Below are 288,358 nucleotides of genomic sequence, written 5' to 3'. Positions count from 1 at the left end.
CGTGGCATGGGCTCAAATCATTGGAGGGCTAACTCATCCTTTGGGGACTATACTTTGATTAGGGGTTGCACTGTTAATCACAGCACTCTGGGGTTGCAAAGCATGCAATGCCAAACACAAATTAAAACTTGTGTGCAAATTCTGGGACTTCTAGTCTTGTTTAATGCTTTATAAAACATGACTACAAGTCCCACAATTAAAGGGGAAAAAAACTGGAGCAGCACATCACGCACGCAACTGGGAAAATTGGCAGATATGCTGTGTCACTGTCACTGAATGTTGCCCGTCTTGTTACTATGCTATTCAACAGTAGCGGGTTGTTGAGTTTAGAGTTGCAACATACTTTTTTTGTTTTGCATTTGCATGCTTTGTGATTTCTTTTAATCACTTTTGGAGTGGATCGCATCAGGCGTGCGGGGCGCTCTCATGTGAGAGTTTTTGGGTTACTTAAATGGAAATGTGAAAGTTTTAGGAAAATAATCCAAGCGTTCAGTTTGTATTTTTTTAAATGTTTATATGATGCCAACACTATCCCTTGGTGTTAGAGCACTTCGGTTCAGAGAAGAGTGCGCTTTATAAACATGTCGGCATGTGCGAATGGTACGGGGGCAGGGGGGCTTGCGGAAGGGGAATGGCGGAATTGCTAAATCACGTATTGGAGCATTTTTTAGCACAAGGAGCCAGGTTTGTATCCTGGCTTCGGCTGAGCATCATGTGATTCTGGGCAGATAGTACATCACATGGTTTCTTTGCCGTGAAGCCGCTCTGCTGATGCTGATTGCTTCCTCTGAGGGGTGACTGGCAACAAGCTGCCACTTTGATGCTAGTTTTGGTGCCAGAATTGGTCAAGGAGCTGCACTGTTGCTTCTGACTTCATGTGATGTGCAGTTGCTCGTCAGAATTCAGACAGGGTCACGCTCACCCTTTCATCCTGCCGATGTCACTATTAATGGCCGCTCCTGTTGTGTTGTAAGCTTGTAGACAGCAGTTGCCCCACTGAACACTGGGTAGATCTGTTGTCAGTGAACAGGAGTTGCTACCGAAGGGAATGTTTGTTGAGTTGGCATTGGTCTTTGAGGTTGATACTTTTTTTTTTTCACCCCTGTTGGACAGGCCACACGAAGGGCTTGCTCCCTCCCTGCATGACAGGGCCTAAGCCCCGGCCCGCCAGGCGTGACCCACACGAATCACCCGCACTCCGTCTCCCGACGGAACTCCTGCCCCCGGACCTCCATGTATCACGGGACCGAGCCACCACCGGCTCCCCCGGCCGGATCAAGCCGCCATCTTGGGCCCTGCGCCACGAGGCCGCGTGGCCTCCACCCGACCCTAACCCTGGGCCTGGCCGGCCCCGGCATCCCGGCACCACCATCCACCCAGGAGGTGAGCGGACCACTTGGCAGGTCAATGGGAAAACGAAGCGTCAAGGGCTCTCCCCCGCCAGGTGCCGATCGCCTCCAGCTCCCCCAGGCGCTGGCTCCACCCCCTGCTGGTTGTCTGGACACCTTCATCCTGGACCCTCCGACCTCCAAGTGCGAGGGTCCGGACATCAAAGGGCGCCAGACCTATAACTAGGGCAGCCCCGGAGCAGGACGGCAGTTGTATCCTGGAGTCGAGAGACACCGAGAGAACTCAGCCTTGACGGACTACTGGCGCTGCCATAGCCCTATCTTGTGAACTATCGTCCTGTCTGCTGGCGCTGCCGCGGCCTTCTGCAACATCCATCCTCGTCGGGACCTGCTGGCGCTGCCGCGGCCCGTTGTAACGACCATCCTCACCGGGACCTGCTGGCGCTGCCGCGGACCGTGCATCAACCATCTCTCCGGGACCTGCTGGCGCTGCCGCGGACCGTGTATCAACCATCTTCACCGGGACCTGCTGGCGCTGCCGCGGCCCGTCCCAGCTAGAACACCGAGCTCGAGGATTGTGAGCTATCCACCATACCCCCTCAACTACCAGACTGGTAACCAGACTGTCCCGCTACCCCCTTTCCCCATCTTGAGAGACTTGAATCGAGGGGACCCCTGAGTCCAGACCTCCTTGTACCTTCCATCGTACCGTAAGAAATTGCCTATAAAGAACGCTAAATCTTCTCCTTGTGTGGTGTCTGTCTGTGGGGGGGAAGTTATTTATCTGTACGATCGCTGGAGACGGCTCTCCCCGGAGACCTCTCCCCGTGTCCTCGGCCGACCCTCCCGGTCCGTCTAACATTGGTGGCCAGCGGCGCGATCCGAATCAACGCGTAATCGTACAGAGAGTAGCTCACCCCACGACAAAACCACGATGTCAGCCAAAGATAGCGGTTCCACTGAAAAGTTCCAAATGGATAAGTTGGAAGAATATAGCCACCGCGAACTTAAACAATTCTGCATGGAACTAGGCATTGCTACCACCGGCCTGAGTACCAAAGACGATTTAAAGCACGCCCTTGAGTCGTGGGCGGAAACTGGGGTCACCGGATCCCCCGACCAAAACAGTGTCGCACCAGAGGGGAACGCCACGGCTCCCGAGGAGCGGGGAACGGGCCTCTCGCAGGAGGAGATCCAAGAAAGAGAAAGAACCAGATTACATGAGTTGGAAATGGCACGACTCAAGATGGACGGTGAACTAAAGTTAGCCGAGCAGAAACTAAATCTAGAACATCTGCGGCTCCGAGAAGAGCGAGAAGAAAAACAGAGACAGAGAGAGCTCGAGGAAAAAAGAATAACACTCGAACACGAGCGCAAACTGGCGGAAATAGAACTCCGGAAACAGAATAAAGAACCGGGGGTGCCTGAGCGACCGCACACCCCGGGAGCAACCGAGAGAAAAGTCCACATCCCCAAGGATGTTGTCCGAGAATATGTCCGAGAGGACGACATACAACAGTGGTTCAAAGCCTACGAGATCGCCATGACCTCCCACCGGATCGACCGGAGTGATTGGGGAGCCGGACTATGGGGGAGGTTCGTCAACGAAGGCCGCGATGCCCTATTGCAGCTCCCAGATCACCAGATGTCGTCCTACGACCACATGAAGGCTGCCCTCCTCACCCACTACGGCCTCACGCCCGAGATGTACCGCCAGAGGTTCAGAGACTGCACCCGGATCCCGGGTACAACTTGGGTGGAGTACGTCAACTATTTCAGCCGAGCCTTCGAGGGTTGGATCAAGGGGAGCCATGTAACGACCTACGAGCAACTCTTTAACCTTATGGTATGGGAGCACCTGTCGAACAACTGTTTCGTCGAGCTCAGGCAGCACCTCCTCGACAGTAAATTGACTGACCCCCGGCGACTCGCCGCCGAAGCTGACCGATGGGAAAGCACCCGAGTGGGCCGGAGAGGACCGCACGAGCAAAACCGAAACAACCAAGGCCAGCACCGTCCCCGGGGAGGAGGAGGAGGCCAGGGGCGAGGGAGAGACACCATCCCGGCAACACCCGTGGCCAGCACCCCGCCCCCGGCCGGGCGGGGCAACCCCCCGATGCGCCCGGGGTTCCGAGCCAACGTCACGTGCCACCGATGCCAGCGAGTCGGCCACTACGCCAATGACCCAAGCTGCCCGCAGAACCAAACACCAAAGCCCCGCCAGGTAGCGGCCGCCGCCCTGGGGGAAGAACGACTATCAGAGGAACAGGAAGAATATGAGCCGGCCCAGCAAGAGTGGGAACCGGCCGCCATGGTTCTAGCATGCCTAGGGGGAAAGGACATGGTTCCGCGGGCCCCCCTACCCGCCAACACCCGGAAATATGGCCAATGGGTGACCATTAATGGACGTCGGGCCGAGGCCTTACGTGACACAGGCGCCAGTGTGACGGCCGTCCGCTGTCACCTGGTGAAGCCCGAGCAGATCCTGCCGAACATTCTCTGCCCCGTCCGCTCAGCCGACAATTCCGAGAGTCTGTGTCAAATGGCCTGCGTCCCCTTCGAATGGGGAGGGGTCTCCGGCCTGTTGAAGGTGACGGTCCGGGATGATGCACCCGTGGACTGCCTCCAGGGGAATGACCTTGAGAGTTCCCCGTGGGCCACCGTCGAAAGAAGAGAGCACCTGGGGATGCTGGGCCTCCCGGACTGGGCCTGCGTAACCACCCGGTCCATGGCCGCCCGTGCCGTCCCCCGATCAGAAGATCCAGAATGGCCAGCACCTCCGCCCCCGGTCGCCCCAGTAGAGGACCACGACGAGACCAACCCCCCAGAACCAACGGCCGAAGGGGTCGCGCAACCCCAGGACCTTCCCGGCCTGGCTCAGTGGCGTCAAGAAGGGGGGCCCACCCAAGAGCAGTTCCGCCAGGAGCAAAAGACCTGCCCCTCCCTCGAGGGGCTCCGCCAGCAAGCCAGCGCCCAGAGCGCAGGGGACTCCACCGGAACTCATTGGGTCTATTGGGATAACGACCTGCTATACAGCGAACAAAGAATCGCAGAACTAGGGGCCAGTCGAGTGCTGGTGGTGCCTCTCCGCTTCAGAGACTTCCTACTAACTCTGGCCCACGATGTCCCCCTGGCTGGACACCTGGGCCAGGACAAAACCTACAGTCGCCTAGTGACTCACTTTTTCTGGCCGAAGATGCGGAACGACGTCCTTAACCACTGCCGGTCCTGCCCCACGTGCCAAGCCAGTGGGAAGAGCGGCCGTAAGCTGAAAGCCCCTCTGCAACCCTTCCCAGTGGTCACCACCCCGTTCGAGAGGGTAGGAATAGACATTGTGGGGCCCCTGGACCCCGCACGGCACAAGGACATAGGTTCATCCTGGTACTGGTGGACCACGCCACCCGCTACCCCGAGGCGGTGCCCCTACGAACTGTAACAGCCCCGGTGGTTGGCTGGGCCCTAATGGGGATCTTCTCCCGAGTGGGCTTCCCCCGAGAAGTCGTCAGCGACCGAGGCACGAACTTTATCTCGAAATATATGAAGTCCCTCTGGCAACAGTGCGGGGTCACCTACCGATTCACGACCCCCTATCACCCCCAAGGGAACGGACTAGTGGAGCGATTCAACCGCACCCTCAAGGGGATGATTGGGGATTGGAAGAGCCCCTCCGTCGCCAGTGGGATGTACTACTCCCGTGCCTCCTCTTCGCCTATCGAGAAGTTCCCCAGAAGTCCCTCGGCTTTAGCCCTTTCGAACTCCTGTACGGGCACCCTGTGCGAGGGCCCCTCAGCCTAGTCAAAGAAGGTTGGGAGATGGCCCCCCTAAAGACCCCTCCAGACGTCTTCAAGTACCTCCTGGCCCTCCGCAATCAGACCCGACGCTTCAGGGAGATGGCAAAAGCGAACCTCGAGGCCAGTCAGGAGGACATGAAAAAATGGTACGATCACAATGCCTCCTCCGTCGAGTTCGAACCTGGTCAACAAGTATGGGTGATGTCCCCCACCGAACCATGTGCCTTGCAAGATAAGTGGACGGGGCCCTTCAAAGTGGTCGAGCGCAAAAGCCCCGTCACTTACCTCATCGACATGGGGACCCCCCGGAACCCCCTTCGGGTCCTCCACACCAACAGACTCAAACCACACTTTGTGCGCTCAGAACTCAGCCTCCTGATGGCTACGGACAGTGGGGCGGAGGAAGACTCCGAACCCCTCCCGGATCTCCTGAAGACTCAGGAGAACGACGGTTCCGTGGACGGGGTCCGGCTCTCCGATGCCCTCACCCCAGAGCAACGCCAGGGCTGCCGGGACCTCCTACTGCGGTTCGCTACACTGTTCTCCCTCACCCCCGGGATCACCCCTTGGTGCTTGCACGACGTGGACACCGGGGACAGTCCCCCTGTCCGACACCGGGCCTACCGCGTGCCAGATCGGGTACGGGCCTGCATCCAAGAGGAAGTGGCCAAAATGCTCACGATCGGGGTCATCGAGCCCTCGGACAGCCCCTGGGCCAGCCCAGTTGTACTGGTCCCCAAAGCCGCTGCCCCCGGCACCACGCCTGAACTGAGATTCTGCGTCGACTACCGGGGCTTGAACGCTGTCACCCGGACCGACGCTCATCCTATCCCCCGAGCAGATGAATTGATCGACCGGCTGGGGGCCGCCCGCTATCTCAGCATCTTCGACCTAACAGCGGGCTACTGGCAGATCGGTCTCACACCCCGGGCTCAGGAACGGTCTGCCTTCTCTACCCCCGATGGCCACTACCACTTCAAGGTCATGCCCTTCGGCATGAAGAATGCCCCCGCTACTTTTCAACGTCTAGTGAACAAGGTCTTGGCGGGGCTCAAGGAGTTCAGCGCTGCCTACCTGGACGATATCGCGGTGTACAGCCGCCACTGGTCCGACCACCTCCTCCACCTCCAAGAGGTCCTGCAGGCCCTCCAGCGGGCCGGCCTCACGATTAAGGCTGGCAAATGCCAAATTGGTCAAGGGTCCGTGACCTACCTCGGGCACCAGGTGGGAAGCGGGCTGGTGGCCCCGCTGCAACCTAAAATTGCTGCCATCCAGTCCTGGCAGCCCCCCGTCACCCAGACCGAGGTCCGAGCCTTCTTGGGACTCACCGGCTACTACCGGCGGTTCGTGAGGGACTACGGCAGCATTGTGGGGCCCCTCACGGGTCTCACGTCCAAAAACCAGCCGAAGCGGATTAACTGGACCACCGACTGTCAAGCGGCCTTCGAAAAGCTGAAGGCCGCCCTGTGCACCGCCCCTGTGCTCCAGGCCCCCGATTACAGTCGGGAATTCATTGTACAGACAGACGCCTCCGACCACGGCATCGGAGCGGTTCTTTCCCAACTGAACCCCGAGGGCCATGACCAGCCGGTGGCCTTCATCAGCAGACGTCTCCTGGCCCGAGAACAGCGCTGGAGCACAATCGAGAGGGAGGCCTTCGCAGTGGTGTGGGCCCTCAAAAAGCTCCGGCCCTATCTCTTCGGTACCCACTTCCGGGTACAAACCGACCATCGACCCCTGCAGTGGCTGATGCAGATGCGGGGGGAGAACCCAAAACTATTGCGCTGGTCCATCTCCCTGCAGGGAATGGATTTCACCGTGGAACACCGACCGGGCCAAGACCATGCCAACGCAGATGGCCTGTCACGCTTCTTCCGCCTCGACGAGGAGAGTCCCCAGGAAGATGGGTGACTCTCCCCGCCTTCAGCTGGGGGGGACGCATGTTGGACAGGCCACACGAAGGGCTTGCTCCCTCCCCGCATGACAGGGCCTAAGCCCCGGCCCGCCAGGCGTGACCCACACGAATCACCCGCACTCCGTCTCCCGACGGAACTCCTGCCCCCGGACCTCCATGTATCACGGGACCGAGCCACCACCGGCTCCCCCGGCCGGATCAAGCCGCCATCTTGGGCTCTGCGCCACGAGGCCGCGTGGCCTCCACCCGACCCTAACCCTGGGCCTGGCCGGCCCCGGCATCCCGGCACCACCATCCACCCAGGAGGTGAGCGGACCACTTGGCAGGTCAATGGGAAAACGAAGCGTCAAGGGCTCTCCCCCGCCAGGTGCCGATCGCCTCCAGCTCCCCCAGGCGCTGGCTCCACCCCCTGCTGGGTGTCTGGACACCTTCATCCCGGACCCTCCGACCTCCAAGTGCGAGGGTCCGGACATCAAAGGGCGCCAGACCTATAACTAGGGCAGCCCCGGAGCAGGACGGCAGTTGTATCCTGGAGTCGAGAGACACCGAGAGAACTCAGCCTTGACGGACTACTGGCGCTGCCGTAGCCCTATCTTGTGAACTATCGTCCTGCCTGCTGGCGCTGCCGCGGCCTTCTGCAACATCCATCCTCGTCGGGACCTGCTGGCGCTGCCGCGGCCCGTTGTAATGACCATCCTCACTGGGACCTGCTGGCGCTGCCGCGGACCGTGCATCGACCATCTCTCCGGGACCTGCTGGCGCTGCCGCGGACCGTGTATCAACCATCTTCACCGGGACCTGCTGGCGCTGCCGCGGCCCGTCCCAGCTAGAACACCGAGCTCGAGGATTGTGAGCTATCCACCATACCCCCTCAACTACCAGACTGGTAACCAGACTGTCCCGCTACCCCCTTTCCCCATCTTGAGAGACTTGAATCGAGGGGACCCCTGAGTCCAGACCTCCTTGTACCTTCCATCGTACCGTAAGAAATTGCCTATAAAGAACGCTAAATCTTCTCCTTGTGTGGTGTCTGTCTGTGGGGGGGAAGTTATTTATCTGTACGATCGCTGGAGACGGCTCTCCCCGGAGACTTCTCCCCGTGTCCTCGGCCGACCCTCCCGGTCCGTCTAACAACCCCTACTTTCAACATGGTGGTTTCTTTTTAGTTTTTAGGTCTCGCTCTCGAGACCTATTGTCGCCGAGATGCCTCTCAAGGGAGACAGACTGGGGCACGCACAGATTGTTGTGATTGCTGTCTGTGAACGCGCTTCACATGAACAGCATTTTTGTTTCCTGAAGCCGGCCGCAGAGTGAGTCACTGACTGTGCTTGCAAGTGTGCACCGGGCTCCCTCGCAGACCGAAGCCTCCTCCCCCTCCCCCTCCTGCAGCCTGTGCGCCGAGACTTACATTACTAATTTACCCCTGGGGAGAGCAAATGGAGTGGGCTTGTGTTAATTACGGGATTTGAATTTAATTTTTATTTTTGGGCAGTAGATGGCACAATCCCCGTGAAGCTCCCCCCAGGCAAGCCCCAGAACACTTCACACTAAACGAGGCAGCACCGGCCTCACCTGAAATTACAGGAACAGGTCTGTAAGTGTGCACCGGGCTCACTCGCAGACCGAAGCCTCCTCCCCCTCCCCCTCCTGCAGCCTGTGTTCCGAGACTTACATTACTAATTTACCCCTGGGGTGAGCAAATGGAGCGGGCTTGTGTTAATTACGGGATTTGAATTTAATTTTTATTTTTGGGCAGTAGATGGCACAATCCCCGTGAAGCTCCCCCCAGGCAAGCCCCAGAACACTTCACACTAAACGAGGCAGCACCGGCCTCACCTGAAATTACAGGAACAGGTCTGTTTATGGCCAGTCCCGGTCTCTCTGGCCGCTTGGAAACACCCTCTCCTCTCTGAGCAATGACGCATGTTCTTTGCTATGTTCTCACCGCACTCCCTGCTCAGCACGACTGGGGCACGCGCAGATTGTTGTGATTGCTGTCTGTGAACGCGCTTCACATGAACAGCATTTTTAGGTCGAGGACCGTCCGGTCTGCCGAAGGCAGAACCGGAAGTCGAAGATTTAATGTTTCTGAGAGTGGCTCTTTAGCCCGCCTCTCTTTTTGGCTCTCCTCCATTGGCTGGCTTCCTAAACGGAGGCCAGCCATTGGAGGAGAGAGCCGTCCCTCCAAATAGGCTCCATCTTTTTCAGATTCGGGGGCGTGTTCCGTGCTCTTCTTTCCACTTTTTAGCCATGCCCCCGAATCTGAAACCACCGCTGCGTTTCTCCGAGGCATTGCTTCGCCTCGGAGAAAGGCAGTGGTGTAAGTAACACCTGCAGGGCCGTATATCTTTGCAGGCGGGAAGCTGCTACCAATTAGGGTCCTGCAAGACCAGCAGCGACTTCCCGACCTGCCCCCAAGAGTGTGCTGACCTGCCCTGGGGTTTCTGTGACCCAATTGTGGGTCAGATTATTTACTCGGTGCTGTGGTGGGCGCGTGACGCGTCAGGTACAGTACTGCCCCGCCACATACCTTTGCCCTTTATCTTTGGGATCCCCCACCCCACTTCCTCCTTTTCCACTTCCGAGCTGAGCCTGCGACTACGAGGGAGAGTGACCAGTACCACTGACCGACCATCTTGATTACGACGGCGAGGCCTCTGCGTGGCTCCTCGTCTTCGGCCTTCGATTTGAAGCAGCCTCAGCCTGCCCTGCAGTCAGCTGTTCCTCCCGGCTCCAGCCCCTCCTCTCCTATGAACTCTGCAGATTGCACCGGCGGCCGTCCCCAGCAAGTTTAAAGGTGAGGCAGGTGTGTAATTTGAAATGCATGCGTGCCAGTGGTCGAAGTGGGCGGGATCAGGGCTGGCTTTAGGGCGGTGCGACCGGTGCCACCACACCGGGTGCTGGCTTCATGGCGGCGCCGTGTTTGCAAGTTTATTAACTTTTTGAAGCACCTGCTGCAGCGTTTCTTTCCGCCGGCATTTATCGGGCCTCACATAAATGTCGAGAAAACTTGTGTGATTAATTATCTTCCGGGAGAGCGAGCAGCATTTTGTATAGTTGAGGTTTTGACTCATATGAACTTAGTGCAGAGGGTTAATAGAACGTGTACTAAGTAGATTACAGGGTGCATATGATGTAAACAGATTACTGCTTTCAATAGAGACATCCTTCTGTTACTTACCATTTATAACTTAAAGTCCTAATATAGAATGGTGAGCTATTAACTTTCATCCCAGAACTACATACACACTGCAAAGTAAACATTATTAGAAAATTGATTAATGTTGCAAAAAGGGTTAATTTGGCTTGAAATCAATTCGTATTATTAAAGAGAACTCCCAACTATGCTGTTTCTTTTTCGACTCTGCGTTTGTGCGACCGGTGCCACCACACCGGGCGATGGCTTCCTGGCGGCGCCGTGTTCAAAAGTTTATTAAACTTTTGAAGCACCTGCTGCAGCGTTTCTTTCCGCCGGCATTTACCAGGCCTCACATAAATGTCGAGAAAACTCGTGTGATTAATTATCTTCCGGGAGAGCGTGCAGCATTTTGTATAGTTGAGGTTTTGACTCATATGAAGTTAGTGCAGAGGGTTAATAGAACTTGTACTAAGTAGATTACAGGGTGCATATGATGTAAACAGATTACTGCTTTCAAAAGAGACATCCTTCTGTTACTTACCATTTATAACTTAAAGTCCTAATATAGAATGGTGAGCTATTAACTTTCATCCCAGAACTGCATACACACTGCAAAGTATACATTATTAGAACATTGATTAATTTTGCAAAAAGGGTTAATTTGGCTAGAAATCAATTCGTATTATTAAAGAGAACTCCCAACTATGCTGTTTCTTTTTCGACTCTCTATCTACCTCACTCTCTATCTCAGTACCTCACTCTCTATCTACCTCACTCTCCCTCACTACCTCACTCTCTATTTCAATACCTCACTCTCTCTATCTCACTACCTCACTCTCTCTCTGCTAATGCAATAGGTATCACATATGCAAAAAAAAAAGCTAATGCCAATAGAAATGACAATGCCATTTATTTAGGGATACAATAATGATAAAAAAATAATGAGCAATACCAATAGCTCTACCCATAATATTGCCGAGACCATTGCATTGTAAATGCTTGTTGTTTCCTGAAGCCGGCTGCAGAGTGAGTCACTGACGGTGCTTGCAAGTGTGCACCGGGCTCCCTCGCAGACCGAAGCCTCCTCCCCCTCCCCCTCCCCCTCCTGCAGCCTGTGCTCCGAGACTTACATTACTAATTTACCCCTGGGGTGAGCAAATGGAGTGGGCTTGTGTTAATTACGGGATTTGAATTTAATTTTTATTTTTGGGCAGTAGTTGGCACAATCCCCGTTAAGCTCCCCCCAGGCAAGCCCCAGAACACTTCACACTAAAGGAGGCAGCACCGGCCTCACCTGAAATTACAGGAACAGGTCTGTAAGTGTGCACCGGGCTCACTCGCAGACCGAAGCCTCCTCCCCCTCCCCTCCTGCAGTCTGTGCTCTGAGACTTACATTACTAATTTACCCCTGGGGTGAGCAAATGGAGCGGGCTTGTGTTAATTACGGGATTTGAATGTAATTTTTTTTTTTGGGCAGTAGATGGCACAATCCCCGTGAAGCTCCCCCCAGGCAAGTCCCAGAAGACTTCACACTAAACGAGGCAGCACCGGCCTCACCTGAAATTACAGGAACAGGTCTGTTTATGGCCAGTCCCGGTCTCTCTGGCCGCTTGGAAACACCCTCTCCTCTCTGAGCAATGACGCATGTTCTTTGCTATGTTCTCACCGCACTCCCTGCTCAGCACGACTGGGGCACGCGCAGATTGTTGTGATTGCTGTCTGTGAACGCGCTTCACATGAACAGCATTTTTAGGTCGAGGACCGTCCGGTCTGCCGAAGGCAGAACCGGAAGTCGGAGATTTAATGTTTCTGAGAGTGGCTCTTTAGCCTGCCTCTCTTTTTGGCTCTCCTCCATTGGCTGGCTTCCTAAACGGAGGCCAGCCATTGGAGGAGAGAGCCGTCCCTCCAAATAGGCTCCGTCTTTTTCAGATTCGGGGGCGTGTTCCGTGCTCTTCTTTCCACTTTTTAGCCACGCCCCCGAATCTGAAACCACCGCTGCGTTTCTCCGAGGCATTGCTTCGACTCGGAGAAAGGCAGTGGTGTAAGTAGCACCTGCAGGGCCGTATATCTTTGCAGGCGGGAAGCTGCTACCAATTAGGGTCCTGCAAGACCAGCAGCGACTTCCCGACCTGCCCCCAAGAGTGTGCTGACCTGCCCTGGGGTTTCTGTGACCCAATCGTGGGTCAGATTATTTACTCGGTGCTGTGGTGGGCGCGTGACGTGTCAGGTACAGTACTGCCCCGCCCCATACCTTTGCCCTTTATCTTTGGGATCCCCCACCCCACTTCCTCCTTTTCCACTTCCGAGCTGAGCCTGCGACTACGAGGGAGAGTGACCAGTACCACTGACCGACCATCTTGATTACGACTGCGAGGCCTCTGCGTGGCTCCTCGTCTTCGGCCTTCGATTTGAAGCAGCCTCAGCCTGCCCTGCAGTCAGCTGTTCCTCCCGGCTCCAGCCCCTCCTCTCCTGTGAACTCTGCAGATTGCACCGGCGGCCGTCCCCAGCAAGTTTAAAGGTGAGGCAGGTGTGTAATTTGAAATGCATGCGTGCCAGTGGTCGAAGTGGGTGGGATCAGGGCTGGCTTTAGGGCGGTGCGACCGGTGCCACCACACCGGGTGCTGGCTTCATGGCGGCGCCGTGTTTGCAAGTTTATTAAATTTTTGAAGCACCTGCTGCAGCGTTTCTTTCCGCCGGCATTTACCGGGCCTCACATAAATGTCGAGAAAACTCGAGTGATTAATTATCTTCCGGGAGAGCGAGCAGCATTTTGTATAGTTGAGGTTTTGACTCATATGAACTTAGTGCAGAGGGTTAATAGAACGTGTACTAAGTAGATTACAAGGTGCATATGATGTAAACAGATTACTGCTTTCAATAGAGACATCCTTCTGTTACTTACCATTTATAACTTAAAGTCCTAATATAGAATGGTGAGCTATTAACTTTCATCCCAGAACTGCATACACACTGCAAAGTAAACATTATTAGAAAATTGATTAATGTTGCAAAAAGGGTTAATTTGGCTTGAAATCAATTCGTATTATTAAAGAGAACTCCCAACTATGCTGTTTCTTTTTCGACTCTGCGTTTGTGCGACCGGTGCCACCACACCGGGCGATGGCTTCCTGGCGGCGCCGTGTTCAAAAGTTTATTAAACTTTTGAAGCACCTGCTGCAGCGTTTCTTTCCGCCGGCATTTACCAGGCCTCACATAAATGTCGAGAAAACTCGTGTGATTAATTATCTTCCGGGAGAGTGTGCAGCATTTTGTATAGTTGAGGTTTTGACTCATATGAAGTTAGTGCAGAGGGTTAATAGAACTTGTACTAAGTAGATTACAGGGTGCATATGATGTAAACAGATTACTGCTTTCAAAAGAGACATCCTTCTGTTACTTACCATTTATAACTTAAAGTCCTAATATAGAATAGTGAGCTATTAACTTTCATCCCAGAACTGCATACACACTGCAAAGTATACATTATTAGAACATTGATTAATGTTGCAAAAAGGGTTAATTTGGTTAGAAATCAATTCGTATTATTAAAGAGAACTCCCAACTATGCTGTTTCTTTTTCGACTCTCTATCTACCTCACTCTCTATCTCACTACCTCACTCTCTATCTACCTCACTCTCCCTCACTACCTCACTCTCTATTTCAATACCTCACTCTCTCTATCTCACTACCTCACTCTCTCTCTGCTAATGCAATAGGTATCACATATGCAAAAAAAAAAAAGCTAATGCCAATAGAAATGACAATGCCATTTATTTAGGGATACAATAATGATAAAAAAATAATGAGTGTAGGAAGGTGGATATCTGACTATGGTTACCCCCAACTTTTTGCCTAGTATCTAGCTGGTTTTTTGACTTAGTTGGCCTGAGATCCTGCCATTCAGGGTCTCAGGCTGTCTGCTCTCTCTTTAAAATGGACTCCATGTACCCTAGGTACATACACAATTGGTAAGGATCACCTTATTGGACCCTGTACAGTGTACCCTAGGTACCCAGGGCATAGGTGTACCCTAGGCCTCCCAGGGGCTGCAGCATGTATTATGCCACCCTTGGTCTGGCCTTCCAATCAGACACAACTGGCTGATCACTCAGCTGGGGCAAGGTCGTGTAATCACCCCTTGCTTAGATATAGTATACCTATATCTACCTTTAAAATAGACACATGTGTACCTATCAGCCACTCCTATGGCAGGCCTTAACAATCCTGGAGGCGGAGTGCTTGGTAACATGTGAGATGGTGCTCTAGCATGAGCTGAGCCTGTCTGCAGCTTTCGGAACCATGTCCTTATAGCTGTTTCATGATATAGCCTACCATATACTCTTAAAGTGCCTTATAATCTTAAACGGTTATGGTAACTATGGTTTGGCTTTATCAAAACATGTCGTGTAAGGTGTCTAGCACTTTGGAATAATACCCCCATACCATTTCTGGTGATGAGGATATTATCCCTCCCTTCTAGAGGGAGAGACATGTTAAAATCCTACTTTGCTGTTTAACTCTAACCAAAGCCTCAGCATCACAAAATGGATGCTGCTGCCACAGACACAAGTCTGACCTCCTGCTGCTGGGAGTGATCCCGGCAAGGGAGGCTTGGACAATAGGTTTCCTGCTTGGGGAGGTGCTAGCACCTCCCCAGACAGACTTTAGTGTATTGGGGCAGGGAGGGCTGAAAGGAATGAGACATGCCTGGGGCACACAAGGTGTCCCATGCATAGTCCAGTTCAAACCGGTGCTGGGGCACTCCAGCCCCAGTCCTGGCGCGAAACTGGACAAAGGGAAGGGGGTGTAACCACCCCCCTCCCAGGTCCCACCCATAAGGCGTGACCTAGCAGGTAACCCAGCCCCCCAGATTAGTATAAGAGTGGTAGCTGGGCCCCAAGAGATTAGATTATCCTGAACCTGCAACTTGAACAGAAACTCTGGACCTTCGACATTCGACGAAAGAAGAATACTGAAGAATCTCCCTTGTGGCCAAGAAGTGGCTACCCTGTGCAAACAGGCACCATCAAGAGACTACCCTTTGCTTTGCTAAAGTTCTACGAGGAACCGACTGCAGAGCCCGACCAGAGCCTTGACTTCCAGACTTCTCCGACCCTTATCCACATCCACAGCCGAGCTGAGATCCGTGGAGGCGACGAGAGACGTGGGACCAGCTACCTGGGAAAAGTGGCTAGTATCTTTCAGCGCAGTTTCTGAGGCACCCTCGAAGTTGTGCACCGGGGATTGAGAAGCCCCAACCCCAAGCACCATCTTCACCGAAGATCAGCCCCCCACACTCCACGAGTCCTGCGTGGGGCCCTTCTGCATTTTCCTGCTTGCCACGCCTGTCCGGTTGCTTGCCCGTTGGCTAGTGGCCTCTGTGACGACGCATCCCGAAATCTTCACTGCTGGTTTCGCTCCTCTAGACTGGCTCCCGCTTCCCTGCAAAAGAGAAGCACCCCAGACCTTCCTGGTCTGCACCAGAAGCAAGTCCTCCGTTCTTCGTGGGTTCCGCTTGCCAAGGCTTGGTGAGTCCTAGTCCAACTTCGACGCCGCCGACAGCAAGAGCCTTCGTGGGACAGCTCGCCTCCTGGTCCTGGTCGTCCTCGACGTTTCCTGGTCCTCGTGGCTGCAGCAACAAGCTTCACCTTCACCTGCAATCTTCACGACATCGCCTGGTTCCTTCCTGGTTCCACGTGGTCACTGGCTAGTGACCTTGACTCTGTCCCTTCTGCTTGCAGGTCTCCTCTCTTCTTTATCCCAGCCTTGGGATCCACCAGACACTCTTCACTGACTGCCTGTCAGCAACTTTCCTTCAGGCATCCATAGAAGTCCACGACGAAACCCGACGCAAGTTCACACCTATGCACCCGCAGCCCGTGGGCTAGGTAACTTGGGTACTTCGGTGCTCACAAGGGTAGTGACTATCCTAGGGTCTAGTTTCCGAGTCTCGACTCTCTAGCTGCTTCAGAAGTGTCCTTAAACTGTTAATTTCTAACAACTACTATTTCTATCGACTTTTACGCATTACGCGTGAGTGTTTCCACTCTGCACCTGAATCCCGTGGGCCTCCCACTTCCTAACTGTTGCTAGTGTAGTGTAGCCCCAGCGATTCCCTAGGCCTAGGCCTATCCTATTTCCGTGACAGTGGTCCTTTTACCACTTACTTAGTATATGGTTTGCGTGGCCCCTAGGGCCTAACTGTATTACTTACCTGTGTGACTTAATGTATGCTTAAATAAGACTGTGTTGTACTTACCTCTAATCTCATAAAGAGTGCTGAGGGTTTGACTAGAATAAATACACTTTATTTTATATATATATCTGTTGTGGTGTCCTTTCATTTGGTATTCAAGGGATTATATATGGTATCACAGCTGGCTTCACATGCCATTCAGAGTTTAGCCTAAGACTGCTCTTGTCCATGTTACCACTAGGATAGCTGGTCTATAAGGTTGACTTTACAACCAATCACCATAAGGGTTGTTTGGACTGATATAAGGTGTACACTAGAACTAGTGACATCATACATCAGGCCAACTTCTCACATTGGTGAGCAGCGGTTGGGATCTGAGCTTGCTGTTGTAATACCATTGTAATCTTGAGATACTAAATTGAAAGATCACACAGATATTGTTTAGGTACATATAACATAGATTATAATACTTAAGTCCTACTGGACTTAGTGGTTGTAGGTTGAAGGGAGTAACACACCCTGACTACAACTACCAGAGAGGTTTAGTAGAAACAACTAGTGTAGGTAGGTGCACACACCACACCCTCACTGGAATCATGTCCCTGAATGGAGATCACACTGATACTCCCTCAGGAGAGGAGAATCCTGGACAGATTCCCTCTAGATATGATGCATTCACTTTCCAGGAGATGAGACAACTGTGTACCTCCAGGAGATTAAAACAGGGTTCCAACCCTACCCTTAGACAGCTAGTGGAGCTTCTGGAGGCCTATGATGCTGAAAGAGCTGCCAAGTATGGTGCCATAGCTGTAGATAAGGGTCTACCCACCACAGATGAGTCAGATGGGACTTCAGGTGCCGCTCGTAGATACTGACACTGCAACTGGAGTTTGTTCTCGCCCTGCTGCTGCTCATCGACCGAGGGGAGGGCTGCGCTGCTTGTGGAGGTGCTGCCCTGGAGCTTGAGAGGCCGGGACTGCGAGGACCAGGGTGCCTTCTGATCGAATAACTTCGCACACCTGGAGACTCTTCCCGGCCCCGCCCCCCTCTTGGACCCCTCCTCTAGTATATCTATTTTGCTCTAACGCGCCAGCGGATCGCGCCCGGGGCGAAGACCGGGCAAAGAGCGGGCCCTCTGAGGCCCTCAGAGGTACGAGGAGACCGGACTGGGGGAATCCATCATCTCTACCAACTATTGTGAGTTCTGATACAGTTTATTGCCACGCTAAGTATGGCCGAGACGTTGTCCTCAAATTCACTCATAATTGGAGGAGGTACCAATAAAGGTACACTGGATGATTATTTTACCAGGGCTGTTGTGACTATTGGGAAGGAGACTACCTTAGCTGAACGGAGGGCTGAGCGACGTCGTTCTATAGAATGCATTAAAAACAGACTGCCCACGGACATTTTGCTTTCTACTACTCCTTCCCAGCCATGTCCACTCACACTCACTCAGGAGTCATTAGCCACTGATAATGTTCCCATATTGCTCCGAGACACCCAATCTCCACCTGATAAACTTAACAATTCGCATGTTTCCATCAATCCACTTCCCTTTAATACTCCTAATAAGGAAATTGATATGATCACTGTTTTTTCTCAATCCGAGGCTAAGGCTACCAAAAAGAAGGTGGGGAGGGTGGCTGTGTCCAAAGTTCATAGACCCCCTCCTGCTAAAAGAAGAAAGAGGCTAGGAGACTCTTTAAGGAACAAGATTAATCATTCTGACTTTGGCAAGGGACCAAGGCACATTTTAGACACTGTATGCATGCCAAAGTCTAGTGCACCACCTATTTTATCTACAGTGCCCCTTATGGCCACAAGCACCATTGTTCCATTGGCACCCTCCTCCTCTGATTCAAACTGTCCCCCACATTGTCCAACTAATGAAGGTTTGCATGTTGCCCCTCTTGAGAGCATTGAACAACTACTAAGGTCATTTGCTCTACCCATAATGGAAAGATTAAAAAATATTGAGCAACGCCTGGGGGATCTAGAATCGGCTATCACTGAACACGTGGGGGCACGTAAAGATCAGGCACATTTAGTTTTGCTCCCCCCCGCGGCACCAGTGACATCTTCCATCCACACTAGGAAAAACGATAAGGTCATCTCTGATAGCCAATCTATGGTTACATCTCCCAATACAGCTCAACATTATTTAGTACAAAAAGATATGGGTGAAGCGCCAAAGGGAGTGTTAGAATCTACCTCAGGAAACATCCTAAATGTAAGGGGAGATACTTATTCTTCAGCTAGGGCAGTGGATCAACCGAGGCATCAAGTCGATCTACCCCCAGAAGCGGTCCCATATGTGGTAGTGCTTACGAGAGTTCCGCCATTGGAAAAGGGTAAAAAGGAAGGCTTTTTTGAGCTTAAAAACAAGACCATGCATTGGCTTACCCTAAACAGGCCCCTTCCCTTTAATGTAAATGGGGAGATACTGCATGTCCGGAGACTTCCCTGGTTGGGACGTAGAGCTAAGGATACTGAGGGGGATATAATTATTATTAACTTTAGAGACCCCAGAGTAGTTACACATATCCTTGACCATACTCCGACCAAAAACTGCGGGTCCATTATGCCTCGCGAATTGACACACTTCTATCCAAGACCCTTAGTCTTTCATAGGGCATATTCCAGGGCCCCAGCTAGAATGCAGTCATACCCTCCTGTACTACCTATACCCTTTGATAACCAGCATCTCACCCATGCACCTATCCCTGCGGCTCACGAAAGTGTATCTGATTGGGTCACTGTGCCCTATGGGAGCCACCGATACGGTTCCAGGAGGATTGATCTTTGGTCACCATTTACCCCCCTGGAAGTAGCAAATAGATTCGATGCCCTGTCAGGCTTTGATGACTGTGATTGACAGAGGAGATCCCTAATTAGTGGGCCTACCACTTTGGGCCACCAGGTTGTGAACACCGAGTTGATTCCCCCACCGCAGACCTTCCCCCTGCAACAATCTATTCCCTCTGGAACAGTCTCATCCCAATCTGATCTATATGTATTGCCCTATGAGTATGCCTCTGCGCCAGAAGAAGGATTTGCTACGATTAATGATCCCTGTAGCCCTTTGCCCCATGATCAAGCTAATCAAGACTTACTGACCTGCCATGTAAAAATCCTTTCCTGGAACGTGGCGGGCATTAAGAGTAAACTGCCCATTCATGAATGGGGCTCCTTTATGGCCCTCCACGATATCTGTATGTTACAAGAAACTTGGGCACTGAAAAGTAATCAAGCCCAGGGTTTTGCTACATTTGATATCGTGGCTAGTAAGGGTGAGAGGGGTAGACCGGTAGGGGGTCTGTCCATATGGGTTGGTACGCACTTAGGAGTGACTGCAACACAAATAAGTACTAACTCGCAGGATGTTCAGTGTGTATTGCTGACTACACTGGATGGGCAAAATATTGCATTATTTAATGTATACTCAAGGCCAGTTAGGCGGGGTTTTGTTTCAGAGGCCATTGAAACTCTGATGACTCTTATCCACACAATGGACCCATCCACTGTGTTGATCGTGGGTGGTGATTTCAACTGTCATTTTGAGCCACTGATGGACTTGTCCATGGGTGACTCAGATGACGTTGATTCATTGTGGGGGATTCCCCATCCATTGGTTCCCCGGGTCAAGGTTTGGACACCGCTAGTTTTACAACTGCAGTCATTTGTACTAACAACTTCACTTCGAGCCTGTAATGGAAGGGTGGAACCTGACAGACCGGGAAAGGTGACATTTAATCGGCATAACCAGTCTTCCATAATTGATTACATCTTTTTAGAGGCCAGGCACTGGGATAAGGCGCTTGAATTTAGAATTATTGAAAGAACTGACAGCGACCACAATGCCTTGGTACTCTCACTTAGGGCAGGGAGCTTTGGGCTTAAATGCCAAACTCTGGCTGAACATTCTGTCACCGTGCCTTTAACTATTTCAAATTGTAGACGAAGAGTTAAATGGCTAGACGTTCAGATGTCCGATGCAAAGTTAGCCGCCTTATATAAGATCATTATCCCTTACATAGAAGAAATGGGAAAAGTTGAACAACTATGCAGGGCGTCGGATACTCATGTCAACCTGGTGGCAGCAATTAAGGACATCTTTTGTCCCGTGAGGAGGGCCAACCTTCAGCGGACTTCGTCCCCACAGTGGTATAATGCCTCCTGTCGAGCCACCAGGAAGGCTCTTATTAGAGCCTTAAAAACTAGTAATAGGGAAGCCATTAAGATACATCGCTCTGCGTACAAGAAGGCGCTTAGTGATGCCAAAAAGGATTGGGAAGTTGCCAAGTGGGAGAATCTGAGCTCTGCACTCGGTAACAATAACTCGAAACTTTTTTGGACTATAGTAGCCTCTGGACTTAACGGCCACAGTTTGGCCCCCGCCCCTAACATTGCCCCCTCCGCTTGGGAAAGCCACTTCTGTGCCCTTTATGGCACTTCTGAGTGTGGCGATATGGCTAACAACGTTATTGAACCCCAGCAATCCTATAGCCCTAATATACTTGAAGAACCTGCCCGGTTAACTGTTGCTAGCCAATGTCTCGTACCTGAGGAATTAATCACTCTCTGTGAGGTTGAGATCGCCCTAGGAAATCTACTCCCAGGAAAAGCTCCCGGGCTGGATAAATTGCCTGGGGACCTTTTTGCGACACAACCAAAAATTTGGGCTCCTTACTTGGTCACCCTATTTAACGGGATTTTGTTGGGCGACGATTTGCCGCCTACTTGGCTAGGAGCCGAAATTGTGCCGATTCACAAAAAGGGTTGTCCTTTAATCCCCTCAAATTACAGACCCATCAGTTTAATTGATACATCACAAAAACTGATGGGGAGGGTTATTTTGGATAGGATCCTCGGGTGGATTGAGGAAAAGGGGATTTTATCCACTCTCCAGGCAGGATTCAGGCCTGGCACTTCTACTTTAGACCAGATATTTCGCCTGCAGGTCCTGTATTGGAAAACAGCTAAGGTGGAGGGTGGCAGCCTCTACCTTGTATTTGTGGACCTGCGGGCAGCTTTTGACCTGGTCCCGCGTGGGAAACTTTGGAATGTTCTTGCGGAAATGGGTCTCCCGCCGTACCTGTTAGCCATTCTTATAAAATTACACCAAAACAACTTTGCTCAGGTTAGGTCTGGAAGGAATGGAGAACTCACAGAACAATTTCCAGTCTTGAAAGGAGTTCGCCAAGGGTGTGTCTTGGCCCCTACCCTTTTTAGCCTTTATATAAACGGCCTTATTGATCATCTGAATGGTGCACCCAATATCGATGCACCTAGATTGGTTACAGGCAGAGTGCCCGCTTTGATGTTCGCGGACGACACACTTTTGTTGTCCAGAACATCATCGGGCATTCAAAATATCCTTGATGCCTTTGTAGAGTTTTGCCATCTTCGGGGGCTGGAAATCAATATAGGAAAAACAAAGTTTATGATTTTCAACCCCCCAAAACGTACCCGCCCTAATCCTGTGCTTTGTGGTAGCCCTCTAGAAAGGGTTAAAACGTTCATATATTTAGGCGTTACCCTTACTGAAAAATTTGATTGGCATAAACACATTGATAGATCAACGCTTAGGCTTACCCAGCTAGCAGGGGGACTAACTAAAGTTTTCAAGGAATCTACATTCAGGCCGGTCTCCCCTGCACTCACAATTTATAGTCGCCAAGCAAGAATGTCAGCAGTCTATGGGGCTGAACTTTGGGGGCATATGATCTTAAAAGGGTGGAACAGTCTTTTGTTAGAAACTTAATTGGTCTACCGCCTAGTACACCGCTGATCCCTCTTACATTTGATCTTGAATTAACCCCTATAGAGGAGATAATAGGCGCTAGGCCAATTATGTACTGGAAGAGGCTATGGTCTGTCCCTGAACTGGCTGACTATAGAGCTGAATTCATTGAGATTTGGCCTACCCTTAGATCCAAAATGATCCCTTGGCTTAGGCATATCAGAGCACTCTGTACCCGGCTTGGTTTCCCCGGATTATGGGACACGCCGGAGATTAACTGCCCTGGGATATCTAAGAAGACACTCCTCTCTTACATTTACATGTCAAATCTTCAGACGCTGATGAGTTCACCCGCCGTGGGGAGGTTATCATCTGAGTTCCTTCTAATAAAAACAGAGCCTAGGGCCGAGGTTTTTATGGACTTAATTGAACCCCCAGCTGCCCGTAAACTGTATGTTCAGCTGCGTTATGGCACTCTTCCTATAAGATCTTTCACTTCTCAGTGGACTAAATCAAATATTTTAGCTTGTCCTGTATGTACTTACCATACTGAGAATATTTCCCACGTTTTGTTTTTTTGTCCCGCTTATTCTGTACCTAGAAAACGCTGGTTGATTCCTATTTGTAGGATTTGGGGTTTTTTGCATTACACACATGCTTGTAGGATATTGACCTATGACACCCACCCTCCCATTGTGTTTGCTGTTTCCCGTTATTTGTTGTATATGTGGCGTATTAGGCAGAATTTTTTAAATTAATTGTTTTAAATGTTTTTTTATTCTCTTTTTCTATGTATCTGTACTTTTAATGGTCGTTCGACCGAAATAAAGTTACTACAACAACAACAACTTCAGATGAAGAGGTAGACAGCCAGGGCCAAGTAGGAAGACTTAGCCAGGCTAACCTAAGCTTACATGGGAGTTTGCATGGGGTCCCCCCATACAGACCCCCAAGTGGGCTTAACCAGAGAAGCAGGAGAGACAGATCCTCTTCAAGGGATTCCATCCATTCCCATGTCTCTAGCATCTCTAATGCTTCCTCTCACAGGGGAATGACTTCCCCTGAGAGAAAGGAGCATGAAGCCAGAATGAGGGAAGCTAATCTGAGGATTCAGAGGGAAGAACTTGCCCTTGCCAAGGAGAAGCTTGCTCTGGCTAGAGAGCAAAAATTGTGTGGGTCAGAACCCACTGGTGGCAGCAACATTCCTAGGGATAGGGATAGGTCTTATGACCATAGAAACCTAAGCAAGATAGTCCCCTGATATCAGAATGGGGATGACATCCACAAGTGGATGACTGCTTTGGAGAGGGCCTGCAAAGTACAGCAGGTACCCCAGAGTCAGTGGGCAGCTATCTTGTGGCTCTCCTTTTCTGACAAAGGTAGAGACAAGCTCCTCACAGTCAGTGATGAGGATGCTAACAATTACAAAGTCCTGAAGAGTGCTCTGATAGATGGGTTTGGCTTAACCACTGAGCAATATAGGTTGTTGTTCAGAGACACCCAGAAGACACAGACACAGGACTGGTCTGATTTTGTGGATTGTGCCACTAAGGCTTTGGAAGGTTGGTTAACTGGCAGCAAGGTGCAGGACTATACAGGATTGTACAACTTGATTATGAGGGAGCAGATCCTTAGTAATTGTCAGAACCAGCTTCTCCATCAACACCTGGTAGACTCAGATTTGACCTCTCCCCAAGAATTGGGAAAGAGGGCAGATAAATGGGTCAGGACCAGGATTAGGCCTAAAAATCAGGGTGGTGACCAAAAGAAAGATACCACCAAGCCTCAAGAGAAGGGTGGGGATAAAACAAAAGAGAAATCTTCCTCAGGGCCCCAAAACTCCACACAGGGTGGTGGGTCCCAAGCTCTCTCCTCTACCACAGTTAAAAAGCCTTACTGCCATGAGTGTAAAACTCCTGGGCATTGGAAAACTGACAGCAGTTGCCCAAAGGCTAAAAACAAAACTGTTCCTCCAACTACTCCTGTCACACCACCTATTACTGTCAGCAGTAATCCCCCAGGTGGTGGGAGTGCCCCCAAAAATTTGGTTGGGTTTTCTTGGGGAACACAGGGGGACCCTGGCTTAGCCAATTCCCCTACAGCAGCTACTCTTATCTGTGATGGTGGCATGGGGTTTGCCAACTTCACTGCCTGTCCCAACACTTTGGGTAGGTACAGACAGGAGCCCTACATCAATGGTAGAAAAGCTGAGGCCTACAGAGACACTGGAGCTAGCATCACTATGGTGGCCCATAGGCTAGTTCCCTCTGAGCAGCTTTTGCCTGGTTTCTCATACCAGGTAACTAACATTGATGGCAAACAGAACAGTCATCCCATGGCAGAGGTATGTCTCAGCAGGGGAGGTGTCACTGGCCCTAAAAGGGTGGCAGTGTCTCCAACCTTGCCTGTGGACTGCTTACTGGGGAATGACTTAGAACTCTCAGCTTGGGCTGGAGTTGAACAAGACACCCATTCCAAAATGGTAGGCCTTTCAAAAAAGGGTAGTGGGGTTGTGCTAGCCACAACCCCTGTCCAAGTAGATTTCCTCCCTGAAAATGTTGGAAGGGCAGTGGTAGACACAACCCAGGCAAAGACAGACTTCCCTGTAGAGATTGGCAGAGCTGTGACAGTCACAGCTCAAACCCAAACTGAGTGCCTCCCTGAAAAGGTTGGCAAGGCTGTAATGGTCTCAGCCCATACTCAGACGGACATAGGTGTAGTGAAGCCTGAAACTATGGATCACTCCACACAAACAGAGAGTAGTGGGGAGGAAGAAAAGTCTCCCTCTCCCCAGACATTAGGAAAAGGTCAGCCTCCTCAGGGATCTGACCTCACCCCTATTGAAGGAACTGCCCCAGAGGTAGCCAGGCCTGGCCTGGCAGAGCCTCTGATGTCAGTGGCCCCTTCCAAGGTGGGACCCAGTCTGGTGCAGGTAGCCTGCCTCTCTCTACCCTGCCTCAGTCAGCCCAGGGCTGCAGAGGTCAGGGAGGCCAGTGGACCCCAAGAGGGCCCCTGTCCACAAGAACCCCCCCATCAAAAGAATGAGGGTTGCCTGGCTAGTAGCCCTAGCCAGGTGATGGTTAAAAACATTCATGAGGGATCTCCTTTGCAGGTAGTTAGGGACCTCCCCGAGAGGGATTCTGTTGGGCACAGGCAAACATGGGACCTTAGGGCCCCAAACCTGACCTGTCCCTCCAGTAAGCCCACAAAAGGGACCCAGCCTCCAGCTTTAGGTAGCCAGAGGCTGACCCTGAGAGCACAGTGCAACTCAGTGAAAGAAAGAAAGGCATCCATGGTGGAGGATGATTGGAGGAAGCTGAGGCCTCACTTTGAGGACACTCACTTCAGTACTCCATCTCAACACCAGCCTTTTACTTTGCAAAGACACACCAAAGGTAGAGATTCCCTATGGTGGAGACCCTATGATACCTTTAGGGTGAGGGATTGCTTAGTGGACCATGAGACAGGGGGTAACCATGCCAGTGCTGGTTCTTCCTTATATGGCCACTTAGGCAATAGAGGCTTACCATGTCAAGGCCAGTCTTATATCCTTTCGTTTGGGGGGGGGGGGGGGGATTGTGTAGGAAGGTGGATATCTGACTATGGTTACCCCCAACTTTTTGCTTAGTGTCTAGCTGGTTTTTCGACTTAGTTGGCCTGAGATCCTGCCATTCAGGGTCTCAGGCTGTCTGCTCTCTCTTTAAAATGGACTCCATGTACCCTAGGTACATACACAATTGGTAAGGATCACCTTATTGGACCCTGTACAGTGTACCCTAGGTACCCAGGGCATAGGTGTACCCTAGGCCTTCCAGGGGCTGCAGCATGTATTATGCCACCCCTGGTCTGGCCTTCCAATCAGACACAACTGGCTGATCACTCAGCTGGGGCAAGGTCGTGTAATCACCCCTTGCTTAGATATAGTATACCTATATCTACCTTTAAAATAGTCACATGTGTACCTATCAGCCACTCCTATGGCAGGCCTTAACAATCCTGGAGGCAGAGTGCTTGGTAACATGTGAGATGGTGCTCTAGCATGAGCTGAGCCTGTCTGCAGCTTTCGGAACCATGTCCTTATAGCTGTTCTATGATATAGCCTACCATATACTCTTAAAGTGCCTTATAATCTTAAACGGTTATGGTAACTATGGTTTGGCTTTATCAAAACATGTCGTGTAAGGTGTCTAACACTTTGAAATAATACCCCCATACCATTTCTGGTGATGAGGATATTATCCCTCCCTTCTAGAGGGAGAGACATGTTAAAATCCTACTTTGCTGTTTAACTCTAACCAAAGCCTCAGCATCACAAAATGGATGCTGCTGCTACAGACACAAGTCTGACCTCCTGCTGCTGGGAGTGATCCCGGCAAGGGAGGCTTGGACAATAGGTTTCCTGCTTGGGGAGGTGCTAGCACCTCCCCAGACAGACTTTAGTGTATTGGGGCAGGGAGGGCTGAAAGGAATGAGACATGCCTGGGGCACACAAGGTGTCCCATGCATAGTCCAGTTCAAACCGGTGCTGGGGCACTCCAGCCCCAGTCCTGGCGCGAAACTGGACAAAGGGAAGGGGGTGTAACCACCCCCCTCCCAGGTCCCACCCATAAGGCGTGACCTAGCAGGTAACCCAGCCCCCCAGATTAGTATAAGAGTAGTAGCTGGGCCCCAGGAGATTAGATTATCCTGAACCTGCAACTTGAACAGAAACTCTGGACCTTCGACATTCGACGAAAGAAGAAGACTGAAGAATCTCCCTTGTGGCCATGGAGTGGCTACCCTGTGCAAACAGGCACCATCAAGAGACTACCCTTTGCTTTGCTAAAGCTCTACGAGGAACCGACTGCAGAGCCCGACCAGAGCCTTGACTTCTAGACTTCTCCAACCCTGATCCACATCCACAGCCGAGCTGAGATCCGTGGACGCGACGAGAGATGTGGGACCGGCTACCTGGGAAAAGTGGCTAGTATCTTTCAGCGCAGCTTCTGAGGCACCCTCGAAGTTGTGCACCGGGGATTGAGAAGCCCCAACCCCAAGCACCATCTGCACCGAAGATCAGCCCCCCACACTCCACGAGTCCTGCGTGGGGCCCTTCTGCATTTTCCTGCTTGCCGCGCCTGTCCGGTTGCTTGCCCGTTGGCTAGTGGCCTCTGTGACGACGCATCCCGAAATCTTCACTGCTGGTTTGGCTCCTCCAGACTGGCTCCCGCTTCCCTGCAAAAGAGAAGCACCCCAGACCTTCCTGGTCTGCACCAGAAGCAAGTCCTCCGTTCTTCATGGGTTCCGCTTGCCAAGGCTTGGTGAGTCCTAGTCCAACTTCGACGCCGCCGACAGCAAGAGCCTTCGTGGGACAGCTCTCCTCCTGGTCCTGGTCATCCTCGACGTTTCCTGGTCCTCGTGGCTGCAGCGACAAGCTTCACCTTCACCTGCAATCTTCACGACATCGCCTGGTTCCTTCCTGGTTCCACGTGGTCACTGGCTAGTGACCTTGACTCTGTCCCTTCTGCTTGCAGGTCTCCTCTCTTCTTGATCCCAGCCTTGGGATCCACCGGACACTCTTCACTGACTGCCTGTCAGCAACTTTCCTTCAGGCATCCATAGAACTCCACGACGAAACCCGACGCAAGTTCACACCTATGCACCCGCAGCCTGTGGGCTAGGTAACTTGGGTACTTCGGTGCTCACAAGGGTAGTGACTATCCTAGGGTCTAGTTTCCGAGTCTCGACTCTCTAGCTGCTTCAGAAGTGTCCTTAAACTGTTAATTTCTAACAACTACTATTTCTATCGACTTTTACGCATTACGCGTGAGTGTTTCCACTCTGCACCTGAATCCCGTGGGCCTCCCACTTCCTAACTGTTGGTAGTGTAGTGTAGCCCCAGCGATTCCCTAGGCCTAGGCCTATCCTATTTCCGTGACCGTGGTCCTTATACCACTTACTTAGTATATGGTTTGCGTGGCCCCTAGGGCCTAACTGTATTACTTACCTGTGTGACTTAATGTATGCTTAAATAAGACTGTGTTGTACTTACCTCTAATCTCATAAAGAGTGCTGAGGGTTTGACTAGAATAAATACACTTTATTTTATATATATATCTGTTGTGGTGTCCTTTCATTTGGTATTCAAGGGATTATATATGGTATCACAGCTGGCTTCACATGCCATTCAGAGTTTAGCCTAAGACTGCTCTTGTCCATGCTACCACTAGGATAGCTGGTCTATAAGGTTGACTTTACAACCAATCACCATAAGGGTTGTTTGGACTGATATAAGGTGTACACTAGAACTAGTGACGTCATACATCAGGCCAACTTCTCACAATGAGCAATACCAATAGCTCTACCTATAATATTGCCGAGACCATTGCATTGTAAATGCTTGTTGTTTCCTGAAGCCGGCTGCAGAGTGAGTCACTGACGGTGCTTGCAAGTGTGCACCGGGCTCCCTCGCAGACCGAAGCCTCCTCCCCCTCCCCCTCCTGCAGCCTGTGCTCCGAGACTTACATTACTAATTTACCCCTGGGGTGAGCAAATGGAGCGGGCTTGTGTTAATTACGGGATTTGAATTTAATTTTTATTTTTGGGCAGTAGTTGGCACAATCCCCGTGAAGCTCCCCCCAGGCAAGCCCCAGAACACTTCACACTAAAGGAGGCAGCACCGGCCTCACCTGAAATTACAGGAACAGGTCTGTTTATGGCCAGTCCCGGTCTCTCTGGCTGCTTGGAAACACCCTCTCCTCTCTGAGCAATGATGCATGTTCTTTCCTATGTTCTCACCGCACTCCCTGCTCAGCACATCTAACTCTCCCCTTAGTCCACAGCACAGAGCAGCCGGTTTAAAGGGGGCACCGCTTTTTCATAGAAAATGCGTGCACTTTGCCCCGGCCCTGGAATCCGGCTTGACAGCAAGAGTGTGTGGAAAAAAAAAAAGCATTTGCAATGCAATAGGTCTCGCGTTTACGCGGGTTAAAGCTATTGGCATTATAAATGACAATGCCTTTTATTTATGTTTTAAAAACCAAACATAAATAAAATGCATTGTCATTTACAATGTCAATAGCTCAAACTCGCTAAAATGCGAGACCTATTGCATTGCAAATGCTTTTTTTTTTATCTTTTACTTTATTTCAATCCCTGATTTTACTTCATTCGAACAGACAAGAGAGATCATGGCGTGAAACATTAGTTCCCCAACGTGGGTGTCCTGAACTGACCCAATGTTTTGTACTGTTTCCATCATCACGTTGGAGGGCCGTTGAACACTTTGGGCCATATGTAGGAAGCCTAATACCGGTCGGTAACAGCCGATTTTCGGTAAATATCCCGTTACCGACCGGTATTCAGGCTTTTGGTATGTAGGGGGCACATTTCAGGATTCGGTAAAATTACCAAATCGGTAATTTTACCGATTCGGTAATTTTACCGATTCGGTAAATACCGAATCCTGAAATGATATGTAGGGGGAGTGTGTTGTTGGTGTGGGGATTTGTTATTTACCACCAACTAAAAGTTGATGGTAAATGACGAATACCCGTTAAAAAGCATTGTTTTGCAATTTGAGGTGTGCAATGTGGCAGACATACATGCCCTTAGGGCATGTATGTGCGCCACATGTGCACACATGGACGAATCAGGGGTGCAACAGGGTGTCAATGTGACACCCTGCCACCCATGATGATGCCTCCCCCATTACCGATTCGGTATTTACCGATTCGGTAATGGCAACTGGCTTCCCATTCATTCCTATGGGCCTCCAGGCCCATAGGAATGAATGGGAAGCCAGTTGCCATTACCGAATCGGTAAATTCCGATTCTAAACTATCGACATATACCGAATCGGTAAGTATTACCTACATTACATTTACCGATTCATAAATACCGAATCGGTAAAATTCGGTATTTAAGAATCGGTAAATGTAATTTACCTACATATGGCCATTTGTCTTTATTTTATTTGTAAGCTTCTGTGATGAGAGAGCCTATAGGCTTAAAGAATGTTTGTATTAATTGTGAAACGAAAACCAATCTGCTTTCGGATTTTCCCAGCCTCACCGAGTCCATTGAAAAGGCCCCTGGAGGCCATCTTTGGTTTCCTTTGGAGCAGGCACAGAAATGACAACCTCATTAATCAGACGGAAAGAAGTGGTGGTTATGTGTGGCAATGCATGACACCCATTGGGGAACCAAAGCTAGGAGGTCACCAACTCCCTTCTCCATCATTAGGTCTTGAATAGGGCCACACACTTGATTCCGAAGGATTCTCGAGGGCAGCTTGACCACCGACTCGGAATGCGGCAAATTAGCATATGGGCTCTACTGACTGAGTGCCTCGCTGGGGGAGTGTTGCTAAATAAGCACAAGGCCAGGGGTCTCCAACTTTTTCTGTAATAAGAGCTACTTAGGTTCAATGAAAATCATCCCAAGCTACTAATGTTAGTGATGTGATAGTGACCGCCCCATCCAGGATTGCAAACAGTGATCACATCAGTGCGTTAGGCGGGGTTGCCAGCAGTAAAGATATAAAAGCACTCTCAATTTTGAATGCATCTACATGCATAATACATAATGATCATAGCTGCAACCCCCCGGGCACTAAGGTAATAATATGAGTATTACACCTCTCCAATTCAAATAATAGCTTTAAATACATTTTAACAATGTAACCGTTTTTCCCTAATCATCAGCTTATGAGTTCTAAAAAAAATACACATTTTCATCTCGAATACACGTTTTATAATTCTTGTATACAAATAATAATTCAGCCAAGCAGAAGCTTCTATATTAGTAGGCTGCATACAAGAGAGCTACTCACAGGTGGCTAAGAACTACTGGTAGCTCACAAGCTACTCATTGGAGACGCCTGCACAAGGCTATAAGCAGCAGAATGTCCACCCAGAGTTGATTAGGTCGGAGTTTAGTTTTGTTGCCACTAAGTACTTTTCCTGCAACACTGTGACCAGGCACCAAAACCCCTAACAAGAACACGGTGCCGTTTTTTTAGACACCTGGAAGGCACTAGAGAAGAGAGTCCAGAGAGGAAAAAGAGCCAGAAATTTTAAAAATAGAAGGACTAAGCCAAATAGAAATAGCAAGGGGGAGGAAATGCAACAACCAAACAGAAGGTGGGAAAGGAAAACGTAAAACACGAAATGAAGGTCACACAGGAAGAGGTACTGAGTTAAAATAGGATGCACATAAAAGCAAACAATTTGTAAACTCATGTATAAACAGTAGATAATTGAATAATCAGAGGATATGGGGGTTTTCCTCTGTAGAAAAAAATAAAAAACAAAGAAAAATAAAGAAGCAAACGAGGTGGCATAAGTGTTGCTGGTCGCATGAAACAGAGGAAAAAAACTTTACAACCGTATAGATAAATTAAAAATATGAACTATATAGAATGTGTCAGTCAAGGAGGTGGTGTTCAGATCTATTGTGGAGGGGAAGTGAAAGGTAGATTTCAGGGTGAACCTGAGACTGACTGTACCACAGTGTAGTATTCCCCCAAACCTTGATATTCCAGGAAAGTTTCCAAGTTGCTAACAGAACGGAGTCACCATGAGATGGTCACTTTTTGTATCAATTAACTGCACAACCAATGTGTAGTACTTTTTGTAACAAACATGCCATTTTATAGATGCGCCTTTTGTCTGCATCATGAGAACGGGGATGGAGACAAAATCGACAGTTATAAGAGCCATTCACAGATGATGGGTTCCCTGTCTGGACCCCGCAGTTCGGACATGATTACAGATTGTGACAGTGACTGAATTGACTTACACGTCACTTAAAGCATGGCTTTAAGAGCATGGTATTTAACATGGTTGAGTGAGAAAACAACACAGACGCAACATTCTCCTTTTTTAGGTCGAGCCTAGGCAGTGCACGCGCTGCTCTGTGAGGCATGCTGTATTAAGGTATGGAATTGAAGCTCCGCCCATATTTTTCATTGGCTTGTGTCATTGTCCACTGTAAACTGTGGCTGTTCATTGGTCAATAGGCTTAGTATTCCCTCCTTAGTACCGCCTAGGCTCATTTTGGTAACCTCCAATGGTGACATCCCCCGTTATGTGTGTTGTTACTCTGGAGGCTTTAATTACAGCCTCTGAGCACTATTTTCTCAAATAGCTTTGTCCTGCCTGCTGTTGCAGGCAGGACAGACTCTCTCCTAATTCTTTTAAAAAAACATTTATAGCAGGGTCGCCAAGCGCATTTGCAAAGCAATAGGTCTCGCATTTGCGAGAGTTTAAGCTTTTGGCATTGTACATGACAATGCTTTTTATTTGTTTTAAAAATAACACAAATAAAAGTCATTGTCATTTACAATGCCAACCGCTCAAACTCTGGTAAATGCGAGACCTATTGCATTGCAAATGCTTATTTTCTCATGGCTTCAACTTGTTGCCATGTTCTTGGCATTTTTTTCCAACTGATGTCCCCTTGATATCCGCCTCTTCGTATTTTCAGTTCTGGCGAGATTGCAGGGCTTAGGCATGACTTTTAACACGTATTTAAATAGGAAGAAAAAACTAGGGGGGGGAGTGTAATTAAGGACGTGGCTTAAAATCACGTAACTAAAAATTTGTGCTTGGCACAGTGTCCCGCCCCACTGGTATTTTGCTGCTTCTGCCATTGCATCCGGATATATAACAAAACAAGTAACAATACCCCTACAACAAGCCAGTACTATTCGGTTTGCCAGTGGTTGTTAGTTCCTTAAGATAAATAAGCAATACTTATGGCTTCGTTGTATAGAATATTGAAAACGCTTCTGTTCTGAAATGATGAGACTGTGAAAGAACTATATAACAAGTTTCTTAGAAGTTACTTCAAAGGCCGTGAAGGGTGGCCCTGCTGCAGAGTTAAGATTAATTTTTATCCTGATGTGGAGGGTAAAAATGGAGAGCCCGATAACGACCCGTCTCAGCACCTGCTTTTTAGAATTACTTTTAAAGCTCTATTTTTCCCTCTAAATTTGTTTGCTTTCAGGCTGACTTTGCTGTCCCTTTTGTATGTAATGTCTTCTTGGTTATATATAAGGTGACAAAAATGCTTAACACTTTTTTACTTTAACTTTCCAACATGCTGTACAGCAGCCACACTGCTCTACAACATAGCTTAACACCATTGGCAAGTATAATAGTGGTCGTTTCTGCTGCATAAAATAAACCCCTTGCGCCCAGTGATGGTGCCCAAATAACTTTTATTATAATTACAATCGGGAGCGCCGGAGCGGTGCTTTGCTCTCGCCGAAATCCGCGCGCTAATGGCCAAACATGGCCACCGCCGGACTTCCGTTCACGTCACAGGTAGTGTGCGCGAACAGCTAGACCGCTACACCACATCTCCCCCCTTTTAACAACAACCCAAAGAGACTGTACAGTCTTTTTTTTTTTTGTTTGTTTTTTTTTGTCCTCATTTGCCTAACCCGCAATGATGGACAGGCCAACCACCCCACTCGTACACAAATTAATGTAGTGGTGGCATACCAACTCCAACATCCAAGGGGCTTTCACAAACTCCATCTAGGCATGTTACAGCCTGCAGGACCGTTAGTGGACCAAGACAGACAAAATCCCGGTCAAGGAGTATTCAAGGCATAATCATAGGACCCGGGGAAAAAAAAAAAAAAAAAAAAAAAAAAAAAACCCCGGACACTATCGCCATTCGATCAGCAAGTTCCAAAAAATTAGATTGTGTTTACTGCATGATCTGTTAAGGTCCGCTCTAGATGTCTCGTATAGCGATGAAAGCCACCCTGAGTGTAGTGGGGCTGTTTTCTCCGTCCAGTGAATACAGATTTGTCTTCTGGCCAATAGCATTGCATAGAAGAGGAAGGACCTTGCCTTGCCAATGATGTTGTCATCCAAACCAAAGATGACAAGTGGTAGGGTTATTGACAAGGATACTTTCTATAACGGGTAGGGTGAACTTGGTAAAAATGTCCATTCTCCCTAAGTTTACGTTTATTTTTAATGCGATCCCTCTGGCATTCGACCCCAAATTAATTGAAAAATGTCAACAAGAAATAAACTCCTTCATATGGAACTATAAAACAACCAGAATAGCTTGGAAGAAGTTGAGGAGAAGAAGGGAGAAGGGTGGGCTCGCCTTGCCAGATTTACTGTATTACGCCTGGGCATTCCTGCTGTCACATTCTAGGATGCTTCTAAAAATGCCATCTAACCTTCAACCTGGGTCGATATACAAAGCAATGTTGATGGGGGTGAATCTGTCGGCAGAGGGTTTTTTGTTCAAATTTGGGAGCCAGAAATTCTTCAAAAAAATCAAGTTAAAAATTTTACACTCATGGGCCAAAACTTGGTTTAGTATTAGGAAGAGATTAGGGCTGTCTTACTATTCAGATTTTTCTCCAATCTGGGACTCGCCAGGTCTCCCAATATGTCTGAAGGATAGTCTGTCTTCCATAATACAACAAGCTGGCATCAGGAGATGGGGTCAGCTATTTAAGGAAGGGGCATTAATAGCTTGGCCCCAATTATATGAATCTGTAGGGCCCGGACTTTCCAGATTCAAATTCATCCAATTGGAAAGTTGGGCTAGAGCCCAAAGTCGTACAGACCCCCACCTAGGGAAGGCCAGCATCCTAGAGCAACAACTAGTGGAATCTCCATCGGGAGGGAAAGAAGTAGCTAAATGGTATTGGCAGTTGATGGAGGAAAGTGATGGAGAGTTCCTTCTCCCAGACCAGCTATGGGGGGGGGTGTCTGGCATACACTGTGAAGAGCTCTGGCTTAAATCCTTTGATTTACTTCATAAAATTGTAAAACCATCATGGCTAAAACGTAATCAGCTATTTTCAGCACATCGTGCATATATAACCCCGGTGAGACTCTCCAAATTTCTCCCAGATAAAAAGTGCAACAAATGTAATTACAGCGAGGCCTGTGATGTACATATGTTTTTGGACTGCCCGGTCATCGCCGGCTTTTGGGAAGAAGTGAAGAACACCCTGAATTCCATACTAAACGTATCCTTGTCAATAACCCTACCACTTGTCATCTTTGGTTTGGAAGACTGTACAGTCTTACTTGCTGTCCATAACGAAATCTCTGAACCTCCTGGGCAGATTGACTCTTCTGCCACTTCGTGTCCGACTATTGAGACCACCAGTACTCGGAGTGGACTCATGGTGTCCCAACTCGGGTGTTTCCCCACCATCCATGCCTCCTGTTTCCAAACCACTTTCCAGATCTATTCTCTCTTGCGTGCTGAACGCTTGTTCTCTCATCTCCTCTCTCTCCCTTAGCGATGTTCTCGGTGGTGGACTACTCCCCTCCTCCTTGGGACATTCTGGGTTTCCTCCTTTCCTCTGTAAGGTGTTAGCTGTCTCTTCTATGGTTGTTCTGCTTGGGTTTTTGGATTGGGTAGAACCTGCTCTACAGAGCCCTTCTGACCCAAAACAGAACGTTACCCCCTCCCTAGGGCCTTTTTACACCTAAATAAGCATATATATATGTACCACCTAAGGACAGAGAATTCCTATTATATATATATATCAAGACCTCAGAGCCTCGCAATCTCAGCACCCACAGTCTCGCGACCTCAGTCAGGTCCAGAATCTCCTACCCATTCGGCAGCAACACACACAGTCTCGCGACCTCAGTCAGGTCCAGAATCTCCTACCCATTCGGCAGCAACACACACAGTCTCGCGACCTCAGTCAGGTCCAGAATCTCCTACCCATTCGGCAGCAACACACACAGTCTCGCGACCTCAGTCAGGTCCAGAATCTCCTACCCATCCGGCAGCTACATACAGTCTCGCGACCTCAGTCAGGTCCAGAATCTCCTACCCATTCGGCAGCTACATACAGTCTCGCGACCTCAGTCAGGTCCAGAATCTCCTACCCATTCGGCAGCTACATACAGTCTCGCGACCTCAGTCAGGTCCAGAATCTCCTACCCATTCGGCAGCTACATACAGTCTCGCGACCTCAGTCAGGTCCAGAATCTCCTTCCCATTCGGCAGCAACACACACACAGTCTCGCGACCTCAGTCAGGTCCAGAATCTCCTACCTACACGGCAGCCTTAGCACGAGCTCATCCTATTATGATTGTGGTACACAACAGGGGAATCGGGATTACCATATATCAGATCACACAAAGACTATTAGTTGAGCACAACCTGTTCTCTAGTTCGAGGGGCTTGTTTTCCCCCTCATCCAGTTACCACTTACCTGACCAGGATTAACCTCTGTTCATTTTAAGGCAACTCTGACTAAAGAATAGGCTATCCTCCTATACAAAAGTACACAACACATGCTAACGTACAACAAGCTAAATACTTTATTTAAATGCCACATGCACATTCGCAGAATACATTATATATATAGACAACCTGCAAGGAAAGTGAAAGGTTAAGTTGTATACTCTAAAGAAAAAGGGGTCGACTTCACCTTTATGGTACGTAGCCCGTGCTCAATGGTCATCTAGGTTCCCTTCTCGTCTATGCCTCGGCTTCGCCTGGAAGTCACCCTCCTACAGTTGTGGGTCTGCTCCCTTCTCCCTCTCCGAGTCACTGGAACCTCTTCCCTGTCGGCTACTCTGTCCTCTTTAGATTCGAGTTCGTCATCCGTCTTCCCTGGAATAAGTAATAGCTTTTCTGCTAACGGCCAGATGCCGCCTATGGTCTAGAAGCAAGTGCCCGTGTCTGCCTCAGACTTTCACTAATATAGATGTGCATTCTCTCATGGAAATTTCCAGCTCGAAACCTGCCGCCCACCAAATTCCTGTACCTCCCCGCACCAAGGACACTTTCCCAGCCGGCCGGCCTGATGTAGTGTCTTCGGCATGAAGAAAAATACAATCCTTCGATAAGGGCCGGCCTGAACCGGTTCTCTCCGAGCGAATAACACCTCATAACTAAAACACTGCCTATGACCTAGAAACTTCCCAAGCTGCCAGAGCAGGAGGAAAGATGGAGTCTCTCCCGTTTAAGGCCTACCAGGCCTGAATGCAGCACAGCTCCATTAGATACCCTCACTACAGAACAGATTACCCCTAATGCTAACGGATCTATCCCCTAGGATATGTATGCAAACCCTGATCTATGGGGAAGGACACAGGATCATGTCGAAGTGAATAATATCTCTCCCGTTTAAGGCCTACCAGGCCTGAATTCAACACAGCTCTATGAAATACCCTCACTATAGGGCAAGTTATCCTCAAGGCTACCGAATCTATCCCCTAGGCTATGTGTGTAGGCCCTGAGCTATGGGTAGGAGCACGGGATTGTGTCAAAAGTGTCTAATAGACAGGCCCTATTCACTACTCCAGTCCTTAGACTTGGATGGAAAGAGACTGAAGTCATATGGATCGCTCTATAACACCGGGAGGCCGGGAAAATCGAGCAGTACATTCCACCCTTGACTTCAGTCTATTATACATACTAAATGGAATTAACATCTGTGGAAGAATAATATGAAACAAAACTAACCGATCTATGTCTAGCACCAGATGTGCAGAATTGAAGCAGTGAAGGGATACACTGAATAAAACAACAGATAGAAATTAAAACAGCAAGAGCAATCAAAATGCCACCTAATGTGTGGCGCAGCATATGCATGTCCGGCAACCAATTAAAGAGCCAGTCAAACCAGCCCTGATCAATGTGTTTCCTAACTTCATTAGTTAAATCATGCAATTTATCTATATGTGCACGAATGGATTGTGTATGATCAGATAAGTTAAAACAACAGAGACCTTCAAAGTCAGAGCAGCCATGTCCATGTTTAAGCAGAAGATAATCAATGGCTGCTCTATTTTGCAAGATGGCTCTACGTTCACCCTGGGCGTCTAATAGCAAGTCAGATAAGACTGTAGAAGTATGATTAATAGATTTGACCATCCAGCAAGCCATTTTCCCAATGGATTTGGCATTGTAAACCGCCAAGGCAGGGACACCAATAATTGAAACAGCTAGACTAAGATATTCAGACTTGGAATATAAATGCAAAGATGAGTCACAATCCTCCTGTAATAGTATTGTATCTCGAAGCACACGAGAGTTGGCATTTGGATGTGAAGAAAACATCAACAAACTTAACCTAGTAATGGCACACGGGCCGCCGGAAATGTTTGCGGGGACATAGGGCCAGGAAGTATTACCACATGAGAAAAGCCATCCGGCAGGTAGCAACATCGTACGATAGTGACTGGGGGTAACTACTAAACTATTGCAAGTCATATTGTTCTGGACGGAGATACATTTCGTCGGTGTTCTCTGGAAACACAAAGTTCGTTCATGAGATGTGAGAGAGGTGGCGCCTCTTAACTTGAGACGTAGACATTCAGAAATTGCATTAGGATTACATGTGAGGAAAAAACATAGGTCGCCTTGTGTAATATTATACGTAGTTATTTGGGATTGGATGGGAAGTTGCTCATTCGGCAGTTCAGTACACAAAGGACAATATGCATGGGTAGCAAAATCACCCAGAATAATATTCGGACGAGCCTTTGAAATGTTGAAGATGCTTATTAAGGTATCCAACGAGGCGGGGACAGCAACTAGGCAGGTCGCCAGGATATCGTGCACAGATCTCATCGGTGTCAAACAGAAGTGAGGGGCATCAGTCACTCTTTTCGCCAGGAGCGTCCAAAAGTTCGATGACGAATCCCACGCATTGAAGGAATGCAACACTCTAGTTCCCAATTCATCCCGGGTTGATGAGATCCCTTCTCTCTCTCCGAAGTAGTCCGAACGGTGTCCAGTACCGACACATCCTGCAGCAACAATCCAAAGAATGATCTGAAAAAGAACCAAATACAGGCATTAATCATTCTCGTAAATAACATTTATCAGCTGGGACAGCTTCCCAGCTATCTTTCCCTGGCCTCATAACCAAAATGGTATTATCCTGACCGGTGGCAATAACCTCTGCTTGTTCAGGGGGATTCTTAGGCGATTGCACCCAAACCTTGGCCCCAGGGTTATCCGTAGAGCCAAAGCCTTTCTGGCCTCGTACAGTTAGCAAAATTGGGGCAGTGCCTTTCATTATTTCACCACTGAAAACAGGCATAATAAGTAATTGAGCCACCCGGTCGGTGCGGTGTATCAGCAAGTCATTCTCACTGCTATTTAGCAGAAGTACCTTAATCTCTCCCTGATAGTCGCTGTCAATGACCCCTCCAAGTACCTGGATGCCTTTTACAGCCAGCCCCGATCTAGGGGCGATCAATCCAAAATTCCCCGGTGGTATATGAATACCAACACCGGTAGCAATGATGACCCGATTTTTACTTTCCAGAACGGTGTCATCCATAGCATGCAAATCTAAGCCTGCCGACCCTGGAGTCGCTCTGCATGGAGCCAGAGCTCCGGAAGTAATCTCCCAATACATCACAGTTTCATTGATTACATTAGGCATAGTCTCAACCTTTGGGGGAAACAAACGCATAAGTGGAGATTCAGCATTTAAAAAAGGACGATTGTTCAGAATCAATAGTGCTTGGGGTAAAAAGTCTCGCCAATTTTTATACTTGTCATCTGTTAATTTACGCAGTTGATCCTTTAGCAGGCCATTCAATCTCTCCACCAGGCCTGAGGCCTGCGGGTAGTAAGGTATATGAAATATCCATTCAATATTATTTTCCACACAGAATTCCTGTACCAATCTTCCACGGAAATGGGATGCGTTATCAGATTGAATTTGGAATGGCACACCATAATACATCATAATCAATTCTAATGTCTTTATGGTATTCAACTGGGTGGCTTGCTTACATGGAAAAGCTACCAGCAAACCACTATATGTATCGACAATTGTACAAACATATTGACAATTTCTACTCATGGGAAGGGGTCCAATGTAATCAATCTGCCAAATTTGAGCGGGCAGTTTCCCACGATGTAAATGACCTCTAACAATTTGAGGTACTTTACGCTGTCTGATATGCTGACAGACGGGACAATGTAGAATAACATTTTTGATTAGATCCAGGGGAATATAAATTCCTCTATCAGCAGCCCACCTGCTAGTGGCCTTCTCTCCAAAGTGTCCTGCCTTCTGGTGTGCCCATTTCGCCAATCCCGCAATATCAGGATCTTGTCTGTCCACCACTGCCTCAGCAATTTTAGATTTCTCATCTGCAATATTATGAAAAAATTTGTCAAGAGAGTCTATTGGGGTGTGAGCATCCACATGGAAGATGGTAACAGTACTCTGTGGGAGCATTTCCCAAATCTCTTGCCATAACTCTTTTCCCCATAACTCTTTGGAGTGTAACCTCCAATTATGGGAATGCCAGGTCGGCAACCAAACAGCCAGTCCATTGGCAGTGGACCAGGAATCGGTGAAAATGTGGCATACGCCAGGTAACTCCTGTTTCAAAACTTGGTAAACGGCATAGAGCTCGGCAAACTGACTACTCTTCCCTTCACCAGTTGTGCTCAACAGTTTTTGTGTGATCGGATTATAAGACACCGCCTTCCAGTGCCGTGTCGTTCCAATAAACTTTGCTGACCCATCTGTGAACCACACATGGTTCCTGTCCTCGACGGATAAATCATCAAAAGGTTTACCCCACTTGACAGGAGACTCCTGTTCTAAAGGTACGGAACACTCACTCTCAGTCTCAGTCGATGGTGCTTGTGCCACTTGCTCATGTAAAGACGCAACTCCTTTCGGACCCACACGTGCCCTGTCTTGTATGTACCATTTCCATTTAATCACACTCGCCTCCTGAGCATGCCCAATTCGATGAGTTTTTGGTGAACTCAAAACCCACTGCATAATAGGAATTTCAGGACGCAAGAATATGTCATGTCCCAAAGTCAATTGCTCGGTATCCACTAAAGCCCAATAACAAGCAAGTAGCTGCTTCTCAAAGGGTGTATAACGCTCACCAGCATCAGGTAGCTTTTTGGTCCAAAACCCTAATGGTACTTTACACCTGCCTTGTTTCTGCCACAGACTCCAGTTTGCATAAGGGCCTTGCACAGACACATTCAAATCCACATCACCATCACATACAGGCCAGAGATCCATAGCATGTTGAATTGCCTCTTTCGCCAGACTAAATGCATCTTGCTGTTGCTTACCCCATGCAAATGCATTCTTTTTACGTGTAACTCGGTACAAAGGGGCCAATATTTGACTCAAATGAGGAATATGCTGGCGCCAAAAACCGAATAAACCAATGAATCTTTGGGCTTCCTTCCTATTCCTCGGAACCGAAAAATCAAGAATTTTCTGTTTAACTTGAGGGATCACCTCGCGGTGTCCCTCATGCCAATTAATACCTAAAAATTTTACAGCTTGAGACGGACCTTGTAATTTGTCCGGGTTGATCTCCCAACCTTTCCCACGCAGACACTCAATGATTCTATCTAATTGTGTCTGAACATCCTCTTGTGTTTCGCCTTGGATCAAAACATCATCAATATAATGACATATCTGGATTTTGGGATGAACTGGTACCTCAATCAAGTGTTCTGCCACCAGCCGGTGACAAATCGTAGGACTATGCACATAGCCCTGAGGAAGACTTCTGAACGTCATCTGACGCCCATTCCACGTAAAACTGAACTGTTCCTGACACTCAGGGGCAATTGGAATAGAAAAGAAAGCATTAGCAATATCGATGGACGCATACCATGTACCTGGATGTGTTTGAATTCTTTCAATCAGGGTGATAACATCCGGTACTGCAGCAGTCAAAGAGGGCGTGTGTTTGTTCAATTCTCGATAATCAACAGTCATGCGCCAAGAGTTATCACTTTTACGCACCGGCCAAACAGGATTATTCCAAGCAGAAGTAACCGGAGTTATAACGCCTGCATCAACCAACTCCTGAATGGTGGTACTAATCTCTTCATGACCACCCGGAATACGATACTGCTTCTGACAAACCACTTTGGTCGCCTGGGGAACTTGTATGGGGGGCATCCTTAAACGACCAACCCGTATAGGTCTGGACGAGATATAATGCGTCGTTCCAAATTGGTAACACCCATCATCAAGATGCAATATCATTCCCTTCAAAATATCAATTCCAATTATGAATTCTAGAAGTGGCACCACTAGTACAGAATATTCCTTTCTAGGGATTCTACCTATTCTCATTTCAAGCAAAGTTTGAACTGCAGGGGTTTCCTTTCCTCCTAATCCGGTAATAGTGAAAGGCTGCCCCGTAAATTTCTTTGATTTTCCATGAATAAGAGTGGCCTCCGCTCCTGTATCAACTAATGCTCGGGCCCTTTGGATATTACGATGTCTCCAAAAAATATCAATATCTACATAGGGTCTATTATCTCTGTGAGCCCATCTGTGTACCGGAGCTTGACCTATTTCCTAGTCATTCTTACTGCATTCTGTGTACCAGGACAAATCAGGATAAAGACTCTCACGTTTCTTAGGTATCGGTACCTCCTGTTCATATCCATCTCTATTACGAAATGGATTCCTGTCCTCTACATTGCACTGCGAGTGTCGATCGGCCAAACTGTATCGATCCTCCCTCCTTCTCAATTCAGGGGATTGATCCCTATCATCTCTACGTCTGCTGTAAGCATGATCATTTCTCCCCCTTTCCTTTTCCCCCTCTCTCTCCCTGTCCCGCTCTCGACGAGGGGACAGATCACGTACAGGACGCCGATCATCACGACGATCAAAGCGCCCACGGCGATCATCATCACCGCTACCATCAGAACAACCACGATCACACTCAGTCGTCCGAACACGCCGGGCACCCTCCTTCCGGTCCAAGCCCCGTTTGCGAAACATTTCCCACAAACGAGCAGTAGTCTCACCATCAATATCCTCCCGACGCACACCATCAGCCAAAAGACCAGTAAAGATATCACGTCTAGTAAATTTATATTCACCAGGAGTACGAGTGTCAGACCGGGACTGACGTTCAGGTTTAAACCACTCACCCAACTCACCGAGTTGGCGTACCGACTCCAACACCGTAGATAGTACATTACCAGTCTGGTTAATCAACAAAGTCATCATGACCTGCTTGTAGGCAACAGGAGAAGAGCGAATGATACGATTCCGCACCGAAGAAGTCAACAACCCATCAAGCAACCTGTCAGCAGTGCCCAGAAAAATAGCCGTTTTCATCACTTCCTCCTTAAGACGTTGCGCAGCATCACGCAATGTATACCACGGCTTGTCATTGACAGGCCAGTCAGATTCAGTAGGATACTTCAAATTGCAACCTTCAGTCGCCAATTGGAGCAAAGAAATTTGACCACCACCATTATAGTTACGAAAATGATCTTGCACAGTAGAATCCAAACTCAAAGAACAAAACTTCAAACAATCGCCAGTATCCAACATAATACCAGCAGCGCCTAGTTCATAAAGGCGCACCATCCACGTGAGCAAAGCCTCACCAGTCCGCTGCCGAAAGCGTTGCAAAATATCACTAATTTCTTGCTGGGTAAAATCTTCCAAACAGTCCAAAGAAACACCCTGCGGAGCATTGGGAGACTGCTGCAACTTCCGACGAAAAACCGGGTGCGCAGAAACAACGGGACGAGCATCACAAGGAGCCCGAGCAGTACGAGTAGAGGGACAGTCAGTGGGAAAAGTATCAATCCCGCCCGAAGAACGAGCGCAATCACGGGGTGCACCATCAGAGGTGCGAGAAGTAGGCTTACTGTCAGGACGGGAACGAGAAAGCTCATGCATAGCACATTCCTCATCCGAGGAACAAGACGTAGTCGAGTCCCAGATATTACCATCCCATTCATCAGGATTCCAATCCAGTCCAGCTTTCGCCACGACCAGACGCACTTTACGCGACGAAACACGACCACGCCTGTTCTTGTACTTATAACGAGCAATCCGCACAGCCGCCCTTTCGGCAACCGTTTGGTAAGTGTCAAGTTTGTCGGACAGCAACTTATTTTGACATCGTAATAAAGTGTTAGAATTCTGAATCTCAACAAAGCGTGATTCCGCATCCTTAAAAGAGACCTGCAATTTCAGCAACCTCTCATGCAGAATCCGATACGCAGATAGAATAACCCAACCTCTGCGCCCCAAAGCGGGAACCTCCTCACCCTTCAAGACAGGTGCCGTCTGCAAACAAGCAATCACGTCAGCCGGTTCCGCCGACTCCAAAGAAGAATTCCAATTTTCACTCAGACCAGTAGAATCAGCCCACTCTCGGGCCAAGGCACCATAAGGCGTTGAATCCCATCCGGGAATATCAACGGACAATTTAAGAGTAGATTTCGATTTCCTAGAAAACATAGCGAAAAAGAAAGAAAAAGAAACGCAGAGAAAAGAAAGGAAGAGGGAAAGAAAGAGAAAGAAAAAGTATACACGCAAATATACAAAAAAGAAAATCACGCACACGCCGAAAGCAAACACAAGACAACCACAACGCACACAGGTTACGTAAACAGTTCGTGACGCCAAATGTTCTGCTTGGGTTTTTGGATTGGGTAGAACCTGCTCTACAGAGCCCTTCTGACCCAAAACAGAACGTTACCCCCTCCCTAGGGCCTTTTTACACCTAAATAAGCATATATATATGTACCACCTAAGGACAGAGAATTCCTATTATATATATATATCAAGACCTCAGAGCCTCGCAATCTCAGCACCCACAGTCTCGCGACCTCAGTCAGGTCCAGAATCTCCTACCCATTCGGCAGCAACACACACAGTCTCGCGACCTCAGTCAGGTCCAGAATCTCCTACCCATTCGGCAGCAACACACACAGTCTCGCGACCTCAGTCAGGTCCAGAATCTCCTACCCATTCGGCAGCAACACACACAGTCTCGCGACCTCAGTCAGGTCCAGAATCTCCTACCCATCCGGCAGCTACATACAGTCTCGCGACCTCAGTCAGGTCCAGAATCTCCTACCCATTCGGCAGCTACATACAGTCTCGCGACCTCAGTCAGGTCCAGAATCTCCTACCCATTCGGCAGCTACATACAGTCTCGCGACCTCAGTCAGGTCCAGAATCTCCTACCCATTCGGCAGCTACATACAGTCTCGCGACCTCAGTCAGGTCCAGAATCTCCTACCCATTCGGCAGCAACACACACACAGTCTCGCGACCTCAGTCAGGTCCAGAATCTCCTACCTACACGGCAGCCTTAGCACGAGCTCATCCTATTATGATTGTGGTACACAACAGGGGAATCGGGATTACCATATATCAGATCACACAAAGACTATTAGTTGAGCACAACCTGTTCTCTAGTTCGAGGGGCTTGTTTTCCCCCTCATCCAGTTACCACTTACCTGACCAGGATTAACCTCTGTTCATTTTAAGGCAACTCTGACTAAAGAATAGGCTATCCTCCTATACAAAAGTACACAACACATGCTAACGTACAACAAGCTAAATACTTTATTTAAATGCCACATGCACATTCGCAGAATACATTATATATATAGACAACCTGCAAGGAAAGTGAAAGGTTAAGTTGTATACTCTAAAGAAAAAGGGGTCGACTTCACCTTTATGGTACGTAGCCCGTGCTCAATGGTCATCTAGGTTCCCTTCTCGTCTATGCCTCGGCTTCGCCTGGAAGTCACCCTCCTACAGTTGTGGGTCTGCTCCCTTCTCCCTCTCCGAGTCACTGGAACCTCTTCCCTGTCGGCTACTCTGTCCTCTTTAGATTCGAGTTCGTCATCCGTCTTCCCTGGAATAAGTAATAGCTTTTCTGCTAACGGCCAGATGCCGCCTATGGTCTAGAAGCAAGTGCCCGTGTCTGCCTCAGACTTTCACTAATATAGATGTGCATTCTCTCATGGAAATTTCCAGCTCGAAACCTGCCGCCCACCAAATTCCTGTACCTCCCCGCACCAAGGACACTTTCCCAGCCGGCCGGCCTGATGTAGTGTCTTCGGCATGAAGAAAAATACAATCCTTCGATAAGGGCCGGCCTGAACCGGTTCTCTCCGAGCGAATAACACCTCATAACTAAAACACTGCCTATGACCTAGAAACTTCCCAAGCTGCCAGAACAGGAGGAAAGATGGAGTCTCTCCCGTTTAAGGCCTACCAGGCCTGAATGCAGCACAGCTCCATTAGATACCCTCACTACAGAACAGATTACCCCTAATGCTAACGGATCTATCCCCTAGGATATGTATGCAAACCCTGATCTATGGGGAAGGACACAGGATCATGTCGAAGTGAATAATATCTCTCCCGTTTAAGGCCTACCAGGCCTGAATTCAACACAGCTCTATGAAATACCCTCACTATAGGGCAAGTTATCCTCAAGGCTACCGAATCTATCCCCTAGGCTATGTGTGTAGGCCCTGAGCTATGGGTAGGAGCACGGGATTGTGTCAAAAGTGTCTAATAGACAGGCCCTATTCACTACTCCAGTCCTTAGACTTGGATGGAAAGAGACTGAAGTCATATGGATCGCTCTATAACACCGGGAGGCCGGGAAAATCGAGCAGTACAATGGTGTTACTCAAACCTGCTGAATTACACCTCGCCATTCTATCTTGAGACCATATTTTCCCGTCGCTGAGGAGCGCTGACCTAGAATATGGTTCCATCACTTGAAGAGGGGGTGTGAATTTACTATCTCCTTTCTTCTTCTGTGTAGGCAGCTTGATTCTCACCCATTCGCCCTTCTCTAGTGTGACCTCTTTGGTGTTGTGTTTGGCATCATAGTGCTCTGTGTACACTGTCTGGGCTCTCTCTAAGTTTCTGCGCACCACTGCTGGAGACCAGTGGCTTTGCACCGTGAGGCGTTTCCACGCCACATTATCCTTTGTGAATGGTTCACTTCCTCTCAGGATTCTGAATGGACTGTACCCAGTGGTGGTCGGTGTTATCCGATATGCCCACATCAGTCGTTTCAGTTCCTTCTCCCAGTTCTTGCCTTGGCTGATCGCCGCCTGGACCGATCCCATGATCACCCGGTTAATTCTCTCCGCTAATCCATTCCCTGCCGGGTGGTATATTGGCGTATGGCGCGTCGCAATGCCATTCCTTTCCATGAAGGTTTCCCATTTAGTTGACGTAAATTGCGGGCCATTGTCACTCAAAATCCCTTTGGGGACCCCTTCTCTTATAAAGATGTCTGTTAAGAAGGCCAGTACTGTCTCGGTTTCGGTGTTCTCAGACACGTCTATCTCCGGCCACTTGGAGTATCGATCTATGACCACCGTTATATATTTCTGAGTGCATTATGTGTCTTGTATGGGTCCCAGGATGTCTATGGAAATCTCTTCCCATGGGTTTTCCGGACAGTCGTAGCTTCCTAGGGGCGGGCGTAATAATTTCCGAGTCTTGTCCGCATTGCTGCATTGTTCGCACGCCCTTACATATCTCTCCATCATCACATCCATTCCCGGCCACCAGTAGTCTTCTTTAGCTCTCCATTTAGTTTTCACGATCCCCAAGTGTCCTTTGTGTGTGATGGCTACGATGTGATTTCTCAGGGATTAAGGCAGGATGACTTTGGTGCCCCTTAGCAAGAACCAGGGTTTGTCCCCTATAGATAGTTCTTCTCGGATTTCCCAATGCTGTTTCAATTCTTCCTCCAACAATCTCTTGTCCGGCCATCCATTCGTCACATATGCTTTTACTGCACTTAGTTTCACGTCCTTGTCGTATTCGTTTTCCCATTCCTGGGCGCTTATGGCTTTTTCTGGGTCCCCTGTGAGGGCAACCGCGTACTCCTCCCATCCTCCTTCGTCTTGGTCCTCCGCACATTCTTTGGATGCAGCCCTACTAAAAAAATCTGCTACCTTGTTCTTATGTCCTGGTAAGTACTCCACGTCATACACATAATCGAGTAGCCTCAGTGTCATTTTGGCTATCCGTGGAGTAGCATGCTCGTGCCCGCTTGATGTGAGGACTTTCACCAAGGGTTTGTAGTCTGTACGCAGAAGGAACTTTCCTCCCCACAGGAACTGCCGGAATCTCTCCATTGCCCACACTGCCGCTAGCATCTCCTTCTCGATGACACTACATTTTTGTTCATTGGGGGCCAATGCTCTGGAGGCGAAGCTGATCGTAGTGATTGTTCCTTCTGTGGATTGTTGCGTGAGCACTGCCCCTAATCCTCTATCGCTAGCGTCTGTGGTTAGAATGGTCTGCGCCTCTGGGTTGAACCCATGTATGGGCACTGCCTCACTGATGTTGCGTTTCATGTCCTCGAACTCCTGTTGTTCCTCTTCAGTCCATCGGAATGTAGATTTGTCTTTCAGTAGTAATCGCATGTGATGGGTCTTAGATGCAAAGTGTGGCACGAATTTACTATAAAACTCTGCCATCCCCAGGAAAGTCCTGATGTCTTCCCTGTTCTTGGGTGTGGGAGCATCTCTGATCGCCGTGACACTGGATGCTTTCGGTTCGATGCAATGTTGACTTATCTCGTGCCCCAAATATGTGACTTTGTTCACTCCGAACTTGCATTTGTCCCATTGAGCGGTGAGTCCATTTTGCATCAATATGGTTAGTACCTCTTTTAACTTCATGTTGTGGTCCGCTCTGGATGTCCCCATCACCAATATGTCGTCCTGGAAATATTGGATGCCTTCCTTCTTGTGGAACAACCTGTGCATCAGTTTTTGAAAAACCGCAGCCGCGGAGGCCAATCTGAAGGGCATCCTTCAGAATTTGTAGCATCCGAATGGTGTGATAAATGATGTAAGGTGGTTGCAGGATCGATGCAAGGCAATCTGGTGGTACGCTGATGTCAGGTCAATGGTGGAGAACCATTTTGCTCCCTGGGTTTTGGCTAGCATTTCGTTGATCCTGGGAAGAGAGAACTTGTCCACCACGATGTTTTTGTTAAGTTCTCTTAGGTCGACACACAGTCTCACCTTCCATTTGGTTTCTGCGCTACCACCAAGGGCGCCAGCCATTCCGCGTTGTCGATTGCCTCTATCACTCCATTATCTTCCAGTCTCTGCAACTCTTCCTGTACTGCTGTCCTGGTCCGGAACGGGATGTTACGTGCTTTGTGGGACACCGGTTGTGCCCCTTCTCTCAGATGAATTCTATGCGTGAACTTTGCCATGCGTCCTATGGATTCTCTGAAGACTTCTGGAAACTCTTCCTTCCATCGTTGTGCTGCATATTGTGGTCCCTCTTCTGTCATGAGGACTTGCGTGTGCCCCCCCGGATTTAACTTCATTCCCAGGGCTCCTCGATCTTTCCAGCCTAGAACCGACGGTCCCTTTTCGGCCACATATAATTTTCCTTCGCACGTTCTGCATTTGAACTCGAATGACAATGGGCAAAATCCAACCATAGGGATAGGTTCTCCAATGAATGTCACTGGGTGGATGTCTGTGGGCCTTAGATGATAATTTGTCCTTGTCACGTACTCCTTCTCCAATATCTTTCTCTGGATAATCGTGTAGGGTGACCCCGAATCAGCTACCATGGTCACTTGTACTCCTCCGATCGTCATCTCACACTTTGGCTTCTTGTCAGTGGTGCCCTCTATGCCTAGGACCTGCTCTTCCACTATCAGGATTCCATCTTCATCTTCCTCGTCCTCTTCTTCGTTCTCCTTGTGCCCCTCTTGTGCCACATACTTTACTTCGCTTCTAGGGGTCTTCCTCCTGCACACTTTCTCGTAGTGCCCTAATAGTCCGCAGTATGAGCATTTGGCACCGAATGCAGGGCAACCCTTGTCGTTGGCAGCGTGAGTGTTGCTGCCGCATCTATAGCATGTGTTCCTACTCCAATTCCGTTGTCCTTGTGGTCTTATTATTATTATTATGGAATTTTGTAAAGCGCATGGTTACGCACCCCGGCGTGTCCCCGCGCTGAGTAAGGAGTGTGAGGCGGCTAGAGCATGAAGGTTACATCAGTGCTGAGCGAAAGAGATTAGTTTTTAGCGCTCTGCGGAACTTAGCCTCTGAAGGTTCGAGGCGCAGCTCCATCGGAAGCATATTCCAGCTCTTGGCTGCAAGAAACCTGAAAGATCTCCCCCCCCATTCGAGCTTTATGGACTTTGGGGACGACTACCAGTCCGGTGCCAGAGGATCTGAGCAACCGCTCCGGTCTGTAGGGGGTGATGAGGTTGTGTAGGGGAGCGGGCGCCCTGCCCCTGATAATGCGGTGGCACATGCAGAGTGCTTTGAAGATAATCCTTTCTATGACCGGAAGCCAGTGTAGGGACTTCAAGGCAGCTTTAGAGGCCGTTCTTCTAGGAAGCCTCAGCACCAGCCGGGCTGTGGCATTTTGAAGTACCTGGAGGCGATTGAGGCTTCTAGCTGTTATTCCTAGATAGAGGAGATTGGAGTAATCGAGTCTAGATGTGACCAAGGCATGCACAAGAGTCTGCCTGGCACCAATAGGAAGTAGGTCCAGGATCTTCCTTAGACTCCTGAGCATACCGAAGCACATTCCGACAACCCTATTAATATGGGGAGCAAATGATAGGTCGGAGTCAAACATCACTCCAAGATTTTTGGCCTGTTGACAAGGCACTGGAGTGGAGCCCAGGCATGCTGGCCACCATGCCGAGGACCACACGTTCGGTCTACCTCCTACCACGAGCACTTCAGTTTTGGACCCATTCGGCTTCAGGCAGTTGTCAGACATCCAGGATGCAAGCTCCTGCATGCAAGCACTGAAGCTGGATGCCGCAACATCAGGTGCTCGTGACAGCGAGATGACCATCTGTGTGTCATCAGCATTTGACACTAGTTGAATGCCATGACTTTCCACAATGGTGGCTACAGGGGAGACATAAAGGTTAAACAGGGTGGGGCTGAGGGCGGAGCCCTGAGGGACCCCTTGATCAAGATTGAACACACGAGAGTAGTATTCTCCCTGTCTGACCTGAAAGCCCCTGTCAGTCAGGAAAGATTGGATCCACCCCAGTGCTGACCCAGTGACTCCCCCTTTGTTGAGACACTGTAGCAAGGTGAAATGTGCTACAGTGTCAAAGGCTGCACTTAGGTCAAGTAAAATGAGGGCCATAGTATGCCCCTCATCGACCCCTTGCCTGCTGGTCTCAGTGGCCATGAGCAGTGCAGACTCCGTAGAATGGCGTGCACGAAAGCCAAACTGAGTTGTATGGAGCAGGTTGGCTTTCTCCACAAAAGCCATAAGTTGAAGATTTGCCACCTTTTCTGCCACTTTGGCCAGGTAGGGGAGAAGTGAAATAGGACGGAGATTATCCAACCTGTCCCAGCTAAGATTAGGTTCTTGTATTGTACTTTTTGTAGTTCCTTGCTCCTTGATGCCCTGGTGGTTGTTTATGGTCACTTGTCTTCCTGTCCACTACCTTGCACACTGCTTGCCCTTGACTGCTCTCATGCTTGGCTGCTTCCGCGCACCTCTTGGGCAATTCCGCCTTTTTTACTAATGCCACTACTTCCTTCAAAGGTGCATCGCCATTGACCCACAGCTTCTCTTGTATGGAGGAATTCACTGTGTGCATGATGATTTGATCTCTTATCAATTCTTCCTGTAAGGTTCCAAATTTGCACGTTATGGCTAATTTTTGTAACGCCGCTACATATTCATCCACGGATTCCCCTTTTTCCTGCTTCCTGTGGTAGAAGTTATACCTATCTATCGCTGTGCATACCACCGGGCGATAGTGGGCGTCAAGGTCTTCTAATGTGTGCTGGAAGACATCTACATCCGTAGCTGCTCTTTCCTTTTTCACCAGGTTTTGGTATACTCTTTGTCCCGCCGGGCCCAAATGATGGAGGAGGATTTTCTTCCGACGGGCGCTCGTGAACTCTGCTTCTCCCTCCTCTTCTAGCGCCGAGAGGTAATTCAGGAAGTACTGTTTCCAGTCCTCCCATGGCATTTCGGGTTCTCCCCCTTTTGCCAAGAATGGCACCGGGTTTGTCAACGAGAATGTCTGCGCACACATATTCTCCCCGTTAGTGGCCCGTCTCCTTGTATTGGTAGGGCTGTCTGTGAGTGCCGCCCCCTGGGCGTCCCTTGGACGCACGTCGTCCTCCTGGCTGGAATCCCCTCTCCCAGCTTGGCACTCGTTTAGCTGCGCCAGGGTACAGGACGTCCCTGCCGGGTTTAAATGGCTTGTGAGCACTCCTTCCTCTTGGGCGGCTCGTGGAAGTCGGCCGGGGACCTTCGCCGGCAAGGATGCTGGCTCCTGGAGGGTCGGACAGTAATGTCCCTAGCCTGCGCAGGTGGGGCGCGATGCCGGTGCTGTGGCGCACTTACCGCTGCTCTGCCGCGCTCCCGGTGACTTGCTCTGTAGATGGGCACTCCTGGGCTCGTGGCCTCTCAAGGGGAGTCTGGGTGGGGTGAAGGGTGCTTCTTCACCACCTCGTCGCCATTATAATAGTGGTCGTTTCTGCTGCAAGTGTGGTGCATAAAATAAACCCCTTGCGCCCAGTGATTGTGCCCAAATAACTTTTATTATAATTACAATCGGGAGCGCCGGAGCGGAGCTTTGCTCTCACCGAAATCCGCGCGCTAATGGCCAAACATGGCTGCCGCCGGACTTCCGTTCACGTCACACGTAGTGTGCGCAAACAGCTAGACCGCTACACCACAGCAAGGTCCCAAAGGCGAGACCTATTGGCTATGCCAATGCTTGTTTTTCCTACATTGACCTTTAATGTGCCCTACAACAATGTTGGCACTGATGAAGCTGTTGTATTTGTGAATTGTACTTTATATGGTCCATTCGTGATGCGCTGTCCAAGACTAATTTTTTCCCCCTTTACATTCTGGTACTTGTAGTTCCTAAAGGAAAGTACAAATCAGTCTCCCTTCAAGTGACGGATGAGATGACGTACATCTTATTAACTTGGTGTGGAAAGCTGTCTTTTTCGAACGCTTTCAGTAGGCGCGCATGCGGGTGAACTGTTGCATCTGTAAAAGTGCCTCAAAGTGCGCACTAAGGGAATATCCTTTAAACATGCGGCTTGAGCTATGCAGCACCGTACGTTGTTTAATATTTACATAATGGTTTTAATTAAGAGCTATATTATTACATATTCGCTGTCTAGTTAAGTAACAAAAATCCTTCTGTTATAAGCAGAAAAGAACAGAAAGATCGGTTTCTATTATCACACATATTCCTGTCAATGATGTACTACCAGAAGACGGCCTTCTAGAAATGGCCGCCGCTTTACCTTTGCCCGGTTACGTCCTTCGTCTGTTTCTTTGACAGGAAACTGGGTGTTCTGGTCAGGCAGTTGACGTATGAGCATTTCCTGTCGTTGCGAGTGGCGACCAGAGTGGCGGCAGCAACATGGCAACAACTGTGGTGAGTATGCGTGTGTTTGTGAAATAATGTATTTAGTGTGAGATTAATTTATGTGCCCCATGACAAATAGCTGGTTTATATTCTATGAAAGATGGAGCTCACCTTGTTCGAGGTTAGCTAGGGCAGTGTTTTCAAGTGAAGTAGACAGTCTTGTGTCTTAACAGCGGTGATCTATGTCTCAAAGGTATATGCCATTGTAGAGCTCGCTGAACGCATCTCTTTATAGTAAGTACAAGAAAGGGACTTGTCACCTAGTAGAGTGAACGGGTTGACACGGAGATAGTCTGGTGGGCTTGGGGTGTGTATACTACCAAGCAACACCCCCACCCCAGCCTTCAGTACATATTGACAGCGCTAGGTGACATGCCTTTGCCAACCGCCCCCCCCCCCTTCTACCATCCCATATAGAGTCAAAGCCCACTTTTCTGGACAGGGTGCCCGCTGTCCTCAAATCATCGGGACAACTCCAATGGATTTAGGAACAACCCTTTAATAATGTAGGGACAGCTACTACACCCACTCCTGACTCTTAGTATTACCCTTCCCTACACAAACTCAGTGACCCCAACACACTCCTTTTGTACACCATCTCTAAATCTCCTCCTTGTGACAGCAGTCCTATGTGCAAAGTATGAACCCCCTTCTAGTTTGCATGTTGTCTCTTCGAGACTGTATTCTGTTGATATCCAAAATATGAATTGTTGATAGTAGACCAAGCACTAACCGTGTACACAAAATTGTGAAATAGCTGCAAATCTGGGCGATTTCGAGAGTCAGTGCAGCCCCTTAAGAGTCCCTCAAGACACTTGCCAAAGCCCGGATGCATACAATCCTAAAACCTTTCAGTTGTATGCTATCAGTTATTTTATATTTATTCCACCATGTCTCTTGCAGGCAACGAAAGTGCCAGAGGTACGAGATGTCACTCGCATCGAGAGGATCGGTAAGTATGGCTCTCCATGGAGTGCCATTGTAGTATTCTTGCAACTTTAATATAGCTCTTATTACCCTTATTTGGGGCGCTGAAGCAATTGCCTATCATGGGAGCGTGGGTGGAACTGGAAACGAAACTGTAGGGTTTGTATGGTGTTACAGAAGACCCCAAAATGGGACTGATTAGATGAACCTAAGGTTGCTGTCCTCTCATTGTTTTCAAGATGTTCAACTGTCCTGCATTTTGACGCTTTATTGGATTAAAAAATAAATGGCATGGGAAAATAACTTTGCCCTGTATGCCCTCAAAATGTGTTTTCATGCCCATTGTTTAATAAATCTAAGGTATCAACCTATGCATTTTAATACATAAAATAATTTTTCTCAGAGTGGAGTTGAGATTCTGTGGGGATGTGAAAGCATAGCATATTTCTGCAGTAGTGTGGTTTTAGAACAATGATCATAACATTTACTTATTTCCATACTTAATACCTTTATGTAGGGCAGCACATCTTCACCCAGTCCTGCCAAGAACCACGCGTCCGGCATTAGACTAGCGCATTTCAGTGTGGTACTCCGCGTTACTGCACTGAAATGCATTGTCATGCATATGCTGTGTGTCATCTGACGCCAAAGCCCAGTCTAAAACTGAGTCTCTGGCAGCGCGCCGTCTGTGGCATGCGCGCGGCTCCTGCTGACTTGGGGCTTGCAGCTGAGCTATGGCTGCAGGCAGCCTCACTCAACTGCTACAATGTATCATGATTGTGATTCCGAATCCTTGTGGCGAGCTCTTACTGTCAGCCTGACGTCATCACGGGTGGACGTCACATCCTTCTACCGGAGCGGGGAGTTTGTTTTGGGAGATAGAAAAAGGCTACTGGCTGGTTTGCGGGCAGCGCAGCAAATATTCATGGTGCCTCTGAAGGTGTCCAGGTTCTCATCAGCAGGCACTTGACGTGCATAACTGGATGATGGTAACACAATCTTTTCCTAAGTTGATATTGTGATGTGTATACTTTCAGGTAGAGTCATGGGTCATTCGCATATTGATGGACTAGGAAGCAAAGATAGCCACTGCTTGATGAATAGGACATCAGCACACTTTGTAGCATTCCTTAGTGTACGCACGAGGCAGCGACACCAACTCTAAACGCTAGGCTATTTTCATGTTGTGCACAGTACAAGCTAACGCACAGACGGTTGTAAATGCGCTCCACACCGGGATTGTATACGGTTAACTCTTGGTTTTGTAGCATTTATTCAGTCCAGGTAAACTAGCTCCCAAGTGTCACTCATAGTCGTTCAAATGTCACTCATAATTACACTGAATTTATGAAAACGTCACACACAGCGATCTGAAACCTTGGCAGCTGTGCTCGCCTTTGCACTTGGAGAATGCATGGACATAAATACAAACATTACAAATATCATTAACGAAAGCTGTTTGTTTTAGAAGTTTTTGAAATTGCAGACTGTGCTGGCAGAATGTATAAGACAAGATCTAATGGGGGAAGGAGTAACATCAAGGATTCTTGCACACAAAATGCACCAAAGAACATTCTAATAGTTGCAGTTTAGTTAGAATCTGGGACAATTAAATAAGGCCTGTGAGGTCGAAAGTTTCCTGTACAGCCTACAAAAGCTTTGCCACTTAGCCCTGTAGTTTTTTCTGACCTGCCCTATGTTTTTCCTCTAGTGACAATCTACTAGAGCCCACTGTAAGCTCTTCACATTTTTACTGTCTTTTGTGAATCACAAAATGAGCCCCAGCCGGAGCGAGGGTAGCTGCTGTCCCCCCTGCAATCCCAGGCTATGAAGTGACTGGCGGGGGGAGTGGCAGTGTATAAGTGCTAAGATAAAGACTTTTTACTTCCATCTCTATGGGCAAACTAGCTGTCATCTCTCCCTGGTAGAGGTGCATCCTTTCCTCCATAATTGGTGTCTCTTGCACATCCTTGTGAGTTGGTGTGCAGTGAATGATGCGTTAATCTGTAGCGGAGTGTGTGTGTGGTGCCCATTCGGAACACCTCGTTCAGGGGTATACAAGATGTTTGTCTCCTTAGCACAAGCTTGGATACTTTGAAACCTGTGTACTGTAATTCCTGCAAGAAGTAGTATGGTACTGCTTAGTGAAGAGTAGAGCTACCTACGTAGCTTGAAGATTTGCATAAGACTGGTGTAATGGAATTGTTTATGTGGAGTACCCATGAAGCAATCTAGATTTCCCAGTAGTGATGCAATCCCTGCAGTCCAACAGTTGGCTCAGCATCAAAACAAACCAGAAAGACTTTGGAGATTTAGACTAATTTTCCTTTCTCCGATTCGCCACTGCCCAGGGAGTGCTCAAATATGCCATTTTGAATCCCAGAGAGGTCTTTATTGTATCCCTAGCACTTGGTCTGATTGTGTTGGCTGAAGCATACCTTCCTGATTGTCAAACTGGTTGAACCAGCTTTCTACGCTATATGGTTCTGAAGATATTGCTGTTTGAAAACCTACGTGTTCCATCACTGAAGTCTAATTTCTCTTTGCAATTGATGAATCGTTGTGGCCCTATGGTTGCCTCTGTAAAATCTTGACTGATTGGTACCTGTGTGGATCATCATTGGGTGTTGACCCACTATGGCATATTCCCCCATTGAGTAGCATTAAGACCAGTTGGGACCATAACTGGCCCTGAAAGCAGAGCTGTGTCCGTCTTCATTAGCAATGTTTCCTGGACCCCTGTTCGTTGTTAAACTGGACCTCTCCCAGAAACTACACCTTTGATTTAATTTGGGCAGGTCACTTTGTGCTTGGGCCGTGGGTTTGAAGGAATATAGATTTATGCTATTTTTAGATAACAACTCAGCAGCTGGGGCCTTATCTGACTGAGTTGTGCAATATTTAATCTAGAACCAATAGACATTTTGTAGCAGGTTTACTACATTGTGTTCTTTTTGTCCAAAGTCGTTTAAGGTTATTTTAACGCAGTTATTAAAATAACCTGTGACATAAGGGCAGTGTTATTAACAATGTTGCCACTATCAAAACAGTTGATGTTGTATCTTTGCCTCAGAAGGTAAGAGCATCTTTTGGTTTTTATTGTGTATTATTTTAACTAGGAGTCATTGTTTCTGTCGAGACCAGTGATTTGTAACGTAGACAGACATTTTAGTGAATGGTAGGGAAGCATTTGTTGAGCTGGAGACAAGTTTCTTTGGCAACCTGTTTAACATCAAGCTGTCACTATGGTGACAGCCCCACCTTGAAAGATTGGAGCTCATGCGACCCACGGGTCTGATCGGATTTCCTTTCAACCAGCTCCACAGACAAGAGGCCATAATAGAGCTTGGCTTACTGCCATTGTGGTCCTTATGCTTGGGCATTACTGTATGAAAAATAATATAGTTTGCCATTAGAGCCTTTCCGTTGGTCAAAGTGAGCGCCAGAGAATACAGTGCTCTCGGTCTGCTGAGCCATATAAAGACTGCATAAGAAAAAAATTACCTATACCTCTGGTGACTTCAACATTTATTCATATTGTTGGAAGGCGGACCCCGAGGAGTCGGCGAGACCACCAAGGGGGGCCCTCACACTGTACGAAGTAGCCGAGCGCTGCCGAGAAGTCTCCTGAGAGATCCTTCTCCTATCACGTACTAGCACAGTAACACCACCACACAGGACTCAAGGAGGTTGTCTCAAGACAAGCAATTCTTTATCAGCAATAAAAAGGTTACGAGGTCAATATTTACACGAAGGGATCAAGGGATCCACCAAAAGTCTCAGGGTCTCTTTGGAAGGGTAGGGGTAGCGGGACAGTCCTCGGCAGGAGTGCGGTACGAGGGTACCTGGGGCCCAGTTCTTATCCTCAAGCTGGAGGACCTCCGGATCTCGGAGGGGTCGAGCCGCGACGGCGTCAGCAGGGCTCTGGCGGACAGTTCGTGGAGAGCCGCGATCCAATCAGCATGGCTCTCAAGGTGGTTTCTGCTCAGCTCGAGCCGCGACGTCGTCCGCAGGGCTCCGAGGGAGGTTTCAGCGAGGTTGGGCCGCGACAGCGTCAGCAGGCTCCGATGTTCCAGGTGGCTTCAAAAGTGTTCACAAGAAGGAGCCGCGACGCAGTCAGCAGGGCTCGTGATGGTTCCGACAAGAGTTCTTCTCCGTAGGGTCAGCCGCGATTCAATCAGCAGGGCTCTCGACTCCGGGATACAACTCCCGATCTGTGGCGGGGTCGCCCCAGATATAGGTCTGGAGCCCTTTGATGTCCGGACCCAGGCGCCCGGTGGGGGCGGAGAGGCAGGGTGGAGGTGGCCAGACGCCCAGCAGGAGAGGCGCCAGGCCCAAGGGAGTTGCAGGGCGATCACACCTCGAGAGGGGAGGACAGTTGGGGGTCCCATCGATACTGTCCTCCGCCGGGGGCGATGAATGGTTCCTGCGGCACCCCCTGGCCAGTTCGTGGTGCCTCGATGTCGGGGCTTCGCTGGGGTCGAGGCCGGGTTGAGCGGGGTCGCGCTGGCTGGTGCACAGAGTCACGTGGGTGCCAACAAGATGGCGGAGCCACGAGGGGTATGCGACCTCGTGCCGCTCAGGAGGAAGGGCCTCGGTGCAGTTCAGAAGAGCGGCCCGTGAAGGCCGGGGCGGGGAACGGGCACAATCCACGGGGGTAAGGACCATGCCACGAGGCCGGGTCCAACACATATGAAGTAAGATAAACGAAAATTAATACGTTTACCTAAGCAGTAATTTCTGCCTTTTTATTTATTTTTTTAATAAAAATTAATATCTTGGATCACAAAAAGAACACACAATGAACTACACGAAATACCACATTAGTACTTACACAATGAAAGTGAACAAGGTGAGAGATGTATTTTGACATACAATTACAAATAAACTCATAATAATCAAACATTGAAACAACCAAATACAATGTCACAAAGAGCAATCATTATATGCACAATACGAAATACAAAGTTGTCATACAAATTGATAGATTAAACAAATAACGCCCTTATATTTGGAATCAATCAAATCCTCTAAGATATCAGGGACACAAGGGGGTATATTTGCAATATTTAACCAAGGAGTTGAGATCCTTTGTCTGCCGACACGTTTCGAGTGCCGGTTAAATCAATTGCCGCACTCTCATCAGGGCTGGATTAATCTTTCTCACGAACAGACTGATTGTGACAAAGGGGAGTGGGGAAGGGAAAAAAAGAATTTGAATTTTTATTTAAAAAGGCGCTTCCCAAAGCCCTAATTCTTTCTCTATCTGCACAAATTGGTGGTCACATACCTGCATTATGCCGGTTAGATGTAACCATCAGCAATATGTAACAAGCGGTGGTTGCCAAACTGCAATAAAATACATTATGAATAATTTAGCTCATGGGGTGTGATTCTTTTGTCTAATAGCTATGTCTGGGGACAAGGAGGGAAAGAAAAAGTTACCTGGTTTTCAATATTTCGTGGCCAAGACGATTTATTCGACCGTTATTTGTTACAACACTTCCTCTGTGGGGCCACGCCTTTGGGCCCCTTTCCCTGAGTGAGTAAATAATTTGTGCTCAGTTGTCACGTTTTAAACTCATTTAAATAAAAACTGCGAAACTACATGCACTATTTTTCTTGCAGAAGCAAAGATCTGCAATTTCTGTCTATTGCTAATAAATCGTCTTGGCCACGCAAGTGCAGTTTTACACTTAAGTTATAATTCTGATTACAAAAAATGACAACAGCAATCTCTTGGTGCAGACGATACACTTTTATGAATCTCCTTTGCTTCAAGTATCTGCTAGAAGGTAGCCCTGCTTCTTACCTGGGATATGTTCCTCGTTTCACTTGCTGGACAATGTTGCATTAACCCATCTTGGTTCTCAGAGAGAATCCAAGTGTACAGGAAGATCAGGGACTCATTGCTAATTTCTTCAAATAAGCTTTTGCATATAACTCAATTTTCAAAGGTGGGTGTAACTTAGGCTAATCATAAATTACATTTAATTTACTTTTTGAATTACGTCTCCTTGGGTTATCTGGAAATGTAATCAAATTCAGGTGTTACTAAGAACTGTAGGACTATTGGAAGAAACGTGTGCTGTAATTGTTATGATTGGAACCTTAAAATAATACACAAAAACAATTGTCCGTCAAACAAATACTCACGTTATGAAATATTTTGTTTAGTTCACAAAAAACATGCAAAAATTGCAATGTTAATCGGAAGATTTGATTGGTGAAAATATTTTTTTTCCTAAAAGACTAAGCAATATGCTGTTCACTAGCACATTATTTTGTCTTTTTTGCTCCAATTCATGCTCTTTTTGTGGACAGATACCAGCGCTTCAGTTAAGGCCTCTTTTGGATATGTTGCTGCACTTGCGCTGCCAAATCAATCAGGATACCAATTTAATTTTTTGTATCAAGTTTAATATTCCCTCACATTCACAGAGGCTATTGAAATTGGTAATTTTGCATTTTTATGTAAGTATACTTTATTCATCTGCTGTAATTTAATTTATTAAACAACCGGGGATCCGTGAGCAGGCGTCGTGGACTCCCAAAGGTCCGGGGACTACAGGTTAAGAATCACTGGTCTAGTCGTTATTATACTGGGTAGGAAAGTAGGATCTGCTTTAATGGTCACCCACCACTTTTTGCTGGTGTCATTATGTTTTTCTGACTAGGATCCTGCTAATCAGGACCCCAGGCTCTGTGTTTCTTCCCTAAATTGGGCATGATGAGTACTTGGATACACCCCAGATTGGCTACTGATGTACCCTTGTAAGTTCCTAGTATATGGTACTAAGGTGCCCAGGGCATAGGTACACCAGGGGTCCCCATGGGCTGAAGCATTAATTATGCCACCCATGGGAGACCACTAAAATTGTGACTTCATGCCTACCATTGCAGCCTCTATAAGCTGGTACTAGCACTACTTAGTACAGATACAGGATTACTTATATCTGAGGTCACTGCACTTAAAACCTATGTCACTCCTGAGGCAGATCTTTTAATCCTGAAGGCAAGGTGCTCAGTTAAAAGTGTGAGGGTGTCCCTGCGTGTGCAGGACACCTCTACAATCCAGTCAATTCTCCCAGATTGTAAGTGCATCAGCCATTATGATACATAGTGGCCATGTGTCATTACGCGATGGCTAACTCTAAACTGGCTGTAACGAACCCTGTCGGTTATGGTATCAAACATGTTGGAATCATACCCCAACACCGTTAACTGTGTTGGAGGTATTATTCCATGCACTGTAAAGCTCCTCCAGGAGGTCCTCAGTGCTCTGGTACCAGTCTTCTAGACCAGGACAGCTAACCATGGCTGCTGCTGACCAGAGACACGATTCTGTCCTCCTGCTGCTGACCCAAGCTCGATCAGTGGGAGACCGAACAATAGGTATCCTGTCTCGGGGAGGTGTGATAACCTCCCAGACAGGATTTGGTGTATTAAGGCAGGGTGGGGGTACTTGCCAGCGCCACTAGACTTCTTTAAAGGACATATTTGGTGCCCTCCTTGCATACTCCAGTTGGAACCAGTTCAGGGAGCCATTGGCTTCTGCTCTGGCATGAAACCGGACAAAGGACATGGGTATATCCTCCCCACTGTCCAGCCCCTGAATCGTCCCAACACTTTCCTTAGGGTACTTAAGGGCTTACCTGTGGGTGGTTACTTAGACTCGTCGTGGGGCAAGGTTCAGTTCTGAAACCCCTTCATCTTCAACTGTCTGGGCACTTTGGACTCCGCTTTGGGAACCAAGACTGCAACTGGGAAAACTCCTGCTGCTCTAGATCTCATCGTCCTGCCAGTCTTCTGCGATGCCTGTGCTCCATACAGATTCTTCTACAGACCTGTGGTCATCCAGAATACCCAAAGGAATCTCCCTTGAAGTGAAGGAGTCACTTCCCTGCACCTGCAGGCACCACAACAAAGCTGACCAGTCTGCTGTTCCTGAGATCCTATGGACTCTGAAATGTTCAGCAACACAGGTGGTGATTCTGCAACTCCCTCGAGGCCTGCACTATCTTCACAGCAAGTTTGAAACCAGTATCCCTCGTCGGAACTGCTGGAGCAGTACCCCTGTTCACCTCGTCGACTTGCCTTTGCCAAGACTTGTTGTCTCTCTTCACCAGAGATCTTTGGGCTCCAAGAAGCTCCAGCCTCAAGTATCTCCTGCAAACAAGATCTTCGCCTGCACCGCATCCTCTGCACTATGGGCCTTCATCCTTTGGTGAGCTGCTCGACGTCCTCTTGCGACCCTTATGCCTTCGGCCCATAGGTCTTCTTGAGGGTCTTATTTGGCTCCAGTGGGCTCCCCTACTTGCTCTGGGCCTGCTGTGACTTACCTGCTCGTGGTGAGTCACTTGGACCTTGCTGGTCCCGACACCACACACTTTTAACTTACTACGTGTGTTGCCATTGCCAAGGCTTGCTGGTGCCCCCGACGGACCCCGACCCCCTGGCTCTTGACATACGATGTGGGACAGCTCGTGAACGGCTGCTGGTCTTCCACAGCGTTGCCTGGTCTGCACAGCTTCAAGGTCATCCTCAACTCTCCTGCATCTCAGACATCGGTAGGCATTCATCTTATGTGCCTCCTGGTCACTCCTGGGTGGCATGAACTCTGTCCCCTCTGCTTGCAGGTACCTCTCATCTTGAATCCACCTTTGAGTTGCACTTTTTTTCACCTTCACCAGTGGCATCTTCACTGAAGTCCTCCATTGTGGTCTACGGCGGTTTCCAACGCCACTTTGCACCTATGCACCCAGCTTCCCATGTGTAGGTATCCTGGTTCCCTGGGTACCCATGGGTGGGGTCACTCTCCAACTTTATATCTTCCACCTGGCTTCTTCACGGTCCACTTGGAAGGATTCTCCTTCTTAAAAACTGCAACCGTGACTTACCCATTGACTTGTTTTGGGCATGCGGTAGTGTTTCCACTCTCTATGCACACGGCCTCCCTGGGCTTCCTGGATACTTACCATGGGTGGTTCCTTAGGTCCTCGCTCTTCAATCCCATCTTCTGGGTCCAGTCTCTACTTAAGTCGTGGTTCACATTCCACTTTATTAGTATGTGGTTTTGTCTCCCCCTGAAGACCACTATTTGTGCTACTTACGTGTTCCATTACTAAAGTATTTTGTGTATTGTGACTATATCTCCTGGTAGGGGATATTGCAATGTGTTAGCGAGTGTTTATAATGAATACGTATTTTTAGAACTACACTGTGTGGTTCTTTTTCACTTAACCTACACTATATGATTAGTACTGGTAAAAAAACTCGGCTAAGCCTGAAGGCTGCTCTCCTCAGCTACCACTTGGAGAGCTGTCTAAGGTTGTCTAAGACCACTACAATCACCATAAGGGTTGTCTGGATTAGTGCAGGGTGCAACTCTTACATAAGTGAGCACCATATACTAAGCCAACCTCCTACATACGCAGTCTGCCTCTGTATGCATTTCCATGTTATATTTATTTTTGGAAGTTTTGATTTTCTTTTTCACCCTTTCGTTTTAATAGCACTTAGTGAGACATACAGTAGCTGGCTTACTATGTTGTAAGTTTGAGTTGCAAATATGTGCTTGATGTTGTCTGCTCTATGTGGATTTGCCAACACATGGGAGCATTCTCATTGTGAATGATTTTAAATGTTCTTTTTTGATAATGATAACTACATTTTAGGATTCTCCATAAACCTTTAGTCCTCTTTTGCTGTCTTGAAACAAGTGCTTATTGTGTGGTTTCAATGTTTTTTAGGTCTTGGCTGTCGAAAGCAGCGCATGCACTGCTCTCGGCATTCGAGAGCTTCTTGGAATCAATACAGATTCCGAAGCTCTCGGTGGCAGAGTTGAAGCCCCGCCCATATTTTTAATTGACCAGCGTCATCTTAAATGCAAAACGCTGGCTTGTGATTGTAAAGGAGGCTTCTTAGTCCCTCCTTGTTGCCGCTTTGTCTCCTTTTGGCCCCGCCCACCAGGATTTGATCTTTTACCCGCGACAGTACACACACTCCTTTATTAGTCCGTGTGCACTTTTTTGTTTACATTCCGCTTTGGGAAAGTCAGCCGCGTGTTTATTTTCACATTGCGCTTTCACTGTAAGCGTGATGCGGAAATAAACAAGCGGCTGCCTTTGCGGTACCGCACTTGTTTTCCATTTCAGCCTCGCAAACCATGCAGGATGATTTACTGGTAGACAAAAACAAAGGGCGCCGTTCGTGCGAAACATCCCTGAAACCATTTGAAAAGCTGCCACTGTCTGCTGTATATGCGGTGCTCAGTAAAGAGCCCATTAGATGGGTGCATTTGAAACTATTTACGATCTCTTTTTCCGTGCATAGTGGGGCTTGTTGATCCAAGCTCTTTGAGAGCAGCTCGCTACCAAGTTAAACTAGATAAAGGATTTAAAATCCGTTTTTCAGGGGAAGAGCGGGCACGGCAAGCAGGAGTACGAAAGGCGGATCTCCCACAGGCCCGGTTCTAATCCTTAGAAAATGACACATTCTGGAGCCTGTCCACGGGTCCCCAGCGTTGGGTGGTGCGGCCAAGAGGACACCAAATGACGACATGTTACCGCAGTTCCTCGAGCAGGACTTTCACGCCAGACTGTAAACAAAGTCGTGGCTTCTGCGGCATGCGCTTTTATTCAAAATGTTCTGTTTCAATGAGCTGCAAGTTTTACAAGTCACCCACATTCTTTCCAGCCAATCACACGGCCAGCATATCTCAATGCAGGGTCTGCGTTGGGCTTGGCGGAGGTGGAGATGGGGGGATTAAGTGGGAGGGCGAGTTTCCGAATTGCTAAAATCATCAAAGTGGCAGAAACTCCCAGAAAGAAGGAGCTACAACAGGAAAGTGCAGCCTGCAGCGAGGGAAGGATGAAATCCTCGGTGCTGGAAGTGCTGGCTTTCATTATCGAGAAAGTGCTGCTGATTTCCAACTTCAAACTATTGCCCTCAGATGAGGTATTTACTGCCAGTCACTACAATGTTTCTATATACAAAAGGGAGGACCTGCTGGAGGTGCCCCGCATCCTCTTTGTCCACTTTGGCATCTAGTTGGGGGAGTACCGGGTGGCCCACCTGATGCCGGATATCCTGCCCCTGCTGTCCGAAGACCCGTCCCTGCTGCAGAAGGTGGTGACCAACAAGCGGCTGGTGCTGGGGGTCCTGGCCAAGGCGGCCAGCATGCGGGTGGACTCTGTGTACAACTTCGCCTACGGGAGCCGAATCCTGGTCAACCACCTGGACCGGAGCTTCCCATAGGGGGCGCTGCCCGCAGAGGAGGTGGCGCTGCGAGCCGAGCAGCTGGTGGGGGTCACGGAGTATAGTCGGCTGTGGAACAACTGCGAGCACTTTGTGACCCGCTGCAGGTACAGCAGCCCGGCCAGCCTCCAGACCGAAAAGTTAACGCTATGTGTGACCCGCTTTTAGCATATTTGTAGGGGACTGCGTTACGAGAAAATTGGTGCATCGAAGCGCACTAAAATAATGGCATTTGCCCTAAATCACATGTCGTGTGATAGCTGGGATTAAACCGCAGGGTTTCGGGTAAAAAAAAATGCCAGCACTTTTCCTTCTAGATCGCACATATATATTCGAACACTGTCGAAGTTGAGCAGGCCTTTCATTCTCCCGAGTCCATCAATCACATGGGTATTAAAGAGCCGGGTAGCTGCAATACCCAATATTTACAGGGAGTCCTAACGGAAAAATTAGTTGCCAACTGTTATGTACAAAGTCGACTTGTATTGATATGCTAAACTGAGTTCCAGAATGTATCTTGAGTTTTCATTATACGTGTCTTAGTGTGTGTGTTCTCTCTAGAGCTCTGCATTTGTTTTAGTCTCACGTGGCACTATCAAATTTCGTATACACCAAATAAAACGGTGAAACTATGGATGAATGGGTAGCATCCAAAATAGGCTTCGTCTAGTTAGACGGTAGTAGCTACGTCATCTTGAGAAACAAGTCATTTTAACATTGCCACAACGTTCATGCATAGACATTTTTGTGTCTTTTATTGAAAGTAGGCTCATTGTTGGGAGGTTCTCTTGCGTGTGAGGAGGAGCACCTCCTTAGTGGCGCCCAGCCCAGGTGGCGCCTTGTGGTGGCGCAGCGCCATGCTCTTGTTAAATCATGTTTAATAGGTGGTTGTTTCCTGTGACACTAACAGTCCGTGAACTTTAGTCGCCTTTGATGAACCTTTATGGGCCATCCCCCCCCTTCTTGGTTGTGTGTCTCAGCCCGAGATGATGCAGATTACAGGACACACACAGTTCTTTAATTTATGTGGTTGGTGCTCGTACACTTTCTGTATTTTTTTTTTTTTTAAACGAACAGTGGGCATAGCCAATCCTTTTTGCGAGCTTGGTACAGTTCTTCTCGTTTTCCCATTTGGCATACTGTGTTGCAGTTCCACAGCACTGGGCTTCTTTTCATGCGGGCTGATTAAAGTATGTTTTTATAGCACCCACCATGCCAAAAATATGTTAAGGACTGCTGCCCAGAAACGCTTAGACATCATTCAAAAAGTGGTTCCCCACCCCCACCTCGATCTTCAAAGGGCTGCATGACCTGAAAGGCATCGTTATGGTCATCGTTCAAAAACTGGTTCCACCCCTACAGACCGCCCCTTCCTATTCTGCTCACGGATGCCCTTTGTGTGTTTTTATTGTAGATTCCCGTGAGATTTCTGGAGGGCTCCTTTGGAAAGGGGGTGGTGGCAGGGTTTATTCTATCCTTAGGTGAATGTCTTTCTGAAAAGGGGGCTGTGGTGCTCTCGCTCGATGGAATGTGGGGGTGCCTGAAGTACTGCCCTCCATGGCTGCAGCAAATTATTTGTGTGATTGATGAATCTTATAAGGGTGGGTTAAAAGTTAGATGTGGGGTGCTAATATCTGGGGGGGAGCTGTTTAAAGGGGGTGAGGAGGCATCTGTTTAAGGGGGCGCACAGAATGTTGGAATCATTGTGGGGTGCTGATTATAGGGTCATTCGCCAGGGAGGAGCAGACATGCGGGGCTGTGGTAACAGCTCTCGTACTGTGGTAACAAGTGCGATGTCATAGTACCAGTGCATTGGCAGCTCTAGACGGGTAAAGCCAGTGGCAAAGACCAGATCTGTAGTGATCGACCGCAACAGACCCTCCACCCCATGCTTGAGTTCTGGGCTGACAACCCACTACCCCCACCTGCTCTTAAGTACTGGGTAGTAACAATCCTGCATTCCCAGTGATGCCTCGTGTCATCCCACTCTTTCGATTCCCAGTGCTTCAATGTTGCCACTTTAAAGCGCAGGACTGCAACAACCACAACGACGCCGATGCACGATGTGCAAACGGAACAGCCCCTGACTGTGAAGTGTGGGCTGGTTGTAATAAACCTCCGCCCTTGGGTATGAAATGCCCCCTCCACTCCAACGAAACCTTTCCACCCGGCACTCTTCCCATCTTGAAAGGCTGACACGAGTACCCCTCTCCCTTCGTCAAACTTGAAATACTTGCTATCCAGCCTTGACTCAACTCACCACAACAACAAAGAAGCATTGAAAATGCAATAAGTCGCGCCTTTTATTAAGTTAAAGCCCTTTGCTTTGCTAATGGTATTGTATAGCAAAGCAAATGGCTTTAACTTAATTAAAGGCGAGACCTATTGCATTTTTAATGCTTGTTTTAATAGAGCTACCTGTGCCTTCTGGATTAATTTTTTATTTTGCAACCAACCTGTATATGTCTTGAATTTTAATTTGCAAATATACTTTTTTTCAACTACAATATATTTTACATTGTCCTGGAAGTGTGAGTATAGCTATACCTTTAATTGACTGACCTTTATCAGCAGCATGTATTTCGATGTTTTCGTATTTTAAATTCTGCTAGCAATACTGGTGTGCCGTGATTCCTCTGTTGGGTATTGGTGGTGCCTTTTTACTTGTACTGAATAGCTAACTTAGATGTGTTGCCTGCTCTTGTATGCATTTTCATGGTTTAGCAATTGTATGTGTTTTATTCTTAAAGCTGGAAAAAAAATGTAGAACTTTTTTTACGTTTTAAAGAAACATTCAGCTTAAGATGGCATAAAATAAAATAGTACAAAGAAATTAAACAAGAATTACAGAAAGGACAAGAGAAAAACAAGGGAAACAGAAGAGACAAAAAGGACGTACATTGCATAAAAACAGAACATTACAGTCTTATTTGTCAACTTCACAAACTTGAGGGAATATAAGTAGAAATTTGATATTAACAGGGCTAAGAGAATATTGTAGGGAAGTCAGGGAGGTTGTAAAACATCCTGAAGAAGAGATGGCTTGGTTGGGGGGCAAAAGCAGTAATGGCGGAATAATCAAGAAATTGAGTGATAGGTGTCCATTAGGCCTTTTGGTTTAACACGAGAGATAAAGGATGCATGCATGCAGTATCCAATCAGTGGTTATGGCAAACTGCGTACCACCACGCCCTAAAAGACAATTGTGTGAAATCTTTCCAATTACGGGTTATTTGTTGAAAAGCAAGTGCTAATAACAGATCTAGCATCTGCATATGAAAAGGAGCATTAGCCCAATCCGCAGATACACTGCCTAAAACACATTGGAGATAGAAAAAGCGACGTTGCTTTGAAAAATAAGACCAATTTGGCACCAAACTTGTAACCAGAAAGCAGAAACTAGGGGGCAAGTTAAAAGTCAGGTTGTGGTGCAGAGCAAGTCCAACAAGTGTCAGGGATATCTTGGTTTATCCTGTGCAGGATATGAGGTGTAATTAAATGTCAGTTGTAAATGAAAAAAAGTGTGTGTGTGTAGTGTTAGCAGCACAAGAGGGCTTCCTAATTTTAATCCAGATTAGTTTCCCAGAAAGTATGGATATTGTGGTAGAAAGATTTTCTCCCCATTTAAGTTCCATCACGGTTTTGGATCTCAAAACATGGGAATCAAGTAAATGAGAATAGATATGGGATGCCTCGGGGCACGTAGGTAGAATGTCAGATAATTTTGTAGATGATGGAGATTAGGTGGATGAGGTGTATTTTAAATGATCATAGGCTTGAACCATAATCTCCTGTAGAAGAAAAAATTTAGTTAGGAAAGTTGACAGCAGGTTAAAAAGATTCTGTACTTGAGGAAAAGTAAGGAAAGCATCTTGATCAAATAATTGGTGAACCCAGATCAATCCCTTAATCCTCCAAGAATGCCTATAAATAGAATGTCCTTAATAAACCGATTATTCCATATCGTAGAATTAAGAAAGGAGACCAGATCAGTGGGTGAAAAATGTATTACAGAGGATAATAATTTGGAAGTGTTATTGATAATAGGGTTGGACATTTTTCGAGGTTTCTTTACTAAGGACAAGAATTCTGAAAAAGAATAGGGTGACAAGAAAGCTCGTTCTAAATCAACCCATAGCGGAGTATATAGCAAAGAGGGCGAACTCCAGTGAGAAGATTGTCGCAAAAGGAAGGACTTATGATAGTTTGGAAAATCAGGGAAGTGTACTCCACCTTCAACTTTAGGTCGTTTCAGCTTTGCTAGAGACATATGCGGTTTCTTGTTACTCCAAAGGAAAGCAGATAGTATTGAATTAATTTTCGTATAGTATTTGAGAGCAATACGTAATGGAATATTGGAAATAGTGAAGAAAATCACAGGGACAAACATCATCTTAATTGTGTCCAGACGACCTCACCAAGACAAATAAAGAGGATGCCATTTACTAGTTAGGGAAGTGATTGGCTGAATACAATCGTCCATATTAGTTGAAATACAGGACGTGATGGAGGAAGCAAATTAAATACCGAGATATTTAAGTTGTTTGGGTTGCCATTTAAAATGAGAGAAAGAAAAATCATGTTAAAAGTAAATTTATGATGAGGTAGAATTTCTCATTTGTCAGTGTTTAGACTGTAGCCAGAGTCAGATGAGTAGGAAGCAACTTCTGACATTAAAGCGGGGAGCGAGGAATTAGATTGAGAAATAAATAATAAAATGTCATCAGCGTATGCAGCCAATTTAACCTCATCTGAGCAATGGATGAAACCATGAATGTTAACATTTTGATGAATCTGAGATAAAATCGGTTTCAGTGCTAGATTAAAAAGGAAGGGGGAGAGATGGCAGCCTTGTTGAACCCCTCTATGTAGGTTAAAAAAAGATGATATGACCCCATTAGCACAGATAGCTGCCTTAGGGGAAGAGTAAAGATGAGAAATTAGTCATATACTTTAGCCCAAAACCAATCCAAGTTAAAGCTTGAAAGATTAAGGACCAGATGACACGATTGAAAGCCTTCTCTGCATCTAAAGCAATAGCCGCTGGGAATTGGGTACATTTGCAGATCTAGAAATAATAGTTAAAAAAAAGAGTAATATCTGAAAGAAATCTACCTTTGAAAAAGCCAGATTGTTCCTTACCTAGAATATCGGGGAGAAGAATTTCTAGCCTCAAGGCCAATGCCTTAGGAGAAGATTTTATAATCTATATTGACTAAGGAGATGGGACGATAATCTTTACAAAACTGTGGCTCTTTACCTGTTTTCGGGATTATGAAGGCATCTAGAAACGAGCCAGAGGAGGTAGACAAATTGAGAAAAGAATGGTTAACAAACAAAGTTTAGAAAGAAGCAGTTTGAAGAAATATGTATTAAACTCAGCTGTAAAACCGTCCAAACCAGGGGCCTTGTCTATTTTAAGGGAAAGTAGTGCAAGTTGAGGTTCTGTTTGGGAAATATCTGTCTCTAGGGAGGAAAAATCGACTTGAGAATAATCAGGCTTTGAAATAGAAGAGAGATCATATAAAATTGCAGATTCAAAAGGTCTATGCTCCGATGTATAAAGATCTGTATAAAATTGTTGAAAATGAGTTAGAATATCTTGGTCGTGGTGATGAGGAGTCATCATCAATAATTGATTCAATAAATAGTTTATTTTGTTTAATTTTCAGATAGTTAGCTAGGAGATTTCCATCTCTATTTTGACCTCCATAATACTTAACACTGCTTCATATCTCTCAAATCTAGTGCTATCAGTGGAGACTTTATTAAAATTAATTTTGACTTTAACTTATTTAGGACTTTTGGGAAATTGGATGTACAGTAAGAATGTTCTTAATTTCATTATGAAGTAGTTTAAATTAGGACTGTTACAGTTACTTTTTTTTTAACGAAGTTCATTATAAAATCACAAGCTGAGGCCTTGAATGTATCCCAAACAATATGAAAAAACATGCCTTCTGTCTGATTGAGAAGAAAAAATTCCTGAGCAAAAGCAGTGATGAGGAGGTGAAAGAGGAGTGCAGTAGTAGGACATTATTGAATCTCCATCTTTTAGGGAAAGTATATTTGGGTATAATGTCTAAGTGTACAGAAATTGGGGCATGATTGGATATCCGAATGGAGCCAATATCTGCTGAATGCAAGGATTCAATGAGGTTATGTGATACAAAAACATAGTCGATTTGAGATTGTGTATGGTGTACTGGAGAGAAAAATGTGTATTCCCTCAGGGTTGTTACATAGGCGCCATGCATCGGTTAAATTACGTCTCTGGATTGCTTGTGCGAAAGTTTTCTGTGATTTGTTAGGAACGTAATGCGATGCTGAATGTCTGTTCAAAAAGGGATCAACAGGTAGTTTGCAATCTCCAGCTAGAACCAGATTGTCATCTGGGTATTGCAAAAGCTTCTGAGAAATTGGAGTCCAAAATTTACAATCTGGTGCATTGGGCCCATATACATTAAATAAAACGAATTGTGTTTTTTCAAATTGCATTTTAAGTATTAACCATCTCCCCTCTGCATCTTTATCCTGAGAAATCAATAGGATTTTAAAATACTTATGGCATAGTATTGCAACTCCCTGCTTTTTTCCCCAGAGCAAGAGAATAGAAAACCTCACCCACCCATCCTCTCTTCAGTTTTGCACTTTCAATATCCGATAAATGGGTCTCTTGCAGAAAAACTATATGTGCATAAAGTATTGCTAAGTGAGTAAGAACATGTTGTCTTTTAATTGGAGAATTTAAACCCCTGAGATTCCAGGAAACCATTGTCAAGACCATTGTGAGCACACAAAATGTGGAAAGCAATCAGAGCGTGATTGAAAGAGAGCATAGCTAAGTCTGAGAAGAGAAAGGCAATAGAATGTTCTACAAATAATAAGGTATGTTAGAAAATGTAAGATAAGAGAGAAATGAAAAGATATAAGAGGGGAAAAAAGAGAAAAAGGATATAAAAGATCTCGTGATATGCAAGAGAAAACATCGGACACTAATGTAAAACAAACTGGGTAAGCAGACAAACAATATGGATAACATACCTAACAAAAACCCTATGATGGTGGGGGAGGGACCACACGAGGAAGACATCACGTCTGGTCCAGAGGGAGTGAGATGGCGTGGAAAGGGAGGCGATAGGACAAATAATGGGAAGCGAAGGCATCCACGACAAATAGACATCACCTGCAGGATAAAAAAGAGCATTTTTAAATGTTAATCAGAGAAAAAAACAGCCTATTGGGTAATTATACAGAAACAAGAAAACTCATCAGCATAAAAAACTAGCGTAGTAAATTCTGAAAAGTAATGTTAGCAACAACTAAACAACAAAAGGATGTCATTTTGTGGATACCGAGGGAACGACATCCATAACATCAGCTCTGCATGACTTAAAGTCCTGCAAACGAGAAGGATCCTCATAAGTCATTGTTTTATTATTATGAGTAACTTAAAAAAAAAAGCATGGGTGAAAAAGACCAAATTGAGCTCCTATCGAGCGTAGGGTAAGTCTCATGCTGAGAAAGTCTCTTCTTCTGTCTGCTGTGTCTTTGGCATAACCTTGAGAAAAATATAGAGCATTACCAGACCATGTGATTTTATTAATGCGACGCACAGCCAAGATAACCTGCATTAAATCTTTATACTCCAGGAAGTTGAGAATGACCCCTCTTGGTCTCTTGGATGGTGAAGTAGCCGGAGAAGGGCAACCTAATCTATGAGCTCTTTGGATGTTAAGTTGCGAGTTCTCCGGTAAGATCTGAGTAAAAAAAGATTTGAAGAAAAAAATAACATCCGCCCCTTCCGTGCCTTCAGGAAGACCATAAATGCGTAGGTTATTACGTCGATTTCAAATTTCAAGGTCTTCGACTTGTCTCTGCAGTGAAGAGACTTGTACCTGGAAGGACTTCACTTTAAGACATGTATCATTGAGGTGTGAGATTTTTTTATTCCGCCGAAGACAAACGTTCTTCCATGAGTGAGCAACTTTAAGTTAGAGTTTGCAATTTAGCATTAGTCCCCTCAATAAAAGGGCGCAAAGCCCTCATTTCTTCCAATAATAGGTCAAGCGAGGCTGCAGGTGCAGTTTTTTTAGGTGAGGGTGGGTCTTTCTTGAGTCACTTGACTTGTGATTTATTGGCTTGAGATGACCCAGTCGGTGAGGTAAGAGAAGAGGCCATGTTCGACCTTGCACTTGAGGTAAGGTTTTCCATTGTGGTAGAGACAGTCGAGCTGGCAAACATCTTCGTAACTTTCCTGCCGAAGACTGAGTTGTAGAAAGAAGAACTTTAGACCTGCCCATGTAATAGTCGCACAAAAACAATGACCAAAACACGACTCCAATGTGCGAATATTAATATTCTTCCACAGATATGTCGAGCTTTGGTACAGCAGTTAGAGATTTCAAAGACAATCATGCCATTTGAGAAAAAAGGAGAAGAAAAGCATAGCGTAAAATAAGTCTCCACAAAATTCAGTTAGCTAGAAACCTGTTAATGTTGTCGCAGTAATCCAATTCCTGTATCAGCTTGGGAAAGAGGCATAAATGCCAATTAGAACTTGTAAACAAAAGGAAGTTAGGAAACAAACCTTGCAGAAAACACTGCCTTTAAGAGAATAGGTAACTCCAATGTAGCCACTGTCTTTAAAGAATGTGAACAGCCTTCAAGGGAGGAGCTTGCCATATCATTTCCTCAGAGAGCAGGCTGACTCCTCTCCTAGTAAAAAGGGTGGCCAGCTCTGAGGGAGAGAGACCAGACGCTTCCAACGTAACTTGTGGACCCCTCGTGACTTAAAAAATACAAAAAATGCAGCCGCTGTGCATATCCTATTCAAAACGGGTCACACAGCGGGAAATTGAGCGAGGAAGCCGCCGTCACACCACGGACATCTGCGCCGACGTCCGGAGCCTCACGAAAATGCTCCCATCTTTACCGCGATGTAAGCCATGCCCCCCCAAATGTAAAACATTTAAGCAATTCTTTTTTGGGCATTTTTATTATAAACATTTTCTCCGTTTACTTTCTGGTATGTGAAAATGCATCTGGTGCATTGTGGTTGCATTTATATAGCACCTTATACCCCTGGAGGAGGTGCTAAAGGGCATTTTTGGGCAAGTAGCACGCAACTCCATGAGTACTCTGGATGGATGCGTGTCATGTGGCTTCTAGCGGATAGTTTTTATGTCATGCATGAGGACCAGAGCTGGTACTTACTGAGTTTTGTCACTGTGCCTATGTGTGAATTTGAAGCGAATAGGAGTGTGAAATAGTACAAACTAATGTATGCTAGTGTATGAATGGATGGATAAAAAGAGAGTGTAGCATGGCTAACTATGAATCCAAGAATGGCAGAGAGCAACCCATGGGAATGTGCATTGTGCAACCAGCCAAGGAAATGCTTGTACGGCTCCACAGTGGGGCAACAGATGGTCAACCATTATATAAGCACCTATATTTTGTGTCTGAGGAATCCACCCATGTGTGCTATGGAGCATATCGGAATGGTCATTATACATATTTTAGTGGATCACCATGGAGTAACCAAAATGATCCCACCCTGGCAGGGAGCCACCCTTACAAGTGGGCATTATACAACCCGCCATGGTACTTGCTTTTAGGAGTTTAGCCAGAATTGATTGAGACTAACGCAGATAAATGTGCACGATACACTAGCCATATTAGATGGTCTGATGGCTCCACTGTAGAGTAACTAAGAGGCATCCATTATGCAATCAGCCACAGTAACTGCAAAAGGAATACTACCAGGTGTGGTAGGTGCAACCCTTTTTTATCTGTCTAGATGCAGAGCAGGAGTAGCCATATTGCAGCCAGACCAAAAATGGTCTTGGGAGCCCATAGGCAAATGGCAGAACAGCAACAGGCGATCTGGGGTGTACTGAAAATTTTGCTCTGTCTGGCGAGTCATGGCACTTGGATTCTTCTTATTTCATTTTTTGTAAATGGCATATGGTTATTGCTTTTATAAATGTTCTTATAATGAACATGATGCACTGTATATGCTTTTACAAGATCATTGCAATATTCTAAATAGAACATCGGGTTTTATAATCTCATACCTTATAATACAACCAGCCAGAGCTCTTGGCTTTGTCATTGCTTGGTACATCTTGTAAAAATAACAAAATAAGTTGAGCATCAAGGTTACTGTCTCTAATAATTTTTCCACTTCATAAAGATTGATTTAAATATGGAGGCAGACTTATAAACAGAGTTGTAAGTGGAGCTTTCAATAGCATTCAAAATAAAGTCATAAATATATTATGTAAGACAAACCAATTACTCCATATTGACATTGTGTGGTAATCACTGTGTTCCAGTGTACCTTTAAATCTAACCTTTTCGCTTCCTAAATTATATGTTTTCTTCTTGTATGTGCATTTCCATTTTTTTAGGTTTTTATTATCTCTTTAACCATTTCATTTTAATATCACTTAGTGTGACATACAGTAGCTGGCTTACTATGTTGAAGTTTGGAGTCACGAATATGGATTCAGTTGAGTCCTCTCCACATACCGACTGGTTAATGTTCTCCTTTGGATGTCTTTACATTGTAGTATCGTTGGCGGCATTCTGTAGCCAATATTTTTCACTTTTGCTGGCTTCGATATTGATAGCTGTTTTCTTCACTTAGGTGCCCATTCACATATCCGAGGGCTGGGTTTGGACGATGCCTTGGAGCCTCGACAGGTATGATGTACTATATAGTGCTTCTGCCATAGGTGTGATTGTCCAGTCTGCTAGTGCTGTAAGCACAGTAACATGATGCTATGCCTTGGTGCTGTTTGAAGTAACTGTTGAGCCTGGTCCAGCAATCAGGAAGTGTCAAAATATAGTGGTATGGATTGGCTTCTGTAAAAGGGAACATAACCAGATGCAGCATGCGTTTGCCCTGCTTGTGCCAAGGATTTCCAATGGATTGGTAGGGTGCAAATGGATAGTACATCGCAGTGGAGGAGGAATGGTCAGGACGGGTCCAGGTTTTAGCAAGGAAAGTATAACTGTTTAATGGGATCCCCAAAGAGTTGCACCATGATTACAGTCACACAGTAGAGCAAGGTGCCTCTCCCTCAGTGGGTTCTCTGGGGCCAAGCTCTCGGTCTATTTTGAATATGACAATTTGTTTTCCTTGTCTGGGTCACAGGGTTGCGGGTTGTAACATCCATGACACCCAACCCTTGCTTCCTCCCACACCATTTCTTAGATTTTAGTGGACGCATCTCATTATGCTGATCTTTCCCATGCCATAATACTCTTCTTTTGTGAAAGTTTCCCAGGGTTGTGAACTTTAGGGCTTGTCTACCAGGTATCATTAAAGTCTGCTGCCTCTCGTATCCCCAAGGTCTCACAAGTGTGATATTTTCTTTCCCAGCACCTGTATTTTGACTCGCATGGAGATTGTGTTTTATCTGTCTCCACCTCCAATATCAGTCGGGTCACTGATTATGGTGGTTCTTTCCCCTTGCAAACACAAGGAGATGATGGATAGAGTGCTAAAACTTTTCAGACCCCCCCTCCCCCCTAAACACCCCAAGTCCTGGGTTGAATCCATCATCATTCTTTAGCTCACTTCGACATCCCAGTTCAGACACAACTATATGCAAATCAGTCTTGATCCTGTACCTCATGAGAACAGTCGAGCCCGAACTGCCTAGCCATGTCTTCCCTGGACCGGTTCTTTTCCCTTTCCTTTTCCATGAGGGTTGATGAGATAGATGTTGAATGTGATGACATTTTTTGATTCCTTGAGTCGGGGGAGGATCTTCATTCTGATGGTTATTTTCCTATTTCTTTGTTTCCAAGGGTCATCATAGCTATATGCGTATCTCTTCCCAGAGGTATGAGAGTTTCTGGTGATGCGCTTCCATGCGGGAAACTGCCACTACAACGCAGCCGTTTCCACGCAAACCTTAACCATGCATGCCTTACAATGCATGCGTGGTTACCACGAAAGCCTTTACCACGCATGCCTTTACTACGAGATAAAGGCATGTGTGGTAAAGGCTAAAATTAGAAAAAGTGGGTTTGGGGGGGGTCTACCCACCCCCCAAAAAAAACTCACTTGATGTCACGTCGAAGTGCAGGCAATCTGCGTTGTTTGAGAGGAAACGGAAAGAAACTTCCGCTTCCTCTTTACGACGTCACCACGGAAGATGAAGAGGAGACTACGTGAAGAGGTAAGGGGAATTTTAGTTTTTTTAAATATATAAAAGGATTGAGGGTTAAGGGCAGGGGTAAATATAAGAAGGGTTGGGGGGGTCACGTAAGTGTACAGGGGAGGGGTATAACCTTTACCAAGAGTATGCCCTTACCATGCATAAATTTACAACGAAAATCGTTGTAAAGGTATGCATGGTAAAGGAATATTCGTGGTAAAGGTTATGCTTTGAAAAAGCATTCCGTTGTAATGCATGCGTGGTAAAGGCATTCGTTGCAACGGAATGCGTTGTAACGACATACAACCCTTCCATGCAACCTTTACATGTCATGTTCTTTTTTCCTCAGGTGTCACAGGGGATGGTGGGCCAGTTGGCTGCTCGCCGTGCAGCTGGAGTCATTCTGGAAATGATTAAAGAAGGGAAGATTGCAGGACGGGCAGTGCTTATAGCTGGACAGCCAGGCACCGGGAAGACCGCTATTGCCATGGGTATGAATAGTCCACTAAAGTCGAGTTCTATGCAGTACATCTGTTGTATACCATCCAGTTTTTGTAGGGAGTATTCTCTGGTCCTCTATGGCACCTCTGCTGGGTGCTTTCTACGGACCTAGTCTAGCCTTAAATATGTATGGAATCTTTTATGAAATTTTACATTTTCTGTTAAGCTTATACACAGTACATCCTTAGGATATATTCCGTGGTCATGTACTGAGTCTGTACCTGTTGTATACCTACCTCTAGGAAATATTCTGTTCTGTAATTGCTGCTGTTCTGGCCTTTTCTTGCCTGTCACAGTATTGTACCTCTTTAGGGGGCTACCAGCATCATTTCACAAGTGAATTTTGCTCATTGATGCAGACTTCTGGTCTCTTAGGTTAGCAGAGCATTTCTGCGTGTGCTCGACACCACATTTGGTGGTGCTCCGAATGAGATGAGTAAGGCCTTTTTCTGCGTTGCCTCTGATGGTATAGATGCAGTGCTGAGAAAGAGCAAGGGTACTTTTGGCTATTTCTGATAAAGGTCTCATCTAGGTTGATTTCTGTCTTGCAGTTGTGGATGCTTATGTAGAAATCTTGCTTTTTGTCACTGCTCATTCTTTAGTGCATTTTCTGTAAATGCATGCAGTTCGTTTCTTCATGGGTCTGTGTAAAGGGAAATTTGGTGTGTTGAAGAGGTTGTATTGGATGTCAAAGCTTGTAGTGTGTTATATATCTTACTTTCTACCTATATCATACCTGTTGACAGGCATGGCCCAGGCCCTTGGATTGGACACCCCATTCACAGCAATTGCTGGAAGTGAAATATTTTCTTTAGAAATGAGCAAGACAGAAGCCTTGACGCAGGCCTTCCGTCGGTCCATCGGAGTACGAATCAAGTAAGTGAGACGCTACGGCCAGCTGGGTAGAATTCTGCGTGTATGTTACCACACTGTCCTATGCTTTTGGTTTGCTGCACAGCTTCCTCTCAGCCTTTCTTCACAGAACCACCTGGCTCCTCCTTCGTAAGTAGTCAAGTTTTGAAGGTGTCTGTTTTGTATTGAATACATACTTCTACATAATCAGGATACTGCAAGACTTTGATAATTTCTTTAATCAAATAGCAGCACAAGACCAAACTTTTGTATGCATTTATGAGCTTGCTGAACTCCGAGATAAGATTACTTCTTGACATCAGAACTAGCTAGTACATTATGGACTCGCAACAGGGGTTTCGCATGTTATATTATTTGCTTATAGTCTGAACTTAGTTGGGGTGTAGTGAAGCACAGTACATCGAGGTTTGTTTTTGTGTGTTTCTCAATGGTGGCAAACAGCAAAGTAATCGAAGGAATGCTTGAATTAATCTCCACTACTGGCGATTGCTTGGGTAACAGTCTAGACTCTAGGCCATTGTTTCTCACCCACTGTGCCTCTCTACACTTAGACCGCCCATATGCAAATCAGTCTTGAGCTTACTTCATTAGAAACCATCCAGCCCATCCACATAGCCAGGTCACCTCCAGATGGGAACATAAGCAATTACAGATTTGGTTTTGGCCTACTTGAGCGGCGTCAGTGAGATATAGCTTGAGTACTGTGACACATTGTATCATTGGACCCACAAATGGGCATACCCAATTGCACTTAGGGCATTAACACCAACAAACACAGAGTGGCTGAATAAATGCCTGAATTAATCTCAGTCACAGTAGGAGAGGATCTGGCTGGGCAGTTTAGGTTGGAATGTCCATATTGAAGCAGGACCAAAATCTGATTTCCATAGTGCGAGTTTCTTAATAAAATGGCTCAATGGATACAAAACAGTGGGCTGGAATGTGGCTCCAAGCGTTCAGCAGTGGCTTGAGATTCATTCAACCATTCCACCCAGCACTTAGTTTTTTGTTGCAACTGTCGGTTGTGTTCATTAGGGGTGGTAGAGTATTTTTAGGTCTCGTTGAGCCCAGCGCATGCGCTGGCTCGGAGAGACATTTTGTATGTGCGATTTTCAAAGTGCTGCTGGCTGGCCTAACGCTTACGTTCACGCGATTGTGCATGTGCGCAGCCGGCCGCGAGCAGCACTTTGAAAACTTGTGCGTCATTGCGATCACTTTCGCTTTCAGAGCGATCGCGATCACGATGACGCACGCGCACACACAACTCCCGCTTCTCACCCTACCCCACCACATATTGCGTCTCTGGCCGCTCGCGCGCGGCCAATGCTTGTTCACATTTCACTTCAGCTTGTTGTTTCTGTTTCAGAGGAATCAACCAGTGCTGTCTCGGACGCCGCTCGTGTGCCCCTTTAGTCATGCACTGCTCACCTGCTTTATCTTGGTACCCCGAGTACCCCCTCTCTGCCGAGAGTGTGTTGGCAGCAACACCATTTCAATGTAGTACAACTTTAAAAAAAGGCAGAACTCTTTTGAGCACAGCAGGAAAGCTAATATTACCCGTTCATGTCATCTCGGGTTAATCCACCCCCTGGCCCTGTCCCATGCCACCCCCACTCATCAATTTCAGCTAGGCCCCCGTTTCCAAAGTAATGCAGTGTGATTCCCAACCCACTAAGTTAGGCTGAAATAACTATTCCTTGATCCATCCAGTGATGAAGTAAAAACAGATTTGCTAGACATTAAGGAATGTCTGGTACTCTACACCCGAGAACCTAAACTCACAGTTCCAGGGCAGAAAGGCACACCTTTACACCACAGGGTTTGGGGAAATTCATATGTGTAGTGCATTGTGGGTAGCACCTCTTACAACATGTGTTTGATTCATGAATTACGCTTCCTGGTAATAAAAATTGTCAGCTCCCTCTGCATCATATTGTTTTGCACAAATTGTGCGTGTCACAAAACAAAATGCCCCAGTCACTTTCATGGTGAGGTTGAGTGCAAATCACCCATTCAGGGAGATATGGCTACCATTCACAAGACACACAGAGCCACAATCCTTGTTTCTTCAAACCTTACGTGCCACTTGTGGTCTACTCAGCACCCACCCCAGCCAAACACTAGATCCAAGGCCGGTACCAACGCTTGAAGCCCTGAAGGAGTGCTCTAAAAGCCCTCACTCCTGAACACCAACAGTCGCATCCTGCTCCTCACAAGAACAGCTAGGCACCCTGCTTTACTCTATGAACGGCTAGCAATTCCTCCTAAACTCAATTGAGAGTTATGTGTACAGAGGGAATATATTTTTATCCAATTGTGGAGCAATAGTCCAAAGCCTCCCAGACACCAGTGGCAAACAACAGCACCTACTATTTATTTGTTTTATTTAGCCTTTTTCTATCGTGCAAACTTGGCCTAAGGGCTTTAGACCACATTATGAACGAACCCACAAACAAACATGAATATTTAAGAAAAGCAAAGAAACAAGTCAATAAGTAAATGAATAGAGACGTCATATGTAAGGTCAAAATACAAGTAGGTTGCAATACAAGGTGAATAAAGACAAAAGTAAGATCGCTCCAACTAAAAAAGCAAACTACAGCTGGATATGGTAGCCTGAGAGGTTGGCAAATGGGAGCAGACTGAAGTATCAGTCACCAACCACATCTCACAACAGGTGACCTCTGTCCATCTCAGGATCAAGTGAAAAAATCCTACATGTGGGTGATCACATGATTTTGCGGAATTTTAACTATGTGCATCTCGACTTCCTAATGGGACCCATAAAATGTTCTGACCCAACCAAATGATCCTAAGAAAGAAAAAAACGAAAATGTTTCCGACTTATTCACCTAACTTTGCAGATATAGCCAAGTTGTGTTTTAATCCTTGTGAGTAACTGAGTAATTGAAATAAGTTCTGCGCACACAGGGCCAGATGTATGTAGGTAATCATTTGGGATTACCAAATAGCACATTTTTGCGACTTGCTATTTGGTAATCGCAAACATTCATGTATAAATGTGTGGTTTACACATTTTTAAATTCCCAGCAAATAGTCTAACCGTATAAATATAAACACAGTAGGTCTCGGCTTGTGACCCATTGGAAATTGCAAACATCACAGAAATGGTGGCCTGCTGTGGTCAGCAGACCTCTATGCCTGTGATTGCTTTTAAGTAAAGCAATCTTTTAACAAGCATTTGCAATGCAATAGGTCTCGCAGTTACACGAGTCGAAGCTATTGGCATTATAAATGACAATGCCTTTTATTTATGTTTTTAAAATGAAAACAAAATTAAAAGGCATTGTTATTTGCAATGTCAATAGCTCAAACTCGCTTAAATGCGAGACCTATTGCATTGCAAATGCTTGTTAGTATTTGGTCCAGGCTGGTCATGGTAGCTTGGAGGCTGCTCATTACTGACGGATGAGGTGTTCCTGGAACAGAGAGGTTTAAAACTTTCTCAAAAGATGGGAGGCTAGCATGATGGAGGGAGGGAGAGGGGGTAGTACCATATTTTTTAATTTATATTTTGAGCTTTTGTTTCTAGCCTGAACATGCCCCGATTCCTTGTGTTGAGAAGTTTTTCCCACCATTTTAGAGCTGGGACTTGATCAGTACTGCCTTGCAGGTTTTGAAACTGAATTTGAGGTTGATAGCGTTTTTGTAGTGATTCATGCTGCACTTCTGTCATTTATGAGCACGATCATTAGCAGCTTTTACTGTTAACCACTTGTTACTCCACTTATTGACCTCAGAAGGATGGCAGACAAAATTTGCGTTACCAGGATTTGTACGTTTAGCCTGCGGATTACTACATTTCGCAGTGGTGAGCGATTAATTCACGGAGCCATCCTACAGTCTAACTCAGACATATTGCACAGCAAGCAAGGCAGGGAGCCACATTTTCTTAATGCATTTCCTCTCCTAAATATTAAAGCTCTGACATTAGTTATTGGACACATTTTAAAAAACTGCTTTTTTGTAAAATTCTCTTGGTTCAACGAGTTGAGTTGTTTTAAAAAGGATTCTTTGCACCATAAATAAAGCTATTCTTTTAATTAATTCCTCTAATATTTTTGTTCACGTTTTTTATGACGCTTGTAGTTATCCTGTGATGAGGTCTCCCAACCTTACTGATGAAATTGTAAGAACTTATTTCTATCCTTGCTTTAGTAAAAAGCATGTTGTAATTGTTGGCACTCACCGGCATTTACAGTGACTGTCCTGTAGCTTTTATGCTGTGTTTCCTCATATCGGAGCTAACTTCACTTGATTCGGTCTCTTGGACAAGTTTCCTTTGTGTTTGTGAATGGGACTTGGAGGCATGACCTTTCAACGACCTTCTTTGCAAAATGGGCATACTCCCACAGCATAGGAGTTTGTTTCACAATGGAAAAGAGTGATGAAAATACTAAGTCAAAGAACATTTTTTGAATGAAAATATTTATGGCAAAAAAATTCTTCTGGGGAAACGGTCTTTTCATGATTTACTAACTTGGGATCCAATCCCAGATGTCATAAAGTACTTAAATTTTATAAACTATTTAGATTTCTAAAAAATGAGTAATTTAAAAAGACAGGATCAGAAGTTAGGGTTGATGGATGGTTTCCTTTTTTTTGTTTTATATTTATTGCTGGTCTGGGACATTAAAGGTAAGGAGGAAAGCTAGATCTGGATGGGCGTTACGAAACAAAAAACTGGTTAGGTGAGGGAATAACGACAGAACAGGATTGGGAAACAGAAAAGTTATATTCAGAGGGAGACTAAGAAGTACAGTGAAATAAAAAGCAGTGGTCCAAGTGCTGATAAAAAACGAGGAGGAGCGGAATCTGGTGCATAAATAAACATACCAGGGAGAAATGACCAGGAGGTACTGAATGACAGAAACATTAAGTCATGGTGAGTAGATGAGGACACAAGTGGATAATTTTGGTAGTTCTTTTGCCACAATAATATAACACACAGAAAATGGTCTTAGTGAATTCCAAGATGAAAGCCATTCTTCGGGTGGGGTTTGTTAATCTGGTGAATGTCATTAGTTTTAAAACTTTGTGGGAATGTGTTTGAGGGAGCATTTTCAGTAGAGTGTATTTCATCATGCATGCAGTTCTCACACAGTTGAGCTGCACATACTGGGATTTTGTCAGATTTTAGTGAAACAATAGTGAAATGCTCACCCTCGATGCACCCGGTAGTTCTTCCAAAGGACAGAGTTGAGGCTATCCTAAGCTCACAGTTTTGAGACATCTAAAAGTGCAGTTTGTCTTAAAATGGACACTTCAAATCCTGCAGTGCTTTCTTTTATTAGAGGCTTTACTAGATATAAGGGTACCGTTTTCTCTTTAATGCTGTCCTCCATCCAACAAGGCTTGTGCCAGGTTAGAGAAAAGGGGTAGCATTGTAGACGTTTGAGCCTATTATCAGTCATATTCTCCTGTACCAGCAGCCTGAACATGTACTATGCCTAAAGAACGAGCAAAACTGCCTTGATGCAGTTAATATCAGTTCTGTTGACCAAGAGAGCATATGTAACTGAAAATGTAATTAGAACTTCTTAGCATTTCTGCCTTCCAGGCACCCTATGCCAAAATGTGTTGTGTTCTTAGAAGAGGGCGGTCATTGTGTGTCTACAACACTAAATCCTGTGAAAGCAATAATGCTGTTGCCTTCTTCTAAACATATATTTGATGGGCTGGGGGCCTTGGTGTGCTGTGGGTGGCGCTGTAATTGTTCTGTCTGGTTGCCCTTCCAGGGAGGAGACGGAAATTATTGAGGGAGAAGTGGTTGAGATTCAGATTGACAGACCGGCCACAGGAACAGTAAGTACGTTTGCTCACCAGCTGCCTCGACCTTCTTTTGCTGCTCGCTCATGTACTTGACAGAGGTAGGTGCTAGTTGAAGTGTATGCAGGATATTTAGCGGGCCATCAATTTGCCCCTTTTGCTCCCCCATTTACCACCAACTCAGTATCTTTCACCTGGGAGCACTTCTCATGTTTGCGCCCATTGTTTTCCGCTTGCTCCTATACTTCGTCTAGTTAAAGGTTGTCAGATTGTGTTTGTGAGCCAACACATTTCACATCCATTCACCCCCCAGGTGGGAGGCCGATTGTTTGGTGATCTGCTTTGAGTTAATGGCCATACATTAAGCTTGCAATCATGCACCCTGTGCTACATAAAAGTGTTCTGGCTTGCTCACAATCTGATTTGTGGAGAGGCTTATCTTTCACTCAGCACTAGCCTCTGAATAGTATGATCTGGTTGCTCCCTTGAGTTAATGTGAAGTGCTAAGCAGGAGGATCCCTGTAATTCTTGATCTGTTTAAAGGCTCTCAAATATTGGTTGTGGCTCTAAAAATGTACTTGCGCTTTTTCTTGTAATAATACTACACAGAAGATTAGAGCCAAAGTGTGAGAAATTATAATTTTTTATATATAGAATATAGAGTTTTCTTGATTGGTGGGTTGCACGATAGCTCCTGGATGTGGCCAGTGGTTCCTATGTTTGTCCACTGGTCTACAAGAACAAGATGATTCTTGTGCTGCCACTTGTCTGCTCTAGGGTCTGCTTAAAAATTATTTTTTACCTTTGTGTGGATTCAAAATTTTGTTGTACATGCCAAGAATTCGCATTGCCCATTCAAGTTGCGTTTCCTGCTAGACCTCTTGTGTGATAGCTAAGCTGACTCTCTCCTTTAAGGGATGTTAATTATTGGTCATTAATACTGATTATCTCAACATCTTGACACTCTTGCCTAATAGAAATCTCAATTTTTATGGATAAATAATACGTATCTGGCTCAACCGTAACCGTTTCATAAAATGTATGTTCTCATTTTGGTAGTTGGGTCTTTCTGTGATTCCGTGGTGCAATGTAGTGCGGCGCCCCTTAACATCTGTTACATTTTGTTCTCTGAGCAAAAATTTGTGAGCAATAGCTGCTGCCTTTACACCTCAAAACGTACTTTTTTAAAGAATTTGTATTTATTTCATTTAATGTTTTGGTGGCCACATAAGGTCTAAAGTATTTTTCTGGAGAAAAAATTACCTCCTCTTAAGTACTTTTTTATCTACAGTGTTTGAGTGACTATGCTACCATTTTTGTTTTGGCAAGTGCTAAAACAACTGCTAGAATTTGACCTGTTGGGTTAAATTAACATTTTAGGCTACTTTTCTGGATAAAAAAAGTGTTCGAAGCGTTCTATTTTAATTTTCTCCCTCTCCACCACCTCCTCCACACCCCTTACCTCTCCTGGTACGCTATCCCTAATTTCAACTCTCATTGCCTGAGAGTGGTTAGGAGTTAAAGGGTTAAGAGTTGGCATATAGCTAGAGTGTAGAGGTCAACGATCTTGGATTAGGGGTTGGAGATTAAGGATATAATGTATACGGTTAAGTGTTTGAAGTATATGGGGTAAGGGGTTGAGTAAAGGAGGCTAAGGTTTAGGGCAGCGGTTCTTGGATACCATTGAGGCTGATTAGCGGCGCTTTATAAGTCCTGTTTGATTAATCTTTTGAGATCTGTGGACCCCCACTGAATCTTTACTGGAATCCAGGGATCTCCACTGAGTCGTCATTTGAAGTTTGGGACCGTGCCTATGCAATTGATATGATTTGAAGTTAAAACTATGCACAAAAGTACCAAAACAAGTACACTCCATACAAATGCTCAAATATTTAAATATTTAGTTTAATTCACAATCAAGTAATAGAATTTTTTTACAATTTTCAATGTTGCGTCTATATTTGTATATACTTTATTAATTTCCATTTATTAATATTTAATTTTGTAAAACTGTTGCAGACCCCCTGAGTAGGCCTCGTGGATCCCCTGTTAAGAACCACTGGGTTTGGGTATATATGATTAGGGGTGTGGGTTTAAAGGATTGAGATATAGGAGGAACGGTTGGGGTGTACGATTATGGTTTAGGGGTATAGAGAGTAAAGACTGTTGGAAACTACTACATCTGTTTTTTCTAGGGATCCGTGCACTCCATATGTATTACAAGTGGTCTCCAGAATGATCACATTCCATCTTGTTTAACCTCTTAATGTGCTGATCTTTGGACACTTTCCAGTAACATAGAAAAAGGCATTGGTGCCTCCTATTCTAAATAAAACCCTCCCAGGATACAACAGAGATTAAAAACTACTGGCCCATTTCCCATCTACCGCACCCAGCAAAAAGTATGCAAGAAACTATAAATGAAGATTTGATGGCCTTTCTGGAGGCTAAAAACATTCTGGATCAATCGCAACACGGTTTCCGGACACCACACTGTACAGAATCAGCCTTAGTTATTGCTTCTGAGAAGATTCAATTACAGGTGGACAGTGGAGGCAGAGCAGCACTGATCCTGCTGGACCTCTCTGACACGTTTGATATGGTGAACCATTTGGTGCTTATCAACTGGCTATAGAGGGTTGGGATCAGGGGCACGGCTTTGACCACCCACGGTTCCTTCCTGTCAAATAGAGAACAGGTCATTGAGCTCGGAGGGTACACCTCTAAAGAGGTGTGGCGCCGCGGCCAGGGCGACTGCCTCCGGAATCTTGGGATCACGGTTCGATCCCCAGCGCCGGCGGCAGATTAGCCGAGCACTATGTGACTCTGGGCAATAGCTTTCTTAATCTTCCCGACGGCCCCCAGCGTGTAAAGACCCTTACGGGTGATTGTTCGCGCTTTACAAATATGGATTATTATTATTATAATCCTTCTCTTCCACAAGGGGCGCCACAGGGAGTTCCGTTATTCCTACTCTTTTAAACATCTATATCACCTCCTTGGTAAAATATATTGAATTACATGGTTTTTCTGCAGTATCCTGCCCCAAGTTTGGCTACATTTCTAAGAGTCTCCGAGACCTTCACTGACTGCCTGTTTGTCAAACGGTCAAATTTAAGGCCTTGTTTATGATGCCCAAAGCCATGCATGGAACTGGTCCTCTCTATTTTCAGGAAGACCTTTACATGGCAAGTCCCTTGACGTGAACTAAGATCATCTTCCACTAAATTAGTAGTCATCCCTAAAATAAAGAAGGCTAATTGGGGTGGCAGAAACCTCTCCTATTTAGCTTGCAAGCTTTGGAATTCCATGCCCTTTTCAACAAACAGTTCTTTTTAGGAAATCTTTGAAGACATGGCTCTTTGTCTCTAGCATCAAGTAGGCCTTTTTCTTCGTCGGCTTAGTTTTTAAGATGCTAGTGCCAAGATGCCTCAGCATGCGCATGCTCTAGAAAAACCTTACTTGCCTTATAGTTTTATGGTTTTGGAAATTAGGAGTTATAGGCATAGTTTAATGGTGTACCATATAGGGTATGAGGTTTAGAGGTTTGGGTTAAGGTTACATCTAGGGCAGGGTTCTTCAACCTTTTCTATAGTATGAGCTGCTTATGTTCAATAAAAATCATCTCGTTCTACTAATACAAATTATCAGTGTTTCAATAGCAATCACTTGATACAAGACTCCATTAGTGACCGTTGACTGTTGCAGAATTGCTAGAAATGATCACCTTAGCACATCAAGAAAAGTCACCAACACTAATGTAAAACATTATTTCAATGTTATTGTCTCTACATGTTACAGCAGTCATATATGCCATGCCCTTGGGCCCAAAGCAAGAAAATCAGTAATCAGGCTTGCCAACACTGCATGAATTAAACATTTAAATGTAAGCCGTAATTATATTTTTCTGCAAACATAAGGCAATCAGTTCTGAAAATACACATTTTATTTTTAAATATAGCTTTTCAAATTTGGAAACATATTTGATTAAATCAAACTAAAGCTTTTAATTTACTAGGTTGAGCTACATATAGGAGAGCTACTCACAGGTTCCTGGAGAGCTTACGGTAGCTCCCAAGGTACTCGTTGGAGAACCCTGATCTAGGGTGTTCGGTTTTTCCCTTCAATTGATTACCTTCGGTAACAAGCATTTACAATGCAACGGTCTCGGCATTGTTAAAGTTAGAGCTATTGGCATTGCTCATGACAATGCCGTTTCTTTAAATGTTTTAAAAACAAAAAACATAAACAAAAATAATGTCATGAGCAATGCCAATAGCTCTAACTTTACCAATGCCGAGACCATTGCATTGTAAATGCTTGTTATTTTTCCCGCTGTCAATCACCAATGGCCTTACTCCCATGTATCCAAAAAATGAACAGGGGGGGCGTTAGGGCGCTTTATGAAAAGGTCCAGCTATGTGTGCCCTCAGAAAGTACAACAAAAATGACAGAGCTGTTCCTGTAAGTAGAAAGACAAGGGAAAGGAAGAGGGGAAGAATTGTGTTCACGGACAATTGAAATATTGGATATTGAGGCCCTCACACAAACTAAAGGGTATCGTAATTCACGTACCCCTTCGAATGTATTGCATCATCATCGGGCTGCTCCTGCGTCGAGTCGGCTGGTGCAATACCCGACGGGCTCTTTTTTAAGGAGCACTTTTATGGAGATCTTTTCAATCCAATGAAGCCGGTAGTTGCATGGGTGTGTGGGGCTCTAGGGTGATGTAGATGAAATGTGTTGATTGTTAAAAATAGGGGTCGAAGTACTTACTCAACCAATTTATTAGGAAGTCTTCTCCCCTAATTAAAAAACTCTGAGGTTGAGTGTTACTAACTTAGGATTATCGACTAGGTTATATACACTGCCTCAGTCAGGTCGACATGTTTCTCGCTCCATTAGAGAAATACTCTAGCGATTCCTCAGGACCAAAAGATGTTTTCTATCTACATCTAGAATTCAACATTATATCTAAGTAAACAGGGAGCATTCTCAGTCACAGTTGTAGTGTTACCTGCAGCTCGGTCTACCCTAACAATTCCTAAGGATAGTCCACTGCAGTTCCTGGTAGATAAACGCAAGGAGTTCCTCGCGTTTGACACGCCGAGTCCGTGTCTCGTAAACACCTACCCCGTTCTACCAGGACTGGTCGTCTCAGGTCGTCTACGGTTAACCCTTCTGAACCAAATATTTATCTGAATTGGCCTAAGCGGCACCACAAACATAATTTGTCCTTAAAGAATCTTAGATGTGGAGGGGTTAATGTGTTGAATCATTTTCTTCTGATATGCAAGCATTTTAAAAACAGAAACTGATGTCCAGAACTAAGGATGTGCAGTAAGGAGCAATCACCTTATGCGTAATTATTCAGACAATTATGCTTGCTTTCATTTAAGAAGTTGTACTTAATTACACCAACTCTAATTCAGCCCAGAGCGCCCTTGTTGTTGCATATTACAAATCAAAGAGCAGCCAGGGGTTTCCCTTCCTTGCTCTAGCGACCATGACGCACTGGCACTAGCGTCACCAGGGTAGAAATGCATGTAACCCGGGACAGAAATCCATATCATTGGCAGAATGGCGAGTAAAGCACACACCCGCTCGTGAATCACCTCTGCGAGGCTATAAACGGCACACAACACCGCCGCACTGACACAAGGGTGGGACGGCTGGCCTGGCACCCCCGTGACTCTGACTTCTTCCATGTTTATTGTCCCTATAAAACACCACGCCAAAAGAGCTTCTAAACCAATGACTGCAGCACCAAGGCTGCGCTGCACACAGCCTGCACAATTTCGCAGAAAGTTACACACCAGTAAAAACACATTTTGGACCCATTAAACCAAAAAAAAAAAATATTTTGTAGCATCCCCCTTCTGTGGCAACAGTTTCGGGCGCGATGGGTTTTCAGTCAGGATTATGTTAAAGTGACTCTCACACGATCGAAGGAAACAGGAAGGCGTTGACACACAGCAGCAATGTGGAGCGTGATTCCTCCCTTCGCCACCCACGGATCAACGGACTCTAGTGGAATCATTCTACTGTGCATTACAAGGAGAAAGGGCGGGTTGCCCAGAATAGAACAGCACCATAACAGAAGACCCAACTATAACACCTTCACCTCCCTTCTGCCCAACAGCAGAGATAAAAAACAAGTTTTACACGTTTACTATATTTACTCAAAACCAAATAAATAAATTTCAAAAAGTATTTGCAATGTAATAATAGGTGTTGCCTGTTTTTAGAGTTAAAGCTCTTGTCGTTGTAATGCGACGGATGGGAACGCACAGTGGGCGCCTCAGCTGAAAAAACACCGCCAGGAGTCTCAACAAGCCGAGGGCACCGGAAGATACCACCGCCTTTCTCCGAGGCAGAGCAGAAATGCCTCGGAGAAAGGCAGCGTCGTTTTTGGATTCGGGGGCGTGTTTTGCTGTTGTCTCCTCCTTGAGACTTTTTGAAAAAAACACGCCCCCCCGATCCGAAAAGGACGGGGCCTAATCTGAATGACTGACCTCTTCTCCAATGGCTGGCCAGCATTCAAGAGGCCAGCCAATGGAGAACAGGGGAGAAGAGGGGCGGGTTCAAGCCCCTCTTCTCCAAGTCATTAAATCTCCGACTTCCGGTTCTGCCTTTCGGCAGACCGGACGTCCTCGACCTAAAAACCCCTCTGCACAGGTTGGTTAGCTTCTCGAGGGAAACTGAGAATGGCCACAAGATGGCAGCAGAACATTAATTACTTCACTAAAGTGATGCTTCAGTAAAGTGATGTAAACACTATCTCAAAGGAAGGGCCCTTTAAAGCATTACTTTTGCTGTCCTGAAAAAGTGTTTATATTTAAAGCTCTATCTATTCAGATGTATACACTTACTTTTAATTAACTGATGTGGTAAAACTGTAGACTTTAACTGAAATTGCACTTTAAATATTTGTAGAAAGATTGTTCGCATGTAAAGACGTAAGCCCTGTATTATAATAGATGCAAATCATTAGAGTGTTACGTTTTAAGTTACGAGGCCATCGGTTTCTTTTTCACAAACTTGTACAACTTTTTTTTGCCTTAAGGAATCATGGCGGAACAATCGCCAGGACTGTATTACTGACTTTAATACATGTTTTGGTGGTGGAAGTTTTTTCTTAAACAGGAGTATGCTAATAGGCAACATTACAAATCGTAATGTGGTTAACTGGAGTGGAGAGAATGAAAAAAAAAAAAAACCTTTGCCTTGCTATCTTACGGGGAATAGATATTTACACACGTTTTCTCTGCTTAGGCACTTCAGTCATAGCAGCACTCAAGGATTACCAGCTAGTCTCCTTTATCCACACATTGTATTGACTATTAGTGCGAAAGACGTGCTATCTGATCTCCTGCAATCAAAGGAGCACATATACTATAACAGTGGTGCCAACATTTGTTGCCCTTGCGTTGAGATACCCAATCTTATCCACTGTGCTCTGGATAGATGTGAGAAAGTGCCATCTTTCTTGCATGGTATGCCCCCACTTTTTGGTGAATTGCTGAATGTACTTTGACTGACTGTGCCCTGGACTCCTGCCAATCAGGTGCCCAGGGCCTATGTTCCTTCCCTAAAACCTCAAACCCAAATTGGCAAACCCTGGCCACATGTCAGCCCCTTGTAAATGGTACCCTAGGTACCCAGGGCCCCGTGACTAGGGAAGGCCTCTAAGGGCTGCAGCACTTATTGTGCCACCCTTAGAGGCCCTGTACCCTGACACAAACACACTGCCTCTGCAAGCTGAGTGTCTGGGTACAAGACAAAACAAAGTTTCGACATGGCACACACCCTGTGTGCCTTGCCCACAACCTACACTGCCCTGGCATACATCAGCCACCCCTCTAGCTGGGTGCCTTATGCCAGTGGTGTGGGCACAGGAGCATGAGCCCTGTGCCCCTACAGTACCCAGGTCCATTCCTGGGCACTCTAAGTGCAGTGCTGCCATTTAAGAGTATATGGTGCTGAGAGCTCGTCAAACACTAACTCCACAGCACCATAATGGCAACACTGAATACTGAGAAGTTTGGTATCAAACTTCTCAGCACATTAAACCCGCACTGATGCCAGTGTGGGATTTAATGTATAAAGCACTACAGAGGGCATCTTAGAGATGCCCCCTGAAACCTAACCTACAATCCATTTCTGGTCTGAGAGGCTGCCTAGGCTGCCACACAGCAGGCATGTTGCTGGACCCCTGGGTGGAGAGCCCCCGCTCTCCTGGGCCTGCAACAATGCACATCCTGGGCGAGGTGCTAGGTCTCCTCCCCCAGGATGGGCAGGGGGAAGCTTCAAAGCATTGCCACCTTTGTGAGCTTCTCCAGGCCACTTGCTGTACTCTGCAACTGGCCCCCACCGGTTCTGACCTCGGTGGGGCCAGAAACCCCAAGTAAGGACAGGGGATGTGCCAGCCTCTGCCAACCCCACCCCTCAGGTGGGGGAGGCGAGGTAAAGCACATCTCCGGGCTCTCACCATCTTGAAGATGGGAAGCCCTGCCCAATCAGGACTAGGCTACTGCCCCCCTCCCACAGGAGAGTGGCAGGATAGGGGGTGTACCCACACCAGGGCAGGGACCCATTTATTTTATTATATTTTGACAGTTTTATATAGCGCGAACAAGACCCTTGCAGGTATCAGAGCGCTTTACAGTGCAGATATATCAACATAAAAATGTATAAGTACCGTGAACTAGGTGAATACAGTAATGGTGAACATACAAGAATAGCACATATTTACAGGGGAGTATCAATGAGTCAGGTGAACTTGGCCAGAAGAATCGATTTAACTTCTTTTTTTAAAAAAAGCTGCGAATGGATCAAGTCTCGTTTCTTGGGGCAAGGCATTCCAAATCCTGGGAGCCATTCCTGAGAAGGAGCGGTAGTATGTTTTCTTCTTGGAGAAACGTTGTGGTTTAAGAAGAAGATTGTTGGAGCTCCTAGTAGATCTGTTACCACCCGATAGTACCAATTTCTCCGCTAGGTATCTCGGTGTTTTGTGATGCAAGGCCTTATCTGTCATACAAGCGATTTTCAAATAAATTCTGGCCTCAAAAGGAAGCCAGTTGAGGGCACAAAGGTCAGGGGAAATATGACAGTTTCTTTTGGAGCCTGTGATGAGTCTAGCGGCTGTATTTATTGAGGCTCTTAGAGGAGGGGTCGTTGATCTGGGCAGGCCGCAAAGAGTAATACTTCCATAATCCACTTTGGTAATTACTAGAGATTGAACTGCCTGTTTAAAGTCACTGGCCGGTATGAAGGGTTTCAGTTTTCTCAAGGTGTTAATCTGGAAATTAGCTCCTTTGGTTGCAGCGCTGATGTGCTTCTGCATATTTAGCTTATTGTCCAAGGTTATTCCCAGTGAATTAGTGGAATCAATGACGATAGGTTGACCATCGAGTGCTGTAATGTGCTTCATCCATTCGCGGATGGTGGTTGTTTGGTTGGGAGGAGCGATTAAGAAAAATTCAGTTTTTAGGGTGTTTAGATTTAGATGGTTCTCTGCCAGCCAGATCTGTGTTTTATGGAGTGTTGTATTAAGGGACTTGATGTCTTCAAGTGAGTGGACCTTAATGTAGAGTTGTGTCTCGTCGGCATACATGTGATATTGGATATTTGATGAATTGAGAAGCTCAGTGAGAAGTTCCATAAACCTATTGAAGAGTGTCGGGGAGAGGGAGGAACCCTGGGGTACTCCCAGAGTGACCGGGGAGGGGTTGGATAACGATTGGTTAATCTTGAATCTTTGTGTTCTGTTTTGGAGGAAGGAAGTGAACCAGTTTAACACAGTACCAGATAGTCCAATCCTGTATTTCAGGAGGTCTAGAAGATTGTCATGTTTGACTGTGTCGAAGGCTGAGAATAAGTCAAGCAGGATTAGCAGGCAGCCCTGGTTTTGATCCAATATTTGTAGTGCGTCATCAATTATGTGGGTCATGGCTGATTCTGTGCTGTGCCCTGATCGAAAGCCTGATTGGAATTGATCGAGCAGGTTGAAGTGATCTATGTGATTACTAAGCTGCACGTGGACACATTTTTCTAGCAGTTTGGCCAGGCCAGTCGAGATGTTGGAGATTGGGCGATAGTTATTCAGGTCAGATGGGCCTGCCGATGGTTTTTTTTAGGGTGGGGGATATCTGACCAACTTTGAGGATGTCTGGGCTGTTTCCTTGTAAAAGAGAAGTGTTTATAATCCTAGTCCATAGGGGCAATAGCAGTGGAGTGAAGGTTTTTAAATGGGTTGCTGGGAGAGGGTCTATGAAGTGATTGGAAGGATTTACTGCTGTGATAATTTTTAAAATAGTTTCTTCATTGTAAAAGCTGAAGTTGGTCCAGGAGGCATTGTTCTTGAGTTCGAGCTTTGTAGAGCAGATTATCAGGATACTAGGTGTGGTTAGTGAGCCACACATATGTGGGTCAGTATGTGATAATAAATCGTTAAGTAGAACTGTCTTTAAGTTTCCAGTCTTTGTTGTGAAAAAAGGATGCAAGGTCCTCACAATTGGGAAGTGTTTCGGGATTAGCTTGGGGAGAGTGGGAGACACCCTCAGATTGAGCTTTGATTATTTCGAATAGTCTTTTGGGACGATTCTTGGCTTGGTCTAATTGTTGACGAATGAAGTCGGCTTTCGATCGCCTAATCTTTCTATAATAGGAATTTCTCTTACTACTTAGCAATTTGAGGTGGGCAGCAGATGGAGCGGCTCTCCATTGTCTTTCAACTGTTCTTAGAGATCTTCTGTCTTCATTTAGCCTACCATCATACCAGGGGTTTGATCCTTTTACGGTGACTCTTTTCAGTTGTAGGGGGGCTAAGTTGTCTAGTACCTGGTTCATAGAGTGAAAGTAGTGATTGGTTAGAACATGTACATCTTTTAGACCATCTAGTGGGGGTGTGAGGGTGTGACTAGCGGTTGTGAGAGAGGCAGGGGTAATGTTTTCTAGGTTCCTCTTCCAAATTTTCGTTCTGGTCGGTTTGGTCCCTGCCCTTTACCTACCTGTAACGCCCCATAATCTAGTATTTAGGGGCACCCTGAACCTTACTTCCTCAGATTCCAGATTCCGAAAAAGCAAAGAAGAGCACGAAGAAAGAAGACCTGCCATGCAGCTGCTAAGAAGAGGAAGACACCAACTCCTTTGGCCCCAACCCTACCGGCCTGTCGACCCTCGAACCTGCTCCTGCTACATCCCGGCCCCTCTTGTGGCCAGCAACCTCACAAACCCCGGAGGACCTGACTACCTTGTGACTCTGAGCCCCTGAGACTCCCTTGAGCAGTGGCTCTGCTCAAAGCAAGTTCTAACCCCTGGCATCAGCCCGGAACCGCGAACCCTGCGCACACTGCACCGGCCAAGCCTTGCCTGTCCCGGAGTAAACAAAGACCCAGAGGACGTGTCTCCTCCCCTCCCCCAACCCCCCCTCCACCGGCGACTGTAATCCCGAATCTAGCACCCAAGGACTCACCTCGACGCTCCTGACGACGCCTGCAGCCTCAGAACTAGGTACCCCTCCAACCGCGATCAACAGAGGGTAAGATTTCCCGACATCAAAAGGCACCCCTGCACCCGGCGCCCTGCGGCCCCCTGTGCCCAACTCCTGGATACCTACCTATCCTCCAACTACCCAACTTACCTCTTGAAGTGGTGGTGGCACCTGAAGAATCTTCGTCCCCGAGCTTGCAGCCTTTGTTCATCCTGGAGCTTTCCCATTGAAATCCATTGAGCGCCCGAAGGCTCAAAAGCACCCTGCACCCAGCCGCCCGAGTGGCCCTGGCAGTGTAACCTCTACTCCTATCTACTTCCCCATTGGCCCTGAGCAAGTGACCAGGAGCCCAGCTCCCACAGCCGTGTAGCTTGCTAGTCAGCAGCCACCAACCAAGGCCCCCCTGCCTCCCATAGGATAACATTGGGCCTAACTCTGCACCCGGCTGCACCTGTGCCGCTGAGGGTGTAACAACTGTACTTACCTGACCCTGGGAGACCCCTGAGTCTGTGCCCAGAACCTTAACTCTGCCAGTCGAGTACTTACCCAAAAACCGATAACCCAATTTTCCTCCATAGGGTAACATTGACTGGTTTCTTCTGAAATTTCTTCTAAGTGTGGAGTTTCTAAAACTTAAAATATTAACCTAAAATCAACCGAGTAACGAAAACGAAAATACTCAACTGCTAGTAGGAGAGATCCCAGTGCTGGATCTTGGTGCCCAGCACTGACCCTGAAAAGTACTCACAACCGTACTTACCATTAACCCAATTTTCTTTCATAGGAAATCATTGACTGTTTTTCTGTGAAATTTCTTCTAAGTGTCGATTTTTGCAAACTACAAATATTCTTTAAAAATCGTACCAACTGTGAAAATGTAATTGCTTACCCGTTTTAGATAGAGGTCCCAGTACTGAGCCTAGGAGACCAGTACTGGATTACAAAAGTAACGATAACATACTATACCTGTAACTTGAATTTTCTCCCATAGGGAATCATTGGCTGTTTTTCTATGAAATTTCTTCTAAGTCTTATCTGTTAAAATAGCAAAATTTTGCCTAAAAATCACAATAGTAACTAAGTCGACGTTACTCACTTGTTTCCAAGAACTGAATCTAGGATCCAGTCCTGGAGTTAGAAAAGTAATCCTGAAAGTAATCTATTGCAAATAACTTAAAACTTCCATTGAGCTCGATGTATTATTGTATTTTAAATTGTGTTGCCTATTGCAACAACCTGTAACTATTATCCACAAGTCCATTGCATATTGCAAAAGTATTTAACCAAAGCATCTCATTCTGAGAAAGTATATTTTAATACCTATTGTTGGTTCTAAAATAAAACAACCATATATTGTTTATATAAACCATTGGCCTAGAGTTCAGTTCGAGTGTGTGAGACCGTTTGCTGACTGAGTGTGTACAACAAATACTTTACACTGTCCTCTGATACTGCCTTACTGCTCGACCAAGCTACCACTTTAGAGAGTAAGGTTATATCTAACTTTAACCTCTGCCAAACCTCTGGAGACTGTGGACTCTGTACACACTGTACCTATTTGGGAACAGTATATATAGAGCAGGGGTCTCCAACAGGTCGATCGCGAGCTACCGGTAGCTCGACGACCCTCTGAGAGTAGCTTGGGCTGCTATTTAATTTTTGAGACGTCATTTACAATTTTATTTTGTATCCCATCATTTTCTTTCACAACTTTCAACCCTTTTCCACAACTAAACAGCCCTTGCCCGCCCTCACACAAACCAGCTGCTCTGATTGGCTGTAGTGAGCTTAGCTGGGGCGGGGCAGGCTGAAGACTGTGACGTTTTTCCTCCTACTAACGCGCCAACTGCCTTTTCCAGGCTGGCACCGCGCTTCCCATCATCTTCCACTCCACTGACTTAACTAGGGCCTCCCGGAGAAGCTCTGAGGTAAGAGGGACCCCTGACCCTGCATGAGCCGAGTCGCCGGGTAAAAGCACTCAGTGCTTGCAAGGCCTTTTGATTTTAGCGTTGCCTGCCACTGCACTTTAGATCTGCCTTCAGTAAAAAAGCACAGTGGCAGGCAACGTTTAAATTAAAAGGTCCTTTCAGGCACTGACTGGGGCTGGGCCGATATTCAGTGACATAGCTAGGGTGGGGCGGTGGGGGCGGTCCGCCCCAGGCTGCACTATTTTGGGGGCGGACAAAGGCATTCAGATAAGGCTCGGCTTGCTTTCGTGGACGTTCGGGGATGGGCAGAGAAGGAATAGGACTCGGGCAATGTCCTCTTCTTTTTTGTGCTGGCAGCTGTCTCCCCCCCCCTCTCTTCCTATTATTCCCTCTCTTTCTGTTATTCCCTCTCTTTCTGTCTTGCTTCTCACTTACTGAAAACCGTGACTTGAAGAAACGGTTCACAACCTCTCTTTCCTTCTTTCATTTAGTTGCTTCCCTCTGAAATGGATCCAAAAAAGAAAACCACTCTTGCGAGAAATTCCCTTTTTCTGACATTTTTCTATTCCAAAGTGCAGTGGGATGGAGAGAAATAGAATGTTTTAAAAATGAAAAATAAATACATAACTAAATAAAGCAAGACAGAGGGGTTGCAAAGTGGCCAGATTGGTTTTATCATCCAAATACATCCGCATCACTTTACAGAGTTTGCCAGTGAAGCGCTACTTTTCTTTTCTCGTCTTTCTTTGAACAGCATTGTTGTCCCCAGGTCGGAACATGTACCATTCCTGGAGGTACTGCAATACCTGGTTGTTGGGTGGATTGGAAAACACAATGTGTACCATGGCTCTGTGTTTATGGATGTGGTCTTTAAACCATACTGCTTATGTTTTGTAAGATATAAGCAATGGACATTGAAACGGTTCCCTTCAGGGCCCTCTAGTCATGTCCTTAACTTTTCAGGTAAAACCACTCGCTGATTTCTGAATAGTGAGTGAGAGATCGTTAAGGTAACCATGTTGTTTCTGCTTACATTTCACATGCTTTGTTTACTTAATCTTGCGTTCCCTATGAGTGGTTGCTCTAACTTTTGTTTTTAGGCAGCATAATACTCTTATCAAGTGCATAATTTGAATTGAGCCACATCCAAGTGTTTATAGCTGGCACAATTAGGTTATAGCTGAGGGCAGTGCGAGTTTCTCTCAGTGGGGAAGATTGGTGTTCAGTGGGGGAGAGCATGTGGCCCTATGGCCAGAGCTGTCGAATTTGCAACTCGGGAACCGGGTTCAGCCTTCATGACCAGTCCACCAGACCACTCTACTGAGGGAGCACATTCCCATGCTAGACCTTAGAAGGCCCCACTAGACCAATCTAGACGGGAACACTTTAGTATTTTGTTCAAACCACAGTATGGGCTCTGAAGAAATTAGGCTTAAAATCAATTAAATTGGGCGTGGGGGGGGGGGGGGGGGGTCTCTCGGAAAAATGTGCGAGTTGCTTGGGGTTTAGTAGCTCACAACGATTTTCATTGACCAAAAGTAGCTCTCACTACACAAAAGGTTGGAGACCCCTGATATAGAGTCACTTTCTCACAATAGATTATCCGAATTCATTGCCTGGTTGAGTGATTACCCTTAATTGTGCAGGGAAAGCCCTTTTTAAAATTGTATTCACCATTCCCTTCATTGCTAGCCAGGTCATTGTTGCCACAGCTGGAAGCATAGTAACAGTGGATCCCTTGTGGACCAGTCCAAGTGGAAGCATGTGTCTTTGGCTCATGGGCAGCACTTATATAAACTTCTTGACCCTCTACTGTAGTAGGCACAAAACACATGCTGAACAATTATTTCTAGTTGTGCCCACATGCAGTTAAGAGTGCCCCATAAGCAGGAAAATGAACGCTTACATCAATAGCCAGTCTACAAAGCTCTTAAGTGCTTCCTTTATACTTCAGTCTTCGTTGCTGGACAGGATACCTGCAGGACTTTTACCCATTTCTAGTTCCCTCTACCCACTGACCTGTCCCGCAATTACTTCCCGCTGATTATCTATGGGCTCTGCTATCCCTTCTGGCATCACTGCCCTGCATCATGGTTTCAACTGTACCAAGATTGCAGTGAAGGACTTCTCATTTCATTACATGTAACTTTCAAATTGTAGGTCCTTGTGTAGAGTGTACACTGTGAGACTGGGCACTTTCTCCTCCAGCTTGATATTCAAAGCGTTTTCGGTGATATTTAATGTGTATTGGATTTGAAACTAGCATTTTGCCAAATTCTGTTACCATTCATGCCAAAAACACAGAAACGGGAATATGCTCAAAAGTGATTTCACATGTGCGCTCAGTTTGGTCACACAGAGAGGCTGCAATTAAAAGCCACACATCACCCTGTTCCTCAGTTCCTTAATAAGAGAATCAAAGCAACAAGAGATTTTGAGGCCTTTTCTCCAGGTCTTAGTACAGTAGGTAGTGGGCAGTATTTGTGGCAAATATTGTTATTCACCATTGCTGTCGCGGAGCATAAGCTTCTGTATCATTCCAGTTCAATAATCAAGATGGACTGTTTTCCTGGTGGGGATGGTCCTGCTCCAATAAACATGTTATAGGGGAAGATGTCTGCATTGTATTTTGTAAACACTGGAAATACACCATCTCACAGCAAATGTCTGTGGTGCTTATATAGAGGTGTATAAACACTGGAATTCTGATTTTAAGACCCTGGGGAAACAACGAAAATTGCCCACTGAAATTCACAAAAGAAAACTCTGGAAAAAGGACACTCTAGTTATATATTTGAAACACTGGAGTATAGGGTTAAATATTATATATGGTTCTGGCTTTAAGGTTTCATGGTATGGCATGGAGGTTAAAATTAAATGGAAATGGTTCAGGATATAGGATTAGTGGTTTGGGTATAGGGTACATCAGGTGTCTTCAACTAGTTGATCACAAGCTACCAGTACCTTACAGAAACCTTCAGCATACCTACCAGCCTTGGGTTCCTAAAAAGGTGGGATAAGTGTTAGGCTTTCCTTTTAAAGTTAATGAAAGGATATGTTTATTTTACATTATTATCAGGCTGCAGATGGCAGAGCCTTATAATGAGCAGTGCTGCTAACAGATTTATGACCCATGTGGGTCACACAGGTTCAGAACTGAAGCACTGAGGCATTCAACTCTTAAAAGTCGTTCTCAACTCAATATTGGAGCATGAGAACAAAAATATTTCTGAATGCTTTTAATTATGCGATAAAATTAAAATGGAGTGTTCATGATTACGGTAACTCCACATTTTCTCCATTTTGAAAGTGTCACATGTACAAACGGGCATCTTGCTCCTAGAGGCTGTAGAGACAGTGCCATATTTATAACTGACATTTTTTTCTTTTTCTTAAATGGGAGAAATTTCAAGTGAAGAAAACTGTTTCTATGAAACATGGTCTTAATTGGCTTTTAATTTAAAGTAGAGAAAAACATTTTGTTTTATGAAGAGTGTTTCTTCACTGTAAATTCCTCCCATTTAACCCCTTCGCTGCTAGGCCTTTTCCCCTCCTGTGCTAAGCCTTTTTTGGGCTATTTGGGGTAGTGCGCGCTTAGGCTCCTGTAACTTTTTGACCACATTAGGTATCCACGCCAAATTTGCGTCCTTTTCTTCCAACATCATGGGGATTCTAAAGGTACCCAGGGTTTGTGGATTCTCCTAGAGGGTTCCCAGGAATTAGTCAAAATACAACAAAATTTTGTTTTTTTTGTGAAAAATGGGAAAAACGGGCTGCAAATGAAAGCTTCTGGATTTTTCTCTGCAAATGCTATCAAAAAAGGGTTTGTGGGGCTGAAATCACCATTTCTCCAGCTTTTAGGGAATGACAGAAGTTTGTCAGAAAACCAACATTTTTCACACAGTTTTGACATTTTTCTGGGACATACCCTATTTTTGCTATTTTTTGTGCTTTCAACCTCCTTCCAGTTAATGGTAGAAATGGGTACAAAAACAATCCTGGATCCTGGAAAGCTATACATTTTTGAAAAGTAGACAAAATTCTGAATTCAGCATGGGGTCATTTGTGTAGATCCATCAAGGTTTCTTTATAGAAACTACCAGTTAAATATAGGAAAAATTAAAAATTAGTTGAAAAAAGCAGCCTTTTGAGTCAACGTTTTCACCTGTAACTTCTTCTAATTATGACATCTCTTAGAAAGCAATGTACCGTTACATCCACTGGACCTTCCTGGTTGTGGGGATATATAGGACTTGTAGGTTCACCAAGAGCCCAAGGAACCCAGAGTAAAAAAATGAGCAGCATTTTGTAATGTATTTTTTTTCAGTTCTGGGTATATAGCAATTATAGTGTGAAAATGTATACATGGAAAAATTGGTATGAAAAACACCTTTGTATTTCTGAAATGGGAACAAATTACAGAGTTTAGAAACAGTGTATATTTGCACTTTTTCGAAATTGGGAATACTCATACTTGCATGACAATTATTGGTCATTTTTCAAAATGACTTTTTTTTTACACAATGTCTTTCATTTGGAAGGGAGAAATGCATCAAAAATCAATAGGTAATAACAGTTGCTTTACAAATCTGAACTACCCTAAGTCTCCCGATAAAAATGGTACCTCACTTGTGTGGGTAGGCATAGTGCCCACGACAGGAAGTGGCTCAAAACCTAAGGTGAACACACCACATTTTCACACTGAAAATTTACACATTTTTTGCGTAGAGTCTAGCTGTAGTTTTTGAAACCTAGCCCTGCCGGCACCTAGGGAAACCTAGCAAACCTATACATTTTTGTAAACTAGACACCCAGGGGAATCCAGGATGGGGTGACTTGACTGCCTCCCACCAGGTTCTGTTACCCAGAATCCCTTGCAAACCTAAAAAATTGCCAAAAAAAACACATTTTCCCCACATTTCTGTGGTGGAAAGTTCTGGGATCTGCGTGGATCCACAAATTTCCACCCACCCCGCGTTCCCCAAAGTCCTACGAGAAAAATGGTACCTCAATTGTGCGGGTTGGCCTAGTGCCCACGACAAGAAACGGAGCAAAACGCAACGTGGTCACACCTCAATTTTGCAGTGAAAAATGACCCTTTTTTGGCAAAGGGACTAGCTGTAGTTTTTGAACCCTAGCCCTGCCAGCACCTTGGGAAACCTAGCAAACCTATACATTTTTGAAAACTAGACACCCAGGGGAATCCAGGATGGGGTGACTTGACTGCCTCCCACCATGGTCTGTTACCCAGAATCCCTTGCAAACGTAAAAAAATGACAAAAAAACACATTTTCCCCACATTTCTGGGATGGAAAGTTCTGGAATCTGCGTGGATCCACAAATTTCCACCCACCCCGCGTTCCCCAAAGTCCTTCGAGAAAAATGGTACCTCACTTGTGCGGGTCGGCCTAGTGCCCGCGACAGGAAACGGCGCAAAACGCAACGTGGTCACACCACAATTTTGCAGTGAAAAATGACCCTTTTTTGGCAAAGTGACTAGCTGTAGTTTTTGAACCCTAGCCCTGCCGGCACTTAGGGAAACCTAGCAAACCTATACATTTTTGAAAACTAGACACCCAGGGGAATCCAGGATGGGGTGACTTGACTGCCTCCCACCATGGTCTGTTACCCAGAATCCCTTGCAAACGTAAAAAAATGACAAAAAAACACATTTTCCCCACATTTCTGTGGTGGAAAGTTCCGGAATCTGCGTGGATCCACAAATTTCCACCCACCCCGCATTCCCCAAAGTCATACGAGAAAAATGGTACCTCACTTGTGCAGGTCGGCCTAGTGCCCGCGACAGGAAACTGCGCAAAACGCAAGGTGGTCACACCTCAATTTTGCAGTGAAAAATGACCCTTTTTTGGCTAAGTGACTAGCTGTAGTTTTTTAACTCTAGCCCTGCCGGCACCTAGGGAAACCTACCAAACCCACGCATTTCTGAAAACTAGACACCCGGCGGCTTCCAGGGAGGTATGGCTTGCGTGGATCCCCCAACGTTTCCTTACCCAGAATCCCCTGCAAACCTCAATTTTTGCTGATAAAAATCACCTTTTTCACACATTTTGGGGTGGGAAAGTAGTGGCATCACCGGGCTCACACAAATTTACCACCACCCAGCGTTCCCCCAGGTCTCCCGGTAAAAATGGTGCCTCACTTGTGTGGGAGGCCCAAGTACCCGGGGCAGGCAAGGGCCCAAAACGTAGTGAGGCGACATCAACATTGCCTATCCCAAATGTCCCATCACTACGTTTTGGGCCCTTGCCTGCCGCGGGTACTTGGGCCTCCCACACAAGTGAGGCACCAATTTTACCGGGAGACCTGGGGGAACGCTGGGTGGTGGTAAATTTGTGTGAGCCCGGTGATGCCACTACTTTCCCACCCCAAAATGTGTGAAAAAAGTGATTTTTTTCAGCAAAAATTGACGTTTGCAGGGGATTCTGGGTAAGGAAACGTTGGGGGATCCACGCAAGCCATACCTCCCTGGAAGCCGCCGGGTGTCTAGTTTTCAGAAATGCATGGGTTTGGTAGGTTTCCCTAGATGGCCGCCGAGCACCGGGCCAAAAACCAAAGTGACCCCCCTGGCAAATACCAGATTAACTATTGTTCCTACAGCGTGAGAATTTTGGAATAATATTGCAAAGAAAATGTGGCAGACATTTTGAGGTTTGCAGGACATTGGGGATAAAAATTTTTTTGAATTAACAAGAGAGACCTCACCATGAACTCCCATGAGTTTTCGACAATATCTACAGTTGGTGGGTTATTCTTGAATGGAAAGTGTACCTTGGCAGAGAAACTAAAAACAAAGTTTCCTGCACAACCATCTATTCCTCAAACACACACACATACTGGTTGGATTTGGTACGAGGGCGAGTCATGGTTCAGTGTATTAAATTTTATTAACAAGAGATTTCACAAAAATGAAATGCACTGTCAATAATTAAATTCACAAAAAACCAAACCAATGACTCGCAGCTCGTGAGCTGTAAAGCCACGTCAAGGCACCAACCACTTTACAGGCCATTCATACACCTTTCATACGTGATACAAACAAGACCATTCGCACCACCAGGCACAAAAGCAACACATTACAAAATTCAGCAAAAAGGGACAAGGTACACCCTGCTTCAGAAAGACAAATATTACTGCACAGCCATCTAATCCACAAGCACACACACATACTGGTTGGATTTGGCACGAGGGTGAGTGATGGTTCAGTAGATACAATTGTATTAGCAAGTGATTTCACAGAAATGAAATGCACTGGTAATAATTGAAAGGGCAAGAAACTGAACCATTGACTCACAGCTCGTGAGCTGTAAAGCCACGACAAGGCACCAACCTCTTTACAGGCCATTCATACACCTTTCATACGTGTGAGACATACAAAACCATTCACACTGCCAGCCGCGGGCCCATCACATAACAAAACTCACACCAGCAGACAGCGCCATTCAAGGGCCCATCACTTTCACACGCCCACAATCAAGACACAGCAACTACACAGGCTGATGGATTGCGTGGAGTGGCACTCAGCTAGCAGTGTGTGTAGTGACCAGCAGAAAGTCACTACTCACACACAGCCAGCCGAGCACCAGTCCACACACACCGCTAGCCAAACACCAGTCCACGCACACCGCTAGCCAAGCGCCAGTCCACGGACACCACCAGCCAAGCACCAGTCCGCACACACCACCAGCCAAGTATCATTCCACGCACACCGCCAGCCAAGCACCATTCCACGCACACCGCCAGCCAATCTCCAGTACACGCACACCACCAGCCAAGCTCCAGTCCACGGACACCACCAGCCAAGCACCAGTCCACACACACCACCAGTCCACGCACACCGCCAGCCAAGTACCAGTCCACGCACACCGCCAGCCAAGCACTATTCCACGCACACTGCCAGCCAAGCTCCAGTCCACGCACACCACCAGCCACGCACCAGTCCACGCACACCGCCAGTCCATGCACACCGCCAGCCAAGCACCATTCCGCGCACACCACCAACCAAGTGCCAGTCCACACACACCAACAGCCAAGCGCAAGCCTACACACACCGCCATCACATTTAGGATTTTTTTAGAAAAAAATAAAAACACAAACAAATTGGAAATAGATACAAATCTTCTAACAGAAAATCAGCTACTAAATACATTGCACTAATACCAACCTTGAAACAGAATCAAATTATCCAAAGAATACAGACCAGGCAGTTCACTTTACCACTCAAGAATCCTCCCAAAAATTCTTTCGTGTGTGGTACGCTCTAAAACAAGCAGGGAGACACAGTGCAGGATGAGAAGGACAGTCGGGGCAGTACATTCGACTCTCCTTCCGCAAACCTTTTCGCCAACAACAGACTCTACATCTCCTACTGGGAAAATCTTTTGCGGGTGTGGGAGGAATATGATCTGGAAAGTGGCGTTCTTTCAATCTAGCAACATCCTCCACCAGTCCACCTCTAGGAACACTTGCCTGTTCCACTACAACAAGGCTGCCTAATACAGACTCCTGAAACTTAGCAAAAGTCATCTTTGACTCAGGGCAAGAATCCTGGAACACAACAAAAGCATTAAACATTGCCAAGTGGAAAAGATGGATAGCCAACTTCTTGTACCAAATGTAAGCCTTACGAAGAGCAGTGTAAGGTTCCAACCTCTGATCTACTCTGTCAACACCACCCATGTGCCTATTATAGTCTAAAATGCACACAGGTTTGCGCGCTTCAGCGACCTGACCCCAAACAGTCACAGGTGCAGTGCTTTCATCATGGATGGTAGTCAGCATGTAGACATCTCTCCTGTCTGTAAACTTCACAGCAAGAAGCTCCTGGCAACGCAACGCACTGCACTGTCCCCGCACAAGCTTTTGACAAACAAGTTCTTTCGGAAAACCTTTACGGTTAGAGCGGATTGTGCCACAAGCAAGAGTGTCCACTTTGGCCAATTCCCTGAACAACCGCACACCAGTGTAGAAGTTATCTACATATAAATGGTGGCCTTTGTTAAAAAATCCTCTTCCAAGTTCCCAAACAATTTTCTCAGTCACTCCAAAAGTGGACTGACAACCAGGGAGGTTAAACCTAGTTTCCTTACCGGTGTACACCCTGAAATTAGAGACATATCCAGTCCTACTGTCACACAGCATATACAGCTTTATTCCATAGCGTGCCCTCTTACTAGGAATGTATTGCCTAAAAACCAAGCGGCCCTTGAACAACACAAAAGACTCATCTACTGCAGTTTCTTTCCCAGGGGCATAAATCTCAGAAAATCGATCAACAAAGTGATCAAGGACAGGCCTAATCTTAAAAAGACGGTCACAGTCAGGGTGATCTCGTGGCAACGCTAAACCATTATCAACAAAATGCATCATCCGAAGCAGAAGCAAATACCTGTCACGAGTCATGACTGCCGGAAAAATAGACGTTGCCATCAAGGGACTGCTAGACCAATATGAAGACATTGATGGCTTCCTTAGCAAGCCCATCAAAAAAGTTAAACCCAAGAACTTCTTCATCTCTTCAACATTTGTGGGAGTCCACCGGGTAGCTCTAGAGTGTGGCTTAAGACTGGCACAGTTGTCCCTCAAAAACTGTTCGGCATACAAATTAGTCTGCTCAACAATCTCTGCAAAAAACACATCGTCCATAAACAACTGAAAAAAATTGACCGGCAAAAAGATTTCAGTATTCACTCTAGACCCTGGAACACCAGTAAACTCTGGCAATGCCGGCTGCACCATGCCAGGGGCAACCCAGAGGTCATCACTTTCAAAGGGAAGCCTTGCAGCCCCAGCCTGCAGCCCAGAAGCCTCTTGCCGCACTACACCAACGGGAAGCCTTGCAGCCCCAGCCTGCAACCCAGATGCCTCTTGCCGCACTACACCAACGGGAAGCCTTGCAGCCCCAGGCTGCAGCCCAGATGCCTCTTGCCGCACTATCGGCACATCAGTCTCCGCCTCTAACACAGGCACTTCATCCGCACTAAGAGTATCTTCATCATCCGTTGACTCCATACGGAGAGACAACTCACTGCCAGAATCGTCCCCTGCCTCCTCTCCCTCAGATGCAGAGTCAGTCTCTGAACCAATATCAGAGGAAGACTCAAACAGCAAACCAACAACCTGCTGAGCAGTCATCCTGCGGCTAGCCATTATACTTACTAAGATAGAAGACTGCACAAACAAGTCAACAACAACGAACAATGTGCAAACCGAGTAAGTAAAGAAATGTGTACCTTTATCACAAAGATCAATGTACTCAAAAACTATACAATCCAATTACAAGAGACCGCTGCACTCACCAGAAACCAACACTGCAGTGACACAGCAAAAACCAATGATATCAAACTAGAAAGAAGAAAAAAAAAACAAATTACTCACAAGACAACAAAATACACATCGAGCACCAATGCAAAAAGTTTTTGACACTCAAAAAACAAACATACTGCTATTATTACACCATTTGCAAAAAAAATTCATGCAGAGTGTTAGACCTGTCAGCCCTTTGGGTGGTCCCTCCTCATCATTATTTATTTTGTCCCACTTTTGCCTCAAACCCTGTTAGTATTTTTCCTTTTTGGGAACCACCAGACTTTTTAGTGTTGATGCAGGGTCAGGGAGCCATTTTCCCTACCCCTGGAACTTCTGTCTGAGGGCCTGAAACACAAAATGGTGGCCACCCATTGTCACCTGAGACATAGCTGGAACCTACTAGTACCTTCCAGAACATTCTAGAACCCTGTGACAGTGTGAGGCAGGTTTAGAATGTTGGGAAGCCAGCTCAGAGTTGGCAGTTGGAGTAGGCAGTTGGCACCTGACTGGAGAGGAGAGAGGACAGGAAAACAGAAGGAGGAAGGAGTAAGGCAGCAGGGGTGGAAACTTGTGCCTGGAGTGGGGTCCAGAAACCCACCCTTGATGCTAGTCCCTACTGACCAAGCCCAGCCTAGAGCCCTGTGTGGGACCAAGACCAGAAAAACCATCTTAAAGACCTAAATATTGTGAAGAGGCCTTAAAGAAGAAGACCAGCAAGCTCCTGACCTGTTTAGCGGTGTCCTCCTGGAGTCCTGACGTCGAGAAGCCTGGAGACCTGAGGCCTGAGGTGGAAAAGCGGCGCTGACAGAAAGCAGACGTCGTACCCGGAGCCGTCAGAGGTCGAGAGAGGGCGCCGACGGAGGTCGTGGAGAGGCACCGGAGGTCGAGTAAGGAGTCACCTGAGGTCGAGGTGAAGCGCGCCGGAGGTCGGGAGTGGAGATCGCACTCCGGAGTCGCCGGAATCTGAGGTGAAGCGCGCCGGAGGTCGGGAGTGGAGGTCGCACTCCGGAGACACCCGGAAGCGGGGAGACCGTGACCCTGCGACGCCGGAAGGCGACATCGAGCCGGAGCAGCCCAGTGACATCGAGCCCAGGCAGCCCAGCGACATCGATCCGGAACAGCCCAGCGGCATCGATCCGAAGCCGCCCAGCGACACCGAACCGGAGCCGCCCAGCGACATCGAGCCGGAGCCGCCTCACGACGTCGACCCGGCGCCGAGCGGAGCCGATCTTCGTGAAAAGGGCAGTAAGTGGTAGAAAGGGCATCTGAGGCCCTGTGGAGCCCTAAAAGACCATTCTTGGGGATAGAGGGGTGTTAGGACCAACCTGAGAGTGCTAGGGGGTGAACTGAGACTGGTGCAGGGACCTGTGTGAGGGACTGTGTAGTTGGAAGAATCAGAACCTTAGGTTTCCCTCATTCTACCTCAGCTTAGGCCCCAGCCTTGACCACTCTAGGTGGGACATCCCCAGGCCACCCCAGTGACCATAAGCTGTACTTGGGCATGGTAAAATCAATCTACCTCATAAATGTGATCTGATTTGCAATTGTTTGATGGCTATATTATGTATTGAAGGTGTTTTATTTATTGTCTGACCGTATTTATTCCTGCCTTGTATTTATTGTCTGACAGTATTTATTTGCCCTATGTATTTATCGCACCTCTATTTATTCCTTGTGTATTTATGACCTAATCCTATTTATTGCACCTGCAAAGTGTTATTATTTAATTGACCTGCTATTTCTGAAGAAAATCCTTTTGTATTGTATTTATGTCATAACCCTGCAACTAAGAGAAAAATTAAGATAAACACAAAGAGATTCTTTCATAAATTTTTACGGTGTAGAGTCGTTTTTGGAACGGATGAACGCATGGTTATTGTGAGGGTGTGACGTACGCTTAACACGGTGCCTGACCCCCGACCGCTCGAGCCAAGCTACCCCTTGTGTTGGGAAGAACCGGGTGACTGCTAACCCGGTTGCCCGGGGTTTTCTAACGCAGAGAAATCAAACACATTTACATTGTACAAAAAAGAGTCTCTTACCAAACTACACAAACAGCAGAACCGCCAGAAACACGGCAAACTGAAAAGAGCAAAAGCCTTTACCTAGAACAAAAAAGTAAAAAAAAAAACATTACTATTGCAATTCACAAAAAAACAACAATAAACATAACAACATTCTATGTTACTACCCAAATGGTCAATCGTTATGTTCCAGGTGGGGCAGAAAACAGCAGGAAAAAAAAAGGCTACTCTGTCCCGGGGCGGGTGGGCCAAATACATATTATAAAAATTGCCCCCTGGAAGCGACACTTGCCAAAGGGGTCACTTCCATTTTTATTTACACTAATTCCCTGGTGTCTAGTGGGCTTTTCTGCCCCCCCCCCCCTGGGGCCAGACACGGAGCAAAAGTGGACCGATCTGCCCCCAAGGGGGGCAGAAAAGTCTGTGCAAAAATTATTCCCCAAGGGAAGCGACCCTTGCCCAAAGGGTCGCTTCCCATATCACTATAACGAAATTCCCTGGTGTCTAGTGGGCTTTTTTGCCCCCCCTGGGGGCAAAAACGGACCGGAAGTGGACCGATCTGCCCCCAGGGGGGGGCAGAAAAGTCTGTGCACAAATTCTCCCAAATTCTCCCCCAGGGAAGCAACCCTTGCCCAAGGGGTCGCTTCCCATATCAATATATCGAAATTCCCTGGTGTCTAGTGGGCTTTTCTGCCCCCCCTGGGGGCAGAAACGGACCGAAAGTGGACCGATCTGCCCCCAGGGGGGGCAGAAGAGTCTTTGCAAAAATTATCCCCCAGGGAAGCGACCCTTGCCCAAGGGGTCGCTTCCCATATCACCATTACGACATCCCTGGTGTCTAGTGGGCTTTTCTGCCCCCCCTGGGGGCAGAAACGGACCGAAAGTGGACCGATCTGCCCCAGGGGGGGGGGGGGCAGAAAAGTCTGTCCAAAAATTGTCCCCCAGGGAAGCGACCCTTGCCCAAGGGGTCGCTTCCCAAATGGCCAAAAACAACATCCCTGTGGTCTAGTGGGGGCATTCCTGTCCCACGATCGCGACGCTGTGCGCGATCGTGGGACAGGAATGCCCAGCATTGAGACATCAGGGGAGAGGAAATACTCTTTCCTATCCCCCGATGCCTCAAGGCCCTGGAATTCCGCCCCCCCCCCCCGCCACACCGCAGCAAAACACTTACCCTCCCCGTTGGACGCGCTGGAAGAAATGAATTCCAGCGCGTCCAACGCTTCCTGATGACGCCAGCGCGCGCTGTGCGCGCTGACGTCATCAGGAAGCATGGGGGGGCTCGGGGGTGGCAGCGGAAACTCTTCCGCTGCCATCCCCATCTGTGGGGGCACGATCGATGCCCCAGGGGGGGAGCACCAGCGCTTCCCCCAGGGGCTGTGCTCATGACGGAGCGGTTCCGTCATGAGCACAGCTCAACCGATGCTCATGACGGAACCGCTCCGTCATGAGCATCGAAGGGGTTAAACAAATGACTGTATTTTCCTGTTATAAATATGGCACCATGTCTACAGGCTACTGGGAGTAATATACCTGCTGTTTGTGAGGACACTGATCTGGGAGAAAATTAAAATGGTGAGTTTTATGTAATGCATATAAACAAAGTTACCTCTTGAGTTGAATTTCCTCCCATTTCAAAATGTCGCATTTGTACACAGTAGGCATCTTGCTTTCAATGGCTGGTAGACACGTTGCCAGATTTATAACTAAAAAAATAGTTATTTTTTTTAAATAGGAGAAAGTGCAATCAAATGTTCCATCAAGCGCAGAAAAAAGTTCATTATTATGAACATTTTTATGCACTTTAAATGGTTGTATGTTTGTGTTGTGCCACATATGGTGAAAGGTATGTCCTGAGCCACATACACATACAACACAGGCTATCTGTCACTCGTACACACATATATCCCATTCACTCAAACACGTTCATACATCCTCACAGACCATGCACTCACTAACGCCCATGTCAGCCCTATCATAGTCCCCCTAGTCACAGTATTTCGATTAAACCATCTTTTCTGGCCCCATGCTTTAGGTTTAAAGTCAGTGAAGCTGGGTGAGGGGGTGTCTGGTAACTTGCGCAAGTTACTTGAACGTCAATAGCTTATGACGGTTTTAACTGATCAGAAGTAGCTCTCACTACAGAAAAGGTTGGAGACCCCTGGGGTACAGTGTTTGGGTTAAGGGTTTAACAATTTGGAGTATAGCATTAATTGTTCTGTAGGCTAGCCATAAGCTTTTGGGATATGAGTTAGGGGTTCAGGCATTAGAAGCCAAGGGGCTTTGTGTGTGGTATTAACCCCAAAAATTATATTTTGTGTTGTGCGTTTTATGTAATGTATTTTTCAGACATTTCTCTCAGTATTTATCGATATTTATTTTGTTTTGTTGAAAAAGTTACATTATTCTAATATATTTCCACATTTAATTTACTATTAGATGTAGCCCCACAGTTGGAGGTGTGATGGATTTTAGTGATACTAGAAGCAAAATATTCATACGACATATGCATTTGAGTACAAATGTGCACATCTGCACCTGTTCAATGCCCTGTAAAGAAGACCTTGTGTGTTTTTTAACTCCTTTGTGTGTCTCAGTCTGGACCGTAACTGGCCTGGCGTTAATGACATATAGCATCAAAATTCACTCAAAAGGAAGCACATTTTCTGTCTTTTTTCATATTTAAAAATAAATACCGACACAAAGAAACCCATTTATTTCTCTACTTACCTGTAAAAGTCATTAATAATGGGAACCTGGGAGCGTTCATATTTAAGTGTGTATTGCTGAGAGCTACAGATATTATTCGTTTGTGTACCAAAAGAATACATCTAAAGTGTTGCTTTTCTCAGTAACACTGCACTTCATTTCAATTGAAAACAATTTAATTTGGAAGTGGCACAGTTAGAAGTGTTAACAAACCAATGCTATTTTTCAGTAAAAAAAAAGAAAACACATATTAAGACGGTACAACTCCAGGATCAGGAATTATGAGCTTTAAAGGGCAGGGTTAAAAGAATGTTTTAAATTGTCCTAGTCCTCTACCATGCAGCCTCGTAAGTGATTCCTCTAAAATTCCACTCCCTTCCCACTGTGCGAATGGGGATGTATCAGCCAAGCTTCTTTTGCCTCCATCAGCCTGTTTGGTACATAGACAGAAGAACAGAACAACAAAATTCAGAAAACAAGGGAATAGTGGCACGAGAGAGAGTAAGAAACCAAATTGAATCCAAGGGAGACTGAGAAAGGAACAGAGAAATAATCCACACTCGGCGAGAAGACAAACCACATAGGTACAGAAATGGGAGAGAGCACCCAGACACAAGTGAGGTAGTAGGGAACGTTGTATGGATGAGGGACAGCAGGAAAATAGCAACGTAGCTTGAACAGAGCAGGAAGCAAGACCCATTTCCATCCTTAAAAACACGGTGCCTTTATGTGGCAGATACATATGCTTGTCTCGGATATGTGCAAAACACAGGCACACAAATTGTTCTTAAGTAGGCACAACTATCAAAACTGATTCCCGTCATAGTATTGTCTGAAACAGTTACTCTTTCACACTTGCCAAGATTACCTTAAGCTGAAAATCTGTACACTCAGATTGACATATCTACACATTACCCCATACAGAGATTGCTTGTTTTCTCTCATGTCCCATACTTTTATGTCCAGTGCTTAACAGAACTCCTGCACTGAATTGATGCTTTACTTTAGGCAGAAGAGAAATTGCATTTTTGATGGGTGTAATATAAATAAATCACAGGCCCAATTTTGCCTAAAACCTTTGACAGTCAAACAAAAGGTAGGTTAGTCACTCAAAATTAGACCGCTCATGGCGGTCAAAATAAAAAAAATGCTTGATATAGCTCCCATGGTCAGTTCATTTGTATTTACCTACAGAAGCATGTTTTTGAGTGGGCATCCAACCCAAGGAGAAGATTTGGTGTAGTCGCTTATTTGCTTTCTTTGCAAATACAGGGCCTGTGTTTTAATAATTACTTCAGCGCTTGACCAAAACCTGTTATTCTGTGCAAACACCATTAGCTTCCTGTGCATCAAATTAAAAAAAAAAGTATAATTTGTGTGTGATCTAACAAGAAAAGCTACCATTTGGTCTCTAGCACTGCCCCTCTTTTATGTTTCCATCCGTTCAACCAGAACCTGTTTCTCATCATGAGCCATAGCCAGCACACCACATTGTTCTGTTTACAACACCTATGGTTCAGATTTTATGTTGGAGACATATGTATGGTGCATTTCAACCTTTTGTACTATCTTTGTTTTTGGAGTCGGAGTTATATTTTTCTGGGATTTGTCAAAACTGACTTGTGGTCTTGTGTCATCATTTGTATCAGTGAAGTGAAATCTGATCCATGTATTGTTTAGTGACAGTAAAGTGCCATATAATTTGGTTGATTATTATGTACAACAAAGTTGAATGATTGTCTTTTGGGTTAAAGTTTCTGTGCTATTGAATTCTTAGTTACTTGTCAACAGATTTCTGTTACACTTGTACTTCACATGTGGTTAAGGATGTGCAAGTGTTGATTATAAAGTTGCAAAGGTGACCCATTCACCTGTATTGTTTTGGTTACATTTTGTGTTGTGATGTGGTCTGAGATGTTCTGTTGTTTCAGCAAGCTTAGTTTTGCATGGCTTTTATGCCTTGTTCTATGCATGATGGGGACAGGAGCTTCTTCTACAGTGCTCTGTTATTGACTATGTTCGAAGGTCTCTGTGCTGGTTAAGTGGGATGGAGGTCTTGTTACTCTGCTGCATAGCATGTCAGGTGACTGTTTTATGTGTGTGCTGTGATCTCTTTAAATGGGGGGCCTCTTTTCAGTTCTTGAATGTTGCATACGCTGTTGTCAATTTTTCTTGGTAGTCCAATAACAGCACTACCATCTGAGGTGATTTGGGTGTTGGGAACAGAGCTTACAAAACCACACGGTGTGCAGCTCATCCTATTGAGGAGTTAGGCAGCGCAAACTGAAATTTTGCTGCAGAACATCTTCCCATAACTCATCAGGACCCATGTACTGCAGCTGGTTAGTGTGGTAATAGTGACCATATCAAACACAATTAGACTAGTGGCCAACTCATGCTAATTATCTGTGTTGATTACCTCATTGCATCAGGCAGGGCTGCTAGCAGTAATGTAAAAAGGCTTCATATCAATTTGGAATGCTTCTACATAAGTAATACATCACAGAAATAGCAGCAATACCCCGGGCAAGGTAAATATTTAGGTAATAAGTTTCTCCAATGCTACATGGTTGACAACACCTATATCGGATTTAAACCTATTTTGCAAATTCAAAGCATTTTTCTAAAAACGTCCGCTTCAGCAGAAAGTTCTGAAAATAGACACATTTTTATCTTGATTAATGCTTTTCAATGTGGTGATCATATAGTTCTTAAACCAAACAAAAGCTTCTAATGTAGTAGACTAAGCTGCATTGAGGAGAGCGACTTGGAGGTAGCTGGAGAGTTGTCAGTAGCTCACAAGCTACTCGTTAGCGAAGCTTGTTCTACAATGTAAATGTATTGACAGCGCCTAAAGACTTAAATGACTTGGTCAGTCCCGGGCTTCTTATTTCCTCAAAGTTTGACTGGTGTTGTGTAATTAGTGAGTGAAATCTGTTAAATATTGTGCTTGCAAGAGAAACTTGCAGAACATTTCATTTGTTTAAGATGAGGAGGTGGATATGCATAAGGGTCTGATCAAGAATTGTCACATGCTGCACATACTGTATATTGCTGACACATTTGTCACAGACCCCTAAACAAAGATGGGAGGTATGAGATTCTGATGCTAATAGGGTTAGTCAGATCTTGGGAGTGTGGGAGACCTGTTCTGTATTTTTTACTCCCAGTTTGGTGATGTCCTTCTGCCTTGGTGCTGTCTATTTGAGTTGGGTAATTTATTAGCCAAACGTGCAGCGTGAAATTTCTTTTGGTTCGGTTTGTGAAAGAGCTACTCTTAAAGATGCTGCGGGCTTGGAGGGGGTAGCCTGTATAGTTAATCAGGGTTTGGTGTCTTTCAGGCCAGATTAGTGGACCAGTTGCCCCACCGACGAACAGGCAGCCATGGCAAGTGAACAAATAGTAGCTGATGTCCTAAAACTCAATAAGAACCCTTTTGCCATTGGACCATGGCTTAGACTCTGAATCGGGCACTAATATCCTACAGCTCCAGAGCAGTGGGATTGGAAGGCCTGATACCAACTCCCTATTAGGAAGACGATCTAGCCTGAGTGGGAGTCCTCGACACTAATTCCCAGAGGACCAACTAATATGTGCAGGTGTGGTCTCGCATTCACGCGCGTTTGAGCTATTGGCATTGTAAATGACAATGCCTTTGATGTTTTGGGCTTTAAAACATAAATAAAAGGCATTGTCATTTGCAATACTAATAGCTTAATCTCTCGCAAATGCGAGACATATTGCATTGCTATAAAGGGCCTTCTGGACTGCTTGTTTGATTGTAAATATCAGCGAAATAGACAGGCCTGTGACATCTTCAAAGTAGTGATAAATAGTGCAGTGAAGAAGATGTGTAAGTGTTGTAAATTACACAGGCACAAAGTGTGAAGTGAGAGTTGCGTATGATCCGAGCTATAAGCAGTGTGGCATTGCGTAATGTCATTGCTATCTTTGTTCTGATAAAAAACACTCTCCAGCTGTAGTAGGGCCCTGGCTTCGCCTCCTGGTGCAGGGCGGGCAGTGCTTAATGGCAGGCATGGAGGGAGGGATTGTCCCGGCTGCAGCTCCGGCCTCATACAGTGCCCCTGCTATTACTCGTGAGTGAGAGGCGCTGGTATTGGTTGTATTGGTGGTGCTGGTATTAGTGGTTGTGGTGGTGGTATTGGTGGTGGTGGTATTGGTGGTGCTGGTATTGGTGGTGGTGCTGGTATTGGTGGTGGTGCTGGTATTGGTGGTGGTGGTGGTGGAGATGTTGGTATTGGGGGTGATGGTATTGGTGGTGGTATTGGTGGTGGTACAGGTGGTGGTATTGATGGTGGATGTGGTGGTATTGGTGGTGGGTGTGGTGGTATTGGTGGTATGGGTGTGGTGGTATTGGTGCGATGGTATTGGTGCGGTGGTGGTATTGGTGGCGGTGATATTAGTATTAGTGGCGGTGGTATTTGAATGGTTGTGGTATTCAATTGGCGGTGGTATTGGTGGCTGTAGTATTGGTGGCAGTATTAAATTGGTGGTATTGGATTGGTGGTGGTATTAGTGGGGGTGGTATTGGACTGGTGGTGGTATTCTATTGGGGTAGGTGTTACGGTGGTGGTGGTATTGGTGGTGGTATTGGGGGTGATGGTGGTATTGGGGCGGTGATGGTAGTATTGGTGGTGGTGGTGGTGGTATTGGATTGGTGGTGGTGGTATTAGATTGGTGGTGGTGGTATTGGATTGGTGGTGGTATTAGAATTGGTGGTATTAGTGGCGTTATGGTGGTGGTGGCGTTATTGGTATTGGTGGTGGTGGTGGTATTGGTGGTGGTGTTAATAAAACAGGCTTTTGAAAATAACCTGTCAGGTGGCTTTAGTACAGATGACATGTAACACAGATGTGCTGTTGTCAGCTTCAGCCCATTAGCACAGGATTATGTGCTACCTGGAATTCACATGACTTAATTTGCTAATCATTTCTAAATCCATTTTACTTAGGGAGGGGGAGTTGAAACGGACGCAAGATAATGCCGGGTTAAAGTGATTAAAAGCAGTGGCCCGTGTTACGGGGTGGCCGTGCTGCTTAAAAAAACACAAGCGAATGCAGTTGAAACTAAATAAAGTAAATAGTGCTTTCAGTCTAAATAACAGTTCCCGTGTAACAGAAGTAAAAGGGCCAGTCGCCATGGGAGGGTACAAGTGAAGACAAGGCCGTACTAAGAAGGGACTAACCAGCCTATTAACGATTGTGAAGGCAGCATTTATGAAAGACAATGACACAATCTAATGAAAAATATGGGAGGAGAGTGGGCGCGGCTCCTCTCCCATGCTTTACTACAGCAGTCTCGCAGAGCGAGCAGTGCATGCGCGCTGCCGCTAGACTCGACCTAAAAATGGTGCTCCAGTAGGTAGGGGGAGAACAAAATTCCCGTGTGGAGGCTCCTATTGGAGACCATGTATGATACACCCTTCTGGAAAGCTCTAGGGACACATATAGGAAAGTGTTTTTTTTTTTAAACAAGGAATCTACCTCGTCCTGGGACACAGAATGGGAGGCCTTTTAAGTAGTTGCTGTATTAACACCATATGAGGCAACAAACAGCTTTTACTTAATAACCGCACTGACACTGAACGTGAAATGCACCAGACGGACACATCGACGCAGACTTGCAATTGAGGGGGGGGGGCTATGGGAACACCCCCACTTAAGTGAGCGATAGGTTGAGGAAACTAGACCAAAAGGAGGACACTGCCCACCAACATGGAGACAGAGAGAGCTTGGGCGTATGTTAGCATGGTTGTTCAGAGGTAAAACAGCTTGCCCCTGATAGGGGCGATCAGATCTGCAGACGGTGACAAAGTCAATACCCAAGAAGGCATTAATGCTGCCTTTGTCGACTACGACGGCGCCCTGTCCACGGAGAGCACTCGACCCACTGTAGACCGCTTACACGGATATATTGTAGCGATTCCTATCCCCCATATAAATCAGTGCACTGAACTTGTGGACCCTTGCAAAAAGTCATCTGCACCAGTATATCCCAAATGGAGAGGAATAAAACAATGGATTGAAACATTATGTAGTTGCCCTTTGGCAAGGTCAAAACTGGGCAAACCATATTAGACCACTTTACATACATAGAGGTACTAAATGAGGTTGACACTCCATCCCTCTCCCCCACACCTTATATTTACTCTTGCCATGGAGTAGCCACTGGTATGCATGCTGCATCAGAGGGCCCTGGAATGGGGCGTAAAATCGTTTGGTAGGTGGCATGTGATTTTCTAGATAAAGATGATGCCCTGGGATTTGTAATTGGCTAGTGCATATTTGTAACTGTTTTTTTCTTCTGCCTCATAATTCATTCTCTAGCGCCTTTCCAGTCTGCGACATTTTTGTTCCCCTGTCGTAGAGCTTCCATAAACCAAGGGGCTGAGGGTTTGGTACGGTTCCCAGAGTTTTTACAGAGCGACACTGTAGCCCTTAAGGCGTCATTGAGCCAATCTGTATATTCATCAGCCGCCTGGTCCACCTGCGTGCTCAAGTTTGTTCTTGTCTGTTCCAGTTGGTGTTCAAGCATATTTAAATCTATCTTGTTCCATGCTTTATAGGTTTTTCCTGTACTTCAGCAGCCCTAGCTTCTGGTGTAGATTGAAACGGATAATCAAATGTAATTAGAGAATGATCTGACCAGAGAAGAGGATAAATCTCCTTCACTGTCATCCCTGGTACTGAAGAGAATATACCGTCCAGGGTGTGCCCTGCCTCGTGCATGGGTTTATGTACCAACTGTATTAATCCCAACGCACCTAAAGTTTCCGTTAGCATGGCTGTGTCTTTATCTGACAGCACCTCAAGGTGTATATTATAGTCACCCAAAATCGTAGACTTTTTTGTGGCGAGGTAGGGTTCTAGCAGGAGACTGTGGATGCTCAGGAACATAATACGTTAAACACTTACAATCTGTTTTCCTGTTAATGCCCTAGGGCCATCTCTGGCTACCCCGAATTTATATGAAGTCTAAAACAAGGTGCACATGTATGCTACAATATGTATGTGACCTTAAATGCCAGAGATGGGTCATGGGTGTCAATTCACAACCATGTCTCCATGTCTCTGTTGTTTATGAGCGGTTACGCAGCTGTACAGTTAGTACTTTTCTAAAATGCAATGAAGATTTGATTATATTTATATATTATTGAGATATATATTCACTGAAAAAACCATAGGTTTCACACACGTTACAGTTAGGAATTAGCATTTAAAAAACCTTGCAAATTCAGTGAAAAAACCATAGGTTTCACACATGTTATAGTTAGCTGGAAATTTTACTGATAAAAAACCAATGAAATTCCCCCGTTATAGTTAGTGCAGGCAACTATAACTCACGCGACCGCAATCCTCTGCTGATGACATATGTGTCTTTATGAAAAAAAAATATTTGTAATATATGTATAGCTAAAATTTAATGGAAGAAGACATGGGCAAATAAGTGTCTAAATACAGTATTGGCATCAGCAGAAGATTGCGGTCGCGTGAGTTATAGTTGCCTGCACTAACTATAACGGGGGAATTTCATTGGTTTTTTTATCAGTAAAATTTCCAGCTAACTATAACATGTGTGAAACCTATGGTTTTTTCACTGAATTTGCAAGGTTTTTTAAATGCTAATTCCTAACTATAACGTGTGTGAAACCTATGGTTTTTTCAGTGAATTTGTACGTTTTTTTAAATGCTAAGTTACTTTACGCCATTCGTGGCGTGCGCGCCCACTTAACGCAGTTCGTTCCGTGCGCGCACGGTGCGCTTTACGCAGTTAGTGGCGTGCACGCACGGTGGGCACGCGGTGCGCTACGCGCACCGCGTGCCCACGTTACGCTAGATGGGCCATGTACGCACGATGCGCTTCGCGCACCGTGCGCACATGGAGGACATATGATGCGCTTCGTTGTGAAAGGTAATATTTTAATTTTTCAAAGATGTTATATGCCATGCGCAAATGGTGCCCTTCGGGCACCATTTGCACATGGGGAGGGGAGAGTATGGATAATTTTTTTTTTTCTTAATTAATTTTTACCGTACGCGTACGGTAAGCGTAATCGGCGAAATTATCGAAAACATTTAAATTCCGTTTTTGGCCTTGGGGGGTCTTTGAGGACTCCCTCAACATGGCTGGGTGCCTAGGAGCTGTCTAAAAAGCCCCTTTACATGTTTTTGGCCTTTGTTTTTTAACCCCCTCTCAGACTGCGAGAGAGAAAATGGCGGCCGCCGCTTCCTGGTTTCGACTGATTCGAATGTTTACTAAGATCTAACAGCCAATCAGAATCGCGCTCGCGCACGGCGGCGTGCGCATACGGTAAGCGCACCGTAAGCGCACCGTAAGCTGGCTCAGATATATATATTGATTTAAAGGCTATTTTCTCAGAATCTACTGAACAGATTTACACCAAACCTACAAAAGGCACTTCCTTGACCTGTAGACTACCTCTCTGCCAAATTTCAAGGAACTCTGTTCAGCCGTTCGGGCTGTAGCTGTGTCTAAAGGTCCTATGGAAAAATGCATGGGAAAAACGCGTTTTGGGACCCCCCTTTTATCTCAGCCCCCGCATGACGAATCCCCCCGAGACTTTCAGGGTAGGAGCGGAGCGCAGCGCCCCACCTATTTTGAAAAGTTCGCGAGGATTCGTCGACCGGCGCCAAAGTTATTCAAAATAGAATGTTGCGGTTTTCCTATGGAAACAGGGTCCTAACTATAACTACCTACTGGCGACCGCCAGTAGGTAATATATATATATATATATATATATATATATATATAATGTGTTTTTTTTTTAATTTATTTTTTTAAGCATGAATTTCATTGGGTGTAGATAAGTTGCTCGCTTCCAGGGCAAATATTTGAGGTTAGTCTAGATTTGTAGTAGGGTGTAAAGCAAATTATTATTCCCTCCCATCATTGTTCCATATACAAGGGGTATATTGAGATTTAGAAAGGTGGAAAATGGTATGAGTTATTTAGAATATTGCAAAAAAACATGATTCACAGTTTACCTCACGTCCTTAGTTCGTAGATGCCTTGATAAATGGACACCCTGTAATGTCTAGGCAGTAAGTGGTCTCCGGATAATGCTACGTCGCTTCCTAAAGCCAGACTTGTACTATGAGATGCCTAAAATAATCATAATTCAAATTCGTGAATGTGTCTGGTATCTCTCATTTCAAATGGACTTGTGTATACACTAGGTATGCCTGAACTGAAACATAATCTTTTGTCACAAAACGTATCTGTTCTGCAAAGACTGCATTATTAGCCAGTCAGAAAAGATAGCCAATGTTCAACAATAGGCATATTAGGGTTTATGGAAATTGAATACAAGCTATATATTTTCCTACTGTATTTGTTTCATCATCTGCCCTCAAAGAAAATCTGCGCCTTCAAACTATTACTTATAGGTTTCTTTTTTGAGGCTGCTTCCCTGTGCTGCTTATTTCCTCTTTTTTTATTTTAAGCATCAAGAGAAGCCCAAACCCCTAGTTAAAAACAGAGAGGTCAGTGAATTATGAGACGCAGCGGAAATAGAGATGCAAACTTTTCCACTGTCTGGGGTACTATAAAGCGTTTGGTGATTTTTTTGTTTGTTTTTTTTTAAACACTTTTGGTTAATGCTGTAGATAACAAAGGAAAGGAGAGACCATTTGTTGCACCATTGCATTGATTCCTCCATCTGGGCGGTCACCATTAATGTGTGTGCCTTACAATCATCCTACAAAAAATCTCACTCCAGAGTTTTTATTATAGAGTTCACATTAGGATAGTTCATAGAAATCACACCACATGCCCACTTATAATTTTGGCCTTCCATGGGTTCCCTCTAGTTTTGTACATCCCTCTCAGCTGCCATAACACTCCAGTACATATTCTGGCACCATTCTCTGAAATTGGATTCCATGAACCTACTCCACTCCTTGGCTAGATCTCTTCTGACGACTGCTAATTCTATATTGCTAAGCATCATTCCATACATAGGCATGGCATGCTAACAATCCCACCCCACCCAAACAAAACAATCCCTACCCTGCCATCTGACCATTCCACCCCCTTAGCCCAAGTAGAATTATTTTTGGTCCTGGTCTACATTGAATTTTTTTTTATTTTATATTTAACTTTATTGGCTTTATAAGCCGGTAAAAACCAGCAGTAATCAGAGGCATTAGTATACAGCAATTATATGACATAATGGTATTACCATACAGTCAACACATCTGAGAAGCATAACTACGAAGAGGAGGACAGAGTAAAGTCTTGCACCAAGCTCACAGTTACACTAGTGTAGTGCTATTCGTCTAGTACCCTCAGCCATTTGCCCCAGACTCTACGATATTTTGCCGCTATATTGTATTTTATATCCCCTGACAGTCTGCTTCCAACCTTACGTCAGAACTCCTTAACCATTGGGCAGTACTACCACATATGTTTACAAGTTCCTCTGTCACTGTAGCCCTTAAGTCATAGGTTGGACCAGGTAAGGCTGAAGCTGTTGAGCTGTGCGTGTAGTATACCCGATGAGGTATTTGAGCTGTAACTTTCTAAAACCAGCTTTAATAGCAACTGTTCGGGGTATCCTGGCCACCTCTGCCCATTCTCTCATCTATGTCCCCTAGATCGCTTATTTATCTCGCTCTTACTGCTCCTGGGCAGTCAAGTGTTACTGACCAGTAATTCGTACATCTGTGATATCGCCATGTAATCCTTCATTACCCCGTTCTCTAGAGGCGTGCACCCCTGTACATCCACCAGTTGATGTTTGTATATATTCAGTGCATGTCTGAGCTGTACATATTTTACCTGTTTTTTTTTTATCATATTCCTCCTCTAAAGCTTCATGTGTTTTCATGCATGAGTCTTCCCATACATCTTTTGTCTTTGAAATATCAATTTCCCTCTTCTGGAATTATGGCAGTGACCATCACCTCCATTTTTAGGTCTCGCCTGACCCAGCGCATGCACTGGTCTGGCGAGACATTTTGTGAGGGCTCCAAAAAGTGCTGCCAGTCTAGAGCTACAGTGCACGTGCACGTGCGCGCGCACCGCGCTTGACCGCGATTATTTTCACGGCTTTGATGTTTGATCGCGATCACTTTCGCGGCCGCTTGGCATAAACAATAGGTCTCGCTTTTGGGACCTTATAAGTATTTAGTTATGCAACTGTTGCATGGCTAAACACTTATAAGGTACCAAAGGCGAGACCTATTGGCTATGCCAATGATTGTTTCAAATGTCAATAAGGGGGCTCTCTCCCTTTATCTTGGTCTGCCACAATATCAATTTAATTGCCACTTTCCTTACCAGTTCTACCATACTTGTGGCCTTGAGCCAGTCCATTGGCGTGTATGCCTGTAGATTGTAGACCGGTATCCCTTGTAGCCCATTTCGTGGCAGTTTACAAAGTATGTAGGGTTTTATTTTATTTTTTTAGGTGATGAGGGATGCCTGTCATTGAGCACTGCTGATTCGAAGGCCCCAAAGTACCTATGAAAACCCAGGAGTGCGATCCCATGGTCCTATACCCCACAATATATGAGTGGGATCTGAGCATCCCATAGCAGTGATCTTAGGATCTTGTTATTACCTACTAGCGGTTGCCAGTAGGTAGTTCTAATTGGGACCTGGTTTCCATAAGAAAAGCGTTTTTTGATTTGCCAATATCTTTGGCGCCGTTTGACGAATCTTCGCAAACTTTTCAAAATTAATGGGGCCCCTCGGTCAGCTCCTGTCTTGAAGTTTTCAGGGTGTTTCGTCAAGCGGGGGCTAAGGAAAAAAAGGCGGGCCCAAATGCATTTTCTCCATGTAAATTTCTACAGGAACTTTTGTCGCGGCTACAGCCCAAACTGCTGAACGGAATTACACCAAATTTGGCACAGAGGTAGCTCTTGGTCACGAGTACACTCTTTGCTTTAAATGGTATAAATTCGTTCAGTAGTTCTTATGGAATTATAAAAAATATTGATATCTGGTGACCAAGGAGAATTCGCAAACCCTCCCGATCACGAGTTTCATTCTGATTGGCTGCCAACACTCCAAACCAAGAATTGTTGGCAGCCATCTAAAAGCCCAGTCACAAGAAAACAGTAAAAAAAAGATTTAAAAAAACAAGAAAAGGGGTCAGGGTAGAAACACCCTGACCCCCTAGGCCTGATCAGGGGGCGCCACAAAGACCCCAAGGCCCAAAAAAAGCATTTTTTAAAAACATTTTGTCCGGAGTCATGCTGGCTGCACTTCGTTTTCCTTAAGCCCCCGGGTGGGCCAGGTCGAGGGGGCAATCCAAATTTATGTAGCGGGCCCCGCAGCCCCGGGGACTAGCACGCGCCCCCACCACCGCAGCCCCTAGGACCACCACCTCCCTGGGGGTATTAGTAATAATGTGTGGGGGGGCTCGAGCCCCCCGCACTGCCTCCCCAGGGCACTAATTATTGAAATGCAAGGGTCCGTTGCAGACCCCTGGGTTCACCACCTCCCCTAGGCTGTTTATGTTGGGAGGGGGGCTGCGTGCCCCCCTCCAGGAGCCCCCCATGGCCCTGGGGACCACCACACCCTGGGGCCTCCAGCACGGTCTTTGCAATGACAGTGCAGAAGCATTGCAAACACTGCTTTGCTTCGTGGAAGCAAGAGTAGGAAACCTGCTCTCGCTTACACAAAGCAAAGCAGATTGCTTTTGGACAAGGGGAGCTGCATGTCAGCAGCTCCCCTTGTCCAAAAGCAATGCCGGCTCCTCATGAGGGCAAAGGGGGTCCCCAACGTAAAGCCAGGCCCCGGGTGATGGGGTCCCCAGGGCCATAATTGGCCTCGGGAGGGCGGCCACGCGGCCCCCTCCAAAAAACAAAAAACAAAAAAAAGAAAGGCTGGCCAGGCTCTGGTAGATGGGGTCCCCGGGGCCAGTAGTGGTGGGGAAAGGAGGCAAGGCCTGCTATGACAACTTAGCAATCCTGCTGTGTGAGACTTACCTCCAGTAAGTCCCACACAGTGGGATTGCTAAGAGGTCTTCGGAGGCCACTCCCCCCACCTTTCTCCACTACTCTGTAAACGCTCCTCCTGGCACAATACTGGTTGGGGATGAAGTCCACTTTACTCCAGAGGGACTTTGGCGGGCTAGTAGCCCTCCTGGTACCTCCTGTAAGTCCTATGCTGTGGAATTTCTGAGCGCTGATCAGAGGCCCAGGCCCCTTTCTGCACCACTCTGCAAACGCGAGTACTACCTTATAGTTAGAAAATAGCATTTAAAAAACCTTGGAAATTCACTGAAAAATACACCGGTTTCAGGAACGTTCTAGTGTGTTGGACATTTCACTCATACAAAACCAGAGAACTTCGGCCGTTCTAGTTAGTTGAGCGAAAGATAACTCGCGCCCCCGCAATGCACTGCTGATGTCACATATTACATCACCCATGACATGGTCAGTAACATCACTGATGACATCTCAAATGACATCACTGATGACATCATCCATATCTGATGCACCTCCTGACACCCTAATATGAATTTTCATAAACCTACTCTAAAATACAAACTACCATTCTTGAAACCGTAGACACCAATTCGTACATACCCACTCACTGATTCATAGGTATACACACACATCCACTCACCCATACAGTCACTCATACACGCAGCCACTCATCAATATAGCCACTGATGTATGCACTCATACACCTATACAAATGCTCACACACCGCCACTCACCCATAGTTACTCACACACCTAGTCTGTCACCCAAAGAATCAATCACACTGTTATTTAGTCACTATACAGGTATACACACACCACCTCACTTATTCATACAGATACTAACACATACTTATTCTCTTCTACAATCACTGACACAAGCACACACTCATCCATACAGCCACTCCACAATTGCTCACTCACATATGTAGTTACTCACACATACTCCACTGAGACATCCATTCACTCACCAACAGCCATACATACACTCACCCACCCATACAACCCCTCACAAATGCACTCATGAACCCATACACCCAGTGAATCACTCGCTCTCACATCCATGCAGGGAGTCACACACTCGCCCACACAGAGACTCAGGCACCCATACAGGTACTCAGACAACCAATCATTATCCCATATAGACAGTCATGTAGGTACTCACCAACCCATGCAGTCACTTACACACCAACTGAAAGACTGATACAGACATTCACACAGATTAGTCACTAACCCATGCATTCACTAAGACACGTTTAATCATTCACTTATACTGTCAGTTACGCACCTACTAAATCATCCATTCAGACACTTATACACCCACTCATTCTTCAATACACCTTGGCGTGTATATATAAATGAAACTTTGAAAAAAAATTCAGTTACTGGATGATGTCCTCAGATATGTCATTCGAGATGTCATCAGTGATGTTACTGAGCATGTCATGATTGATGTAATATGTGACGTCATCAGCAGTGCATTGCGGGGGCGCGAGTTATAGTTAGCTCAACTAACTATAACGGCCGAATTTCTCTGGTTTTGTACGAGTGAAATGTCCAACTATCTATAACGTTCCTGAAACCTGTGGTTTTTTCAGTGGATATAGATATATAGCTATACATATATCTATATATAGATAGATATTTACAGGGGCATCATTTTGTGGAAGACCAGTCTCCCTAACAAAGATATGTGAAGATTGCACCAGTCTTCAATACCTGATCTAAATCTGTCTAACACCAAAAATAGGAACTAGATGGAAGAAAAGACAACCAATGATTCTGCCATAGTTCACATGTGCACATAAGAGACAGGGTTGATGTTTGTGTTTTTGCCTGAGAAATACTGCAACATACTGAAAATTGTTAGTTGATGAAAAATAGAACAAGTCTTCACACTTCTCTTTGTATATACAATGTGCAGACCTATTCCTCTGTTGCTCTGATACCCTTGGTTGCAGTGATAGCACTTATAGCTCTGGTTTCACTATGAGACAAAGGAGGGTAATGTTTTCTAAAGACAATGTTGCATAGTTATGAAAAACAAAAGCTGTTAGCCAGCCTGGGATCTTAGCTCCTTAGCACTGAAAAGATTTAAAACGTTAAAGCGAAGAGAGAATTGAAGAAAGGAAAGGGAGATGATGTGAAAGAATACTCCAATTCTGAAAACTATCAAGAGTCCTGCAGATAAATCAATGCCTTCCTAGTCCTTTGTTTAGAAGCCAAACACTAACCTTTTGCTTACTGTGCAGGGTGCTAAGGTGGGAAAACTGACGCTGAAAACTACAGAGATGGAGACAATCTATGATCTGGGCACCAAGATGATCGAGTCGCTGACTAAGGAGAAAGTACAGGCTGGGTAAGAGAAAAGCACCACCACTCTGAAGTCGACATCTCTACACTGGATATAGGAAAATAGTGTTTTAAGCTCAAGGAACTTAGTGGTTCTTTGAAGACATTTTTGTCCAGTTGTGTAGCGCTGCTTGTTTCTTGGCTTATCCTTCTTTCCTTTTGCAGAGATGTCATTACTATTGATAAAGCCACTGGAAAAATCACAAAGCTGGGTCGTTCCTTCACGCGGGCACGGGATTATGATGCAATGGGATCGCAGGTACCGATGTCATACTGTGAATGTTTCAACTCTTCTAAAATGCATGAGCCCGTTATCCAAGATTTAACGTGGGCCTTATCCAGGTTCATGTAATGTAGGCGGGCAATAAGAGTAGGAGGTGTTAGGGAGCAGATGGCTCCTGTCAAAGGAATCCATTTAAAAAAGTCAACTTTTTTTTCTTTCTTGCGTTGGATCCCAACAGTTTATAAAAACAGATTGGGATGGACAGAGATAATGGTGTAAAATGCCTGTTCAGACTGAACGCTTTAACTTGTGGATAGTTTATTGCCCTGCACTGTTTAGTCACTATTTTTCCTGCAGATCTATGTGGTTTTTGCAAATAATCATAGCCATGTGAATGAATTAAGGAAACATTTGAATTACGTAATATTCCTATTGTGAGTGATATAATTTGTTGCAGATCCAACTGATGCTTGCCCAGATTTTTATCGGTGTAGATCTTGATATTTCCTCTGTGCTGTTTGATCTTTCCTAACACGAGACATAAGCAGCAAATATGAAATTGTTTGACGACAGAAACCATGTATTTAAAAGAAAAAAAAAAAACCTTTTCCAATGTTTGAGAATATTCTGTTTCCTTAAAGTAACTTGATAGTGAGGAGTCTTTTTGGGTAAAGATGACGGACAATAATGCAGCTTTAATAGTGAACCCCGTGTCTTTTACCTGAGGCTCTTGCATACCCTTTTTTCTTCCTAGATAGAGAAGTCATTGGTAACAATACCGATGTAATCGGTCTATGAGATTTTTTCATCATCACTAAATACAGTATCCACGTAACAACGTTTTGTAAAAAAAGGGGAAAATGCAGTGCCTGCACTATCTTGACCTCTAGCTCCTTTTTAAAAAATTCTGTTAACGGCCACCTATTCTTCCTAAGAATTATGTAACCGAAAGGGTGTCTGTTAATAATGTATGTATTTTATCCAGATACTTTTAAACAAGTTCCAACTACCCCCTTTTCAGATGTGACATCGTCCATGGCAGCAAGCTTTGGAACGTTTTCAATTGAGCCATCTATCTAAATTGTGAAGATTCCAGTTTCTCAATGACCACCTTTCTACCACAGGCACCTACCTAGCTAGTTGCTAATTTCATTCTTTTCTTTCGAAAAAGGCAGCATGTTTGGCTCTCTGCACAAGTTTTCCGGTCCTAATGGAACTATTGTGATAATGATTTATTTACATTTTTTTTAACCCCTTCAGTGCCCATGACGAGCTGGACTCGTCATGGGCCGCGGTGGCGCTGTGCCCATGACGAGTCCAGCTCGTCATAGACCCCGCCCGCTAATGCAACGGCCGGCACTGGGCGGGGAAAGGGGCGGGCACTGAAGGGGTTAATGGTGGCCTCAAACTTCTCCATGTCTATTTACATTTTGAAGGCCTTGAGAAATTCAGGAGTCCCAAAATGCTTTTCACTACATATAAGGGGTCTCTGTACGCTGCCTCATGTTGATGCACTATTTTCCTAAAGAACCTGCAGCCTTAGTATAGAGGTAGCTATGTGGAGTGTAAATCATTTGCAGTTGAAGCACAGACTTAATGCCCGACATTGCAACTATTTTATTTTACTTTTACCTCTTCACCCTTTATCTTTGTAGTGACACAACAGTGGAAATGTTATTCACATTGTTCCTTCTCGTACTTATGTAAGCTAGAGTTGATAATTTTCTTCTTATTCACTTTATTAAACCAAACATGAAGTTATTTAAAAAAAACACAGTGCCTCTTGTTAAACATGCTTGTTTTAATATTTTGTATCCATTACTACTGACAATTGGTATAATATTAATCTGATCTTGAACTGGGCTTGGAAAAAAAATATATTGGAAACTAAGCTCCTTCTAATCTTTCGACCCATTTCTTTTTATTGACTCGCCAGTCCAAATGTGTTCACACAGTTATTATTCCAAATCAGAGATTGCATTTCTGATCATGTGACAACCTATTTTCGTAGTAGTCCGATTTCTTTTAATTTCAATTAATGAATGGAGGGAGATTATATTTGCTTATTGCAAGTGCTCGACTTCCTGGAGTGTGTTTTTCTGGCATTAAAACTCTGCACCCAACTTGTCCTCTCTCCTTTCAGACAAAGTTTGTCCAGTGCCCTGATGGAGAACTGCAGAAACGCAAGGAGGTGGTACACACAGTATCACTTCACGAGATCGATGTCATCAACAGCCGCACACAGGGCTTCCTGGCTCTCTTTTCCGGTACAAACAAGACCACCATCCCTGGAGCTTGCATCTATTACTAGTTACCAGTGGCAATGATGGGACACTGCTAGGAGGGAGTTTGCAGCAAGGGCACTGCTGGGAGGAAACTTACAGAAGTGCTTCCATGGCATTTACCTAGCTCAGCGAGGAGAAAACTCATTGCCAGCATTCTGGAGCACTGACCAAGCATTGCTAAGGGAAAACATACACTTAAGGCACTGCTTGAAGGAAACTCGCTAATGTGTCCTATAATGTTGTCTGGGTGCTACTGGGGGAAGATGTTGTTTGTGTGTTACTGGTAGGAAGCGCACACTGTCTGGGTCCTATAGTATCGACTGGTAATTTTTTAGAATGAGCTTTCAAATCCTGACTTGCATAGCATTGACATAGTGCTGATGAGTGAGTGCAAACTCTCAAATGGAACTATTTACCATTCACTTTCCACTGGAGGGAGGAAGTAGCTTTAACCCAGCATTACTGCAAGGAAGGCCCTGATATAAGCATCTATAAGGCTGTGTATGTAAGGTGTGTATTTAATCACAGACTGAGCCACATCGATGTGCTTAACAAGCCCTACTAGAAGTTCCTTTTAACAATACAATTTAGGGTGTAAAAAATGGGACTGAGGAATGGAGGGTGAACATTTTAAGTGGTGGAATTTGGCACTTCTGGGAATTAACTGTTGAAAAGAAAAATCTTTGTGTTTCTTGAAAGGAAAAGGGTTTGGGCTTTGCAGATATGGAGGGAGGATAACTTGGGTGGAAGGTTGCTTCGTTTTTTCGTGGTTGTCCAGTGCATGCCTTTTTCTAGAACTTTGTCATATTTTATATCTTTGTTTGTCTGCCTGTTCCCTAACCTTGCTGTCTTTGGTATGTTTTGTCTGCTCTGCAGGGGACACTGGTGAGATTAAGTCTGAAGTGCGTGAACAGATCAATGCTAAGGTAGCTGAATGGAGAGAGGAAGGAAAAGCGGAGATTATTCCAGGTGTATGTATTCTGCTCCATCTGGCTTGTCAGCTCTGTTTTGCTAGTCTAGTCCTGTGTTTCAACTGTTTATATTGTGTTGCAATTTGTCTTTTACCAAAATTGTCATCATTTGAGTTCATACTGTGTACCTAACAATTTTATAGTTCTATTTTTTAAAACATGACAATTTTGAATTTCATGTGTTTTTTATGGACTTTTTATCAGCAGAATTGTAAAATTGCCTGTACCTTATCTAAACAAATTTGTAAATAGTCATTTATTTGAAGTCAGTCTAACACCACTACCTCCTGAACCATCAACCCCACAGCCCTCCCTAATCACACTGTTCCCAGACTATATTTTTGTTCTATCAAACAAAAGTGGTTCATTAATGACTGATTCTCAGACATTCAAACATTGGTGGTTACTAGTGGTGTGTGTGTATATGCACTTTGAGCTGTTTCATGCCTGGCCAGACTGAGACTGTGCTCATTCAGTGACCGGTCTCCATTCCTTAATGGGTGGCACGTGGCCCCTACATCCACTTGTATGTTTTTCAAAAAGATCTGCTGCCTTAGCTCCACCTTCAAACCCGGGCACTCGCACAACATTGTTCTGATGCACTCCCGCTGTTTCTGTCCTAGTGCTGACCTTCCACTTAATAGCTCAGAACGTCATCAACACTTCGACCAAGCAGACTATGTTCCCCCCTTATTAAGACATTGTACTTACTGTAGATTCACTAGCTTGAACCCAGCAATCTTATGTGAGCCCTAGTTGCATACTTTTTGTATAGATATACACCACTAGTCACCACCAATCTTTTTCATTGGTTGATCAATTAAGGGCACTTAATACTGTGCTTGTCATCTTATTGACATGCATTTTCTTTTTCTCAATGAAAAATCTGTCCTGACTAGCTTTCTGTATACAATGTATTGTATTGACTATTAGGTTACCAAAAATGTGCATGTGTACGAGTCGTTAACGAATAACTGTTTTTAATATACTCACTAACCCTGGTTCCAGCAAGGCATATTTGGTTACCGTTTTTATTTTATATACCATCACTTATAAAATGTGAAGTCAGCAGACCAACAAATTTCCTAGGATCAGTAGCTCAACACTCAGTGGCCATCATCACAAACTAGGCTGTGTCTAAAGACTTTGTTCTTTTAAAAGCATGCATTATGGATGTGTTACAAAGGATTGTGCTCTAAGGCCTTTCACCTGCACCCTTACAGGTTCTCTTCATAGATGAGGTTCACATGCTGGACATCGAATGCTTTTCGTTCTTGAATCGTGCCCTTGAGAGTGATATGGCGCCTGTTCTCATCATGGCCACAAATCGTGGTATTACCAGGTAAGCCAGCATTTTATTTCTGGGTTGATTCCCAGAACCATTTGGGAAAGCCTTGGTTTCCTGCTTTATCATCTTTATTCTCATGTGCTTGATGCAGACTTTTATTTCCCTTCCAATGCAGTTAATGAGACTGCAAGGGCATTTCAACATTTCATTGGATGACTGCTATAAATGCAATTTTTTGTAGCAACATTTTGCTTTTATCTTTTGTAAGAATTTTCTCGACTCTTATGGTGAACCCTCAAAGTCAGTAAATTAACTTGTGCTCAGCCACCTTGTGGCTATGGCACAGAACAGACAATATTATCTTAGGGCAATATGTAAAGTATTTATGCTGTACCAAATCATTAGTAAAGTAGAAAAGTCAAAATGCAAAAAAAAAAATATATCTATCTAAAGTAAAAAAATATAGAGTAAAGTGGAATAAACACATTGCTACCAAAGTGACATAAATCAAATCAGGTGAACTGAAGATATGCATTTTTACAGTTTTAAATAGGAATAGCGCCAATAAGCATAAAGTGCCAATAATAGTCATTGAACACACACAAGATTACGGGAAGAATACTTGCAATAAATTGAACCTTTGGCAATCAGTGAGTGTAGCATTGCAGCCCATCTTTCTTTTGTCCACCATGCTACCGCAGCTTGGACCTAGCCATATCCAAATCAGGATTGGGTGTTTTGAAGCTGCTTTCTGGACCATGGGTGACAATTAATTGCATACACTTGCTCATTTACATGTCATTTTATTTTTACATAGATGCATTCATATCTGTTTTTGGTTTTACCCCTTACAGAATCCGTGGAACAAACTATCAGAGCCCCCACGGAATTCCTATTGATTTGTTGGACCGGCTTCTGATCATCTCAACAACCCCGTACAGTGAAAAGGAGACCAAGCAGATTCTGAAGATCAGGTCAGAACTGAACTGCAGGTTCCCATGTGGGATGTGTCCCATCTTGGCATGTGTTGAACGAGGGAGATGGTTTAAAATATATTGCTTATGTTGTTACCACTAGACTTATTTGTGCCTCCCCTTCTTTCTTCCCTACACAGCACTGCTGTGCTTCCTCTCATGTTTGTTAGCAGGGAGCATAAGCATTTGTTTGACTGGAGTGAACGAGTTCCAGTTGTGAGAGTTGTCAGCTTTACCCCACCTCACCAATGCCTTACAACTTTTGGTTCCCTTCAACAAAACATGATATTCTTCGCTCAAAGGGTTTTGGCAAAGGCAGTTTACTTGGGAACCAAATACAAGATGAACAAGCATTAAAAATGCAATAGGTCTCGGCTTTCATTAAGTTAAAGCCATTTGCTTTGCTCTACAATACCATTAGCAAAGCAAATGGCTTTATCTTAATCGAAGGCGAGACCTATTGCATTTTCAATGCTTGTTATCATGTATGCTGGAGGTATTCCAACGGTTGGAGAGGAGTTCTGGGTTACCAAAAATAGACCTATTGCAATCAGGAGAGAATCAGCACCCTTGCTATTGCACAATTACATTGTCAACAAGAGTGTGGTGTATAGATGCAATTTTGTTCATTTGACATCGGGTTCTGGTATATGCATTTCCTCCAATAGCCATGATTTTCAAGCTATTGGAGAATATCAGGGAAGACAAGGCATTAGTTCGGATGATAGTGTATGGTTGGAAATGGAGGCCTTTATTTCCCTGGTTGTTGCAGTTAGCAACACAGTCTCATTGGTGGATTCAAATTCTTCCTTACCCGCTTATGGGTTCTCAGCTGCTATATGCTTTGGTTATCTACTCATGAGTAATGTCTGTGTCGAGGAAGACTAACTAGTAGGTAATGCCCTAGTTACTTACCAGCAATCTCCATTATTTCGAGTCTAAGCCTTCCTGTCACATTCATAGTTTCCCATTCCGTAGGGGTCGGCTTCAATATGTACTAATGGCTTTGTATTACAAGAAGTGACGCAATTTAACTTGCCTTTTATATTATTTGCATACAATGTGTCGGCCATCTCGACAACGTTTGTTTATTCGCTTGGTAATTGTTCTGTGGACAGGAGTGTTTACTCAGGAACTAATAGTGACCAGGGAAACCTGAACTCGGAAGAATGAAGATAACCAGTAAATAACCAGGGCATTCATAGTCTTGGGTACAGCACTGCAATCGTTGAAGATAATGCACAGATTAACAATGCTCTCCATAAAGCGCTCACCTGCTCCTTAATACAAAATCTGCTCTGTATCCCGTACCTTAAATATTTTTTTCCCCCCAAAGGTGGTGAAAGGCTGTGGAATAATAGGCTAAAGCGGTTCTACTGTACCTTGTACAAACAGAACAGTTTTAACTGACCCTGCCTGGAGGCGGTTTCAGCCTGACAGTGACACAAATATTTAAGTAACAAGCTATCTGGTAGAAAATGTGTACGGAAAGCACAATGGTCCAGTGTTTGTGGCTGTGTTGAGACAATATCGTATAGTACCACGGTCTATCAACAGGAAGCGGACCGGGGCATTAACGCATGAGAATTCCACTCCGGGGGCGTCATCTTCTTGACAAAGGCACATTATTACCTACTTTGTGGAAAGAGCCGGAGTAGGAGAGCAATCAAAGGCCTCCCTGGGCTGTCGAGTGTGCATGGCAGGTGCTACCTGCCCAGCCCGGGTGTTTTTCCGGCCTAGGCTCAGGATGGGCTGCGGGAATGCCCGGCCTCTGAGTCACGAATTCTTGCGCGGCTGACGGCCTCTCTTCCTAGGGAACTGTGGGGTCTTCAGAGACTCGCGTGCAGACTCTGAAAGGTGCCACACGTCGCAGTGGAAGCCCTTAAAGCTCCGCCAGGGTTTTAAACAGCGCCGGGATTGGGACTATGGTGAGGGTGGATGCGCACTTGTCAACTCGCCCTCGTTTCGTGGGTGTCATCTCTTGCACACACATTCATCCTCTTCACGAACAAATTGCCTCCACGGACTTCAATGGGGTCACCTTCTGTTCAAACCTGTAACGCCCTCAAAACGGTTAATCCTCCAGTCACCTTAGAGAGAACCATGTGCTTAAACGGCTGGCTTCTCTCCTATTGTGAGTCAACAGGTTGACCGGTGGTGATGGGGGGGCCTGCAAGTAGGCGCGAGCACTACGCATGTATACGTGGCCACGTTCGTTCCCCGTCTTCAAGGGGTGCGTAGATTGGGTGGGTGGGGGAAGAGTGACACGGGCGGGTAAGAATGGTAAAATGAGGGGTTGGAGTTGGAGGTGGATGCGAGGCCGAAGGGAGGTTAACTAAAAGAAAGGTTAGCATTCGTAGGAGGACAGAATGGTGGGACTGACAGACTAAGAGGGCAGCATGGAGTGAGGAGAGTAGTTGCAAAAGCGGGATAAAGGCTGAGGAGAGTGTTTGTTTGTGCGAAGGAGTAGAAAACGGGGCAATATTTGGAAGAGGGAAACGGATAGCTTTGGAGGGCAGAAAGGTTAAGGGCGAGGTGGGTTGTATGTATTGAATGGTTGAGGAGTGCAGTTATTCGACGGGAACAGCTCGTATAGGACAATTTTACTTATAGTAAGAAGGCTTACTGCGCCAGTTATGTATAAGAAAGCAGTGTGTGATGGGAGAGACAGGGAGGGTAAAGTGAGAACCTTTAGCAGTCATCTAGGCTACACCTCTAATAAGCAGTGTCTTCACACTTCCGCTTAAAACAAGCGCTCTCCATTGCCTTGTCCTCCCTGTGACCCCCGTACGCCTCTGAGCTCCGTGCCTGCTTCACAGCTGTCGTAAAGACTTTTCTTATCTGCTTGTGAAATAAACAAGCAGATAATAAAAATCTTCACGACAGCCGTGAATCAGGCGAGCCAGTCCGACAAAAAGTCAAAGGGAGGCAACGAAAAACCCTCCTTTCCAATGGGAAGCCATTGTTTACCATAAGCGCTGACTCTACCCAATGGAAATGAGGGGCGGGGCTAGAGTAATTTTCTCCAAACTGACTTGTTCACTATAGCTCTCGCAGGCGAGGAGCGCATGCGCGCTCTAACACCAGCCCAGACCTAAAAATAGACTCCAGGTTAAAATATGAACTGCCTTTTTCATCTGTAGAGAGAGCCATTGTCAAACTGTAGTTCTATTGTTTTTTCAGGCAGCATCCATTGCTGAACATGGTGGGGTTACTCCCTAGCTGCTCCGGTTAGGTCCCCTGCCTAGGAACGTCCAATGAACATTTGTTCTCCTTTGACTCTTACTGATGCCCTCAAGGGATTTGCTCCTTGAAGCACTCATAAATGTTGTCCTCTCTGTTCCTTGCAGGTGTGAAGAGGAAGATGTGGAAATGAGTGACGACGCCTACACGGTGCTGACTCGGATTGGGCAGGAGACCTCCCTGCGCTATGCTATGCAACTCATCACAGCTGCCCACTTGGTGTGCCGGAAGAGGAAGGTGAGGGAGAGACTGCTCTAAGCAACAGTTACTTGCTCTTATGTACTGGGCTGGCAAAGGTGGCTGGGCTTATCCACTGCCACAGCTATCACTCCTTTTTGAACCTCCAGTGTCATGATGTTCTGTCTGTCACTCTAGATGGTGTGTTTGAGAAAGGACTGATGATGCACCCCAATTCTTTTTTTCTTTTTCACTCTGTGCCGGGTTAGGTAGCTGTTGACAGGTGATGATTCGTGCTTTTTGCATTTACAGATATAATTGGTGGCTCATTCTTCTGTGTTTCTGTTCTCAGGGCACTGAGGTACAGGTTGACGACATCAAGCGAGTGTACTCCCTGTTCCTGGATGAGTCTCGCTCCACCCAGTATATGAAGGAATACCAGGATGCCTTTATGTTCAACGAGATGAGTATGTTGTAGTTTTTTATGCCTTTGTTCCAAACCTTAATCCTAACCATGTAAAAAAAAAAAACCTTTAGTATTCAGAACACGTCAAATTATAGTTTCCTTTTGCAAAATAGCACCTCCCTTCTCCTCTGTGCTTGCTTTTAGTAGACATAAATATTTTATTAGTAAGACTTCTAACCGACTCAGTTTTATTGGAAACAATATTTTTTTAAAGTATAGAATGATGAATATATTGGATCAATACACTTGTCTTCCTTCTGAGCTGGGTTTTAGGAAACCGGATGTTCGAGGCATATGAGTTGTAGATCATATGCTATGCATAGATCGCCATCTAGTGTTGGGTCCGGATGTTTGCACTTAGTTTTTTTGTTTGAAGCAGTCTTTACAGTCACGAGGTAGGTGACTCCTCCCTTAGGTGATAGTGCGCATGGGCATCGACTCCCTTGTTTGTTTGATTTTTTTTCCTCCATCGGGTTTGGATGTTACTCGCTGCTCTCTGGTTCGACACTGTTCCTTCGGTTTCCCTCGGTGCGCAAGACACACCACCTCGACGGTATTGTTTCCGATCGCGTATACTATTAGTAGCGTGTCGGATTTTCTGGTTAAAACTCTTTCAATCGGCAAAGTTCGTGGTGGGCCGTCTGGCCTACCCGCGTCGGTTCGACTAGCGGTCGTTGGAACGAACTCCCTTTAAATTCTGCCCTCGGTGCCACGCAAAATACCTGCACACTGATTCACACGGTGTGTGTAACCTATGCCTGTCCCCAGAGCACAGATAACAGGAGTGCGACGCGTGCAAAGTGTTCCGCTCCAAGAAGACACTTCACGACTGTCTGGCAAGACATGGCGACATGCACAGTCAACGTACAGCCTCCATTCCGGACCTCTACGGACCTCAGTCGACACTATCGGGCCGAAGAAGAGCGGGAACCGATCTCTGTTTCCGATTACGGCTCCAACCAGGAGGATGACTTCCCACAGGGACAACGTACTGTGAGTACAGAAACTCCCTCGCCCCGACATCTACCTCAACCCAAAAAGAAGGCTCAGGACCAACCTGCGCCCTCAGGCCCTAGTCGGCCCCGAGATCACTCTTCCGATGCCCTGCCTTTGGGCTCAGCACCGAAGCCTACCAAAAAGCCTTCCGGCTCCGCAAACCCCCAATCCAAAACAGTTAACGAGCCAAAACCTTGGGGATCAAAATCGAAATCCTGCTCTGACCTTCAACCATCGGCACCGAAACACACTGCGGATCTGGAAACACCAGCCCCTAAACCATTGACACCGAAACCTTCGGCGCTGAAACAACCGCAGGTGCCGAAGTCACCCAAAAAACAATGTTTCGATGATCCGCTCGATAAACCGGACCCGAAGCAGAAAGTGTTGTACATTCATCCAAAAACTGGACATATCACCACCACAGTGACTCTAAAGAGAAGGATTGATGCTGAAGAGGAAAATCACATTCCTTTGAAGAAGAGAACTGTCGGAACTAACCCTTTCCCTCCTCCTCTTCCTCTTTCTATCTCATCTCCTCCTTCTCCACAGTCTATACCTGTGCCTACTTCACCTCAGCATTCACCACATACACCTGACAACCAGGATGATGGGGGTGCTAATGGGGTGGGGGGTGACTATGGTCAGCCAATACCTGCAGACCCATGGGACGACTACAACATAAACTCGCCCACAGGCAATGATCCTGACCTATACCCTACCAAACCCTCTCCACTAGACGACTGTAGTTTACATTGAATTGCTGGGTCGGGCTGCCAATTACCATAGGGTGCAGCTCCACAACGATTCCCTCGAAGAGGATTTCCTTTTCGAGTCCCTTAGCACTACTCAAAAGTCATCACACACTTTACCAATGCTCAGGGGTATGATCAGACATGTGGATGATATCTTTAGTGATCCTGTCAGGGCATGTATCATTACACCTAGAATAGACAAAAAATATAAATCGGCACCATCTGACCCAGCGTACATTTTTCGAGGTCGATAGCACTCTTACCTCCTTTGAAGTCTTCTTCTTGACCTCTATGACTGGGACGTCTGTGTCCTCGTCGACTTCAGGGCCTTTGGCAACATTGTCCTCCTCTTCGCTGGAAAGGCCCAGATCTCGAAGCGGTGCTGGCCCCTAGCCCTGCATGGTGTAGTTGGCCCTTCTCTGTCTCTCTCTTACCCTCAAGGTCTTTGGGGGTGAAGGCTGAGCATGTGTTGCTATCTTCACTTCGGTGATCCAGCAGCAGGCAAAGGTTGCAGACTGGATACTGATCTTAATTTTAACATACTTATGATGACAATTCTTGCAGAATTTGATATATGTCTTGTCCATTACTGCGCACAGGGAGCCCCCAGCATGCGCATTCTCCGTGTTATCGAAGTTCCGTACTTTCCCCTTTTTGGCGCATTCTGGCTCATCGGATAGTACTCCGGTACGCCGAAAAGCCTAGTAGACTAGTAGTGTCTAACGCACACAAGAGGGCTAATTCTGAAACCACAGGAGATGCTCCACCCGCAGATAAGGAATCTAAGCTCCTTGATGCTTCGGGGCAGAGAATCACATCTCAGACAGCAAACTTCTGGCGCATATCCAACACACAAGCCTTGCTAGCTAGATACGACTGTGCTCATTGGGACAAGATGGAACAATTGCTCCAATATTTATCCTAAGAACATAAATCTAAATCGGAGGACCTGATAAGGGAGGGACAACTTATTTCCAACAATCAAATCAGGTGCTCCCTCGATGCTGCAGACACGGCAGCCAGAGCAGTCAATACCAGTGTCCTTTTAAGAAGGCACGTCTTGCTACGTATCTCTAGATTCAAACCCGAGGTTCAAACCTCTATACTAACACACCTTTTGATAAGGAACACATTTTTGGCCCAGTGGTAGACTCTTCACTGGAAAAGATGAAGAAAGACACTGAAGTGGCCAAATCCATGGGGTCGCTTCAGTCACCACAAGGCCGTGGTTCCTTTCGGCACTCTCTATCGAGCGGGGTCCAAGAATTCTTCCTCAGAAAATACTTCCACCTACAAGGGTAATAACCAACCCTCTAACTCTAAGAAATATTTCAGAGGGGGTTATGGAGGAAATAACAGTAAGGGAAGAGGTAGAGGTTTAAACACACGCACCTCCCCTCCAATACAAAACAGTGACTCACTGCCAAATTTCTTACCAGCTTGGCAGTCAATAACAGGCAAGTGGGTTCTGCAAATTATCCGTTCTTGTTACTGCCTGGAGTTCATAAACACTCCTCCAAACATTCCCCAAAGTTGCACAAACTCTCACCGGATCATCTACACCTCCTCAAACAAGAGGTACAGTCTCTACTTTTGAAAGGAGCTATAGAGCCCGTACTGCTACAACACCAAGGGTCGGGCGTGTACTCCTTTTACTTCCTAATACCAAAAAAGGACACATCTCTCAGACCAATCCTAGATCTCAGAGAACTCAATTTTTGCATACAATCAGATCATTTTCACATGGTAACACTTCAACAGGTGGTGCCTCTTTTGCAAAGGGGCGATTTTCTGTCTACTCTAGACTTAAAGGACGCCTACTTTTATATTCCAATCCACCCTGCTCATCGCAAATTTCTCAGGTTTGTTTTAGCAGGCCAACATAACCAGTTCAAGGTACTCCCATTCGGAGTCACCACTGCCCCCAGAGGATTCACAAAATGTCAGGCGGTAGTAGCTGCTTATCTCAGGAGACAAAGCATCCATGTCTTCCCATACTTAGACGACTGGCTCATCAAAGCGAGCCCGTACCAACAGTGTCTCTAATACACTTTCATAACCATCAAGTTATTGCATCGACTAGGGTTCCCAATCAATGTGCCAAAGTCACATCTTCAGCCAGCCAATATTCAGATTTACCTAGGAGCCAATTAAGGTACTCAAAAGGCTCTGGCGTTCCGCAGCCAGAATTCGCAACATTCAGGCTTTGGTCCTCCAGTTTCAACCCAATCAATCTCTTCCAGCTCAGGCTTACATGCAACTGCTGGGGATGATGGCATCTTGCATCATGATTGTCCCGTATGCCAGGCTTCACATGCGTCCACTTCAGGAATCCTTAGCCAGTCAGTGGAACCAGTCCCATGGTCTATTAACCGATCTAGTGTTGGTAAGCAGCCATACTCATCGCTCTCTGCAGTAGTGGAACACACAAAATCTGTCAAAAGGACGGCTCTTCATAGACCAGGTTCCACAGACAGTACTAACAGCGGATGCGTCTCTAACTGGCTGGGGTGCTCATCTACAGCAACACACAATACAAGGCCTGTGGAGTCACCAACAAAAGTTGCTCCACATCAACCATTTAGAGCTCATGGCCATATTTCTAGCCCTCAAAGCCTTTCAAACCCATCTGGCTGGCAAAGCTGTCCTGGTCCGTACCAACATGACAGCTATGTATTGCATACAAAAACAGGGGGGAACACACTCCCTTCAACTGTCCCACCTCGCCCAGGACATATGGAGGTGGGCCATTCATCACAAAATCCATCTCCTAGCAGAACACCTCGCCGCAGTAGACCATCAGATGGCAGATCTGCTAAGTTGTCAGACACAGTAAGTCCACGAATGGGAACTACACCCTCAAGGTCTCCTCCCATTCTTTCAAATGTGGGGCTTTCCAGAGATAGACCTGATCGCCACACACCTAAACGCAAAATGCCCAAACATCGCGTCCAGGTATCTACACCCATTGTCCAAAGGCAATGAACTGGTCAGGGATATTTGCTTAGGCTTTTCCCCCTCTCCCACTCATTCCATTAGTGGTTCGGAAACTCAAACAAGCGTCCCTGACACTAATCCTGGTTGCTCCCACATGTGCACATCAACCATGGTTCACAACCCTATTGGAACTCTCTGTAGTTCCTCATCAAAAACTACGTCTTACACCCAGTTCTCCTCACACAGAGCCATGGAGACATAAGACACCCAGACCCCAGTCAACTCAATCTGGCGGTCTGGCACCTGAAGTCCTAGAGTTTGGCTATCTTAATCTACTGCCAGGCTGTAAGAATATTATCAAGGAAGCTAGACATCCTACCACAAGAGCCTGCTATGCAGCAAAGTGGAAGTGGTTTGTGATTTACTGTAATAACAACCACATCAACCCACTTGATGCTACAACATTCCAATTTAGCATACACGTCCATACGCTTACATCTAGCTGCATACCTGCAAAATAGACATCATCTATCTCTCTTTAGAGTACCTGTCATTAAAGCGTTTATGGAAGGACTCAAAAGGGTTATTTCCCCGAGACGTCCACCTTCTCCAATATGGAATCTCAACATTGTCCTCACCAGACTAATGGGTCCACCCTTTGAGCCATTGCACAAATGTAAACTGCAATTTCTCACATCGAAAACTGCTTTCCTGGTGGCTATCACATCACTCAGAAGAGTGGGTGAGCTTCAGGCATTAACTGTAGAAGTACCTTTTTTACAAATGCACCAAACTGATCCTAAATTCCTTCCTAAAGTCATTTCTGCTTTTCACATCAATCAATCTGTTGAGTTACCTGTGTTCTTTCGTCAACCAGATTCAGTAGCTGAACATGCCCTACACACATTAGATGTAAAAAGAGCTTTGCTGTATTACATAGAAAGGACAAAACCTTTCCGTAAGACGTAAACAACTTTTTGTCGCTTTTGCTCCACCATACAAAGGCAATCCCACATCCAAATCAGGAATTGCAAGGTGGATAGTCCAGTGCATTCAAATATGCTATGCAAAAGCAAAACTAACATTAACAGTTCCCCCTAGAGCACACTCTACACGCAAACTGGGGGCTTCTATGGCATTCTTAGGAAATATACCCATAAATGACATATGCAAAGCTGCGACATGGTCTACACCGCACACATTTACAAAACACTATTGTGTAGATGTGTTAACAAGACGACAAGCTAGAGTGAGCCAGGCAGTCTTATGTATACTATTTCAAACCACTGCAACAGATACAGGTTAGCCACCGCTTTGGTGATAACTGCTACATAGTCTATGCATAGCATATGATCTACAGCTCATATGCCTCTAACGGAAAATGCTACTTACCCAGTATGCATCTGCTCTGGGCATATAGAGCTCCCACTCACCTCCCCGGGTACCTATACCTGTTGCAGTAACATCTTATTTATATACATGCATTCATGGACATCTCCTTTTACTACTCCTACTATCTCCGTTATCACCATCTGCGGGAAAACAGTCTAACAATGGAGTCAATGCCCATGCGTACTATCACCGAAAGGAGGAGTCACCAACCTCGTGACTGGAAAGACGTCTTCGAAGAAAAAGTGCAAACATGCGGACCGAACATTAGATGGCGATCTGTGCATAGCATATGACTCTACAGCTCTATATGCCAAGAACAGATGCATACTGGATAAGTAGCATTTCCCTTTTTGCTGTTTTTTTTTTTTGGGGGGAACTTTGTTGTTGGCCTGCAAGATTAGACGGTTTCTTTTTTCTTTTTATTTGTGTTTTGTTTTTTTACACTGAAGAAAAAAAATACATTGCTTGGGATAAGCCTTTTAAAAGAAGGTATAGGCTTCAGATGTTACTTTTTTGCATATAGTAACAATAGGCGTTCAGTTCTCAGAGAAATGTGTGACTCTGATAGAACAATTGTGACATAGCGTATATAGTGAGTCCAGGCACAATGGACACATTCTTTTTTTACCACTCCATTTATTGGACACCCAGCTGTGCAGTTGGGGGATGCCACCCCCTGTCCTTGGATGCTTGATTCCGGTCCAGGGAAGACATGGCATGGCAGTTCGGGCTGGACCGTTCCCATGAGGCACAGGGTCAAGACTGATTTGCATATAGCCATGCCTGAACTGGGGTGGCGTGGTGAGCAAAATAACGATGGATTAAACCCAGATCTGTGACTGGGGGTGAATGTTTTGCCAATGTGCAACATTCCGTCCATCATCTTGTGTGCTTTGCACTTTCTACACATTGCCAGTTCTCACATATCCTTTCTAGCATCTCCTAACTATGAAGCTTTCATTATGATATAGTGGAACTCCATCTTTGTTGTCCAGTGGATCTCGCCACACTTCCTCCTGTATCATGCACAGAGATCATCTAAAGGAATCGATGCTGAACTTGAGGGGTTACTTTGCCACAGTGATTTTCCCTAATTAGATCACTCAGTCTCATGCCAGAATTCTTTCCTGTTGTCATTCTGAATTGAAATGCCTCAAATATGAGAACTTAGTTGCATGTAAATTACTGTTACAATATGTTTGAGGCATATGAGCTGCAGATCACACACTATGCATAGATCGCCATCTGGTGTTGGGCCCGGATGTAAATTACTGTTACGATATGTTCGAGGCATATGAGCTGCAGATCACACACTATGCATAGATCGCCATCTGGTGTTGGGCCCGGATGTAAATTACTGTTACGATATGTTCGAGGCATATGAGCTGCAGATCACACACTATGCATAGATCGCCATCTGGTGTTGGGCCCGGATGTTTGCACTTGTTTTGTCTTGGAAAAGTCTTTGTAAGTCACGAGATAGGTGACTCCTCTTTTAGTTGATAGTGCGCATGGGCATCGGCTCCATCTTCAGATTGTTTTTTTTCCGCCATCGGGCTCGGATGTGTTTATCGTGCTCTCGATCGGTGCCGTTACCGATCCAATTTTCGACGCGCAATCCTCACCCTTTCTCCTGTATTGTTTCGATCGCAATCCCTAGTCGTCGCGCATCTTTTCAATTTCGAAGTCCTCGATTCCGGTCGTCGACTAAGGCCTTCGGGCCTACTTAGGCCATTTGATCTGGCTCATGGAAAGGACTCCTTTTAAGAAGTGTCCTCAATGTGGGTCAAAGTTCCCACACACAGATCTTCATGAGGTATGTAACCTCTGCCTCTCATCAGAGCACGAGGCCAAAGACTGTCCAGCTTGTGCCCCTTTCTGCTCCAAGAAAACCATTCGGGATCGTCTAGCTCGAAGAACAATGGCTCGCTCGTCGGCATCCATTCCCGATGACATCTTCCAGGAGGGCGTTGATGCGCCAGAACAGGAACGGGTCGAAGAAGGCCCCGTCGGCGCCTCCGAAGCAGATGACTCCGACCTCAAAGACATCACTCCTGGGCAGCGGGTCGTAAGTAGTGACATCGACCCCCTGCCCCCCCCCCCCAACCTCTCCCACTCCCCCGCACCGAAAAAGGCTTCGGTAACACCTTCACCTTCGAGCCAAGGTGCACACCGAGACAATGCTTCTCACGCCCCGCCTTCGGGCCCAGCAAAGAAGTCCACAGCTAAGCCTTCAGGCCACTTGGGATCGAGTCAGCCTGCCGTCGGTGCCCAAACTCAAGACCCACCACCGAAAAAGAAACCTTCCTCCACCTTAGTGCCGGCCACTGCCTCCACATCCATGCTCTCGGCACCCAAACCTACTGGCACCGACCCCTCGACTCAGAAAAAGCTGTCGGAACCGAGCGAAAAAACAACCGGTTCCGCAAACTCCTGCAGAGACAAAAAAATCTCACGCTTCAAAGCATAAGGAGCACAAGTCCACTCCAGAATCGGTGCCACGCAAGCCTTCGGAACCGAAAAAATCGGCGCCGAAACACCAACCTCCAACAGAAGAGCTTTTTAAACCGGATCCCACCCAAAAAAAAAAACAAACTCTTCTTCTAAAAGACCCAAAGACTGGTCAACTGACTCTCAGGTCTAAAAAGAGACCACTGGACACGCCTCCACAGGCTCCACCGCCTAAGAAGACATTGCAATATCGCCTCTGAGTCCCTTCTCCACCTCCTCCCTCACCACACCACTCTCCTACACCATCTCCTCCACCAATGGACGATGATGACACCTCTGATGACACGGGGGAGGGGGCGGACGATGAACCACTAGGGGATCCTAGTCCACCTTATACCCCAGACCCCTGGGACGATTACAACACACCAGACGTACCACAAGACGACATCTACCCCTCTAGACCTTCCCCTCCAGAGGATACCATAGGTTTCACCCAGCTCATTCACAGAGCTGCACAATAGCACGGGGTTGCCTTACATACAGACCCTGTGGAAGAGGATTTCTTAATGGACACTTTTGATACTTCACAAAAGTCCACCTCCGTCCCCCCTATGTTAAAAGGGGTCATCAAATATGCACCTGAGGTGTTCAAAGATCCTGTTAGGGCTGGGGTTATACATCCCAGGATAGAGAAAATATAAAGCTGTCCCAGAAGACCCCACGTACATTAAGGGCCAAATCGACTCATTAGTGGTCTCCAATGCCAGAAAAAGGGCTAACTCGCAAACGTCAGGGGACGCCCCACTCCGGACAAGGAGTCAAAACTCTTGGATGCCTCTGGTAACCATACGGTATCACAAGCAGCTAATATATGGTGCCTCGCCAACACTCAAGCTTTGTTAGCCAGATACAATAGGGCACACTACGATGAGCTAGAGTCCCTATTGCAACACCTCCCTGACAAATACAAAACTACGGACAACAACCTCATACAGGAGGGTAAGCTCATCACAAACACCTCCATTCGTTGCGCTCTAGATGTGGCAGACACCACCTCCTGAGCCATCAACACAAGTGTCCTTCTGCGTAGGCATGCATGGCTACGCATTTCAGGTTTTAAACCTGATGTACAGGCTTCCATTCTTAACCAGCCGTTTGACCACCAGCATCTATTTGGGCCTGCCGTGGATTCATCTCTCAAAGATTAAAAAAAAGACACCAACGCGGCTAAATCAATGGGAGCCTTACAATCATAAGCTCCCAGGTGTTCCTTTTGTCGCTCCTTGTCAAGAATTCCTGTCATGCGAGGGGAGGAAAACGGTAACCAGCGAAAACGGACTACATCTCCCAGGATGCTTAGCGGTTGAGAGGTTATGTAAACAGGAGAGCTGTTACATAACTCAAGGAAAACACGCCCTTATGTAAACAGGAGAGCTGTTACATAACTCAAGGAAAACACGCCCTATAAAGGGAGGAACCGGGAGGTACAACGGTGTCGGATATTGTGTTTACACCGACGTACCTGCTTAGTGAAGAGCAGTGTTCCGGAGTGGTGCTCCAGTAAGGCAAGAACGGAGGTAGGTCGAGTCGTTACTCCCTGGGCCGTGTCTTGCCCCATCGTCACCTGTGAAGGACCCGGAAGCTCTACCGGATAACCATTGAGCTTCGCTTTTTGACTCGGCTGAGTCAAAGCGCAGAGGCGCTTTTGCTGGTTGGAGTCGTAACTCCCAGCCCGACCAGAGATACAGGGACTGCCAGCTGTAACGCACACCAGGAGGTGTTTGCCGCGTTACAGACTCGGAAGTCCACGGGATCGATCGAGCGGCTGCTCTCGGTTCAGTCTTCTTTGCTTGTGATTGGGGTATCGGTGACGTATCACCAGGAGGTGACTCCGCGTCCCGGTGCAGTCTGAGGAAGAGGTTGAGAGGCTGCTCCCTTCAGGTAGAGACCCCGGCTGGGTGTTTTCCTGACTCCTCGATTCTCCCCAACACTCTTCGTGCCCCTCACAGCCTACCGATTGGCATTGTCGGCCATTTCATTTCTGCCCTCTGTTGGCATACGCCGGGATCGGCGTATATGCAGAGGACGGTTAGGACCATCCGTGCTGTGGGCTGGTAACGTACTTAGCCTGGAGGATTCCAGTGACTATAACCTTTGTTTATTCCTTGTATTATTTTTGCCTTCATTAAAATAACTAAACCTTCACAAGTGGTTGCGTTCTCATTATCGTGTCTGTTAAACGATCCTGAGACGTTCAGGGCGTTACAAAATATCCGACCTTTAATAACACTAACTGTCTCCCGGTCGATAACAGACATGGCAACACTTGATGATGTGCTGGCTGCTTTAGCGACCGTGCAAATTGAATTGGCTGCCTCCAGGCAAGAAACAGCCGATGTAAAAGCCAGACTGGATGCTATCCAATTGGACCCGCTCACGCCCAGCACCTCCCTCACGAACCAGACCCCTGCATTAGTAGTGGAAATGCCGGTAGCCGTCCCCTTGGCAACACCAGAGAGGTACAGTGGGGATCCTAACACAGTGCAGGTATTCCTCACACAAGTGGCGCTACATTTATCGTGCAAACCAAGGGCGTTCCCCACGAGTCAGGCTCGTGTGGCTTTCCTTATATCCTATTTGGCTGGAAACGCGGCACAATGGGCCGTACCTCTGGTGAGCAGGGACGACCCCATCTTATGTGATTGGGGTGCTTTTCGCGAGGAATTCCTGAAGGTCTTCGACAGAAGGGCTGACTCGTACACGGCGGACCGTGAAATGCTTGAGTTGAGACAGGGATCCAACGACCTGGTGCAGTATCTCAACGCGTTCCGAAGGCTGGTTGTGGAAACCAAGTGGCCTGTTGCTAAACAGACGGCGCTCTTCCATCACGGGCTGTGCGATGAGCTCAAGGACGCCGTGGCTCATATTGACCCACAACCCAAGACATGTGAGGGCCTTATCAACCTGGTATTACGGCTGGAACATAGGCTAAGTGAAAGAAAGGGGGATCATGGGAGAAAAGGAAAATCCCTTCCATCCTATGTGACAGTGGGAAGTCCTGAAACTGCCACCGCATCCAAGGGAGAACCCATGGACATCGGCGCAATACGAGCGAGCCTCACAGCCACGGAGAAAGTCACGCCGTAAACCAGGATTGTGCCTATATTGTGGCAAAAAAGGCCACTACGTACGTGAATGCCCTGCCAAACCAAAGACGTCACGTTATCGGGCCAACCGGTCGGTAACAGCCGTGGTGGACGTACCGGCGGAAAACTAGAGGACTCCCAGACCAAAGAAGGGGCATCTCGGAGTCACTCATCCATCCCTTCACTTTCCAACTCGGTCACTAAGGGACAACGACACCTGTTTCTCACGGTGCACGTGGGAGTGCATGACCAGTGGATACCCGTTGTGGCCATGGTGGATTCAGGGGCCACTGGCATGTTTATGGACCACAACGAGGCATGCAGGCTAGGGCTAGTGCTTCTTCCCAAAGCTGTACCCGAAGACGTCTATGCTGTAGACGGAAGGCGATTGGTGACGGGGCCCATCGGGCAGCACACGGGGGTCCTTCCGATGAGATGTGGGAGGAACCATTTGGAACAAATCGATTGTAACATCATCCGAGCGCCCCAATATGGCGTCATATTGGGATTGCCGTGGCTACAGAAACACAACCCCTCTGTGGATTGGCCAACACATCGCATCGAACTGACGTCCCCGTATTGCATCCTGCATTGTGGAATAAGAACGGAATCCCTTGACGCAGATGAGAGCGGGAGTCAGACGGTGGCTACAGCGGCAGAAAAAGATGTGGCTCTCCCCCAGGCTTATCACAGTTTTGAGGATGTATTTGATGAGGTGAAGGCGGAAGTGCTACCACCACATAGACAGTTTGACTGCCAGATCGACCTGGTGCCAGGGGCCAGCGTTCCCAGCGGCAGGCTGTATGCCCTGACGGAGCCTGAAAACGTGCATCTCCGGGGGTACCTGGATAAACTCCTCAAGCTAGGATTCATCCGCCCGTCCAAGTCTCCGGCCGCCTCGCACTCTTCTTCATCCCGAAGGCGAATGGGGAGCTGAGAGCCTGTGTGGACTTTAGGGCATTGAATGCGATAACCGTAAATAATCGGTACCCCTTGCCTCTCATCAGTGTACTTCTGGAACAGGTCAAGAAAGCTCGTATCTACACCAAGTTGGATTTGAAAGGGGCATACCATCTGGTGCGCATGAGGGACGGAGACGAGTGGAAGACCGCCTTTAAGACCAGGTTCGGCCTTTTTGAGTACCTCGTCATGCCGTTCGGTCTGTGCAACGCCCCGGCAGCCTTTCAGTACTTTTTGAATGAGGTATTCAGAGAGGAGTTGGATATCTACGTGGTCGTATACATCGACGACATCCTCATCTATTCGTCCAGTGTGGAGGAGCACGTACACCACGTCAAAGCTGTGCTCCAAAAGCTGAGGGAAAACATGCTGTTTTGTAAACTCAGCAAGTGTGACTTCCACGTCACATCCGTGGAATTCCTCGGAGTGATGCTGAGTCCAGAGGGACAGGAGATGGCAGAACGAAAGATCAAGGCGGTGAAAGAATGGCCGGTGCCCCAAAGCGTGAAGGACGTCCAAAGTTTCATTGGCTTCGCCAACTTTTACAGGCGGTTTATAGATGGATTTTCAGGATTGGTGGCCCCAATCACACAGCTACTGAGGAAGTCCAAGGAGTTTGTCTGGTCCCCTGAAGCGAACACAGCCTTTGAGGCCCTGAAAAGCGCCTTTGGTAAGGCGCCGGTGTTGGCTCACCCCGATCCGGATCTCCCCTACGTGGTGGAAGCGGACGCATCGGATGTGGCGCTGGGGGCTATCTTGTCCCAACGCAACCACGACACAGGGGTGCTTCATCCCGTTGCGTACATGTCCCGCAAACTCAACGACGCCGAACGCAACTACCATATTGCGGAGAAGGAGCTTCTCGCAATCAAGGACGCCTTCACCGAATGGAGGCATTGGTTGATGGGGGCAAGACATGTGGTATCGGTGTACACGGACCATCGGAACCTACAGTTCATGACGGCCACAAGACACCTTTCTCCCAGACAGCTGCGGTGGATGATCTTCTTTGCGGGGTTCAACTTCCGCATCACATATCGGCCGGGGACGGAAAACCGGAAGGCGGACGCCCTGTCCCGTCAATCTGCAGTTAAGGAACCATTGCCTGCGACCGAGCATTCCATCATTTCCCCGAGGATGGTATTGGGGGTTATCCAACCGGATACTTTCCTGAGGGGAATAAAGAGAGGGATCAGGTCATTCGCATGGCGGAGGTGGCTCCTCAGTCACAGAGAATGGCAGCTGAAGGACGGGATACCCCTGAAGGGCAGGTGCCTATTGATACCCACGCCTAGGCTAAGGAAACAAACATTCATCTGATGCCATGACTCTCCATGCGCAGGTCATTTGGGCTTTGAAAAAACGGTGGCTAGCATGGGACGGCATTTCTGGTGGCCAACCATGAGAGTGGATGTCAGGAGGTGGGGACAGGAGTGTCCTACGTGTGCTACCATGAAGGCCGACCATGGCCGAACCCAAGGGCTCTTACATCCACTTCCGACCCCGGATAGACCATGGGATAGCATATCACTGGACTTCGTGGTGGGCCTACCGGTAGACCAGGGGATGACTGCAATACTGGTGGTGGTGGATTACTTGACGAAAATGGGGCACTTCATCCCCTGCAAGAGAGTCCCTACGGCCGGGGAATTGGCGTCACTACTCCTAAAGAATGTGGTACGACTGCATGGATTACCTGGGGTGATCGTGTCGGACCGGGGGTCGCAGTTTACTGCGCAATTCTGGAAGACTTGGTGCACTGCGCTGCATGTTAAGACCGCCCTGTCCACCAGCTACCACCCTCAAACGGACGGCCAAACCGAGCGCCTGAACCAAACACTCAAACAGTATCTGCGATGTTTTGTGGACCAGGGCAGGGAAGAATGGGTCGACTTGCTATGGGTTGCAGAGATAGCCTATAACAACGCCACTCACAGCTCCACACAGTCATCTCCGTTCTATAGCAACTATGGCCAACATCCCAGGTTCTTGCCATTTCTACATCCGTTCAGAGAGGACAGGATTCCCGCCACAGCGGACAGGGTGGCACACATAAGACACGTTGATGCGCTCAAGGGCTGTCCTAATAGAGGCCAAGAGAAGATACAAGGCTGCGGCAGACAGGAAGAGAAGGCCCGGGCCACTGTACCGCACTGGAGACTACGTCTGGATATCCACAAGAAACATGAGGTTTCGAAAGAACAGTGTGTTCCATCCCAAGTACATGGGCCCCTATCGAATTACCAAGTGTATGGGTCCCGTGAACGTGAAGGTGTGCTTGCCCCAGTCATTGCGGATACACCCTGTCTTTCATGTATCATTGCTCAAACCAGCACCCTCCAAGCCGTCTGGGACACCTAGGCCGGTATGCGTGGAGTCGGAGGTGGAGTATGAAGTGTCGGGCATACGGGCGTCCAAATGGCGCAGGGGGAAGCTGTGGTACCTGGTTGCGTGGAAAGGCTATGGCCCGGAGGAGCAGTCATGGGAACCGGCTGAAGGGGTTCATGCTCCGCGCTTGGTCTCCTTGTTCCATCGGCGTTTTCCTGCCAGCGCTGGACCCGTGGGGAGCCGCTGAGAGGGAGGATGTACTGTCAAGAATTCCTGTCATGCGAGGGGAGGAAAACGGTAACCAGCGAAAACGGACTACATCTCCCAGGATGCTTAGCGGTTGAGAGGTTATGTAAACAGGAGAGCTGTTACATAACTCAAGGAAAACACGCCCTTATGTAAACAGGAGAGCTGTTACATAACTCAAGGAAAACACGCCCTTATGTAAACAGGAGAGCTGTTACATAACTCAAGGAAAACACGCCCTATAAAGGGAGGAACCGGGAGGTACAACGCTGTCGGATATTTTGTTTACACCGACGTACCTGCTTAGTGAAGAGCAGTGTTCCGGAGTGGTGCTCCAGTAAGGCAAGAACGGAGGTAGGTCGAGTCGTTACTCCCTGGGCCGTGTCTTGCCCCATCGTCACCTGTGAAGGACCCGGAAGCTCTACCGGATAACCATTGAGCTTCGCTTTTTGACTCGGCTGAGTCAAAGCGCAGAGGCGCTTTTGCTGGTTGGAGTCGTAACTCCCAGCCCGACCAGAGATACAGGGACTGCCAGCTGTAACGCACACCAGGAGGTGTTTGCCGCGTTACAGACTCGGAAGTCCACGGGATCGATCGAGCGGCTGCTCTCGGTTCAGTCTTCTTTGCTTGTGATTGGGGTATCGGTGACGTATCACCAGGAGGTGACTCCGCGTCCCGGTGCAGTCTGAGGAAGAGGTTGAGCGGCTGCTCCCTTCAGGTAGAGACCCCGGCTGGGTGTTTCCCTGACTCCTCGATTCTCCCCAACACTCTTCGTGCCCCTCACAGCCTACCGATTGGCATTGTCGGCCATTTCATTTCTGCCCTCTGTTGGCATACGCCGGGATCGGCGTATATGCAGAGGACGGTTAGGACCATCCGTGCTGTGGGCTGGTAACGTACTTAGCCTGGAGGATTCCAGTGACTATAACCTTTGTTTATTCCTTGTATTATTTTTGCCTTCATTAAAATAACTAAACCTTCACAAGTGGTTGCGTTCTCATTATCGTGTCTGTTAAACGATCCTGAGACGTTCAGGGCGTTACACTCCTCTTACAAGGGCACCTCCAGAGGCTACTCCTCTGACAATCCCTCCACGTCCTATAAAACTCCCACCCAGACCACATTCACCAGAGGTTATCAAAGAGGAGGCTACAGAGGCAATAATAACAAAGGTAGAGGCAAGACCAATAATACCCGCTCTACCTCCACCCCTACCCAATGACTTCCCTCCGCTCCCCCCAGACCATTCCACTCCGGTCGGAGGAAGATTGCTACATTTCCTACCTGTCTGGAACAACATCACCACAGACAGGTGGGTGAGACAAATCGTTCAATCAGGTTACTGTCTAGAACTCGCTTCTACCCCCAAACATACCACCCAGACAGCACCCAATGTCACCGGAACATTTATCGCTGCTAAAGCAGGAGGTAATCTCCCTCCTACACAAACATGCAATAGAACCACTCCCCCTGCAACAGCAAAACACAGTAGTTTACTCCCTGTACTTCCTCATTATGAAGAAGGATGGCTCCCTAAGACCTATCCTAGACCTCAGACCCTTAAACCTGTACATACACAGACCATTTTCACTTGGTCACGCTTCAACAGGTCCTTTCTCTTCTCTCACGAGGCGATTTCCTTGCCCCTCTAGATCTCAAGGACGCCTACTTTCATATTCCCATTCACACCTCTCACAAGAAATATCTCAGGTTTGTCGTGGACTACCAATTCATGGTACTCCCATTCGGAGTCACCACAGCACCCAGAGTTTTCACCAAGTGTCTGGTGGTAGTTGAAGCTCACCTAAGAAGACAGCACATCCACGTCTTCCCATACTTGGACGACTGGCTCATAAAAACCAATTCATACCATCAGTGTTTACATCACACTCACGCCACAATCCAACTACTCCACAACTTAGGGTTTGCAGTAAACCTTGCAAAGTCTCACCTACAACCGTCCCACATACAACAGTACCTCGGTGCCACAAACACCTCAAAAGCACTTGCATATCCCAGCCCAGCCAGGATAGCAAGCACACAAAGCCTCATATCAAAATTTCAGCCGCAACTCTCTTCCAGCTCGAATGTTCATGCAGTTGATAGGGATGATGGCCTCTTGCATATTCATAGTACCTCACGCAAGACTCCAGATGCGTCCCCTGCAGGAATGTCTGGCACGTCAGTGGAACCAGGCTCAAGGTCAGCTGACAGATCTGGTGTTGGTGGACGGTCGCACGCACCGCTCTCTGCAGTGGTGGAACACCAAAAACCTTTCCAAATGGTGACCGTTCATCGAGCTGGTTCCACAGAATTTGCTAGCAGTGGACACATCGCTCTCCGGCTGCTGAGCTCATCTATTACATCACACCATGCAGGGCAGGTGGACGCCTCAACAAAACCTACAGAAACAAGGCGGGACACACTCCCTACAGCTCTCTCAACTAGCGCAAAGCATATGGAGATGGGCTATTCCTCAGAACATTTTTCTCCTAGCCCAACATGTCCCGGGAGTCCAGAACAACATAGCTGATCTGTTAAGTCGCCAGACGCAACAGATTCACGAGTGGGAACTTCATCCTCAAGTTCTTCTACTATTTTTCCACATGTGGGGGCAACCAGAGATAGATCTCTTCGCCACACACGAGAACACCAAATGCCCAAGCTTCGCCGCCAGATATCCACACCCATTGTCCAAAGGAAATGCGATATGGATGAATTGGTCAGGCAGATTCCACTGGTGGTGCGCAAACTACAGCAACACTCACTGACTCTCGTCCTAGTTGCTCCAACATGGGCCAGACAACCGTGGTACATCACGTTACTGGAACTATCCGTAGTCCCGCACCAAAAACTACACCTCTCCCCATGCCTCTTAACCCAGATGCGTGGAGAGATCAGACACCCGAACCCGGCACAGCTCAACCTAGCGATCTGGCTCCTGAGGTCTTAGAGTTCGGTTACCTTAACCTTCCCCCTGACTGTATGAACATTATCAAGGAAGCTAGACGCCCCACCACTAGAACCTGCTATGCAGAAAAGTGGAAACGAATTGTGATATATTGTCACAATGACACCATCAATCCTCTAGATTGGTCTATTCAACACATCATAGGTTATCTACTGCATCTCCAAAGGTGTAACTTAGCATACACATCTATTAGGTTACACCTCGCTGCAACAGCAGCCTACTTACAAAATAGACAACACTTGTCGCTATTCAGGGTACCTGCCATCAAAGCATTTATGGAAGGCCTCAAAAGAATAATTCCCCCCAGGGTACCATCCTCACCTTTGTGGGAATTGAACATAGTTCTCACAAGACTAGTGGGCCTTCCTTTTGAACCTCTGCACAAATGCGAGCTACAATTTCTAACATGGAAAGTCGATTTTCTAGTAGCCATTACTTCCCTTAGAAGAGTCGGTGAGCTACAGGCACTCAATATTCAACAACTTTTTTTACAACTCCATCATAACAGTTGTTCTCAGAACCAATCCAAAATTCCTCCCTATGGTTATTTCTACCTTCCACCTCAACCTCTCTGTGGAGTTGCCAGTATTCTTCTCGCAACCACAAATAGTCGCAGAAAGAGCTCTTCACACTCTAGATGTAAAAAGAGCACTGCTTTATTACATTGAAAGAACAAAACCTTTTCGCAAGACAAAACAACTTTTTGTGCCCTTCTCACCACCACATAAAGGCAACCCCATATCAAAATCTGGGATAGCAAGGTGGATTGTCAAATGCATACTGATTTGCTATCCCAAAGAAAAACGTACATTATCAGTTCCCCCTAAAGCCCACTGTATCCAAAAGATAAGGGCATCAATGGCATTTTTAGGAAACATTCCCTTAGATGACATCTGCAAAGCAGCTACATGGTCTACACCTCACACATTCACAAAACTCTATTGTGTAGATGTGCAAACAAAACAGCAAGCTAGTGTGGGCCAAGCTGTACCCAAAACATTATTTCAAACTACTGCAGCAGATACTGGTGTTCGCCGCTAGGGATGGGTACTGCTATACAATCTATGCATAGTGTGTGATGTGCAGCTCATATGCCTCGAACGGAAAATGCTACTTATCAGTATGCATCTGTTTTTGCCATGTAGAGCTGCAGAACCACACACGCCCACCCACCTTCCCGGCTACCTTTATCTGTTCCAGTACGATCTTATTTAGATACAGCATACATGGGCATCTTATCTGTTTCTCACAAAACTCCATTTCCCCGCTGGGGAAAAACAATCTGAAGACGGAGCCGATGCCCGTGCGCACTATCAGCCAAAGGAGGAGTCACCTATCTTGTGACTTCCAAAGACTTTTCCAAGACACAAACAAGTGCAAACATCCGGGCACAACACCAGATGGCGACCTATGCGTAGTGTGTGGACTTAACGGGCTCTGAGCCCACTCATTGCTTACCATTCATTGGCTTTCTTGTCACACTCATTTGCTTACTCCTTATTCAATTTCTTTCTTCTCATGTTTGTTCCTCCTCTACAATACATCTTCTTTACCATCCTTTTGATTAGATGGCTTTTAGGCTTCCAACGTTCACTTTCAGGGGACTACTTTTTTCATTTTCTTTGAGCACTTCAAGAAAGTGCCTTCTCTTTAATTTTCTGCTCCCCTGGCATATTTCTGCCCGCTCCACACTTCATGTTTCTTCCTCCTCCCTACCCCTAGTTCGTCCATTGCTTTCCTGAACTCTGCTTTTTAGTCACAGCCTACCAGACAACACAGCTGTATTGTATGCAAAAGACATCTTGGAGAGTTTCAGAAAGTTGACTTGGGAATGCATTCTGCCCGGTGCTTGCCATTGGCTTTGTGGTTTGTAATTCACGTTTTCCGGCTTTCCATTTGCTGGCTTTAATTGCTTTAGGCTGTCCAGATCAAGTTTGTACCTCCCCATGCCAAAGCCGTGTTTATGGTATTTTTCCATGGACTCATTTTCTGTAATCAATAGGCCAGTAAATAAAACTTGTTCTTATCTCGTCATTTTTGCTGGGCATTCAAAGACCGAGGTCAAATGTGACATTGTGTCTTTGAGGGAGCCTGGTGTCTATATTGCTTCCGGCTTACTTCAAAGTGAACGCATTTACAGAAAAGAGGAATGAAGCATACTTTCTCCATGGTGCCTGCTTGCACCCTTTTTGTTTTTTTAATTTTAGACATTGGCTTCTCAAAAGGTATCTCGCTCTTCAGTAATAATAATATGCTCTATTGTTTGATTAATAAAAATCATTACAATGATGAACATGCATTCGTTCTCACAATATAGTAAAACATTGAAATATATAGCAATAGATAGTTAAAATATTTACACCCTTTAAAAATTATTTCGTTTCTAAATCCATACTGCGTGATTTCTTCACAATTTATGGGTATCCTTAGTCCCTTGATAACGTCACAATCGGTAGACACTGATAAATAGTTGATATTTAACAATATATAATTAAATGTGACCAAGTCGACACCCACTGAAATTCAGTAAATTCTCTAATTCCATGCTACTTTGATTAAAACTTTGTTCATACGATGTCACAGAGTTGATTCAGAGTGAAAGCCCTTTCAATTGGTTCTCAATTAAGGGACAGTAGTAGTTTAAGTTTTAGCTTCATTCTAAAAAAGAAGACGGATCACTAATCACGGAAGTCCTACTAGCAATTCCACTGGCTTTACATCTCTATTTATGAAAGGACAAATCCCAACAAAAGATGTCAAAAGATCTAAAATCATAGGAAGTGCAAAGCCTTTGAAAGGGTAGCTGATACAGCCAAGTCTGCTGTCAGCACAGTCGGAAATGCCAGTTTTCATCTTATTAAATTTAGAGCAGCCCAATACAGGATTATAGTTGTTGACTTACTGGCTGTACCACAGGCTAAGCTTTTTTGCCGCTCTTATAACAAACGTAGTGAACTGGATATTGAGCATCGGATACTCCGGGTTCATAGATGCAATGATGGCTTGTCGGCATGAGCGAACACTGAGTTTGTTCCATTCGCCTCGTAACTGGGTCCTTCGTTCATTAAGCAATGCTGGGCAGAGACATACCACATGTTCGTTCGATTTGTTGCTGGACCCACACCCCCTGCACGTTATGTTGTCATTTATACAGCGCCAACTGAATAGGTGATACAAAAAGGGCCACTCCCCCATTCTGAGGGACAAAAATCTTTTTTCCCTAAAAAACTACATAGGTACAGGACAAATATGGCACTGCAGTCCCTGGCTTGAACCCTGATATAATCGTCCAGGCATATTTGCGTTTTGCCAGTTGTGCTCTGTCAGAATAGAAAGACCAGAGACAAACACACTTTTTGATGTATGTTTTGAGGACCTGCTAGTATTCCGGCATTCTTTTGCTTCCAAAAGCTGCAGTGAATCTTCTAGGTGATGGCAATGTTTTTGTCCCAACTGACTTGTCGATATTTCCTGCCACAGCATAGCCTCCATGCTTGCTTCTCTAGACGTGCGTTATTAATTGCATAGTTCGATGAAAGCTCTGGCCCCAACCGCCTTCTAATCTAGAAGGCAAAACACCAGTATTATCTTGGTAGGAGTTGAGGTTTTGGGTAGGCTCAACACTTGCTTAAAAATTCTTGCTGTTAGTTTTTTTCACCAAGCTGTTCTCTTTCCCCTACATAATCTCCTACCCATAGGATAGTTAGTTATAGATTTTTGCCTTCATAAGTTATTAGAGGAGTCAGACTTGGACCGGATAGCGCCATGGAAGCTTTGTAAATGCTACCTGAAGGGTCAGTGCTTTACCTCCAACCTCATGCCAATGTTTTAAAAAGGCGTACCTCGTATCCATGTGGACCCATGGATATTTGTAAGAGGCGCCTCTTTCAGAACTTTTACCATTGAATAGCCATCCACCTCCTTGGTGTTTTCTTGTGTCCGTAGGTGACAGCCCTTGTATTTGACAGGTTTAACTCCAGCTTATTAGATGTTGTATAGGAGAGCAGCTGGTCAAGAAGCCGCTGCAAGCCTACCCTTGTATGATTAAGCAGGACAAGGTCATCTGCATACAGCAAGTTACTGACCCGGGTGCACCAATTGTTTGGGGGTGGGAGTTAACATCTTCAAATGATTGCGATAGATCCGAAATAAAGAGATTAAAAAGGAGGGGCGCCAAAACACACCCTTGGTTTACCCCACAAGATGTTTGTATTTTCCTTGAGATGTGGGATCCCTCTCCCAATTTTATACGGATCCATGTGTTTGTTTGAAGCTGAATTATAGCCTTCAGAAGGGCAGATGGAATCCGCTATTTCTGTAATTTGGACCATAATTGTCCCCTTGGCACGTGATCAAAAGCTGCCTTCAAATTGACAAAGCAGCAATGAATTGGCATTCTTGAGGCCACCGCTTTTCCCATCAGCTCTGATATCGCAAGAAGATTTGTTAAAGTTCCTGACTTTGCCACAAATCCTGTCTGATTAAAAAGGAGTAGATGTTTTTTTGTGGCCCACAATAACAGGTCTTCAAGCAGCAAGCTGGTGTAGTACTTGGTTTCGACATCCAGAAGGGCTATCATCCAATAGTTTTTGGAATCCGATCTTGTGCCACCTTTGGAAAATGGATGCATAGTAGCTCTACGCCAAGACTCTGGTATCAGTTGGCTTGTTCAACAATATCCAAATAAGGGTGGCAAGTGATCGGCCTAGAACTCTATATCCTGCTTTTACATGGCCGGGGTAAGACCATTTGGCCCAGGGTCCCGTCTGAACAGCCCTTCATTATGATTTGGGCTGTTCGAATTGCTTTAGATGCCTGTTGAGATGACTCTCCTTGCTGGGGTGGAGTTTTGTGGTCTGTTGTTGATGGTATCTAGGTAGCCATATCTGCTGGTTGCTCACGTTTCCCAGGTCGCATTATGCCCAGAGGGGACTGTAAATGACTTAAATTAGTCAGGGTGACCAGTGTTATAGGTTTGACCAGTGGACCACCTTCCTTTTCGGCTTCTTCGAAATGTGCAGTTTGAAAAGATACCCGTTCTTCTTCCCGGATGTTTATTCGGCTTTGTCCTCTTTGGCCATGTGTTCTCCCATTCACAAGGGATTAAAATGCCTTTGAATTAGAGTTCTTGCTTCCATGGACTAATTTTGCCCAGAAATGGTCAGAAATCTTTTGTTTCTCTAAAAACATTGCTTGCCTTAATGCTTTTTGGCTTTCTTGTAGGTAGTATATAGCTGTTCAGCCCCCAGGCACCTCCGTACTTATCTTAGTGCTGAGTTACCTATATTCTTTAATTTTTTTATCTCGACAGTTGAGACTTAAGATCTCCCATGATGTTGTGAACGGGATATTGTCTTGACTCCTTGCACCTAACAGGGCTCTACATGCTGTCATTGTTTGGTATAAAAAAAGTCTGACCTTTTTAGGTTCTTTATGTAAATTCCACTGGTTTCCGAGCTGTTGTGGCATGTCGTGCTACACAGGAAGTCAGAGTAATTACTTTGGGTCGGTGGTCACTGTCTTCCCATGCAACAATGGTTTAGTTTTCCATCAGAAAGAACATTTCCTTGTTGCAAATAGTGTAATCTAAAAAAGAGTTAATATGACCATTTGTTGTCCAGTCGGTGACTTATCCATGGGAAAGTGACTGTTCAGGGTTATGTAGCCCATACTGATAAGCTGTAATACGATGTATTCGCCAAGTTTGCTGTACTTGTTGGCTTTGTTTGTTTTATACTATGTTGGTATCTCCCAGGACATGTTTCATCATACTACTCTGGAAGATCTTGAAAGAGATTTGTGTTCTAATCGCCTGAAATTAGGCAGGATATGCTTCTGTAATCGCTTAATAGATTGCACATGATATGGATCAGATGGTCAAATTTTGTCCTTTTCTCTCTGGCACTTGGTGAAATTTATACGTTTATCAGCAGCAATTGTTCAATTGATTTAGAGCTTCTGATCCTTATACCAGTAATCCAATCCTTTTCAAGTGGTAACTGGTTGTATTGCATTTAATTTGCCAGCAACAAAAATAGAAAGACCGCCCCTAGGTCGACCGAACTTGTGCGATCTTAAGCAGCGTTTCTGTATTCTAAATATCCTTCTGTTGGGGAGGCTTACCTCAGACCATGTTTCCTGAAGAAGTATGACCTCAATGTTTTTTTGGAACATTATCACATCTGGTGTTTCGTGGTGAGTCCATTAGTATTCCAAGAACACTGAAAATCCAGATTGGGCACTATTCAATCGTGGTTTCCCTCGGAAAGGCCTACTGGCAACCAAGCCCAGTCGTCCTGCATAGTGTCTGACTCCTCTGTTGCTTGTGGTTTAGTTCCTGCTGGAGCTCGACTTAAGGCAGTTTATAATATTGAAAAGGGGGCTTACCAGAATTACGGAAAGGGGCCGAAGGCTTTACAAGTACTGATGGGTACCGTGGTTCTTTTGAGGAATTATTTTGATACCCACTGGATTAAATTGATCAGTCCGTGATATTACAAACTCCTTGATTGCTACTGATGCCAGTGTTATTAACGTGGGTTCAGTGGTTAGTTTACTTTTGGGGGTATAAATTCAATGGCTGTTTTGTCACTGGATTGGTGGTTATATCTGAAAGAGACTATTAGTTATAGATTCCTTACCTTAGAATTACCCCCAGGCGTAGGACTGGATCCGGAGATTTTTTCTTTAGCAGTACCCCTGCGCGACGGTATGTGGCGTTGGTCGACTCGGTGAGTCCATCGTTGGCGTCGTAGTCGCTGGAATGATGTTGTCTACTTAGACGCCACCCCTACGTGCTGAAGTCCAGTTTTTTTTCCACACCAGCCAGCGCAGCTCTGGACAGAGCGGTACTCTTAGTCATTTTTTGACTAACATTTTGTCGACCATCTTTTTTTGGCGTTCGACTCCTGGTGCGCGTAGGGATGTCCCATCGTTGGACCAGCTTCAAGCCTTGTGACTCCTCGTGTACGTCTGGTGCCTGGAGCAAGACCACGACCCAAAGTTGTGCTCTGACGGTCTGTCCATAAACCCGAAGTCTTTGCGGGAGCGGCCCCGAAAGCTTCAGGAGGCCCGGCAGTCAGCTTTGTGCCGCTCGAGGCCCCGGGCGAGAGAGAGGACTCTGGACCGGTCGCTGAGTTACCACCATCATTCCTCCTCAAAGTCTTTTTCATCGGGTAAGTCGAAGCACAAGAAAAAGGCGAAGAAGCACAGCCGCTCTTCGCCTTCTCCCCGTCCGTCGGTCGACGGGACGCGAAGGTCCTCGTCCTTCGGCTCTGCCCGTGGAGCCTACTGGGACTGCTAAGAGCTTTCCTGCCTTCCCGGGAGCCGGAGCATCCCCTGCCCTGCTTTCTGCATTTTACTAAGTCCTCCTCTACATCTTTGGACAGCCCGACTCCACCGCCGTCCCTTTGGGCTCAGCGGACTCGGCCGGGGGCTGTAGGCCTTTGGTGCTGGAGGCTCCAGCCTTGGTGCCGCAGGGCCCCCGGGGATCCAGGCCTGGATCCGGATCGGTGGCGTTCGACCTCACAACACCTCCCCCGGCACAGATTCCTCTGAGAACGTCTCCACCCCCTCCGACACCGGTTGTGTCCCTGGATGGCGTCGACCCTGGCCTTCCCCTCGCCTTGGACACCGAGCCGGACCGGTGTCGACCGACGCCGGTGGGTACTTTTGTACCACTGTTCTACCCTGGCGTTTCTTATTGCCCTGAGTGGCTGCCAGAGGATGGTGCGGAGGACTGGTAGGGGTCTGTTGACCCTCTGGCAGACCAGCTTGAAGAGTTGGACTGGAGAAAGGACTTTGGTGAGGCCAGTGGTTTGGATACCTCCCCAGACCTTGGTATGCTGTCTCCCCCTACCGTGGTCACAGAGGATGGAGCCTCCAACGCGTGGTGTTGCATAGGGCGACTGAGGCCTTGCGCCTTGAGTTTCCTACTATGGTAGTCAGGACTAACCTCCTGACTGAGGGGCTTCAGCCGGAAGCGGCCTCTTTGGAGCCCCTGCTGCCACCTAATGAGGCCCTCACAGACATCTTTCTGGGCACTTGGTACAACCCCAGCACAGGGGCTCCTGTGGATAGTATGATTGCCGACGCCACTGCCTGGCCCCGGGCGACCCAATTTTCCTCTCCTAACACCCTACCCCCGAGAGCTTGGTGGTCCAAGCCTCAATATCCCAAGGTGTGTTCCCTACTGCTCCCCCAGATAGGGAATCCAAGAAGCTGGACCATTTTGGGAAGATGTTTTCTTCCGCCAGCTTAGGACTGCGGTCGGTGAACACTGTATGTTTCTTGAGCCAGTACACCCACTCTGTGTGGGACATTGTTGCGCAAGTGCTGCCATAGTGCCCAGAAGAGGCCTGGGCCGTGCTCTTCTGTGCGGTCGCAGAGGGTAGAGACTTAGCAAATTTCGCCATTTGATGTGGGCTAGATACCGCCGACTCGCTGGATAGAACGATTTCTATGTCAGTAGCCTTGAGGCGCTACGCCAGGCTGAGTTCCACTGGCTTCTTTGGGGATGTCCAATCGACCCTTTTGGACATTCCTTTTAATGGCCGTCGCCTGTTAGGCGACAAGGCGGACAATGCACCTGAGCGCTTCAAGGACTCTAGAGCTACGGCCAGATCCTTGGGCCTCGCTGCCACCTCTCGCCCCATTCAGTCTGCTTTTCGCACGTTTTGTGCCTATGGAAGGGGTGCCCCAACACGTTCCACCAAAGGCCACAAGCCGGCACAAGCTACCCATCCCCTGCATGGCCGGGGACGTGAGTCTGGGGGCCAGCGGACAGGCAGGTCCACCAGTGCCACCTCTAGCTTGCAAACCTTCCTAGTCCGACCTTTCAGTCCGCCAGTTGCCAGTGGGTGGCAGGATCCGCCATCACCTCCCCCCACTGGCACATTACGTCGGACAGGTGGGTTTTGCAGATAGTCCGAAGGGGCTAGTCCCTCCCCTTCGAGACTACCCCTTCCCTCCATGCCAACAACACTCTATCGCATGTAGGAGGATCACTTGGCCCTTCTCCGTCAAAGTTACGGCTCTCTTGGCCAAGGAGCTATCAGGTTAGTCCCTGTCCCATAAGTAGGTTGCGGTTGTTACTCCCAATACTTCCTGGTACCCAAGAAGGACTAAGCCCTGCGTCCTATCTTGGATCTCAGGAACGTCATCCACTTCCTCTGGAAGGAGAAGTTCAAAATGTTGATATTAGCTCAGGTACTGTCTGCCCTCTACCATCGAGACTGGTTGGTAGCGTTGGACTTGCATAACGCTTACTTCCACATGCCCGTCCTGCCAGCCCACAGGCGTTCCCTACGGTTCACGGTAGGCCACAACCATTTTCAGTTTACCGTGCTCCCCTTTGGCCTTACCAGCGCCCCTCAGGTATTCACGAAAGTGATGGCGGTGGTCGCAGCTCATCTGTGCAGATCAGGGGTTCTAGTCTTCCCCCATCTCGACGACTATCTGTGGAAGGCGAGCTTGCCCTGGCTGCCGTCGCCCAACACCAGACTACAGCGGACCTTCTGCACTCGCTGGGGTTCACTATCAATGTGCCGAAGTCACACCTGATTTCCTCTCAGAAGGTCCTTTTCATTAAGCAGTTCTGGACACAGCGCAGTTTCGGGCCTATCCTCCCGAGCATCGAGTGCGGGATATTCCGGCTATGATACCGATGTTTCAGCCTCTATCCTGGACTTCAGTGAGAATGACTCTGAGGATGCTGGGTCCCATGGCCTCCTGCATCCTGCTGGTGGCATATGCGGGCTCTGCAGTGGGACCTGGAATTCCAGTGGGCGCACCATCAGGGGGATCTTTCCGATTGCGTCCAGATCTCGGAGGGCACTGCACACCAATTGCAGTGTTGGCTAGCGAACCAGGATTGGGTCAACGGCAGATCCTTCTCCCTTCCCCAACCAATGTCATTCCGGCGACCACGGCGCCAATGACGGACGTGGGGTCTACCGACGTGCAGGGGTACTGCTAAAGAGAAAAACTCCAGATCCAGTCTGACACCAGGGGGTGATTCTAAGGTAAGGAATCTATAATTAATATGTCTCTTACAGATACATTGTTACCGAAGTGAAGTTACTTGTTGGTCACTGGATTCATGCTTGCGCAATTCAGGAATTCATTTAAACAGCTAAAGGATGTTCCCTCTGTTAAAGATATCATGCAGCCCCCGGGTAGGATACTCCGGGATAAACAGCAATTTAAATAACTCATTGGTCATGTTCGAATACTGTCCTTGGGCCATGTAATTACTCTTGTCCGCTATCTGGGCTAGATCATTCCTCCATAGATCGGTAATTGCTCGTTGCATGTGTTCCTCGAATTCACCACAAGGTTGGCTGGTCACCTTATTGGAAACTTTTTTGCGCAGGTTTGCGGTACCCAGGTTTTTCGCAATTGTTATCCAGACACTCTCCTTACCTTCCTGTCTTTGATTCATCGTTATACTGTTCTGTAACTACCTTTCTTTGTTACGCCATGATCGTGTTTGCCATGTGCGTAGAAATTGTTGGGGCTTCAGATCCAGTCACTAGGAGGTGCAATGATAATACTAGCTCAGAATCCTTTTTAGGCTATACTAGGGTCGGTATTTGTGGTTTCTCTGCTGGAGCTTTTCTCCGATGCACAGGAATTTGCCTATATTTGTTGCGGTGGCCTAATACCGGTGACAAATTGCCTGTCAGCCCAGCTGGAGGCTTTGGATATGGTTGTTGTGACAGGAAAGAACTATCAGTGCTCTCCGCACGTATTGAGCCAGTTCGTGTATTGCTTTTGTGGGTTGGAAAAAAATCTGTTTACATTTTGTATCGCAAAGCTGAGCTTGTTGTGCTTTTTTTCGCAGCTATTTTATTTTTTCCTTTTCTCAGGTATCGTTTTTGTGGTTCATAATTCCGTTTCTTAGACTAGTGTCCCCAATGCCCGATGTTGACATTGTCTTTGGCATGATCTGTGATTCAGCCTTCAACACTATTTGATCCCTGTTGTCTAACTTGGCGTGTTGGTAATTTCTACACCTGGTTGTTACAACTTGGTTGTCAAGAGACAAGACGACCACTGAGATATCTTTCAACAGAGCATTGGCACTCGCACCCGAAGCTTTGTTACCTATGTTGGTTTCTCGCTTTGCGATATGGTTTATTGAAGCAGTCTGGGTAGCTGAGGCAGTTGGATGTGGGTGCAAATGCTGAGTCTGATCCTGCAGTCCTACCGGTAATTTCCTGATTTCTGTCAGGACCGCAGTAAGGAACTGGGGAAGAGAGGAAAAACTGTTGATTATTGGAGAACAGCAAAATACTGATTGTACCATGTTAACATTAGATTGCGCTTTTATGATCAGTTTGTTAAGGCCTTCCAGTTTGCGGTTTATCCCTGCCATGTATACTGCAAGTGTGTTTAGAAGATCGACTTGAAGATAAAGTTTATCCGAGTGATAATTTAATGCAGTTACTGTGGATTGTAGAGTTTGAAGAAGAGTGTATTAGGCTCAACCGCAGCAGTTTCATGAACTTCGTGTGTGTCAGCAATCCATTTGAAATCCGCCTGGAAAAAAAACACAGATCCAAATGGGAGCTGTCGTTGGGCTCTCCTTGCTTTGTATTGGGATAATCGTGGTTGACCAGGACTGGTCGCGTCGTTGGGGTTAACAGTTTGATATTGCTAGGCGAAATACTGGTCAGTTGGGCTGCTGGAGGTCTAAGAATAATTCATATTTCCAGAAGATTGCATGTTTTTGGTATGTGGATTATTTTCCTGTTGCGGAGAAAGCCTCAGGGTGATAGGAGAATCGTCACTTGAGATGGTAATTGGCAAAGAACTTTGTGCATTATAACCTTGTCGGGTTGGTGACTGATGGTTAATTTAATCACCTGACTGAGAAATTAGTCTTAACTTGAGATTTGCTGGGTTGGAGTGTTCATTCACTTTAAAAGAGCCATTGGGGACAAAAAAACCCTGCTTATGGCGCTGCTCATGAATCAGAGCTTGGACTTTTATTTGCACGATGTGAGAAGTTGGCCTGGTATATGCTGACCACTAATTAAAGTGGGCTCCTTGTACCAGTATAAACAACCCTTATTGATAATTAGCTTAAAGACAACCTTTATTGAAAGCTATCCTAGTGGTAGTTATGGAGAGCAGCCATCAGGCTAAGTCTCGAAGGAATGTAAAGCAGCTTCTTTTACCAGTATATAACCTCCTGAATGAACAAATGAAAGGAGAACCATACAAGGAATATATAAAATATGTATTTATTACTAAAGACTCTCTACTAACTTCTTTATGAGATTAGAGAACAAAGCACACAGTATTTAATCACTAGAACAACAGTAAATAGCACAATACACAGCGGGCTCCAGGGGGAGATCGAACCATATACTAAAAGTGGTATAGCAACCACGACTTGACTAGACACAGTGCCTAGAGCACGTAGAATCGCTGGGTGTGAGAAAGTGCCATCTTTCTTGCATGGTATGCCCCCACTTTTTTGCTGAATGGCTGATGTACTTTGACCGAGTGTGCCCATGGCTTCTGCCAATCAGGTACCCAGGGCCTGTGTTCCTTCCCTAAAACTGCACTGAAGCCTAAACCCAATTGGCGTCTCTGGCCACATGTCAGCCCCTGGTAAATGGTGCCCCAGGTACCCAGGGCCCTGTGACCAGGGAAGGCCCCTCAGGGCTGCAGCACTTATTGTGCCACCCTTAGAGGCCCTGTGCCCTGACACACACACACTGCCCTTGCAGGCTGAGTGTCTTGGTGCAGAATAAAACAGTCGACATGGCACACATCCCTGCGTGACATGCCCACAAACACATACCTCAGTCACCCCTCTAGCTGGGTGCCCTATGCCAGTGGTGTGGGTACAGGTGCATGAGCCCTGTATCCCTACAGTACCCAGGTCCATTCCTGGGCACTGCAAGTGCAGTACTGCCATTAGGAGTATATAGTTCTGGGAAATCGTCATCACGAACTCCACAGCACCGTGATGGCTACACTGAAGACTGAGAAGTTTGGTATCCAACTTCTCAGCACATTAAACCCACACTGATGCCATTGTGGACTTTAATGTAAAATGCACGACAGAGGGCAACTTAGAGTTGCCCCCTGAAACTAACCAACAACCTGTGTCCTGACTGAGAGGCTGCATAGGCTGCCACCCAGCAGACATGTTGCTGGACCCCTTGGTAGAGAGCCATCCGCTCTCGTGGGTCTGCAACAATGCACATCCTGGGCGAGGTGCTAGGTCTCCTCCCCCAGGATGGGCAGGGGAATCTTCAAATGCATGCCGCCTTTGTGATCTTCTCCACGCCACTTGCAGTACTCAGCAACTGGCCCCCACCGGTTCTGACCCCCACTCTGGCGGGAAGATCGGCAGGAAAACCTGAGTGAGGAAAGGGGGTGTGCCAGTCTCTGCCAACCCCACCCCTCAGGTGAGGGAGGCGAGGTGAAGCGCAACTTTGGGCTCTCGCCATCTTTAGGATTGGGAGCCCTACCCAATCGGGACTAGGCTCCTGCCCCCCTCCCACTGGAGAGTGGCAGGCTAGGGGGTGTACCCACCCCAGGGAAGGGACCCATTGGTCCCTAACCTTTACCTACCTTTACCTACCTGTAACGCCCCTAAATTTAGTATTTAGGGGCACCCTGAACCTTCCTTCCTCAGATCCCGAATGCGAAACAAGAAGAAAGAAGACCTGCCGTGCAGCTGCTAACAAGAGGACGACACCAACTGACTTGGCCCCAGCCCTACAGGCCTGTCGACCCTCGAACCTGCTCCTGCTAAACCCCGGCGTCTCCAGTGGTCAGCAACCTCGAAAACCCCAGAGGACCCGACTGCCTTGCTCATCTAAAGACTGGGACTCCCACGAGCAGTGCTTCTGCTCAAACAGCAACAACCCCTGGTGCCAGCCAGGAACCGCGAATCCAGCACACTCTGCACCCACCGAGCCCGGTCTGTGCCTGAGTGAACAAAGACCACGAGGACGTCCCCCCGGTGACTGTGACCAAAGATCCAGCACCCAAGGACCCTCCTCGACGCTCCTGACGACGCCTGCAGCCTCAATACCAGGGACCCCTCCAACTGCGGCCAGCAGAGGGTAAGATGTCCCGACGCCAAAAGACACCCCGACGCCCTGCGGCCCCCTGTGCCTACCTAACCTACAGCTTCCCAACTTACCTCTCGAAGTGGTGGTCGCACCTGAAGAATTTCCGTCCCCGAGTTTGCAGCCTTTGTTCGTCTTGCAGCTTTCCCATTGAAATCCATTCAGCGCCCGACGGCTCAAAAGCACCCTGCACCCAGCCGCCCGAGTGCCCCTGGAAGTTCAGCATCTGTCCTTTTCTACTTCCCCACTTGTCCTGTGTAAGTGACCAGGAGCCCAGCTCCCACAGCCGCGTGGCCTGCCGGATAGCAGCCATCAACCAAAGGCCCCCTGCCCGCCATAGGCTAACATTGGGCCTAACTCTCTCTGCACCCGGCTGCCCCTGTGCTGCTGAGGGTGTAACAACTGTACCTACCTGACCCTGGGAGACCCCTGAGTCTTTGCCCAGAACCTTAACTCTGACAGTCGAGTACTTACCCGAAAGCCGATCACCAACATTTTCTCCATAGGGTAACAATGACTGGTTTCGCTTGGAAGTTCTTTGAGTTTTGAAACTTTAAAATATTCACTAAAAATCACCCGATCAACAAAAACGAAATTACTCACCTGTTACCAGGTGAGATCCAAATGCTGGATCTTGGTGCCCAGCACTGACCCTAAAAAGTAATTATAACTGCGATTTTCCGATAACCAAACCTTCCTCCATAGGATAACATTGCCTGGTTTTTGCCAGAAATTCTAATAAGTGTTGATTTTTGAAACATACAAATACTCCTTAAAAATCGCCTGTGTAACAAAAACGATTTCTTTCAACTGTTCACAGGAGATGCACCAGGGTTGAATCCAGGATCCAGCCCGGAGTAAGAAAAACCTATGCAGAGTAATTGATATTGCCTTTACTTAAAAATTCTCATTGAGCTCAATGTTATAATTGTGTTTAACCTGTGTTGCCTATTGCAACAACTGTAACTATTGTATTTAAAAGTCTATTGCTATTTGAAAGTATTCAACTAGAGCATTTCATTCTGAGAAAGTATTTTGATACCTACTTTTAGTTCTAAAATAAAACAACTATATATTTTTATATACAAAACAATTGGCCTAGAGTTCAGTTCTTGAGTGTGTGAGACCATTCGCCGACTGAGTGTGTACAACAAATACTTAACACTGTCCTCTGATACTGCCTTACTAGTCGATCAAGCTACCACTTTAGAGAGTAAGGTTGTATCTAACTTTAGCCTCTGCCAAACCTCTAAGGACTGTGGACTTGGTGCAGTATATACAGAGCCACTTTCTTACACTGGGACCCCGAGGAACCACCCAAGGTAGTGACACAAGGGACCCACGGAGGACGGGTACAGTGTGAGAACACAGACGCGAGTACGTACAACTCTATGGGAAAGTCGCTGTTGGAATCTTAAAGATTAAGGACACTTCGGAGAGGACTCCAAGCAAACCCAGTTAAACATAGAAGGTTCTAAGGCCAGCACCCTTGAGAGTACCGAGATACCCATGTTACCTATCTCAGAGGAGCCGGGTGCATAGGGGTCAAGTGATGTCGGAAACCTTCGTCGTTTTCAATGGCGTGATGCTGAAAAGTGCGGCTGCTAGGAAGATGGAAAGTATCCCGTGTGATCCAAGCCTTGATCGGAGATGAGAAGAACCTGAAAGCAGAGGGGACAGTCTGGGTCACTTCAGTGACCAGGGGCACGATAGACGAATGCCCACCGATGTCGGGTGCTTCAGGTGAGATGAGGTGAAGCTTGACTCTGCAGCCACAGGGACCAGGAAACGACGACGACTAAAGTCCGGAGGTAAGCGGTCAGTGTCCGGATTGAACACCAACTGCAACCCACACGATCAGAGGAAAGATGCTTCGGTGAGTACCAGGAGGGTCCTGGGGACTCTCTAAGCTATGGAGAGTCAGGGCACGTCTGGAGCAACCAGGAAAGCCCTCGGAAAGTCAAAATTACCTTCACTGGGACCCACAGGTCGACGGACCAGGGATCGCGAAGGGACCTCGAGCTGAATCACAAAATACCAGCCCTTGGAACACTCGTGGAGTGTAGGCCGGACATCTTCAGTGGAATTACTGCTCGGGTCAGGACTACAAGTAGCCCAAAGCACAACCTCGGATCGCCAAAAAGCATATGCTGCTGCTGGAAATGTACACGGTGCACAGGGGTTTGGGTTGCACGGTCCCCACGAGGGGTATGGGCCTCAGAATAGCTGAGAGCACAGATCTCCCTCAGAGACCACGGGAACCCACTTCCTGTATTGCAGAAATCTTAGGAGTCCTCAGGAGCTCGGGAGATGCAAACCGATCAGATGCGTTTAGGTGCCTGCCTTGCAGGGGTGTAACTCCTTTACTCCAAGGGAGATTCTTCAGTCGTCCAGCGTCGTTCAGATCGTCGAAGTACTTGGTTTCTGTAGCAGAGTTTAGTCCAGGTAAAATCTAAAGTCCTGTAGTCAGGGGTTCCTGCTTTATACCCAAGGAAGGGGTGGGACAAACCCTGGGGACCCACCTATGGGAGGGTCAGGACAGAGGGGTGGCTGCACCCATGTCCATTGTCCATTTTCGCGCCAGAGCAGGAGCAAATGGCTCCTGCAACCCGTTTGAGCTGGACTATGCACAGGAACACCAAATGTGCCCCCAGTGCAGACATCAAAGCACTCTCGGAGTGCACCCATCCAGCCCCAATACACTAAAGCCTGTCTGGGAGGTGGTCACACCTCCCTGTGACAGGAAACCTATTGTCAAGCCTTCCCCTGTTCGACTTGGCTCAGCAGCAGGAGGGCAGACTCGTGTCTGTGGCTGGCAGCATCCATTTTGTGCTGCCTGGGTCGAGAAAGCTGGTACCGGTGTTGTCATATTTCTCCCTCTAGGAAGATGGACTCATACCTCCCCCGCAAGTTACTGGTGTTTGACACCAAACACAACATGTTTCCATGCAGCCGTTTTAAAGTTAGCATTTACCGCAAGGTTATAATGCAGTTAAGTATATATGGCTGACTGCATCACAAACAACCCCGGAATATAGGTTCGGAAGGCTGCAGAGGGTCTCTGCTCATGTAGGCGCACCCTCTCACATAAAACCCAGCACCCTGCCTTCAGGATTGATAAGGCCTGCCATGGGGGTGACTGATAGGTTTATATGTGCAGTGATATAGGATAGATATAGTGAACTTATATCTAAGTAAGGGGTGCATGCACCACCTTACACAGGCTGCTGTAGCAGACCTGTGGTGTCATTTTGAATGGTCTCCCAGGGGTGGCATAATACATGCTGCAGCCCCTGGGAAGCCTCTGGGGTACCTATGCCCTGGGTACATAGTATACCATATACTAGGGACTTATAAGGGTACCCCAGAATCCAATCTGGAGTGTACCTAAAGTACATGCAATCAATTTAGAGGAGAAAGCAGATAAACTGGGGTCCTGGATAGCAGACTAAGTTGAAAACTGTGTCACATCAGTAAAAAGTGGGGGTTACTATAAGAAGCAGATCCTACTCTCCTACGCACAAGTTCTGCTTTCGGGCAGGCTTGAGAGGGCTTTGTAGGCGAGGCCATCATTTTGTTGGAGCCATTTAACACTAGCTTTTATGCAGCTTTTTTTTTAAGTAATCTCGAAGGATCCTCTTTTGTGCAGCAGCTGCTGTTTCTTTATGCAGATTATCTTGTTTCTATAGCTGGTCATGTGATGTTACAATTTCCACCTCAGTTGTGCAGCTAGAAGAGTGTTGGCCCTGTTCTAAGGACAGGAGTAGGGAGGTTGAATGCCCGGAGGTTGGAGTGTATTTCTCAGAATTTGAGGCTATTAATACCAGTCCCATGTCTGTGGGTTCTTTAGTATTTTCTTTTTTTTGCGTCCTATGATTTTTCACTGTTTCTTTTCTTAATCTTCCGAACCTCATCGTGCTATGGTTATGACTTAGTGTAGTTACTCCACCTTTCTCTTTCCAATTCCCTCCACTATTAGTGAGGGGTGAGGAGCACTGCACGGGGCAATCTCATTTCATGTCCCTTATACTGCCCTTTACCTTCCAGAGAGAGTAAGTCTTCCACCTTTCCACTCGTTGATGGTGTTTCCCCCTCCAACCTCAGTGTGGAATGACAGATGAGAGCATAGGTCATCGTAATCATTGTACTCCCATGTCTAAATTGTTATCAACAGATACACGGTGACATGCGCTAGGTCCACTTTGATTGGTCACTTTGTGGCTCTCTGACCTTCCAGGAGCCCTCTGGCACCCTTTACAGCCGCCTTACAACTTGAACATTTAGTTGGGGCCTCTGTTTCTCTTGGCTTCGTAGGTCTGTCTCAGAAGCTGCAGCACAGGGATCAGAAACCAGCATTTGCAATGCAGTCAGTCTTGCCTTTGGGACCTTCTATGTATTTAGCTATGCAGCACATTTGCCTGGGTGCTGAAACATTTACTGTTCTTTAACACGAAGGGAAAGTATGCTCCAAACTGTGACACGTCCGGTATGGGAACACATGGAGAAAAATATTACCTTTCAGCGGTAAATGGTATCGTCCAAAGCTCTGTTTTTAATATAAAATCAGGGCCTTCGGTGGTCAAATAACTAAAAATACAAGATTTAAAAAAAATATTGTCTATGGGTGCTTGTGGAAGACAATTTCTATGGACTGGAATCTAGAGAATGCTAAAGTGATTCTGGTATTTTACTGACCTCTGCTGATCGTTTTCTATCAAGACTATTAAATAGAGGCAGTTGCCAGAAAAAGTTTTTAAAAAGTCCCTCAGCAGAAAGCAAATCTGGTATTGTACTGACCCCTGCTGGTCGTTTTCTATCAAGACTGTTAAATAGAGGCGGTTGAACAGAAAAAAAAGTCCCTAAGCGGAAGCATACAAGTCCTAGGGCTGATCTCCAGAGCCCACAAAGTACATACACATATAAGTAAATACTAAAGTATCTACAATATGCCTCGAATGCTCGACCTAAAAAACTGACCTTCTACCAAACCCAGTGGCAAAGTTGATGCAAAGTGGAAGGGCGGGAAGATGAGGGGCAGCGGTCACAGCCTGATGCCGGCCATCTCTGTGAACCGTTGACCTGCCTGCTACTACCAAGGGCTCTACCTGCCTTATCTTACTCCAACATAAAACCATTGGAGGAAGGGTGTCTCACTGGCCGCTGGGCACAGTCCTCCCTTGCTCACTACGAGCACCTAGGGGCAAGGTTTCGGGGTCAAGAACACGAATACAGCTCGGGGACTCTACTGCTGGCGGCACTATGTACTACCCAACCGGCCAACCATCATGTGCTGTGTGCTCCCTCCTGCCACTACCTGCCTGTTATCCTTCAAAGCTCCTTCAGTGGACATTGTGAACTGATGGACTGGTCAAGGTCAAGAAGACTAAACGGGTGGAACCTAGTCTGGTGTACAGCTCAAGGTCTGTAAACTTGGGGGTAGATGGCAGATATGGCGAATGCAGGCACAGCACACGCACAATCCGAGAGAAGCGTACGGATTGGGAGCGGCCCACACTGACTTGCAAGCCGCACCGGCCTAACGCCGGCTGCCTCCGCGTGGTGCCTCTGACTCTGCCATCCATGTCTCGCCGTTGCCCATTCCCACCTTTCCTTCTTCCCGAGGTGTGGGGAATGCGCTGGATAGGGTCCTTAGCCCTTTGCTTTCCGCCTGCAGCCTTAGGTTACTCGATTGGGAGCGGGGAGCACTCGGCACGCAGCTCACAGCTTTTCCGCTCACGCTTCGTCACTTCAGGCACACCTATCCGTATCGTTCTTCAGCTGTACAAAACATTTGCCTTTCATTCGTGTGGCATAAAGTTCACTATTGTCAGGGTGGGTGGAAGCATGAACGTTTCTAAAATCATGCCTTAAAACTATTATTTAAAAAAAAAAAATAATAACTTGCACTGATTTACTAGTACTACTAAGATGAAACAGTTCTACATGTGAATTAAGTACATTTTTGCAGAGACTTTTTCATATTTAACACGTTTTTGCAAAGTTTCTTTACCGAGGAAGGTGGCCCAAAAGTTAATTGTGCAGGACACCCTTATTCCCTGCTTTCTTTCACGTCAATCAACTTGTAAATAAATGCTTGACCGTTTTCAACCCGGGGCCACATGCAAAGTTCAGGAAGGCGCTTGCGGACCGCACTGATTTAGTCTGATGTATTAGTACTACTGAAATAAAACCGTTCTGTATGTCTGTAACGCTGACCAGTCCTCAGGATCGGTTTGATGAATGAGAGGTCCACCTCTTGATCTATCCAAGCCTACAAGCCGTGATGGCACAGGTCATAGGAAGGATCAAGTGGGGGAAGGAAAGGAAGGGAACAGCAGGGAGGGAGATCTGAAATGAGAAGAAATAGAACATACAATGGTAAACATCGCCTTTCAGAAACACATATTATACGAAAGCCAGGCCTCTAGGCCAAGCACGGTACGGAACCCCCTGTACCTGTAAAGAAAAGAGTCTTCCATGTAGTGATTGCGATAGAAACAATAGTGGAGGGGGTGACTTCTGTGAGGGCGAACTTGTTTTGGGTCATTCTGCAGGAACGAGAGAAATAACAATCAATCATGCATGCACGATCCCCACTCTCGTTATACTCAGGCACGGAATTCTGGCCCAGCACCTACCCTTCTCTAGACTCCACTGTTCATCACAGGGATAGAGCGTAAACTTCTACCACTCATGCCAACCCCTGTTAAAGATAGAGCCAGAGATATTACCGTTAAACAATAGTGCAACTCTGTTACGTCACATACACAGCAAGCCTCATGCATTCAGTCACTTAGCTCATCCCCTCGATTGCTACTTTGCTTTGTAGCTTCACCGTCTGTGATCCTGACAACCGTGGCAGTGTTTGTATTCAGTGTAATGACTCTTACACGGACTATGATTGGACCAGAGCAACTTAAAAGAACTCGGTACAGGTGAGACGCCCCTAGGACGTATAGAGGCAATGCACCCCCGCCGGCTGACACTGCAGGCCGATCACATCCAGAGTACCAGTAGCGATGACCCCCTGGGAATGCCTCTCACCCCCGCCGGCCGACAATGCAGGCCGATCAAATCCAGAGTACGATTAGAAATGTACACCAAGGAACGCCAGCCTCCGCACGAGCAGCCGCTAACAAACGGAGCTTGGCACAAGGACAAGATGTGGTGCAAGCACCCTTACCAGACCAGGAGTACGAGAACTGGAACTGCAGTGGACGACAGTACCTCGGAACTGTGAATTTCCGACAGCGTCCCGGGACTCGACTTCTTGCTTTAAGCGTCTTCTCTTGACGTCGAGCGTGACGCGCTAGGCATTCTGGGTTGTGTAGTTCCTGGCTGCGCGGCGGACGGCCGGTGACGTTTTCTTCGTTCCTTCCTACGTGCGCTCGCCGAGATGTCGCCGAGATGTGGCCATGACAATGTCTACGAAATACATTTTAGGAACTTTTGCAGAAACTTTTCATATTTAAAATGTTTTTTTGCAATATTCCTCTTCTTTGGTGAGTCCGTTTAATTTGTGAAACTGTCTTTTTAGGAACAAAGTACAAAGCCACATTTCAGTCTCCGCGTCAGCCTAACATATGGTGATCTTTGGGAATTTACAGTTTATGGACTATTCACTCACAAGCACAGGATAAGATCTTTTTGCAGGAAAAAGACAGCCACATTGTAACACAATTTATCAATGCTTGGTTTTCACTTTGATGTGTAAAACATATGCTTTATTTATTACCTCTGCGGCATCTCTTTTTGGAGGGTTGGATAAGTTTAAAGCTACTTTACTGTGCCTTTTTCGGCCTATTTACTGGATATAAACTATTTCCTCATTTGTCCTTGCAGGCATAAGTCATGATTTGAATGGTGCAGCAGGTGCAGGGGCCAAAAGGTTTAGGAAACCCACTGAGCTCTGATTATTGCTATATGTTACTTCTAAACAAGCTGTCACAAGTGCAGGTACCTTGCAAGCACTAGGGTCATGATTTAAATGGTGCAGCAGGTGCAGTGACATGAGCCAAAAGGTCTAGGAATCCCACTAAACAAGAATTATTTATATATTTTACTACTAAGCTAGCATTCACAAGTGCAGTTATCTTGTAGGCACTATGGTCATAATTTGAATGGTGCAGTAGCACATGGGCCAAAAGATCTAGGAAGCCCACTGAACACCGATTATTGCTTTATTTTACTATTACCCCCAACTCTGAACCACCTCTGATCATTATCTCTCCGCTCCCTAGCGACTGTCTGCTGTCCCAGTGCTCCTGGTGCAAGTACTGCATCCATTGCGCTTCCTGGCCATTTCTCTCGCCCCTCACGGGCTTCCTTCCTCTCAGGCTTCCTCTTCTCTTCACCTAAGACACTGGAATACCTTAAACGTGTACGGATCACCCTTTTTCACAGTATCAGCAGCTTTTATAACCAGCATTGGCAAAGCCAATAGGTCTCACCTTCGGCAATGTGTTTTAGCCATGTTGTACACCAGTGAGGCTGCTGTTCAGCATGGCTAAGTTAGTGGTGTGGAGTTGGGTGGGGTAGAGTGGAATGGGGTATATTGGCATGGAGTAGGGTGGGTGGATTGAGGTAGATTGGAGTGGGGGTGTTGGGTAGATTATCGTGGTAGATTGGAGTGGGATAGATTGATTTGGGGTTGATTAGGGTGGAGTGGGGTAGATTAGGTTGAAGAGGTGTATATTTGACTTGAGTGGGGTAGACTGGAGTGGAATGGAGCTTCGGCAAAGCATGCTGAAGTGAAATAAAGATTGTTTTCTGTGTACAAAGGATCCATGCGGTAAAGAATCGCTGTCTACGTTTGAGATTTAAAATGGCCCCTGATGCATTGCTTGCAAGCAGTTCCATAAGATACAGCAGACACATTGCTATTATGTGAGGAGAAGGAGATACTCCTGGATGAAGCCCAATCCCATTCTGTGTATATTTTAAGAAATTGGTGACATTGAGTTTTGCAGACAGCGACTCTCTTATACCAGAATTCTAAAATGTGGGTAGATTCGCAGTACTGCCATGTTAATATTTTTCTACTCGGACTCTATTAAGCCTCTGATAACCTATCTCAGATATTTAATAGTAACCTGCATGATCCAATTCAATCTATTTATTTGTTTGATTAATTTGTTGAGTAAAAAACTTGTCCTAACCATTTTAGAGCCCTGTGCATTAAGCATAAAAAAGTGAAACGAAAGCAACTGTCAGCAACACAAATTTGTCTACATTAGTTTCTGTTCTTCGTCCTCTCTTGTTTGCATTCAGTTACTTATGGCTGTAGGAAATTTTAAGTGAGACATGGCAGTAGTAGTGATCTGCATCTGCTATCTCTATGCAGTGTGTAGTGTTATTAGGGCACAGATGACATGAAATATGTTTAAGGGGATAGTGCAAAATAAGGATGGACGGGTAACTCGTGACTGTGGAACCTGCTGCAGGTGTGCCAGGCCTAAATGCTGATTAATGAAAAGCATGAACTCATGGCAGAGTCTAAGTTACATTCGTGATCTGAAAGGTGTAGGCAGAGTGGTCCAGGTCAGCTCAGGGCTGTGCATTTTCCTCTTTGTCATAAACCTGTGTGTTTCAGTGTAAAAAACACCCGATTGTGGCCTGCTCTCCCTAAGAGTGAAGTGCCTGCTGTAGCATAACTTCAGAAGTTTGACAAACCTAGATGTGTCTTTTCTGGCAGTACGTGGAATTATTCTAATTTACCACCATTGAGGCGATAAGTTAGCTCTGGCCTAAAGTGATGTGCATCAATCACATACAGGCTAGAAACTTAGGTCAAAATTCGTACATATACTGTGTTGATAAAACGAGGTCAGTTGGGAATTGTTATAAAATACATTTATGTTGTTGTCTAGCACCTCAGTAATGTTTTGTGAACTGGGGTGATTGGTAACTATAAGGTCACTGCATACCCTTCCAAAAGAGAGGTCATTTGTTCAAGGCAAACTTAAGTATTTTCCCAGGGAGCGTGATTGAGTGAAGACTTTGTGCCATCCAGCGACCCCCTCGCCAGAGACATTGAGTGGGTAGACGTGCTCTCACCACCCGTGTTCTCGTACCCATGATTACAGGAACAAATGGGACATGAACTTCCAATTAAGAGAGCAGGAGAGTGAATCCTTTGTGACTCGCTCTTACTCTTGCTGCCTCATGTGGGAGAGTGGCCCAAATGAGAAAATCTTAAACTCGCATGCAACAAGTTAGTAGATTTTTCCTGTTACTTCCAAACTTAGGAAGAATTCCGTGAACATTCTCTGTCGTTCAAATGACCCCTTATCAGCTTGCCTCGTAGAACTAATGATGGCTTCCAAAGTCAGGATGCCTGCCCAACTTACTCGGGCATCAGCACTGTTGGACCCTATGTTTTACTGTGGAGTCATTGGATTGGTCCTATTGTTGAACACCAAGTGGCTGAAAGCCAGCAAGGACAGTGATAGATGGTTACAGACATTTACTCCGCTACTGATGGATTAGAGCACCACTGTGCACATCACACCAGACATTTCTTACCTAGATGAAACTGTACTTTAGCATCCTTCCACCCAAGCACTCCCCATAATGCACCATCCTTGGCGTCCGCTGATGAGCTTTAGTGTTTACTCAAGAGTTTGAAGCCTGTATAAACGTAAGTACAATACAATAACTAAACATTGGTGCATTTCAAAGCAGACGTTACATTAAATATACGGAAAGCACAAGTATACGTCTAGTTCTTGATGGAGAGTTCTGTAGAATGTTTTATGGTATCTGTGTTAAATGAAACATTGCATTTTAATCTTGAGATAATACTCTCCAATGAAGGAGATTTCCTGGGTCCTAAAGACACTTTGCCTTAGACCTCGACCTAATTAATACTCCAGTATCATGAAGAGATATTTTGTCCAAGTAACAGATTTTCTGGTGGAATTTGTCAGAAATGCGTTTTAAACGTTCTAGATTTTATTTGGAATTCGAATAAATTACCCACTTCCAAGTGGGATTTATCCTGAAAATCGGCCCCTCATGTTCCCCTGGCTGCGTTATTTTTGGTGATAGTAAAGTTTTCTGGCATGCAGTTAGTTGCCATAGTTCAGTGTGTAGGAGAGTGGATTAAAGACAACCTTAGTGTGCTGTGCGCTCTTTTCACTCTGGGCTCGTACATCATGCAGTGTCCTCCAGGCTCCTGCATTAGCAGTATACAAGCTTTTCTCTGGGCCAGCATAAATCTACATTGTGAACCTTTGCATGAAGCTTGGAAATAAACTATTTTTCAAGATTGCAAAGTTGTAAAATAAATCACAGAGGAAAAATCAAGGATGTACGTAACACTAATATGTCAAGATTTGTAGGCTAAACACTGGATGGTAGTAACATTTGAATGATGGAGAGTCTTACACCTAGCTGAAATGGCTGTCTTTTACATACTGGTTTAAAGTGAATTGCTGCGCTGTCAGTGCCTGAAATGGAATAGAAGTGCAGGTACCCTTGGTCATAAAAGAAGCTGTTTTCTGCCAAGAAGTGCTGGTACACTGCCCATTTGAAGCGCTGTGCACGGCCTCTTTTGTGCATAAGAGAATCCATGCGCTATGCTTACACCGCTTTGCTTTGTAACATGATGAATAGAAAGGAACAAACACATTTCTGTGTGCAGAACACTTGATGTAGAATGTCACCTTCTGCCAGATGCCCTTTTCCTTTAGCACAAATGCAGTATTTTTTGGAAAGTGCTGGCACACTAAAAGTAATCAGTTAAGAGATGTTTATAAGCATGTCACAACATGTTACACACTTAGCATGTCACAGTGTGAAAAGCATGTAGAGGTTGGCACGCACTTGTACACTCTTAAAGCAAGGAGTAAACAAGTAGGTACAAGCAGGACCCTACCTCTCCCCCACCCTGACATTTTGTGACTGATTCTCAAAAGCCTAAATATTTTGGACTCCTGCTTGAGCTGCTGCGTCTATTAAATTAATTTATTGTGCTTTACATTGTGTTGATCACTTTTGGCTAGGAAGCTAAAACACTTTTCAGGTACTTTGAATGTATTTAGATCAATTTCTGGGGAAACTAACAAAACATGGCTGTTGTGCTGGTAGCAATTAGAATCGTAGTCATAATTTCGACATAGCTTCTAGGTGTCGCTCCAGTCACACATTCAACTAGTGATCATATTTGGACTTACTTTTTATGAGACATCAACACTTCTCCATTGAACTGATGGAGTGGACATTTCTTGCGGGAACACAAAGATAAAACTGCTCGACATTCCACAGGGCAGATATTAACAGGACAAGCCCAGTTGTCACTTAAATATGAGGATTGCAGACACAAAGGCATTGCTAATTCCTGCAGAATTTGCAATCTCTTCGGACTGCCGCTTACTGCTGCCTTTGGGAGCCATCACAATAGGGATGAGCCGGGGAGAGCTGCAGAGAGAGAAAGAGTGACCAGCCAGGGCTCCCGTCCGAGGCAGGCAACTCCACTAGGCCACATGAGCACTGGCCACTGGAGTAGGAAGCCGAAATGTAAGCTGAAGCCTCAAACAGCCTGTGATGCTAATTCCCATCGGCTCCACTTGGAGGACACGTCCAAAGCTGTAGCAACTAACAAGCATTTGCAATGCATTAGGTCTCACATTTACGCGAGTTTGAGCTATTGACATTGCAAATAACAATGCCTATTGGCATTGGCATTTACAATGCCAATAGCTTTAACTCGTGTAACTGCGAGACCTATTGCATTGCAAATGATTGTTTTTATTTTTGCTTATAAGCATTAGTCTTTTTTAGCCGCGGCTGGTGCAGGTAAGAGCGGTGGGGCAGGGTGACGCATGCTCTGGTTAGTCTAAGAGCGTCAATCTCTCTAATGTTGGAAATCAATGGCAGCGGTCTCCGGTGGCGGCGCAGACTTGGGATTCACAGCAGCTGTGTGAGGAGGCTCGGAGGAATTACTTATTAGCCTGCATGCAACCAGGCAGAAAACTCACTACACACTGCTAAATATACTTAATCACATCTATTAGAGAAAAATGAACTTGATAATTACAACAAATAACTAAACTGCAGAAAAAGTGTTCATGGAAAAAAAAACAGCGGCATGGTGTATGAAGAAGGGGAAAAGACAAGGAAGGCGGAAGGTGGAGAGAGGGGGAGAGGAGGTCAAATAATTTTAAAGAGAAAGCAGGTGTAAAACGCCAAAGTACACATTATTTCGACAGCCTGCAGAAAGTACACTCAAAATAGACATTTTGTATTCTAAACAGAGAGATTGTGTTTGGTTTCTAAAATAATATATTCGCCCAACCAACGAAAGACTGACAGCTTCTCGACAAGGCGTCCCAACTGTAAAAATATGTTTACAACAAATAACAAATGCACCGCAAATACTGAAAGCAAATAGAGCGGCTTGGAAACAGAACACGTACCTCACGTCAAACATATTTATGCACGTGTATATATATCCAGGCATAGGAAAACAAGTGTTGCCCCCTGACAGGACACATCCGCCCATTACAGATGCAAATCATTGCAGAGTTCAGCCCAAGCAAACAACCACAAGCAAGTGCGATCCTGACATGTAAACTCACGAGGCAGCTATTAAAATACATGCGCATGACTTCACGAGAAAGCAATCTACGTTAGATGCCTCAGTTAATGAAAACGGACTTATTGTCTGGACTGTGAACCCGCCCACGGTTTTACAACTCTGTGGGAGACCCCTATCCACCACCCCCATGGTTCAAATGTGTTTTTGTGCATTAGATATAGTTGGAAAATGCCAGTGCAAAATACAGTAAGTAAGTCAACAAGCGCCCATGATGGCGAAAGGTGACGCGGAAAAATTCAATTTAACCATCATCCGCAATTGACAAAATCTCAGAATAAAAAAAAAATCTTTATAAGGTTTCCAGGATAACGAGTACTGCTGTTGCATTCAAAGCGGGCGGGAATGGTATTTGCTTCTGATTTGAAAACATGGGTTTGTGAATTTGGCATAAATTGTTCTTGCATCCACCATGATTTTGTTCACAGAGCGGGGTGAAATTTCGTGGGCAAAATGGGAATACTGTTCTGTGAAACTGGATGCAAACTGAAGCTTAATAGTAATCCGTATTTTGGTGGGAAAGCTTGGATTCAGTTGAAACTAGCACAAGAGACGACCTGCTCTGCACAGGAGAAACCCAGAAACTTATCAAAGCATCACACTCCTTTATCTGCGATATCGATAACACATTAACGGACCTATTAAAGTTATGCCCATGAAGGGCAACATGCTGATAAACAAGCAAAGGGAAGCACTTCAAAAACATACCGGAGTCCTTGGTGCGGATGACCAGTGGTGGGCTGGAGATACGAGATAGGATAGGGAAGGGACGCCAGGCGGGAAACTGGCACGAGCTGTGTTGCTAAAATAAACAAGCCCGGCGGAGCGTGGCGCGCTCTGGGGAAGAAAGGGCCGTAGGGTTTCCACATTCCTCTTCGTCCTGCTTAATAGCAAGCCCAGTGTGTCAACAGCCTGCTGCTGGTTTCGGTTTTGATGTCGAGCCAGGAATCAAAAACAAAAAATGTGGAGCTTGACATTAAACTGAATTAAGATGTCCTTTTTGTCCGAGAGATATTCATAACGCCGTGCGCCCTTATAGCGATCTCGCGGCGATTTGTGAGTAAAAGTATTTATCTTGTGTCAGAGGGGGCTGAAAAGGCACAGAGGGGTGCATGTTACGTGCACGCGCCTTCTATAGATATAGACAGTGAAGTGCAGTGAAGTAGGAGGTGTGACTGGCGGACGCATAAAGAAAGTAGAGGCATGTTTTTCTGAGGCTGAAGTGAGAACATTCCAAACTGATTTACATGAATTATTTTCGGAGTTATCTGTGAGTGGCAAATGGCGTGTACATTTCGCGGGCGCTTTGATGTTCGCAGTGGCCGCGCGGCTCACTGAGAACATCAAAGCGCCCGCGAAATGTAAGTTATCGCGATCACACTTCAAAGCAGCCGTGTGGCCCGCGAACGTGAAAGCAAACGAGTGCTTTCAGGCCTCCAAATGGTGCGCGCGCCCGGACGGCGCACATGCACTGTATTTGGAGGCCTGAAAAGCCACTGTTTGCACTTCCAAAACTCGCTTACTATAAGTCTCGCCAGAGCAGCGCTAAAGCGCTGGCTCAGGCGAGACCTAAAAAAGGACACTGTCATTTTACGGCATTCTTAGCAAAATGCAAACGGGGAGAAAGTAAACAGGCGCCCTCTGAAACCAGCGTCTGACCTTTGATCTCGGGCTTCAAATGCTCAGCAAATGTGATGAGATAACAAAATTGACAGGCCTGTTTACAAAACGGAGATAAGCTGAGAGCGGGCGAAAACGGGACCAATCATGTCAATTGCTTTTCAAAAAAGAAAAAAAAAGTATTTCTTAACAGATGCTAAAATGGTGACCAGTTTATTGATATTGTGCTTGGTCCCTGCTCTTAGCAACTGCTAAACATAGGAGGCGGCATGACAAATGCAAGACATAGATATATGGGGACAAAGAATAGAAGAGACAATGGAGCCAGCAAATGGGAAGTCTATTGGCAGGGTGAAGCTCACAAAGTATATTCAACATGTCTTTAAGAGTGAGCGCAAGCGCTGTCTAGCTGAGACCTAAAAAGCACTTACAAATTCTCAAAAGTATTTCACTGCTTTGTAATAGCACCAGTTATATTGCACAGACACTTATTTATGGCACTGGGGAGATTACATGATGTGGTCAGGATCACAGGATGTTGAGCTGATGCGGAGACTCAAACCCGGTTCCCCATGCCTGCAGCTTGTTCCGTTATTTCGCATCTCTGTTATAGTCCTTTGCAAAATGTACAAAAAACATTGACAATATATTTCGCATAGACGAAAGCTATTGGCTTTGCCAATGCTTGTTCTTTATTATTGCATATAATACAATCTTGAGGTATATACCTTCAGGAGGTGTGCTGTAGAAAAACGTCTTCATCATTTGATTTTACTAAAATGTCCATGTAGAATAGCAACCCTGGCTGTCCAAAGAGTGCACATAACTGACTTGCCTCTTAGTTCAGCATTGGCATTGTATTGTAATTGTATTTATAAAGTGCTTGCTACCCCTGACGAGGCATCCGAGTGATTTTTCAGCGAGTAGCACGCCACTTCGGATCCCAAAAAGGATTAGTGGTGAATTAGTATAGGGCGATATGAAATGAATTTGAGCAGTGAACATATGAGTTTGTTTGGATTGAAAAGAATAGTGGAGAGATAGTAGAGATAAGTGTCTAGAAAGTTGTTTTTTTGGAGCGTGTAGCAGTAGGAGGAGGCTTGAGATGAGTAATGGGGGGGGGGGGAGAGTCAGATGGAAGGGTTTCGAAAGGCTTGTTTGGGAGATCTGAATAGTAAAAGAGGTATGAGATGATGAAAGAGGGGTAGAGGAGGGAAGAGTCTAGAAAGGGCTATTTTGGGGAACAGAGTAGTAGAATGGGGTTTTGGTATGAGTCCGAGTGGATGTAGAGCATATGTAGAGAGAGGAATAGGGTGAGATGTATGTAGATTTAAGTTGTATTTAAGTTGTATTTAATGAACTGAATGAATAATGAATATACTTCAAGTATAGCTGTACTTTTTACATTTTGTTTCTATAATTTCTTTTGTAATTCAATAGTGAAGCAATTGTAGATCGCTATGATTAAAGATTTACTTTTTTATGCACTCATCTATATACATGTTAAACATAGAATAATATAACCATAAGTAATATGTACATTTGTTAAGCAGAACTAACGAATATATATTTATCAACATAATTACTATACACGTTTATACAAAGCAATACACATATGTAGGTACACATCTATAGTCCAAATAAATGCTGTTATACAGAGTGATATGCTGTATATTTATGTTGGAGTAGAGCCAACTCTTAAGTAGTCTTCTGGAGATCTTATGTTTGGGGGTAAAGAGTTCCATAGTTTGGCTGCTTGAAAAGAGATGGATGAGCCAGCTATGTTTTTTTTTTCTCGTATATTGAGACGAGGTACCAATCTAGAGCGGAGGTTCCTTTGCTGAATGTATTTGGTGATCTTATTCCTGATGAGCAGTCCTGTTCCATGTATCGCCTTGTGGGTGATACAAAGTACCTTAAATGTGGAACTCCAGGCAACCTATAACCAATGTAAGGCCTTCAAGGCAGGGGAGATGTGGGCTTGTGGCTTTATATGTAACAGTAGTCTGGCAGCAGAGGTCTGAATCTGGTGTAGTCTTTTCATAGTTGTTAAAGATGATCCATGGTAGAGGCTATTGGCGTAATCTAGTTTAGAAAGAACAAGAGAGATAGTAGCCTGGACCTTGTGTGGAAATTCCAGGTGGTGGAAGATGCGTTGCAGAGTTTTTTTTATAGTAATGAAGCTTGATCTTGCTATTTTGTCCACTTGGGCATTCATTTGTAGCTTGGAGTCCATGGTAATTCCGAGGTTTCTTACTTCCTTTGATACTTTAGGTGATGTTCCCAGATCATCAGTCCAGGCACAGAGTGGGTCATAATTTTTCCAGTCGTCACATGTGAGTATTTCCGTTTTAGAAGAATTCAGTTTGAGATGGCTCCATGTCATCCACTGATCAACGGCTCTGAGACAGCTGGAAATTTGTGAGTTTCCAATGTCTTTGGGGCTTTCCAGTTTAAGGAGTATTTGTGTGCCATCTACGTAGTTATAGCATGTGAGGTGAAATTGATTGATCAGTGCCAGTAATTAGTTCACGTAAATGTTGAAAAGCCTGGCTGAGATGATAAAGCTGTGAGGGACCCCTGCTTTTGTGAAGTATGGTTTGGACGAGAAAGGGGGAGGGTATGAATGTCATAAGTTCTTTTTTGAAGGTAGGATATGATCCAGTCGAGCGCCATCCCCTCTATGCCTGCTTCGTAGCACCTTTGTATTAGTGTCATGGTGAACCGTGTCAAAGGCAGCTGAGAGGTCCAAGAGTAGTAGTACAGCAACCCTGTTCAAGTCAAATGTGTTCCTGTGGTCATCCCAGATGGCAATGAGGGCAGATTCTTTGCCTCTTACTGGACGGAATCCTGTTTGAAAGTATGGAATTATCTTCAATGAATTGTGACCTATGGGCGAATGCTGCTCTATCCGTTTTCCCAGGAAAGGTTCATTTGTAATTGGTCTGTAGTTGTCTGGGTTAAGCGGGTCTAGGTTTGTTTTCTTTAGTATTGGGGGTATGTATGACTTTTTAGATCTTCTGGAAATATTCCTGTAGTTAAGGAATTGTTCATGATTCTTCTTACTTGTGTGGCAGCAGAGGCAGTTAGAAAAATTGGACTGCTTGCTTTAACCAGGTCCATAAATTTATTTTGTGAAATTTGTTGGAAGAAATCCAGAGGCTGGGTTAATGTACTCTTGGAGTTTTTTTTAAAAAAGGATCAGTGCAGGTGTTTTTCCTTTGTTTTGAAAAGGAGTCCAACAAATCCGCTTTGGTCATGTAATGATTTGCCAGTTTGTCTGTGAATTCTTGAGCAATGGGATGAGCTCCATACAGGCAATTTGGTTTACGAAATTCAGTGAGAATTGTATAGAATTCTTTATTTGCACATTTAGCATTTTGAATTCTGTCAGAATTGTATTTTTTCATAGCTTTTTTGATTGTGGACTTGTGTAATCTGTTAAGTTTCTATAGGTGATGTTTGTTTTGAGCCAGGTAAGTTTTAGATTTCTAATTTGCTATTTTATCTTTTGTCTCTATTTCACCAAGGTGCCTGTTTTCTTTTGTTCTGTTGTGGTGTTCTTAGTGATATTAGGACATCAAATGCTTCCTGTAGTCACTCAGTTTTTTACTGAATGTATTGTCTAGATCTTTACTGAATGTTAGTTGTGTTTCTAAATGTTCAAAATGTAAGTTTGTTCCACGGTCGATAGGTGGATACATGTAAGGTTGTTTTAGGTGTGTTGCTTTGTGTGTTATGTTGGAAAGCAAGCAAATGGTGATTTGATCATGTGACTGTAGTCATTGTTTGAAAGCTAACTAGTTCTGTATTTGCAAAAATTACATCTAGGATGTGTCCAGCGATGTGTGGATTTGTGGGTGATCTGATGTAGGTTCAGTGCGTCTGGGCCAGTAATGATTGTTTTTGGGTGAAGCATATTGGATTTGGCAAACCAAAATGTTTAGGTCGCCCAGAATGAATAGGTTGGATTGCTTGGTGGAGGTCTGTAAAAGAGCAGGAAGTTGCAGGAGGAAGATGGTGCAGGGTTGCATCTGGTGAAGATGGCCTCACAACCTTGTATGGAGATGTCGTCTGCTTTAGTGATATTTAATGGTTGCTTTAACACAACAGCTAGGCCACCTCCGCTTTTGCCTATACTATTTTGTGTGACTGGAGCCATGTCATCTCCCAGCCATAATTCAGATATGAAGAGTAAGTCCGGTGTGTCAGTGAGAAGGTCATAGATGTGATGCTGTTTTTTGTTTTTTTTAGAGCGACCAAGCATTTGTTAGTAGGCAGTTTAGAGGATGTGTTTTGGTGATAGTGTGACTTTGTTTTGCAAAAGTGAGCAGTATTTTGTGGGCTTGTAGTAGGTGTGTCCTTAGTGCTGGTGTTAGCCGTATGAGGATAGCAATAGTGTAGCTGTATCATGTTCCTTGTCCAGCAGGCTAAGAAGGCATTTTGATTGGTCTGGGGGTGTAGGGTGTGGCGGTGGTGGTTGAGAGTGAGTTGATGAGCTGTGTTTTTGTAGAGTAGCCTTGTTGTGCAGTAGACATGGAGATGCGAAGTTGTGAAGAGTGCCATGTTTATTTTGTTCACGTCTGTTTAGGGTAGAAGGTGTACGAGTTAAGGGTGGTGGTGCAGCATGGTGGTCATGTTGTAAAGTTCTAAATTGTCCAGTGGATGAGAGGCGGTTAAGAGTTGCTGTGTTGCTGTATATGTTAGGTGTGGGGGAAGAGAGAAAGCTTGGCAGTGTAGTTACTTTAGGATTAGTATTCTTTGTGTAGTCAGGAAGGTGGGAGTGGGTGTATGCTTCTAGTTTGTGATGAAAAGTATTAGTGGTGTGTGAAATTTTGTTGTGCTGGTGTGTGTATGTTTTGTTTTTTGAGGAGTAGTGAGATGAGTTGATGTGTTTGTTTTCTGAGAAGAATTTGTATGTAAAGTATTGTTAGTGAGTTGAAGCTGTAAGGTAAAGGGGTGGTGATGTGTTTTGAAAAAGTATATGTGATGTGCAAGAGGGGATGAACAAGAGCTAACAGTGTTCGTCTTACATGCGATTGCTAAAAGAGGTAATGTGTGGTGCATCAGAGTGTAACAGTTGTGTGGTTGTGTTTTTGTGGTAAAAAGAAGAGGATGGTGTTGGTGCATGAAAAGATCGAAGGCAGAGTATAGGTTTATTGGGGACAGAAATGAGTCTGTCAGAGTAATTAGAGCAGGGAGTGTGTCTGGATGGTAAATGGTTAAGTATGGTATGGTGTGGATTTGGGTTGTGTTTGTGATGTGTGGAATGGTTAGTTGTATAGCATAGAGTGATGTTTTGTGTGTGAGTAAAAAGTGCAAATGTGTTGTAGTTGGAATATAAGGGTATAAAGGTGTGGTTTGTGGGGTTTTAAAGTGGGTGCTGAGACATTGAAATGTGTGTAGGGTTAGTATGTTGTAAATGAGTATAGTACATTTGCTATGAGTGTGTTAAATATGGACGTGGGTGAGTGTTGATGAATGGGATAATGGGCAGCATTTCTGGCCCTAAGCCTGGCCTCTCCCAAACAGGAAGCTGCCCTGTCCTCTCTGCACTTGTCCTCGACGCCCAGGCTGAGACGCCCTGAACCCTGATCTTAAATAGCCCCCGTGGTCAGGTGACCCCTTCAGCCAATGGGAACCCTAGCCGTAACCTATCAGAACACTAGCCCTAGGACCAATAGGGGACCAGACCCTTACAGCCAATCACAGCCCTAGTCCTAGCAGCCAATTAGAAACGAAAGCCTAAACCCTTGGTCCAACAGAAAGCCTAGCCCCAGTAACCAATCAAAAACCCCAACTAACCCTAAGCACTACGTCCAACAGAATCACTAACCCAGGGACTAATCGGTATCGTAGACCTATCAGCCAATCGGAACACTAACCCTAAGCCCATTAGAAACGCCAAATATAGCGACCAATCAGAGCACAGATGTAACGTCCAATAGCAGCTTGTATAAGGGGGAGTGTAAGCTCACACAACAATAAACCTGTTATATCAATAAATGAACTGCTCAATGCGTCCACCATGCATTTACAGTCGCACAATTTTGTGTGACAGGACAGCGGATATATATATCCTGTCTGTTCTAAGATGACTTAAATCACTTGGTAGTCTTTAAAACTAGATGTTTTTGCACACACCATCTCTCACGGTATATGCCACCCTACAGTGTAAGCGATCAATAGAGGAGGGAAAATAATATGAAAAAATTGGCAGTGCCTCACGATAGTAACACCATGGGAGTTTGCAGAATGGTTCTCGACTGCATCCTCAGGTTCTCATCATTAGCAACTGCCAACTTACAAACAAAATGTTGATAAAAGGAAAGGAAAAAGCAAAGTGCTCAGTGTGCTGTATGTGAACCCTATAAGGTGCATTGAGATCTGACATAGAAACCCGCTACTCCTAGTCTATAAACGAGCTAAACAACCACTAGCTACGCTACTTTATTCCTTGCTGTGTGTCTGCTCAATTAAAAACCAACATGTTTCATTGCCACTATGACCTTACGGCAATTTCGTCAGGGCAAGGGTCAATTTTACACACTGCACCAATTTTCTCTGTTTTTTATACCTGCGGGAGACAGAGACAGCACAACACATCCTATCAACAGTTGCATTAGACTGAACATGTAGTTAAAAAAGGGTTTTATATATGTGGGAGCCATCAACAACTCGTAAAATATATTTACCGGGTGATTGCCCTTCATCGGCATACCTGCAACACCTTTTAAATGTGCGTGTGTACTAGTCCACATACGCAATATTGATCACACTTGCTGCCATACATCAGTCCGTGGAAGAAAGGGAAAGTTACTCAAGCATTATGCTTAACACGTGCCCCTCCGGTGAGATGGAAATGCAGGACCCCTACTATTGCTGAACTCTCGGAGTAGGGATCACCCCCACCCTATCGTGGGTCACTAATGCGTGTGAATCGCCTAGATGGCCCACTAATATCTTAACCCCTAATTCTTACTTGGGGAGCGTCTGCCACTTGTTTGTGCCCCGATCTGTTATCAAGAATGTTGTTAGCGAGAGCCATTAGCTATAATAGCTCCCGCCGGACAATTTATTTAGGAGCTCAGGGAGTTTAAAAATTATTTCCTCCTGCTAATCTGTTAAAAGCCCGCTTACCGTGTCAACGCGAGTGACTGGCGTGAGCTCAGCTCCTCAGCGTCTCGGTCTAGCGGCATTGAATTTCAAACGCAGAACACATTGCGTCAGTACGTGTATAACCCGCCCTTCTTCCGGTCCTCTCATGCTGTAGTGTCATTCAGGACTAGTACGGGGGCCATGTTGGAGTGGCTATACGTCGTATCTATCTGAATAGGAAACAATGTGAAATATAATTTATGTATTTTCATGTTTCTTCTCACTGTTCATTACAATTACACCAGCGCTGTGATTAAAACGTCGCTGGTGCCTCCAATGAAGAGCTCTCAACCAGGGATTAAACATATTTATACCTCACATCTTGCATATATTCTCTTAATGGATTTATGGTTCATGACAATACATCACTAAGTTATGAGAATCGCCTCTACCAACTATATGTGTTAGGGCTCTTAGGATTGTGATAAATATGTGCAAAAATGGGTATCGCCAGCTTCATGTTTGTGCTACATATAAAGACAGATCGGCACCACCCCAATAACCACTTATGGACCACTTTCAACGAAAATCAGACCGAACATCAGGAGACATTGGCATTTGCTCAGCACCTCCTCAATGAAAATGCCCCAACCCAGATATGCCTTTCAACGGTCTACCAATTTGCGTGACCGTCTAGTACATACCTGGTCCATTCAGGAGTCCAGAGAAACTGGAGTGCCCCCTGGACATTATCCATGTGGGGGATGCTCGGTGTTCGAGCTGACTACACCCACCAAGTGTTACTCTGATACATGGAAAAACCTGGTATCTGAATAGGTTTAGTTATTGTAACACAGCCAACATCATCTATAGACTCACATGTCCGTGTGATCTTCATTATATTGGTCTCACGACACGGAAAGTCAAAGTCAGAATCCAGGAACACTTGAGCACGCTAAAGGCGGGCAAGCTTACCACCAGACTGGTGCAACATTTTGTAACCCAGAAACACCACAACAAGGACATACGGTGGGTGGTACTAGAAAAGGTAATAGGGGATCATTACAATATGGAGAGCAGAATTAGCACAAAAGAGGCAGGGTGGATCTACCAAGATGAGGTGGACCAACATGGGCTGAACGACCTTATTGAATGAAATAAAGTGGCATTATTCTTAAGAAACCATGACCATTAACTTGATGAACCCCAGGCGCTGCCCGAACTTAATAGCCCATTTTGTCTAATTAGCCAACATAAGTGGTTATTGGGGTGGTGTTGATCTGTCTTTATATGTAGCTCAGACATGAAACTGGCGATACACATTTTTGCACATATTTATTACAATCCTAAGAGCCCTAACACATATAGTTGGCAGAGGCGATTCTCATATAACTTAGTGATGTATTGTCATGAACCATAAAACCATTAAGAGAATATATGCATAGATGTGAGAGGTATAAATATGTTTAATCCCTGGTTGAGAGCTCTTCATTGGATGCACTAGCGACGTTTTAATCACAACCCTGGTGTAATTATATTAAACAGTGAGAAGAAACATGAAAATACATAAATTATATTTCACATCGTTTCCTATTCAGATAGTTACGACGTATAGCCACTCCAACATGGCTGCTGTACTAGTCCTGTATGACACTACAGCACGAGAGGACCGGAAGAAGGGCGGGTCCTACACGTACTGACGCAACGTGTTCTGCGTTTGAAATTCAATGCCGCTAGACCGAGACGCTGAGGAGTTGAGCACACACCAGTCACTCGCGTTGACACGGTAAGCGGTCTTTTAACAGATTAGGAGGCGGGGGAAATAATTTTTAAACTCCCTGGGCTAAATAAATTGTCCGGCGGGAGTTATTATAGCTAATGGCTCTCGCTAACAACATTCTTGATAACGGATCGGGGCACAAACAAGTGGCAGACGCTCCCCAAGTAAGAATCGGGGGTTAAGATATTAGCGAGCGATCTAGGCGATTCACACGCATTAGTGACCCACGATAGGGTAGGGGTGATCCCTACTCTGAGAAAAAGTGGTTCAGCAATAGTAGGGGTCCCGCATTTCCATCTCACCGGATTGGCACGTGTTGAGCATAATGCTTGAGTAACTTTCCCTTTCTTCCACGAACTGACGTATGGCAGCAAGTGTGATCAATATTGCTTATGTGGACTAGTACACACGCGCATTTAAAAGGGGTTGCAGGTTGCTGATGAAGGGCAACCACCCGGTAAATATATTTTACGAGTTGTTGATGGCTCCCACATATATAAAACCCTTTTTTTAACTACATGTTCAGTCTGATGCCACGGTTGTTAGGATGTGTTGTGCTGTCTCTGTCTCCCGCAGGTATAAAAAACAGAGAAAATTGGTGCAGTGTGGAAAATTGACCCTTGCCCTGACAAAATTGCCGTAAGATCATAGTGGCAATGAAACATGTTGGTTTTTAATTGAGCAGACACACAGCAAGGAATAAAGTAGCGTAGCTAGTGGTTGTTTAGCTCATTTTTAGACTAGGAGTAGCGGGCTTCTATGTCAGATCCCGATACACCTTATAGGGTTCACATACACCACACTGAGCACTTCGCTTTTTGTTTATAAGTTGGCAGTTGCTAATGATGAGAGCCTGAGGATGCAGGCGAGAACCAGTCTGCAACCTCCCATGGTGTTACTCCCATGAGGCACTACCAATTTTTTCACAATTTTTTCATATTTTCCCTCCTCTTTTGATTACTTACACTATAGGGTGGGATATACCGTGAGAGATGGAGCGTGCAGACACATCTAGTTTTAAAGAATACCAAGTGATTTAAGTCACCTTAGAACAGACGGGATATATATATCCACTGTCCTGTCATACAAAATTGTGTGACTGTAAATGCATGGTGGGCGCATTGAGCAGTTCATTTATTGATAGAACAGGTCTTTTGTTGTGTGGGATTCTGTGAGTGGGGGGGTGACCTGTTTCTTCATACCCCCTTATCTCCTTTTTTGTGCATAGGAGTGTAAGCTCAGCCTGCTGGGTTGAGGGCTGGGAGCTGCTCCTCGATTCAGAATCTCCTTGGTGACAGGCTCAATCCATACTCTTGCATGAATATTTCAAAATTCATGTTTGAAAACTATTCCTTAACCCCTTCCACGCGGGGCGGATTCCCCCGCGGTGCTGACCGTTGCTTGCGCGGGCGTGGTCATGACGGAATGGTTCCGTCATGAGCACAGCTCAACCGACGCTCATGACGGAACCGTTCCGTCATGAGCGTCGAAGGGGTTAAACAAAAACACGTGCACCGAGTTAGTCTGGTGTACTACTGCGATGAAACCGTTCTGCATGTGAATAAAATAAAGACGTTTACATATTTTACTCATTTGTTGTAGAATGGCCTTAGAAATAAAGGTTGCAGAAAAGTTGAGTGTGCAGGACACCCTAGTTACAGGCTTTCTCTCACGTTGATTAACTTGTAAATAAAAGCTTTCCCATTTTGAAAAGAGGGACGCATGCATAGGTCAGGAGTGCGATTGCAGCTCCCAGACGTTAGATCTACGGGGACGTTATAGTATAGATTATAAAGCAGCACTGGCTTCAGTGTAGCATAGCTGCAAGTATTTAAAAAAAAAAAAGGCTATAACGCAGTCAATACTGACTATCATAGAATTTTTTCTTTACTTTCAGCCATTTGCAACATGCTTAAAATTAAAAACGTTGACAAAGCCAATAGATCTCACATAGGCAAGATCAATTGGCTTAGCCAATGCTCATTATTTATTTGTATCGGTCTCCTCAGTTGCGCCTTCCACTCCCATTGCCCCGACCCTCACTGTTTTCACTTCTGCCTCACATGCTTCCTCAGCTACTTCCCTATTACCCTTTTGAAGGTCCTTTTAAAATAAAATAACAATGGGGTGGATGGGGGTGGTTTTCCCTTTTGTTTTTTTCCTGCAGCTACTCTTTGCTTCAGGGCTGCTTTGTTTTTACAAAGCCCTTTAGCACAGGTTTGCCTCCAGTTTATTTCATTTACTACTCCAAGTGCTGTTTGCCATGTTTGAGCAGGTAAACTGAAGAAATAAAATTGTGCCCTCCATTACGTCGTCATGCTGGGCCACCATTGCGTCATGACTCGTATCTGCAGGGACACATCGCCACGTTTTTTCACATCTTCAGCAGAAATCATTGGCAAAGCTAATAGGTGGAAAAGGTGAAACTTGTTGGCCTTGCCAGTGCTTATATGTTTCTGGCTGATAAACCTCAAGGAAGCAGCAAAACCAATGCTTTCTCTTTCAGATTCCATTCCGTAGTCCACACATTTCTGATCTTCTGTTGCTTTTGCTTTCTTTGCAGAGGGAGAGACCATGGACACCTCCTGATGACTACCTAAATCTGGAACAAGGTCTACATCTCCATCCTCGGAGAGTTACAAACGTTAGTTATCCGCCTTAAAGGTGTGGCTGGAGGATCAGGTCTGCCTGTAGTTCTGGTCCCAGTATCCTTTCAGTCTGCCGCCTTGGTTGCAGGATACAGTCTGTGCGTACAAGACTGTGGTTTGCAAGAGCAGTCTGTATCTAAAGTCCTTGCCTGCAGAATGCGTCCTGTCGCTGTTTGCTACATTTTGTAAAATAAAGTTTTTTCAAAATAACAAATGCTTATTTTTACTTGTTTCTGTGTACGTTAGCTAATTAGAATATCTGAAAGAAACAGTTATAGATTCCTTACCTTAGAATTTTCCAGTTTTAGGGGTGTCTTTCATAGATTCACATGCCTGAATCATTCCCCGTTGTCGAAACGGGAGCCTCCGGTACATAAAAAAGTAATGTCCTATAGACATACATAGAGAAAAATAGGCCTAAGGGCCTCCCCTTAGTAGCTTATCCTAGTCCTTATGTAAAAAGGACCAAACTCTTAGAGCCAGCCAATCCGCTATCACCTCCCTCTAGAACCTTCCTGGCAGGAGCCTCAGTCCCTCAGATTTTCTACCGCACGTTGTGCTAGGGAGTCTCCAGCCTGAGTTCTCCTCAGGATTTCTTTCAAACCAGATTGTTCACTTTTTTGGTGACTTTCTTCTTCAAGGATTGAACGCAGACCACTTCAGGCCTCTTATTACTGCAGTGAGTGTTTATTTCTTCTACAACTCCTGGCATGTCTGAATCCCAGAAGAAAGCCCTTTTCAGGGCTTGCTCTTCATGTGGGAAGAAGAGGCTTCATGTGGACGACAAGCATGACCTCTGCCTATATTGCCTTTATCTGGACCACGTCCCTAAGGAGTGTAAAATATGTAGGTCTTTCCCTCACAAGACCTTGAGAGACAGAGAGGGTCGTCTGCTTATCTGGCTGGACAGGCTCAAGGACAGGGAGAGTGTGGTATCCTCGGAGGCGAGCTTTTCCGGAACCTCTGAAGTCTCCCTGAAGAGGCCGAGAGTGACATCTCCTGGCCCCTCAGACGCTCCTCCTATGAAGACACACAAGAAGTCTTCAGAGGCAAGATCTTCAAAATCTTCAGTGTCTGACAAGGACTCTCTGACTTTTAAGAAGCCTACCCTGTCGGCCAGCAAAATTGCGACACCTTCCAAAAAAGGGCACCAGGTCATGTCTCCACAGCGGCGACAACCGTGTCCACAACGACAGCGTCGTCAGTCTTCTCGTCGACGACGACCACCCCTTCATCGTCGTCAGCAGGTACTCCTATTTCGTCTATTATACTGCTAAAACAGTCGTCGACGTCTAAGTCATCGTCGACGACGAAGATTGTCCCGTCGACGACGACATCGTCGATGAGGAGCCCACCGTCGACGGAAGAGTCGACGACGAAGACGTCGACGGAAGAGTCGACGACGAAGACGTCGACGACGACATCGACAACGAAGATGTCGACGACGAAGGCATCGACGACGAAGGCGTCGACGACAAATGAGTCGTCGACGAGCGCATCGTCGACGAAGACATCGTCGACGAGGAGAATATCGTCGACTGAGACACCGTCGGCGAAAACCATGCCGTCGACGACGGTATCGTCGACGGGAAAGTCGTCGTCGTCCATGGGTATTTCTGAACCAGGGCAGAAATCCGAACTAGTAGGAATGTCAGCACGGAAGACAGCAGGGGTTCCTGTACAGGCATCTGCATCTGGCAAACTGACCAGACAACAGATTACACCGGAAACGACGTCTCCAAGTAAGGTGCAAACCAATTTGCCCATGGAGATTCTTCAGAGTGAGGAGTCTGAAGAAGAGCTCTTTGATCAGGCTACTTCCCCTTCTGAGCTTTACGTCAAATGTCAAAGCACGGACGAGGAACAGGAGGAGATGAGCGGGCAGGAACGCCCCGTCCGGGAACAGGTTCGCACGGAGGTCACCCCGATGGTATGCCTTCCCCTGTCGATCGTTAATGACCTCAAATACCTTATCCGGGACTACAAGCAACGTTTCCCGGAATCGCCAGCACTGGACACAGGGGGCCCAGTGCCTACTACAAATCCACCAATGACAGCCCCAAAGCAATCACAACCAGCTACTCAGGTCTGCCACGAGAAACCGCCACCTCAGGTGATAGAGTCATCGGATGAGGAGGCTGAGGACATGGAAGAGGGGGAGGTCCAGGAAGACCAGACGGACCAGGATGAGGAGGAGGGGTATGTGGCATCCTCCCCACCTTCCCCACAACCGCGCTAAGCTGATTCACCGCCAGTGGATATTGGCGGTGTTCATAAGATAGTTGAACGAGCAGCGACGCGGTTTCATATGGTCATGGAATCGACGGAGACTGAGTGCTTCTTGCATGACTTTAAGGAGCAGACGAAGAAGACCACGAAGTCAATCCCAATCATTGACTTTCTCTGGGACCAGGGAAAGAAATTAATGCTGACGCCGGCTTCCGTACCTGCGGTTGTTCCACGCCTGGATAAAAAGTACAAAGCTCCATCCACGGCGCCAGCTTGCCTTAATGGACACCCGAAACCGGATTCGGTCGTGACCCAAGCGGCCCAGAAAAATTCTCGTAATCCTCTGTCAGCCCCACCGGACAAGGAAGGCAGATAATTGGACACAATTGGCAAAAGGTTTTCGACCACTTCGGCAATGACCAACTCCATAGCCCTGTTAGGGCGTTATAACCGCCAACTTTGGGAGGATATAGCCCCATATTTAGCAGAGCTGCCAAGCGCAGTTCAGGAGGAGGTCAAGGCACTACTTTCGGAGGGCCAAACCTCGGCGGCCGAGATCATTGATTGTGCCATAGACGTGGCCATGACAGGCTTTCGTCAACTGGCTGGGGCTGCAGTCCTGCGCCGGCAGGGATGGCTGAAGGCAACATCGTTCAGGCAGGAAGTGCAGACGAAGGTGCTGGACATGCCCTTCGACGGACAACATCTTTTCGGAGATAAAATTGACGAGGCGCTCCAAGCTATCAAGAAGGACACTGACACGGCTAGAGCGCTTGGAACCTTGCAGGCAAGGAATCAGTCCTTTCGGGGCAACAAATCTAGAGGCCAGTCCTTCTACAGAGGATCCTACCAGAATAGGTCCTCGTATTCCTTCCAGAATAAGACCCAGTACCAGCAGAAGCAGCAACAAGGTCGGCAGTCTTCTTATGGAAGATCTAACTTCAGGGGTAAGAACCAAAAGAGGGGCACCGGCGGACGCCAGTGACCAGTTACTCCAGCCAGTCCAGCTACCATCTCCCTCATCAAAAATTGGAGGAAAATTGACCCATTTCCTGGAAAATTGGCGCCTCATCACCACGGATCGCTGGGTACTCCAACTCCTAAGATTCGGCCATTCCCTAGAATTTACCACCATCCCACCTGCAACCCCTCCCCGCAGGTTCCCACACAAACATCTGCGACTGCTACTCCGGGAAATATCGGAGATGTTGAAGAAAGGAGCGATCGAGCGGGTTCCATCGGCTCAGAGGGAGAAAGGATTCTATTCCCGCTTCTTTCTGATACGCAAGAAAGAAAAGAAGTGGTGGCCCATTCTAGATCTCAGGGCACTCAACTCTTTCCTGAAGAGTCAGTCGTTCAGGATGGTGACGCTCCAAGAAATACTAGGCATTCTAGAAAAAGGAGATTTCATGACATCCTTGGATCTTCAGGATGCCTACCATCACATCCCGATACTCAGGGGGCACAGGAAGTTTCTACGTTTCGAGGTGGCAGGACAGCACTACCAATTCAAGGTCCTGCCGTTTGGCCTCAAATCCGCTCCGCGGATTTTCACCAAGTGCCTTTCTCCTGTGGCAGCTTTCCTGCGTCAAATGGGTCACCAAGTCTTCCCCTACCTCGACGACTGGCTGGTAAAGGCACCCACAGCTGCAGGCGCAACCAAATCCTCCAACGCCTGTACCAATCTTTTCCAACATCTAGGATTGACTCTCAATCTTCAGAAATCCTATATGTCCCCAACAAGAAGCATCACCTTCCTCGGGGCGACCTTGAATACGGAATGCGCGAGGGCATTTCCTTCAGAAGAAAGAAAAAACAAGATAATATCGCTGGCCACGGCGGTGGCATCCAGGAAGTCCCTAAGAGTTCGCACCTTCAAATCACTCCTGGGAATGATGTCTTCTTGTATACTCCTCATCCCTCACTGCAGGCTTCGGATGCGTCCATTGCAAGAAGCCCTCACGAACTAGTGGACTCAGAGTACGGGTTCGTTCGAAGACATTGTGAGGATAACACCGCGAATATCCAAGAGCCTCGAATGGTGGAAAGATTACAGGAATCTGTCTATGGGACTGCCGTTCCTGCTTCCAGCAGCGCCACTTGTGATCACCACCGATGCATCTCTGGCGGGCTGGGGAGCTGTCCTTCAGGACCTCAGAGTAAGTGGCAAATGGTCAGATCAGGAGCAACATCTCCATATCAATCTTCTGGAGTTGAGGGCTGTGTATCTAGCGCTGCAAGCCTTTTTACCACGCATCCAGAACTCCCAGGTGCTCGTCAGAACGGACAACACCACGACGATGCACTATCTAAACAAACAGGGAGGAACGCGTTCGCTCACTCTATCACGCGAATTGCAAAAGATCTGGAACTGGCTTGTTCTCCATGGGATCACTCTCAGAGCAGACTATGTCCCGGGCAAGGACAACACCATTGCAGACGCCCTAAGCAGACAAAAATCCCTCTCCCACGAATGGGAGCTCGATGAGAATTCGCTAACACACGTATTCTCAGAATGGGGAGTCCCAGGAATCGACCTGTTCGCCACCAGGGAGAACGCCAAATGCCCAAGCTACGCAAGCTGGCATCCCCAACCAAGGTCGCTCGGAAATGCCTTTTCCATAGGCTGGTTCAGCGTATTTGCGGACGCTTTTCCGCCGTTCCCGATGATTTCCAGGGTCCTCAGGAAGATGAAGGCGGAGCCTTGTACCCTGATCCTAATTGCCCCGTTCTGGCCGAGGCAGCACTGGTTCTCGGACCTTCATCGCCTCTCCATCAGGACACCGATTCGTCTAAAACAGCACCCGAACCTGCTGACAACGTCCAACGGGCAGGTGCAATTCCCGAACCTGCAATCGCTCAGGTTATCGGCCTGGCTCCTGAGCACAGAGAGTTCTGTCATCTAAACATCCCGCAGGACTGCAGGGACGTGCTGGCAAAAGTGAGGGCGGACAGTACCAACAAAACCTACTCTCTCAAATGGAAATGCTTCTGCGTATGGTGTTCAGAGAAAGGCCTGAGACCACTCCATATCACACCTCAACAGATATTGCCATATCTACTACACTTGGCACAGTCGGGATTGGCGCATGCATCCATAAAGGTGCATCTGGCGGCAATTTCACGTTTTACCAGGACTTACAAAGGCCCGTCTCTCTGGTCCAGTAGGCTTATCAAACAGTTCCTCAAGGGACTATATAGGTCCTTCCCAAGACCTCGACGGGTCCCACCGACGTGGCACCTCAACTTGGTCCTTAACCAACTCATGAAGCACCCTTTTGAGCCCATTCATCGAGCTTCCATCAAGTACATCTCATGGAAAACGGCTCTGTTGCTCGTTCTAACATCTGCCAGGAGAGTCAGCGAGCTGCAAGCTCTCTCCATTCAGGAACCCTTCATGCAGTTCAAACAGGACAGGGTGGTGCTGAGGACAAATCCCAAGTTCATACCGAAAGTGCCTTCAGACTTTCACCTCAACGAGCCGGTGGTTCTACGTTCCTTCTTTGCAAACCCTACCACGGCAGCAGAAAGGACACTCCACTCTCTGGATCTCAAAAGGTGTCTTAAGTTTTACATAGACAAAACAAAGAGCTTCAGGAAGTCATCACAGCTATTTGTGGCCTACAGTAGGCCAAGGTTGGGTATGCCTCTAACAAAACAGAGAATCTCAAGGTGGAACTCCTCAGCAATAGCATTCTGCCATGACTGGGCAGGACGGCCTTTAAGAGACAGGGTGGAAGCGCACTCCACCAGAGCGATGTCCACATCAGCAGCGCTGTTCGCTGGAGTGCCGATTTTGGACATCTGTAGAGCGGCGACGTGGAAGTCACCACACACCTTCTCCAGACACTACTGCCTAGATGCCGAACTTATGAAGGATGCGGCAGTGGGCCAGGCGGTGCTTCGCCATCTATTCCAGTGAGGTGAGCCTTCCAACATCCCGCCATCCTGGTATGCACATTCTTTACTGATTTACTCTTTTGACGTATGCCAATGTTTCAAACTGATATGGTAATATGTGTATTATCTAAAATATCTATATGGCATGTTACATCAGAAATGTGCATAATGTATTGCTAACTACTCTGATTCAGGCATGTGAATCTATGAAAGACACCCCTAATACTGGATAAGAAACGCGTTACTTACCTGTAACAGCAGTTATCCAGTATTGGTGTCTTTCATAGATTCACATGCAACCCTCCTGCCTCCCCTGGAAGGACTCGCGTCTCTCTCGGACTATATTACGCCTACCTAGCTTGGTGCGTACGAAAATCTGAGGGACTGAGGCTCCTGCCAGGAAGGTTCTAGAGGGAGGTGATAGCTGATTGGCTGGCTCTAAGAGTTTGGTCCTTTTTACATAAGGACTAGGATAGGCTACTAAGGGGAGGCCCTTAGGCCTATTTTTCTCTATGTATGTCTATAGGACATTACTTTTTTATGTACCGGAGGCTCCCGCCTCGACGACGGGGAATGATTCAGGCATGTGAATCTATGAAAGACACCAATACTGGATAACTGCTGTTACAGGTAAGTAACGTGTTTCTTACCCCCAGGCGTCGGACTGGATCCGGAAAGTTTTTCGTCAGCAGTACCCCTGCTCGTAGGAAGGTGGCGTCGGTCGACTCCGCGTTCGGCGTTGTGGTCGCCAGCATGACGTCGCGGTAGCTACAAAAACTCCGCACTCGCGCGCGGACGTCAGTTCTTTCTTTTACCGCGCCAGCAAGCGCAGATCCGAGAGAGCGGTACCTCGAGAGACTTTTTCTCGACTTTTGTCAAATTCGTTTTTTGAGTCCATCGACTCCTGGTGCACGAGGGATGCCAGTCTTCAAGGCTTGCGGTTCCTGTGACAGACTGATGCCGGTGACGGACCCGCACTGCGTAGGCCTCTACTGCCTGGAAGCGCGACCACTACCCCAAGTCGTGCTCCGACTTCCGGACCATGGCCCCAAAGTCTTTGCGGGAGTGGTCCCGAAAGTTACTCGAGGCCCGGCAGTCAGCTCTGCGTCGCTCAAGGTCCCAGTCTTGGAGGAGGTCGAGGGACCGGTCGTGGAGCCAACACCTTTCTTTGTCTGAGTCTTCGCACTCGGGGTCAGGTAAGTCGAAGCACAAGAAGTCGAAGAAGCTTTGTCGCTCTTCGACTTCTCTCCATCTGTCGGCCGACCCACGGGGGATGCGGGTGGTGTCCTTACCGCGGCTCCGCGCTCGGAGCCCGTAGGGTCAGCTCCGGGTTCCCTCCTTCCTGGGACCGGGAGCAACCTCTGCCCAGCTTCGTCAGTTTTGCGATGCATGCCATCGTTTGGCAGCCTGACTCCACCGGCGTGCCATCAGGCCCCGCAGACTTGGCTGGGGGCCCTGGACCTTCAGCGTCGCAGGGTCCTCTTGGATCTAGGCCTCAATCTGGATCGGCACCGGTCGATCTTGTTACACCTCCCCCGGCACAGATTCCACCGGCACCACGTCTTCAACCGGTATTGGCTGTGTCCCCCAGCCGACATCGACCCCGGCCTCCACCTCGAGGTAGACACTGATTTGGACCGACCTCGACAGACTTCGATGGGTACTTTTGTGCCCCTTTTCTACCCTGGCTCTTTGAGACCAGATTGGCAGCCAGGGGAGGACTGGGAGGGGTCTGGGGACCCTTTAACCGACCAGTTGGCTTATGGGCAGGACTGGAGAGAGGATCTGGGGGGAGCCAGTGGTCTGGATACCTCACCAGACCATGGCATGTTGTCTGTTACCGTGGCTACAGAGGAGGGAGCGTCATTCGCAGTGGTGTTGCATAGGGCGGCCGAGGCTCTCGACCTCGAGCTACATACGGTGGCAATCAGGACTAACCTCCTGACAGAAGTCCTTCAACCGGCAGCAAGCTCTTCAGAGCCCCTGCTGCGTTTAATGAAGCCCTCACGGACATCCTTTTGGGTACCTGGTCCAGGCCCAACACAGGGGGTCCTGTGGACAGGATGTTTGCCCGACACCATCGCCCGGCCCCGGTGACCCCACTTTCCTCTCCCAACACCCCACCCCTGAGAGCTTGGTGGTCCAAGCCCCCACTTCCAAAGTCGCATTCCCAAACGCACCACCCGATAGGGAATACAAAAAGCTGGACCTCCTTGGGAAGAAAATGTTTTCTTCCTCCAGCTTGGGACTGCGGTCGGTTAACACCACATGTCTGGGTGTGCTGTTACACCCACTTTGTGTGGGATACGGTAGCGCAGGTGCTGCCCCTGTGCCCAGAGGGGGCCCGGGCTGTGCTCTCCGGTGCAGTTGCCGAGGGGAGAGACGCAGCGAAGTTTACCATCCGCTGTGGGCTGGATACTGCAGACGCTCTAGGCAGAACGATTTCCACGTCAGTAGCCCTTCGATGCTACGCCTGGTTGCGGTCGACTGGTTTTTCCGGGGATGTCCAATCCACTCTTATGGACATGCCCTTTGATGGCCTTCGCTTTTTCGGCGACAAGGCAGACAACGCGCTGGAGCACTTTAAGGACACTCTGGCTACTGCCAGGTCGTTGGGCCTCTCCATCATCCGCTCTGCAGAGTCTGCCTTTCGTGGCTAAGGAAGGGGTGCCCCACCACGTCCCTCCCAGGGCCACAGGCCGGCGCAAGCTGTTCAGCCTCTCTGCGTCCGGGGACGTGGGAACCAGCGCTGTGGTTCTGGGGGCCAGCAGGCAGGCCAGTCCCCCACAGCCCCCTCTGCCGCAGTCTCCAAACCATCTTAGTCCGACCTTTCAGGGCCACCAAACGCCAGTGGGTGGCAGATTCGCCATCACCTACCCCACTGGCGCACCAACACGTTGTACAGGTGGGTTTTGCAAATAGTCCGAAGCGGCTACGCCCTCACCTTCGAGACTACCCCTCCATCCATGCCACCTCAGTACCATCGCATGTCGTGGGATCATCTAGCCCTTCTCCAACAGGAGGTTTTGGCACTCTTGGCCAAGGGAGCCATTGGGCGTGTTCCTGCCCCAGAAGTAGGTTGTGGTTGCTATTCCCACTACTTTCTGGTGCCCAAGAAGGACAAAGGCCTGCGTCCTATCTTGGATCTCAGGAACTTCAACCACTTCCTCCGGAACGAAAAGTTCAAAATGTTGACGTACGCTCAGGTCTTGTGTGCCCTCATCCCTGGAGACTGGATGGTAGCATTAGACTTGCAGTACACTTAGTTTCACATCCCCGTACTGCTGGCCCACCGGCGTTACCTGCTGTTCACGGTAGGCCATGAGCACTTTCAGTTTACCGTGCTCCCCTTTGGCCTTACCAGCACCCCTCGGGTGTTCACGAAAGTGATGGCGGTGTTCGCAGCTCATCTGCGCAGATCAGGGGTTCCAGTCTTCCCCTATCTCGACAACTGGCTGTCGTCTCCCACTTCAATACTACGGCCGACATCCTGCATTCGCTGGGGTTCTCCATCAACGTACCAAAGTCACACCTGACCCCCTCGCAGAAGCTACTCTTCATCGGAGCGGTTCTGGACACGACACAGTTTCGGGTTTATCCTCTCGAACAGCGAGTCTGGGATATTCTGGCTATGATTCAGATCTTTCAGCCTTTATCCCGGGTTTCGCTCAGGGTGAACCTCTGGCTGCTGGGTCTGATGGCCTCCTGCATCCTGCTGGTGGACCATGCCAGATGGCATATGCGGGTTCTGCAGTGGGACATGAAGTTCCAGTGGGCACAACATCAGGAGAATCTGTCCGATTGCATCTAGATCTCGGATGGCACTGCACACCAATTGCAGTGGTGGCTTACAAACCAGTATTGGGTCGATGGCTGATCCCTCTCCCTTCATCAACCAGAGTTCACAGTGGTGACCGATGCATCACTTCTGGGATGGGGCGGCCACATGGGGGTGGCGGAGATCAGAGGCCTCTGTCAGAGTCCGGGCTCCACATCAACCTTCTGGAGCTTTGGGCGATTCGTCTTGTGTTCAAGGCATTCCTTCCCTCTGTCCGGGGAAGAGTAGTGCAGGTGTTCACCGACAACACCACTGCCATGTGGTACTGCAACAAACAAGGCACGTTGGGGTTGTGGACTCTGTTAGGAAGCCCTCCGACTCTGGACATGGCTGGAACATCCGGGCATATCCCTGGTGGTTCAACACCTGTCAGGTTCTCAGAAAGCCAGGGCGGACGAACTCAGCCGCAGGTGCATGATGGATCACGAATGGCGTCTTCACTCTGAGGTGGTGCAAGGTCTCTTTCAGCAGTGGGAGAGCCTTGGTTAGATCTATTCGCCACCGAAGAGAACGCGCAATGTCTGCAGTACTGCGCATTGGAATTTCCATGGGGGCACTCGCTAGGCGACGCTTTTCGTCGCGAGTGGAGTTGCAGTCTTCTATACGCCTTTCTGCCTATACCACTCCTGCCTAGAGTGCTGAAGAATATCAAGTGCGACCGGGCCCAAGTCATTCTTGTGGCTCCGGATTGGACACTAAGAGTCTGGTATCCGGAGCTGCTCAACATGGCCATCGATCTTCCGATCAGATTGCCTCTTCGGAAGGATCTTCTATCGCAGCGGCAGGGGACGGTCCTCCACCCGAACCTGTCCAGCCTCCACCACATTGCGTGAAGATTTAGCAGCAGCAGTTGACGTCATTTGAACTGTCTCCTGAAGTCTGTGATGTTAACTTAGCAGCCAGGCGTCCCTCCACTATGACAGTATATGCCTGCAGATGGAACAAATTTGTGGCATAGTGCACAGCAAAGGCTGTGCATCCCCTTTCCGCCCCTCTTTCTGAGGTTCTCTTGCTCTTCCTTTCTTCGGCCCAGCAGAGCTCTGCTATGGGCACTCTAAAGGGCTACCTCTCGGCCATTTTAGCCTTCCTTAGGCTTCCTTATCAGCCTTCTCTTTTCTAGTCCCTTATTGTAAATAGATTCCTTAAGGGCATTACTCATCTTTTTTCCAACTGTTCCCTTCGTAATGCCTCAGTGGGACTTGAACTTGGTTCTTACCTACCTCATGTGCGCTCCCTCTGAGCCGCTACATAACTGTCCTCTCAGACTTCTCACTTTGGAAACTGCCTTTTTGGTGGCCGTCACCTCTGCACGCAGGGTGAGTGAGCTACAAGCTCTTTCTTCCAAGCCTCCCTTTCTGGCTGTCCATCCGGACATGGTCATCCTGAGAACTAGACCTTCCTTTCTTCCCAGGGTGGTTACTTCTTTCCACATTGGCCAAACCGTCACTTTGCCCACCTTCTTTCTACCTCCACATCCTTCAAAAGTGGAAAAGAGGCTCCACCGTCTGGATCCAAAACGTGCGCTTTCCTTCTACTTTGATCGCACCAAACAATTCCAGGTGGACGACCAGCTCTTTGTTGGTTACGTGGACGCTAAGAAAGGTCGGGCCGTGCCCAAACTAACCATCTACAGGTCGTTCTGTTCATCAAAGCCTGCTACTCTTTGGCAAAGGAGCCTCCAGTGGGGCTGCGCGCCCATTCCACCAGGGCAACGGCAGCTACTACTGCTTTGGGAGGAGGAGTCCCCCTAAATGACATCTGTCGGGCAGCTACGTGGGCATCGCTACACACGTTCACCAAACACTACTGCCTTAACAAGCAAGTCCAGAGAGACGGCTTCTTTGGCTGTTCTGTTCTCCAGGTGTGAACTTGGTTCGCTGACCCACCTCCGGGGTTGGTATTGCTGAGGTATCTATTCTAAGGTAAGGAATCTATAATCAACTGTTTCTTTCAGATGAACAAGTTACTTACCTTCGGTAACGATATATCTGTAAGAAACATAGGTTAGCTATAGATTCCTTACCGCCCACCCATCCTTCCCGTTCTGCAAACTGACTTCTAGGGTTAAGGACTTTCTTTGAGGGCCCTAGTTTTGTGCACCAATGGTCAGTGTCTTGCATGGCTCTGTGCTTCTGGCGTGGAAAGTCTTGTACAGAACTGACCTCCGCTCACGAGGGCGGCGTCTATGTAGCTACTGCGACGTCATCCCGGTGACCACGACGCCGACGACGAACGTGGAGTCGACTGACGCCACCTTCCGACGTGCAGGATTACTGCTGTCAAAAAACTTTCCGGATCCAGTTAGACGCCTGGGGGTAATTCTAAAGTGAGGTATCTTGAACTAATCGATGTTTCTTACAGATATATTGTTAACGAAGGTAAGTAACTTGTTCAATGTACATTTAATCATCCAAATATGTAAGCTGGCCAAAAAAGCTGGAGACATGGCCCCATATTACCTCAGACCACGCCTCATATTACCTCAAAGCCACAGCTTCCATGTTTGGCATGCTGACTAAAAGCAGTTAAAGCTTTTGTCAAACCTTTGGACTGCAACCTTCCAATGGGAAAAAAATTGTTGTCCTTTGAACTTCATTCAAACTATTTTATTTGAATTGTTCTGGTCTCGCTTTGTGCCCACTGGTGGTTGTTCTAGCAGGACTGGCAGTGTCAGTGGTAACTCGGTGGTCTCTGCTAAAGAGTCAATAGACCCTGACACCTAAAATATAAAGTAGAATAACGGGTCCCTTCATGTACGTACAATTTTTTTTTTCTTCTAAAAGCCCAATCATTTTGTACTTACTGTAGAATGTGAGCAGTGACAAGCGAACTAAGCAGCCTTCTGTATCCTTTAAAGTTGCTCATAGACTAGTTTTTGATTGCTGATTGGTACTCCACTCTTGCTGTAAAAAGATGCAGGCAGGCCACAGTTTGTAATCCCAAGCAGTGGCCTCCATAAGGACAGCGATATGTAGAATACATTCTGGAAGCCTCCATGAAACATACACGCAGACCAAAGTTTACCATCTCACATAAAATGAACAGCCAAGAACAAACAAGATACGGACCAAACCTGGGTCAATGACGTGAGCCTTGACTGCACTGAACTTCAACTTTCACCAAACGCCAAGTCATTTGGATTCACTCTAAACACCAGCTTCACTCACAAGAAACACATTTCCAAACAAATAGCCTGTTATCAGCTGTTCCTTTCAGAAACCAACTACAGTACTGCTGTTGAAACCCTTGTTGACTAGCGTCTGGAAGGTGGTAATGCCCAACTCCATGGCCTCCTAGGCTCAACACTTGCATCCCTTAAGCATCCTACTTGTCACAGCACATCTCATTTCCCTTCCCCCTACCCCTCCCCCCCCCCCCCCGAGTTTTAGATAGCGTGGACTATACCCGAAGGTATCGGAGTGCTTTACATGAGTACCAGTTGTTACACGAGGTCACATTCATTTTTTAGGTCTCGCCTGAGCCAGCGCATGCGCTACTCTGCGAGACCTTTAGTATACGGGTTTCCAAAGTGCTACCAGACCTCGCTGGCCTAACGCGTTCACGCGAGCAGCCGCCATCTGCCTCCCTTCCAGCGCAATCACTGCTGCGCGCGCACTACTCGTGTGCTTACCACAGAGCGGGTCCTCACGATCACTTTTGCTTTCACGGCCGCGCAGCCGTTACTTTTATGGCCGCGCGGCCAATGCTTGTGTTACTGATCACAAGAAATTTGACATCGCTCCTATCCTGATGTCCCGCCAGTAGAGGCAAGAGCCCAATGTAAATCTGCCTGCACCATACCCAAGGTCCTCCACTCCCCTTTGCCTGCTAACCTAACTGGAAATCTGTGTGCGTAAAACTGATCTCAATAAATGCTCAATCCCTTCTCCTGGAGCCCCGACCTTCAACCGAGATAGATAAATAAATGTACCAGTCATTTTCTGGAACCGCCACAAGATTTTGGAACTCGCCCAGTAGCTCTAACATGTATTCCTTCCATTTTTTCCATTATTGTATCTCCTGCGTGGATTGTTTGGAACTGTAGTCGCATACCGCATATAACCCATGTACTGTAGATGCTTTTAATCCTTCCTAGGTTGTATCTCTACTGTACTCGTATGACGGCTTGGGGACTGTTTTCCTGTAAAGCGCTCGGATGCCTCCAGGCCCTGTCCACACTATATAAAATCACAAAAATAAAATCAATGACAACAATGTTAATGGCCGTAGGAAAGTACTCAATCTACTGTTGTTACCTGCCTCAAAATGTGACTAAAAAGGTAACTTACATCTTTTAATTTTTCCGAATTTAAAACTACAAAAAGCTTGAATATAAACTGTCCTTTTTAAAAACGAATTGTTTATTTCATGCTCCCTCCCCCGCCCCTTTAAAAACGCTCACCTCACGACTGAGGTGTTATTGTTCACATTAACCCCTTCAGTGCCCATGACGAGCTGGACTCGTCATGGGCTGCGGTGGCGCTGTGCCCATGACGAGTCCAGCTCGTCATGAACTCCGCCCGCTAATGGAAGGCGCGGCACTGGGCGGGGAAAGGGGCGGGCATGCAAGGGGTTAAACAAATAAATACTCCCACTTCAAAAACCTCATTAGGAGCCATGGGATGCATGGTGTCTGAGTGGCCGGTCAGTGGTGGTGGGGCAGGGAATTTCTGCTGTACAAAGGGTCTCCGCAGCCACTGAAATCGCAGGTATCTTGAGCAGGTGAATCGAAGTGGTAACAATTACTCTTTTGCCTGCCTCCGTTAACGTTTGTAGATTTAGCGAGTGACATCGATTGAACCTCCGAAAGACATAGCGCTACACAAATGTTGCCAGCTGCCAGCGTACCATGCCCCAGTGACCCTGTGCACATGAAACACCCAGCACCTAACTCACATCTACACTTACTTTCGCTCCGCAGCAGAGCAGACAGTCCGCTTCAAAAAGTAACGCTTGGGTGACCTGTACTGCCTGCAAGTACTTCCGGTAGGAGACACGGAACAGTTCTGTGCATAAGATTCCAACACCTCACTGGGGCTGTGCACGTACTCTCCTATGACGTTACTTAGTCTCCCTACCGGGATCGCGATCCTACACATACAAAACACCCTGTTTAGTGACGTAACGTCTCTCCTGCCGCTTCCCAAACGGCAGAGCAGCCAGTTGCCAGTTACATTCCCAAGCGTCAGTCCACAAGCTCGTCGTACAGCCACTGTGCATGCGCGAGAACCTACCCAAACCTTAAGAGATACAAATCTGCGTCTTTCGGTCGAGCCAATCGAGAGGGTAGAAAGAGCTCTTGGTTTCACTAAACAGGCGTTGATTGACCGGAATAATGAATGGGCCCAGGACTCCTGTTCCTTTATTCATTCAACAGAGAGCTCAGAAGGGTGAAGTACAAGGTTAAAGAGCAGTTTCTCGTCCGTGTGCATTCAAAATGAGTCAGAAATTGGCGGTGCAGTGGAGACTAGAGTCTCCCATCACTGGAGTTTCTTCTTCGATTTCAAAGGAGAATTATTCAGAAACTGTAGACTAAGTAAGTAATTCTTTATTGCTCAGTTAATTAAAACCATTGCAATCAGCTACATATAATACGTAAAAGCAACCTTAAAATACAATTTTTATATAAATTTGTTAAAATTTCAAGAAAACATCAAGCGAAGTTTCATGAAATAAGAAAGTTCATTCTGCATAATAAAAAATAAAAAATTAAGCGTCTTTGTCGCTGTCCAAGAGATAGATAAAAATGAAACGTTGTTTGCCCGAATAGTATATGTTCGAGTGTTCACACCTGCAGATTCTGGGGGCAATTTTGAGCAACACCGCCGTTGCTTACAAGGCTTTACATAGAGGGTATTGTTCCTTGACGTTGCCAAGTGGGGCGGTTGGGGTCAAATGTTTGAGTTTACTTTGTCCGGACTTTCCCTTCTAGCCTTCTGCTTTCTTTCTGCTTTTTCCATAAATTTGACGAGATGACTTGCTAGTTGGATGTTTTTGCCGTGAAAGCATGCTTTGACTGCCTGCCGACATGTTCTGATTCCCAATTTCTTTAGTGCTGGTTTTAAATGGATTCTACGCTCATTTTCCAGGCCTTTACATATGCATATTAGATGGAGGATATCCTCTTTTGGGTCCCCGCATAGCCGACAGTTTGTTGTCGTTTGGGATCGTTTCCACAGGGGAAGGTGGTATTGAGATGGCAGAATCCCCATCCTCAATCGTATGAACTTCTCCTTTGTAATCCGTGTGTAACCGACTCCTAGCTGGCTTTGGCAGGTGCTGCTCGTGTAATTTTGAATGACTGTCCAGGCGTGAGCCCTATTAGCTAGTGTTGCTTTGTCTTCCACTAGCGAAGTTATCTTTACAGATTTGTTTACTAATCGTTTGAAAGTGTTATGAGGGCCAATGCTCTTCCAGGCTTCTTGTAGTTTCAAGGAGTCTATTGAGTGCTTTAGATAGTTTGCAGCTGCACACTTATTTTTTCTTTCTAACTCCTTCCAAAGATGATGATTCAAGGTTGAGACTTCGGCTCCCTGTATTTTATGCCAGCTTTTGGCGTAAGCGCCCATTCTTTCTACTCTTTGGTTCCTTAGGCCAAATTCAAGCCTTATTTGTGCCTGCGAGGTATAATCAGGCAGGTTGAATATCATTCGCATTGCCCTTGCTGTTATATTGTCCAGTGTCTGCGCGTCCCTCCCTCGGAGGCATTCGCTCCCATAAGTGATGGCCGGTGTTAATTTTGCTTTAATCATTTGTAATAGTGGCGTGAAGCTTCGGCCAGCAGCTTTCTTTTTGAGATTCCTCAGTGCGACCGCTATTGTGGTTCCTCTCCTTTGTGTTGCTTCTTTCTGTGGTTGGAATGACCCTTTTCTGTCAATAATTACGCCCAGATATTTATATTCCTCCACAGTTTCAAGTGTTAGGCCTCCTATTTGCCAGCAAAACTTGGGTGAAGACGTCTTTGCATTTATTCTCATGGCTTTTGTTTTTGAGAGATTAATACTGAGACCATTCATTGTGGAGTAATTGGATGTAGTGTCGATTAGACGTTGTAGCCCTATCGGCGTGCAGCTGATGAGCACGATGTCATCTGCGTACATCAAGTTCGAAAGATTAAGTCCTCCTAAATTTGGAGCATGTGCGTTACTTTCGTCAAGCTTCTGTGAGAGGTCTGACATAAAGATGTTAAAAAGGGTTGGTGCTAGCACACACCCTTGTTTGAGGCCCTTAGTCGTCCGAATTTTCCTTGACAGGCAGTCACCTGCTCCCAGCTTAATTTGTATCCACGTATCCGTATGTAGTAGCCTCAGTTGTGCTAGTAGGATTGATGGAATTTTCCTGTTGGCCAGCTTCTCCCATAATAGCTTTCTGTTGATATTATCGAAAGCTGAAGTAAAGTCGATAAAACATACGAAAAGAGGCAGGTTGGCGAGTTTGACAGCGTCTATTAGAAGTGATAAAGCCAGAATGTTAGTCGTTGTTCCCATATGTTTTCGAAATCCTGTCTGGGTAATGGGAATCACGGCATTTTCATTCGCCCACTCTGTAAGCTCCTCTAATAGCAGACCAGCGTAATATTTGGCCTCATTATCGATTAAGGCAATCAGTCTGTAGTTTTTCGGATCATTTATGTTTCCTTTCTTGTGAATTGGAGCTATTATTGAGCCTTTCCATGAGTCAGGTATTATTTTGGTTTCTATGATCTGTTTATAGAGTGGAGCTAGCGCTGCTGCCCAGTATTCCGGGTTTTGTTTGTGCAGAATGGGGGGGGGGGATTCCATTGGGGCCCGGCGCTCCCTCTGTCTTACCTTTCCTTATCCTACTTATGATTTGTTTTCCTGTGAAGACCAAAGTAGTTGTCTCCGCTGTTGAGGAGCAGTTTAGGGTATTTCTGTCAGGTGCTGGTGGCCTCGTCGTGGTGTTTTTTTAAGCAATGTTGAAGTGGAGCAAAAGGTAGTCATACCAAACTTCTTCAGTGAGATGAGAGTTGATACTGGGTCGTCTTGGGGTCTGCAGATTATTCACCGTTTTCCAGAATCTTCCACTGGTGTAATTTCCCTTAACGTCGTGTAGTAGCTTGGCCCATAATTCTTATTCTGCTTCCCTTTTTAAATTCCAAATCAGTTTCTTTTTTGAGCTTTTAAGTTTATCCAGTTACTTTTGGACAGCGTTGTCTGATCCTACTCGCTGTAATTGCCTCAGTAGTTTAATATTTCTCTTAAGGAACTTTAGGTTAATGTTTTGTTTTATTGACTTGTCTTGGCCTTCCATCATATAAGAGCACTTTATGTGGCATTGTTGGTTTTGGGCTTCCGTTATTGTGTGGAACTTTGATTTCCTTGTGTGTGCAGACCCGAGGCTGCTAGTAAATGGCTCCCAACGGCTTAGGTTGTCTGAGTAGCAGTGCTTATTTCCCACAATTTTTTTGCTTCCTTCTCAAAGCCTTCCAGATTGTGCGTATTACATTTTATTCTTTTGTGTATGACCGAAAGTGAAGCTCCCAGGTTTACTGCTGACAGAGTTACCGCTACCCCATGAGTGTTAAGGGTAATCTCTTGCGGTAGGTGGTCGCTGACTGTCATTATTCCTATTCGAAAATCCAAAACTTTGCCAAAAAGTTGTAGAGATGAAAATGTAAAGTCTATGGTTGAGCTTACATTCAGGTTGTGAAAGGTAGCTGCCGGGGGGCTATCATTAGTAAAGCGGCCATTTAGAGCTACCAGATTAAGGTGTTCTAAATCCTTTAGGCTGTCCCTTGACAGCCTGTTATGTTTGCCCCATTTGTTTGCCTCCTGTTGTGGTATGCCCCATGCCAGAAACTGCTCTTCTAACAATGAGTCCCTTACCTGGGGCCTCCGAGATTCATGTTTAAGTCCCCAGTTACTATGAGGTTGGATGTTGTTCCCTCTGACAGTATTTTTGTTATTTCTCCTATCAGTAATTTCATCCCAGCTTTTTTCTCTCGTGGATGTAAATATACATTTAACAAGATTAGCTTTTGATTTTGGTCTTTTCCCCTAAGTCCAGCTCTATTGTTTTTATACTGTTAGTACCTAACTGTTTAGCGTCTTTGTTCTTTATTTCATTGATACTCTTGATTGAAGTGTATATTGTTTGGCCACCTTTTAAGTGGCCGTATTTGGCCTTTCTTGTGGCTGGTACATGGTATGCTTTAAAGCCCTGTAATTGATGCGGTGTCTCTGACCAGGTTTCTTGAAGGGCTATTATGTCGAATTTTTGAAAGTAAAGTAAAAGCTGAGAGTCGTCGGCTTTGTTCCCTACGCCATTTATATTTCAAACACATATTCTTAATTGGTGTTTTGTTGTAGTATTTTGTTGCGTGTTTTGTCATGGCTTCGAGGCCCTTGTGTTAATGGTCCTTGCTATCCAGTTCCAGTCCTTTTGACCAAAAGATCCTTGGGCTTGCCTTGGGCTCAATGAGTTGATGTCTGTCTGTGAGATTGAAGAGCTTCGAGCCCCCTTCAGGACGCTTTCTGTTTTAGCTATTTTTTGTTTATTTTGGAAAGAACGATCATCTCTCTTTGTGTGCATCACTTAATGGGTCTGGATACCCTATTTTTCCCTGACTTTTTAGGCGCATCCCCCATGTTTTAAAGCGTGGTTCCATCTCCATGATTCGTTCCGCTGTTTCCTGCGTGGCCCATGTTTTAGTGACCTCATGATTTGACAGGTAGTTATAGTGTGCAAACTGCACAGATTCTAGGTTGTTTGTGAAAATGTCCCTCAGGTTGCTGATAGCGGATAATAAACGTAGAATATTGCCTCGGTTGAGGATATCCCCTCTGCCTCTTGACTTATATTCCGGGATGAATAAAATTATACCACTAACGTCGCCCTCCTGTCTGTGGTCCCGTTGTTAAGGTTCTTCTGTGGCTGGATTGACATGTAACCCATCGGAACTCTGTCCAAATGATGGCTCTTCTTCCCATACGTCTCGATCCTCCGTGTCTACTACTGTCAAAGATCCCTGTTTCAGAGGGGCTCCCTTGAGTTCGGCTAGCGACGATCCCAGAGTTTTTATATTTAAGGGATTCGTGCAGTCTGCCGGCTTTGTTCCTTTATTGTGTTTAATTTTTTGGTTGGTGGTTTCTGTTTGGAGTTTGCTGTTTGTACCATCGCCTGTGCAATTGGAGTTCAAACTTTGAACTGTTTGTGCGGTTTCCTTGACCGGTGGTGTTGTGGTGGTTACTGTTAGATTATCTATTTTTACTTCTTCTTTTACTTCTGTAGTCGATGGTGCTACTTTAAAGAATGCTTTTATGTTACTGGTCTTGTTTCTCCCTTTACTTTTTTGTTTTCGTCCTCTTTTGTCTTGGTTCCTGAGTTTTTCCAGACTACCTTTCCCCATGCTTTGTCCGTGAGGACTTTGGTGAATAGTGATTTCTGGAACTTTTCCCTGTTGCCCCAACTTGTGGCTGGGCTGAGTGGTCAATTGCTCAGGGCTATCCCTTCTTTGCGTTTCGGCGGGCTTCTTTGAGACTTTCCCTGCAACAGCAGCATAAGATTCTTTTTTAATTTTTTCCATGCTATTTAGACTAATTGGATCTCCCCCACTCTTGACACTGCTGGGGTTGTGTGCCCTATCCGCCAGATTTAAGCTCCCTGGCTGTTCGCTTTGCTGGCTAAAGTGTGGGTTTATTGGAGTACCTGAGTTGACTTCTTTTTTAGCCTTGTCAGTTGTCTTTTTTAAGTCCGACAGGATGCCCCCCAATAATTGTGGGATCGTTGTAAGTTTATCCACAATTGTGTAGCATGCGCAACTCAGCTGCATTATTTGTGTTTCTGCTTGAACTTTCTTGATCATACCATTCATGTCAGCCAGCTTGTTGTCGATATTGGCTACGTGGATGGCTAGGAAATTTAGGAGGGATAGTTGCATGTCCATTTTGTTCGAGTGGTACTGCATTGCCTTTATTGATAACTGTAACGTGTTTAACAAGGATGACCATAGTTTCTCCGGGCCTATTGAAAGCACTTCTGAATTTGGGGGAGTTTCGGGTTCTTGTTTGGTGTCATCCTCTTGAGGGATTACTGGGAGGTATGATGCTACTAGCCCTTCCCACTCCTCCATTGTAAGCTGGGGGGTATTTTCAAGTTTGGAAGTTTCCGTTTGATCATGCTCAAGTGTAATCTCTTCTGTCTTATCTGTTTCTTCTGTATATTCTCTTTTCCACATTTTTCCTAGTTCTCTCCTATATGCCGCTGAATCTTGGAGTTGGTTTAATTGTGTCACATGAGCTGAATCCTGGGCTGGGGCCTGAGCTGTTTCGAAAGCTGTCATCGGGTTGCTAATGTTGGGGCCTGGTATTGCTCTTAGTTGGTCAGGAGTGTTTGTTGGTGGCTGTGTTTGTATTTGTGGCTCCAGATTGCTGGATGGAACTGATTCTCCATTATTGGATAGCTCTTGATTGTTTTGCTCGGCCCCTGTTGCTGTAGTTGGTGACTTCAAAGTTGGCCTAATTACTATCTTCGCCTCCAGCGGGTAACTTCTTTTGTTTGTGGTGCTGTTGTTGACTTAGCAGTTTTCCCTGCTCCCACCAACGTCAGTATCCGTCCTTTTGGCTTGGACGGGGCTTTCCTTATGTGTATGTGTTCTCAGTTCCCTGTCAACCTCGCCCTCCCCCCCCACTTCCTTGGTTTTGCCCTGCTCCTACGTTTGTGCTTCTCTCGTGTGTCGTGACGTCTTGTGTTGAATTTTTTGCATTTTTACTTTCTCCGTTTTTTCCTGTTTTTTCACTGTTTTCGCCTACCGAAGCGATGTTTTGACTGCTCCCCTCAGGTTCCATGGGGGCAGGGAGCCCCTTGAGGCTGCCAATTGAGGTGCTTAGGAGCGAGCCAGGGTCTTTCAAAAATGAGAAGATTGTGTAGATTTTGTGTTGATGGCCCTTTACTGCTGGTCTGCTCAGGGTTTCCGAGTTGGCGCTTTGCAGATCAAATTTTCTAGTGGAGATAGAGATGGCTCCTGCATCAACAGCAAGTTATTTGTTTCATTTGGGGATATTAGTTTGCAGTTACCGCACCTTTGTACCGGGGCATTACTTATCGCTTTCCTGATTTTCCCTGACCTCATGGTGCTCTTGGGGGAATTTATTGAAGCTCTTGCTCTAGCGATTGAGTTGCGATTGTCTGTTTGCTTATTGGCCTGCTTGAGCGGTCGATTGCTTAACGCTACTTGCTTGGCGTGTGTTGACAATTAGTATTGCTTATTTGCTTTGTTTTGATTTTCAATCAGTTGGAGTGATGAATGGAATGATGATACTGCTGTTTGACTGGTTTGACTGCTTTGGTGTTGCTTGGTGTTGGTGCTGCCTAATTGCCTTATTTAAGGTTTTTTTTTTTATGCTGTTTGGCTGGTTTGACTGTTTTTTCCTGTCTGGGTTCTTATTATTTTTTATTGACCCCAGAGTGCTCAGCAGCTTTCTGTTGTTGTGTTTCTGTTGTGTTTGCTCCCTTTAGGCGCTTTATTTGACTGCTTCTTCTGCGCCGCTGGAAGCTAGTAAGCTAGTAAGCGTGATGAGGCTATAAGAAGCCTAATGCCCATATCCCCCCTAGTTGCCCCAAAGCAGCCTGTTCCCACCTTCTATCTCCTATTTGCTGCCCTGTGCTGCAATATCTGACCCTGTCCCAGCCGCCCACCTCAACTCCCACTCTACTCCCGCAGACGCTCTATCTGGGGGAGACTGGTGATGACTGGGATGACTGGGGGGGGTAACTGGGGGTGTTTGGGAATGTGTGGGAGTGGGCTCGGGTGGGCCGATAGATGAAGGACAAGCCGGGCACAGAATGATCGAATTGTCGAAGCGCGGCTCTCTACTTTGCCGGAACTTCTCAGACCTCCCCCTCGCCTGACTGGGGGGACTCTCGCCAGATGCTCCAGTGGCCACGCTAACCTCGGATGCTCAGGGCTCGGGGAACACCCAAGGGCACCAAAGTGCTCCGAGCTCCTAGGCTCCAAGTCACTGCCAATGACTCGTGCTCACAGTCAGTCCGATTCTGCCTTCTCCCTCCTCCGCTGTTACAATGTCGGTCCAATCGAGGTTTACTAGGAGGAGGTGGTCTGCAGCCTGCGGCGGTTCCAAGGCAGGTTCCGAGGCACCGCGGGGATGAATAACTCTGTGAAAACCGCTTGCTCCTGCCGCTGCCTCTGCTGCCGCTCTGCTCTGCTTCCTCCCCGCTCTTCAGCTGCCAGACACGACCAATCGATAGCAGAGAAACTGTAGACTAGGCTATCGAGCTAAGAAAAATGCACCAGAATCTTTAACTGGTGCTCATTTAAAAGCACCCCCATGCCTTCGGGTGGAATTCGTGCTTCATAAAAGTTGGAAAAGAAAATGAAACCAGCATTGGCATAGCCAATAGGTCTCGCCTTTGGGACCTTATAAGTGTTTAGCCATGCAACAGTTGATGTTGTTGCACTAAGGATATTGTGCTGCATAACTAAATACTTACAAGGACCCAAGGCGAGACCTATTGGCTATGCCAATGCTTGTTTTGTTAGGCACAGGGAGATTAAGTGATTTGCCCAGAATCACAGGATGTGGAGTGTCGTTGCCGAGACTCTAACACGTCTCCCCCAGTTTGAGGTCGACAGCTCTAGTCGTTAGGCCACATCCCCTTCTCTCATTTAGGGACTTAAGCATTAGGAGTGCATCACTCCATCCTGCTGTCACTCCATTTGCTCTCCTTGCCGGCCCATACAATATTTAAAATCCGCTGCATCATTTGTTACGCCTTCACGACCCTCACCCACACTTATGTAGTAGACAAAGCTCACAATCTTTGACTATGTACAACGCTTTGCTGCCTTTTGTCTAGGTTCACACTATAGAAATACCCCATACATATATACATACATTGCAAATAGACAGTACTGTCATTTAAATGTGAGGGCCTCCGGAAAGCATACAGGCACACCAAATTTGAGTCATGTATAAGATGTAGGTAACCACATGCTTGAGTCACGAGCGATATATGGCTGGAGGTAGACCGTGTTTGATTAGTGCATTTTTGTAAGTTCTGTAGAAGTAGAGCCACAGGCCATCTTCTTACCCCTTTATGCTCTGCGGACTGCAAACACTTTCAGGGAGGCTGCGTCACAACCACCACAGCCTCCTCTCTCTTCCATATCCAGAGGCAAAGCGTTTCTGTTGGAATTTCCCATGGTCTAACCACATAAATGCTACATGCAGTTGGAGTGACATTTGCTTTTAGAAAACTCATGGGCCTTTTAAGTGTGTACAAGATTGTTATACTTGGTGTTTGCTGACAAGGAGGAGGACCAGGTTTTTCCCCCACTTTTTATTTATTTATTTTCAGTAGTTACAGCACTATAATAGCAATTTCTAAATCCATGTATACTTGTGCAACTTGGGGCAAGGAAATATGTTTTTAGTACATTAAAAGTCTAACATGAAAGGGCTTGTGGGTTTTTAGTTGCTACGGGTGTATATTCGGCAACACTACAAACACGAGCTCTTTGCATGACCTGCTTAAATGGTTTCAAAGTGCTTCAGAGGTGTGGTGTGCGGCGGAGGGCTTATAGATTTGTTTGACTGCTGGCTTAGAAACAAAAGCAAGCAGCTGTTCGCCCTAAGTTTGTGTTAGTAGCTATTGCTAAAGAGCCCCGTAAAGCGCCGTCGAGGATGGGGAATGAGAGGTAGGCGAGAGTGTGGCAGAATATATGGCTCAGTCGAACAAGTACTCCGGAGGGGTTATGTTTTTATTTTTTTTAGCTTCCCTTCTTATTTCTCTGGTAGTCCGATCTGCTTACACAACGTATTTATCCCCTCTAACAGGAAGGCTGGTAACTGCATCTGAGGGCACCACCATGGCTGCCATTTTATACGTCACTAGCCTATATCTTGGAGAAGGCGTTTCCCCTCGCCTTTCGGGCACCACAAGATGGGTTCCCCTGCTAGATAGATATAAACCCAACCTTGAAAATAGTCGTAGACTGTCGGTTTGGCAAGACAGTAGAATGTACTCACTCTTAACCACTAAAAATCTAATTTATTTAGGGGTGTAAATACTTTTTACGAGATGGTGAAGACTAGGAAATGGCCAGTCCTTTATTTGATACTTCCAGGTAAGCCTGGTGCATGTCATGTGATTTCTCATGGCCTTTAAGTGTACACATTATGACATGTTGTTCCCCCTGGAGTGGTGTGCATGCATACTCTGCAGCTATAAGTTTATCCCATGCCATTCCTCTGTAAAACGTGACCAACTTTGACTTCCTACATGATTTCATGGACATCGGGGTAATGAGGTAGTTGTGCAGGACGTATTTTATTTACCATTTCAATATTTTGAACTCCATCTTTTATTTTCGTCTAAGGAGCGGATGCAATGATCTACTTTGGTTGCTCTAGTCTACAGTTGGATTTGCATAAAGCGCAATGTGCAAATCTTGAATTTTTTCAGGCCTAGCAGCTTTGTCTAGTCACTCTGATGCCGGGACATCTCCCTGTTTCCCAACAGACCAGTCTGGCGTGCTAACCGTGCATGCATGCATTCTTGGAAGGCATCCAACATTCTGTACACACCTTAAACGTTTATAAGATACTATAACAATTTAATTAGTTCAGGCTATTGTGACATACTCCTTACTAATTAATTATGGATGTTTAAATATGGAATTATCTGTTCCCTTTATTGACTGGAATGCCTGCGACAAGTTTTTGTTTTATCTGTGGTTTGATGTTCTTTCCTGAGACCTGGAACCCAGATGACTTCAGCATCTCAAGGGGATTTGAACACTTAATCCAGCCTTGAACTGCTGGCTCGTTGCTGCGTTCTTCCTAACACTTATGAGTCTACTTTTTGAGAATTAAGAGCAGGACCGTGGACATGTTTTTTAGGGGTTTCTGTGAAGCCAGCTCGAGGGTGCCTGATCTAAGGTCAACCTAGTCCTGTGTTGAAGTTTGGTGGAGGTTCTGCAGGTTGACACATTGACTTGCACTGCTCCAGAATGTATGTTGCACATGTATTCTACTACGCCCCTCTTTCTGAGTTGTATGATTTTAACAGTTTCTTTTACCCGAGAACACCCCCACTCCCCACCCGCCCCCTCAGTTTCCCACCTATTTTTTTATAACGTATCGGTGGGGTTTTTTTTGTTTGTTTTTTGCATGTCCATTTCTACACAAAATGAAAGTCCTGGCAACATGTTAATTTCACAGGACCAATGATGCGTTTTATCAGTTTCAGTTTTTAGACTGGCTTCTTGGCACTGCACGCATAGATTGAGGTGTCAAACTCCCTTGTATTACTGCCGTTTTCTCTTTGGGCAGGCCGCCTCCATTCAGAATAAGTATTTCTGGGAACGGCAGCTCTTAGTCCTGGGTCTGTCCACACATAGCTATCCTTTGAATGCCCTCTGCCACCTGGTGGGCCAAGGGCCCTTCTCCAGCAGTCTTTAGGGAGGGATTAGACCGTGGCTATGGATAGTCTTAGCCAGCAGACATGTTTTTGCTTCCCCTAAGATTGGGAGAATTTGGGGCATTTCCAACAGTTTTTTCATTACTTCAATGTGTGGCCAGATTGCTAGAAAGGCGGAATAACTTGTGTCAAGGAGGCAAAGCCGTTGTGGTAGCTGTCGACCCATGAGGCCACGCTGTAGGCACGGACTGGCAGTAATATGTTGTAATGCCGGCTCAGGGGGCGGTCCAGGCTAGGTCAGAGGTTGACACCTGAACAGTAAATCTCTGCAGGGAATCCGCTAGCTGAAGTCACCAGTGGGGTCGCCTTTCCATTATAACATTCTATCAAACACTTGGGGGGTCCAATAGGACCTGTCCGGTTAGAACTGCCGGGTCAGGACCCCTCCAGACCGGATCCGGCCTGCTTAGGCCCCACGCCGGCCGCTGATGTATAGCATCCTGTGGCACAGTAGCGTAACACAGCCCCCCCTCGGCCCCCGCAGTGCAGGTGGGCTCCCAAACTGAAGGGGCCCCCCTCAGCACATTACTCTGTCCTGAGAGCTTCTGATTGAGTCTAGAGGGGGCTCTACGTACCTCATAGAGGGGTGGGGCGCACTCACGTCTCCTTACGCCAGTGAGAACCAGGGGAGTTACGGGGCTCGCTTGTGGCCCCAAACGCTGCTACTATATAGACTACACATTGGGACCCAGGCTGACGTCTTGTCCGCGGCCATTCTACTTGTAAATCAGACTAGTGTTAGTCAGTGACGGTGCTAAATGATGAGCAACCTCCCCCTGCGAAGGTAAGTGAGGGGCTCCTCCGAGTCACATATCCCATAGACATGCATGCAAAGTCCGGGACTGAAAGCACAGCCCCGGCCAGCAGTGCAGGGGCTCGCGTTAGCTCCTGTTTTAGATCTCTCTGGTCCCCCTGTTCTGATCTGTCCGTGGGAACGAGGCCAGGCTGCAAAACACGAGCCTCCTTCCCCCTCTTAATCTCGTTCCCTGTTTTACATTATCTCTGGCTGCTCCCAGGCCCTGCCCATGTAGACACAGCTGTACAATCCAGTTCCCTCTCTGGTCCCAGGCCCTGCCTCCGGGCAAGCAAGGCTCGTACGTGCCAAATGCTGGTGTTTGGTCCCATGCCCTGCCCCTTAAGAAGTAAACAAGGTCAGGATGAAAATCCAGGCCCTTTCTGCACGGATGTACCAGATCTGCCTTTGTACATCCATGGCCAGGGCGCGCATCCTAAACCTCTTGTTCCGGATGTATAGGGCTTTTTGTTCAAGGATCTTCCCCTTTGCATGCATGCCATTCCAGACCACGAACACTGCTTCCTCCTCCTGCACTCCTCTGCAGTACCCTGCCTCTTCTGTGCATACAAAGCCAGCCTCTAAATGTAGCCCATTTCTACACCCCATACAGTGCCTGCTTTCCCTGAGAACTACAGAGGCTACACTACACCACTGAGGCTACAGATCCAGACCCTTTTCTTTCTGCACTCATCTGTAGTGTCTGCTGCCTCTGAGCACTATAGAGGTTACACTACACCACTGAGGCTACAGATCCAGACCCTTTTCTTTCTGCACTCATCTGTAGTGTCTGCTGCCTCTGAGCACTATAGAGGTTACACTACACTACTGAGGCTACAGATCCAGACCCTTTTCTTTCTGCACTCATCTGCAGTGACTGCTGCCTCTGAGCACTATAGAGGTTACACTACACCACTGAGGCTACAGATCCAGGCCCTTTTCTTTCTGCACTCATCTGTAGTGTCTGCTGCCTCTGAGCACTATAGAGGTTACACTACACCACTGAGGCTACAGATCCAGACCCTTTTCTTTCTGCACTCATCTGCAGTGTCTGCTGCCTCTGAGCACTACAGAGGCTACACTACACCACTGAGGCTACAGATCCAGACCCTTTTCTTTCTGCACTCATCTGTAGTGTCTGCTGCCTCTGAGCACTATAGAGGTTACACTACACCACTGAGGCTACAGATCCAGACCCTTTTCTTTCTGCACTCATCTGTAGTGTCTGCTGCCTCTGAGCACTATAGAGGTTACACTACACCACTGAGGCTACAGATCCAGACCCTTTTCTTTCTGCACTCATCTGTAGTGTCTGCTGCCTCTGAGCACTACAGAGGCTACACTACACCACTGAGGCTACAAATCTAGACCCTTTTCTTTCTGCACTCATCTGTAGTGTCTGCTGCCTCTGAGCACTATAGAGGTTACACTACACCACTGAGGCTACAGATCCAGACCCTTTTCTTTCTGCACTCATCTGTAGTGTCTGCTGCCTCTGAGCACTACAGAGGCTACACTACACCACTGAGGCTACAAATCTAGACCCTTTTCTTTCTGCACTCATCTGCAGTGCCTGCTGCCTCTGAGCACTACCCGTGTTACACAGCACCACTGAGGCTGCAAATCCAGCCCCTTTCTTCATTACTCTACAATGCCTGCTGCTTCTGAGCACACAACTCCAGGCTGCAAAATCAGACCCTTTCCTTTCTGCACTCTTCAGTGCCTGCTGCTTCTGAGCACTAAAGAGGTTACACTACACTACATGGTTTAGGCTGGAAAGCCAGCCCCTTTCTGCACTGTTGTACGTACAAGCCCAGGCTCCAAATCTCAGGCTGCTTGTCATAGATATCAGGGCCGTCCTTGGGCATGGGCGAGCTGGGCCCAGGCCCGAGGACAATATTCTGAGGGGCGCATCAGGGAGCTGCCTGACTTAATGTCCTGCAAACAGCAGCTCCTAGAACCAATCTGGTCTCAATCAGTCCTGTTAAGGCTTAGTAATCGGCCCTTAATGGACCTCCGCGTAATTGTTAGCACCCCGTCAACCCCCTGCCCTCCTTCCAGCTTCCTCACACCTCCTGCTTCCTCACACCTCCTGCTTCCTCACACCTCCTGCGTCACACCGCAACGACCCCACAGCAAACACCACATTTTGTTTCCGCCCAGGGCGCTGTCCCGGTCAATCCGATTTAGGACCGGCCCTGATTTGGAAATGAATTTCAGGCTTCAGGGTCCAAGACGCTATCCCCACATATGTCAACACGTTCAGGCTTCAGGTCCAGCCACTGTTCCTGCACTCATCTGAAGGCACAGCTTTTGCAAGAACAGTAACAGGTTGTCCCAGGCCCTGCCTCTGCCTGGACATACTAAAGCCAGGAATTGAATCCAAGGTGGCTGTCCACAAGTCCTGTTTCTACATGTGTAAACCTCCCGCGTTTGTTTCAGGTTCCCATACATAGAGACGCATTTTTTCGGGCCTGTCACGCGAACTGCGTGATGCTGCTGCATACCAGATGCCATATTGATTTCCAGTGCTCGTTGACTTTGGTTCTGCTTTGTTACCTCCGATTGTGGAACAAAAACCTGACCGTCCGAGCAACCATTGTACGGCTTGAGAAATTCATTTTTGAAATCGTGCACAATTCTGCTAGATCCTTTAACTTGATTGATCGCAGGCCTCATTTTTGCTAGCCCCAGAGTGACGTGTTGAACCTGTTCTAAGAGAAAGAGCAGTCAAGTGGAGCCCCCTCGCATCAGAACAAGCTTTATGTTGTAGTTTTGAATGTTGGGACTCATCTTGGGGACTCCTGTCCTGCATTGGTTTATGTTTTGCTTAGTACATACCTACACCCGCTACAGAAAACTACGTGGAACCTGCGCATAACCAGTTTGGGATCACACTGAGGCAAATCTGCCTTTGATTCTCCATGGGGTCGATGAGATGAGCACCATTAAATAACAATGAACAGAGTAATGACATTTTATTCATCTTTGCTGTTATATATATAACGTCTCAGTGTCACTTTTTGGGGTACGTCAGAGTGCCTCGCGACCCTGGAGGAAGGAGAGATGAGGAGTAAAGATGGAGAGCAGGGGAGAAGTGGACAGAAGGGTGAGTTTAAGGCATAGACAGTGAGAGTTGGAGTAGTAGATCTAAACACACTTCACAAAGCTGGAGTGAGCAGGGCCCAAGAAGGGAGCGGGAAAGGTGTAGTTAAGAATGTGGAGTACGGAAGAAGAGGATAAGAGTGGGTGGGATTAAAGATGAGGCACGGGAAAGATTACAGACGGAGGGGAGAGTGAAGCTGTTTTAGTGCATTTAATCAAAATGTTGCCTCTGTTGACTTGGAGTCTACCGTGAAGAGCAGTCCTTGAAAGCAAGGCTTATGGCTGGTAGAATAATTAAGGGATGATGCTTGCACAAGAAATAAGGACCTGGCTATGAGTTGGAAGTCGAGGATAAGGAGCAAGGTTGACCAACCATACCAGTTGGATTTGCCACTGCTCTGCTAACACCTTCTCTCCCACCAGGCCTACGGATAGGCCCTTCGTTCTTCTTCACACCAAGGATACATTTTCCTGCAGAGTTTGCACTGTGGCCTCCAGGAGCATAACACGTCATTTTCCTTTGATTCTTTTAAACGTTGTCCATTAGATACTTCCTTGGGCCTGCACATATGACAGTTGTGATTGTAAAGGCAAACAAGCTGTCAGGATGCACACTGATAGCGCTTAATCTCTAGCTTACAGCATGGTACTGTCTTAACCATTGGTACTACATTGTAGCATGTGCTGCCTCCTGGTGTCTAGTTATATCATTGCAGTGTGTATTGGGGATTGTTGCACAGTTACAACATTGCTGCAAATTCTGCCCCTATGGTTGTGCATTGTGTGTTGGCCATTGATATCGAGTTCTTATACCCCATTTGTAACCTTCCTTAGTGCAGTAAATTAGCAGGGCATCACTTTGCATGCAATTATATAACTGTGTGGCACTTAACTCTTGGCACAGTACGCTTGCACCCTGAAACCCTCAGATCTAGACCTTTATCAGAAGCTGCCGATCCCACTCCAAGATGTCCTAGGTGATTATATGCTGATAGTGCTCTCCAGACTGTGATTTTCGAATGTGTGCATATGTGTTATAAGCGGGGTGTTGGGGTAGAATGAAAGACAGGCTTTTAGCAGTGTGTGTAGCACAGATGAAAATATTTATGGGTTGCCAATTCTACTTCGAGTTGGAGGTGCTTTGCCCCAAGTCCAGCAGAGATGGTTCTGGATGGCACGTGGTGGTGGGACTATAGAAAGCCTCTGCTGGCAGAGCAAAACTCTGGTCCAATGCTCTGCACGGTGCAGTCACTGTAGTCCATCTTGCACATGTTGCAGTCGCAGCTGAGGGCCACGGGGTAGGTGATGAAGGGGTCCACGCCTGGTGGGCAGTTGGGGAGCTTGATGGTGTCGTAGCGAATCTCCTTGTAGGTGCAGACCTTCTGACTGTTGGTGGACAGAGCATGTTTGTAGACTAGCTCCTGAGGAGAGAGAGAGAAGTTTATGAAGTTTGTTTACTTGCTCAAGAAGCTTTGACCACATTATGTAGATTTTGTAGCGCCTTCGTAAGCCCATGCACATTTGCAAAACATTTGTACTAACTGTCCAGTTCAAAAACGATATATTGTACTAGCCTGTGCACTCGCACCCGAGCAGTCTTTGCAATTGTCTGTCCACAACCCCACCAGTGCAGTGTGTGTTATCTTGAGCCTGAGGGATGGTGGGGGGATCTAGAATTAGTGTCTGGATCGTTATAGGAAAGGGCACTTTGCTCACTTGTAGTCCTATGTGTTATTGCATCCCTCGAGGCTCACTTTGGTGTGTCTCAGAAAACCCTATTACATTGCAGGCCACTCGGCACCTCACTAGAGTAAGCAACAATCTGCGCTCCCAGGGGTTTCACCGTTTCAGGATTTTCCAATCGACCACTTTCTAACCTGAGAAACCGCAAACTTCAAAACTTACCTGAAGATAATACTTAAGAAAAACAAGCAGTGTTATAGCACCTGAATGGTGAGAGCGCCACTGAAGACAATGGAGTGGCTCAAAGCCAGTAATGACTGGAAAAGAACTTCTGCTCCAACATTCCGAAGTTTGTTTTTCTGGTTCTCCCTTTTTAAATTGAAACATTCTACCTTCCCTCCCCTGTGCATACAATAGCCCTTCTATCTCCGGCTATAATGGTTGTTAAAGGCCCTCACCCTTTTTATAGGCTCTTGTCTGCAGATTTGACCTATAGTTGAGGTTCAGAGCTTTTAACAATCGTCATTGCCCTCAGCAGCGGGCTTTAAATCCTTATTATTGAGCTTTGCAAACAGTGGAACGGTTTATTAAGATTGAGTTATAAGAGCCCAGAAACGACTTGTCTAAGTACAATCATTTGTATAAATCAAAAGGAGGGAGAAAGAAGGGGTATGACCCACTCAGCTTCTTTACCTAAGACGTTTCAATATCAATGGGGAGTGGATCACAGGTCCTGAAAGAACCAGGGTTAGCAACAGCAATGCTGTTAAGAAACCCTCAATCACGTGTTGATTCGTAGGTGGAAAGTGGCGGTATGTTCGATAATCCGCCTTTTGTTTGACAGCGTGACAGCATCATCATCGGGTTAATCGTGTGCTTTCTCCACCCGGAGGTGATACCTCTGGTTATTTCAGTTGTGATCAGAGAATAGTGCTCAGTGAGTAGTGAAATGTGAGGTGATAATCAAAGGAGTTAAAATAGACTCGAAACACCAGTTTGAAACTTTATTAAACCTGGGTACGAGTTCAGTTTAAAAAGGGGTGTATGTGTGTGCACAGATCAGATTATTTAGGGTCTGGTGCACTCTCATATTGTGTCCGAAAGTAAGGTCGACATGTTTCAGCCTTGTAACATGCCCCGGAGGGTCATACAGGCTTTCATCAGGACCTAGAGTGTGTGTGGGAGGCTCTATTATTTGGAAGGGACTCCCTCGTGAGGTGGGTGAATATAGTTCTTCACCAGCCAATCTGGGTTCAATTGGAACCTGTTTTTGCAGAAAGAGAAGAAATGAGAGGGGGGAAGGAAAAAGTAAACCATAATAAAGAGTTAAAAAGGGTATGTAAATTGTCCTAGATTATGCTGTGATGACGTTAAAAATTTGAGACATCAACTGTCGTAGCAATTGAAAAAATGGCAATATTTTTACATTGTCGCCAGGAAGGCCAGATCACATTGGTTTAACCACAGTAACGGCAAACAACAGCCCTCCTTTTCGAGGATGTAGTACACGAAACACATGCAATTCACCAAAGGGGACCAAGTCGCAAACCATTAAACACAAACACATAGACCGGCTTGAAAGGATTTGAACTGGTGACGCATTCAGAATGGAACATACAGGTAAGATAAAAATGCAGAAGGCAGTTTGTTCAAGATGTAATGACTAAGCTGCTTAACGTTATCGTTAGAAAGTACTCAAGTCTATCAAGTGGAACATGGTTTTGCCGAATTCAAAAATTCAATACAGAATTACTGACACTCTCGATATTTAGGGAACAGGTATTATGCTCTCTTCGTGTAAATACGGGAGAGATAGTTATCCTCAGCGTTTTCAAAGTGAAGGAAAACAAATAATTAAAGATACCTTAATTATTCTTTTTTCGAGGGTTACTTCTGGTGTGGTGAGTAGTGCACGCTCTTAAAAAAGAAGAAAAATAGAAAATAGAGACATTTAGAGATACTAATACGTTACGTATATTCTTCGGCGTCTTCGCGTGTCAGGAGCAGTACCTTTTCGGCGGCGGTAAGTGACTTGTTCTGTCACTGCTTCTCTCAGCCCGGTATGTTTCACAGAGCAGCCGGGTTGAGATAAAGGGAAAATACGCAGAAAAGGAAAAAAGGACTTCAGTCGAGAGTGGTTGTTCCTCTCTTTTTTTCAAATGTGCAGAACTTTACTCCAGTCTGGTTAACCCAATAAACAGTTATGTGCAATGAGCATAATAGTCGTGCAGAAGACTGTCGGAATTAAAAAGCGGCTCCACTGTTCTGTTAGTTCAATACTTATTCCATGGGAGGTATATATTGGGGAAAAGTATTTCGGTACTTAACGGCGAATGGTGTCACTCTCCCTAAAAAGTCGTTTTTGCTCGATGTTTTTTTACACCACGCTTCATACTAGCTGTGCCTTTGTTTGAACAGGAGTGCTATCCTTTGCGGTGTTATTATATCAACCATATACTTGTTCTTGGACGTCCAGAGCATGGTCTCAGTTTGTTACTTCTTGATGCTGAGCCACGGGATATTATCATTTAGTCCGTGAGTGTGTGTATGAAGACGATACACCCACCTTTGTTCCTTCTCGAACAGTATACTTTCTGCGTTGTTATTCTTCGTTGTTAGAGTCTCTAGGACCACCCATTGAAGGTGATTTACTGTGTGGCCCTGCTCAAGATAATGACCGCTCATCTTTGTTGTACTTTTTTTACACTTGATGTTACTTCTGTGTTCACAGAGTCGTAGCTTGATTTTGCGACAGGTCATCCCTATGTAACGTAATCCACAGGGGCAAGTGATCATGTAGATTACATGGGTAGTGTTACAGTTGGTGTGGCTTCTTATGGTCCATCTCAAGTCGGGCAACAGTTGTAAGGTCTTGGTTGGCTTAGTGAGATGACAGACCGAACAGGAGCCACAGGGATAATGTCCAGTAACTGGTGCATAGTTCCATAGATTTGAGGTGATTGTCAGATTTGATTTTGGTGGTGGTCGTGTATGCACTAGTATGTCCTTCAGGTTTCTGGTTCGTTTGTTGGAGAACCTCGGTTTTGGCCATTTGAGAGTTCCAGATGTGAGGATTTTCCAGTTCTTGTTAATGATCTTTTTGGCCTCATTCGATACTATACTGTAAGTACTCACACAGGTGATCAGATCTTTAGTGGGTTCCTTAGTTGTTGACTCCATGAGGGTCTCCCTTTGTTGATTTCTTGCCCTCTTCTCACTTTTCTTGATAATGTGCATAGGGTAATCCCTGTTTTGCAAATTTTTGCAAAGGTCTTTGGCTTGTTCCTTGAAATCTCGGACATTACTGCATAAGTGAATTTTAGCCACTCGTCCCTGGTATTTAGCCACTGAGTCCGACTAACCCTTTTCGTGGACAGATAATTTTCTGGAAACGCTATATTGACGACGTCCTCCTAATCTGGGAAGGGAACAGTAGCACACTCACCGAATTCCATCAGTGGCTAAATCAACAAAGGGAGACCCTCATGGAGTCAACAACTAAGGAACCCACTAAAGATCTGATCACCTGTGTGAGTACTTACAGTATAGTATCGAATGAGGTCAAAAAGATCATTAATAAGAACTGGAAAATCCTCACATCTGGAACTCTCAAATGGCCAAAACCGAGGTTCTCCAACAAACGAACCAGAAACCTGAAGGACATACTAGTGCATACACGACCACCACCAAAATCAAATCTGACAATCACCTCAAATCTATGGAACTATGCACCAGTTACTGGACATTATCCCTGTGGCTCCTGTTCGGTCTGTCATCTCACTAAGCCAACCAAGACCTTACAACTGTTGCCCGACTTGAGATGGACCATAAGAAGCCACACCAACTGTAACACTACCCATGTAATCTACATGATCACTTGCCCCTGTGGATTACGTTACATAGGGATGACCTGTCGCAAAATCAAGCTACGACTCTGTGAACACAGAAGTAACATCAAGTGTAAAAAAAGTACAACAAAGATGAGCGGTCATTATCTTGAGCAGGGCCACACAGTAAATCACCTTCAATGGGTGGTCCTAGAGACTCTAACAACGAAGAATGACAACGCAGAAAGTATACTGTTCGAGAAGGAACAAAGGTGGGTGTATCGTCTTCATACACACACTCACGGACTAAATGATAATATCCCGTGGCTCAGCATCAAGAAGTAACAAACTGAGACCATGCTCTGGACGTCCAAGAACAAGTATATGGTTGATATAATAACACCGCAAAGGATAGCACTCCTGTTCAAACAAAGGCACAGCTAGTATGAAGTGTGGTGTAAAAAAACATCGAGCAAAAACGACTTTTTAGGGAGAGTGACACCACTCGCCGTTAAGTACCGAAATACTTTTCCCCAATATATACCTCCCATGGAATAAGTATTGAACTAACAGAACAGTGGAGCCGCTTTTTAATTCCGATAGTCTTCTGCACGACTATTATGCTCATTGCACATAACTGTTTATTGGGTTAACCAGACTGGAGTAAAGTTCTGCACATTTGAAAAAAAGAGAGGAACAACCACTCTCGACTGAAGTCCTTTTTTCCTTTTCTGCGTATTTTCCCTTTATCTCAACCCGGCTGCTCTGTGAAACATACCGGGCTGAGAGAAGCAGTGACAGAACAAGTCACTTACCGCCGCCGAAAAGGTACTGCTCCTGACACGCGAAGACGCCGAAGAAGATACGTAATGTATTAGTATCTCTAAATGTCTCTATTTTCTATTTTTCTTCTTCTTTTTTAATAGCGTGCACTACTCACCACACCAGAAGTAACCCTCGAAAAAAGAATAATTAAGGTATCTTTAATTATTTGTTTTCCTTCACTTTGAAAACGCTGAGGATAACTATCTCTCCCGTATTTACACGAAGAGAGCATAATACCTGTTCCCTAAATATCGAGAGTGTCAGTAATTCTGTATTGAATTTTTGAATTCGGCAAAACCATTTTCCACTTGATAGACTCGAGTACTTTCTAACGATAACGTGAAGCAGCTTAGTCGTTACATCTTGAACAAACTGCCTGTATGTTCCATTCTGAATGCGTCACCAGTTCAAATCCTTTCAAGCCGGTCCATGTGTTTGTGTTTAATGGTTTGCGACTTGGTCCCCTTTGGTGAATTGCATGTGTTTCGTGTACTACATCCTCGAAAAGGAGGGCTGTTGTTTGCCGTTACTGTGGTTAAACCAATGTGATCTGGCCTTCCTGGCGACAATGTAAAAATATTGCCATTTTTTCAATTGCTACGACAGTTGATGTCTCAAATTTTTAACGTCATCACAGCATAATCTAGGACAATTTACATACCCTTTTTAACTCTTTATTATGGTTTACTTTTTCCTTCCCCCTTCTCATTTCTTCTCTTTCTGCAAAAACAGGTTCCAATTGAACCCAGATTGGCTGGTGAAGAACTATATTCACCCACCTCACGAGGGAGTCCCTTCCAAATAATAGAGCCTCCCACACACACTCTAGGTCCTGATGAAAGCCTGTATGACCCTCCGGGGCATGTTACAAGGCTGAAACATGTCGACCTTACTTTCGGACACAATATGAGAGTGCACCAGACCCTAAATAATCTGATCTGTGCACACACATACACCCCTTTTTAAACTGAACTCGTACCCAGGTTTAATAAAGTTTCAAACTGGTGTTTCGAGTCTATTTTAACTCCTTTGATTATCACCTCACATTTCACTACTCACTGAGCACTATTCTCTGATCACAACTGAAATAACCAGAGGTATCACCTCCGGGTGGAGAAAGCACACGATTAACCCGATGATGATGCTGTCACGCTGTCAAACAAAAGGCGGATTATCGAACATACCGCCACTTTCCACCTACGAATCAACACGTGATTGAGGGTTTCTTAACAGCATTGCTGTTGCTAACCCTGGTTCTTTCAGGACCTGTGATCTAAGTACAATCATTGTCAACTGTAGCAAACACTCGCAGGAAAAAGCATGTTCAATTTATTATATTTCATCCTAAGATGTGTCTAATGTCCTAGCTATTGCTGCCGTAGTCCAACGACAGCTTGTGGAATAGCCTTTCGCAGTTTCTGATTATGCTTTGGCGTTGAAGCATCTCTACGTTACACCCATTGCTATATTAGCGGACTGGTACCTCTATCTTGCAGACAGAGGAGCACTACCATTCACACAGTGTATCAAGCCGCAGGACCTCATGGTGAAGACTTGATACACTGATCTTCTTGAATGTACACTGGTTTTGCCTTAATGTGACTTGACAGGTCTTGCTGTCCTGTTACTAACCAAGACGTGACTGTCAATGAAAAAGCCTTCTTGTAATTTCGACTTTCCTTCGCACCCCAAGAGGCACTTACTAGGATAGGACAACATTCTTCCTGGCAAACATTTCAGAAACTTAAATGTTTAATTTGTTTATTTGCTTTTACAATCATTTTGATAATGATCTTTATATATAAAATTGTTGCTACAAAAGTGTCTTTAGTAGCTTTTTCTTTAACTTAATTGTATAAGGCTTGTAAAACGATATTCAGTGACAGGTTAGGTTGAAAAAATGTTTTGGTAGAGTCTTTGCAATGAAATGTGAATGCTTTCTAAGAAATATCTCTTACCTGGGGGGAGAAAGTGCGTTATTCTCAAATCGTAAACCTTTAAGCTCCGCATAAGGCAGGCAGAGAAAAGGACTCAGAGATCAAACCAAATCGTAAATTTGTCTTTTTTTAATTCTCTGCATTTCTCGCCTCTTGATGTGTGTGGGGATCCATACTGTACGTACAGTTTCCCCATTTCTGCTGCATAATGTATTAGGTGAGTGGAGACTGATGATCAAAACTGTGAGTTTTGGGGGGACTGTTTGATTTGTCTGCTGTCTGTGTGTGAAGCTTGCTCAATGGCTGTCTTTAACCTGTCCGTTCTCAATGTTAGCTGAAAAATAATCTCTAATCTTGTGCAAGGAAAAGTAATTAAAGTCATCCGCTTTATGAAATCTGGTACAGGTTAAAATTATAAAGGCAATAAACGCCAAACAAAATAATCAGAGCAAAGCAATCAATGTAATCCCTGTTGTAAATCAAAGGAAATGTCATTAGCAATCTCCTGTAATCTAATCTAGAAATTCTTTCGAGGTAATCTCTTTCCAGAATCTGGTAATCTTTTGCGCTGTGGCAGGAGAAGGTGCAGTTTGGATTACTTCTAGCCGACAGGTTACTGGAGATCTTATGTGGGTTCCGCTCTAGAGACAGATTGAGCTTCTTTGGGGTTGGGGTGAGTAGAGCGGAGTTAAACTAGACCGAAGAGAGCGGTGTGATCACAACTGTGGTTACCAGAGCCGGCAAAGGCTTGTTAGGAGTCTGAGGAGTGCAGTGGAGCTCAATGGAGTATGGAGACCTTTTTAGAGAGCTCAGACTAGGAAAAACATTGGAAACTTCTTGGAGAGTTGGCGTGCAGGTGGCACCAAAGAATCGGAACTGTGAACTCTTGCTAATCTTGGACCCAGCCCGGTTAGAATACATTTTATTTTTACGCAGATGTTAAATGTTTTTAATTATCTTAATGTATAAACATTTGGCCATTACATATTTGAGCTATTGTGCCTCCAAGCATTTATGTTCCCTGGTCGCTATGGTTGATACAGATTCTTGTCTGTGTCGCATTTTAAAACAAAAGAGCTGATTTAGAGAGTGGCGTAGAGGGTACTCCAAACTGAAGGCCCGCCTGCTTAATTTACAGTTAGTAACCCGGGAGAGACACCTGCACTTGGACAGTTAAGAAAAAGAAATTGCAGCTAAAGCGCCCTTGAAAAACAGACATTAGTTTAGTTTCAGCTCCCTCGGTCACATGCAAAACATTAGCAGACCTTCCTGTAGGAAATCCGTTGACTAGAACATCCTCCACGAGGTCCGGTTTACACTGACCAACGTATATGAACACTTACTTTGAAAGCAATTCGAAGACTGGTGTTTAGAAATTCTTTTGACTGGTAGCCCCAATCAATTGGTGTCTCCTATATACTTTTGCATCCTGATGATTACCCGTTTTGAATAATCTAACCCAGGGGTCGTAACATCAACAAAAATAACATAAGTGGGCTGTTTTTCAAGAAATTGATGGTGGATATGGACACTTGCTCATCTGGTTTTGATCTCTAACACGCTATTGTTCCTATCAGCCACATGTATATATTTCTGTACATAGCACATATGTACTTTCTGCACTTATTGTCACTTTCACTGCGCCGTCACCCCTTTTTTGGAGCACCTTATGTTTTTTTATAGAAATAATGTGTTACTTCACATTGTAATGAATTTAAACAAAAGTTCCTCAAACCAGAGCAGTAACAAATGAAATCAATGTATAACTTTAAGTTACTTGTGTTAGGTGTTTGTACCCCCTTCTTGACACTTCGCCGTGGAAGTCAAGTGGGATACTTCCCTCCCCCCCCCCCCCCCCCCCCCTCCCCATAGGGGCCACCTTTTTGCCTTTTTGCTATTAATTATACAGCACAGGTCCCTGGGTTACCCCTTTTGTTTCATTGTTTTATAGTTGGGCAGAACTTATGTATGTCAGCAACGGAGACTAATCAATCTCGGTCGCTGACCTGCTCTTCCAACAACCTGAGGGACATCAGAGGTTTGGCCATCCCACCGCCCACCCAATTTAGAATGGCCAGTTTTTACACTCCGTTTCAGCTGGGAAAAACGTTGCAGTAAGGGACAGAAAAAAACCTTTAAATGACCCACACACCATGCGAGAAATCTCCCTTGGAATGAGGTTTATTAGTTTTCGTTTTTCAAAAGCAAAATCCCGATTTTGGATTTAAAGAAAGAAAAACTTGTTAAAAGTTTCACAGGCGGCTGTCGAGTTCGGCAGAGCCAGTCATCACAGTTTTATCTCATTGACCGGAACCATTGTAATGGCGGTTCCTGTTAATGACTACAGTTTTCACTGGGCTGATGGACAACTCTAAATTCGGAGGACGGGTACTCCATCAGGGTAACTGAGTATTTTACCCCGTCGCACTGATGAAGTACAATCCATACTCTGAAATCTAAATCTGGCCCTGAGTTTCTTTGACAGTGCTATATTCCATGTCTGCCACGTTTGGATGAACTGTGAGGAATTGTTACCAATGCTTAAAATAAAGATAAGCTTTTGCATTGTTTTTTCACAATTCTAATTTTTATCACATATAAAGTGCGATTGCTAGTTAGTGTTTTACCAAAACCATTAAACTATTGCACTTTAGATCAATTGCACCAAAGAGAAGTGCTGCCTACCGGATGAAATCTATGCATGTAGGCTCTTCAGTAGGTTTACAGCCCATTCCAACTTTGCCTGGTGGCAATAAAGGGGGTCCAAATCACTGCGAAAATGCGTTCTTTAGAAAACTCTGCTTTACTCCCTGAAGTATTGGATAAGGAGGTAACTGAAATATAAAAGATGGAGTCGGGCAAAGTCCATTTTCACCTTACTATGCCTCAAATTGTCTAGGTTAATACCCTTGTAGTTTACCCAACAAAGGAGTCTGCTCTGCACAACTACCACTATCTAATGTACTGCCTAAAGATACTCTTGATATATTCAATTATATCCCTAGTGATTAATTGTTATTCGAAGAGTACTTATCTGTGATATGCTCCTTGAGAATTCTTTTAACTTTCCAAGAAACTACATATAATTCGGCTCTTCATGCACTAAATAGAATATTGAGTTCTCTCTTAAATATGTTGGAAAAGATATTGAAAACTGACCTTATTCTGAGAATTATGTTGTCTATTCTGGATCCTACAGCCAGGTGTCCCGAAACCAGTTTAAAGTCTGAGTTACCACAATCTCAAATTAGTACAGGTTCAGATCCCCTCCTCCCCCCCCCCCTTCTAAAGGGACACGAAAGCACCCCTGGATGTCTCTTGTCCACCAAACCTGCAGAAAGGGGCAGTAATTTGACAAGTGATGGGAAATAAAACCGGACACTGATGTTGAGAAAAAGACATCTCCAAGCCATGCAAAAAGTAAAAAGGAACCCATTTTTCCAGTATATTCATTAATAAAATTATTCCAGGGAAGTGATTGGATTTTGTTATGCAGCTTTTCCTGACCAAGCAGAAACAATACCCTGCAAACTGATTTTTAAGAAGCAAGCTAAGGTGGAGTTACAGACCTCTTTAGCACAATTGAAACCATAAATGAAGGAGACCTAAATAAAAGGGAAAGAAACGCAGAAACTCAAAAATGAGATCTAGGAATTTAAGATTCAAACCTATACGAAGGTTAATTTAGAGTTGGGTGAACTTTTCCATCTAGGTCAAACTCCAACCTAAATTTGTCTCCAAACTCATTTTCGTAGCCGATCACTGTAGGCAATTATTCGGCCAATTAGAGATTCAACCCTTTAGTGGCTGAATGTAAATGACCCTTCGATGCATCAATGATTGGGGGGTGTGTTGACGTAGTTCAAACAGAGGCTTTCTGACACAGTTGTATAGTCAACAGAAAAAAAGTCCCACAGTTATCAACTATTGACTTTGGAGATCTCTTTGCTTATGTTGGGAGTAGACCTGGGTGGTGAACGCCGCTCTGTTTGCGGAGTTGGCAGAGTTTTCCTCACTCGTGGAGCTTGCAGAGTGCAGAAATCTCAGCGGAGCGTACTGCAGCGGAGTTTTTTCCCTGCTCGTTACAGATTGCAAGCTGCAGCTCAGGTAGAATTTCTACCCAAGTGGCACGAAGACCAGCCCGAACAGCAGTTCGCACTACACTTGCCACTTGCGGAACTCGCAGAGTTTTTTTTGTAACTTCGCGGAGTTCCGCGTAGCAAAACTCCACGAACTATGCCCAGACCTAGTTGAGACCCCCTTTAAATAGATCAAGAATCTTAAGTATGATCCATATGCGCTCCTGTTAAAAATGATGAACATAGCAGACATTAAATTGATTATTCTTCAGAATCATTTCCATCTCTTTAAATCAATATAGTTGAGTTTACTTCTAAAGTTCCATGTATGAGACAGAAGTATTGTAATTTATTCCGCAGTCAAAGAAATTGTTATTCCAGTAACTGTTACCTCCCAGATGATATGTCTAGACGCCGAAGCCTTATCTACTATCTAAAGTTGCATTTGTTGCCCTGAAGGCTGTTATGCAATATCCCAGGAACTAACTATGGAGGCATGTTCTATAGTATTTGCAACTGCTACATGTGATCAGGTTGGTAATCTCCCTCAGCAAATTGAGCCCAGTGTGCAGGATGGGAGCAGAGATGAAGTAAACTCATGGTCATGGTTAGGGGGGGGGGTGTTTAATCGAAATAAGCCCCAAGAGTTCACCTCTACTCTGACTTACCCAACATTCACTGATTCTTGTCTTGGAATTTGGCAAGATTGCCATCAGGAGAACATAGAATATTTTTTTTCCTAAGTTTTAATGTTGCTAATATTTGTCTTCAAGAAACCGGATAAATACCTAGTAAATAGTAGCCCTGTCAAAGGTTAAAAAAAAGGTCTTGCTAGTGGTGTAAATGGCACCCCCTTATCAGTGGAATACTCCTGTAACAATGTGGTTTTCCCATCACCCAATAATCCTGTTACATGTGTAAGGTGTGATTTCTCCATGTTATTATCGGGACAGCAATGAGCCTTCCTTCTGTTCGAAGTCTACATTCCTTATAAACTGCAATATTGTTAAATGCTGATGACAATTTTTCATTTTATTGGAGCAACATTTGAGCGCATTACTGGTTGCTTTTTATTTGTGGAAGACTTAAATCTGTAATCACGCAGAGGATGTGCATGGAAAAGAAATGCTGATTTTGGCGACGTGTGGAATATTCTTGCACCATGGTAAAGCAAATAAACGTGGTGCAAACCTACTCTAGAAATTGAAGGAGAAGAGCAGAACGATAACTACTGGTCAGTTTGAAGGCAATATTCCCTCTAAACCAACTCACAAGAGCATTATTGCATGCTAAACAATCATCTCCATGATTACAGTCCATGAAACTTTTGGGCTCCTCTCTGGGGCACAGGTATTAAAAAATAACCTCAGTGGTCACTCTGTCCAAAGTATAAAAATGGCGACACCACTTTGCGATATCAGAGTTGAATTTGAGCTGGAGGTAATGTTGAGGTTTAGAAATTGTGTGACCGTATATAGTGTAATCTCAAAAATGCCGATTCTTTGTGTAGAATTTTAAGGGACCATTTTATCTCTAAATCTGAACGGTGTATGTCAAGGTTTGTATGTACAAAAGAGCAAGAGAGTCAAACCCTGAAAAGTAACAAGCACTGGTAAAGCCAATAAGTCTCGCCTTTGGGACCTATTGCCTTTTCAATGGGTTTAACCATGCTGTACAGCATCCGTGATGCTGTTCAGCATGGCTAAAAGTGAGAAAAACAGACAAAGCTGCAGACTGTGTCATTTTGAATGCATGTGCACTAAGCATGCGCATGGTTACAAATTGATGAAAATACCTTTATTTTTTTTCTTTTTGTTCTATAATCCGAGTTCGAAAAAGGAAAACAAGTAGTGTGAATGAGAAGGAAGCAACATGGGGGTGCATGCAACACAGAAGGTGGGATTGGTAGAATCATGGGAATGTGGAAAGGAATAGGAGGGCTGTGGGAAGCAACACCAGGGAAATGCGTGACAGAAGCAACACAAAGCACATTGGGAGAGCAACTAACAGGGAGAGAGCAATGTGATGCAGGAGTAGAAAGCCAAAAGGGCGAGAGAGCAAGAAGGAGCTGGGAGGGGGTAAAAGCACATGGCCAATAAAGCAACACTGGAGACGGGGTAATAAGTGCACCAGGGCCACCGCATCACGGTCGGGATGGAGAAAACTATATGAGTGAGACAGTACAACACAGGGGAGGTACATGATGGTGACAGCTGTAAAATGAATACACTCTTGTGAAGTGCTTCAACAAATAGAACAAAGTAGTGCATGAAAAATGAGCAGCATTACACAAGTAATTTGTCTATGCTCCACGGGCGGGAAAACACAAGAAGAGAAAGTAAAGCCCACACAAAGTAACAAAGAAGAAGCAAACAAATGAGGCTGACATAAATCCAACCAATGGTAAGTAATGTGTAGGCTCTAAGCCCACTGTAAGCTGACAGTAGGCCTCTGCGCCTACAGATATTTTGCACGGTCTGGTAGACGAGACCCAAAAAAAGTCAACTCGGAGATATGAATTTTTTTTTACGGCTGAGATTATGAGATTAATGGTCTGACTTGTGGGCAGTTGCATGTTTATTTAATACGCTGTGCCATGTTGATCAGAGCTCTGAGGAAGAATGTAGGCATCAAAATATCCTCAGAAGAAGAGTGGCAGACCTTAAATGGCACAGTTTGAATTGTGCTGCAAGGGAGGGCAATTCAAGATACTCTTGGTGAATTATAGGTTTGTAAATTTAAGACTGCTGCAGGAGTGAATTGACTATTTTTCAGATCTATATGCATCAAATCATAGAGAGGTATTGCTTTGTCATCCTCAAGAATTAGACTTTTCAGTTCCCTATTGCTCACTCCTTCAACAGAGAAACATAGCCAGATTTAGTTGCGAAGCTATGTATTCAGGTGCGTCCATATCCCAGTATCAGTAATGAAAAAGAATACTGAACCATATCAAGTTAATGGGTTGGGAGTATTGTACTTCTTTTGTATAAGCAGGTCTCGAAAGCTACCTCAAAATTGTAAGCAAATGGCATTTATCAACTCTGTGGGGAAGACCATAGCCAGAAGTATTTTAGAGTATTCACCATACTTGGGCCACAGAGTAAGATATTATCCTATATGAACAGTAGAGATTTAAACTAAATTGTTCAGCTGTTGATAATCTAGTAGTACCTGATTACTTGATAAAAAGATTGCGCAGGGTACAAGCAGCAGCCGCAAAACTAGCATTGAACAGACCTAGAATGTCATCCTCTACAGCTAAGAAGGAGCTCCATTGGCTCCCAATAAAGGAAAGGATAGCGTTTAAATCGCTGTGCGCAGTCTTCAAGGCAATTCAGGGAAAGGGCCCTAAACTGCTGCAAAAGAAATTCAAACGATACACACCGGCAAGAAATCTACAATAGACTGACGCAAATCTATGTAATCCGGAAATTAGGAAAATGAAACGGGGCGGACCAAACTTCTCAGTTAAGGTGGCACAACTTTGGAACAAACGTGCAGCATTGCTGACAAACAGTATGGACCTCCTAACATTCAGGAAAGATCTTAACATGGCTATTCCCACCTTATGAATTTTAAAGATCCATTGAATGGTAGTTTCTTAGGAGAAGCAAGCGCCAGGATGCCATTGAGGTGTGATCTGCTCTGTAAATATATAATAATCATGAATAGCCACGGTTCAGACAGTGTTGGAGAGGTATGTTGGAACCAGGGGCTGCCGGTCTCCAGGGTGTTTATTTTTATGACATCCTTTAACGAGTTGCTAGGTCCACTTTATGGGAAAAACTGGTTGTGCTCTAGGTTCCTTCAGACATTCTAAAGTTCATAATTACCCCTCACCCTTTGGTGTAAGATGCTAATGGGAGTCGACAGGGGCAGGGAATGGTCTAAAACAGGACTGCATTTTAGTCCGATTACTGTTTTACATGACTTGATACGAGCATTCGCGTGTTTGCACTGTTATGAGATTGGATCCTATCCATATTGTAATGTATTCAGACAAAGTGATCCTTTTCGATACTACTCTAATAGGTCTCCAAAGTAGTATGAACAAAATGTACCGGTTTGAGACTAAACATTTTCTGAAGTTTAAGATGTCAAAGAGCAAGGTTGTCGCTTTTAGAGGCCAAAGCAAATCTAGCCACTACAGGTGATTGTTGAGTCATAAAAGAATGGAACCCCTAAAAGCATGCCCATATCGCGGAAGAGTGGTTTGAGTGATAAGCATCATACTATTCACCAGGGTGGTAAGGCCTTGGCTCAGGAGGGGGTATAATCTCATTTTAAAAATTACTTGATAGAAGGTATTTTTAAGAATCTAATTGACCTGTATGAGGTAAAACTCCTGCTGCTCTTCTTTAATCAGTCGAATATATACCTTTTGATTCCTGGTCCTCTACTGCAAAAAAGTAGAAGGGAAAATATTTCCCTATCTCTATTTTTTGGGACCCACGGTCACAATTCAAACACTACTAGTAGAATTCACACTTTTGCTTTTGCTGCTATGATCTGCTGGAGCTATCGTCTTATGCATCAAGGCTTGGATCAGTGAGAGAGTTTTGGAAAAAAAAAATTATTTTCACAGGAAACATAGCATGTTTAAAAAAAATATTGTTAACTATGTTAGACGTCTTTTTGAAATGTCTGAAGAGCAGTGGCGGCTCCTCCGCTAAGGTGGAGGAGCATCGTCTCACTGCTTCGCGCAGTGATGTAAAGGAAACATAAAATAATAACTTGCATTGTTTTCATTTTATGTTTCATTCTGCTGCAGATTTGTGTTTGGGGCGGGGCTGCTCCGACAACAGAAGAGCAAGGGAGGAGAGGTTTTCCTCACTCCTAAGTGCACATGACTGGTGGGCCAGCCCTATCGGGCCGGCCAAACATTCATGGGCTCTTCACATCTTCTACATGCAGGCTGCATTGCAGGCTGCCTAGAGAACATGCCCAGGCCCCCATTCCCTGGCTGAGAGCCTACGTCTGCGCTTAGTCCAGGAGAAGAGGACGGAGGAGAGGCGGTGGCCGGCCGCCACAAGTAGGTTGTTTATAAAACTTTTTTTGTCCCCTGCCCCGCCCCACCCCATCTCCTGGGTCCGGTATCAGCTGCTAGTGCAAAATAGTGTTACATAGTATTACATAACTGGTTAAAATTGGCCCTGAAAGGGCAATACCTCAAGTAAGTTTTAAAATGGACACCGACAGTGGTTTAAAATGGAAATAGTATAAATCTTTGTTGGAGACAGCCTCATGTAAGAGAATGCCACTTTATTTAAAACTATCACTGGAACATAAGATCAGAAAAGTGATATTTATGTGAAGGTGCTCCATGATCAACGCTTCTCCTCCTTCTTTAACGATGATACGTAAGATCTCAATCATCTGAAATTTAAGTGTTCCACTGTACGGTTACGACACAGAATGGTTCTTGCTTCCATTGTTCCACAAAGATGCTTTAACATCTTTGAACGACACACAAATGTTTATGATGTCTTTTCCTGATGAACACACTTGCTACTGTATTTTTAAATCCATTAAAAGTTATTTGAACCTCTACTAAGAGCAATATTTTGTTTCCTTTATTAAGCTTTGTTAATTTCCCGTATGGTCTATACCAATAACATTTCTCTTTCAGTAACTTATGGCAATGGAGTGCAATCAGAGTTGTCTCCTTATGCAGTCTATTGCAGTGTAAATCAATAAGAGAAGTCTTATTGTGCGTTCCAGTAGATGGTATATTATACAGTAAATCCCATGTGTAAAGTAATGGCCTGCAATCTGTTGCAAGGTAATGTAACCTGAGTAATCCTTGTAATCTCATTTAGCAATCTATTAAATGACAAAGTAACCAGAGTGCTATATTGCACTCTACCTAAGAACAAAGTAATCAGTGCTGCAGGAAAGTGGGGTATTATGTAGTGAGGCTAGTTAGGCTTCACTATGCAAAACCTTCATGTTTCCCTAAATAGATCTTTTGGATTCACACTAATAAATCCCAAGCTCACTCGTGTTAAGTAATTGACATGACTTGGAAGAAATCTGCCACCAATTTATAAAAATAAAACCGATTTTTATATAAATTTAGACACCAAAATGAAGACAATCGGATGAGTATAACCAAAGTTATGGATTTTTAATGGAAAAATAAATTGTGCATTTCACTTTTGCAAAACATTAACATTGCGGTCAAGGGCAAACAAACTAGTGACAGTCGGTCACTTTCAGGTCGAATTCAATGGGTGGTAAGGTGATGCAGGTCCCTGGACCATGGTCTGGCAGTCAGTTGAATTTTACCTGGCTTGTGGGGCCCGGGTGCAGCATTGTCCTGGCTTTCCCTGGTGCTGAGCGGGAGCCACAGGTTTGCTGGTTTTACCACTTAGATGGCGCTTATGAGGAAACTGATGCAAAAGCTCGACAACGGAGCCACTGACGCAGCGGCATGCAGGTGTTGTGAGGTTCCCTTGAGGAACACCGTAGAACAAAGGTAGTAGTAGCTGGACTGGCCACAAACATGCCTTGGCAGCGGCAATCTCATCCTTGGGTTTGTTCAACGTCCTGGATTCTGAGGGAAAATGGTAGCTGTCTGAAACCTGTTGGAGGTCAGGACTACGTTTCCCACAGTGTATACTGGCCTATTTACTTCTGGGTGATCCCTTGGCGGGCCCGATGGCCAGTGATTCTTTGGTTCCAGGAGTGTGCTTTGCCTGCGGACTGAAGGGGACTAGTACCATTGTTCAAGGAAGATCTGGTATTGCCTTTGGCTTTCAGAGGGGTTCTTCTTTTCTTTAGATCTGGTCTGGGACGAGTCGCAGTTGTGCAGTTGGCGGGTGGTTGCCACAGGTGCAGGTTATCGCGCTGTTGCTTTGGGCATGTACTGAATTCGCAGACTCTGATTTCCTCTTTGTCCTTGGTTGAAGAAACAGACTCTAGTCTCTTCTTTGTCCTTGGTTGCAAGTCAATCAGATCTGAGGTTCTGGTGCCAGGGGAGCCCCTTAAATTCTAGATTTAGGGGCATTAGAGGTGTGGGTGTTAGTAGCCACTGAGCTACTAGCCCCCAGCGGCTAATCCACCCCTGAGGTGACCACTTCCTGTGGAGGGTGGCATATTTTCTACCCAGAAGCCTCTGTTCTATGACTTTTAAAAATGGCAGAATCCTTCTTTGGCTGTACAGACCACGTGGCTCACCTTACGGGTGTGGCTAGCCTTCTGGGTGTGGCTAGCCTTCTGGGGTGTGCTCCTCCTGACTACCTAATTTTCCCTCCTGCCTGGGTTGCAAATGTGCCTGGCGTAGTGGCTTGGCTTTTACCACCCTTAAAAGGAAGGCTGGGTGCATATTGGAGTCGGTGAGGGCTTTGATAGGTCACTGCCATGATGTGCATCTTCTCTAGCTGTCCTGCCAGGGAGGGAGGTGACACCTCCCGCCCAGGCAGGCCTTTGGTTCTGCCTCCTGACAGCGTTCACACCTATTGGCAAGAGGTCAGACTCTTGTCTTGGCGGCACAAGCTGCAGACTAACAGCCAAAGCATAGGAAAGACTGGGGAACCATATGGGCAACCTCTAAGCTAGCCACTTGGGTACATGTCACATTAAATCCACCTTTAGAAAATGGTCGGGTTTGATAAGACAAGTTGTTTGATACCAAACAATCTTTCAGTGGAACCATAATGGAACTGACAACCTCAGGGGGACCTGGGTGTTAGCTCATGTTATCTTATGTCCCCCTGATCACTTATAGTAGTCCAAAAAGAAATGAGGCTACTATAGGGGCATATAAGCTTGCAATTATATGTCCACACCTTTAAATTATGCGCCCTACCTCCTGGGTTCAGGAGGCCTACCTTAGGGGTGACTGACATTTATTAAAAATAGTGCTGTGACCTTGCCACTCATGGTAAGGGCAAAGCCGGGTTTGAGCAGTTTGCACTGCTCCAGCAATGGCAGGCCTGCTGTCATCTGTTTTCTTGGGTCACTCGGGCTGGCACAATCAGTGCTTCAGGACCTGGTGACCCCTTTAACTCCCATGCCCTGGGCACCACTGGTACCTCTTACCCTTATACGTATAAGGGAGGTTAAAGTCCTTACCAATTGGGGTTACCAATTCACATTCATCATATTTAAGGAACAGTGCACTAGCACTCGGGCCTGGTTGGCAGGGCTCAGTGCACTTCAGAGTCAAATGTGTCACTGGTGGAGAATAAAGTGTTGGGGGTGACCATACAAAAAGGGCACTTTCCTACAGTGCAGTCTCTTTCTGTAATCTAATATATGATGAAGGGGTAGGAGCAAGCTCATGCTGTAATAAAATATTGTATTAAGCAACCAGACAAATCACCACTCTAGTGAAATATTGAAAGTCATCATTTGAAATCCAATCCTGAGTAAAGTAATCTGTAGTTACAGGTTTAAGTATTCAGAGTAATCTCTTCTGCGAATGCAGGGTTAAGTAACCAGAGTAATCTGTTGTAATCTAATGCAGGGTGAAGCAATCTAGGTAATTTCATTCTGTAAACCAGCAAGCTTACTTCTCTTCCTTAATCTGTTTAGGGTTAAGTACTTGTATCAATGTGGTGCTGTAATTTATTTAATGGTAAAGTTGTCCGTGTATTTGTCAGTCTAATGCAGGGTGAAGTAACGATTGCACTCCTCCTCTTTATTCAGATGCATCATAGAATATTCATACCAATCACTTCCTGTGATCGAATAGAGGGCAACGTAATCAACGTAATATCCTGCAATCTAAAACAGGGTGAAATAATCAGGGCAGTCTCCAATAATATAATTCAGGCTGAAACGTTAACTAATAAAGCATTGAGTAATCAAGGTCATTTTAACTAATGCAGGACCTCATAGTAAACTACTATTGCAATCTAATGTAAGATAATGTAAACACATACCTCTCCTCTACATCAGGTGAAACTAAACAAGCAATTTGCTTCTGGGATCTATTACACCGTAAAGTAGGCGGCAGAATTTATTTTCATAATCCAATGCACAGTAAAGGAGTCCATGTAATATTCTGCAATGCATTAAAGATTACAGAGTACACTCAATCTGCTATCAAATAAAGTGTAATTTAATCACAAGAGACACCTTTAAACTAATGTAGGGTAAAGTTACCGGAGAAAACTCATTCTAGAATATAATGCATGACATAGAGTATTTGAGTAATCATCTCCTATAATTTAATTCAAGGCAAAGAAGTATAAATCTTCTCTAGTGTAATGAAAAGCATTTTAATCTGAGTCATCATCTGCCAAAAATACAGGGTAAAGTACACAGATTAGAGTAATCCCATTATGTAATTCGCTCTAGGGTTAATTGAAGTAATCATCCTCAAACGGCTGTAGAATAAAATAATCCCTATCGTGTTCTTATGATTGTTTACTGATTAAGGTATTGAGAGTAATTGTCTGTTCCCTAAATTTACGTAACTCAAAGTGAAGTAAATATCTTAATCGCCATCTGCAATCTAATGCAGTTTGTACTGCTGCCTGTACTTTACCTGTGGTGGCAGCCATTTGACCAGTTTTGGTCCTTTGTGTGACAACTGATGCATTCTCAGTATTTTTAGTTTGGTTTCATTGAACGAATTAGACTAACACATTTGATAGCAATTCTTCATAGGTGAAAAGCTTAGGGCTGAAAACTGTGTCAGTGATGAAGTGGAGTTCGGTGGCGACCGCAGAGCCCATGCTGTCCTGTTTTGTATGTGAGGAAGGCTTGGCCTACTAGCTCCTGTGCACTATTGTGTCTATCTGTGAAGCTTGAGAAACCTTTGCTTTATGCAAATACACATTGTCATATCTGATGCACTGCTGGCGGTCTTTACCATACCAATGGCCTCGCCTTCTCCATAACCTCGACCCGGTTGACTATGTGGCGACTGAGAGTGCACGCGCCTCAGGCACAGTTTCTACCTGTTGCAAGTCATGACGGAACACGCCGTTTCTTTCTAACGATCTCGATTCCCTTCGTCCATTAGATGTACGAGATCCCCGCATCCCCTCCAGTGACCATGAGGCACAGTGTTGCTTTTTCTTAAGTAGGTTACATGTTGTATGTTGTATGTTACTGTGTGTGTTTAGTCAGACCTAATTATTTATTTAATTCCAGCACAACTTTTCCATCACTACGCCGGCATGGAGTGAATAATTGCATTTCTTCCTTTTTTCACTTAGCGGCACGCCAGTCATGGAAGTGTGCATTCACCTGTGTGTAGTGTGTTCACATCTTTAGCTACTACTATGTATTACACTATGCGCATATATATGTATATATAATTTTTCTCGCCATTAACTGTGATTTTGTGATTTACAGATCAGTATACCAACGTACATAACGTATGTATATATATTTTAAAACGCATGCCTTACTATTGTGGCATCACACTTATCTCACCTTATTAAGGTTGACTAGGAGTGGCAAGTTTCTCGACACTGGGCTGGTCCCAGTGTAGTCCTGACGAAGAGCTGGGGAGCTCGAAACTAGTTGACTTCATAATATGCTAGGCACACCTTTCCATCATAGTTAGGGTCCCTTGTCATATTACCCCGTTTTTAATTTTTTCAGCTTAGAGCACCAATAAAGTTTATTTTGTAGCCCATTAGCTGATTATTTTAATTTTCCCACTCCACCACTTCACTTACACCACACATAGTTTACCCAAATTCTCAGTGCTCCTACGTAACACCGCAAGTCGCAGCACGCCTCAGTCCGTAGAGGACTGGGAGGACCCCTATGATGAAGCATGTCACCGTGGGGAAACCCTGGTGAGTGAGGGGACTATAGAAAAAGATAATACTTCTCTTTCGGATAACGGTGTCTTCAAGGATCAAATTGTTTCCTACACCTTCTGCTTTTTCCCAGTTAGGTTCCTGTCTATCTGACTTGTTTAGATAGTCTTTTTTGCTAGATATATTTGTGGAGGGTGAACCTAACTTTTACCTCTACTTCCCCTTATTTCTGAAGTAATGCAAGTCATTTAGTGTCAGTGGCTGGCTCTTTGCTGGGACGCTCCCTGTGCCCACTATCTCTCCATCACACTGAGCTGTCAATGCTATGTCCCTGGAGAGACCTGCGTCAGTGGTGAGTAGACGCTCCACTGTGGTGGGCTAAGTGACTGGACTCTGTCCAGCGAAGGCTTCATTGATGCCGTCTCCATGAGACGCACCTAACCTCGCAGGTATAAGAATTGTAATGCTTATCGAACTCAGTAGATACCAGTGTGCTACAGATTGCACCCCACGTTACATTTTTGCATGTCAAACCTGCAGGGATTTAAAGAGTAAATAATGGCCTGTAAATACTTGGACATGCGGATTTTGGTGCAGTAAGCTCCAAAATCCAAATGTTACATGCTATTCGGAGTTTAATACTTGTGACAAGTGATCATTATCCCACCTAAATACATTCTGAACATAGTGTTGGATTTTTTGGGGAGCGATATATATCACACCAATAAACTGGCCACTCTGATAAAAGGGCCTAAGCATCACTCATAGGGCGCTTTCTAGATGTGTTTTAGAAATACCTTTCATCATTACACACCCTCCAGACTACTACAAATGTATGCAATTTCCATCAAAACAGGCTCACATAAATTGAAGTGGGCATGTATGCATGTTCTTGTCTTTTAACTCTAAAATGTCCTTCCTAATCGTCTAAGATGAAAAGAGGGATGGAGAGCAACCTCTTCAGATTGGTCTTTGATGAGGTGGCATGCAAACATTCTATGTCAACCCTTTCCTGCGTATGCAGATGCTCACCCCAAGCCTCCTCCTCCAACACATTGCTTCTTTGTCAGATGGGGAATGATGCATCATGCAAAGCACTAGTTGCAGAAGCACACGTGAATATTTAGCAACTTAATATCTCCAGTGACTCGGTGAGAAAGCATGTAGTTCTGTTGTCACCCCTATCAGTCATTTCAGTCACTTAGCTGAGCTACCAGCATTGCTCACTAACCCACAGAATGTGGCAGAAACCTCTTTACAAACACTCAATGTTATATGAGGTCTTGTGTACAATAGTGCTCGCTCTAAATAAGTAACCAATTGTTTCTTGAAGTCTTTCAGTCACATCAAGGGGAGGCGGTGTCAAATGTTGGTCTGGCTAGATGGATTTGTGATGCATTCAGGTCTGTCACTTCAAGGAGCATCACTAACACATTCTACTAGTATCTTGTCCTGGCTTTCCTGGGTAACCTTTGTTTAGCTGACATACATTGAGCAGCTACCAGGGCATCAGTACACGCATGTACAAAGCTTTAGTGTGTGGATATACAGCTCTGAGAATGGGCACACGCTGGCAGATTATTTTTAAGACTCTATTTACAACGTCTTCAACTACTTTCTGACAGTCACTCCTTCAGAAGGGTACTGCTTTACAGTCGATGCGCAGCATGTGCTCTGCTATAACATGGCTGCATTCAGAAAATGATATTTACCTGCACAATAGTTTTTCCTCTAGGTGTGTTACATATTTATGTATGAATCTTCCAAATACACAGATGCAGTATGAGTTGTACATTTTTAAACCAGACACTCAATGACTGTTTTGCAAATTTTGTAAGACTCTTGAGGTGATGTCAAGGTCTAAGCAAAACACTCCAAAGTGGCCTCCAGAGCTGAACACTATAGTACAGATGAGGTCTTCAGATGTAGGCACAAGACTCCTGTAAAGGATCTTAGAACTGAGCACATCACTTCAGTGGAGGCCTCCATCCCTGAACTCAATGCGGTACAGGTGATCTTCAGAATGGTACAATATTTCAGATGTGGCCTTCCACACTGTTCAAAATTCAAAATTCAAAAAAAAAAAGCCTGCCTAGTTCATTATTTGACGCAAGATATCAATTGTTTCAAAGTACAATAAGTCACAATTGAGCCCAGTGATTCAATACGAGACAAACAGATGATGGACAGAATGCAGAGCAAATCAAACATTCTCCCACAGTCAATAGATCTGGGTTCAATTCATCGTTCATTTGCTCACCATGCCACCCCAGTTTAGACCCAGCCATATGCAAATCAGTCATGACCCTGCGCCTCACAGGAACAGACCGAACTGCCAAGCCAGGTCCTCCTTGGACCGGAAACAAGCATCCTGGGAACAAGCATCCTGGGACCGGTTTCGGGGCATCACCCCTCATCAGCCAGGCTAGCTTTAATCCAATGGTACAGTGAGCCTAGGACCCATGTCTGGGCATACCCGGCGCACTTAGGGCGAGAAAACAGTAGACACACAGAGGATGGACAGAATGCAGAGCAAATCAAACATTCTCCCCCAGTCAATAGATATGGGTTAAATTCATCGTTCATTTGCTCACCATGCCACCCCAGTTTAGACCCAGCCATATGCAAATCATTCTTGACCCTGTGCCTCACGGGAACAGACCGAAGTGCCAAGCCAGGTCTTCCCTGGACCAGAAACACACATCCTGGGAACAAGCATCCTGGGACCGGTTTTGGGGCATCACCCCTCATCAGCCAGGCCAGATTGAATTTAATGGCACAGTGAGCCTGGGACCCAAGTGTGGGCATACCCGGCGCACTTATGGCGAAAAAGCAAGAGACACACACAGATGATGGACAGAATACAGAGCAAATCAAACATTCTCCCCCAGTCAATAGATCTGGGTTAAATCCATTGTTCTTTTCCTCACCATGCCACCCCAGTTTAGACCCAGGCATATTCAAATCAGTCTTGACCCTGTGCCTCATGGGGGCAGTCCAGACCGAACTGCCAAGCCAAGTCCTCCCTGGACTGGAAACAAGCATCCTGGTTCCGGTTTTGGGGCATCACCCTTCATCAGCCAGGCTAGCTTGAATCTAATGGCACAGTGAGCCCAGGACCCAAGTCTGGGCATACCCGGCGCACTTAGGGCGAGAAAGCAAGAGACACACACAGATGATGGACGGAATACAAGCAAATCAAACATTCTCCCCCAGTCAATAGATCTGGGTTTAATCCATTATTCTTTTGGTCACCATGACACCCCAGTTTAGACCCAACCACATGCAAATCAGTCTTGCATTTGTCACCCCGAGTGGTACGGGTATGCCCAGAGGTGGGTCCCATGCTCTCCATGCCACTGGAGTCCAGCTAGCCTGGCTGAGGAGGGGTGATGCCCCGAAACCGGTCCCAGAATGCTTGTTTCCAGTCCAGGGAGGACCTGACCTTGCAGTACGGGCTGGACTGATCTCGTGGGGAACAGGGTCAAGACTGATTTGTATATGGCTGGGTCTGAACTGAATGGCATGGGAAGCAAAAAAACGATGGATTTAGCCACAGATCTCTGGACTGGGGTGAATGTTTGACATTGTGCAGCATTCTGTCCATCAATTGTTCTTTTTGCATTTGTCACCCTGAGTGGGACGGGCATGCCCAGACCAAGGTACCGTGTTTTCCATGCCACTGGAGTCAAACTAGCCAGGCTGATTAGGGGTTATGCCCTGAAACCGGTCCCAGGATGCTTGTTTCCAGTCCAGGGAGGACCTGGCCTCTCAGTTCGGGCTGGACTGTTCCAATGGGACACAGGGTCAAGATTGATTTGCATATGGCTGGGTCTGAACTGAATGGCATGGGGAGCAAAAAAACGATAGATTTAGGCCCAGATCTATGTACTGGGGTTAATGTTTGACATTGGGCAGCCTTCTGTCCATCAATTGTTCTTTTTGCAGTGATTCGGTAAAAGCAACTAATCTCATATAAATACTGCTTGATTTTATTGAATTTGTGTTGTATGTTTATGGATGACTGATGTATGCGATTAGAATTGTATGTATGTAGTGTGATTGATAGTCTGATTGTTTTGTTTGGGGGGGCCTGAGCCTGGGTCTCTCCACGGTGAATACACTTTGTTACTATTGTAAATGTTGTGTTGGTATTTGAAAATATATTGTATATACCTAATGTCTGGTGAATGTACCATAAGAATTTTTGAAAATTTTGAATAAATATGTGTGCATATTTGTGACAAACCTGGCTTTGCAATTTGTTGCTTGTTGTTTGTACTGAATCACTGGGCTCAACTGCGACTTACTGCGCTTTTGAAATTATTGATGAGATATCGTAGTTCAATTAATGTACTAGGTAAGCTTTTTTTTTTGTTTGAACTGTGGTTTTCTTCCTCTGCTCCCCTGCCTGTCTATTTGTTTCTTCAGGGGCCCTCTTTCTTTGGATAGCTTCCACACTGTTCACAATGTTTTGATAGTGTCCTCCAGAACTGGCTACAATACACTACACCTGTACTCCGGAACTAGACACAGTGAACCATGGGCAGCATCTAGAATTTGCAAAAAACACCTGAGGCGACGTATAACGAGATACAATGCAACTGCGGCAATATCCAGGTTTGGATACATTGCTCCACTGGTAGCTTCTGAAACTAAATGCATCATCCCCAGTTGGGACTTTAGGCTCCTAACATACTACTCAAGATTAGACCTTCAGAAATTAACACAATACCTCAGCTGATATCTCACCAATCATGTGTAGATTGAAAAGTTTTAGCTCAAAATTCCTCTTGTTTTCACCATGGTCCTATGATGTTGTGTACCCAATCCAATTTGAGGGCCTCTTTTGTGAGAATTTCAAGATCGTCGCATGCAACCACACATCCCAATTCAATGATACACCAGAAGAAAGAGGCCCAAGCAAAAATATTTGTGAGAGACCCTTTTCTCGTGTTAATTGGTCAACAGTCTTTATGCGTTTTCATTGAGAAAACCATAAAAGAACACACAAAAAATGCAAATGAAAAAATGCTCTGGTAAAATAAGATTAGTACAATAGCTCCAACAGCCAGAGAGAATCAGACGAGGCATCAATTGGTCAATAAAATCTTTCTTAGACGAACAGCACCAGATAAAAAGAGGGCAAAATTAAAACAAGTAAAGACATTCTGTAATAATATTAAATAAAAAAAGTGCAGGTCGGACTTTTACAAGGTGCTTATCAGCAAACAATTGAGTAATAAAAGATGACCTTAAACTCCTGTAATACGAGATCAAAAGCATCATGTCCTGAACTGAAGAATTCTTACAGCTCCATGGAATGAGGGTAGATTCCTTAGCGCTACCATAGGGAACAGCTAACAAATGGTGTATTAATTTTAGTTTGTAGCATACCAGAAGGAATTAATGATAATTCGACATGTTATAAGAGATACGGTTCGATTGACAAAGTGGTCTGGAGTGGTAAGTAATCTCTTAGAGACGGTTTATCCTTAGCCAGTAATGCTCTCTCTCTGGCTCTCCAATTCGTGAAAGCTCTCCTAGTCCAAGAGTAATCCTCTGTGACTAAGGAGTCAGGATGATTAAACAATTCAGGGCGACCAAGCTTAATAAAACAGTTCTTTAATATAGAATGGTGAAACTGCTTAGGGTGAATCAGAACCAAGATCCAGAAGAGTAAGGGCTGGACCATCACTATGTCCTCTAGATAGTCAACCCCTAGTCCCTCATGGGTACTCGTGGATGATCTACTCTGGGAGGGAGAGAGAAGATTTCTTAAAAACTTGTGCCCAAGAACTTGCACTGATGTCACCTCCATTGGCAGCTATGGCTTCGCATTTAGCTCTATAGTTATCCATCAAAACTTTGATGAACTTGTGACCCAACCTGTAAGCAAAGCCGAACACTGATGCAGTACGCTTGGAAAACAGATGGCCTCTTGCTATCATCAAGGAGGACCAAGATAAAGACAAGCCAAACAACACTTCCAAAATAAGGGAATATGGAGACTCGGCTAAGGGGATTGCCTTTAATGCAGTACAATCTAGACGTGGTGCCCTTGGATCACTCACCTAACATGGGACTTAATGAAGCTGATACTCAAATTAAGGCTGTCCATGAATTCCAAAAATCGGTTGAGCAAAACCTCTAAACCCAAGGCTGTACGAGATAGAAGAACAGCATCCTCTGCATAAAGCAAGATAGAGGTCAGACCAGAACCAATTTGGTGCAAGTTCCTACCAGCTTCTACCAATGACTTTTGGAGGCTGATATATAATGTAAATGAAAATGGGGACAGAATACAGCCTTGACGAACTCCCCGGTTAAGCGTAAAGTTCTCTGTGCATTCACCCCATCACCAAATCTCACGGAGGCTGACAATTTAAAATGTAAGTTGTGCAAAAATACAAAAACAACTGGTGGTCGGGCCCCATCCCCAGCATGATGTACCAAAGCTTCTCCCTATTGACCCTGTTGAAGGCTGTGCTAAGATCCATTAATGCGACATGTAAATCCCATTTTTTTCTTTTTTTTTTTGCAATAGAGTATTTGGCAATAAGCCTATAAAGATTAAGACCCTGATCGACAGTACCAAGGCCCTGATGAAACCCGTACTGAGTATCAAATAAGACCTGTTGTTCTGTGGCCCAATCCACTAGTCTAATCTTGGCTGAAGAACTAATCAGTGAAATGGGCCTATAACACTTAGGGTCTTGGCGATTGATTTTCTTAAAAACAGCTACGATCCGGGATAGACTCAAGAACATGCACAGCCCTAAGCTGTTGCACACCTGAGAATCTACAATCTATTCATTTTGCGTTTAGCGCTGGCAAGCAAAACATAGGCAACTTCTTAGTTCAGTTTCACTGTGTTTCTCGGCAAATAAGTAGGTCTGCACAGTGACCAATCAGCCCATGTTTCTACTGTACATGCTCGTCCTGTTTCATGTCCGGAACCAGGTGGCAAAAGAGTGACTGATAAAGTCAAAGGTCCGACCCTGAGTTGTCACAGTTTTCGTCACGGAAACAAGGGATATACAATCGGTTCAGGATCTGTGACGACACGAGCCTCTATCAATGAGCAGGAAGAGATGGAAAGAACGGAACAGCTTGCTAGGGTGGTGGCTGAAGGAGTACTACTCAGTGTTTTTGCAAATAATTGATCCACCACTGTTCAGAGACTGACGTCTTCGAGATAATCATCAGAATACGAACAAATAGAAGATTCTGGTTGATGTCAATGAGCACCACATCTGGCCATTACAGAGAAGCTGGCTGCCATCATGAATCAACACGAGAAGTTGATGGATTTCAAAGAATGGCTGCTGCTGAGCAGGTTCTGTGTTTGAATTTTCTGCTGGTTAGCAGCAATTGATTGCTACAGGACAACGGCAAGAGCAAAACATTCAGTGTGGTCAGCAAGAAGGTATGCATCAGTTGAAGAGGAAATTAATACTGAGATTGCTAATGTGGAGGCCCAAGGATAGGGTGACACCAGCAGATGTCAGCTCAATGAAAACTTGTGCTAGACCCCAGTAGAAAAGATCAATGTAGACATCCTCAGTACTCCAGATAGTCACCGGCTACAAACTGACAGTAGTTCCCTTTCCATGCAGAGAGCAACAAGATTACCTGATGATCTTAGCAATTAACATCATCGTGTTGCTATGTAGTGGCCAAAAGGTACCAGCGTTCCCAGGAGATTCACGACAGAACAAAATAGATTCAAATATTGCAAGTGAGCAGATTTTGAACCTGGAGCTAACCTTATTTGCTTTCTTCCATGAGTACCGTTATGTTATGTTATGTTAATAATTTGTTATAGAGCCCACGTTCACCGGGAGGTTTCATGGCGCTATCTCTAGCGTGTGCCGGGACCAAGCAGGAGTTACTCGTGGGCCTGTGTGAATAGCCATGTTTTAAGCATTTTCCTGAAGCGTGGGAGGTTGTTGCAGGAACGGATTTCCAACGGAAGGCAATTCCATAGTCTGGGAGCCAGAGTCGCAAACCTGCGCCCGCCCTGGCGTTGAAGCTTAAAAGACGGGGCGGCCAGGAGTTGGAGGTTGGCGGAGCAGAGGTTGCGGGAGGGGATGTACCTAGGAAGAAGGCATTTGATGAATTTAGGGCTGCGGCCATGGAGGGACTTAAAGATAATGCAGGCCGTCTTAAATGCAGTGCGTTGTGGAATGGGGAGCCAGTGGAGGTTTTTTAGCAGAGGTCTGGCAGATTGCCATTGTGGTTGCTGATGGATCAATCTGGCTGCCTAGTTCTGGACCAGTTGGAGGCGATTGCTGAGGAAGAGTGGAAGGCCCAGGTATATAGAGTTGGCATAGTCTAGGCGTGACAGTACCAGGGCTATTACAACCTGAATCAAGACCGAGTGGGTGAACATGCGCCTGATCTTCCTGATCCTGCGGAGCTGGAAGAAGCAGGAGGACACAACCGTGCCTACCCGGGTCTTTAGAGATAGATCATTATTGATGATTACCCCTAGGATTTTTACAGAGGAGGATGTGATGGGGGAGCGCCAAGTTCTGTAGGCCAATAGTGTGGGCCCCAGAGGATTTGGCTGTTCCCATTCAAGACTAGCTCAGTCTTACCGGGGTTCAGCTTCAGATGGTTTTGGTCCATCCACTGCCGAATGTGAAGCATGGTACCCTGGAAATCCCAAATTGATTCAGGGGAGTTGTCTATTGTGAAGGTCAACTGGAGATCATCCGCATAGTTAAAGGTGATAGTATTACTTTCCTTCAAAGACTGAATCAAGGGTATCAGATATAAGCTGAACAGCAAAGGGGACAGCGAGGATCCCTGAGGGACCCCACATGTTGTGGGAAGCTTTGGAGCAGTGAAGGGGGCTAGGATGTCGCGGATGCCGGCCTGTTTGACACGGTCCATTAATGTGGCATGGTCGACCGTGTCAAAAGCGGCCGAGAGGTCCAGAAGGACCAAAGCCTGAGGGATTCTTTTATCAGCATTTTCTCATAGGGCATCCAGTACTGCGAGAATTACTGTCTCAGTGGAGTGAGCAGGGCGGAACCCTGCTTGATGGGGGTCTAAGTAGTCCGACTGCTTGACTGCCTGTCCATTTCATAACCTCTAACAAAACCTTACTGGCCTCTTTGCTAATGGGGTGGGTCGTACTATGACTGCCAACTTAACATGTCACAAAGAGTGGATCTCGCCTCTGCCACCTCCAGAAGAGATCTGTAAATTGGCAACAACAAAGCGGGACACCCACAAGCCATTCACCACTCGCTAGTGAGAAAAATAGTGCTTGTGAACGATAACCAGCTTGAACGCAGCTGTAAAATACCATAAGACTAGTCACTCATTATAAACCAACTAAACCAACAGAAAGGCAGACTGGCGATCCACCAACAGCAGATGCATCCAGTAGCTGAAAATGTTTTGATGCAATGTAGAACCCCTCACAAGACTTGTTCGGTGGGGGTTTACTGCTGGAAAGGATGGGCCAGTGAAAAACATGGTCTGGAGGTGAGCACCGATGAGGCCAGAGCCAATCCCAACCCATGCTGGTAACGCCCCCTTTCCCATCTGTAATCCTAATTTTACAATATAGGTTTACGTCCTATGCAATTTGATTTTTGACCATCGTATGTAAAATGTATGCTCAAACAATTCCTCAAATGTAGAATTTACAATCCGTAATTGCATTTTTTTGTGGCATATCTTCAATTAGGTGTTCAAAGCACTCTGGGAGTCTATCGCCATGTGCTCAGAAGCATTTTTATTTCCATACTGTATATTGTTTGAACGCATTCATACGTAATGAACACATGCACAGCGTTTCCTTTCACCTGCACAGGTTCCAGAAATACATCCTGAACCATGGCTGAATGTTTTGTACATTTTTACATTGAGAGGTGTGGCAAGACTTTTCTGTGTATTTGTTGGTGTTACATGCGAACAGGCCTTGCTGTATGTGACCCAAGCTAACATAATGAATTGCTTCTGCATTTTAAATGAATGAGGTATGTTGTGCAAGAACAGGGCCTAGAAAACAGGCTAATGATGTTTGCGCAACTAATGAGTATGTTCTTGAATTGCCACCATTCCCAGGCGCACACACGACTGCTGAGATATGGCTGGAAGGGAAGATGACCTTGTGTCTTCTTCCCCACCCTAATTTTTTTATGTGTCTTGAGACTAGCACCATACACAGTGTAGCAGGGCATGGTGGGAAATCCCAGGGAGAGCATGGGGATGGAGGTGAGGCTCAGGGAAATGGGACACCTCTCTGGAGGTGCACATATCAATAGTTCAGTAGGTGCAGCAGGGGCAGCTCCTCCATGTGGGCGGAGGAGCGTCGCCCCACTGCTTTCTCGCAGTGTGAGAAGCAGAAACATAAAATGGTATTATTACCATTTTATGTTTCTCATACTGCGAGAAAGCAGAAGAAGGGTTTGGTTGGGGGGTGTGCGGGTGGGCTGTCCTGCTCCAAGGAAGGGGAGGAGTGGCTTGCCCACTGTTATGGGTGCTGACTGTTTGGTCTGCCCCAGACTCTCCGTTTTCTCCATGTAGGATGCATGCAGCCTACATAGAGAAAATGGCCTCCCCATAGACGCCTGTGCGGTCGGCGTCCCAGCCAATCACAACGCTGTCATTGCAGCATTGTGATTGGCTTAGGGAAAGGAGGTTGCCTACTTCCTGGGACTCAGACCAGAGAGAGAAGGAGACACAACGCAGGACCGGACGGGGCAGGCAAAGGTAAGTTTAATTATTATTTTTCCTTTAATTAACATCCCCGCGACACACCGCCCCCTCCCCCCCCCCGCACTAAGGTTCATAGTTGTTAGTAACTCAACCCATCCAAAGTATGTTTATAGCTTACTGTTCATCCAATGTTCAGATGGGAGGGGAGGAAATTACCTTGTTTGCACCACTGGTTCCTCTCCCATATGCCTCAGAGCTATGGGCCAGCCCTGTGAGGTGGAGGACAGTGGCAGCTCCTCCGCTAAGGCGGAGGAATGGTGCCCCACTGCTTTTAAGCAGTGTAAATAAAGGAAACATAAAATGATTATAATAAAGTTATTATCATTTTATCTTTCCGTGTTGCTTTGTGGGCGGGTGTGGTTGCTCTGCACTTGGAGCAGGGCAGGGGAGAAGTGGTTTGCCTACTCAAAGTATGCAATGACTGTTTGGCCGGCCCTTTGGGGTCGGCCATACATTCATGTGCACTCACATGTTCACCATACAGGCTGCATTACACCCTGCGTGGAGAACATGGCCTGGCCCCCACTTCCTGTTTGAGCGCCGAACCACAGCGCTCAGACCAATTACAATGCTGCATTGAATCATTGTGATTGGTCTTGTGTTAGCCTGGGTGCATCCTCATTCCTGTTCAGCAAGTCCTGACACGGAGGAGAGATGCGGCAGCGGTAAGGTAAGTTATTTTTTTACATCCCCACACGCCTCACCCTTGCCACCCCCAATCGGTGACGGCTGCCACTGGCAGAAGATATGGTCTCATAGCACTACCACTGGGGTGGCATGGTGAGCAAAAGAATGATGGATTTAACCCAGATCTCTTGACTGGGGGACAATGTTTCGATTTGTTCTGCATTCTGTCCATCAATTGTGTGTCTTTTGCTCGTAACACTAGACCATAGCGGCGAAGCCCAGGAGATGAGCAGCCTCTCCTGGGAGCATATATCATTAGTCCAGGTATAGTGGGACTGTGGCCCGGACCAATGCACCCAAATTATGGCTGTATTTTCCTGCACAGTCAGTGAACAAGGGAAAAATTGAGCTTGCTTGCACCAGGACACATGGCATCTTTACTACAGCACTGGCCTATTTCCCATGGACCTCGCAGCCATGATCCAGTGTTGCAAGGCCCAGGAGGAGCACTCTGACCTGGTACTTGCAGCCATGACCCAACGATGCAGGACCAAAGCATGGGGGTGAGGGGCATCCAAGGTCCTTGTGGCACTGGACCAAGACTGAGATGCCCATGGACCGGAGCCTCCCTTGGCTATAGCCATCAATAGTTCAATATATGCTCTGGTGTGTTAGGTGCCCATTCATCTAAATAATGACAGTGTTTTTTACTCTCCAGCCAGTGGACGGGGACAGACAATTCACCTAGCTTGCACCAGGGACCATAGAAATGTGTCTATGCCCCTGACCCTCTCCTATGGGCTGTGCAGCAGTGAATCCAGCTCTGTGAGGCCCAGGAGAGGGTTTTGCCCTATTTTGGGCCTTGCTGCCACGCTCCAGCACTGCCAGGTCCAGTGGTTGTGGGATCCTCCCATGGGCCTTGCAGCACTTGGACCATGTTTGTGAGGCCTAGTGGAAGGGGCTCCTCTCATGGTCATAACTATAAAATAAAAAAAAATACAGCAGGTACAGTGGCACCAGCTCCAGAGGTGTTAGAAACCCTGGGGCCTATTTACGAAAAAGTCACGCAGAGCATCAATTCACCTTGTTGGGCTGCACTGCGTGACAGGGAAAGGGAAGTAATGTGCTGTATTTAAGGCAATACAGCACATTCATGCCTTTTCTCGTTCCTGGTGCTCTTTTTGGTAGCCTAGCGCCAATGCAGGCACCCTTACATCATGATACAAGGATGCCTGCTATGCATTCAGGATTGTTTTTGTTGAGAAAGGGACACATTCCTGCACAAAAACAACCCTGAGAGGCATATTCCCCTTTCTCTGAGTGCTACAGAATGCAGCACACATAGAAAGAGGAAGTACTGGGGCGGGGAAAAAAAGAAATTTCTCCTTGTTAAGCTTCACCTGAGAAGGTATATCTTTTTGGTGCATTCCCAGGTCTTCCAGGTCTGGTAAATCTGGGAATGTGTCAAAAACCATTGGAGTTGCATGGAAACACCCACGCAACGCCCATGGAATGCCTTCCCAGGGCAGTGCAGGGTAAGGCAACGCTGCAATTTGCGCTGCATTGCATTTCTCCAGATTTCTGGAGCCCCTCAAGGTTACACATAGCGGCCTTACTTGGCTTCATAAATCACATGTAAGGTTTTCATCGCTTTTTTACCATGTTGCGTGGTACAAGAGCGCCGCCAGCCGGCTCATAACTAGCCCCCCTCCTCCCCAGTGCTTCTGAATTAATTTCTGCATTTCCCTGTCCAGTCTATGCATGCTGAAGGGCAATTACCTTGCTTCCACCAGGTCCTATGTCACACTTTCCAATCCGCTGCCTTCTCCCCAGTGGGCCTTACAATCATGATCCAGCAAGAGAGAGGAGAGAGTACCACCTCCCCTGGTCTCGCAGCCGTGGCACTCTTGGGGCCTGACAGCACTGGGTTGTGAGGCTCAAGGGAAGGCCTCTCGCAGGGGCGTAGACATCAAGAGTGCGGCAGGTCCATGGCTCCAGGTCTCATGGGTGTTCGGTGCCCAATGCACCCAAATGATGGCCCAGAGATCCTCTGAGCTACCTACGTTCCGATTTGAAGAGACCCCGGTCTGGCTTTTCCAGCCATTGTCACTAAATCTATTTTCACAACTTTAACATAGCTGTACTTCGTTTATTTTGTACTTATGTTTTAGTTGTTTTACGGATAACCGCACCAGGGAAGTTGCTTCTAGCAAAGGCATTTCAACGTCATCAGCCAGTCAGAGGGGCCACACACATTCCTTCTCTTCCTGGGGCCACAAAAATCAGGGCCTGTTTGGCGGTAAAACACACCTCAGGAACAGATTTTGTCTCACATGTCTGAAACGATTCTGCACATGCAGAGTTCATCAAGCAGGCACTCCTCAGCTCGCTTGGCTGCCTTCACATGCACGCACTCCTGTGCTGCCTGCTAATTGACCGCATAACTCACTAGGAAACCACATGCACAGGCTGTGCAGGGCCTATCATGCGCTACTCTAGCAGTGTCCCTTGCATGCAGAACTGCGCATGTGCAGCCTGCTAGCTGCTGAGTGGCTTGAGAGCAAAGAAACAAACCTCAGCCTGGTAGACCCACGTGTTAGATGCTGCTCCTCGTGTAAAGCGCCTAGAATCTGGACCAGTATACCACCAGAAACAGGGCTAGCCTGTGACACCTTGGTTCTGCCTCTTCCAGGTCTACCAAAAAAGACTTCCTGCTTGCAAATTATCTCAGCTAACAGAGAATTGACTTTTCGTCCTTTAACATTTAACTGTCCATCTCCCCCCTGGCCTTAGTTATGGTGATAGGCTCCAGGTCTGAAGGGCTTAGGCCGCACCACTAATTTATAATTCGGGCCCAAGGGTTGGGCCAACACCTTTTTACATTGTTTACTGACTGGACATAAGCGTGGCTCGTGTGTTGCCAGACACCTGCTTTCTGAAAGGCAAGGTACGCAAGAGAGATCTGCATTTCTAAGGGAGGGAGGTGGGATGTCAGGCAATCATATGGTGCAATTCAAAGCCATTTCTTAGACCGTTTTCACCCAAGCATTATCACATTCAAGGCAGGACCTTTACTTGTTGAAGAACTGCCCCCTTTTAAATGCACCAGCTGGTGCACCCACGTGTTTTAAAATGTCATTTTGATTCATTCATAAGATCAACTCCACTATGTGTGGAAATAAGGCATGGGACTAACAGGTAAAATTGTTATTTTCACGTTTCCTTTAGGATAATAGCCAGTTTCTATTTTTATCGAGCTCTAAAGGTAGGCGGCACCATTAAAAACAAAAAGACATCTGAGATCCCTGCAAATGATCTTTATATGAAAAGATGCAGTGTGAACTGTTTACTTGTGTATATATTATATTATACTTGTGTATATATTATATTATATACTATAATGTATATATTATAATTATTGTATATATTACACATTGCTAAGGTTTTACCTCACCTCTGCCTGGAAGGCTGTGAGGGACATTCCCATGAGGAAGTGACATCAGTGCACATTGCCTATGTCTGGGTCTTGGTCCCTGCTTTGAGCGTTCAGACTTGGTTGGCCGGCACGGGTTGGTTGGTGCTACACAAAATGGATAAGTATGTTGCTGATGTATTGTTCTTGGGTCAGGATGAGTTCGCTCATTCAAGGTGTCTTCTATGGACCATGAAGCATGGTTTGAGTAAGGGACGCTCGACATCTCCCCTCCATTGAACTGCTCATATGACATGGGCCCAACCAATTCTGCGGTCAACCTGGATCCTGGACCTGACCTCACACGCCTGCCCTGAGTTTACCAGCCTCGCCACCACATGATGCTTTGGGTCCATGCCAGGTCTGGTTATAGCGCTGGTGGTGCCTGGTGCTACAAACATTTTTGACGCCTCTCACCCTATGACCACCTCCTCGGATTTTCTCACAACCATTAGGCAAAAGTGCCCCTCATCTCTCCAATTATATATTATTGCTAAACACACCGCCCCTCCCCCCACCCCTGAGGCCAGCGCCCAGTGCAGCCACACTGGGCGCACTGCCCTAAAGCCGGCTCTGGGCCACGCCCCTGCCAATGCCTGTTACTCTTGCTTGGTTTATTGTTGACTTGGACTGTTGCACTGTTGCACAGTTTCAGTCTCTTGTATAAAATCTCCTTATGTCCTACTCTGTATATATATTGCTTTTAAAATGTACCTTCACGTCCCCACGTGAACGCACAGCACTGCCTTACTTGTTGTGCCAGTGTGTACTATATCAACTATACTTAAGGGCTATTTACACCCCTGTTCTTTGTTTGATGTCTCTTTGTGGAAGCACTATCCTCTTCTCTCCCTCCTGCTGGTTCTTTTGTACAGCGCTCTGACACCCCGTTGTCGCTTCGCAAAACCACAGTACATAAAGAGCCGACTAAAGATAGACCGTACCTTGGTGTGGCAGTAGCCGCTGCAGATGGAGGTGGTAAAGGTGACGCAGAGGGGGCAGTCATCCTTCTCGGCCGAGATGGTGGCGTTGGTCAGATGGCATAGGCCACTGCCCTGTGCGGCGGACAAGGACAGAGCCAGGAGCAGCAGGGCCAGTGTCGGTGGCATTCTGTGGGTAGATATATATGCACATATATATGTATATAAAGGCTATGTATAGTCAGATATAATATCACAACACATATATACCACGTCAGTCGACTACAATAGGAGATACTTATAAATGCAAGGTTGGATTCATATAAAATTCTAAAAATCTTACAGTGTACATTGCCTTATATAATGATTTAAAGGGCAGCTTCAATATTCATCCACAAAATTAAATGCATTAAGTGTCTGGTTTGTAAGGTGAAGGCCGGTCAGGATCTTTATTCTTATAGCTTGTGTAAATCTGTGCACACCTGGACACAGCACTTGTTGACGGTGCCACAAGAGTCCGTGTGAGGTCCAGTGGTCCAGTGCTCCATTTCTTTCAGGTAATAAGCCACGCAAAAATAAATCGTCCCTTAAATTTGATTATAAAATAACTCCTCAATCCAGAACGAGAACAAGCATTTGCAATGCAATACGTCTTGCATTTACAAGAGTTTGAGCTATTGGCGTTGCAAATGACAATGCCTTTTATCTAGGTGTTATTTTTAACCCGATCAATAAAAGGCATTGGGCCATATGTATCAAAGTTTTACCAATTCTGTCTCTATGGGAAAATGTGTTCATATGTTTACAATGTGTTTATAATGTCAATAGCTGAAACTCTTGCAAATGCAAGACCTATTCATTGAAAATGCCAGAGCCTGAGGTATAAAAAATGTTTTTAAATTGTTAGGAGAGCGCGTGACAAAGCCATATTTGAGAAAACCGTTCACGTAGACTGTAATTAAAGCCTACTGAGTAACAACACACATAGCAGGGGGTGTCGCCATGGGAGGTTACAAAGTGAGACAACAAGGCAGTACTAAGGAGGGACTACTAAGCCTTTTTACCAATGAACAGTCGCAATTTACACTGGACAGTGACACAAGCCGATACAAAATATGGGTGGAGAGTGGGCGGAATTTCAAGTCCATAACTGATTACAGCATGCCTCGCAGAGCAGCGCATTCGCTGCCCAGGCTCGACCTAAAAACTGTGGAGGATTTTATCACCATAGTTTCCAGGCAGACCCAATATAAGATGCCACTGGAAAAATGTTTACTTTCTAAGACCCTCCTTAGGAACGACATCATGGCCTCTCTGCAAGATCTTCTATTATGCTTCCTGAATAGGGGCGGAGAAACTGCGTCCTCGGCAGACGCAACTTGGTGCAAAGCAGCTTGAAAAGGGTCATTGCCTCTCGGCCTCCAAATTCACGATTGCAGTACTCCAGGATTCAGTGGTGGACCATGATGTGTTTTTTACAGGATAGAACCAGTACAATTCCTAGTCCAAGCTTGATATAGAGACCTCTTTAGCTCTGGCACTAACTGGTCCCTAGAAGGTTCATGGATGCTGGAGGGTTTGACTTCCAGATGCGGGAGCATCAAACTCCCTTTACCCGGTGGTTTGTGGGACCAGTGTTTGCAGGACTTCATTTGCTTATAAGACTCGCGGGATTTTAGTAATCGCTCCAACCAATCTCCTTTAGAGTAGGTTTAATATGGTGCAGCTATTCTATTTTTGATGAGTCTTTGTGGACATCAAAAAGTGTTTTAAATAGATCTGTGCTGCAGGATTTGTCCATATTCCGGTCCCGTAGACTATATGTTTGAAATGAGTCACCGACTCAAAACTGGTTGTCCCAATACTAGTCTTAGTGCTTCGATGGGAGCGCCTGGGCCTTGGCGCAGTATTCGTTGCAGGGAACGGTTCACGTTTCTTTTGGAGCTCGGGTGCTTCTCTATAGCTCCAGGATTCTGCTTCATACAAAGTTTCCGCTACAGCTTTCACGGTGTATACCTCCAGAATGGATTTTATTGACTCACCACCACCACCACTCTTCTTGCAGCTCAAGGCGGCACCTGTGTTATGGCTCAATCCTGTTGCTATCTTCTCAATTTGTTTCTCCTATGATCATTTATGGTAGAAAAGAATGCCAGGGTCATCGAATGTGTAAATAATAAGTTTTTGGATGTCACAAAAACACTCAAAGCCATTCAGTAAGTAATGCATAGCTAACTTGGGTTGGGCCAGCAGTACTCCGTCGTCCACGCAGCGCTTAATTTCAGCCGGTAGTTTCCAGGGCTCCCACCAGCAGTTAGTTGTCGGCACCAGTGCTTATGACAGTCTGCCACACGAGAGTGCTCTCTGCCTAATTTAGGTATGAGCATAACAAAAGCTGTTTATTCATTCAATATATATTAACAATGACTAATACCTGCCACCCAAGCCATTCTTATAGCTTTGGGGGCCTGGAATAGTATTGTCACACTTGTAAGAGTGTAACGGTTAATAGTCATGTTGGTACTGTCATTGGCAGCACTAGCAGGGACAATGGATGATGCAAGCTTCAGTGTCCTCTTGACGAGGAACCTGGCACCTATTTTTTCACAAATTAAGCGCTGCGTCTGTGAATAGGAGAAGGGGGACTTTCTCACCTCCCATCTATTGGACATCTAGGTTCAGGTCTAAAAGAAACCTTGCCACATCTTTTATGTACAGATTGAAGAATGTTGGTGTTAACACACGGCCTTGGCAGACTCCAAGTAGAATTCGGAAGACTGGTGTGCCTTCTCTCCTTGGACCCTGGCAGTAGTGTCAAGAAGAAGATGCTAAGTCACGCAGGAGGGTATGTGGATTCCCCTCATCTTTCAGGGTGGACCATAGGAGATTGCTGTCGGCCGAGTCCAATGCCATATTCAGATCTATAAATGCCAGATTAGGAGTGGGTTTCCTGAGCACTGTGTATTTTATGCAGGTGAAATGAAGTCTCATAGTCTACAGTATCAGCTCCTTTTCTGAAGCGCACTTGGAAGGTGGAGACTCAGATCACTTGTAACCCACTCCTGGACATGTTTAAGGATAGGTTTCCCATAGATTTTTCCAACTTCTTCAAGTCGTGACATCGGACGATAATTTTCAGAATCTGAGCACGAACCTTCTTTAAAAATGAGAATTATAGTTGCTTCTTTCCACGAGCTGAGACCTTCCCAACTCTCAGGGCTGCTTTAAAAAAGGTTTTTTTTTATAAGTGAGGCCCAGAGTAGAATATTCTGTTCTCGAAGGACTTGAAGGCCAGGATGTAGTAGACCAGTATTCCAGCCATTACTCACGGCCAATTCCTGTGTCCAAAACTGCGGGAGGGCCCTCGCAGCCCCATCCAATTAGTTCCCATTTTTGTTTAGTCCTTGCATCTCACAGCAGACCCAACCAAGTCCCATAGTTTTTGTTGCCGCTGCCCCTTGTGCTTATGTTGAAGCTTAAAAGCTTTCCTTAGATCTCTAATGTTTGGTATTCAATCGTATAGAGGTGCCTTCTTTTCAGGGCTGTCCTAATTGGGCAGCAGTTCGAATGCAGCCAGCTACAGGTAAATATTGCCTCATGGCAGCCTGTTAGGTTGACTCTGATACATGAGGGGGTTGGAAGAAGCTTGATCTTAGAAACCCCATCTGAATATGTGATCTCTGCGGCGGAAGCTTGCATTGCTGCTCCCCTTGATCTATCTATTCATTGGTATATTATTTTATGTTATGTTATAACCTCTTTCTCTGCTGGATCTTCACAGATCAGTCTATCCTGCTGTACACCATGCCACACAGGTGTTCAGAATTGGCATTCAGAAAGATTAGCTATTCCACCTTTTGTGCTGCCAGTGTTGCCACTCCGGTCTTGCGCATGCCCAGATGAGCATGGAAGGCAAGCTCTCGCGAGCGTGTGGATGCTTGGAACCTACTCAGGTTATTTGGTGAGGTAAGGATTAACGCCAGTGCAGTTAGCACTGCTGTACTGCCTGATGAACCTACCCTGTATGTAAGGGAAGCTTGCGCCCATAAAACAGTGCTATATGTTTTCTTTTACATTTGGACTACTGCATGGAAAGTCTGTTGAGCTCTACACACACACGTTACATCTAATTTGTTGTTTCATCTAATTTGTTGATACACCGGTCCAATAAAGTTATCGAAGGCCAAGCGCAGCATACATACAGTTCTGTACTCTCTTCATAAGACTGTATTATGTCTTGATGATATTGACATGAAGTGACCAGCTCTAGAGATGATGGCAGACTGTACTGCCCCTTGAGACTCTTTAGGGGCCAATTGAAGGCTTTCCATTGAGACCTTCGGATTGAAGAAGCAGCTGTTTGCCACGAGTTTCACCTGTGCCCTGAGGATAGGTTTGGGTGCAGTTTCAAATATAGATCTCTCGTTGACAAAGGAGAAGGTGGTGTTTTCGGGTGGAAAGACTTCACTCTGAGGCTTGTCAGTGCCACCTAAAACCAACTACTTGTCTTTGATAAACTTTGGAAAATGCCTCCACTGACATGGGCACTGACTAATGACAACAGCAACTCCAAAAACAAGCATTGGCAAAGCCAACAGGTCGCACTTTTGTGAGAGCTTTTGGCTTTGCCAATGTCTTTTAGCCTTGTGGTACAGCAGCATGGCTGCTGTTCTACATGACAAAAAGCTAGTGGCCTGGCAAAGAGCAGAATGGCATTGAGAGCGACATAGTGAAGAGTTGAGTAGCATGGAGTAGAGTGGAATCTCGTAGGGTGGAGTGGTATGGCATAGATTGGAGTAGAGTGGCATAGGCTGGAGTGGAGTAGTGGCGTAGAGTAGAGCGGCGTAGAGTGGAATGGAATGGTGTACAGTGGAATGGAGTGACCTGGAGAGGAGTGGTATGGTGTAAAGTAGCGTGGCATGGAGTGGTGTAGAATGGCGTGGAGTGGCTCAGAGCAGAGTGCCATTGTGTAGAGTAGAGTAGAGTAGAGTAGAGTGGCGTGGCATGGAGTGGGGTGGAGTGGTGTGCAATGGCGTAGAGTAGTGTGGAGTAAGTAGAGTGGAGGGGTATAGAGGGGCATTGTGTGAGCTGGAATGATGTAAAGTAGAATGGCTTGGAGGGGCATGGAGTGAAGGTGCATGGAGTAAAGTGGTATAGAATGTATAGTGTAGAATGAGTGACATAGAGTGGCAATGTCTGGATTGGAGTGGCATGCAATGGCGTAGAGTAACATGACATATTATGGAGTGGAGTGGCATAGATTGCCATAGCGGGCACTGTGTAGAGTGGCATGGATTAGAGTGTACTGGCGTGGATTTAAGTAGAGTGGCGTAGAGTAGTACAGTTGTGGATGTAAGTAACTAAAGCTTCAATTGAAATGGTAGATAGGGTGAAAGCAACATAAATAAGAAGGCGTATGCTTGTGTTAAAAGTAGGAGAGCACATCCAGGAACAATACAGAAACGCTTATAAAATAAAAAGTGTCAAAAACAGGAGGAAGAACAAAGTAGAGGAAGAACACATACTTTCGTCCATGTTCCAAGGAGGAGATAACACAAGAAAGGAAGGTAAGCCTAAGGGAGCTAAGCAGTCGAAAGATTTCAAATGAGAGTGACAACGAAAACAACTAATGGTATGCTGTTGGCAGGTTGTAAGCCCACTGAATTGTAAACAATATATCTCGCAGCACAGCGCATGCGCTGTGCAGGCAAAACCTAAAAATGTTAGCTGGGTGACTACAGATGTTTACACAAAGAACAGAGGACCTGGTTGTATTTGACTGAGAAACAATGTTAGGTACCAAAGGTCTCGTTGAGAGATGGCAAGAGGTATGTGTAGTAGTTAAATACGATTGGAGAAAGCAAGGAGTGGAGGCCAAAGACAGAAGGACTTGATGGCAAGGGAAAAGGAAGCAGACAAATGCGCTGAACAAAATGACATGGAAGGAACAGACCCAGTCCATTGCCCTACCCCAAGTTCTTACTTTAGCCAGATGTCTGATAAACATAGAACTTCCATTCATGTCGAACACAACTGACAAATCTAACCCGATTGGACAACAACACAACCACCATAAGGGATGGAAATAAATAATTGAATTCCGACACCAAGGCTTATTCTGTCCCAGATTTCTGGCTTCCTGGGAACCGAGAGCTGTCGGAAGGTGACAAACCCTGGCTAATCAGAGGAGGTTCAGGAACAGTGGTGATGAGCCCTGGTGTGGAATGTGGTAGCATGATTGCCCTTCATTTATTTGGTCTTTGAAAAGTAATTTGATAGAGATATTGAAGGGGACATCACGGGTACAATAGGACTCTGAGAGCTCCTTGACAAACAAGTATTAGAGAGATGCCTACATACCAAAACTGGGACTTATACGCAAAATTCTCTGGAGCACCCCAAGAGCTCCCCAAGAGCTCCCCAGGAGCTCCCCAGCTGTGATCTAACCATGAGCTTATTTATTTGCTCATTTTATATCTGGTGTGAGTCATTTAGAAGTATTTGAATGTTATTTATCTAGAGAAATACAAGTAAAGTATAAATTGGCTTTCTAATACACCCGGGTACGAGCCGGCCATATTTGGTAACTAATATAGTTGATTTTAGGTGGCTGCATAATTTTTGTTTTTTTTGGTGGATGAACCTAGAACTTGAAGGTGTTTGTAAAGAAGGAGGGCTGAAGTGTACAGAAGTGAATATTCACAATGGTGCACTCTAGAGGAGGCTAGGGGACACTATACAGGAGACATCAAAGTGAAAGTAAGACTTTTGGCATGCCTCACCCCATAGGTTAGGCCAGCAACCAATTGGAGAATCCAAGGTTCTTCAAATTAGAGGTTAGTTTAAGGTAAACAGAGGAATTGAACAACAATCCAAGCATCCAGGTGACTGAGGATGGTCCCACAGCTGCCATGCTATACCCCTTGTGTGTGTGTGAGGCGCGCACCTCTTCCTGTACTGTACCTATTTGTTGTACATGACAGAAGCTTCCATTGATGCCTGAAATAAACCTTGTGTAGGTATGACATTACTACCTACGTGCAGTGGTGTAGATTAGTCAGTGGGAATCTGGCTTTGAATCTCAAATTTCCCAACTACAAAAGTAGTGGGCTGAAAGGTGGAGGGATAAGATGACCACAGTTTAGGATGGACTGTGTTCAGGAGGATCAGGGTAAGTGGTGATTTACAGTAGGAAGGTTTCTATCTAAAGTAGCACAGTGGGTGAAAAATAATGGGTTAAATTGTTACCCCAAGCAATTGCCAGTGATTAGGCTGTTGGCAAGCGTTTGTCCCATCACTAGGCTTCCCAGTCGTATCCCTGGAAACCAGAGCTCTGCGCAGCTTCCCAAGCCTACTACTGTCAATGTTTGTGGATTCCAAAAAGTAGTACATTCACACTCATTCAAGGAGTACTTCTATAGGAGCAGATTTACTGTTTTTTTTGGTAAATCAATTACTATAGACATTTAAGTGTCCACTCAAAAATGAATACGTTAAAAGCTCTTAACACAAGGAGAATGATTAGAAAAACCAACTCAGTCATAGCAAACCTAACTCAGGGCCTCCAGACCCGAACCAAGAATGCATTTGGCGTGTGTCGCACTACAGACATGCTTTTGAAGCTACGTCGCTGCCAGTACCATATGGGCCTGGTGGTCTTCCATGGAAATTCATGGCTACAGTCACTTATTTAAGATTTATTTTCACTGCATTCATTCTTCTTTGTCTCTGCTCCAAGAAGCCTTGATGGTAGGGTTGTCAAACTGGTGCATGTACGCAGGGCTCCATGTTTGCGGTCCTCGCCTTTTACCTCACGTTTTACAAATCAGTTTATCAAGTGACTGATGGCCCCATGTACTAAGCTCAAGTTGCAAACAAAGGTGGATGCACCAGTAAATTAACAAGACAAGTGTTTGGGTTGGCTCCAAGAGACCATTTACAAACCAAGCCATGAAAGTGTTTGGTATGTATATCGTGCAGCAAACCTAATGTAAAAATATAATACAGTCTCTTCAAAAGTCATAACAGTGTGTTCCGTTAACATACACAAATGTTTCACCTTCGTATATCCGATTAAATAACTGCATTGACAGACATTTATTAAAAGTGATAGTTTTTAAACGTGAACTTAGAAACATTAGTGTCCCCTTCATGACATTGACATTAGTGAACTAAGAGGTAAGACAGTAGTCATGTACACTCTAAAGTGGCCTTCATTCTTAAAATGGATAGAGGAACATTATAGCCTATTCAATCAAAAATAGGAGGTGCTTGTACATCGCACATCTTAAAACTCAAGTATTTAAAAGCACTCTCTTATGTGATAATAAAGTAAAAAAGAGGCTCTCTGAAATAAAATGTTTACCAAGGATCACACAATTTGGACAAGCCAGGAAGCGGTTTTTGACTCCAGAGTGTCTCATTTCACATTTTGAAATTCATCCATCAGATGTATCTCTCTCTCCCTTTCTCTCTCTCTCTTTCTCTCTCTCTCTCTCTCGCTCGCTCGCTCTCGCCCTCCCACCCTCCTATTTTACCTTGAAGGTTACTGATTTTCTTTTATTCTTGGTGCAGGTTTAGAAATACCAAAATTGACATAGGAGACCCAACTCCGAGCTCCCAGACCCTAATACCACACCAAGAATGCATTTATTTGGGGGGTGTCACACCCCAAACACCACCCTCTCCCAAGTTATGCCCCTGCTTGCGTGGTAAGAGTGAGAGAGAAGTTTGCACTGCTGCTTAATTTGTACCCATTCTGTGTATGTAAGAGGTGCTTTCACTACTGTATGTACTGTAAATGTTGTGTTTGGGAGAGAAACTTGCACTGCTCCCTGAACTGTCACCGTTCTGTGTAGGAAAGTTGTCGCTGCTGCCTGTATTGGACATGTTTTGTGCATAGGTGACACATTTTCACTGATGCCACTGCCTGCTCTGTATTTGTGTGAGATACGCTTGCAGCGCTACCCGTACTACAACTGTTGTATCAGTATGTGAGAAGCTTGCACCACTGTTTGTGGGGCATCTGTTGTTACTGCACTCGACAGAAGCTTGGCCCTGTGTCTGAGCTGTACAGGTTTGGTGTATGTGTAAGAGAACCTTCCACTGCTGCCTGTTGTTTCAGCACAGTATGTGTTGTATGTATGGGAGACACGTTTGCACGGCTGCCTGAGCTGGACCAGTTCTGTGCATGTTGGAGAAGCTTGCACAGCTGCTTGGCCTCCACCTGTTGTGCTTATATGTGATAGAAGTTTGCACTGCTGCTTGATTTGTACCCGTTCAGTGTATGTGAGAGGAGCTTGCACTTCACTACCGCCTGTACTGCACACATTGTGTGTATGAGTGAGAAGCTTGCACTGCGGCCTGAGATGTACTTGTAGTGTGTCTGTGACGTTAAATCTCTTATGTATGTGAGAGAAATGTGCTTCCTATTTATTTTTTATTTGCATTTTTATTTATTACAGCTCTATTGTATAACAGGCGTAGTGTGCTTCATATTAAACATATGACACAAAACATCTATTCCAGGTAAACCAATAAAAGAAATCCAAAAACAAAGGGAGCCACGAAGAGCTGACAAAACTTAAAGCGATAAATCAGAATTAACATACTTAAATGCAAAGAAAAGGAGGCTGGGGCAATAGCAGGCAGGTCAATAAGGAGAAAGGTAAAATAAATTGATGAGAGCACGTATATATGCTGCATCTGTTCTTTCAATCAATCAATCCTTGGCCATTTATAAAGCACACAGCTATCTCGCCCTTGGTGTCCCGGCACTAGCAAACAAACTAGAGAGACTGAGCAGCCAATGATACTACTACCCCTGCCTAAAAAGCCAGGTTTTTAAGGCCTTTCCAAAACTCATGGTCTGTTTCTAACAAGCGCAGGTGGCTAGGCAGTGCGTTCCATAATGTGGCTGTCCATACCGTGAAGGACCTGCCCCTTGTTGCGTCTTTGCATAACGTGGGACACAGAGGAGTGTGCAACAAGTTAAGCTTGTATCTTGCTACCGATGCCAATCTGTATATGTGAGGGAAGCGCTGCTACTGATGCCCATCCGTGTATGTGAGGGAAGCGCTGCTACTGATGCCCATCCGTGTATGTGAGGAAGCACTGCTACGGATGCCCGTCTGTGAATGTGAGGAAGCACTGCTAATGATGCCCATCCGTGTATGTGAGGAAGCACTGCTACTGATGCCCATCTGTGTATGTGAGGAAGCACTGCTACGGATGCCTGTCTGTGTATGTGAGGAAGCACTGCTACTGATGCCCATCCGTGTATGTGAGGAAGTACTGCTACTGATGCCCGTCTGTGTATGTGAGGAAGCACTGCTACTGATGCCCATCCGTGTATGTGAGGGTAGCACTGCTACTGATGCCCATCCGTATATGTGAGGAAGCACTGCTACTGATGCCCATCCGTGTATGTGAGGGAAGCACTGCTACTGATGCCCATCCGTATATGTGAGGGAAGCACTGCTACTGATGCCCATCTGTGCATGTGAGGGAAGCGCTGCTACTGATGCCCATCCGTGTATGTGAGGAAGCACTGCTACTGATTCCCGTCTGTGTATGTGAGGAAGCATTGCTACTGCCGTCTGTGTATGTGAGGAAGCACTGCTACTGATGCCCATCCATGTATGTGAGGAAGCACTGCCACTGATGCCCATCCATGTATGTGAGGAAGCACTGCTACCGATGCCCATCTGTATATGTAAGGAAGCATTGCTACTGATGCCCATCCGTGTATGTGAGGAAGCACTGCTACTGATGCCCATCCGTGTATGTGAGGGAAGCGCTGCCACTGATGCCCATCCGTGTATGTGAGGGAAGCACTGCTACCGATGCCCATCTGTATATGTAAGGAAGCATTGCTACTGATGCCCATCCATGTATGTGAGGAAGCATTGCTACTGATGCCCATCCTTGTATGTGAGGAAGCATTGCTACTGATGCCCATCCGTGTATGTGAGGAAGCATTGCTACTGATGCCCATCCGTGTATGTGAGGAAGCACTGCTACTGATGCCTGTCTGTGTATGTGAGGGAAGCGCTGCTACTGATGCCCATCCTAGTATGTGAGGAAGCACTGCTACTGATGCCCATCCGTGTATGTGAGGGAAGCACTGCTACTGATGCCCATCCGTATATGTGAGGGAAGCACTGCTACTGATGCCCATCTGTGCATGTGAGGGAAGCGCTGCTACTGATGCCCATCCGTGTATGTGAGGAAGCACTGCTACTGATTCCCGTCTGTGTATGTGAGGAAGCATTGCTACTGCCGTCTGTGTATGTGAGGAAGCACTGCTACTGATGCCCATCCATGTATGTGAGGAAGCACTGCCACTGATGCCCATCCATGTATGTGAGGAAGCACTGCTACCGATGCCCATCTGTATATGTAAGGAAGCATTGCTACTGATGCCCATCCGTGTATGTGAGGAAGCACTGCTACTGATGCCCATCCGTGTATGTGAGGGAAGCGCTGCCACTGATGCCCATCCGTGTATGTGAGGGAAGCACTGCTACCGATGCCCATCTGTATATGTAAGGAAGCATTGCTACTGATGCCCATCCATGTATGTGAGGAAGCATTGCTACTGATGCCCATCCTTGTATGTGAGGAAGCATTGCTACTGATGCCCATCCGTGTATGTGAGGAAGCATTGCTACTGATGCCCATCCGTGTATGTGAGGAAGCATTGCTACTGATGCCCATCCGTGTATGTGAGGAAGCACTGCTACTGATGCCGATCCATGTATGTGAGGAAGCACTGCCACTGATGCCCATTTGTGTAAGTGAGGAAGCACTGCTACTGATGCCCGTCTGTGTATGTGAGGAAGCACTGCTACTGATGCCCATCCATGTATGTGAGGAAACACTGCCACTGATGCCCATCCATGTATGTGAGGAAGCACTGCTACCGATGCCCATCTGTATATGTAAGGAAGCATTGCTACTGATGCCCATCCGTGTATGTGAGGAAGCATTGCTACTGATGCCCATCCGTGTACGTGAGGAAGCATTGCTACTGATGCCCATCCGTGTACGTGAGGAAGCATTGCTACTGATGCCCATCCGTGTATGTGAGGAAGCACTGCTACTGATGCCCGTCTGTGTATATGAGGAAGCATTGCTACTGATGCCCATTCATGTATGTGAGGAAGCACTGCTACTGATGAACGTCTGTGTATGTGAGGAAGCATTGCTACGGATGCCCATCCATGTATGTGAGGGAAGCGCTGCTACTGATGCCCATCTGTGTATGTGAGGAAGCACTGCTACTGATGCCAGTCTGTGTCTGTGAGGAAGCACTGCTACTGATGCCCATCCATGTATGTGAGGAAGCACTGCTACTGATGCCCACCTGTGTATGTGAGGAAACATTGCCTCTGATGCCCATACATGTATGTGAGGAAGCATTGCTACTGATGCCCATCCGTGTATGTGAGGAAGCATTGTTACTGATGCCAATCCGTGTATGTGAGGAAGCATTGCCTCTGATGCCCATCTGTGTATGTGAGAGAAGCACTGCTACTGATGCCTATCTGTGTATGTGAGGAAGCATTGCTACTTATGCCCATCCATGTATGTGAGGAAGCATTGCTACTGATGCCCATCCGTGTACGTGAGGAAGCATTGCTACTGATGCCCATCCGTGTACGTGAGGAAGCATTGCTACTGATGCCCATCCGTGTATGTGAGGAAGCACTGCTACTGATGCCCGTCTGTGTATATGAGGAAGCATTGCTACTGATGCCCATCCGTGTATGTGAGGAAGCACTGCTACTGATGAACGTCTGTGTATGTGAGGAAGCATTGCTACGGATGCCCATCCATGTATGTGAGGGAAGCGCTGCTACTGATGCCCATCTGTGTATGTGAGGAAGCACTGCTACTGATGCCAGTCTGTGTCTGTGAGGAAGCACTGCTACTGATGCCCATCCATGTATGTGAGGAAGCACTGCTACTGATGCCCACCTGTGTATGTGAGGAAACATTGCCTCTGATGCCCATACATGTATGTGAGGAAGAATTGCTACTGATGCCCATCCGTGTATGTGAGGAAGCATTGTTACTGATGCCAATCCGTGTATGTGAGGAAGCATTGCCTCTGATGCCCATCTGTGTATGTGAGAGAAGCACTGCTACTGATGCCTATCTGTGTATGTGAGGAAGCACTGCCACTGATGCCAATCCGTGTATGTGAGGAAGCATTGCTCCGGATGCCCATCCATGTATGTGAGGAAGCACTGCTACTGCTGCTCATCCGTGTATGTGAGGAAGCACTGCTACTGATGCCCATCTGTGTATGTGAAGAAACATTGCCTCTGATGCCCATCCGTGTATGTGAGGAAGCACTGCTACTGATGCCAATCCGTGTATGTGAGGAAGCACTACCACTGATGCCAATCCGTGTATGTGAGGAAGCATTGCTACTGATGCCCATCTGTGTATGTTAGGAAGCACTGCTACTGATGCTCATCTGTGTATGTGAGTAAGCACTGCTACTGATGCCCATCTGTGTATGAGGAAACATTGCCTCTGATGCCCATCCGTGTATGTGAGGAAGCACTGCCACTGATGCCCATCCGTGTATTCGAGGAAGCACTGCTACTGATGCCCATCTGTGTATGTGAGGAAGCATTGCTACTGATGCCCATCTGTGTATGTGAGGGAAGCACTGCTACTGATGCCCATCCGTGTATGTGAGGGAAGCGCTGCTACTGATGCCCATCCGTGTATGTGAGGAAGCATTGCTACTGATGCCCATCCATGTATGTGAGGAAGCACTGCTACTGATGCCCATCCATGTATGTGCGGAAGCATTGCTACTGATGCCCATCTGTGTATGTGAGGAAGCATTGCTACTGATGCCCATCCGTGTAGGTGAGGAAGCACTGCCACTGATGCCCATCTGTGTATGTGAGGAACCATTGCCTCTGATGCCCATCCGTGTATGAGAGGAAGCACTGCCACTGATGACCATCCGTGTATGTAAGGAAGCACTGCTACTGATGCCCATCCGTGTATATGAGGAAGCACTGCTACTGATGCCCATCTGTGTATGTGAGGAAGCACTGCTACTGATGCCCATCCGTAAATGTGAGGGGATCATTGCTACTGATGCCCATCTGTGCATGCGAGGGGATCATTGCTACTGATGCCCATCCGTGTATGTGAGGGGATCATTGCTACTGATGCCCATCTGTGCATGTGAGGGAAGCAGGCACTTCTGCCAGTGCTTTATCTACCATGTAAGGAAAGCTTGGCCTACTGCACGTGTAATACCTGTGCTGCGTGTGAGAGGCACGTGCACTGCAGCTCCTTTTTCTGATGTAAGTATTCTTTGTACAAGCTCGACTTGCCTCACAACCGTCTATGTTGCACTCAGTCTGTGTATGTGAGGGAAGCATGCACTAATGCCGGTGCTTTATCTACCCTGTGACGAAAGCGTGCCCTACTGCATGTGTAATATCTGTGTTGCGTGTGAGGGACATGTGCACTGTTGCGGGCTGTACCTATGGTGTAGCTCAGCCTGCTTCATAACTGCCCATGTTGTGCCCACTTTGTGTATGGGAGGGGGACGTACTGCTCCTCTCTGTTTTTCTTGCAAACATGCATGCCTGCTGCCCACAGTTGACCTCTTCTGCACGTGTGAGGGAGTGCTGCACTGCTGCCCACGGTGCACCTCTTCTGCATGTGTGAGGGAGAGCTGCACTGCTGCCCACGGTGCACCTCTTCTGCATGTGTGAGGGAGTGCTGCACTTCTGCCCACGGTGCACCTCTTCTGCATGTGCGAGGGAGCGCTGCACTTCTGTCCACGGTGCACTCTCCTGCACTGCTGCCCACAGTGCACCTCTTCTGCGTATGTGAGGGAGTGCTGCATGTGTGAGGGAGCGCTGCACTGCTGCCCATGGTGCACCTCTCCATGTGTGAGGGAGCGCTGTACTGCTGCCCACGGTGCACCTCTTCTGCATGTGTGAGGGAGTGCTGCTCTTCTGCCCACGGTGCACCTCTTCTGCATGTGCGAGGGAGCGCTGCACTTCTGTCCACAGTGCACTGTCCTGCACTGCTGCCCACGGTGCACCTCTTCTGCGTATGGGAGGGAGTGCTGCATGTGTGAGGGAGCGCTGCACTGCTGCCCATGGTGCACCTCTCCATGTGTGAGGGAGCGCTGTACTGCTGCCCATGGGTCACCTCTCCTGCATGTTTGAGGGTGCGCTGCACTTCTGCCCACAGTGCACCTCTCCTGCATGTGTGAGGGAGTGCTGCACTGCTGCCCACGGTGCACCTCTTCTACATGTGCGAGGGAGTGCTGCATGTGCGAGGGAGTGCTGCATGTGTGAGGGAGTGCTGCACTGCTGCCCATGGTACCTTCCTTGCATTCAGACTTCCTTGCATCCAGCCCCTTTGTATGTGCTCTCTATGAGAGGGAAGCATGCTGTGCTGCAAAGGTGCATGGCTGCTCCCTTGATGTAGCCTACTCTGCTGCAGATCTTCTGAACCTTCAGAGCACAGGCCTGTAAGAGGTTTCCCAACCCTCCTGGAGCCTGGCCACCTCTTCCATTCAAATGTATGAATCCAGGCATATGCATAAACCAAGCACTCATTCCACATAGCATGTGACTTACCTTGCAGAAGGAGTGTAGGACGTTGTGGTGCAGAGAGACCCCTGTAGTGGAAGTACTCTAGGCTCCCTGCTGGATCCTGTACCCTTTTTATACTGGACACCCCCCTCCCTCCCCAGAATTTGCAACATGAGCCGAAGCAAGGATGCGTCCTGGATCCTGTCCCGGCTTAGCCAAAATCCCATCCAAGGCCACCATGCCCAGCTGCTGGCCTCCGGTTTACCCTTCATATCGAACACCTCTGGGAGGGGCTGGCGGAAGCCGGTGGGAGGAGAGGTGCGTGTATCTATGCTTGTTCCACCTTCCACTGTAACCAGCGCGCAGGACATTGAACCCCATAGATGACAGTCATACAGCGTGTCTCCAGATGTGTGCCACCATAGTTTTATTGAGCAGTCAACAACCTTAAAAAAGAAGACATTGCCCATCACAGGCTGAATTATCCCTGTATGTGTATGACCGGATTACTGCACCTGTGGCAGCGTGTACACCCACCTTACTACTTCTTTTCTCAGCAGCTGAGGTTCTCTATGTGGCTATTGTAACACTGAAACATTAGGGCAGAGCCAGAAACAGTGCCTCGCAGACTCTAAGGCACATGTAGTTAAGCGCACAGTGGGCTAAATAGTTCATAAGGGGTGGGCTCCAGGGTGGGCTCCAGGGTCGACCATTCGGTTGAAGAGCCCCCAGCAGCATGGTCAGATGTCCCTGAGAACAGACGAATAATGTGCAAAGTGTTCAGCCGGGATAGAAGCCCAAGGAGAACAGTACTGAGGTTCTGTGGGAACAAGGATGCCTTGAAGGATGGTCTTGACTCAATCCCAGGCCACATGCCCAGCAGCTCTCACCGGGAGGCGGTGGGCAACTAGAGCCAAATTTAGGGGGGGTGGGCTGAAAAAGATTTTGGTGGGAGGGGGGGATCTGAATCTTCCAGCCATAGGCAGAGTGGCTCCAAGAAGGGGGTGAAAACACAACAAAAGCCTCATGAACAAGTAAATGGTCTTTAAAAGACCTGTGAAGTACTCGGGTGCGGCTGCTATTAGACGGTTGCCAGCCCGCGAAGCTGTCTCAGCCCAGGCTGACACACACGACGGGGGGGGTGAGCCCAATGGGTGTTGCACGCCTACCAGGAGGAGATCCCTGAGACAGCGCTCCCAAAGAATTTGGTATAAACCCCAAAACTCAAGGATTGCTCAGTATGTACAATGGTGCAACCATCAGAGCTACTGGCTCTTGTTGCAGAAGAGAGTGGACCCTGTGCAGGGGTCCAGCTGCTGGTGTCAGGAGGCCTGCGAGAAATACATAAATACATAAATTTTGGGATTGCGGAGGCCACAGGAGGGTTACATTTTGTCAGGCCCAAAGACATTGTCCCATTCTGAATAGACTACGTAAGATGGACCTGCGTCAATGAGGCAGTCAGAAGATACACCCGCTGGGAACTCCAAGGTTCCTTGGAAAGGTGGGTTATGAGCCCTCAGATCCTGAGCTCGGTGCTAGCTGGAAGTTGATTGTCTGCCTGTTCTGCAGTAAGTTCCTGTTTAGTTGACCCGTTAGATACCTTTAGCAAGGTATAGTGAGGTCCAGAAAACCTGAATAAAGTTAAATCCCTATCTGGGGCTTGTGCTATGCAGGTTTGTTAAACCTGCCTGACCTGTTTGGTGAATGCCAAGTCACAAGGGCAGACCAGGTACCATTGCCAATGGTCACAGTTCCATTTGAGCGGGTGGGGACCGCCATGCTTGGCCCCTGACTGACTGACTGACTGAAATGCTTATAAAGCGCATGAATGCCTCGGAGTCTTGGCGCTGTGAGATACAGAGGAGAAAGAAAGCAGTGGAGCAGTTAAGTTTTGGTAAAAAGCCAGGTATTTAGGCCCTTCCTGAAGCTCATTTTAGATTTTTGGGCGCGTAATACTGGAGGTACCCTGGACATTACATGCATTCTTGTTCTCGTGGAACATACCACAGGGTACATTGAGGCAGCCCTCCTGCGTCTGTGTTGACTCCGGCCCACACTGGAATCTTTTCTTATGTATATATTTAAGGACTATCTCTGATTCAAGGTCAAACTTCATGTTCATCTACATGAAAGCCGTTTGGAATAATTTTGCATTTTGAAGTTGCACGCAGGTAAAAAGACCTAGGAGGCATGCAGGTAGAGGAACTGGTACTTTATTACAGAACAGGTTACAAGTAAGGGAACCACACCAGGAGCCAGGATGTAACCAGCTCAGCCCCCAGCTGTAGACAGAAACTCCAACCGACCAGGATCGAACACTTAACACTAATGACATCCCATATTCCACATGACCTGCATCTTTCCACACCAGGCTCGCACAGAAGACAGGATACCACAGATTACCTTGGCATAAATTGGTATGGTGTCATAATATCACCTGACATAAATACTATGTCCTAAATATTGTCTACAAAAATAACTCTCCATTGGAGTTAAGAATAGAAAATCCACACCAAATGGGACAAGTATTTTTGTAAACGATGCTCAGGGCACAACATTTATGGCGCACAATATTTCTGTATATGATATTCTGAAAAAAAAACATGTCATCATTTCTCTATCTCATAATCAATAAATAAAATGCAATGAACAAGATGTGTGCCTAAGAAGAACCCTAAAGGAGGACGCAGTACAGTCCTCAGCCATGCTTGGGGTTCATTAAGAGGGAGGTGTCACTAAGCGAGAGGGCTTACCTTGCTGAAGGAGGATTGGAAAGGATCTCCAGAGACCCCTACTTATGGTACTATGCCCTATGTCCAAGATTGGAGGAAGAAGAGAGCCCAGTTAATTCATAGTGTGAAAGAAAACAGTCAAATGAGCCAGATTTGAAAGAAACACGTTAGTGTTAGATTCCTTACCTTAGAATATCCCCAGGTGTCAGACTGGATCCGGAAAGTTTTCGCTAGCAGTCCCTCTGCACGTCAGTAGGTGGTGTCGTGCGACTCCGCGTCCGTCGCTGGCATCGTATGCGCCGAGATGATGTCACGGAGACGCCACCCATGCGTGCTGATGTCAGTTCTTTCTTTTTTCGCGCCTGTAAGCGCAGATCCGGTTGGAGCACGTACCTTAGTCACTTTTTGACTATCTTTTTGAGACTTGTGTCCCCTGTAAGTTTGAGCCTACTCTGGTGCACGTAGGTATGCCTAGTTTTAAGTCTTGTGGGGCCTGCCGTCGCAATATGCCGGTGGTGGACCCCCATGACATCTGTCTCTACTGCCTGGAGAGCGACCACGACTCCCGGTCCTGTAGGGACTGTCTGGCCATGGCCCCGAAGGCCTTGAGGGAGCGGCGCCGGAAGCTGCTTGAGGTCCGGCATTCGTCCCAGCGCCATTCACGGTCCAGGGGCCGCTCCAGAGAATGCTTGCGCGGCCACCCTCATCGCTCCTCGAGCTCCAAGTCTTCACCCTCGGATTCGGGTAACAAATGACAATAAGAAGTCGAAAAGCGTTGTCTCTCTCTGACGTCCCCCCGTCGGTCCCCGGATGCGGATGAGGTGGACAGGGGTTCTGCCCCTGCGGCTCCTTCGAGGCCCGGGAGTCCCTCGGCCTACCCACTTTATCTGGGTCCGTCAGCGACTCCCGCACAGGTGCAAGAATTTCTTGCTACCTTGGACCGCCTGTTTAGGTCTCGGGCTTCCGCCGGCGCGCCTTTGGGCTCTGCGGTCTGTGTCAGGATCCTGTTGGGCCGTCTGTGCCGCCGCCGGCTCCAGCGCTGCAGGATCCTGCGCCGCTGCCTCCGGCCACGGCGCCACAAGGTCCCACGCTGACGGCTCCGGCCACCCTTGGCTCCGCCTCCGGCACCCCAGTGGATGCCATTTGTTCCACCCCTGCCCAGGTTCCAGGACAATTTTGTCCCTACCTAGGATCCGCATTGGGACATGGTGCTGGTTCAGCCCTGTCCGGCGCCATTCACGGCGCCTTTTGTTCCTTCCCCAGTCCCTGCCCTGCCGCCGCAGTCTGTTTCACATACGGCGGAGGTGGAGGACGACTGGGAGGGGTCTGATGACCCTCTTGCTCGTCAGTGTCACTCTTAGCAGGACTGGGCGGACGAGTTAGAGAAAGCTGGCGGCCTTGATGTCTCCTCTGTCCCGGGGTTTGCCTCTCCTCCGCCTACCATGGAGGAGGGTGCTCCGTCGGACAGCTGAGGTCCTCAACCTTGATCTCCCTACGGTGGCCCTAAAAACTAATCTCCTCACTGAGGTACTCCAGACGGCATCTACTTCGTCGAAGCCCCTGCTGCCATTTAATGACGCCCTCACTGACGTCTTACTGGGCACTTGGTCGCGGCCAGCCACAGGGTCCCCTGTGGATAAGAACGTCGCCAGGCATCATCGCCCGGTGCCGGGTGACCCTGCCTTTCTGACCACTCATCCTACGCCCGAGAGCCTGGTCTTCCAAGCGCCGACGTCCCAGAGTGCCTTTCCCACGCCTCCGCCGGATAAGAAGCTGGAGCAGTTCGGCAAGCGGTTGTTCTCTTAGGCCAGCTTAGGGCTGCGGTCGGTGAACACTGCCTGCCAATTAGGCCGCTATTCCCACGTGGTGTGGGATACAGTTGCACAGGTGTTGCCTCAGTGTCTTGAAGTGACCCAAGCTGTGCTGTCCCAAGCTGTTGCCGAGGGCAAAGATGCGGCTAAATTCGCCATTCGGTGTGGTTTGGACACCGCAGACTCCCTAGGTAGAGCAATTGCTACGACTTTAGCGCTTCGTCACCACGCCTGGTTGAGATCTACCGGGTTCTCGCCAGATGTCCAAAGCTCACTCATGGACCTGCCCTTTGATGGCACACGCCTGTTTGGCGATAAAGCCGACAGTGCGCTGGAGCGTTTTAAGGACTCGCGGGCCACGACCAAGTTCTTGGGTCTTTCCACGAAAAGCCCAGCCACTCCTGGTTTTCGTTTCTTTCGTGGCCACGGAAGGGGCGCCCAGGCACGTTCCTTCGGCAAGCCTGTGCAGATCCAGCCTCAGCGTGGCCGCGGACGCAGTTTCCGCAGGGGCAGGTCTGGGAATTAGCATGGGGGACAGTCTGCCTCCGCCCCCGCTGCTCCTACCTCCAAACCCTCTTAATCCGAGCTTTGGGGGGCACCCCACGCCAGTGGGTGGCAGGATCCGCCATCACCTTCCCCACTGGCACGCTATCACATCGGACAAGTGGGGTCTGCAAAGGTTACTCCCTTCCCTTTCAGTCCACCCCTCAGCCATGCCACCTCAGTACCACCGCATGTCGGGGGAACACTTGGCACTTCTCCAGCAGGAAGTCACGGCCCTCTTGACCAAGGGAGCCATCAAGTGCGTTCCTGGGCCAGACATAGGGAGTGGTTGTTATTCCCACTATTTTCTGGTCCCCAAGAAGGACAAAGGAGGTCTGTGTCCCATCTTGGACCTCCAGAACGTCAACCGTTCCTCCGGAAGGAGAAGTTCAAGATGTTGACTTTAGCTCAGGTCTTGTCTGCTCTCGATCCAGGAGACTGGATGATAGCTTTGGACTTGCAGGACGCCTATTTTCATGTTCCCTTCCTGCCGGCCCACCGGCGTTACCTGCGGTTCATGGTAGGCCACGAGCACTTTCAGTTTACCGTGCTCCCCTCGGGTGTTCATGAAAGTAATGGCGGTGGTCGCAGCTCATCTGCGCAGATCGGGGGTCTCAGTCTTCCCTATCTAGACGACTGGTTGTTGAAGGCGGGCTCGCCCCAAACGGTTGTCTCCCACCTCCAGACTACGGACAACCTCCTGCATTTGCTGGGATTTTCCATCAATGTGCCGAAGTCGCACCTGAATCCCTCTCAGAAGCTCCACTTCATCGGAGCGGTTCTGAATTCGGCACAATTTCGGGTCTATCCTCCCGAACAGCGGATCCGGGATATTCAGGCTCTGATTATGATCTTTCAGCCTCTATCCCGGGTTTCAGTCAGGATGACCCTCCGGCTCCTGGGCTTGATGACCTCCTGCATCCTGCTAGTGCAACATGCCAGATGGCATATGCGGGCTCTGCAGTGGGACCTGAAGTTTCAGTGGGCACAGCATCAGGGCAACCTGTCCGATCACGTCCAGATCTCGGAGGGCACTGCACGTCAATTGCAGTGGTGGCTCTCGAATTGCGATTGGGTCCATGGCAGATCCCACTCCCTTCCCCAACCGAAGTTCACAGTGGTGACGGATGCATCCCTCCTGGGATGGGGTGGCCACATGGGAGAGGCGGAGATCAGGGGCCTCTGGTCTCCGGCGGGATCCCGGCTCCATATCA

The 288,358-nt window shown here is 46.3% G+C and overlaps 2 protein-coding genes and 1 pseudogene across 3 annotated transcripts; 2 read left to right on the top strand and 1 right to left on the bottom strand.

Annotated features, from left to right (window-relative positions):
- The first annotated feature begins 53,226 nt into the window (after nucleotides 1–53,226).
- RUVBL2 (RuvB like AAA ATPase 2) lies at nucleotides 53,227–197,513 on the top strand. Of its 2 annotated transcripts, XM_085616282.1 has the most exons (16): nucleotides 53,232–53,325; nucleotides 54,220–54,268; nucleotides 76,157–76,212; nucleotides 78,028–78,169; nucleotides 78,926–79,055; nucleotides 84,812–84,878; nucleotides 128,552–128,658; nucleotides 128,817–128,910; nucleotides 131,018–131,141; nucleotides 132,036–132,130; nucleotides 133,354–133,472; nucleotides 134,273–134,392; nucleotides 137,743–137,872; nucleotides 138,165–138,279; nucleotides 188,048–188,109; nucleotides 197,215–197,513. In XM_085616282.1, the coding sequence occupies exons 1-15, from the start codon at nucleotides 53,311–53,313 to the stop codon at nucleotides 188,089–188,091; spliced, it is 1,407 nt and encodes a 468-aa protein (XP_085472408.1). In that variant the 5' UTR covers nucleotides 53,232–53,310; the 3' UTR covers nucleotides 188,092–188,109; nucleotides 197,215–197,513. The 2 variants fall into 2 exon arrangements, with proteins under 2 accessions (XP_085472409.1, XP_085472408.1); XM_085616283.1 differs by lacking the exon at nucleotides 188,048–188,109 and having other exon boundaries at nucleotides 53,227–53,325.
- LOC146809435 (lecithin retinol acyltransferase pseudogene) lies at nucleotides 65,116–65,670 on the top strand (annotated as a pseudogene).
- A 30,004-nt stretch (nucleotides 197,514–227,517) lies between the features above and the next one.
- Nucleotides 227,518–266,654, bottom strand: LOC146809433 (lutropin subunit beta-like). Its single transcript, XM_085614341.1, has 2 exons — nucleotides 266,490–266,654; nucleotides 227,518–229,046 (listed from the first exon to the last, which is right to left on the bottom strand). Exons 1-2 carry the CDS (start codon nucleotides 266,652–266,654, stop codon nucleotides 228,816–228,818), a joined length of 396 nt encoding a protein of 131 aa, XP_085470467.1. The 3' UTR covers nucleotides 227,518–228,815.
- Between the last annotated feature and the right edge of the window lie 21,704 nt (nucleotides 266,655–288,358).

This window comes from Triturus cristatus, chromosome 7 (assembly GCF_964204655.1).
Source record: "Triturus cristatus chromosome 7, aTriCri1.1, whole genome shotgun sequence".
Classification (NCBI taxonomy): Eukaryota; Metazoa; Chordata; class Amphibia; order Caudata; family Salamandridae; genus Triturus; species Triturus cristatus.
Note: the sequence above shows the minus strand (reverse complement) of the source record. Positions and strands in the feature narration are given on the sequence as shown.

Bases quoted from the DNA above. Each gene is read 5' to 3' on its own strand.
- RUVBL2 (XM_085616282.1), top strand. The intron at 78,170-78,925 runs GTATGAATAGTC...ACCTGTTGACAG, and splicing joins GAAGACCGCTATTGCCATGG to GCATGGCCCAGGCCCTTGGA. The intron at 134,393-137,742 runs GTCAGAACTGAA...TGTTCCTTGCAG, and splicing joins AAGCAGATTCTGAAGATCAG to GTGTGAAGAGGAAGATGTGG.
- LOC146809433 (XM_085614341.1), bottom strand. From the start codon at position 266,654: ATGCCACCGACACTGGCCCTGCTGCTCCTGGCTCTGTCCTTGTCCGCC. The intron at 229,047-266,489 runs GTACGGTCTATC...CTCTCTCCTCAG, and splicing joins GCGGCTACTGCCACACCAAG to GAGCTAGTCTACAAACATGC.